The sequence below is a fragment of the Dasypus novemcinctus genome, chromosome 7 (assembly GCF_030445035.2).
Source record: "Dasypus novemcinctus isolate mDasNov1 chromosome 7, mDasNov1.1.hap2, whole genome shotgun sequence".
In the NCBI taxonomy this organism is placed as follows: Eukaryota; Metazoa; Chordata; class Mammalia; order Cingulata; family Dasypodidae; genus Dasypus; species Dasypus novemcinctus.
Genome location: NC_080679.1, coordinates 44,441,115 through 44,729,472, shown reverse-complemented (window position 1 = coordinate 44,729,472; position 288,358 = coordinate 44,441,115). Strand labels below are relative to the sequence as shown.

At 40.0% G+C, this 288,358-nt stretch overlaps 6 protein-coding genes, 1 non-coding gene and 1 pseudogene across 26 annotated transcripts; 5 read left to right on the top strand and 3 right to left on the bottom strand.

Annotated features, from left to right (window-relative positions):
- Positions 1-1,349: 1,349 nt before the first annotated feature.
- On the top strand, positions 1,350-75,109 carry LOC101442318 (aldehyde oxidase 2). 3 transcript variants are annotated; one of them, XM_071216202.1, is made up of 36 exons: positions 1,350-1,500; positions 4,818-4,875; positions 6,476-6,572; positions 7,522-7,630; positions 8,956-9,082; positions 9,309-9,370; positions 11,909-11,995; positions 14,764-14,844; positions 16,503-16,647; positions 17,743-17,835; positions 23,042-23,193; positions 24,758-24,851; positions 26,494-26,603; positions 27,909-28,093; positions 28,782-28,965; positions 30,347-30,439; positions 31,442-31,611; positions 32,170-32,284; positions 32,445-32,567; positions 34,986-35,082; positions 35,547-35,671; positions 36,390-36,523; positions 38,543-38,630; positions 40,960-41,046; positions 41,227-41,418; positions 43,826-44,053; positions 47,133-47,228; positions 49,153-49,281; positions 51,404-51,478; positions 52,237-52,289; positions 54,409-54,523; positions 58,002-58,067; positions 58,179-58,367; positions 59,313-59,480; positions 71,782-71,857; positions 73,591-75,109. In XM_071216202.1, the coding sequence occupies exons 1-35, from the start codon at positions 1,447-1,449 to the stop codon at positions 71,833-71,835; spliced, it is 4,035 nt and encodes a 1,344-aa protein (XP_071072303.1). In that variant the 5' UTR covers positions 1,350-1,446; the 3' UTR covers positions 71,836-71,857; positions 73,591-75,109. The 3 variants fall into 3 exon arrangements, with proteins under 3 accessions (XP_071072303.1, XP_023444672.2, XP_058156384.1); XM_023588904.3 differs by lacking the exons at positions 71,782-71,857; positions 73,591-75,109 and adding an exon at positions 65,348-68,808; XM_058300401.2 differs by lacking the exons at positions 71,782-71,857; positions 73,591-75,109 and adding an exon at positions 65,348-68,808 and having other exon boundaries at positions 41,227-41,423; positions 43,831-44,053.
- A 15,303-nt stretch (positions 75,110-90,412) lies between these two features.
- BZW1 (basic leucine zipper and W2 domains 1) lies at positions 90,413-106,267 on the top strand. 4 transcript variants are annotated; one of them, XM_071216200.1, is made up of 12 exons: positions 90,413-91,252; positions 92,552-92,625; positions 94,226-94,402; positions 95,790-95,884; positions 96,495-96,560; positions 97,599-97,734; positions 98,248-98,357; positions 98,479-98,649; positions 99,107-99,253; positions 100,144-100,282; positions 101,535-101,657; positions 102,079-106,267. In XM_071216200.1, exons 2-12 carry the CDS (start codon positions 92,562-92,564, stop codon positions 102,108-102,110), a joined length of 1,260 nt encoding a protein of 419 aa, XP_071072301.1. In that variant the 5' UTR covers positions 90,413-91,252; positions 92,552-92,561; the 3' UTR covers positions 102,111-106,267. The 4 variants fall into 4 exon arrangements, with proteins under 4 accessions (XP_071072301.1, XP_058156382.1, XP_071072302.1 ...); XM_058300399.1 differs by lacking the exon at positions 90,413-91,252 and adding an exon at positions 91,626-91,758; XM_071216201.1 differs by lacking the exon at positions 90,413-91,252 and adding an exon at positions 92,030-92,098.
- Positions 106,268-143,396: 37,129 nt separating this feature from the next.
- On the bottom strand, positions 143,397-151,089 carry CLK1 (CDC like kinase 1). Its single transcript, XM_058300398.2, has 13 exons — positions 150,947-151,089; positions 149,389-149,549; positions 148,840-149,068; positions 147,724-147,814; positions 147,261-147,327; positions 146,526-146,642; positions 146,270-146,436; positions 145,733-145,827; positions 145,520-145,649; positions 144,972-145,054; positions 144,555-144,634; positions 143,867-143,957; positions 143,397-143,776 (listed from the first exon to the last, which is right to left on the bottom strand). Exons 2-13 carry the CDS (start codon positions 149,547-149,549, stop codon positions 143,633-143,635), a joined length of 1,455 nt encoding a protein of 484 aa, XP_058156381.1. The 5' UTR covers positions 150,947-151,089; the 3' UTR covers positions 143,397-143,632.
- Positions 151,090-156,413: 5,324 nt separating this feature from the next.
- Positions 156,414-166,588, bottom strand: PPIL3 (peptidylprolyl isomerase like 3). Of its 3 annotated transcripts, none has more exons than XM_012525328.4 (7): positions 166,509-166,588; positions 165,488-165,564; positions 164,396-164,470; positions 163,308-163,401; positions 162,974-163,041; positions 159,193-159,311; positions 156,414-156,707 (listed from the first exon to the last, which is right to left on the bottom strand). In XM_012525328.4, the coding sequence occupies exons 2-7, from the start codon at positions 165,488-165,490 to the stop codon at positions 156,581-156,583; spliced, it is 486 nt and encodes a 161-aa protein (XP_012380782.1). In that variant the 5' UTR covers positions 165,491-165,564; positions 166,509-166,588; the 3' UTR covers positions 156,414-156,580. The 3 variants fall into 3 exon arrangements, with proteins under 3 accessions (XP_012380782.1, XP_071072300.1, XP_004458980.1); XM_071216199.1 differs by having other exon boundaries at positions 166,512-166,554; XM_004458923.5 differs by lacking the exon at positions 166,509-166,588 and adding an exon at positions 166,167-166,403.
- Positions 166,500-207,103, top strand: NIF3L1 (NGG1 interacting factor 3 like 1). Of its 3 annotated transcripts, none has more exons than XM_004458928.5 (7): positions 166,500-166,648; positions 168,009-168,469; positions 193,798-193,957; positions 198,074-198,200; positions 199,427-199,565; positions 201,483-201,566; positions 206,661-207,103. In XM_004458928.5, the coding sequence occupies exons 2-7, from the start codon at positions 168,034-168,036 to the stop codon at positions 206,843-206,845; spliced, it is 1,131 nt and encodes a 376-aa protein (XP_004458985.1). In that variant the 5' UTR covers positions 166,500-166,648; positions 168,009-168,033; the 3' UTR covers positions 206,846-207,103. The 3 variants fall into 3 exon arrangements, with proteins under 3 accessions (XP_004458985.1, XP_071072299.1, XP_004458984.1); XM_071216198.1 differs by lacking the exon at positions 166,500-166,648 and adding an exon at positions 166,685-166,707; XM_004458927.5 differs by lacking the exon at positions 166,500-166,648 and adding an exon at positions 166,767-166,904.
- On the bottom strand, positions 187,421-281,703 carry ORC2 (origin recognition complex subunit 2). Of its 11 annotated transcripts, none has more exons than XM_071216192.1 (19): positions 281,432-281,703; positions 278,215-278,263; positions 277,156-277,259; positions 276,525-276,668; positions 266,974-267,063; positions 262,516-262,608; positions 261,816-261,847; positions 259,232-259,292; positions 256,563-256,753; positions 252,770-252,868; positions 249,951-250,060; positions 249,159-249,291; positions 243,807-243,903; positions 240,322-240,468; positions 239,818-239,989; positions 229,975-230,036; positions 229,102-229,220; positions 212,538-212,689; positions 187,421-189,711 (listed from the first exon to the last, which is right to left on the bottom strand). In XM_071216192.1, exons 3-18 carry the CDS (start codon positions 277,250-277,252, stop codon positions 212,552-212,554), a joined length of 1,785 nt encoding a protein of 594 aa, XP_071072293.1. In that variant the 5' UTR covers positions 277,253-277,259; positions 278,215-278,263; positions 281,432-281,703; the 3' UTR covers positions 187,421-189,711; positions 212,538-212,551. The 11 variants fall into 11 exon arrangements, with proteins under 11 accessions (XP_071072293.1, XP_071072295.1, XP_071072298.1 ...); XM_071216194.1 differs by having other exon boundaries at positions 187,784-189,711; positions 281,422-281,682; XM_071216193.1 differs by lacking the exon at positions 187,421-189,711 and adding an exon at positions 202,268-204,037 and having other exon boundaries at positions 281,422-281,682.
- LOC111764255 (small nucleolar RNA SNORA67) lies at positions 192,644-192,785 on the top strand. Its single transcript, XR_002796908.2, has one exon. It is a non-coding gene; the product is annotated as a small nucleolar RNA SNORA67 (small nucleolar RNA).
- Positions 271,299-272,638, top strand: LOC139439345 (solute carrier family 35 member F5-like; annotated as a pseudogene).
- Positions 281,704-288,358: the final 6,655 nt, after the last annotated feature.

Genomic DNA, 288,358 nt, shown 5'->3' with positions numbered 1-288,358 from the left:
GCGGCTTAGTGAGTGTTTGCCTCAAGAGAGAGGGTTGACACTCGTGATGGGCTCCACAGACCATGAAGGAGGCATGTGGGGAGCAAAGAGTTCTTGCTATCTCTGTTGAAACCAGGTTACAAAAGCAAGGCACCTGCTGCACCCATGCATGGGACCAAGTCCTGCCATTACTTTAGCTAAGGAATAACAGTTGCCTGCCTGTAGGCAAATTACAGGTTTCTAACTGGAGACATTCAAAACAATTAAAAAATGAGAAGATATTTTTCATTTTAGGAAGGATTCTATCTACACGTGTACAGATGTTTCAAGCCAGAAGAGCTTGGTTTTAGTCCTTGCTTTGCCACTTACTTTCTGAGTGACGTTGAGCTGCTCATTGTAGTGTAAGGCCTAAGATGAAGGCTCAGATTATGCACTGCCTTGACACCTGGTAGAATTAGGAGGGCCTCGATGACCTAATCACAAGTTCCCCTCCTCACTCTGCTCCCGTGAATAAGGTCCGCCAGCCAAGCGACCCTCCTTATCGCCGGGACGAGACACAGTTGCTATTTATCCCTGAGTGGAGAGCTTCAGTTCCCTGCCAACCTGCGAAATTACTCAAATGAGCAACGGCAGCCTCTCCTGGGGACCAGGGGCCCCTCACCCTCTTGATACCACCTGCCTCCCACAGCCCCAGGTCGTTCACTCTGCCCCCAAGTGAAAGCTCTGTGTGGCCCTCCATGGTGTGCTGTGTCCTTCTCCCCTGCATCTGTGAGTGTGTGTGGCTAGTAAGCTGCTGTCGATGTCATCTGCCCAGTGTCAAGTGTCCTGTGTTCAGCCACCCCGATAACTGAGGGGTGGGGCCCCCCACCACCAAGAGAGAAGAAAGAAGCAATCACAACATGGATCTTACCCCCCACCACCGGGCCTCAGCTTATTGGTCTGTGAAATGGTGGCCTTGGCTACATCACTGTTCTCCAAGAGAATGATCCCGAGGGGGGTGGGGGAGTGGAGAGGGGCTGGGTGGATGTGGCGCCCCATACCTCCACTTCAGCTAAGGTACATTCTGAGCTTGCCTGAAAGATTTCCCAGGAGGAAACATTTCTGCAGCTAGAAAAAAGGAAGAAGTTGGAAGAAGTGGGAGGTCTCAGAGAGTCCACCTCCAGCTCTCTTTGAGGAAAACGAGGTCCATTCAGGGTATATTCCTGCGTCTCAGGGGATATAAGCTTAAATTGTTGTGTGTGAAATAGAGCCGCCTTCAAAGCCAGGACTGGTGGGCAGCAGACAGAGGTGTGAGCTGAGGGGCCGGGCCTCCCCCGTGCCCTTGACTTAAAAGGCCGTGAAGCCAGGAAGCTCCACCTCCTGCCCTCCCCTCCGCAGGAAGGGATTCCAGCCACTTGGACCGAAATCATTCTCTCATTTCGGCAGCTGGTACCTAGGGTTGTAAGGTGAAACTTATTTACAGCTGCAATGCTCTGCCCATCCAGATCAGATGAGTTGGTTTTCTTTGTGAACGGCAGGAAGGTAAGTGTTGGGTGTTACTACCGTGGCTTGCAGAGACAGCAGGAAACCTCCGGCTCGAGGGGAGTTCTCACAGTCCATATGGGTTGAACTTTTCTCTACTTAGCAGCTAGAAGCCAGGGACTTACTGGCTTGGGCTCCTCTCAGCCAGGGCAGGCTGCTGGGAATATGGGAGGCAGTGAGGCACTGGGGTTACTCACACCCACCTGGTGACAGACAGCCTCTGTTCCGTCCGGCTCTGCCTTTTACAGTGTAAGTTTATGCAAGTCACTTCACCTCTTGGAACCTCAGGCTCCTCATCTTTTGAATCCACTTCCTAGGCCTACTGTAAAGACCAAAAGAGGGCTGCTTCTTTCCTTTATTAGGTACCCCCTAAATGCTATATAAGTCGGGCCTGATGCCTGGGAAACTTTAGCTAGTAACAGATCTCAATCCTAAAACTCAAGTGGACAAGAAATAGAGCTTTCTTTATTTTCTTATCTATCAACTTAGTTTTTCTGTCTAGTCCCCATAATACAGGATTGGTTGGAATGTAATTGCAGTCCATTTGGAGTCCCCCTCTTTCCCTGTATTGCAGCTAAGTTCCAGGGGGATCCTACAGTGGCAAGGGGAGAGAGCACATCCACTGTCACTTTTTCAGGGCATCATTTGTGAGAGTGACCCTCCTCTGGCCCTTGCCATCAGGTCACCCTCAGTGCCTTCTGCTAAGCCCCTACCTCCCATGAGCCTCCACCTGTCTCTCAAGAGAACAGTTCTGTGGCACCTCTTTCCTGGGGCCTTGCTTCCTCCCCTCCAAGGCCACTCAGCCCTCCGACCCCACGAAGTAAATGGGGTTTGGTCATGTCCATCTCCCATTCCCAGGGCTTGCCCCAAGAAAGGAGGTAGAACTTAGAGCCTCTATGTGCTCATCTCTTCCCTTCTAACACGCTGTCCTGTTTCCAGTCTCCACAGCCATAAACAACCATATATTAATATTCTTCCAAATCAATCATTTGTGAACTGATCCCTTACTTGCTTGCCCCTCTGGCCTAGGCTTTTCTTTTTTCATTTCTTTTCTTTTCTTTTTAAGAGGTATTGGGGATTGAACCCAGGACCTTGTACAGGGAAGCAGGTGCTCAACCACTGAGCTACATCTGCTCCCTTGGCCTAGGCTTTTGTTTTGTTTTGTTTTTAATATACTTTTTTTTTTAATAAATGTTACATAAAAATGTAGGGGATTCCCATGTGACCCGTTCCCTAGCCCTCCCACATTTTCCCACATTAACATTAGTGGAGTACATTTGTTACAACTGATGAACACATTTTGGAGCATTGCCACTAAGCATGGATTATAGTTTACATTGTAGTTTATATTCTCTTCCCCACAATTTTGTAAGTTATGGCAAGATATATAATGGCCTGTCTCTGTCATTTGCAATGTCATTCCTGAAAGAGCCCCCATATTACCCCTGTTTTTCTCTCTCCGTCCCCTCAGGACCGCCAGTGTTGGCCTAGGCTTTTGAAACTCAAAAGTCAAAGGAAACTGCTTCCTTGCTTTTTTTTTTTTTTCAGAACAGTGAATTTTTAATAGTAAATACAAGGCAAGGTATGTTTCTAGGAATATTGTCACATCATCTAAGTTGTCTAATTTGTTTACAATTTTATTATAATTTCTTAAAATCATTTTTATTTTTGTAAGGTTGGTGATAATCACTAATGATTTTAGTAAATTTAGTCATTTTCCCTTTATTCTTAATCAACTAGCTTTAGGTTTTTCAATTTTGTTGATCTTTTCAAAGAATCAACTTTGGGTTTCTTTGATTCAATTGTTTTTCTATCCCCTATTTTATTCTTCTATGATTTTGTTCATTGCTCATTGTTGTTGCTTTTGTTCATTGTCTGTTCATTGTTTTTGCTCGTTGTCTGTTTGTTTTCATTAGGAGGCACTGGGAAACAAGCCCAGGACCTCCTATCTGGGAAGCGGGCACCCCACTGCTTGAGCCACATCTGCTCCCCTTACTTTCTGCTCCATGTCCCTTCCTGAATCAAGAGTGACACGCAAATTCGTGAAGCGTTCCATATTTTTGAATGGGACCTCACATATATATTTTTAATGTAATATTATTACAAAGTCAATAAAAAATAAAAAAATTAAAAAAAAAAAAAAAAAAAAAGAAGATAATCTTCTTCTGACCAAAAACCTAGGCAAAAAAAAAAAAAAAAGAGTCCATAATGAAGTAACTGCAACCGGAACAGGGAATAAGTTAAGGGGTCAGAGGAAATACATGTGTATATGGTAGGACTGAGAGTTAGTTAGAATTTCAAAATATTATACAAGCACATTCTCAATACATTTTTTCAAGGGGTGGGTAAAAGGGCAGGCAGAGGAAGGCTCGAGATTCAGAAAGCAGTTAAATTTTAGCATCTTAGCCTGGAAACATATTCCTGTACTTGTTTATTCATTGAGTTCTACAAAAACATATGCCTTTCTTCTGAGAATAAAGGAAGAACCTAAAATAAACAGCCCACCATGTATCTCTCTTTCCTTTGATGCAACAAAATGGCTGGAGGTGCTTGCAAGACACCCCAAGACAATGGCAAAGGAAATACTCCAAAACATGCAAAGAGGGCAAAAGAACCAAAAAATGCCCCTCACCTGACTTTTAAGTGCTACATCCAACACTTCCCAAGAAGAAGAAGTTCTGGAGTCCTGCCAGAGCCACTCTGCACCCTGAGCTGGGGCACATAACTCACCATTGGGCTGCTCAGGAGCTTCTCCAGGAGGACAGCAACTTGCCTCTCTTTCCCCATAGACCACAACGCTTAAGACTCGATATGCCATCAAATGTATTCCCCATTACAGAGGTTTATGGGTGCCAGAATAGAGATTCTCCTTGCACTGCTCTTCTCCTTCCAGGATCCTTCACTGCACACACCTGCATGCACACATGCAAACACATGCATGCACACACGTGCACACACATGGCACCCAAGTCCCAACCAGATTTAAAATATTTCAAGAGTCCAAGAGACTGGGTTGACCATTCCACAAAGATAGATAGTAGAGTGATTATAACTACTACAGCCCCGGAGCCATCTGTACACAAGATGTGGTTTCCAGCACCAACCACGCACGAGAGTGTTGTTGCCACAATTGCTTCGTGAGTCCCCTGCTCCATAAGTGTGAGTGGAATTTGTTGGCCCTCAGAGCACAACAGCACAGGGCAGATGCAGTTGAAATTAATGTTACACCCAGTCCCTAAATGATCAGGCCAGCACGGACAGTCCATGGGGTCACAGATTCAATCCCCATAATAATCTCTTTTCTGTTTCCAATGCAGGTGATAGAGAGGAATGCAGACCCAGAGATGACTCTGTTGCCCTTCCTACGAAAGAACTGAACCCTTTTTATCAAAGTCTTGGCTGTGTCTATGTTTGCCTAAGTACTTAGACCACTGTGATCATGAGAACAAATTAAAGCCATCCACTCCCGAAACAGTCAGCCCTCTTGGCCCTTTCTCCTTGTTTGCTTTGGTCTTAAAAATATTTGGCCCATTGGGCTATTTTGGAGAGGATAAAGTTTCTCCAAAGTTTCTTATGTCTTGATTTAATAGCAGTGAAATACAAGCTAAGCTCTTTACTTCACCACTAATGATCGTCTTTAGGGTTTTCCAGATCCCCAACAGGGCTGTTATGTAACGGAGGGTTATATTGCACAGGGTCTGCCCTTGAGTGAAACTAAGTCCTCCCGATTCAGTGAGAACATTTGTCTTCAGAAAAGATTTCCTTTCTCTGCATCTGTTTTCTTACACCAGATTTTCCCCACATTTTTATATTCTGAAATATAGATCTTCCTAATACCAAACACATTTTAATTGGTAAATCTAATGGATCTGTCAGAGAAATTTTTTTAAAAATAAAGAGAAGAAATTTTAAAACCAATGGAATCAGTCCCCGGACCCATTTTATTTAAAAGTTCACATTAAATTTAATTAGTTTAATTAGTTGTCATTGTTTGAAAATTAGGGTATTTCATATTTTAAAATCTAGGTTTTTCAGTTTCTCATGAAAAATGGGAAAATGGTCATTCCTGCATTGTCACAATCTTGCTTAGTGCTGAGTAGGGACTGTCCCTATTTCCCTGTCTAAAATGGGGCAGGAGTCCCCCAGTTATACCCAGCCCTCTCAACTCACTTACATACTCTCTCTGATAAGCATTTGAGGCTATGACTCTTAATTTAGATGATTATATTAAAAAAAAAAAACAGCAGATAATAGCAATAAAGAGTTGGAAATTGCGAAGTCTTAGCCAGTCCAGTTAACTGCATCCTATCCAATAAATGTACCACAAATAAAGAGACAGAAGGATAAAGAGAGGGAGCTGGGATGAGCCTCGATTTGTGATTATACCTGGACCAAGCTGGAGCAGAGGGATGCTCAAGATAGGATGTGGAAATGAAGGCTCACTAACTTATTTTCAAATGCTGTACAAATTAGTGGGCAAATCTAGTAATACATTGAGCTGTTAAAAATAAAGTTCTGCTCTTCCAGTAACATCACTGGAATTCAAAAGGGGACACATAAGAATTCGTATAATGAAATAGTATTTTTCATATGGCTCTTATGTGTATCATCCTATAAGATTCTTATAACAAAACTGTGAAAGTAAGGGAAGTATTGCTTTTTCCCTTGTGAAAGTGAGAAAATGGGCAGGAAGAGGTTAATATGTTCAGTGTCACACAGCTAATAAAATAAGGAGCAGCCTGAACTAAGACTTAGAGGCAGTCTGGTGAAAGCCACGGACTCCTCAGAATGTAGCAGTAGATAGTTTTATGACCCTCAACATCAGAGGTCAGAGAATATAAAGATAATAACTTGATTTTCTTTTTTTCAATTAAAGCTCACAGGCCCCCTGGTTAAGATCCTCTTCTCTAAAGAGACAACTATAATGGAAGCAAAATGTCTATCTAGGCATCTTTTCCTTGACCACCCCTTCCAGTACGTCTTACAGGAACCAAGTATGCTTGCGGAAGAGGAGGCTGTGGAGCCTGCACGGTGATGGTGTCCAAGCGTGACCCAGTGTCCCAGGAGATAAGGTATCTTTCCCAGAAAGCTAGTCCAGAGCAGGACTTTGTTTCTTTGCCAGGCTTGTATTCTCCTCTCAGTCCTATGGTTCTCACTGTCTCTGGATCTTGCAGCCCTCTGAAAATCTGATACTCAGCCACCTATTCAGAAAATTCACAGACTATTTACACTTTACATACAGTTTCAGAAAGATAATGGATCTCCCAAAGCCCATCTTCATGCTCCAGATTAGGAAATCCCAGTTTAGACTAACCATTCATTTTATAGATGAGGAGATTAAGGCTGAAAGACATGCAGTGACCTGTCCAAGGTCATACAACTAGTAAGCAATAGAACAAGGGCTTGAACTGTGTTTTTTGGCTCTCAAGATTCTTCTACTGTTGGGCTGAGCCAAAGGCTGACAGGGCAGAGAACTGAGCCACGATTCCACCCTTTAATTAAGGGCCAGTTTCAAAACTTCCACTTCTCCCAAATCCATCAGCCTAGGAAATCAACTTCAGAATATGAGTGATCCAATCCTGTTCCATGACCTTATCCAGAGAATTGAAAATTAACAAGCAAAGAAATTCTCAAGTATGATGAAAAGACAAAGGGGCACCTCTTACCTGTTGTGGGGTCAGTGTCCCAGTGAGTACTAGTTGAAATCCAACCACACTCTTAGCGACCTGAGGCCATTCCCATTGGTCCCAGGAGGGTCTGCTCTGCACTTGGAAAGTTTTTCTAAAGTTCAGAATGCCAAGATTCACCTCAGGGTCCCCAATTCCTATACATATTACAGAATTGGCAGAGAGGACTCTAAACTCTTTTGTTTTACCCATTTACCCCATTTACCCCAATACCCATCCACCCCTAGGCTGAATGATAGGCCACTGTAGGTTTTCTGTGGCCCTTCTTGGTTTCCAGTTTCCTGACAGGCAGCAGGACATAACTCCCTTGATTTTCCTTGTTTCTCATACAAAGACACTTCTCCACAACTGCATGCCTGCTACCCATCTGCTCTCTGTATGGAGCCGCTGTCACCACTGTGGAAGGTATTGGAAGCATCAGTACTCGGCTCCATCCCGTGCAGGTAAAGCACATCCTAATTTTCTCATATCTTAACTTCATATTTTAGCTAATGTTGTGTTTACTGTGCTACCAGAAGCTGCTGGGTTGTGGTCCAGTGATTAGAATCTTTGGATGCATATTGATCAGGGTGATTACATCTTTCAAGTAATTTAAAAGGAAGGCTGGAAACCCATCAGATTTTATTAGATGATGATTTTTTTCTTAATTTTTCTACTTGAAGGACAAACGGGATTGATTAACTAGACTAATTAATCTAAACATTGGTTAAAGTCTATTGGACTATAGTCTGAAATAGAGATCATAAAACGTATATTACACAGAGAATAAAATGTCTCCTAGGCTAACAAGATAAAATTCAGAGTTATTTCCTGTGATATGGAGCTCTTGGGAGGAAAGTCAGAGTCTAAAACTGACTTTACCAAAGCATGGAAAAATAGTTTATCCAAATCCTAATCTGACGCTGAATTCAGAGAACAGCAATTCCTCTGTCATTGTCATGGGGACTTGGAGAGCCACAGTATCAGAACAACCAACACTCTGAGTCCTTCTAGGCAGGAGTTGCCCAGAGAGTCTCTGGGTTTAGCATGTGAGAGGTCAGTTCCAAGGAGGTCAGCAAAGGAAAAGGAGAGGCTACAGGCAGGAGGCCGGAGAGGATGCTCATGAACAAGGTTGATAACACTGAATCCTAGGGTTACATTACATTCCAAAATCTAGAACAGAGTTTCCTGAACTTTGACGTGCCTACAAATCACCCTGGGAACTTGTTAAAAAACATAGATTCTGAGTCAGGACTTTGGGCAGGAGCTAGAAGTTCTGTATTTCCTAAAGCTCCCAGGTGAAACCAACACTGCTGGTCCATGGGCCACACTTTTAATAGCAGGGATCTGGGAGAAAGACCAAAATCTTGGACCTTTGGAAGTAGAGCTCCCTTTTTGCCAACACAGAAGAATTTAAAGAATTAAGAAACGTGAGCTCAACAGTAGATAGTCTCCACGTTAATCAAAAAAGAGTGAGCCTCCCGGTCAACACTAAGATGTGCAAGATGTGACGGTGTACAAGAAAGCTGTTTTTGAAACTCACACACTCTTCTTATAATTATTGATATCTGAAGAATTGTTCTTGCTCTGGGAATGGGAACAACACACTGCTAACTCCCAGAATTACTTCAGAAGTGACTGTTATGACAGAATATAGTTTCTGAGGCACCTCCTCCAGGAGCAGTGCAGGAAGTAGGATGCTGGCAGGCGCTAAGGGAGTGAGCTCCATCATGACGAGGGAGGCCTGATGGGCAAGACAGGGCCTGTGACCATGCACATGCCCTTCCAGGAGAGGATCGCCAAGAGCCACGGCACCCAGTGTGGATTCTGCACCCCTGGGATGGTGATGTCCATGTACACACTGCTGAGGAACCACCCGGAGCCCTCAGAGGAGCAGCTCATGGAAGCCCTGCAGGGTAGGTCTGACTTGGAGAAAACCCATCACCCCCCTGAGGCCAGAGGGAAAGTAGGTTTCAGGCTGCTCCACCCACCCCAATGACATCCCAAACCCCTGAAAATTCCCGTCAGTTGTTTCTAAAGTTGCCACCCTTCACTCAGAGAAGAATGCCAAGGTGCACCCTGTTTCTGTGTTCAGAAGAAACCAGTGCAGTCTGCTGACGACCATGCTCCTTCTCTGACTAGGTAACCTATGCCGCTGCACTGGCTATCGGCCGATTCTTGCGAGCGGAAGGACCTTCTGTGTGGTGAGTAGGTGACTGTGTGGTGACCTTGCAGAGCAAGAATGGCAGTCAAGGCTGGAACCACAGGAATGAAACTGACTATGAGGGGAACCAACTAGTTCAGGAGAGTTTTTAGCTATTTCTGGAGGATAGAGTAAATGTTATAGGTGACAACAGGTGGATGTTGTCAAATCAAAAACACCAAGGAAAGCCAGGTGATCTAACCAGTCAGACAGATATTTTCATGACTAGTCAATTGAGGCAACAGGACAGGGCAGATTGGAAGGGTCCAGCAAACCCTAGGAGACAAGCAGGTGAATGGAGTTGGAGTTGGTAGGGCAAGGTTAGTTCCAAGAATCCCAGATAAAGAATCTGAATATGGAGAATGAAATCCAAAATTCACCCCAAATTCAAGAGCACGGAGAGTTTCCTCTACAAAATAAGGGTATCTCCGTGCGCTGATGTGAAGATTAAATGAGAAATCACAGGCAAAACACATAGCAAAATCTTGCTCTGTACTTAGGAAGAGCTCAACAAATAGTTACTGATGTTATTGAGGATGTTGTTGAATAGGTCTGGCAGAGAGACAGGAGTAGATAGCACATCTGATTGCCCTCTGCTGTGGGCGGGATGGATGTGGGCAAGTATTGCCCTCAGACCTAAGCAAGAGAAGCCCATACTCCAGAGGGCCCCCTTTGGTCCTCCTCCAATTATTCCCAGGAGTTCATGAGGCAGAGGTAGCTTCACCCTCTTCTGGACCATGCTCCAGAGGTCCCATTTCCAGGGCCTTCACAGCCTCTTCCCTAAATTCATCTTCCTAGAGCAGATCATAACAGCCAGTGTCTGTACCCCTCGACCAAGGGCTAGCGAAGAAGTGGCTATTTGTGGAGGGATGGACCGAGCTCAGACATTCAGGCTGGACACCCACACCGTGTTTGAGGCCCTCGCAGAACAGAACCACGGTGGGAAGCGACGGGGAGCAGGTCACAGGCTGGGGCCTCCATGTGTACCCTTGCCAAAGCTCCCAGAGTATGACGGATAGGACTGGAAGTGGATAGCAAGTGTGTCCCATCCCCAGAACCAGGCAGTCTCTGCTGTGCATTTCCCAGGCTGCAGCTGCCAGGGAGGAGCCAATACTGATAAGCTGAGAAGTGAAATGAATAACTTGAGAGCCCAGGAAATTGCTGGTGTAAATGGAAAAGCACTTGTGAAGTAGAAATAAAGGAAATTTCTCTCCCTCTGGAGGGAAATCCTATTTGTAGATATTATCCACCTCTCTAGGCACAGAATCTTCGAATACAGGCAAAAGTGAGGTCAAAGATCCCACCCTGTAACCAAAAGATCTCACGGGACTTAAATTGGTGAAGGCTGTCCAGCCCCAGAGGGAATACTCCCGGCTTTTGTCTACTGGGCCAAGATAAGCCTAACTTCTTTCCAGTACCATCGGCTCAGAGCTGGAAACTCACTGAGCTTTGAGTAAGAGGCTCGCTTGCATGGCCTGGCTTCTTTTGTTTCTTGGATGGAACTAGAAAGATGACAGCCTGAGCCACTGGACAGAGGCAGAGAACTGAAGTTTCTGAAAGTATTGTGATAGAAACTTAGGAGAAAAGTATTTGAGGAAGAGATACAAGGGGCAAACTTCAAGGAAACAAGAAATGAAAGAGCAGGCAAATGGAAACTTGGTTTAATATTCATTGTCACGGGCTGGTTTAGCTCAGTCGTTGAGCACCTGCTTTGCATGTACAAGGTCCCAGGCACCTCCTAAATTAAAAAAAAAAAATCATCATCAATTCATTCTCTCTCAGCCTCTTACTGATCCCAAATATGTGGGAGATGTGGTCACAAAAAAAATTTTTTTCGTCTTTTTTTTTTAAGGATCTTATATAAATGATAATATTCAGTATTGCTGAATCTTATATATGCTTGATGCTAAAGAGGGGATAAATTATTACCTCCCTGAAATGTATTTTATCAATTAATTCTACCACTAGAATTGAACTAGGGAAATATTCAGGGATGTACACAAAACTGTGTATACAAAAATGTGTAGTACAGTGTTCTTTTTAAGTATAAAACAGAGGAAAACACCTAAGCATATATCAATAGAAAATTTTACAAATGTAGAATGTAATAACTGGAAGGTAGAATATTATACAATCAGTAAAATTTTATTTTAAATTATTTTTAAGGACATGGAGAAATACAATATAAATGAACAAACAGGCAAATAAATGGACAAAAAGGCAAAATATAAAGTATATATATATAGTACAATCCCAAATATATAGTATGTCAAAAGATTATTAGTGAAATAGGGCAATGACAGCTTATTTCCTTTATATTTCTTTATCATCTAAATGTATTACCTTTATTAGGAAAATAAAACAAAAGAAGAACGGCCTTGTGATTATCTCTGTGTAGATATCCTATTTCAATATAAACCACCAAAAATGGCTTAAAAAATCTGAAGTCTCATTTAAATTGCCAAACCTATGGGGGGGAGGGGACATATTCATTTATCTATTAAGAAGCTTTTAATTCCAAGGCATTTCACTTTCTTAGGAGTCAAACGACTGTCAACAGAAAGGAACGGGAAAATGCTGCTTGGAGCAGGAAGAAAACGATTCTTCCTCACTTGGCAGAAGTGGCGTGAGTGCTTTTATTCATTTGTCGTGTCTTCTCTCTGAGTGTTGCTTAGTGGTTTGACAGTGGTTGAGGCTGGCCCAGTACTGACACTGTGCCTGTTAGTTTCTGTAGTCATTCTTTTCTTTCCGTACAACTGTCCAAAGCCCACGCGTGAACAAAGCACTTTTCATTTGGGAGCAGGGATTAAGTGGTGATAGGAAAAGCCATCTCCTGGTTTTCCTTTTCACAGTCCAGAAAGCTGAACAACAGGATAACAAAAACCCACTGACACAAGAGTACAAACAATTACCCCAACCCTGGATGACTGGCTCCATCTCAGGTGGAAATGGGTATCCGTTCCCAGCCCCGCACACAGAGCCCTCTTCTACCACCGTGTGTCCTTTTAGAGAGGACAGTGCAACCTCAGGAAGGCTGAGAAGTCCATCCAAAGTCACACGGCAACTCCGTGGCCCCCAACCTGAAACGGTCGTGTTCTGGCTTGACTTGCTGAGAGATACTCGTTTCCAAAAAAGACCCACTGCCAAGTTCCTTAAGGAATTCCTTGGAGAAGTTGAAATACAGGGTGAAACAGAGAGTCAGGTCCCTGTAGGCAGGGAAATTCAAGAGAACAGAGTGGCTTTAGACAAAAGTGTGCCCATCCCTTCCTCCTGTATCTATTTCCACATCTTAGACCCATGTTATTCCCATTCTTGGCCCCCCACCATCACCCCATTTTGGTCTGAAGGTGTGCCATGGAACAGAGGAGTGTTGCCTGAGGAAGGTGGGCTGCGTCCCCCCCACCACCTCACAGAGACTCGGTGTCTTGGTGGGATCAAGACGCTCAGGGCTGTGGCCTGGGGAATTCAATTCAGGTAATGATTGGAAACCACCTGACTCACTTTAGCAAAGCCCAGGAGAACGTGATATTTAAACTGGAACTTGCCCCAATAGTCATTAATAAAGAGGAACACCATTATAAAGTGGATCCTGCGATCACTGAGCCACAAACCCTTTCCTTCTAGGGAAACTCACACAGGAAGCCGAATTATAATGGGAACTTCGCTTAGTGAGCATGACCTCAGAGCGGTCTTTTGGGGCTTTGAGATTTGACCACCAAGTCTCAGTGGGTAGCATCACTGAAGCACCCCTCTCTCCCTCCAAGGTAGACCTGCTGAACGGCGGGGTTGGCCCTGGTGACCCTCCCTGCTCCATGCCTTCCTGGCTGACCAAACTCCCCCTCTGGTGGGCATTTTCTTCTTTCAGCTAGGTTAATATCTTCCACTGGATCAGTCTTGTCCTAGAATCTTTGTAGGGGAACTTTTCATTTCTCAGTTCTGATTCATTATGTTTGTTTTATATTGTAACACTCTTTTTTCCTAAGTCTTAGGACTATTACTGCCCCCAAATACTGCCTACACTTCCATTTCCAACTAAAGTGAAAACAGATTATTCAGGAGCTGGCCTATAATGTGTCAATCTGTGGCCCTACTAAGAACTTTTACAAGGAATAATTACAAGTTTTCCTTCTCAAACCTGAGAAGCCCTCAGAGAAAGAAGTTGGGGAGGGGGGGCGGGAAGAGGGGAGTGTTAGGCAAATGAAAGTCCATTTCACCTAATACTTCAATGACACTTCAAAATATGTATTATTTCCATTTAACCTTTAGAAAGGTTAAGTACCCTTACCATAAGAAGGCCAGAGAGACAAGATTTTGCAAAGCTGAGAGTCAACCCCGCTCTGCCTATTCCAATGTGCAGCTCTGCTCTCTGTTACCTCGACCTCCACCCCTGCATCCCACATTTCTCTCCAGATCTTCCTCATCTCTTCAGGAATGAGGGAGTAAGTATCTTCCAAAGCTAAAGCAAATCTGATTCAGACAGGATTTCAGTTTGGGCAACTTCTCACTGGGCTTTAGTTTCTTAATTTGTAAAATGGAGATAATAATTTACTTTATAAAAAAAGGGAGCGGATGTGACTGCTTCCCACACAAGAGGTCCTGGTGTCTCCTAAAAACAAAAAACAAACAACAAGCAAACAAACAAAGGAAAAAAAAGCCAACTCAAGAGAGCCTGTGTGGCTCAGTGGATGAGTACCAGCTTCCCACATAGGAGGTCCTGGGTTCAATCATCAGTAGCTAAAAAAAAAAATTGTTGTAAGAGTAAATAAATAGTTAATACACGTAAAAAGGACTCAGTAAATGTTAACTATTTTTATTAAAGTTAGAGGTTTGTATGTATATGTGCTTGTGTGTGTGTGCGTGATTTTACCCAGGCACATGTACGTGTGTTGACTTTTGTTCATCTGCAGGACTTACCAGAGCTTTTATCATTTAGTAATCGTTGGGGAACAGTGGAGAACATTTTCCAAGCTTATTTGACCTCTGAAAGTTTTTTCATGGAATGTCTTAGTGTTTCACTGACAACCCTTTGGAAAATGCTGCCCAGTTCGTTTTCTTTTTATCCCCATAGTGACAAATCAGTATATTTCTTATAAAAAAGATTTTTATTTACAACTCTAGCTTAACAATTGAGTTTGTTTTTAGGATTAAATAAGATAAATGTGCCTGGACAGGATTTTTTAAATTAATGCTTGCATAATTTGTTAAGCTGCCTGTTTTTTATATTTTGAATTTGAAATAAAGTTTTTTTAAGAGACTACTTGGTTTAAACTATTTCCCTATACAGCAGAGTAGGAAAGTCATTACTCTTTTCCTCTTGCCTAATTAGTGTGCAGAATTACAACACTATTTCCAGTTGAACCAGCTGACAGTCTTCTTCTTCTTCCCTTTACCAAGATTTGCACTGAATTGTTTGCCAAAGAGGAATTCCTGCCCTTGGACCCTACCCAGGAGCTCATATTTCCCCCTGAACTCTTGGTAAGATGAGCTGGCTGCTTTATGTGCTTGTTTAAATATCACTGGCTATAAACTCAGTTGTATAAAACCACCCAGTTTCCTTGCTCTGAAATTGTCCAGTTGTGAAAGTGTCTGATCAGCTCGAGACGCCGGCTCCTTCCCCAGCTCACCCTGCCCTGGCCGAGTCCTTGGACACAATTCTGGAAGCTCTGCCGAGGCTAATTTTTAAATGATTTCTCCATTACTGTCATCACTGTCCTCTAGAATGTATCACTCTTGATTGTCCCAAGCAACATGCCTTGCTCAGCCGATCAGCAGATCCAGAAACCCTCCCTCTTCCTGAGCTTCCATCTTCCCTTCAGGCATCCTGCCATCCTACTCCATAAAATAACTTATTTCTGAAGAGGTTCTGATATGTTCATCCATTCAACAAATATTTATTAACTCAGCCTCATGCCAGGCATTGTTCTAAATTCTGAACATACAGCATGGGGAAAAAAAAAAAACACTAAAAAAGACTTGCCCTCAAGGAGCTTATAATCTGGTGAGAGAGAAAATAAGTAAGAGAATAGATAAAAGACATCATGTGTTAGCAAGTGAGACATGCTAAGAGAAGAAAATAAAACAGAGAAGGGGTGTAAGGTGTGGGAGGGAAGCAGCGGGGAGGAATTCTAAATAGCTGGCCAGGAAGGATTCTCTGAGAGGTGGCACTGGATCAAGTCCTGAAGGAACTGGGGTTGCCAGCCTCACGGATACTGGGAACAGCCATCCAGGCAACGGGCCCAGGGCGGGAGAGCCCCTGCCTGCTGGAGGAGAGGGCAGGGGCCGGCCCGGTGGGTGTGGAGTGGGCGAGGGACCTTACGCTGCTTGGCTATTACTCTGCGCAAAATGAGACGGAGTTAGTGACGTTGGATGGAGGAACCACAGGCTCCTGCTGGCTTTGTTACGGGATCATTCTGGCTGCGGTGTTGAGAGCAGCCTGAAGGGAGCAGGGAAGGAGCAGGGGGCCCAGGTAGGAGGCCAAGGTCATCATTAGAGGCAGCCGTGCTGGACCAGAGTGGGGGGGCGGAAGTGGTGACAAGCGAGATTTGATGGTGGATGTGATGTGGGAAAGAGGCGGAGCCGAGGCTTTGGGCCTGCACAGCCGGGAGGATGGACTGGCCGTTTACAGAGCTGGAAAGATCGCCAGAGGAGCAGGCTGTTTTTGCCTTGCAAGGTTTCTTTGAAGAGGAAATGGAAAAGGATTGGATAGAAGGAGCTCAGTTTTGGGCATGTTAAATTTGAGATGCCTATTATATATCTAAGAGGAGACCAAGTACACAGTAAGGTATTTGAGTTTGGATTTCAGAGAAAAATGCCAGGTTGAAGATGGTAATTTAGGAATATTGTAATAGTTTTTAAAGACATGAGACTAAATTCTGTTAGATTAACTTACACTGAAGTGTCAATGACTGATGCCAACTTACACTGTTCCTTGATCCAAAAGAGCTGCATTTTAACAAGTCTTAGGCTAAAGGAGTGCATTATGGAAGTTCAAACATTAGCCAGTGGGTGTAGTGAGTGTCTCTTGGGGCAAGTGGGTCCCCAAACCCCTGAAATCTTTCCAGAGGAACCTGCCTCTGCCTGGGACCTCTCAGCATCTAGAAGGGCAGGTGCACACACTGATCATTCGCCCTTAGAGAATGGCGGAGAACCCGGAAAAACGAACGCTGACCTTTCATGGAGAGAGGGTTACCTGGATCTCCCCGGGGACCCTCAAGGACCTCCTGGAGCTGAAAGCCAAGCACCCCGAAGCCCCTCTGGTCCTGGGCAACACCTCCCTGGGTGAGTGACGGCAGCAGTTCTCATCCCTCCTCCGGTAATGCCGAGCTGGGCTTCCTGTGCCCCGCTCAGAGGAGGTTGGTTGAGCTCCTTCTTAAGGATAAAAACCTCCTCCTTTATAATAGAACCAGCTGGATGGGCACATACCCCCGATGTACGCTAGACGACCCCGTGGTGTGGGGGGGGAAAGTGGTAGAAAATTGTTTTTACTTGTAATCATTTAATGTATTGTTCCTTTTTTTTTTTTTTTTTTGGTGTTTTTTTAAAATATATTGAGTAAATATAATAGAATTTTAAAAATAATTATGGAAATATTAACAATACAATGCATGCCCAGTTATCACCCCTCACCCAGTTGAAGGACGAGAACTTTACCAAGAGCTTTGACTGCCCACGTGGGCCTTCCTTCCCTCTCCGAGAGACTCATTAGCCTGGATTTTGTGTTAGTCAGTCTCTTCCTTATTTTTAGAATTTTATCATTTATGTTTACTACATGTTACCACTGAACAATATGTCCTTTGGTCTTGCATATTTTTTAAACTTCATATAAATACACAGAATATTAACCTTCTGGTATTTGCTTTTTCATTCAACATTCTTGACCTGAGGCTGACACAATTGTTGCCTGAGCTGTGCTGTATTACATTGTATGAATATGACACCATTTATTTATCCTTTCTATTGGGTTTTTAATATAATTTCATCAGAGAAATTGTAGGTTTACATAAAAATCTTGCAGAAAATACTGAGTTCCCATATAAGCCCCCTCATCCATTCTATTGTGACAGGACATAGAGCTGTTTTCAGGTTTTGACTTTTACAGATATTCCTTTTTGTGTTTCCTGACAACCATATGTAAGAGCCTCTCATCCTTTTTCTTTTCTATTTTTATATAAGTATAATGAGTTTATAAATAAACATACATACATATATTGGGAGAGCAACCTCTATAAATTTACATGGCAGCGGTGCATGGCCACTTCTTATTGACAATTTTTTATTTGTATCTGAAGGTTTGTTTTTTCACAAAATTTCAGTGCAAAAAAAGGGGGGGCTTTTCTCTTTCCCAGTGCTCTCTAAAATACATTTATTTTTCAGGACCTGCAATGAAATCTCAAGGATATTTTCATCCAGTTCTCCTCTCTCCTGCTAGGATTTCTGAGCTGAGTATGGTATCTAAAACATCTGATGGTGAGTTCCTGGTTTTCTTGGTAAAATATCCATGAAATGATGCTTCCCCTAAGCTTCCACTTGCCATGACCATTTGGAACCTCCTCATATATTGGCTCTGTATGGTCTCTTTCTAACTCTTCAGTGTTTTTCTGATATGATACTCTATCCCCACCATGAAAATTTACTGTCAAAATCTTCGTAGGGAATATGAGTCATTCAGATGACATTATTCAAGATCTTGCGGTCATCTGCAGAATTCTCGCCTGCAGTGGTGACCCAGAGAAAATAAATTTGTAGTTTCACTTTAGCCCAGAAGATGGCAGCAGAGAACAGGCACTGTCCAGCGTCCGGCCAGTCAAAGCCGAGGAGGGGGTAATGTGGAAGGAGGAAGGGGGGAGAAGTAGTCCGGGGCACTCGCATGCTGCTTGTCTCTGGGGACAATGGCAAGGAGCCAAAGGGGACAAAGACCCGCCCAGCAAACCTCCCCAGTCACTTACAACACCCTTAAGAACTTGTGTGCAGAGTCCTGTGTCAGGCAAAGTGGGAACTCTCAAAGCGGCCAGACTTTGCCTTCAAGGGGTTCAGCAAACCCTGCAGTCGTAGGAAAAACTTGTTTGACTCCTTTCTTCTCCCCGCCAGAGCGCTGAGCACTGTTCACATGTGTAAGAAGTACCCGGTTAATGACCCATAAATGATACATGGAAAAAACAAAGGAGTGTAATGAGATGCAGTGGTAACGATGACTTTCTTAACTTGAGCAGACAAGAAATGGAAAATTTTAGTCACGATTGATTTGTAGGCCATGGTGTGGTAGTGGGGGACAGTGGCGGGCAGGGGAGGGGACCCGCCATGTGGAACCACTGCCCCCAGGAGTCCCACTTTCCTGGCTTCTGACTGTCATTAGCCACACAGAGCGTGCTGAAAACTGGCAAGCCGGCCCTCCCTGGCCTGACCCCGCCCTGAGCAAAGGAAGGGACCCTGCCTGCTGTGCCCAGCACCACTGTCTCACAGCTTTGGTCTTGAATGCCGTTTAGAAAGCGAGAGGAATGTTCTTCGATTTACCTGAAAGCTTGGTGTGTGCACAAGGGAGAGAAGAAAAGAGCAAGTCATGGAAGCAAAGGACGGGGGGCTACAGACCTTCATGGAAGCAGAAGTCAGGACGGAAGACCCTGCCCCGCTCTGCGCCCCAGGCATCACTTAGCTCACTGCTTTCCAAACGTCTCTTGAGCACCACAACCCTGTCCTCAAATCTTAAATAAAAACAGGTTTGAAGAACCTGTTTGAAGTAGGGAAGAGCCTTTTCACCATCCTTGTCTCTGATCCCCCTATATCTGTCCCTGTGACAGGCCTTCAGAGCACAGTTCAAAATCCTCACTATAACCCAAATTCCTCATTTCACAGATGAGGAAACTGAGACGCAAGAGGAAAGTCGATGTGCCCGGTGCCCCATTCTGGCTGGTGGTCATGTCACCAAGCCACAGTCTTTCCAATTCCCAGTTTAGGACACTTCTGTTGCCACCCATTCCCCACCTCCAGGCCCACCCAAGGCCTGTCCTGTGGGCGATTTGAATTGACTGCTCAGTTTGGTCTCTGTGGCCAAAGCAGAGCCAGACTCTGAAATCTGAGGAAACCTTCAAACAAGGGGCCTTCGCCGGACCAGCAGGATCGGAGTGCTGTAAGGCCTCTAAAAATTAAAGCGCGAGTACCCTCTAGTGGCTTTCAGGAGAGTTTCCCATGACTCAGACTTTTCCAGCATTCCTAGAGTGAAGGGCAGTTGGTTTGGAGAGGGCGACGCTACAGTCAGGTATACCCCACTCTCCCCTGCACCAGGAGATAATTTTTGTGTTGGTTGTGATTTTGACTGAAACGTGTGACTAAATTCTGCATGCTAAACCATATCATGTACATGTTTGGCTCTGTATACTTTTTTTTTTTATCAAAATCTTTAGTATAGTAAGTGCTTCAAACAGTTGCTGTGTGATTATCCCATTGATCCATGGAAGCTTGAAGTTAAAACAAGCTCCCTTTCTGGGAATCAAAGTTGAAGCCCTTTGCAACTCCATTTAAATACTTGCTTGGTTTGTGACCAGGGCCCAGGTGTGCAGTGAAATGTGACCAGAACTACAGTAAAGAGGATTTTCTCAGCTCAGCTGTGTCACACCTATCACAAAGTAAGGAGGGAATGTGAGCCAAGTCGAGAGTCAAACCAGAGCCCCAACATGGATTACCTGGCTTCCGCCTGTGTTTTAAATCTGTACTTAGGAAAATTAGATGTGGCATCACTTTCCTTCATTTTCTCCATCTTAAGAATTCACATTAAAAAATGAAGGACTTTCCTAGGTAAATTTCAAGCTTATCAAATTTGGTCTCCATTTTACAATGCTTCATCCCAAAAATTTGCAAAAAGCTTAAGCTCACCATCAATATCATACACATGTTATAAAATTAGTTTGAAGTGCAAAAACACTTATTTCAATCTTAAGGCAAATTAATCCATTAATGAATTGGAGGCTCACCTAAAATTGTAGGTACTTAATACTAGTACTGGAGACAGGCTTTTAGCAACCCCAATTTTCAAGAACACACTAAAAATAAACAAATAAGGGGGCAAATCAACCCACAAAAAAATAAATTAAGTAAATTAAGTAAAAGTAAAATGGCTTGACAGTGACTGACCAAGCACATGTCTAACTAATTATTGCATATTTCTTTGGCAGGAGCCTTCATATCAGGGCATGATTCATTGCTCAGTGACTCTTAGTTTATGTACAATTCTACTAAACCTTAGTTTCTCAGTTCACAGCAAAAGCATGCAGCACATTAGAAAGATAAAAATGGTGGGAAAAATGCACTGAGACCTAGTAACCCCAGAGCAGGGAAGACAAACTATTGTACAAATTCGTAGTTTACAGTTTTTGCTCCTTTGCTACTCTGTTGTTTCAGAGGAGTCTAAATAGCAGCTATCCTTCATTTCTTATGACCTCTAACTGCTCATTCACTGAGCTGTTACTGGAAAGGCGATGAAGAAGGGGATATAAGGATATGGTTCTGCCAGTTAATACTGAAGAGAATCCTGAGGCTCCCAGAGGCAGGCAGAGCCCAGAATGATTTGTCCCCGGCCAGCCCAGCTCTGGAGACGACCCAGGCAAGAGAACAGACAGCTGGCCTTTTAGTCCAGCCTGGGGGTGAACGGCCACTTGCTGCCTTTGTCAGATAAGAGACAGTATGCTGGACTATGTGATGCTTCTGACCTTAAAAAGTTTAATAGTAATTATTATTATTTTTATAGTAAATCTGTTTGTTTCTGGTTTCAATCTCACTAAGAAGAACTCTGGAGCTATAGAGGGGAGGAATTGAATGACAGAAAACAAGCTTGGTCTTCCCATCACAACTGTGAGCAAAGATAAGGCCGAGATTATTTACAGAAATTAAAAAGCAAGCGCCAGTGGAACGTGTGGAGATGAGGAAGCTAATAGACCGTTGCTGATGGACCTGGGAAGGCTATGGGATGCCATGTTAGAGTGCCTGTTATGAGATGCTGAAACGGAAACAGGGGCAGGGGGTCTCCAGGATGAGGTACTCCAGTAAGGACGGGTAAGTTTAGTTATTTTTAGGCGAGGTTGGTTTAGTGCAAAGATAGTTAAGGTCAGCTCAGTCAACTGATTTTCCCAATCAGTTAAGTTGTCTGAGATTATTGAAGAGATGCAGGAGGGTGTACGTATATGGGCAGAGAGTGGGGGAAGCATTGTGCCAAGGACATTTTTAATGTTGATAAAATAAAGCTATATGGGAGGGGGAAATATTCTTAAATATTTATCAACTAGGGACAAAATTAAAGCCCAGCTTGAAACCTGCTAAAAGCCAACTAACTGCATTTAGAACTCAGTCTTATTGGTGATGTCAAATCAGGCCCTTATGTGTTAGCTTTCATTCTGCAAACCGCAGGGGAACTGTGAACGATGGGAAAGCTAATTAAAAAGGCCAATTTGGGTGACCACTTTTGAAGGTCGATTTGAACTCATTACATCCCTTAATTGTAAAGAAACTCTGAAGCTAGTACTCACAAGTATAGGTGCAACAGTTGTTACAATTTTGAATTACTTCCTTACCAGTTAGCAAACAGCATTACCAGATCTTAGTGCTTTCCCCCACTGCTCTGGCTTCCCTGGTCCCTCTGTAGGGGACCACAACTTCCCCACACCCAACAACTAAAGGGATAATGCCTGGGGCGGCCCCTCTCAAGAGTTGTGTGTGTTCTAATTGGCTGGAACTGGTGGTTAAGGGGTTCCCTGCAGGGGTGCAAAACCTGGCAGTCAAAGGGTTGCTGAATTTAGACATTGATTAAGGGAATTGAGAGACCCTGGGAAACGGATTTGGCCCAATGGATAGGTCATCCACCTACTACATGGGAGGTCCACGGTTCAAACCCTGGGCCTCCTTGACCCATGTGGAACTGTCCCATGTGCAGTGCTGATGCGCACAAGCAGTGCCACGCAAGGGGTGTCCCCTACATAGGGAAGCCCCACACACAAGGAGTGCGCCCCGTAAGGAAAGCCGCCCAGCACGAAAGAAAGTGCAGCCTGCCCAGGAATGGCGCCACCCACACGGAGAGCTGACACAGCAAGAATGACACAACAAAAAGAAACACAGATTCCCAGTTCCACTGATATAAAGATAGAAGTGGTCACAGAAGAACACACAGCGAATGGACACAGAGCCCAGACAAATGGGGCGGGGGTGGGGGAAAGGGGAGAGAAATAAATAAATCTTTAAAAAAAAAAGAGAGACCTTTACCATTATTGTAATGCCATCAGTTTTATCCCACTTAATGACAAAACAGCTTTACACAGCTTCACCATGATCAAGTCAGAAGGGGATCATGGAAAGTTCTAGCAAGATCTGCCACCTGCTCGTGGCTATTGTCATTCCTTCTTTCTAGGCTTCTATTTCCTCATTTGTTCAAAAAAGAGTATGGACCTGTCCAGGGGCTCCCAACACAGGCTACACCAGAGAATCACCTGAGGAGCCTTAAAATCCCCACATCCAAAGGTCCCGATTTTATGGAGCTGAGGACTGGACATCTGTGCTGATATTCAGTTCCCTGGAGACTCTCAGGGCAGCCAGGCTGATGAGCCACTGTCTGGCCCAACACTAAGCCCCTGGCATCATGATTACAGTTTTACTGCTTCTCCCACGTCATCGATAAAAACAATTTGCTTTCCAGGAGTGACAATAGGTGCTGGGTGCAGCCTGGCCCAAGTGAAGGACGTCTTGGCTGAGAGGGTTTCCAAGCTCCCAGAGGAGAAATCTCAGACGTACCGAGCTCTCCTGAAGCACCTGAAGAGCCTGGCGGGTCAGCAGATCCGGAATATGGCAGTAAGTTCCTAGAGCTGGTCATTGGCCACACAGCTCCTTTTCTTTTCCTTTTCTCTTTTCTTTCTCTTTTTTTTTTGGGGGGGGTGGGGAGGCACTTCTTAATCTCAATGAAATGTTGAAATAGGCATTGGCAGAATCCACGTGCAAAAGGGTTTTCAGCAGACCGAAACAACCAGCATAATAAACAAATACTTAATATTTAACAAACATTATTTAATAAAATATTTAGAAGAAAACTGTAAGTCAAGCTCAGCAGACTAAGTATAATAGCAATACAGGAGGGAAAAAAGATGTCATGGTTTTGTTACTTTCACAAGACTGTCAAAGATCCTAATTTAGTCTTGGGCGGCAAGTATAACTGAAGGACAGTATATAGAATAAGGAGGGTGGCCCGCTCTGCTCTCGACTGTTCACGCCTCAGCTGGAAAATAATGCTTAGGTCTGGAGCACACTTTAAGGTCTGGTCGTTTTCCACCTCAGAAGAAAGCGGTTTCCAAAATACATGGGCTCCCCTCCACCACATGCCCCAAATGGTCTATTAGAATGCCTTGGGATATGGGGGATCGACGGAGAACATGTTTTCTTTGAAATTCCAAAATGTTCTCTCCCCCGTTAGGGTTCTGATTAGACACCTATAGTCTGGTGAGGAGACGGCAGCAGGAGAGTGGGGTTGGAAACCACAGCCAAAAGGGGAATGGTTGAGGGGGCCAGGGTGTAGGCAGAGGAACGCGAGAGCTGCCTTCTGATCACAGACTCCTGAGCACAGATGCAATTTATTACCTGTGATCCCAAAGGGGGGAAGAATGACCGGGGGAATGAGAGCCCAGGGAGGCAGGTTTCAGCTCAGAGCTATGTTAAAGGGAACCAAGGAGTGCAGTTCCCTGTCCTGGCCCCGAGGGGTCACTGTAGATTCCATACTAGAGGGAAGGAGCTGAACGACCGAAGTTCTGAGATGCTCCCGGCGCAATCGGATCCGAGCCAGGTCTCCCAACCACGGAAAGGAGCCGCGACATGGCATTGGCCCATGTGAACCGAGGCTGACATCCCGCCTATGGAAGGCGGAACGACGCCTCTGCGCTGGGTCCCGTGGCCCTGGGTGCCGTGGCCAAAGCCGAGCAGGGGGTGGTTCACAATGGGTGGCTGAGCCGCAGTGCTTGGTTTGCAGACCAGTCCTGCCACTTCCTAACTGGGAGATCGTGATCCCATTTCACAATTTCTCCTTGTCCAGTTTCCTCATCTGTAAAGTGGAAATAATGGCATCAGTCTCACTGGTTCCTGTGGGGATTAAGTACGTTTAAAGAGGTTAGGCAAAAAAGAAATAAAGAGGTTAGGCAGCATGTGGAACCTACCAGATGCTGTGTGAGCATCAGCTACCATTGCTTCCACTCCCAAGCCCAGCAGCCGGTGGGAGAGGCGCTCCCTGGCGGTCTGGACTGAGACCCCCCTGTCAGGCTGGGACTCCCCTCGGCCCTTTCAGTAGCCACTGAGAAGGCCACAGGCAGGTGCCCAGGCAGCGCCGATATCGCTGGCCAGAGCGATGGAGGCTGTAGCTCTCTCTCCTTAGTCCTTAGGGGGACATATCGTCAGCCGGCATCACTATTCGGACCTGAATCCAATTCTGGCTGTGGGCAACACTACCCTCAATCTGCTCTCAGAAGGTAAGCTACCCCCCAAACTGTGTTAGTCTCTTATTCTTTTCTTTTTTTTTCTTTTCTTTCTTCCTCCTCCCTTCCCTTCCTTTCTTTTTCCGTTTCTTTCTTGAACTGCTTTAAGTTCAGAGCCCAGGCCTCTGGCTCTCAATTCCCAGGGGGAGCTCAGGCTCAGGGAGGAAGGCACACAAAGGCAAGGGCGCGGCTGGCGCTGCCTTCTGGCAACACGTCCACACGGACCACACACTCGGCCCGTGTATTATGCTTGGCAGGCGAACACCAGGGGTGGTTTGCAGAGGCTGCCTGAGGGTGAGGTTGGTGTGGCCACCCCCACCCCGTGGCCTGGACCCCACCCATCCTCCTCCTCCTGCCTCCCCTCCCCACCACCCACACACAGCCTGTGGCCTCCTTCGGGGCTGCTCCCTGCTGGACCACCCAGAAGTGCCCAGCACGCACTGCCCTCCAGCGGCTCCATGCAGGCTCGCGCCTCCCCTTTCCTCTTCTCGCCTACCACCCTCCCACCCCTTCACCCTCCCCGAGGTGTTTGGGGGCTACCGCAACGCAGTCCCTAGTGGATGGGAAGTCAGGGAGTGTGGGGGAGAGACTTGGCAGAGGAAAGCCTTTGCCCGGCAGATCTCGGGCCTCTATTCCGCTTGGCCGCTTGGCCGCCGGCTCCCACCATTTTGCTGAGTCCTCCAGGCCTGTTGTCCAGGGAGGCTCAGCTTGTCCCCCACGCCCACCCCACGTCGAGGAGAGAAGCCGAGACCCTTGGCCACCTGCAAGGCCAGGATGGCCCAGCCCCATGCAGAGCGCAGGTGGTTTTTTACTGGGGTGCTGCCATGACCTTAAGAGCTCTGCTTTTCCAGCCCTGCCGACGCCACTTCCACCCTCAGCAAGCCCTGGGCCATCTGCTGACTGACCCAGCAGCACGGCTGGCCGGCAAAGACCAGGAGGTGGCTCTTTGGGGCACTCTGGCCTCTTCCTCAACTACACCTAAATTCCAGAGTTAAAGTTAAACACGTACATGCCAGGAATTAAACACGTCAGATTTGCCTGGCTGCGGTTTGTTCTCCTCACAGCACCTCTAGTGCAGCCACAAATCATTTTTTTCCCCACAAACCACTTTTTAAAGCAAAGGGCACGGCTCTGTCCACCGAGTGGCGACAGTGGGCTGAAAGGTTTTGCTAATTGTTCGCTTTGCTTCATGGGTATAAATATCTGGCTTTAGCAGCCAGCAGCAGCAGCAAGAACAGAAAATAAATCCAGTGATTTGGACTCTGTTAATAGTGGAGACAAACTCTGCATTAGCTTAAGCAAGGCCCTTCCCTTGATTCCAAGCAATAAATGGGTTATGCAACCAGCCTCTCCTCTGAAGGAACGAAAGCCGACCATACCTAGCCGGCCAGCCTTCGAGGCAGGGGGAGACTGGTTCATGTAACTGTCACAATTAGAGAAATGTCACAAAGCTGCCCCTCACCCTCCTTGCCCTCCCATGCGGGGAATGGGTTGAACCCTGCAATGGTGGCTCAAAGTGCCGCGCTGCTCTGCGCAGAGAGAGAGGTGTCACTTTCTCTTCTGCCAACGTTTAAAAATAAGGAAAAAGGTTGCTTTCCTTATTGCAAATGCCCTGAGATGTCATTTTCTTCAACAGAGGGTAGGCGGCAGATTCCTCTAAACGAGCATTTTCTTGCTGGGTTGGCAAGTGCAGACCTTAAGCCAGAGGAAATCTTGGAATCTGTGTATATCCCTCACTCTCAGAAGGTGAGAATTCTGCCGGTGGCATTGAGGGTGGATTTTCCCTTTTCAGGACCGCTGTAGAAATCTGAAAGCAGATGGAAAGAAGGCTGTGCTGGACTCCTGTTTTCCGTCCCCCTGTGGACGGGCCTAGCACCAAGGGCCTCGGGCACCAGCCGCAGAGCAGCCCCAGGCAGATCTGGGGCGGTCGTTTCCGCCGTGGCTTCCGCGCCAAGTTCACGGCGCCAAGTTCACGGCGGACTGCGAGGCGGAGTTGAAGCTCTCTGGCTGCGGACAGGGGCCTCGCCCGGCGCCCAGGGAGATGGAGGCTGGGGCGCAGGCTTCTCTCTTCCCGTCCACCGACTGCGGCGGTTCCTGGGAACACGGGGAGCCCAGGGTGTGCCAACACAGGCTCCCTGGGTTACCGTGGCCTCCCAGCCGGCTAGGAAGGTCATCCTCTGTCCTCGCACTCTGTCCCCCGGGCCCTCCCCAAAGCTGCACCTCAAGCCAAGAGGACACCCTTCCCAGGGACAGGCAATTTAACACGCTCGTGCACATGTACACACGCTCGGCCTGTCGTAAGCCATGAGTCTCCTTGGTTAGGTTTATGTTAAATGTTTTCAGCCCTGTATGAGCGTCACTTGTTCCCAATCAAATGTGCATCTGTGTAAAGGCAGGGGACAAAACCAGGCCAACCCGAGCATAAGCAACCTCTGCTGCTGCGCGGATGGAAACCCATGCAGGGACACATCTTCCCTGACCCCCTCGGCAGCAGGGCAGGGGGGTAGGGCCGAGCGGTCGGCTAGAGCAGCCATCACCCTCCTGGCTCTTGCCCCTGATACAAGGTTCCCTAGTCCACCACTGCTGGAAAGTTCTATTTGGCTCCTTTTTGAGCTTCACAGAATGAAAAATTAATCTTTCTAACAAAGAAATACAACAGGTCTTCTTTGCACTTTAAGCAAATCTCCTTTAAAAGCATCTGTGTCGTGGGGACTCCTCCATCCTCACAGGGGACAGAAGTGTCTGAATGGCACCTGGATAGTAGAGCGCATGGAAATATTTTCGCGTTGCTCTGGGCAGAGGCATCTGGCCCTAGGGGGCAGTGCACGGTGATCCCTGTTGGGTATCCAGGACATTTGGGATAGGCCTTTGGGAGGACAGCAGCCTCACTTTGAACAAGAGAGCAGCCAAGTCATCCTCTGATTGTGCCACGTGTCTTAAGTGTCCCCTTACATGAAATCTATGTGAATAATTAGTGGCACCAAAACTGTAGAAACCACACTTTTAGTTTTGACATATCAAATAACAACAAAATGTTTTTTGTCTACCCAGTGGGAATTTGTATCAGCCTTCCGACAGGCTCGGTGCCAGCAAAACGCCTTGCCTGATGTAAATGCTGGCATGAGAGTCTTTTTCAAAGAAGGCACAGACACCATTGAGGACCTGAGCATCGCATATGGAGGGGTAGGGGCTGCCACGATCAGTGCACATAAATCTTGCCAGCAGCTCATAGGGAGGTAAGCAAGAAACTCTGCAACCTTGGCTTGTAAAATAACAAGTGGAAACATGACTTCAGCAAGTGTTGGTAATGCACGGAGAGAGGGATACTCCTATTTGTAAAATCACTGCTTGTTCTTTCTGTAATTTTGCTACTTGAATCAAACCTTATTTGACCTGATTGATTGGTAGCCCGTCTTTGAGTAAGGAATACAACAAAAAAGCCCAGGATGAGTTGAGCCAGCATGCTTTTCCCCCACCTGTCCCTAGCTCTCTTAGGTATATCAACACGCCAGCAAACCCATACTGGGTAGCACCCAGTGACACCTGAAGTTCCCATTGCTCAGGTATTTCTTCCTAAGCAAAGTCATCCTAGTCCGAGTTCTTTCTGTTTGGAATGGAGTTGGCCCTATCATCTGTTTATTTAATATCTGGTTCTAGATGTCTGCTCTTGAACGTGCTTGGCTCCACAGCATGGTGCAGTGGACAGCTTCCATCCTTACCCTGCCGTGACCCGTGAGCCACTTGGTGCTGCCTCCCCAGGCCTCAGTTTTCCTAAGGGGCTTGGTTAGGAGGTTTCTAAGTTCCCTTGCAACTCAAAAAGGGCGTCTCTAAATCTGGGGTCTCTAAAATGTTGCCGTCCAATATCTAGCACATGCAGTCAAGGCTGCCTTTTAAGGGGTCCTTTCCCGCCTCCCGCCCTACCAGACGCTGGAATGAGCTGATGCTGGATGAGGCGTGCAGGCTGGTTCTGGACGAAGTCTCCCTCCCAGGCTCGGCTCCAGGTGGGAAGGTGGAATTCAAGAGGACTCTGGTCGTCAGCTTCCTCTTCAAGTTCTACCTGCAAGTTTTGCAGGAACTGAAGAAGCTAGTACAGCTCTTCTCTGTGCCTGTAAGTGTGCTCTGGCTTTTCTGTGCTCCCTGGAGCCCTAAGAGTGCACTTTCCCACTACTCTTCTTGAGGGTGGCCTGTGCCATGGCCTGTCACCTGTCCCAGGCCAGGCCTTGTCAATACACAGCCAGCCCTGCTGCCGGGATTCAATCCCGAACGCTCCATGGGGCTCGGGGTGCCAAAGTATCTACAGCCCATAGATGTTTTCTGTGAACTCTGAGCACAGACACGATATGCTGCCCCTACCTCCACCACACAACTTTCTTCTTTTAAAATCAATTTCTTGAAATATAATTTGCATATAATAAAATGCACCAATTTAAATTCAGTGAGTTTTGACAAGTGTGTATACATTTATAGCCACCACCGCAAACAGGGTCTAGAAGGATTTCAGCACCCCAAAAAGTACCCTTGTGCCCCTTGGTAATTCTCCCACCCCTGCCCTAGGCAACGAGTGATCTCTTTGTGTCACTACAGATTGATTTTGCCTCTTCTAATTTATACTCAATATGAAAAATAAAATAAAATTTAAAATTTCAGAAAGACCAAAACATGTATATATGCTAATATGTAAGTAGCATTTGTCTAAATTTTCTGATTGTAAACTTCCAGAATAAGTTAAACAAAGGCAAATATCTCCTCTCTCTCTCTCTGTCTCTCTCTGTCTCTGTCTCTCTCTGTCTCTGTCTCTCTCTCTCTCTCTCTCTCTCGTCCTTATTTTGTTGACACACATTTGGTTGGCCAGCAGGGTAGCCCTGCCCTGCCTCGTCTGCACTTTAGCTCCCTTTGCTCTGAAAGCAGTGCTTCCTTGGTCACTCATACCTCCTGGGGTGGTTTCCCAAGGACTTTCTCCTCCTCTCCCAGCTTCAGTACAACTCTCACTTCACCTCGCACTCCCTGTTCCCCAGCCACACCACACGCCAACCAGAAGACTCTCACCAACCATTCACCAGAATATCCTTCCTGCCGTTTAATTGCTGAATCAAGACACCCAAAGTGTCCCTCTCCTTTTCACTGCTCTCCCAGACAAGCTGAGTTCCTCAGAACAACAGTCAGGCCCAGTGAACGCCTGCTCCTGCCCACCCTGGGAAGGCTGGCCCAGCCCCACGCCACCAGCACGCTGGCAGGCCTCTGACTCCTCAGTCTGACTTGAGGAGCAGATTGAAACCAGTCGGTCTGGTTCCTCATTGTGTGGAAAAGGGGACAAGCAAGACGCATTCATAAAAGGTGCAGTCCAGCAAGTAGTGTGGATTTCAGTGACCCAGGCTACCTTGGCCTAGCAGTTTCATAAATAATTAGCCAGATCATTTACACATAAATCAAAAACCCCTTTAAGCATAAAATTAACCAGCTTATCTTTATTATTTTGAATCCTGTCTCAGGACAGCCATCGTTATCCTGAAATTGCAGAGCAATTCCTAAGTGCTCTGGAAGATTTCCCTGCCACAATACCCCAGGGAGTCCAAACATACCAGGTCAGTGAATTTAATTTAATGGAAACCTAGAAATAAAGAGATAAGCTATAGCTGTGCCCTACAAGCCAGCTTTTCAGAATTGCAGTTTAGTTTGTTGCTGTTGTTTAAGCTCTGCCTTTCTAGTTGTTACTAGCACTTTGGCTCTTTGTTTAGGCCGAGTCAGGGAAACATGGCATCTAAGATCAGGCCCTGCTGAGGCAACCTGGGGCAGTCTGATCACCTGACTACAGGGTAATAATTGGGAGTCTCTTGAAACTGCTGTTGTATGAGCATTTGATCTTTACTCAAACAAACAGCTGAGCCAGGTGTGGGGGGAGAACAGAGCAGGAGAGCAGCAAGGTTCAACCTGATTACAAATGTTTAATCTCCAGTCAGCAAAGTAAGCGCCTGAACTCACCATTCTTGCAGGACCATTTAGAAATCCCGTAGTATTGCTCTAGCACTCCGACACTCCCAGTGAGGTTTGAGTGTCACTTTCAGGGCAGCCACAGCACCTTGACTGGGTCAGGTCAACTCCTTTGCCATCTGTTCCCAACCCTCCTCCAGAGGCCCTGCTCAAGTGGAGGCTCATGTTCTGAACTTGGATTTTGGTCCTCATGCTCAGAAACCATCACTTTAGGCCTCATCACCATGACCATATTATGTGTGAATAGGTTTATACCTCGAGAGACAGGACAGGGGGAGCCTTGGACTTCCAGAAGAAAGGAGTACAGACACACAACTTGGGAAAAGGAGATGCCAAAAATAGAAGCTGGGGTGCCCTTTCATCAGAAAGGCTGGCCCTGTCCACGGCATTGCCACATAACTGAAATGACAGTTGCCCGTTCTGGTTGCATCATTAAATTACCCTTCTCATCATCTGACCTACCCCAGCATCCTGCTGCCAGAGGGCGACCAGCTGGTTGTTCAACCCTAGATCAGGAGCACCGGCAATTGGCCAGGCCACTTCTGAACAATAAGGTTTTCTAGGGCAACTCAAAGGTCTCTTGTCTTACTCTGTAGAGTGTGGATTCTCACCAGCCTCTCCAAGATCCAGTTGGACGCCCCATCATGCACCTGTCAGGTCTGAAACATGCCACCGGGGAAGCCGTATTTTGTGATGACATCCCCGTGGTGGATAATGAACTTTCCATGGCTATGGTGACCAGCACTAGAGCTCATGCAAAAATCATGTAAGTAAATGAATAGGCTTCAAAAAGCACACCTGTGGATTACCTCCAAGTGACATGTTCATGTCCCTGCAATGTCTTGAACCTAAAATGACAGGAACAAATAAGTCATCAGCCCCACGAGGAGGGAGATTATCCAGAAATGACCGTCATGAAAGACAGAACAATACTCATAGTTATGGGTTCCTTGCTTCCATCCTAATGTCACAAACCTCATCTCCCTGCTGCAGCCTCAGGCACGATACAGTGGAGTAACTGACTTAGCTGGTATTAAAACACTGAAATACCTACTTCGTTACCAGTTGGTAATTGGCCAGTGTCTTGAGCTTCCCAGGTTCACCTTTTGCTGCAGCCATGGTGGCCCCACCCTCAGATGCTTCCAGCAGCTGAAGTGTTACAACCTGGCCCCCACTCCATGGCGTGTCCATTCTGATTGACCGGGGCCTGAGCTGGGCCAGTTGATGCATATTTTGATTTTCAATCATGCTCCATCTCTTCCTTGGGTTTGATATCCTCAAAGCTTGTTGATTTCCACTTCTTAAGTATTTTCTCTTTGCTCAGATCAATTGATTTTTCTGAGGCCCTTGAAATGCCCGGGGTGGTTGATGTGATAACAGCCAAGGACATTCCAGGCACCAATGGTGCCGAAGACGACAAATTGTTGGCTGTAGATGAGGTACGGAATATACCTTCTCAGCTGACTTTCCGCGGATAATCTCCCAGTGTGGTTATGATTGCTTAACAATGCCAGCTTAGACTCCAGACACTGTTAGGGCTGAGCTTAGCCTCCTCTCACCTAGAAGTTTCTATCCACTCTCTGCATGCATTGTCCACAGGTGCTTTGTGTGGGCCAGATTATCTGTGCTGTGGTTGCAGAGCAAGATGTGCAGGCAAAGCGTGCAATTGAAAAGGTCAAGATCACCTATGAAGATCTGGAGCCCGTAATCTTTACCATCGAGGTAAGCAGGCTGGTTCATCTTTCCCACAAGGTTGTAGACTCTAAAGTACCTTTGTAAATATCTTTGGGCAAGGCTAATTTGGAGCTTTCATTTTTTTTCTTGTCACTGGCTTGCTCTGGAAAAATGAACTTTTTCTGAAAGATATTACTTGTACGAGGTGGAATTGGCTTTGGCATCAAGAAACAGAGAAGGAAGTAAAGCAGAATAAAAGTCTCTCTCTCTCATGTTCAAAAGTCTAGACGTGATCAGTCCAGGGCTTAGGTGGGATTCCAAGTGTCAGGTGAGGCTTCTTCTCTCTAGTTGCTCCATCATGCATGGTTTCCTTTCTCCAGGTCATATTTTGGTCCATAATGGCTGCTGAAGCTCTAACCATTAAACCCACATTCCAGACAATAGGGACAATGAGGTGACGAAGAAGAGCAGACCCCATCCTTTAAGGACAGTTCCCAGAAGCTCCACATACCTCCCTGTATCTCATTGGTTAGAACATGCCACACCTAACTGCCACAGGAGCTGGGATGTGTTGATTTTATTCCAGGTGGCCAAACATCAGCTAAAAATTGGGGATTCTGTTAGTTGAAGAAAATGATGAAAATAGATATTGGAAATAATAATGTTTTCAAGGTGGAGCCCAGATGCACTGGGACTGTCATGGTGAAATTCCACAGAAATTTCCACTCTTCATTTCTGGTTTTGGATAAGGAAATTCAAGATAGCATTTCCAGCAAAATTAATGGAATTAGAATAGAAAATTCAGACATGGACTGAGGTTTTCAGATTCTAATAAGGGACAAGATCAGAGTAATTGAGTTGAGAAAAGTTTACTTGCCTGTATGCATGTCTCAGACAATAAAAAGTGTTCAAATGTCCTAGTGAACTATGAGCTAAACATTCATCCAAAATTTCATGCCATTATTTGAACATTTAAAATGTATCTAATAGGTACTAATTGCTCCATATTCAAGGCATAAAAATAATCATATTTCTTATCTTTCTAAACCAAATCAACTCCGGCTCCACTCCAAATTCTCATCTGCCAAGTTTGCAAGAAGCCCAAGTCATTTTCTTTGGCTCATTCCCCTTCCTTGTGTAGTATTAGCTTTCTAATATGGGTTTTTAAATTTTCAATTCTAATTCCACTTTCCTCAGGCAGGAAATGGTAACGGTCACAGGGCAGTCCAGGGCACTCATGAAATATCCTGGGACTCAAAATACTGAGAGATCTAGAGTATTCTCGAAGGGGGATATCCTCAGCCAGTGAAAAATTATTTTGTGAGCATAAGCAGATAATAAAGTAGTCATAAATACCAACACTTATTTATTCACTCATTCAATCCACACTTTATTTATTTCTGACTATGTATATGAGATATTTAGGGATACAGGTTAAAAGCACAGGTCCTGGAACCAAAAAGCCAGGTTCGAATCCTGGCTTCTCCACTTATTACTAGCTGTGTGACCTTGGGCAAGTTACTAAGCTCTCTGTGCCATGGTTTCCTCATGTATAAAATGGAGATAATAATATCTACCTCATCAGGTTGTTTTAAGTCTGAATTAATATGGGTAAAGCACTCAAAATGGCATATTAGCAGCTCTCAGTATTATCATTTTCATTATCATAATTATAAAGAGAGGCTATGGAATGTAAGGCTGATGGAATCTGGGAATGCAGAAGACAGGTGCCATTCTAAAGCACGGGATAAACACTTTGGGTCTAAAGGTTAAAACAGAACCAGCTGTCAGTAGATTCAATCCACAGAACCACAGAATGGAGTGGATTCCAGTCTTCCTACATAAGTCAGTTCATATTATTGTTAGGGAAAAACAGAACTAAGGGCTGGAAAAGCCCTTGGGAAATATACCAAATGCCCAAAGCAACAAACAAACTTCCTAAAATGTCTATTGGGCTTTCTTACCTTAGAGGTGCTGAAGGACTTGTCTCTTCTCCCTCAACACGGCCTCAGTTCTTTCTGATTCCTGAGTTAGAGGCTCTTGTACAGGAGTTACCTAACTATACTAACTTGCATGTCTTTCCTCAGGGAGAGGGCTTAAAAGTGAGGGCCCAGAACCTCACCCATAATGCATTTGGACCTATCACCTATTCCCTGGAGATCCGTGTTGAAAAAAAGAGAAATGAGTATTTATTAGCCTAGACCATCATAACATCTCCAAGCCTCTTCTTAAGGTTTCACTAGTTCTTCTTGCTTTTTCTCTCTACAAATCTAGCACATTCTCTCTGACATCCTGTCTCCGCAGTGAGCCAAATACTCTAGTACTCCTTTCTTTGTATGACTCCTTCCATGTATCTTAGTAGATGATGATTTTTAGGAGTTAATTGGCTTTTGTTTTTAAGAAAAAACTGCCAGTAGAAGAAAAAGTAGGAAGACTTGACTTTTGTGCTTTTTTCCTGTCATTCAGGATGCAATAAAACATAATTCATTCCTATGTCCTGAAAAGAAACTTGAACAAGGAAACGTTGAAGAAGCATTTGAAAACATTGATCAAATTGTTGAAGGTACGCTACTCAGGATATTTAATAGACCCCTTTCCCAATCCTATTCTGAAGCAGGTATTAAGAGCCCGTGACTTCCCCTCAGAAAGACAACCCTCTAAAGTCTCAGAGCTTGCCAAATTCCTCTTATGCCTCTTTCTCTCAAAATGTGCATGTGGTATGTGTGAAACTATGTTTGGAGGTAGGAGTAGAGAGCACAGAGTAAATGGAAGAAAAATTCCTAAGGTGTTGGTTAGTCAAGGGTAGAATGAGGAATGGAGCCTGGCTTTTTAACTGGTTACCTAGAACTGTGATCTCTGAAACAGATTGTCCTTGGTTACCATAGGACAAATGCCTGGTCTGTCAGTTCCGTGGCCAGGACAAGTCCAGGCCAGCTACTTCATCTCTTATTTGCTGGTGAATTCTCAAAAATGGCCGCCCACAATCAGCATGCACCCTCAGGAGTCTCCATGTGCTTGCGATTACAGGGGAGGTCCATGTTGGAGGACAGGAGCATTTTTACATGGAAACGCAAAGAGCACTGGTAATTCCAAAGACAGAGGACAAAGAACTGGACATTTATGTGTCAACACAGGATCCAGCCCATGTGCAGGTAAGATCTGGGATCGCCCCCAACTCCCCAACTTCTTACCTCCATCATGCAGTCAATCCCCACAGCCTCATAGTGGGCAGCCATTTCACCTGAAGAAACTTAGACTCCCAAGTAAAGGAAAGCAGCTAAGACCCCAGAGCCTTTTTACCTTTTATTTTTTGTCTTGCATGTAAATAAGGGCCACTGTCACTTAGTTTAAAGACTATATTTACCTGCATCATGCTGAAATGAACTCTGTAACTGAATGACAACCCTGAATTATTTTTGTACTTGATGTTTCTCTAAAACAATCATTACAGACAGCCTTTGGAATAAACACATCCCTTTATAGCACATTTTAATTTCCCCAGTCACAAACTACTGTAGGTTTTAGCTGCAAATATATCTTCTCCTTTTGTTCATTATTAAGGTATTTGCTGTTTTCCATCTCTTTGGGATTTTGGCTCTAGGCATTTGCCTAGGAACCCAACTTCTGAAAGGAATCCAGTTTCCCCTCTAGAAAATACCTTTTTTTTTTTTTTTTTTTTGCTGGAAGGGTTGTTTTGTGAAGATTAACGATGTTTGGGAACTGAAGAGTCTAAATCTGTTTCACAAATCTCTATCTCAATTTTTTACTGACAGTACATGTGAATGAATTCTGTTGGGAGATGTTTCAGGAAATAAAAGCTGCTTTGCCATTTCACTCTTGTAAAACCTTCCCATCATCTCAATTTTACAGAAAACAGTATCCTCCACGTTAAGCATCCCCATCAACAGGATCACCTGTCACGTAAAACGAGTGGGTGGAGGTTTTGGAGGAAAAGTGGGAAGACCAGCTGTATTTGGGGCTATTGCTGCTGTGGGTGCTATCAAGTGAGTGTGTCTGGGGCTGGGGAGGGTGTAAAATGCACAGCTGAGGGGCAAGTCAGTGGCCTGAGAGTCACATGGGTTGCTGTCAAAACTAGCTGTGGTGCCCTTAGGTCACTCGGCCTCCAGTTTCTGTCTTTATCTATAAAATGTAGATAATACCCACCCTCTTACCACCGAGAGTTATGACAAATGTCGAAATACACAGGAGGGCTTTGAAAGGTCAATAAGCTATAAAAAGCAAAAATGTTATTATTAATTATCTCCAGGCCTGGGGCTGTTCAGCCCTGACTGTCAGGGGCCGGTGACCACTTTAGGCGTGGAGTGAGCCACCCTGCCCAAGAGGACTGCCAAGGCGGAAGCTGGTCCTTCCCCGTCCCTCCCTCCCCCTGCTTTCCTTACTACTCAGCCCAGGACAGAGTGGGGAGAGAAAAGAACTGCTCTCCATCCTCTGCCTCCCTTCACCTGGGAAGGGCTGGCTCTTCAAGATGTGCTCAGTGGACATCCTCCAAGAGGCCACCCAAGCAACCTCAGCCCAGAGGGTTCCCTCCTTTGCCATCCACACCTCCGCCGTCATGTTTGATGTCACTGCTGGGTTCTCCGTTACATGTTCGTTCTCTAGAGCTGTTTCAATGCTATTTTGTCAGAGCCTCACTCAGCCTGCAAAGTTCACCAGCCCCACTTTCTTTGACAACTTCTTGGTAGTTCAGAGCTAGGTCCCGAAGCATTCAGAGAAGTGTCTCAGTCTGCAAACAGAGGTGGAAAAAAGCAAGATCTGATGCCCATCTCCAGTTCTTTCCAGAATGAGCTCTTCTCTGCTCACACCCAGTAGGAATCCATCAAGGGATAACCAGTTGAACATTTTATTCCCACCAGGCTTTATGCCTTTAAGACATCTCAAACATGTCTGATCATTAGAATCCTCTAGGGAGCTTTTAAATCCCCACACCCAGGCTGCCCCCATGCTGACCTAGGCGTCAGTATTGTTCTTAAAATTCCCACATGATTCCACTATGCAGCCAAGAATGAGAAGCAGTGCCTTAAAACACGGCCTCGTGTTGGGACACAGCTGCCTTGCATTAAGTGATCCCTACTGCATGTTCTCAGTCCTCCCTGATTATAGGAGTAACTTGAGGTCATCATAATTTCAGCCTCCTATACCAGACACACTGAATCAGAATCATCAGAAGAGAGACCTTAGAAAATGGACATGTAACTAGTGCCCCAGATAATTCTCACCATTAGAGAAGGCCCAGAAACCCTGCCCTAAAGTAGTGAGTTTTCGATGTATTCCTGAGGACACCTGCATCAGAATCAATGAGCGTACTGGGGAAAATGAAGATTTTAGGGTCCCATCCCAACCTATTGAGGAGTCTGAGTGCTAGGGGCCAAGAATATACATTTTCACCAGGGCTCGAGATGATTATTCTGCCCTCCAAAGTCTGGAACCTCCGCCCAAGACATAGAAAGGCTGAGGCGCCCCAGTACCCAAGGACCCAATTGACCAACATAGTAGCATTCGTGGGTGAAAATGAAGATGCTAACCCAGACATCCTATGAGTGTTTGGTCTTATTTTCCCAGTGTTAAGTTTGCATTTACTGTTCACACTAGTACTCCTTTGTAAACAGGTTGTGGGAATATGCAATGTACCAGACCTGCATGAAGGTCAAATTTGAAGCCATAAGTTAATAATAATAAGAAAATAAGTTAACTAGCATGGGACATTAATTCCATTAGCAAAACCTCCAACTATGAGAGACAATAGTAATTTATTGTCATACTTTAATTCAGACCAGTGCCAAGAATACACTATTCATTCAAAGCAGCTGTAGCTCTGTGATCAAGTGCTTGCTTTGCCTGTACAAGGTCCTGGGTTCAATCGCTGGTAACTTCTGGGCAAAAAAAAAGGACTACATTGCATGCATTCAATAAATATATACAGGGTGGATGGATTGAGGGACAGAAGGATGGTAAATGAGTAGAAGAGATGGATGGAGAAGCTGGCTAATATTTATTTTCTTTAGAACTGGTCACCCCATTCGTCTTGTTCTTGATCGGGAAGATGATATGTTAATAACTGGGGGAAGACACCCTTTATTTGGAAAATATAAAGTGAGTATTAAAGATGAAATTAAATTTTTTATTTTATTCATTTTAATTTTAATAATTTTGTTCTTTTCTATTGTTTTTATTTTGCTGAACTCTAAAATAAACAGTAAGCTCAGCATCTAAAAAATTAACTGAGGAGCCTGTTGATTTGAATCCTCATAACATTTTATGAGAAATTGTTAATAAATATAGTATATAATTATGAAGATTAATGATATAAGTATAATTTCAAGTAGTGATAAGAAAACACTACTTGAAGGAATAAGGGTTTACATCAGTGGTTCCTCACAGACAAAAACAAAAACAAAAACCACTAAAAGAGGCTACAGACATTGTTAGGCCAAAATTCCTTGACTGTATACATGTTTGTTTTTTAAGTTCACAACTTTTATTATACACTTATTGTTTATGTATGCTCATGTATGAATGATATACTTCAATAAGTTTTTACTGAAAAATATATTCTTTTATAAGAGAAATGGTTAACAATTTATCTGTTTTAACTGCAAAGTCATTTTTTATTAATGTTTCCACCAAGTAGTTATGAAAAGTGTCTCTAAAGTTCTTTGCAGATAGGGGAAAAAGAATCCACTAATTAGTGAAATAATTTAAAATTTTTCAAACCACATTCATTTCATTTTTAATGCAGCTGTAGCATAAACACTATTAAAAATACTTGTTGGCATCTAGTTGACTTTTCAAATTTGTAAATGAATTGTTAGGATTGTTCTAATGTACTGTTTTCCTATCAAACATGCTTTATTTGGAAACTGCTAGTAGCATACACATAGCTAGATTTTCTCTGACTTTGTCATTGCCTTCAACCGCTACATTATTTTATTTTCCTATATTACAAAATCACAGCTTTCCATGCAGCAGAACAATGTTATTTCTTCCATTGACATTAGTTAATTGTAATTATTAAAAAGGAAGAGCCGTATTGCCCATTGAACTTTTTATTTGCCTTCAAAGCACAGAAATTAATACTCACAGCTATTGTTATCTTCTAGTCCCAAGAGTAACTTCTAGGCACACTGCCAAGATTGTGACAGTTGGTGTTCTTAGGATGACTGTCAAATTCTTTAATTTGGGCCTGGGTTATAAGTTAGGCTTTAAATCACAATCACAAGACCCTCTCAGTACTAGTACATAGAAAGGTTCTAGACTGTTAATATTTCGGTTACTATAAGACTACAAAATATTATTAAAAAGAGGAAGATGGACTTTGTGAAAAATCCAAATTTTATTTTAAAAGAAATATAGTTTCACTTCCAAGAAAATATAATATATATATTCACATATTAATACATATATCCTCATTCAAACCTATTAAATAGCTACAAGTTTTGCTTGGTCATTGAGATTTTTTTTAATTAGCATCATAGCTGTTTATGTGTAAATGGGTTCTTCCAAAATTCTTGAAAAGTGTATATTTACTAGTTTAAGAAATATCTCTGCTACCTTATTTATAAGGTAGGGCCTTTTCTTCATGAAAAGTCAAAGGTTAACCTTCAGCCTAGCACTTATCAAAATTCCAAATTTGTAGATGATTTTCCTACATTCCCTAGCTGCTCTGTGGTTTATTATCCGTTTCTCTTGGAGTAGATGATGAAAACCCTACAGCTGTATGGTTTCTTCAGATGTATTTATCCCTTATTTTCAGAAAGACAAAGGGACCAGGGCCAATCCTTTTGGTAAAATTCACAATAGTGCATGGAAATTTTCTTTTTCATCTGATGGTACAGATGAAACAGTCAGGGTGAGCAAGAGGGGAGTGGCAACTTCAGAAAAATACAAGTTACCATGAACAATCCCAAATGGTAACAACAGCGCTAGCTCCTATTTGTGTACCCTGCAGCCATTTACAAAACATCTCCCTCACCTCAGTAAAATGAGAGCAGTCAGTCATTCGCATTCATCCAGTTCCCGGATCTCCGCCTCAGAGACTTTCCCATACACCATACACTGTGACTCAAAGGGAGAAAACCACAGGCTAAATTGGAAGGAAAGCCAGTAAAAAATGAACGAAAATCTTCAGAAAGGAAGGAAGAAGAGGGTAGAAAATATATGCTGAGAGACAGCAAGGACATTAGAATTCCATACCCACGGTAAAGCCAGAAAATTACACGAAAGGGCTTGCAAAAATCAGGTCAGAAAAAGTCTTCTTTGGTCAAGCACTGGAAAACACAGCAAGAGCCAGGCATGGTACACCCTAGGGCAATCACGGAGCAGACGCTGTCTTGAGTACTGCCCAAGTCGGGAACTGGGCTGTAGCTCACACTTGGCATGTAAATTATAAACATATCCGTAAAATGTTCTTCATTTGGTACAGGTGGGATTCATGAACAATGGGCGAATCAAAGCTCTAGACATTGAATGCTACATTAACGGAGGATGCACACTGGATGACTCCGAGCTGGTATGTGCTTCAGAAACCAGCCATGTCTTTGACCATAAATAGAATGTAAAATTTCTAGATCAATCTTTATGGAACATGTTTCCTCAAGTCAACAAACACCAGAGTTCAGTTCTGTCCATGACTGTCAGAGAAAAGAAAAAAGTGTTGCCCAATATATGTGAACATCTCCTTTTACTTTAGGTAACAGAATTTCTCATATTAAAGCTAGAAAATGCGTATAAAATCCGCAACCTCAGATTCCGTGGCCGTGCGTGCATGACAAATTTACCGTCCAACACAGCCTTTCGTGGATTTGGCTTTCCTCAAGGAACCTTGGTAACGGAATCTTGCATCACAGCTGTGGCAGCCAAATGTGGCCTCCCTCCAGAAAAGGTAAGGTTGTCACCAAGGTTGTCACCAAGGCCACTAAGGAATCAGATGAGGTGAGAGCCAAGCTACCATGATCCAAGAGAGCATCCTAGAAGAACCATGCAAGTTAGTGCTAGCTCAGCATTATGCTAAATTGAGCACCACCTAAAAGAACTCACTGCCCCCCATTTCATTCCCTCCCTTAAATAAGTGTTTCTCTTTTTCTTTCCTTTTTAAATTTGTACAAAAATAATTACACTTTTTAAAATTCAAGCAATACTGAAATAAGTAAAGTAAAAAGAGAAAGCCCTCTTTTCTATACCCTCAATTCGTACCGGTGGAGGATAACCATTGTTAACAGTTCACTGTTTATTGTTCTAGACTGTTTTCTGATTATCTACCATTTGTATTCATATACACAGTGTAAACATTAACATATAAACATATGTACACATGTATAGTTATTTACCAAAATGGAAAACAATGCATATTATTCTGCCTGACAATATGTTACAGCCATCTTTCCATCTCATTCTTTTTCACGTATTATGAAATATAGATATACAGTAATTTAACCACTCCATTGTTGATACACATTCAGGTTGTTACCCATTTTTGCCTATTAAAATGATGCTGCAACAAATATCTTGATACATATGTACCAAGGGTATATCTTTGTTCTATTGTAATCTTAGTATAAATTTCCAGAAGGAGGATTGCTGATGCACTTGAAAACTTCTTAGGACTTATTTATTTTATTTCTCCCTCCCCGCATTGTTTTGTGTTTTTTTTTCCACTCACTGTCTGCTCTCCGTGTCCATTCACTGTGTGTTCTTCTGTGTCTGCTTGTCTTCTCTTTAGGTAGCACTGGGAACCAATCCTGGGACCTTCTAGAGTAAGAGAGAGGTGGTCAATCTCTTCTACCACCTCAGTTCCCTGGTCTGCTGCATCTCTTATTGTCTCTCCTCTGTGTCTCTTTTTATTGTGTCATCTTGCTGCACCAACTCTCCATGCAGGCCAGCACTCCATAGGGCAGCACTCCTGCACAGGCCAGCTCTCTGCATGGGCCAGCTCACCGTGCAGGCAAGCTTGCCTTCACCAGGAGGCCCTGAGAATTGAACCCTGGATCTCCCAGGTGGTAGATGGGAGCCCAATTGCTTGAGCCACATCTGCTTCCCCACTTGCAAACTTTTGAGATACACTGCCAGATTACCCTCCAAAAGCATTGTTTTGTGCGATATACAAGCAGCACAGATGTACAGTGCTGTGAGACCAGAGAGACAGCCTCTGGCAATTGAGATGGTTAACACTCTTCCACTCCCCACATGTTCCATTAGACCCCAGCCTACTTTTTCTACTTCTGTCCCCTCTTGTCCCACTACATACCCCCTGCTCCAGCGATGACTCTAGCTATTGTCACTCGAACCCCTTTACCTTAAATTCAACAGAGAGGACAATCAGGTTTGTGATTTGTGATTGTTAGGGTATTTCCTACACTCAAGAGAACAACAAAATATTGTACAAGGAAGCCAATAGTTATCCTAAGAAAAGTCACATAAAGTGTTTCAGGAGTATAAAGAAGGAAGATATCCCATTGGCACAGAGGGAGGGAAATCAGGAAGAAATTTGCAGAAAGGATGGCACTTGAGATAGGCCTTGAAGAATGATAGGCAAAAATGTGGGAAAGTGTAACATCATGAGCAAAGAGAGTCAACCTCTGTGTGGCTCAGTTCATCTATAAAATGGGCAGAGTTCCTGTGAGAATCAAATGAGTTAATATTCATTAAAGGATTTGTTTTCATAAACTGGATAGTATTATACCACTGCTGTTGCTGATAATAATTCTTTGCTGTCATATTAAAGTAAGACGGCCTAATGAAAAACTCCAGAGCCATAGCTCAATGGGCTTTCATGGTTCTTTTTCAAGCATTGCTGACTCCCACAACATAAGGCATACTCATATTCAAATAAAATTTTTAGGAGATTTAACACATACTCCAAAGTCCATTGGAAGGCTCAGAGAAGATGTTGTTACCTGCAGTGCTAGTTCTCTCTAGCAGAACAAATCTTTAGTTATGACAATAAATCCTTGCTTGAGTCTTTATTGAACTGTCCACCCACTCTGTTCCAGCCCCTGACCCATGTAGGAAAAGAAAAAAAAAAATCTGCCTCCTTAGGTCCCTTCATTCCATTGCCCCTCAAAGACCAGTCACCACCACCACTTCCAGGGGGAAGAGACTGATTGGTTCATTGAAGAAGAAATGAAAAGTATCTCACAATTATTTTTGCAAAAGCACCTGGTGTGCAAAGAAAAGGAAGAAACCACCACTGCCTTCCTCCCCACTGAAGTTTGTGCTTTGGGAAAGTCTTTTCCAGTCTCTAGTTTGCAGTGAGTTTATGCTTTACCATATCGATTTCCCACTCCTTTCAGGTGAGGGAGAAAAACATGTACAAAACAATTGACAAAACCATCTACAAACAAGCATTCAGCCCTGAGACTCTGCTACGATGTTGGAACGAATGTCTGGACAAATCTTCCTTCCACAGCAGAAGAATGCAAGTGGAAGAGTTTAATGAGAAGAATCATTGGAAGAAGAAGGGCATTGCCATTATCCCCATGAAGTTCTCAGTTGGCTTCGCTGCAACAAGTTACCACCAAGTAAGACTCCTGTCTTTTCCCACCATTACTGGGAAACTATGAGTGATAAGTAAACCTCATGTCAGAGACGGTCCTAGCCCAATCGGCTTGTGATGGCTTTCGGAAAGTGTCACATTTCCCGGGGTACTGAGCCCCTACTCCGCATGGGAGAGATGTACGGAACTCCCCTAGGCAGTCCCTGTCTGCAAGCACTTTTTACATAGTGCAGTAGGAAAACCTATCAATTGCAGGAAATAGCATCAGCAAGCAGGTGACCTACAAATGCTAAGGCCCCCCCACTTTTCAAAAAGGAAACAGGAGCCCATAGGGCCTGTGATGCTGTGAGCTCAGAGGTCTCATGGCTTGGGTGGGAATGGGGCTTCTCCTGGCCTGTGCCCAAGATGCCCACGGCACTCTTTGGTGCACCTAAGTTTAGGCAGAGGAGTCATTCCAATTCCCCTTGACCAGTTGAAACTTTTGAGCCACCTGTCCCAAAAATCTGTCTCAACTCTGGTGGGGAAATGGGAATGGGAGTCCAGAAATCCTCCCAGGTAAATTTGCTACTCAGAGACAAGACATTCACGTGCCCTATCCAAAAGAAGGAGGAAGGGCAGCATAGAGATGAGTCCATTAAATAGAAAAAGCCCTGGCACAGAAGTCTTCCCAGCATTACTGTCCATCAGAAGCAGAAATCCAACAACTGAAAAAATTTTACATGCATTAGATTTCCCTCGTGTGTAGCACTGAAAGCATTCTTCCACTTATACTCAGATACTGGCAGCCAGTAGATACACACACACACACACACACACACACACACACACACACACCAAAAAAGCTGCCTTGCCAAAGGAAATCCATCTTAGGGAATAAAGCCGTTGCCCCCAAATCCCTAATCAACTGGAGTCAGGCAGACCTGAGAAATCTTTGGCTCTGCCACTTACTAGCTCTGTGATATTAAGCAAGTTATCTAATCTCTCTGAGCCTCAACTTCCTCAATTATAAAACGAGAATAATAATAACCCTCTCTTAGGATTAATGAGGATTAAATGAAATAGTGAATGTAAGGCAGTTGGCAGGGTTCCTGGCCCACGCTGACAGCCCTAAGCTGTGCCTTAAGGAGGTGTAGCTGTCCTCAGGAGACCCCAGGCACACCTTCTCTCCCGTGTTTCTCCCCTGGTGGGCAGGTTGTGCCTCCCTAGTTCTCTGGGTCACACACCTGTTCAGATCCAGTGTTCCTGTTTTGGAAAGAGGCACAAGAAGGTAAACTGTCCTGTCTACAAACCTGGACTGAATCAGTGGCCTCCTTACCTAAGCCACGGCCTCCTCTCTGCTCTCACCCTAACTCATGTCAACGGAAACCAACTTCTCATCTCACCACAAAAGACACCTTTAAATAAGCAACGACTTTAAGTCTCCATTTGAGAGCCTCCAGCTTCCCAGCAGAAATCAAAATTGCTGTACCCAAGAATGGCCTGGCTAGGGATTGACACGTGTTCTTCCAGGTCAGCTGGTGACTCATGAGCCAGCTGGAACACCTCCTCTCTAAACTGGGTGTAAGTAGCACTGTTCTCAGAGGGAGTCAAAAGGCCCGCAATGCATAAATACTATCATTAGCACTTACAAGCCTGGAGGTTCTCAGAGCTCCTGCAAGCTGTCCCTGGGCCTCCAGGCATCCCCAGACCCAAACAGGCTGAATTTTTAATTCCTCCTCTTCCTGGGAGGAAAAATTCAACCTTCCCATTCATTCGTTCAGTTTAGCAGACATTTATTTAGCTGTGATTCAGACCTGCTCTAACTCTCCTATATTCCACAAAGATGGAAAAGACCAGGTGAGGTGTCCTTCCTCAGTGTGACTCTCAAAGAGCCTGGTACCCCCATAAGAGGATGCACAGAGAAGGCGGCAACTGATCCTTCCCTGGATGAGAAGCATTCAGGGATGTTTTACAAGTGGGGTGTAGGTCTGAACACTGGGCAGACATGTAAAGAACAGGAGAAGGAACAGGCCAGGAAGGAAGAAGAGCAAGGGCCCCAGGGGAAAGGGGCAACAATGAGACAGGACTCAGAGGAAAGGCAGGCAGTGGCAGGCACGGAGCGGAAAAGGGGACAGAAGCAAATCTCAAAAGGCTCCATCAATTGTAGTAAGAAGCCAGACTTTCCCTTACAGGCAATGTTAAGTCTTTGCTCACCTTGCCCGCTGGCAAACCTTCCCTATTTCATGATTCCAATCAAAAGTCACCTCCCAGAACACCTCTCTGAGCTCCGCAGAAGGTGTTAGATCTGTCCTCTGGGCTCTCCCAGGGCCCCTTGTGCCACATGTATTATCTCACCAATCACTGGGCGCTGCAATGCCTTGATTTCCAGCCTGTCTCCCCACTACATTATGAGCTACCTGAGAAAGCACTACATCTTATTCCTCCTTATTTCCGCAGAACTCAGCAGAGAATTGGCACATAGTACAGGCAAGCACTTTAAAATGTTAATTAACTAGCTTAGGAGTAAGCAGAAGACAATCAGGGGAGTGGCTTTCAAAATAGAACCAATATTCAATACCAAAGGTTATCTAAAGAGGCTCCTACTAAAACCAGGTTCCTAAGCAGGTGTGTCCTTTACAAGTGACTTTTTAATACCTATATTTTTTATTAGAAAAGTTGTAAACTTATAAAACAATCACATGTAATGTACAGAATTCCCAGGCAACACCGTTCCACCACCTTGCATTGTTAAGGAATATTTGTTACAGATTATGAAAGAACATCATTAGACTATTACCACTAACCATGGTCTATAGGATACATTTTATATTTTTCCATACCCTCTATTATTAACACCATATATTAGTATTGTATGTTTGTTATAGTTCATGAGAGAACATTCTTATATTCTGTTAACACAGTCCATCTTCCACCACATGGTTCACTGCGTGCAAGTGCCTTTTGCACAAAACAGAACTAAGTTTTGGAATCCTACCAAGAAAGCATGCCTCTCTGACCTTCACCCCCATCCCCATGAGACTGGTATTTCACTGCCTCGATTTTTAAGTTGAGTTTTATGGAATGCCACCTTGCAGTGAGCCATATGTTCCCACATTGTTTCACAGGCAGCAGCTCTCGTTCATATCTACACAGACGGGTCCGTATTGGTCACACATGGAGGCAATGAACTGGGGCAAGGTATTCACACCAAAATGCTTCAGGTAAGACCAATAAATAAAACTAAATCGTTAATCCCACTATACGCTGTTGCCATGATTGACATTTGTGACTCATCATTTAGGGTACACGACTATTCTCTGTCTTCAAACCCTAGGATCTTGACTATTTCATTAAAATCTTCTTTTAAATCAGGTAGAATGACCGAGGTGGTAGAAATCCCATCATGTGCAAATATTCCCAGAGGTTGGCCAGAATTTATGGATGGAAGTTATTATTATTGAAGCTAAAGGGCCCAGGAAGCACTGTGGTAGATGCTCCCTGCAGACTGAACTAGAGGAGTGTCTCAGCCTTCCTATTTTGAGACCAGTATATGTATAGTTTTTTTACATTTTGGGCAATATTAGGTTGCTGATGTTTTATTTTGATAAGTAGGGACAAGTATTTCATCAACTATCACCCTCCTAATTTTTAAAGAGTATTTTAAAACATACAAACACAAAGAAAAACCCTAGAAGGAATATAATCTCAGGGGTGAGAGGGAGAATAATCACTTAAATTGAATAAATTTAATTTTATGGCAAATTTAATAGATTCCATAATACACATTTTTACTTTTAATATCAGCCTTTAGCTCCTTTGGAATATTGCACATTGCACATTGTTCTGAAGGAATCCTCAAATCTCATATCTCTGAAGTCCATCCCCTTCACTGTCCACAAACCTGCCACAGATATAGGCCTAAGGTCTGGTTAATCAGGCTTTTCAGGTAGCAGGAATTGGGCCAGGGATACGGCATAAGACTCCAGCAAGGCCATTCTAGGTCCTTTCCTGGGACTGATAAGTACATGCTGGAAAAAAGGAACTACCTTTCTCCATGGTTGTTTAGCTGCTTTACTGTGGCCAGGGTTGCCAGCGGACGAGTCCCCTGTGCCGTGGATGATGCCTGTCTCCTATTGGAAATAACAGCCAACACAGGGAGAAAAGCTTATGTGAGAACCCTAATGAGACAATAAGGCTCCTAGATACAGAAATACCTGGTGCTAGGTCCATCTATTTTTCCAGTTATGTGAACCAACACATTCTCTTTGAATTTCCATCCCTAAGAACTAATAAAGCTGCTCTCTCTCTCTCTCTCTCTCTCTCTCTCTCTCTCTCTCTCTCTCTCTCAAATTCTCTTTCATTTTGCATCTTTCTGGGAAAACCTAATTATTGATTGAAATTAGTCTGAAGATCACCATTTGGGAACAGGAAAAAGCCCATCCAGCAGACATCTTCAGAGAATATATTTTTGCAAAAAATAAAAGACAGAATAATAGTTTTCCTTGTCCTTCCTTCTGCCCAGTTCATTTCTTTCCATTTTATTTCTTCTTCATTAAAGATCTTAATTCCTATATATGTCTTCTATGAAACTGGAAGGAAGAGAAAAAAAAAGAACACCAAACACTAGAAGAGTATAAGCAAGTGAAACAAATAGAAGAAAAGAGGGAAGAAGCTAAAGCTAAGATGGAGATGAGAGCACAAAAGGGTTGTTCTAGGTTCATCTGATACTGATATCAACAGATTTCAGACCAAAGCCTGAGTCAATCAATCAATCTAATATCTCTCTTCTTCTCTCTAGCTTGCTCCCTTTCTCCCACCACTGTCACAAATAAATCCAAAAGTCTCAATCTGGCCTACTACCTACACATGTAAACTTTAGAAAATAGAATATTCTTAATATTCCAAATGCACTATTAGAATCTGAAAGAAAGAAACACCGTGGAATACTACACAGAAAATGTTAAAAAAAAAAAAAAATCAGCATGAAACCCTGCTGAAAAGTGGTTTTGATGTTTATAAAACACATTATTTCAGACTTTACATCATGGATATAGCTAGAAAAATAATTTTTTCATTAAGAAAAATAATGACTCAAATCTTCAGGGCAGACCTGGCTGGATTTGAAAATATTTACCTTTCTCATAGGTGGCCAGCCGTGAATTAAAAATACCCATGTCTTATATGCACATCTGTGAAACAAGCACAGCAACGGTGCCGAACACAATTGCTACGGCAGCATCCATCGGGTCGGACGTCAATGGCAGAGCCGTGCAGGTGATCCCGCCCGTCTGTCTCTCCCCTTGCACCTTGTCCGCATCTCTGGTGTCTCCTCACAGGTTGTGAGCACAGGCAGCTGGCTGCAGAGCTCAACATAGGTACCATAGGATAACCAAACTGTCTGGACTAGGCTGAACCGAGGTGACAGACCGACCCAGAATATGATGTTCTGCTCAAACACAGCAGAACACATAACAAAGTCGAGAGGGAGTATTCAGTCACTGAAGAATCCAGCCATCATCAACATGTGCCTTTCCAGGTGGCCCTAAGCATCATCTCCCAGTGAGCCAGAAATGGAGAGTAAGGAGGAGCATACATGGAAGATGCTGGGCCAGCCCTGGCAGTGATGCAAGTCACTTCTGCTCATAATCATTAGCAGAACCCATTCAGACCACATCTAACTGCAAGGGAGTTTGGGAGATGAAGAACACTGGGAAACCATAGGCTCAGCTACTGTGAAAGAAGGGGAGAATGGATTTTGGTCGACAGATGGAAGCCTCTGCCCAGCATAAGTATAGAGAGAATAAAATTGGGTACCAAGCAATGCAGAGCTGTGCAAGTTTCCCCTGGCACAGACAAGGTCTTGCAGGGAGATGCGCAGGTTGACATGGTGCAATTTTAAAGTGTTGCCTTCAGAAGAGTTCTACCAGAATGCTCATAATTTTTTGGCACTTATTTTCTAATTAATGTTTTTTTAAAAACTGCTGAATTTTCAATATCTCAGAATAGAACTTGATTTCATATTCCTTAATTTGTATATATGATTTTGTTTTGGAAGAAATATCTATTTGTAATGTTTCTGTTACAAACTGTTCACTTTTTCATTTGGGACGATGTGAGGAGGCGTTTTTTTCCCCACTCCCGGAACACTGCACTTATGCCATCAAGAATGCCACTTTCAAATCTGTCTTAGCTTTGTAGGGACATCTCTTAGAGATGAGAAAGCAGAGACTCTTTTTGTTCAGCACAAATGTGTGGGAAACTTCAAATTTATGAGATCTACTCTTAGGAGGGACAGCTCAGTGTGTATAGTAGTTGTCAGCCCAAACTGAGGCTTAATCCATCTTCCAGGGTACTGAGTTTGATGTTTCTGTTTCAAGATGAGAAACTTCGTGGATCTGGGTTATTATAAAGAAAATTTCATTATGTCCTCATGTCACACCCAAAGCCAAGGCCTTCACTGCAGTAATTTAATGATGGATGGATGGATGGATGGATGGATGGATGGATGGATGGATGGATGGGTGGATGGATGGATGGGTGGATGGATGGATGGGTGGGTGGGTGGATGGGTGGATGGGTGGGTGGATGGATGGATGGATGGATGGATGGATGGATGGGTGGATGGATGGATGGATGGATGGATGGATGGATGGATGGATGGATGGATGGATGGGTGGATGGATGCATGGATGGATGGGTGGGTGGATGGATGGATGGATGGATGGATGGATGGATGGATGAATGGATGGATGGATGGGTGGATGGATGGATGGGTGGGTGGATGGGTGGATGGGTGGGTAGGTGGATGGATGGATGGATGGATGGATGGATGGGTGGATGGGTGGATGGATGGGTGGATGGGTGGATGGGTGGATGGATGGATGGGTGGGTGGATGGATGGATGGGTGGGTGGGTGGATGGATGGATGGATGAATGATGGATGGGTGGGTCGGTGATGAACAGAGTTAAATGGTGTTCAGAACTAGAGGTATACTAACATGTCATTGCAGCATATTGGAAAGCAGAAATTTGAATAAAAATGGGGCATTTTGTTCTATTTATTTAATGGCTGGAAAACACAAAAGAAGGTAGGATCAAAAATGTAGAAAATGAGGACTTAAAAACATGAATATTCTAAGGAAAATCTGAGATTCAGCTGAGCCTTTATTTTGACAGGAACTGAGCCAGAAAGAAAAAACAAAACAAAACCTCCAACCTCTAAAGCCATCGTCAAGTGCAGGGAATGTGCTGCTATTATCTCTGTGTCCAGTGTATCAGTATCAGGCCCTCCATAAGCATTTGTTGACCTAATCAATTATCAATGAAGATGCTTTCACATAAATCCTAACCACCAGGCTCTTTTCTAATGTGGATTCTCTTTTGTTACTCCTTCAAGAATGCTTGTCAGATCCTTCTGAAACGCCTTGAGCCCATCATTAAGAAAAATCCAGAAGCTACATGGGAAGACTGGGTAAGGTTCCGCTCTAATTGTTACTATAAGTGAGAGAAAGATCCAAGCCAGTGCTAAGAGAGAAAGCTACGCTGTGCACAGACACATGGCGGAGAGACAGTTCTAAGTGGCACAGTGATGCAGCGTGCCCCGTGCCTGAGCCCAGCTGAGTGCATTTCTGCAAAAGGCAAGGCTCACCAAAGCTTGAGAAGGCTGCTCCATGATGTCTACCCAGAACATGTGGAGAGCACAGCCAGGGAAAAGCAGAGAGGAGGAAGGGAAGTGAATGGTGAATACTCAGAAGGCTTCACTCGCCCTGCTCAAATATGAGAGAAGAGGAAAAGACAGAGCTTTCCTGAGCCACAAAAAAATGTTGATGTTTCAGGTAGGGAGGAAGAAACTAAAAGGCCCAGTTGCTAATGAATGTTTCAAGGGAAATTACTCATTTAATCCAACCTTATAATATCCTACAGGTTACTTCATTAGAATAATTATCTCACGCTGACACACACTTACTAGAGTTCTAACATGAAGAAATGCAGTCCAAAATCATAGGCGCCCAGCAAAATTCTGTTTTATTTGTTCAGTTCAGATTTCTAAACTCAGCCAGAAGGAAATTGATAGTGTGCCAGATGAAGTACGATGATTTCTATGAGGAAATCAGATAAATTTTTGTATAGAGAATATTTATCAGATAATTTTTATAGAGAGAATATTTTCATTTTTACCCATCAGATGGTATATTTATTTTTATTTTTACTAAATTGTCCATTCTGCAGATAGAAGCTGCATTTGAAAAAAGAATCAGTCTTTCAGCCACTGGATACTTCAGGTAAAAATTACAATAATGTTTTGATTTAGCTGAGAAATTATGATGTAATGCAGTTGTTTCGGGTCTCAGTTCCCTCATTTGTAAAATAAAAAATTTGTATTGTGTGATTGCTGGTGTCCCTTCCAGGCCCAAAATTCTACAATTTCACATAGCCCTTGGAGTCATGACCAAAGAAATATTAAATAATAGTATAATCTTATTGGGTAAAAAAAAAAAAAAAAAGATAAAAATAAATAAATATAAAAACTTTGTCTTCCAGTATCTAACGCTTTTTTTACTATTATTTAGCATGAGTAGTAAGAAGATATCATTAGAAACAACTTTCAACTCAATTTTACAAATCCCTTCCTTTTCCACGTTACCTTTCTGTTTTGAAGCTCCTTGCGAGGCAGAAGGGATGTGCAGGACAATAATCACCAACCACCATTTATCAATATCTGTCAGGGGGAGGCCCTGAGTAAATGCTTGTTAACTGAATAAACCATGAAAGAAGAGCTGCTTTTCAATTCAGGATGTGCATAGCATCAGTTTTACAATCTAATGAAGCAAACCACCAAACCAAAGAAACAAATAATAAAAACAATAGAAAAGCAAATTCTGATGAAGAAGGCATAACAGCCCAGTCCAATGCCATAGACATAATGAATTCTAACCTCCTGAGTTTTGAGCCAAGAAGAGAGCAAACCAGCCCTCTAGCTGGGTGCATCATCCATTACAAGTTAGCGTGTTGACTGAATTACATGTCAGTCCCTGTGTTAGCACAGTCTAAAGGGATCCTCTAGAAACACCAGTACAATTCAATTAAGGTTTCTCAACGTGCAGACTAGATCACCAAGACCACCTAGACCACCTAGACCACCTAGACCACCAAGATAGAGACACACTGTGAGGTCCTTGAGGTCCTGGCCAAAGTTGTCTGTTGGCTTCTCTCTGACATCCTAACTGCAGCAAAGGGAACATCCTCTTTACAATGGAGGCAAGTGGAACAGATGTGGCTCAAGCAGTTGAGTGCCCACCTCCCAATGGGAGGTCCCAAGTTCTGTTCCCGATGCCTCCTAAAGAGGCAGAAAATGGACAGACATTGAGAAGAAAAACAACAAGCAGACAAAGCAACAAAAACAAGAGACAATGAGCAGGCACCAAGCAAAAAAACAACAACAACAAGCAGACAACAAGAAAAAACAATGAGCAGACAATGAGCAACAAAAACAACAAGAGATAATGAGCAGACATCAAGCAAAAACAACAACAAACAGACAACGAGGAAAAACAATAAGCAAGACACTGAGCAGACAATGAGCAAAAACAAACCTGCAGGGAGTGGATGTGGCTCAAGCAGTTGAGTGCCCACCTCCCACATGGAAGGTCCCAGGTTCAGTTCTCAGTGCCTCCTAAAGAAAAGAACAGACAACAAGCAACAACAACAACAAACAAGCAGACAATGAGCAAAACAACAACAACAACAAGCAAGCAACAAGTGCAAACAACAAGCAAAACCAGTGAGCAAAAACAATGAGCAAACAAAGAAGCCATCTCAGGGGGATGAGAAATGGAGGCAAATGATAGTGTTGTTGTGACTAGCTAAGTTGTAAGCATAGATAACGTTAGTTTAAATTAGAGAAAAAGGCAGTTGAAACGCACATCAATCAAATGAAATGCTATTGGGGAAGTGGATGTGGCTCAAGCATTTGGGTGCCCACCCACCCCATGGTAGGTCCTGGGTTCAGTTCCCAGTGCCTCCTGGAGAAGTCGAGCAAGACAGCAAGCTGGTGCAATGGGCTGGCACAGTGAGTCAATGCAAGAAGATGACACAGCAAGGAGACACAAAGAGGAAACACAATGAGAGACACAAGAAAGCAGCGAGTGGAGTGGCTCAAGCAGTTAGCACCTCTCTCCCACATGCGAAGTCCCAGATTTGGTTCCCACTGCCTCCTAGAGAGAAGATGAGCAGACACAGAGAGCACACAGCTAGTGCAAAACAACAAGTGGGGGAGGTAGGGGCAATAAATAAATACAATAATTCTTTTTTAAAAATGCTATTGTAAAACTCTGATAATTTTCAAAATTAAACAACATTGTTTGCAACTCCCAAACTAAAGGGATTTGTTTCTTCCATCAGGGGCTACAAGGCCTTCATGGACTGGGAGAAAGGGGAAGGAGACCCATTCCCATACTACGTCTATGGAGCTGCCTGTTCTGAGGTTGAAATTGACTGCCTGACTGGGGCTCATAAGGTAAGTTGAGTATAACTTCCCTATTGTCTACATAAAATGACAATAAAAAATTAAGTTCTGGGAGCAGATGTTTCTCAAGCAGATAAGTGCCTGCTTCCCAGGTTCAATTCCTGGTGCCTCCTAAAAAAACAAAAACAGGGAAGCAGATGTGGCTCACGGTTGAGCTCCCACCTACCACATGGAAGTTGAGGGTTTGGTTCCTGGTGTCTCTGAAGAAGACAAGCAAGACAGCAAGCTGACACAACAAGATGATGCAACAAGAAACACAAGGAGGAAAAGATAAAGAGAGAAACAATAAAGCAGGGAGCACAGGTGGCTCAAGTGATTAGGTGCCACCATCCACGTGGGAGGTCCTAGGTTCGGTTCCAGTGCCTCCGAAAAAGAAGACCAGCATGCAACAAACAGACAAAGCAAATGCAAACAACAAGGGGGTAGGGAGAAATGAATAAAATAAATCTTTTAAAAAAACAAGCAAAACGAAGAGAAAACCAACTTCAGGGGAGCCAATTTGGCTTGGTGGTTGAGTGGTTGAATGCTGGCTTCCCACATACGAACTCCCAGGTTACAATCCCCAGCCCCTGGTACCACACACACACACACACACACAAAGACTTCTACGTTAAGTAGGCCAATTTCATTATGTAATACTTACACAATAAGTAAATTCCATGGGGATGTTCAGGGATCTGGAAATGCCCAGAATTTTCATTTTAAAAGAAAATATATTGGTCAAGAAAGAAACGCTCGTGACAGCCTAAAATATATTAAATTTTTATTCTATTCCAAGCAAAAACATCACTTTCCAAAGTTTCACAAAAAGAGGTTCTATTCCTAAAGGAAGGACAATAAGTTATCTAATCCAAAGGAATAGTAATTTAGTAAAATAGCCTTGAGCAAACATTTCAAAAGCACATAGTAATGTGCTGATGTTTTTCCAAAGACAGTTATCTCTAGGGTACTACTGACCTTTAAAGAAATAAAATTTTTTTTGGTGAAAATAACTTTTGAATTCTCTATTTCGATTACCATCCAAGGAATTACCTATTGGAGACATGACCAAAAGTTAACAACTTGCATCATAAAGAATAAATGCAAAGCATCAAAACCATGACTGTACCCCCAGGTAGCAATCTGGGAACAGAGAGATTAAGAAATCTAGAATATAGTACAGTGTAACTCAAAGTATAGCAAGTGGTGAGGAATGAACTGATGACATTTAAATTCCATACACAAATTACACAAATTATTCCAGTACAACCTTGAGCCACCTTGACCCAAAATAATAATGGTGAACTCATGTCAAGTAAAAAGGAGTTTGCAAATACTGGCTTATAAATCTTATCAAAAAGTCTTTTATTGCTCCATTGTTGGTTAACTTGTCTACCACTTAAATATTATATGAATATGACATGCCATGAATGGATGTTCTAAAGAGCAGTGGCCGTCCCATTCATTCTTGGGTTCATCTTTGGGACACATGAATATTATGTCTCCATTTTCATCCTAGACCATTTTTAAGAAGTAAACTCATGAAATTAGGATCACAGATTGTATTATTTAAAAATAATACAATTAGGGAAGCAGACATGGCTCAACTGATAGAGCATCCGCCTGCCATATAGGAGGTCCAGGGTTCAGTACCCAGGGTCTCCTGACCCGTGTGGTGAGCTGGCCCACACACAGTGCTCTGCATGCAAGGAGTGCCATGCCACAAAGGGGCGCCCCCCCGCATAGGGGTGCCCCATGCACAAGGAGTGCGCCCCGCAAGGAGAGACACCCAGCATGAAAAAAACGGCCTGCCCAGGAGTGGCACCGCACATACGGAGAGCTGATGCAGCAAGATGATGCAACAACAACAAAAAAAGAGATGCAGTTTCCCGGTGCCGCCTGATAATGCAAGCGGACGCAGAAGAGCACAGTGAATAGACACAGAGAGCAGGCAACGGGGCGGGGGGAAGGGAAGAGAAATAAATAAAATAAATCTTTAAAAATCATCATAATAATACAATTATTTTTAAATTGTGTCTCCCAATGTTTCTCACATCATGACACACATGGAAAATGGTGATACTTCACAGCACAGTGTGGTAATAAGAAGATAAAGAGGTGTCAATGTCTCACACACCTATAAATCATTCGAGGCACCACACTAATTTTCTGTCCTACCACCATGAGGGTAGTATTGCCAGATCTAGCAAATAAAAATACAAAATGGCTAGTTAAATTTGAATTCCAGATAAGCACCAAATAATTTTCTAATATACATATATAGCATGCAGTATTTGAAACATCCTTATTTTATCTGGAAGTTCTACCTGAAGGCCTCCATATAACCAGCCAACTTCATAGGGCACTTCCAGAATTTATGGTGCCAGAAAAGTTAATATTTGGTTTTCCCTGTGGCTTCCTTGTTCCAGTTGAAGGTTCAGAAATTTTAGTTTGGTCCCTTAAAATAACTTATTCCTCGAAGAAGCAAAACTTCTTTTAATCCAACGGAAATCAAAGAAATTAAATGGCAGGAGTTCTTGCTGCTCTTCTTCGTGGTTGAATGAATTAAAACATCCTACAATCCCGTATTCAAGCGCAGCCATCTCTTCACCTCCCAGCACCCCTAGAACAAAACATGCCAGGTTTCAAGATAGAAGTGAGTTTGAAGGCCCACTCTGAGGTGCTTATCTCCTTCCCTTTCCAGAGTGAGGATGGGTGAAGTCTGGGCCCAAGGTCCAGAAGGCCAAGGTTGGACTCAAACGAGAATTGCCAAGTCCAAAGGGCTAGATAGAGAGCAGGAGCCCAAATAATGAGCCTAAACCAAGAACGAGGAATGTTCATCAGAGCGCCCGACGTGGGGGCAGAAGGACAGCCCAGAGATCTTCCTGAGACAAACCACAGGCTCTCAGGAGCTTTCTATGGCTCTTTAATAACCTGCAGGTGCTTGCCTGACACCAAAACAGAAGGGCCAGATGAGCGTGCTGCTTCTCCCAGAAGGAAGTAGCTTAGCAAGCCAAAGATGGACTCAACATTTGCCCTTAATACATTCCAACATCTTGCAAATCCCCAGTCTGCCTTTGTTACTATATGATTTCTCAGTAAAATGGCAATAATACGACTTCCATCAGATTAGCTCATGAATTATATTAGAACAAATCCAGGTTGATTTGTTGTAATCAGATGCTGGGCCAACAACCAGGCTCAGTTATTTACTGAGTTATTCATTGCTGCACACATGGACTTTAGAGTCACTTAAGAGGAGTCAGAACCATGAATGCACAATGTCTTCTGGGGCCCTCAGGCCAAGCACTAAATTCGAAGAGCTTGGCAGAAACCTCACCAGCTTCAGCCTAACACGAATGTTGGTGGATTCAATGCAGTGTGAGTTGACCAGGAGGAGTTCTGGAATGACGGGAGACCATTTGAGTAAACCTTAAAATAATATTTTTAATTCAAGTTTCGATGGTGAGGTAATTTCTATTTTTGGCAGAAAATCAGAACGGACATCGTCATGGATGCATGTTGCAGCCTAAACCCAGCCATTGATATCGGGCAGGTAGGTGTTGGTCTGTTGGGTGCAGGCCCCTTCCTAATAGTGACGGTGGGATAAGTGAACGCATCCTAAAGAGCATACAATGTCATCAAGCTTGAAATTGTTCCCCTTCAGATTGAAGGTGCCTTTATTCAGGGAATGGGCCTTTATACCACCGAAGAGCTGCAATATTCCCCGGAAGGTGTTCTGTACTCTCGGGGCCCAGATGAGTACAAAATTCCAACCATCACTGATGTCCCAGAAGAGTTCAATGTCTCCTTGTTGCCACCATCACAAAACCCATTAACGATCTATTCATCCAAGGTAAGTACCCAGACTATACAATTTAATGAATCAAGTGGCATGGTAAATGAAAGTTAGCAGTCAAAATAAACAATAACTGTTATCTGTTATCAGGCCCAAACTATCATAGACTACTCGAATTCAAAGATGAATCACCTAGCGCAAACAGGGACTCAGAGAAGATAAACAACCCACCCATGTCAAATGTGACTCATGGGGGAGCAGATGTGTCTCAAGCAGTTGAGCACCTGCTTCCCACATGGGAGGTCCTGGTTCGTTCCCACCTGGTGCCTCCTAGAAACAAAAAAAAACAAACAAACAACAAGCAAACAAATGACAGAGCTAACTCAGGGGAGCCAATGTGGCTCAGGTTGAGCACCAGCTTCCCATATACAAGGGCCAGGCTTCAGTGGTTCAATCCCGGCCCTGGTACCTAAAAAAAAATGTGATTCATGGGCTTAGCTAAACCACAAGGCTTTTTAAATATTCTCTTTCACCAAAAACTCTAATATTTAGCAAAAAAGCTTTGACTTTGTAATAGGATAACTGTCACTGAAGAACCTTAGTCTATAATATTAAATGGGATTGAAGGCATGATGCTACTGAAAATCTTAGAAAACAGTGGCATTTTTCTCTTTGTTTATGAAGTTGACCGGTTCAATACAGGGGATGTACTTCTTTAACTAGTGTACCCTCCCTTCACACAACACACACACATAGCTTTCTTATTTAAAATTTTTAAAAGATATAACCCAAACGGAACTAAAGACCTGGAAAGTTCAGGAGCTAATCAACCTTTTGAAGAGTACTCGAGCTTCATTCAGTTAGTAAGTCAGTCAACAAACAGTTCCCAAGAACCTATTGTGAGCAAGACACCATTCTAAAGGTAAACAAGACCTGGCCCCTGCCCTCCAGCAGCTTGTAGTTCAGTGTAGAAGCTTCTAAAACAAATGTGCTTTCCTGCAGGGCCTTGGGGAGTCGGGGATGTTCCTGGGGTCATCTGTGTTCTTCGCCATCGCTGATGCGGTGGCCGCCACGCGCAGAGAAAGAGACGTCGTGGAGGACTTCACCGTGAGGAGCCCAGCAACCCCAGACCAGGTTCGAATGGCCTGTGCAGACCGGTTCACAAAGATGGTATGGAATTATTGGTTATTTTCTTTAAAGCTGATTTTTCTATTTTCTGCTTCTTTGACCTCTAGGATAAATTTATAACCACATCTGTGTCTACCTAATCAAATTATAAGCTGACAAACCTGCTTTGTATATATGTAGCCATTTTAACTTTTCAAAAAGCATTTCCACATCTGTTATTTAATTTGATCATCTCAGCAACTCCATAGTAGGTTAATGTTTCAAAAGCTAATTGCTACAGGTCAAATGACTGATTTCGCAAATCTGTTAAGTCTTTCCTATCTTACCTAATCCGCTCTGACAAAACAAACACACATGCACACAAAAATACCTATGTGTCATGTAGCTGTATTGGATAATGTCACTTTCCATGTTCACACAAACATACAAGGCAAAACGTCTGCCTGTCATTTGGAAATAACGTATTCTCATTCCCAGCTGCTGCTTTTCCACCTCATTCCATTTCTCAACAATGCCTCCTAGGCAGGGGCAGAGAGGACTAGGAGAGCATCTGTTCGGATGCACCTGTAAGGCAATCCCAATCTGCTGATGTTACAGATGAGCAACATTCCAGAGGTCGTTGAGTTCTCCTCATCTTCCCTTTTCTTAAAAGTATCCTAATGTAAATGAGAAGAGTAGCTAAATTGACTAGACACTGTATTGTGCATTTAGAAATATTATCTCAGGGAGCAAATGTAGCTCAGTGGTTGAGCACCTGCCTCCCGTATATGAGGCCCAGTACCCCCATTAAAAAAAGGAATTTTAGACATTACCACCACTTTATCTGGTAACTACTATTATTTTCCTCACTTTCCTATTGAGGAGACTGAGGTATAGTAACTAGCCTAATGTCACACAGCAATAAGGGGGGGAGGGGCAAAACTCAAACCTAGGCCATCTGGCTCCACTATAGTATATTACCTCTTAGAAAAGAATGAATTCTTTATTTCCTAAAGAAATTTGTATTTTCATATCTATATTAAAAGAAGACCAGATATTTAACTGGCCTCTTCAAAACAGCAGCCATAGAGTAAAAAAATGATGTGACGTAGGATATAGGAATATTGCTAGTTTTCTTCCCCTATTCAATCCATTCCTCTTTGCATCTCCAAATTTGACTCAACAATATTTCTTGTACTCCAATTATAGCAATCACCCTGTCATTTTCCGCCATTGGTAGTTCTGCCCCTCTGGCTGCCACTAGTTGATTCTACTGTCCACAGCAGTGATTGCCACTGACCTGCCTCTGGCCAGTCCCCTCCTCAGTGGACAGGCCAGGGAACAACCACTGCCTCTTGACTCCAGGGATTCCTTTTCTGAGCTGAGTTTAGCCTGGAGGGTCATGTACTGTGCTTTCCTGACAGTGCTAGTGACTATGGAATGGTAACTGTGGGGCATATTAGGGAACTCAAAACTCAGCAAAACAAAAAGATACTTCAAATGCCCTTTCTTGCCCAGGTTTAACAGTTTCAGTCTTCAAATGGCCTGGCTCCTGTAATAATGTTATTTTTATTATTCTATAATTAATAACTGATTATATATAGTTTATTATATAATTCATTACAAATAATAAATAAATTCCTCCATTTACAAGATTTCAAGTCCTTTTTAATAATCCAGTTGCCTTCCAAAGATTTCAAGTCTTATTTTTTTTTTTTAGGAGGTACTGGGAATTAAACCCAGGACCTTGTACATGGGAAGCAGGTACTCAACCACTGAGCTACATCACTCTACAAAAAGAGTTGGATTTTTTTGTTCATTTGCTTGCTTGTTTTTAGGAGGTACTAGGGATCGAACCCGGGACCTGGTATGTGGGAGGCAGGCGCTCAACCACTTGAGCTCCATTCTCTTCCCTCAAGTCATTTTCAGTAGCCCAATTGTTGGGTGAAGTAACTCTGTCATGTGCAAAGGTAAAGCATAAATCACTTCGATTTCCTTCACTGTTCGGGACTCAGTCTCCTTCCTACCTGACCCATTTGATGAGAACATATGCTCTTCCAAGTGTAAGGATTCCTTGATCAGAGTAATTTAATGCTCCTTCATGGACTGTTCTAAGTATAGCGGGGAGCTGTGTAAAACGTCAGCTTCCTGCCCAACTGAGAGGGATACATCAGACCAAATAACTACTCAGACAAGCTTAGCCTGGCAAGCAAATAAGCATTTATTAGGGGGCTTATACCAGTTCCTCATTCTCGACAATGGGAGGAGAGAGAACTGTTCCAAGCTTGATCATCCACACTTGCTGCAAAACAAGGAGTCTTTTACAGTGCATGTCTACATGCAGATAGGGAAGGTACATGAGGGGAAGCGTGACTTTTTACAGAATGCAGTGGTACAAGATTTCTGATCAGTCACGAGTTCACAGCCAGTTTCCAAGGTTTGCCTTTTACATGTTTAGGAATGGAATGTTGCTGTGACTGGAAGGGTTGGGTGAGAAAAAGCGAAGTTATATATGCCACATGCATATATATCACCTACTAATTTGTACACCTTAAATCAAATACTCATAGTCAACATGAGAGTACTCTTACATTTTCTAAAATACTCATTGTGGTGGGCTGAATGGTGGGACCCAAAAAGATATTTCCATGTCCTAATCCCCAGAACCTGTGATTATTATCGTATGCGGCAACGGGGTAAATATTACCTTTCACAGCAAGAGGGAGATAAGGTAAGGATCTCAAGAGGAGACATTTATCCTGGCTTGTCCCAGTGGGCCCCAAGTGCAATAACGTAAATCCTTATGAGAGGCAGAGGCTGTTTAGAGGCAGACACACAGGGAGAACACAGACAGGAGAAGAGGAGGCAAGGCGACCACACAGGCTGGAATGATGCAGTCATAGCCGAGGGACGCCAGGAGCCACCAGGAGCTGGAGGAGGCAAGGAGGAGATGCTCCCCTGGAGCCTTAGGAGGGAGGTGGACCGCCAACTCCTTAATTTCAGATTTCTGGCCTCCAGAACTGTGAGAAAATCAATTTCTATGGTTTTAAGCAACCAAGTTTATGGTAGTTTGTTATAGGAGCTGCAAGAAACTAATACACTCATAAATGGTTACATGGTCTCTTAATATCCCTAATGTTATAACCTATATTTGATATTTTAAGCCTTTTCTTCCACTTTTTTCTTTATTAGAGAAGTTGTGGGTTTACAGAACAATCATGCATAAAATACAAGATCCTATATACCACCTCACCACCAACACCTTGCATTGGTGTGGGCCATTTATTACATTTGATGATACTACATTTTTATAATTGCACTATTAATTAAAATCTATGGTTTATCTTAGGGTTCACTGTTTTTGTAGTATAATTTGATGGAGTTTCCAAAAATTTATATTGTTACTATATGTACAATCTAAGAGTTCCCCCTCTTTCTTCTTCTCTTAACATGAACATTTGTTTAATTTTCACTTACATGCAAAAATCTACAGATCTCTTCCTTCATCACACTGATCTCTGAACTAATGCACAAAATTAGATGGTGCACATGCCATCTTTACCATACCCATGTCTTACACGTGTACAGTTGTGAATTGGAATTTCCTGGTAAGTATCCCTAATGGTGCACTGTCCTGGTCTGTGGTCCCCAAAAGAAGGTCCCTCAGGCATTGTTTTGCTCTTTCTCCATTGTTGTCGTTGTTTTTAACATTAAAAAAATAAAAGAGGTTCCTGTATACCCCCTTCCCCCCTACTCCTCCCACATCACCAACCTCTTTCGTCAGTGTAGCACATTCATTGCATTTGATGACTACATTTTGGAGCACTGCTGCACAGCACGGATTATAGTTTACATTGTAGTTTACACTCTCTCCCAGTCAGTTCAGTGGGTTACGGCAGGATATATAATGTCCTGCATCTGTCCCTGCAATATCATTCAGGACTAAACCTTATTTTAATAACATGCATGGTGTTTGTCTTTATAAAAATAGCACATGTCCATTATGGAAAAATCAGAAAATGTTGAAAAGATGAAAGTTAAAATCAGCCATAATCTTACCAACCAGAAATAACCATTTGGGTATATATATTTATATATACTTCCAGCCATCTTTTTTGTCATATATATTAATATATATATAATGGATTTCATTTATATACCCATTTTATGAAACTGGGATAACTCTGATATAAATGTTTGAAAAGATTTGCACAGTATAATTGGGTGTGATCCTGTTGGGCCTTCATTCACAGGGAACCTGGATTGGGAAACATCCATGAAACACCACTCTTTTTGCTTAAACCCAAAAAGAAAATATCTGGTCAAATTCATTTATCACACAAAATCATGATCTTTACTTATAGCCACTGGAATAAATTTCAGGGGAGAACAAGGGGCAGAATGTTTAACTTCATAATAATAAGCCCCTTATTATCATACTTAGACCATGTTGAGTGACCATCTATCCGTCATACTTATCCTGACTCGCAATATTGCTAGTCATTCACCTGAACTCACATATATTTGAAACAATGAGAATATAGGTGTTTTAGTTTTCTACCTGCTAAAACAAATACCATACAGTGAGTTGGCTTAAACAACAGGACTTATTGGCTCACGGTTTTGAGGCTAAGCAAAGTACAAAACGAAAGCATCAGCAAGGTGAACTTTTGTCCCTGAAAACTGGTGTTCTGGAGCTAGATGCCCGTGACCCTTGGTCCTTGGCTTTCTGTCACTTGGCAGTGCACATGGCGCCGCTCCTGGCTTCTCTCCATCCGACTTTCACTCTGCCTACAATGGACTCGGGTTATCTGGATTAAAGCCCAGCCTCATTCAGTGGGGCCACACCTTAACTGAAGTAAAGTCTTCAGATCTTATTTACAGTAGGTCCACACCTACCAGAATGTGGGCCAAGCCAAGAACATGTCCAAACTGGGGTACGCAAGTCAATCTACCACGGTAGTCCTCTCCAAATCCTTAGTGATTCAGAACTTAATCTGTTCTGGCCTCAGCTGTACACCAACAGAAACAGCATAATCAGAAGCCATCCTTAGTGGGCCCTGCCAGGTAAAGCGGAGAGGAGGTAGTCCTGACTCAATGTAACAAAGACCAAAAAATGCAAAATATAGATTCTTCTACTATTTCCTCTCACAGGGAGTGGCAGTACTCCCTCCATCCATGTCGCATCACAAACCAGAGACCTAGGAGTCATCCTACCATTTCTCTCCTACTCAGTACCCAGTCCTTCACCATGCTCTTATATTCTACCCCCTAACAATCACTTCCACAGTCCATTTCCTCCATTTCTAATCACTAAGTTATTCAGTCATTCAACAAACAAATTTTGAGCATCCAATATATGCCAAACATCATTCTAGGTGCTGGGGATATAGCAATGAATGAATGAGCTCTTCATGGAACTTACTTTCTAGTAAGTTACTTTTAGTAGTAGCTACTTTGTATCATCTCCCTAGCTGAGTCAGAGCAGCCTCCAAGCTGGTCTCCTACACCCACTACAGGCAGATATTTGTGGTGTGCCAAATCTGACTACTTCAGCACGCGCGCGCGCGCGCGCGCGCACACACACACACACACACACACACACACAGAGGGGAAAGGTTCCCATTGTTCTCAAGATAAAGATAAAAACTTCTTATCTTGCTCTACGCTGCCTACAAAGCAGCAAGCCTGCCTCTCCCACCTCTCCAATCTCACATGGTACCCCACCTCGCCTTCTCCCCAGCTCAGCCACATTTGCCTTCTTTCTATTCTTCAAATCCAGCAATTGCTCACTACTGTCACAGGACCTCTACCATGCTGTTGCTTCTGCTTGGAACCATCTTTCTTTTCCTCACCTAGTTACCCTGTACTCATCTTTCACATTTTAATCAAATTCAATAAATTAATTATATATTTTCCTTTCTGCAAAGTTTAGGGCACCAGGAAAAGAGTTACAGTTCCCTGCTCTCAAAAAGTTTACAGTCCAACAGAAAAATAATTACTGCAAATTGTAAGTGCTTCAGACTGGGTTGTCCCTGTGCGTCAACAGAACAGAACTTTTCTAACTTAGCCTTAACCTCTCTTAAACTCTAAGGGTTCACAAGTGTGGCCCCAGCATTGGTAACTATCATTCATTCTTTCCTCTAGCACATTTATTGAGCATCTTCCATGTGCCATGTACTGCAGGGAAACTGAAGAAATAGTTAATGAGACAGATAATCTCTGTGAACATGGAGCTTACTTTCTATTGGTGAAGCCAGAAAATAAATAAGTAAATAAATACAGTATAATTTCAGGTGGTAATGAATACTGTGAAGCAAAATAAAGAAGAGTAGGGGACTAGAATATGGCTAGATTGCCATTTTTAGATAATTGGTTAGAGAATTTTTCTTTGGGTGCTCACACTTGAGCTGAGGAACAAGCATAAAGCCTGTGATAGTATGTTCCAGGCAAAGAATAGCTAGTGCAAAGGCCCCAAGGCAGTTTCAAAGGATTCAAGGTAGCTTGGGACTAAGGAGACCTCAAAATGGACCTTTTCCTTAACTCTCTGATCCTGCCTCTTCGGTAGGAAAAACTTGTAACTAAAAGGCTACAATTATTCTCCTTGCAGAGAAATAAAAGAATTAGAAATCTGTGGCCGCACCACTTATCTTCACATCAGCAGAGTAAAACCTGGATTACCCTTCCTCCACTCAGCACCTAGCTTCTCTCAAGTTCCAGGTCTTCATCTTCAGATCTTTAGAAATGATTCATTGATCACCTTAGGCACCACAGCACACCTCCTGGAGATCTGACAGGCTGGTATCTCATACAGACCAATCTCCGTAAAGCATCTTGGAACTAATAAACCTGAGCCCATATCAGAATTTACAATTTTAAGTATATCTGATCAGACTACAACATGATTTTTAAATGGAAATACATGATTCCCACCAGCATACAATGCTGTACTATACTTAAAAACATAAAAACAAAAGTGAGACACATAAATACTAACCGTATATGGCCTTTGAATATTGTTGTCAAAACACAATGCGCTCTGATAAGTGCGTAGGCCATGGGGTCAGAAGGTCTGTGTAGTAGCACAAGGGTGTCAGAAAGTCCAAAACTTCCTCTTTAAAAACCTCCTTACAGCCATAAAGTAAATAGCACCCTGTCTACATCTATTTCTTAAACAGAAATTATAATATAACACTCAGTAATTTCCCTTTGGAATTTATTACAATAATGCATTTAAAAATACTGTGTAAATTTGAATCACTCTGTAAATATTATACTTAAGGCCTCCACCAAACATCCAAAACCGTTCATGTTCTTCAAAATATGCCTCTCCCAAAAGGTTTAAAAGGTGTTTCCACATTAAATCAAGTTGACCTGCTAAGTCTGGAACAAACAGTTACTCTTACAACCAGCAGCCTCATATTCATGGATAAATTAGCTTTAGCAGCAAGCGTTGGTAAGAAGGCTAGGGCATTTTTGTTATAAAATGTTCTAACATTGGAACAAGTATTTACTATATCAGAATTTTTTGCATTATTTGGCTTTGGTTAACTTGCTCTCAGAGTTGTTGGCTGTTTGGGGCATAGGCCCTTCCTTGGTGTAGGGGGTTGTTTCCTGGTGAGAAGAGTATTGCAGATGATGGTTTCTCTGAGCCCAGCAGGGCAGCCCAGCTCAGCCAGACCCGACCAGGCCTAAAGTGTTCATCCAAGGCCATAAAAATCAGAAAAATACTGCCTTGGAGAATTTGGCAGTAGGACAGGTATGAAACCATTGTTATCTTTTTATCACCATCAGGGGAAAAATTTTTTTTGTTAAAGTAACTGGGAATTATGTAAAGGGAATTAGCAGATTTGATTTCCATCTCCTGGAAGCTAAAATCTGGCAACCAAACTTAGAAACAAGTTTGTAAAAAGGCTGAAGTTCACCCCACATTTTGCAAGGGCAGCCTTTATAATGCTGACTTTTGAGGAATCCTTGCAACCACAAGGCTATCATGTGTTAGGCTGAGGTCTCTGTTTTAACTAACTTAGAAAAACAACCCTTTTATTTGTAGACCAGTACCAAATTCCAAATGGCCATACCTGTCCTGCCCCTGCTATTCTATATAACTGGGGAGGGCCTCGTTTCCAAAGGTCTTTGCCTTCCCCATTCTGCAAACCCTAGTAGTCTCTTTCCCCACTCTCCTCCCTCTACCTCACTACCACTATCATCATCCCCGTGTCTCATTACCCCTCCCTGCGTTTCTCACATTTCTAGATGCCCAGGCTCGTGAGAGTAGGCAGCATTAACCATGCCCTCTGATGAGCTCAGCAACGGAAGCCTTTCTTGTCAGGTTGAAGAGAAGAGCCATGTGAACATTTCATGCACTGTGGGCCACCTGGTTTACCTCCACTACCCTCCTCTGGGTCACCTCCACATACTAGTCCCTCAAGATGAAGCATGTTCAACCCAGTATCCTATACACAGTCCTGGATTTCTCTGAGCTGGGGGAGATATACTGCCCGTCCTACAAAACTGCACTCTATTTCATATGGTTCAGGAACTTACCCCCACATGTGGAAACATGCAGTCTCCAGCCAACTCAGCTGAAATCTAAGCCATAGATAATTGGGAGGGCCTTAGACCAGCACCAATGCTCCTCAGTCATGTGGGTTACATGAGATGGAAAGCAGGAGCAGACTGCATGACTCAGGGCAGACTACCCAGAGTGGAGTCTCCCATTGTGCCTTCCTTAGAATGCTGAACCAAAAGTCCTGGCCCCATGAAGCATGCACACGTACACATGCACATATGCACACATGCACACATACACTCAGGAGCAGACTCATTCTTTACCACAATTTTCTTCTCCCTGCCTCTCATGCTGAACTGGACAGGTTTTCCTGGCACTCAAATGGCCTTTGAAACTGGTTCCATATTGAATGTGATTGTCCCAGGGTTCAGGAACTGAACTGAGTCTGCTCCTTGCGATGTTTGGTGACACTTCATACAGTGGTCATTCTATAAAGTCACTCTTGCAGATGGGAGAAGCAGGGGAAAGGGAGAGGTAGGGAGAATTCCTGAAAGTGAAGAGGGCAAAGTTGGAGGAAATAAGAGATGTAGAATGTGACACAGGAAAAAGACAGCCATCTTATTCAATCATGGAAAGGAGTTACCATAAGCTATTTCAGTTTAGTGGTTAATAGTTAATAGACAGGCCTGGAGTCAGAAGCACCAGGATGTGAGTCCCAACTCTACCTTTGATGATTTTTTTTTAAGATTTATTTATTTATTTCTCTCCCCTTCCCCCCATCCCCCCACCCCGGCTGTCTGTTCTCTGTGTCTTTTTGCTGCCTCTTCTTTGTCTGCTTCCATTGTTGTCAGCGGCAGGGGAATCCGTGTTTCTTTTTTAGTTGCGTCATCTTGTTGTGTCAGCTCTCCGTGTGTGCGGCGCCATTCCTGGGCAGGCTGCACTTTCTTTCGCGCTGGGCGACTCTCCTTATGGGGCGCACTCCTTGCACATGGGGCTCCCCTATGCCGGGGACACCCCTGCGTGGCAGGGCACTCCTTGCGCACATCAGCACTGTGCATGGGCCAGCTCCACGTGGGTCAAGGAGGCCCGGGGTCTGAACCGTGGACCTCCCATGTGGTAGATGGACACCCTAACCACTGGGCCAAGTCCGCTGCCTTGATGATGTATTTAACTTCTCAGATCACTCAGTTTCCTCATCCATAAAACGAGGGTTGGAATGGAGAGAGAAATCCTAGTCAATTTGCAGAGTTGTTGTGAGAATTGAATAAAATAACACAAATAAGGTATTTAGCAGTCTTCACATGTAACAAGTGCTAGTATATATTGATGATGATGATGATGATGATGAAGATGACCAATGAGACTCAGTTCAGATATTATCTCAGAAGCTGAGCTTGAACTATAAGTAGAATAGGTCTTGACAGAGAGCTAGTGAATATATTGTCTTGATCATAGCTATCAAGAACCAACCAGTGGGAGTGGATGTAGATCAAGTGGATGAGCACCTGCTTCCCATGTATGAGGCCCAGGGTTCAATCCCCAGTACCTCCTTAAAAATTTTTCTAAAAAAAAATTTTTTTAAAACCACAACCAGGAAGAAAGAGCGAGGAAGTGGGGAGAAGATGGCAGCACAGAAGAAGGTAGTGGGTAGAAGAAAGGAGGGAAGGAGATCACAAAAACTCAATGAAGGGAAGCGGATTTGGCTCAATGGATAGGGCATCTGCCTACCACATGGGAGGTCCAGGATTCAAACCCAGGGCCTCCTGACCTGTGTGGTGAGCAGGCCCATGTGCAGTGCTGATGCGCACAAGGAGTGCTGTGGCACGCAGGGGTGCCCCCTGCATAGGGAGCCCCACATGCAAGGAGTGTGCCCCATACAAAGAGCCTCACGAGCAAAAAAAGTGCAGCCTGCCCAGGGTGGCACCACACACACGGAGAGTCAATGCAACAAGATGATGCAACAAAAAGAGACACGATTGCTGGTGCCACTGACAAGAATACAAGCAGACACAGAAGAACACACAGTAAATGGACACAGAGAGCGGACAATTGAGGGGAGGTGGGGAAGGGGAGAGAAAATAAATAAATAAATAAATCCAAAAATAAAAAATAAATGCGGAGCTGCTTAAGTCCCAGGGCTGGAATCTTTGAAACCAAAAATGCCAAGTTGTGTCCTCATGCAAGGGGCTAGGGAGTAGGTGAGACCCAAGAAGACCCGGCTGGCAAGACAGTGAGGATAGATCTAGGTCACAAAGCGGAAGAACACCCCAGGAGTCCAGGTCTAGTGAAAAGAACAGGAAATGGGTTTTGGAAGAGACTAACAGGCCGTAAAACCTTTAGCAGAAAAGTCAACCTGAATCTACCTCAGTCTAAATGGAGGAGCTCTATCTAACATCCAGCCCAGCCCTGGAGGAAGAGGCTCATTCTAATGACAGACAAGCAACTCTCATAGGAGCAGTTAAGAAGAGAATAAAGGGTGAACAGCCAGCTGAAGAAGAACACCAGAGGACGTGAATCTCAGCTAAAGGACAGCATTCTAGTTACTGAACTTCCAACAAGAGGCCCCTTTGAAAGTCAAGATCTTCTTCAGAAAGGTTTTCCTTGTGTGAAAAATGAACTTTTGCCTGTCATCTTGAATGATCAGAAAAGAATTTCCAGCTCAGTCAAGATCAAATGAACTTTTCCACCCTGAGAAACATCCAGGTCTGTTAGCTCCACTAAAGTTACATGGGAATTCAAGGCAGTGCAGCAGGCTCTGCAGCTTCCATTTCTTCCAAGCTCAAAACTTTCAATAGATATTTTGAGGGGTAATGAGTATTAGATCTGAAGATATTCTTAACGATCCATCACAAAGAGAAGCAATGGGAGACCCACGCTTGATGGTTTTCTGTAATACAGTTGTGCTGTTAATGAAAATAGAGTGACTATATCTGGTTTATAGTTGTTTGTTTACTATAATTTGATGGACACATTAAAAGTGCTGATACGTAAAAAGAAAAAGAAGAGAATAAGGGAAGGGCAAACCTTGTTTCCACTTACATTTCAGTAGAAAAAAGAACTTAAGATATCCTGAGAGGCAGGATATGGATGAATTTCTTGTCATCTTTTGGTATTCTTTATATTTTTATGGAATAAATAATATTAGGAAGAAAAAAAGCTTTTCCAAATCACTGTAACTTTCCATAATTTGTGAAAAGCTTGTTTTTGTACCTTTGTAACTAAAAGTCAGTCCCTGAAAAGAAACAAAAACATGACCACAGGGGAAGGGAGAAATGTGTATTTTGCTTTGCGGCCAAAGCTAATAAGGAAAATTCCCGGTAGAGGGGACAGTCATTGAGGACCACAAGGAAGAAGAGTAAATAAGCCAAATTCTTGGGCAGTGAAAATAGCCTGGGATTTAACTAGCAAGAGACCATTGCCATGCCAATTATTTGGTTAAAGGAGTAGACAGGGCTGGTCTCTTATCGCTGAAGAGGCAGTGTCTACAGAGTCTAAAGCAAACAAGACCTCCCCACCTAATCACGCTCCCCTTTCCTTCCCCCTCCACCAAATATTTTCATAAGGTAAATCATTCTCTGTGAGACTTATATCTGGAGAGCAAAGAAGTTAGGTAACTAATCCCAATGCCCTCTTACTTAGCAACATTAAGCTTGACAGAGATCACATCCACCCACTGTCTTCAGAGTTGTCATTTGAAAGGAATAATGCAGTTCCATTCTCTAAGGACCAAGAAAATTCTGCCTTCTCCTCTGAGAATTATTTTTGAAAAGCTACAGATTTGATATAATATTTCTGGTGAACTATTGCAAATATATTATGGTATTAAGTATATAATTTTCCTTTCTTTCTTAGATCCCAAGAGATGATCCTAAGACATTTAAACCATGGTCTATACCTATAGCATAACACTATTGTCATTTCCTAAAAGGTAAGATCCATAAACTAACACATGATTACTTAAAAAGGGAATAAAAAAAACATCAGCTAGTCCAGTGATTTTCAAACTATGTTCTATGGAGTTGCTCTATAGAGTTTCACAAATGTTTTAATCAAGTTTCATTTTTAAATCAATATACCTTATCCAACATTTTAATCCTTTAACACTAAACATGACAAAACTGACACAAGATCAGTTCTAGCCAACATAGCAGTTTCTTTTTATTTTAAAATAAAAGAAACATGAGAATATTGTGGATTAAAGTATTTTAAAGATCTTACTCCCTGATTTTTTGAGAATCATTAACTTGAATGCAAAACAACAAACTGAAATCATTAATTACTTCATTTTGAATTAAGTAGTGCTATTTGGAAGGCTTATATACATTGAGTTCAATTTTGTACTGAGCTTAACAAAATGCAGAGCACTGAAGACTTTGGAGAGTGGCCATAGAAACTTCCTGGGAAGCTTGTGTTGATAAAAAGAAACACATTTTCATTGTTAGAAAATTTAACTTCTCTGCCCACTTACTGGACAACAACAGAAAATCTTAGAAAACAGTCCTGGAGAGTAAATTCCATGAAAAAATTAAGTTTTTCATTAAAATCTAGTTTTCCAATTGTGTCTAAAGCAATCTTCCAATAGTAACAAGTAAGTTTAACTCCACAGGGCTTTGTCATATACTAACAACCTGCATTGATATTTTTACTAAATCAGAGTAAATGATGAGAATTTTTTTCCTTTTACAAAAACAAAACATTAAAATATTAAAATAGACAACATTAAAAAGTACTTCTTAAATTATTGTAAAATAATTTAGAAACTTACACTCAAGAACAGAGGGCAAAAGTACCTGAACGCTTTCATTATTCTCTCACTCCACCGCTTTCCTCTCATTCTAAGTATTAAAGTTAAATGTAGATATGACAGCAAACTCACTCTAATTCCTATATGAAACAATATACATAAAGTACAAAGCATACTGCCTAACCCACAGTCCTTCATAAATGACAGCTAAATACACACAACTCAGATGTGTTAATACCAAATTTTAATAAATATTTGGAGACCACCAATGAATGAACTGGATTGTCGAGTTTTTGTACAGATTTTGAGATAAAGCCCATCCTCACAACTGCAAGACAAGTTTAAAAACAAAAAGAACAGAAAACAGAAAAAAAAAACCTCTTGCCATTTTATCAACTTTTTGTTTCCAGTACTTCTGTGTCAGAATTTTCTCTATGCTGAACAAAACAAAATGTAGATATGAATTGCATTCTATACTTGTCTGTAATTGTCATCCTCATCCTCCCCTCCCCCCACCCCAACAAAATGTTTATAAACCTCTGATCTCATCCAACTTTTTTTTTCTATCTGGTTGCATCATAGTCTTTTTGTGGCGTCGCTTCGCTGAGCGGGGTCCTGCATCTCTCTAGGCAGGTCTAGGACATCTTTTTTTTTTTTGCCAGGAGGGCTCCAGGATAGAACCTGGGACCTCCATATGGGAAATGGGAGCTCAATTGCTTGAGTCTCAGCCACTTCCCCCAACTCTGTATTTTATAAACGAATATATACATGGAGGCCGAGAGAATAACTACTCAATGTACTTTTATTCCCTGTAAAGCATACCAACTCAATTTTTCAACTCTTCATTGTTCTTCCCACACACACAAAAGTTGAGGGATTTGCACTTTGTTTTATAATTATTCTCTTTTTTTTTCCAGGTGTTTCAATTTTTCACAAGTAAAAGATGGCTTGTTACTGGACAATAAACTGGACTCCAAACTGATATTCGTATACTGTTGTGGGAGGGGAAATGGCACAACTGTAGAAACATTACTCAAGTATGATTAAGTTAACAAGATGAATCATTATTCACAAATTATTTACCCAGAATTTCCAGCCTAGATATCACTAGAAACACCAGTGTAATGCTGATTCATTTCTGGAGAGAGCACATCAATATTGTTGTAAAAGTAAATTTTTCCTTTCTGTGTCCATCCAATTTAACTGAACTGGTAATACAGGTCACAATTATAAAATGACATACATGGCTCAGTAGATAAATCTGTGATTACCGTTCCAGTGCTGCATCTGACTCACAAATAACCACAGAGCAGCAACACCACAAGAGTTCTGTAAGTTTTTGTTTTGTTTTGTTTTGTTTTCACTGTGGATTAGCTATGGGTCTGTGTTATATGCATTTCACAGCAAAGGAGTGGAATTTTCCTCACGAATAGCTGCTGTTCAACTAGTTTACAGTTTTCTGGAATTTGAAAAAAAGCAATTTTTAAACATTTCAATGTATTACCAGAAACACTTTGTTTTTATTTCTTTCATTTGTCAAGTGTATGAGCAACATCTGATTTGGTATCAGAGTTTCAGAAATATTTCATGGCTGTTTCCGATACAGTGAAGTCAGGAACATGGAACAAAAGAATTATATATCCCCTATCTTCAGGTTTAAACATACAAGAGCCACTGAATTCCATTAATCTGAGTTTTAAAGGCCTTCAGAGAAGAAACAGCAAATGAATTAAGCCAGAAAGTCAGGGGTAAACTGACACACTACCAGCCAGAATTCATTTACCAGGCCCACCAGCCATCCTCGGCAGTGAGTGGCTCCTGGAGCAAATGAAGACGAGGCGAGGTGAGAGGCTTAGCCACTGAGGAGAGAAGGTATCCGGCTAGGCTCAGTATAGCCTGGGGGAGGCTGACGGTCACCAATGACCACATTTGTTAGAAAGGACTGGAACACAGCTGTCCACAGGCCCATCCACTGACTTTGAAGTCACCGCTATGCCACAGGAGCACAAGGGAGGAAGCTACGCAGGAGCGCAAAGAGAAATGAGACACAAGCAGAGGGTAGTAGGTAGGACAAAAATTATACAAGACCCAGGAGCACAAGAGCTGGGGAACTCAGTGGGAGTGGTCGGGGTAAAATTAGTTGAAAGTAATTTAAAATATATGTGTGTGTGTGTGCTCTTTTAAAAATAAAATCCTTAATTTGAATAATTTGAATGTGAGAAATTTATCATTTGTATTATTTTAAGTGATGGTAAATGTATTTTTTAAAAATTTGGCTCTTAGAGCTAAGGATGATTATTGGGTACTTATTTTCCATTTGTCACAGTTGAATACTATAAAGCACTAAAAATAGAGGGGGCTGAATAAAAAATATTCATGTGACTTGCACTTAGATCTGGATGGCATGGACATCAATAAAATGCATTTTTAAAAAGATATGTTTGTTTGGAGTCTTTCTTTTTGGAGTACAAAAATTGTTCCAGAATTGTTAAGATGATGAACGTACAACATCATGATTATACTAAAAGACACTGATTATATACTTTGGATAGAATAGCCAGAAACAGCTGCTATGTACAGAGGGGGAAGCATAGAGAGATTGAGAGGTGAGGAATTTTCTTGTTTGTTTCTTTGTGTTTTTGTTTATTACTATTAATATTGAAATAATGAAAATGCTCTAATAATGATTGAAATGATGAATGCACAACTATGGGATTATAGCAAGTTCCATTAGTGATTCTCTAATGCCAATTCCTTGGAGGAATTGTATGCTTTAATATGTATTAATAAAATTGATTTTTTTAAAAAAGGACACATTTAAAGCCACATATTTGAAACCAGTTCTTTGGGCTCATCAAGGATTATTAAAGGATAAAAGTCACTATATATGTATATTTTCGAAGACTTTATTCCCCACCCCCACCAGAGATAACTCCCTTATCTGTTTGCTTGTGGGTTTTTTTGCTCGTTGTTTGCATTCATTGTCTGCTCATTGCTTTTTTTTGCTTGTTGTCTGCTCATTGTTTTTACTCAATGTCTACACATTGTCTGCTCATTGCTTTTTTTTGCTTGTTGTCTGCTCATTGTTTTTACTCAATGTCTACACATTGTCTGCTCATTGTTTGTTTGTCTTCTTTAGGAGGCACCAGGAATTGAACCTGGGACCTCCCATGTGGAAGGCAGGTGCTCAACTTCTTGAGCCACATCCGCTCCCCACTATATTTTTTAATAAGTAATGCATTCACATGGTTCATAAATACAAAAAGGTATACAGTGTAAAGACTTCTGTAGCACAGCCCCACCCACCCAATTTTCACACAAGCACATTGTAATCACTCTTATTACTTTGAGTTTCTTTATTCAATTAAACTAAATATGAATATATATTATTCTTATCCCCCTTTACACAAATAGCACTAAAGATAGCATGCTATAACACTGTCCTGCCCCTTCCTTTTTCATTCAGTATATGGTACACATCTGATAAAACCTTTGAAAGGGAAAAATCTGCACTTGACCCATTGAGTTAATGACTAATCAAGCTAAAGGAAGATTTTTAAAAACTCAAATTCACACTTCAGTCTTCAACTTTACAAAAGCTATCCCCTCACTCTGCTAGTGATATAAGGTCTTAGCACAAATGTTTGAATCAAATAACATACATCAGAAAAAGATTAAATAGTCCAGAAGATATCCTTAAAAATGGTGGTATTTTCTTACAGACCTATGGTCTCTTCACTCTTTCATCTCTCCTCAAAAGCATTAATATTTTCTACCTGATTAGTGTTGTGTCTATAGAAGGGAAATAAAGCTAGTAATGATCACAGAGATTAAATGAATAGTTTCTATTGATATTTCATGAACTCTTCTCATCTTTCAGAAATAAATCCCTTTAGTATGGGACACAGAAGAACCAGGCAGGCCCAGTGATCTAAAAGTCAAAAGAGAACCAAAGTAGACAGCCAGCCTTCACCAAATACCTAGGTGGCACAGCAGCCCAGGTGCAGGGCTGTACATTTCTTAGATATCATGTCATGGAATCCTCACAACTGCCCTAAAGAAACAGAAGGTGAGAAAGGACAAGTGATTCCCTAATGCCAAGAGTTAGAAAATAGCAGCGGTTGAATTGAAACCCAGTTCTCACCCATTCAGTGACGACCTGACCCCTTCAAACTCTTGGCTTGTGGGGTGATAAATCATGGAGAGTGAATTGGTTTGGTCCCAGGAATATCTCCCTTTGAAGGCTTCTCTTGTACCCTACCCCAATTAAATTACATTTAGTCCCTAGAATGTCCCTGAATTGGTTGAAGCCTGAGGGTCTTAAATGTAAAACTAACTTGATTATAAACAGCAGTTTAAATTCAGGTACCAGTGCTGTGACTGTAATACAGGAGTACGACTACATTTTTCCTTTTCTTTTTCCTTTGGGAGTAGTTGGTCCCAGAATGCCCAGCCACTCTTAGCAAGACCAGAGCTACTCTCAGCTGGCCCACACATGGATGGGGCGCAGTGGCCAAATGTCAGGGGCAGCAGGACAAGCACCTGGTTCCTGCACCGCCTTTACACCTGTTTGCCCCACTGAGGGAGGTGCGGTTCCCGCTCTCCGCCTAGACAATGCCATGCCTCACCCCCTGCCCCACTGGCAGCAGCATCCTAGTACCAGAAAGAGTGAAAAACGATAACCCTTTGCTTTCATCTTTGGCTCTACGGATCCTCTCATTTCTTTCCCACTGAGGCATGTGTACTTTTGCCTCCGGGGCCTTGGTTCTCTAAAGGGGTTTGCTGTGTAGATGAAAAATAACCCCCACAACAGTGAATGTTAATACATAAACTGTCTCATATAAACGGGTAAGCAAATAATAAAAATACGTTTTCCAATTTATAAGATACCAAAAAGAAATTTTTTAAAAAATTAGGCAGAAAGAGTTGGAGACAAGAAATAAAGGCATTTTTTGTCTTTCTACACAAACTTGACTCAGTCAATATTAAGATATCACTGAATAAAAAGCAAAGTGTTCTATCTTTGCAAAACAGGAGATTCTCACGTTTAGATGTCATTGATGGCAGGAACTGTTTTTACGTGTCCTTACCAGGGTCCATCTCAAACTAATACTTACACACGTTTGCTTCAGGAAGAGCAAATGATGTGCTCTAGTACAACGGAAAGTATCTATGAAACCAATACTCTGTGACTGAGACACCTAAGAGCCAGGAAATCTAAGGAAGGTAAAAAGAAAGAAGCTACATTTTTTTGACAAAGAAACAGTCCTTTGCATTGTTAATGGGTTTATATCTACTGTTAGAAACACTATTTATTTTACTTACACAAGTGAAGAATAATTTTCCAAAATTTGGAAATAAGGCAAAAAAAAAGACAACACAAAACTGTGACCCCTGAACACCATACTCTAGCACTAAGCCCCTAAAAGTAATCTGATACTCCAGGGCTGCACTGTCCAATATAGTGACCACTGGCCACATGATGCTATTTAAATTTAAGTTAAATTACCTAGCTGCCCTATCCACATTTTAAGTGCTCAAAAGCCAATTCAGTACTAACTTGTAAAGCACAGAAAACATTTCCATCATCACAGGAAGTCAGAGGGACAGTACTGCTCTAGGGAAATGAAATGCAACTTTTTTCTCTTATTGATTAGGGCTCAAACTCTGAAAATTGGGTGGTATGGCGGGCAGAATAAAGTCCCCTCTCACCAAAGGTGCCCATGTCCTAATCTCCAGAACCTGTGAATATGTTAGATTACATGGCAAAGGGGAATTAAAGTTGCAATTGGAATTAAGATTCCTATATCCCTACTGCCCACCTACCCTATTCCAATATACCACCCAAAGAGACACGGTCAAAACTTGGGTAGTTTAAAACTCTGTAGGATCTGGAAGGGGGAAAGAGAAGCAAGTCTACAAAACAGGTTGTTGAAGCGTAATTTTGACTTAGTTAAAATAGAATCCAGCGGGGTCGGGAAGCGGACTTGGCCCAGTGGTTAGGGCATGTGTCTACCACATGGGAGGTCCGCGGTTCAAACCCCGGGCCTCCTTGACCCGTGTGGAGCTGGCCCACACGCAGTGCTGATGTGCGCAAAAGGAGTGCCCTGCCACGCAGGGGTGTCCCCGTGTAGGGGAGCCCCACGCACAAGGAGTCTGCCCGTAAGGAGAGCCACCCAGCGCGAAAGTTCAGCCTGACCAGGAATGGCACTGCACACACGGAGAACTGACACAACAAAATGATGCAACAAAAAGAAACACAGATTCCCGTGCCGGTGACAACAGAAGCAGACAAAGAAAAACACGCAGCAAATAGACACAGAGAACAGACAACTGGGGCAGGGCGGCAGGTGGGGTGGGCTGGGGTAGGGGAAGGGGAGAGAAATAATTTAAAAAAAAAAAAAAAGGATCCAACAGGGTCTTACTCTCCAGTGCTGTCTCCCAGTGTGACCTTTCCAAAATGCTCGCAGTCTGGTGGTGTAATACTTTGATAATCTCCAGTGGTCTCCATTGCTGACCAGATTGTCACAGACTGACCTAAGGCAATGACAGATACCTTAGGCAAAGACAAATACAGCAGTCTCCACTAGTCAGAGGTGAGGTGGGTCAAGCATAACCCATGACAGGTTCACTTTGAGTGGACACAGTACTCTAACGGCAGAATCATTTTACCTTCCCGTTGGGCAAGTAGTTTCGTTTACCAGGCTGCTATGACAAATACCACACAATGGGTTGGCTCATGGATTTGAAGCTAGAAGTCTTAAAATCAAGATATCAGAAAGAGGAGAAGAGATGTAGCTCAAGTGGCTGAGCACCTGCTTCCCATGTACAAGGTCCTGGGTTCAATCTCCAGTACCTTCTAAAAAAAAAAGAGGTATAGAGATATCAGAGGGAGCAGATGTGCCTTGAGCAGCTAAGTGCCCGCCTCCGCCATGGGAGGTTCTGGGTTCAGCTCCCAGGGCCTCCTGAAAAAACAAAACAAACAAGAAAATCAACTCATGGAAGACAATGTGGCTCTGTGGTTGAGCACCAGCCTCCCACATATGAGGTCCCGGGGTTCATTCCCTGCCCCAGCTACCTCAAAAAAAAAAAAAAAAAAAAGGGATATCACAAGGCTTCCTTTCTCCTAGAGTCTGTAATGTCCTGGTACTAGCTCCCACCTTTCCCTTCAGTCACATGGTGCTCTCTCTCCTTGTGTCTGTTCTAGTTTCTGCTGACTTCCAGCATCTTCCTGTGTGGCCTTCTCCAACTAATGGCTTCCAGTTCTTCCCTTTACAAGGCTTCTGGAAGTATGGATTAAGACCCACCCTCATTCAGTTGGGCCTCACCTTAACGAAAGATAGTATCTTCAAGAGGTCACACACACAGGAAGGTGGATTAAGAACATGTCTGTGTTAACGTACGTAACTCAATCTACCACAGCAAGGGGACAGAGTCCTCTGGGAGAGGGGATTCAGAACAAGGGCAGACCCAGAGCACTGCTCCCAGGGAAGTAGGCTGTTGGCTTGCTGGAGCCTCCCCCTTCTTCACATGAGGTTCACAGGGCAGGTGTAATCTTTCCAGGCAGCCATGTACCCTGAAAACTGAGACTCACTTCACCAAAGAACAATTATTTCTGATACTCCTCATACCAATTAACAAAACCTTAAGGTGGATTTTAAAAAATATTTGAAATGTTTAAGTAACCCAAATTTGAAGTGTGGATTTATGATTTGGATTCTTCAAATGTAAATTAACTACCCTAGGGTATAGAAAAGTTAGGTTATACTCAATTTTGTGTGATCCATGTATCTTTTAAAAATGATAATAAAAAATTTTTTTATTAAAAAATACATATATACATTCAAACATCATATGGTTTTTACAAAAGTTTGGAAGTATTTTTTTTTTTTTTTTTTTGAGGTACCAGGGGCTAGGGATTGAACTGGGGGCCTCATATGCAGGAAGGTGGCGTGGAACCACTGAGCTGTGCCAGCTCCTCTGAGTTGGTATTTTCTGCTTGTTTGTTTTTGTTGTTGTTTAGGAGGTACTGGGAACACAACCTGGGACCTCCCATGTGACAAGCAGGCCCTCAACTGCTTGAGCCATATCAGCTCCCTGAAGTTGTTTTTTTTTTAAGATTTATTTTTATTTTATTCTCCACCCCCCACCTTGTTGTTTGCGCTCACTGTCTGTTCTCTATGTCCATTTGCTTTGCGCTCTGTGTCTGCTCATCTTTTCTTTAGGAGGCACCAGGAACCAAACCTGGGACCTCCATATTGGAAAGAGGTGCTTAATGGCTTGAGCCACTTCCACTCCCTACTTTGTTGTCACTCTCATTGTATTTCCTCTTTGTGTCTCCTTACTGCATCATCTTGTTTTGTCGGCTTGCCATGCCAACCTGTCGAACCAGCTTGCTGTCTTGCTTGTCTTTTCCAGGAGACATCAAGAATTGAACCCAGGACCTCCCATGTAGTAGGTGGGTGCTCCATTGCTTGAACCACATCCGCTTCCCTCCCTGAAGTATTTTAAAGTAAGTATCACACAGAAAACATAACACAGAAAAAGACTAAACTTGCCACCTAGACCCTTGTCAAGCTGACCTGTTTCATTTCTGCCATCTCTCTTCTTGCTCACATACACATACACCTACATGAGGCACACCAAGCTGTTCCTGCTCTTAGAACTTGCAGCCATCAAATATTTCAGGCCTTTCCATATGTTGCTCCTTCCACACAGAATGCCTTGCCCATTTTTTCCACCTCACCAACCTCTTCCTTCAAGACACACTTCAATTATTTCCTATTCAGGATCCTTTGGGAGCTCCCTTCCTTCCCAGTCTTATAGAGTTGGTCACTCCTGCCTCCACATTCTAATGGCACCTCTACATCAGCACTATCAAATGGCAGGTGCTTGTCATTACTAGTTTACGCCCCTCAATGGACAGTGCATACATGGGCACCATGATTTACTGTCTTTTTTACCTCCTTTACAGCACACCAGGCACATAGTAGATGTTTGATTTTTTTTTTTTTTTGAGAAGGAAATAAAAATGGAGGTCCTAGAACATTTCATTGTTGACCTGTCTTCTGCCTAGAAAAAGCAGAGACCTCTTAGTGTGTTCTCAACAAATGCATTTCTCAAAGACAACTTGATCTTTTGCTTGTGCATTTTTCTCTCTAGGCAAATGATTCCCAAAATTTCTGAAGTCATAAAACCCCACTGTTCTTCATTTTATTTCATAACCCTCTTTCTCTGAATTCTAAAAGAAACTAGGTATTTAAAAATGTGAGTTGAATCCAAAGTAGTAGTCATAGAGAACTGATGGAGAATTTCACTTTACCACTTAACAGAAACTGAGTCACCTTGAGCTTAGGAACCTGTTCTGGACAGTCTTATTGTAATAATGTTCTCTGATGCCACAGCCATCTGCACTGGTCAGGTTCTGAAAAACAAAACTCATTTTTTAAGACAACTCTTTCTATTCCAGAAAGATCCGAGAAATCCTCCAAGACAGTTTTAACATTACATTTTACTTTTTCTTATCAGCTAAGTGACATTAAATTTACTCAGTGATAGTCCACGGCCTTCTTTTGGAAGAATCATCATCATCAATTAAGCTATAGTGAGCTTACTTTAAAAGTAAGGCAGCCCTACTTCCTCTCAAAATTTCTGTAAAGAATTACAAAATGCATGCGAAAATATTTTTTAAACAGTAATGTGCTCTATAATGTTATGATCTACTACTACCCCTCCATGATAGTAATAATAATAATAATAAACAGTAGTCACTATGTTGATTTGAGTCTTTTATGTGGACCCCAGAAAATTATGTTCTTAAAATGAACCTATTACAAATCTTTGATTAGATCAGATCAATTAGGGGCCATTTGATTAGATTGCTCCAGTAGAGCACAGCCCAGGGTGGGGCTTAATTTTCTTACCAGAGTCCTTTATAAACAGAGGAATAAAAGTCAAAGACACACAGAAAAGAGTGACAAAAACAGAGAAACCCCAAGAGCCTGAGAGAGAGGTTCTGGAGGCCAGAGGCTGCAATCAGCAGAGCACAAAGGCACAGAGACTCCTGAGAAGCTGAAAGAGACAAGGCTCAGAGGAGAGGGAAGAGATGAACCATGTGCCTGATCACCCACAGCTGAACTCAGGGAGAACATGAACCTGGAGAAGGCAGAGACCGCCAGAGCCACCATTAGGCCCTGCCATGTGCCTGATCACCCACAGCTGCACCTTGGTGAGACACCACCTCTTGAGGATGGTTTTATTTGGACACTTCAATGGCCTCGGAACTGTAAGATTTCCTGGTAATAAATTCCCATTATAAAAGCCAACCATTTCTGGTATATTGTGCCCAGCACCTTTTAGCATACTAAAACTAACAAAGATCTATTTATAGTTTAGCTACTGTTTCACTTTGGGTAAATAACTTGCCATCACACAGAGGCCTCCAAAGAGTGAAATTTGGGTTTTTAAAAAGATAAAAAGAAAGGTGATCACCTAAATATATCAAGTAACAGTCAATTTACATTCGAGAAAATTTCTACCACAAAGTTGTTTAGATCTCAAGTCATCAGTAAGGTTTCTTTTCAGTTGCATTTTAATATACTAAAAGATATGAATTACTAAGTAATATAGTCCTTCCTAAATAATTCTATAGCCAATGATTATACCCTATGCCATCCCACTTTTTTTTCTTTTTCTTTTTTAAAGATTTATTTATTTAATTCCCCCCCTCTCCCCCAGTTGTCTGTTCTCTGTGTCTGTTTGCTGCGTCTTGTTTCTTTGTCCGCTTCTGTTGTCCTCAGCAGCACGGGAAGTGTGGGCGGCGCCATTCCTGGGCAGGCTGCACTTTCTTTAGCGATGGGCGGCTCTCCTTATGGGGCGCACTCCTTGCACGTGGGGCTCCCCTACGCGGGGGACACCCCTGCGTGGCAGGGCACTCCTTGCGCGCATCAGCACTGTGCATGGGCCAGCTCCACACGGGTCAAGGAGGCCCAGGGTTTGAACCGCGGACCTCCCATGTGGTAGACGGACGCCCTAACCACTGGGCCAAGTCCGTTTCTCTTTTTTTTTTTCTTTTCTTATTTTTCATTCCACTTTTAGCCTTGTTTTTTGTTTTTTCTTGTTTTTGAGGCTTTTATAAAAAAATTAATAACTTGAATATTCTATAATTTAAAATATTGGTGTTATGGTTGCTTCAAATACTACTTATTTGGCAAGTCACTTAACTGTTTTCTGAAAAAACACTTTTCAATAACAAAGAATTTTCACTTTACATTGTCATTATTCCTATGTGGACAGAGAGGGGTGGGATGGGAGAGACAGAGAAAGGTTTCCCTAGGCCTCCCAATTATTTCAACCTATCCAAACACTTGAATATAGGGCATGTTTGTTTAGAAGGAAAAAAAAAAATAAGCCCTCTGAAAGAATTACTTATTTACCAAATCTCACTAAATCGTTCAGGTAATTAAACAATTCTTTTTTTTTTTTTATTTTTTTATTTTCATTACCTTGATTATTTAAAAAATTACTCAATTGTAAAATACTTAAAGTCATTCTAGGTAAGAAGTAAAAGAAATGATGTGTGACAGATGTGTAGCAAATGAAAGATATTGATATTTTTCATCTAAAAAAATTATTTGAAAGCTCTCTATGTCACAAAGCTTTTAAATTGTAATGATTTTAGGCATCTATGAAAATACTTTCACACATACACACACAGAAATATGCTGTACTTGAGCCAGGTTCATAAGGTGTTCTAGAATCATTTACAAGATATAAACCACAGGAATAGAAATACTCTTCCCAGGGAAACGGACTTTGGCCCAGTGGTTAGGGCGTCCGTCTACCACATGTGAGGTCCGCGGTTCAAGCCCCGGGCCTCCTTGACCCGTGTGGAGCTGGCCCATGTGCAGTGCTGATGCGCGCAAGGGGTGCACCCATAAGGAGAGCTGCCCAGCGCGAAGGAGGGAGCAGCCTTCCGAGGAATGGCGCCGCCCACACTTCCCGTGCCGCTGACGACAACAGAAGCGGACAAAGAAACAAGACGCAGCAAAAGACACAGAAAACAGACAACCGGGGGAGGGGAATTAAATAAATAAAAATAAATCTTTAAAAAAAAAAAAAAAAGAAATACTCTTCCCAGATCATTTTCCAAAAGAAGCAATATACTTTTTAAAACAAGCCCTTGGCAGCCTCTTAGTTGTTGGAATAAAGACCTATTGTTACTGGCCTTTGAGAAGAAGCAGTTTTATCTATCCATTTCCACCATGAAAGTTTAAAGCAGTATCAAGTTCATGTTGTACCTAGTACCCTTCATTTAAATCAAAATTTTAAAATCCAAAAGTATTATGGGGAAATCATAGCAATGGCAGAGTGAAGAGGTCCACAAATCCTTTACCCCAAACAATTATAAAACTGGACAAAATTGTCCAAAACAACAATTTCAGAAATGGTTGTTTCCTTTTCAACCAAAGGAAAAAAACTAATTGAGAAGTGTTCATTCATGAAAAACTCTAAACTTCATGTAAGAACAGGGGGTCTGTGCCATTCTTGCCTCAGTGGAAATAATAAGGATCAGAGGAAGTCAGTGAAGTTGAAAACAGAAAAACAGAGAAAAATCAGTGACACCAAAAGATCTTATTTCTTTGCAAAGATCAATGATACTGATATACCTTTAGCTAGACTGACAAAGAAAAAGAGAGAAGATACAAATTACCAAAAGCAGGAATGAAACAACCTATAAAAATTAAAAGAGAGAATATTATGAACTGTATGCCAACAAATTAGACAATTTAGATTAAATAACAAATTATCAAAGAAGACAAGAAAAAAATAGAAAAATCCGAATAGATGTATAACAAGTAAAGAAATTTGAATATGAATTTAAAATCTCACAAAGGAAAGCCCAGGCCCAGATGGTTTCACTGATGAATTCTTTCAAATATTTTTAAAAGAAATAATAAAATAAAATAAGTAATACGAAAATGTTATGAAGACTGCCAGGGGTGATTAATAAAATATTTTCATTGCTTCAACATTCATGAAATAGGTCTTAATTCATTGTAAGGAAGTCAGTCTATCCTGTCAATGACAAAGAAAAGGTCCAAAATATTTTTATCATAGAGCATTGTCTTGAATATAGCTAATATTTCACCAAAAATGTCATTATTTTCACACTGGAGTTGGCAGGTTAGCCGTTACAAAATTGTTAGCTGAGCACAGAATGTCTGAATAATAAGGTCTTATACAGCCCTAATCAAACAAAACTCAATTTGAGCGTTAGGCCTTGCCTAAACAGGCAGTTCCTCAAAGATACGATATACTCCATTTAACAAGTAGACAGCACAATTAACTGGGAAGTCCAGTCAGTTCAAGGATACCAATAATAAGGCCACAAAGATATAAAGTGAAATTTTGAGAGTTAGAAGGGTCTTAACTGTCAATATAAAGCATCTGGTACCCATGTTTACAGATAGGTGAAGTGACTTGCCTGGTATCGCAAAAATAGCCAGGAACTAATCTGGGACTAGATCCTCCTTTAAATGTCTATCTTTAAGCACTCCAATAAGAAAACCTCTCTTCCTTGAATTTGTCACCCTTCCTCCTCCTCCATGGTCAACTTTATAATTGTAATAAAATTACTGGCTTTATCAAATTCATTTCCTACTTACTAAAACATGTTGCTTGCTGTATTCCGAGTCAGTACTAAAATGAGTAAGAAATAGTCATTGCCATGAAGAATCAGTTAAGTAGTAAAGATAAGAAAATTACAAATACAAAAGTAGACCAAATATTAGAGAGAAAGAACAAAGTGCAAAGGAAGTTCAAAAGGGGAATGTATTCACATCAGCTACAATAACTGGGAAGTACTTAAAGGGCAGTATTTGAGATAAGGTTTGAAGTCAAGGTTTTGACAGGAGATGAGGAGAGCAGGACATTCCAAGAAAGAAGACATAGTGTTTCCAATCTGACTAAAGCATAGAGTTCAGTTATTCAGAACCCTTTTCTCCCACAATACAGTTTACAAACATTTCCCCATACCAGCTCCACATACTCCCATGGGCACGCAGAAACAAAGGTAAGATCGGCTGCCTGCCACATACAATTACCAGTAACCCCAAGTCCCTCTCTCCTATTCAAGAGCACATATCAAATGCAAGTGAGTGAGATTGATTTTTTAGTAGGGATACTTTTCATTTGCTTTAATTTCTAAAGAAAATAATTTACTAACCTTAACACAGTATTTAGTCAAAAATTGTTTGCTATATGCCCCACAAAAATGGTAGGAACAAGTTAAGAACCACCAATGTGATAGGAAGTAAAGGTGAAAATCATTGGTCAGAGCTATCCTGGGTGCAAATGGAGCATATCAACAGTGAAAAGAAATAAATCAGGATGCATTTGGGAAAATTACACTGGAAGTGTGGAGAGATATAACATTTAGGAAGTTATTGCCAACAGTTCCAGTTAGTTAGGAGAGAGGCCTAAATCAAAACAGTAACTTAAAAAAAAAAAGTTGTGTCTGAGAAAAGTTGCAAAACTAGATGAGCTTCATGAGGGCATACCCTGACCTGTTACTTCGGTATCCCTAGTGGTCTCTAGCTCCATAAATATTTGCTGAATGAATAGATAAAACCTTGGTGGCAAGGCAATATATTATAGTGGTTAAAACCAGACTACTTGGGTTCAAATCAGGGCTCTTCCACTTACTAGCTCCAAGACCTTGGGTAAGTTACTTGACCTCTCTATCACTCAGTTTTCCCATCTATAAAATGAGACTTATAATAGTGTCTAGATCATAGGGTGTTTTTGAGGATTAAACAAGCTAATAATGTGCTTATAAGAGTGTCTGACACCTAAGTGCTATATAAATGTAGCTATTATTCCCCCTGCCCCGGAAATGGATCCCTTGTCTGTCTGCTCATTGTTTCTACTCATTGTCTGCTCATCTTTAGGAGGCATGGGGAATCAAACCTAGGACCTTCCATGTGGGAGGTGGGTGCCCAACTGCTTGAGCCACATCCGCTTCCTGTTCTTTGCATCAGCTCATTGAATCTGGTCATTGTGTCTGCTTGTTGCTTGTCTTCTTTAGGAGACACCAGGATCTGAACTTACAACCTCCCATGTGGAAGGCAGACACCCAACTGCTTGAGCCACATCTGCTCCCCCTGTAGTTATTTTTATTTTTATTTTATTATTTATCTCTCCCCTTCCCCCCCACCCCGGTTGTCTGTTCTCTGTGTCTATTTGCTGCGTCGTCTTTGTCCACTTCTGTTGTTGTCAGCGGCAGGGGAATTCATGTTTCTTTTTGTTGTGTCAGCTCTCTGTGTGTGCAGCTCCATTCTTGGGCAGGCTGAACTTTCTTTCACGCTGGGTGGCTCTCCTTACGGGGCACACTCCTTGCTCGTGGGGCTCCCCTACGCGGGGACACCCCTGCATGGCAGGGCACTCCTTGCACGCATCAGCACTGTGCATGGGCCAGCTCCACACAGGTCAAGGAGGCTCCGGGTTTGAACCGCGGACCTCCCATGTGGTAGACGGATGCTCTAACCACTGGACCAAGTCCGCCGCCCAGTAGTTACTATTTTTATTGGTGAAAACTACACCTTTAACAGAACTTCAGAAGAGAGAATAGTTTTGAGGGAAAAGTAATCAATAGTACTAAAAGGATTACATTTGGCATTCCAGTAGAGACGTTATTTAATGTGGATTGGGGTCTTAGGAGAAAGGATGGGAATAGAGAGTGACCTGACTGCTGCCACTTCCCTCTGCTCTCCAGATCCCTCCCAATTCACACCAAGTTCCAGGTACACTAGCCACTTTACTTTCCTCCAGTAGGTCAGATTCTTTGCAGGCTCAGGACTTTCCACTACTGGACCCTCAACCTAGAACGGCACAGAGGTTGGGCTCAACGAATATTTAATGACTTAATAGGTGAATTTGGAAATCTTCTAAGTGGAGAAAAAGGAGTCAGCAAACACAAAGGAGTATTCAGAGAAGTAATCAGTACTGTTGGGGGGGAGTTTTAAGGAGAAGGGTTAACACACTAAATGCTCAGAGGTGGTAAGGAGGGTGACAACTTAAACTCACTGGATTTGGCAATAATTTCAGGGAAGAACTATGAAAAAGTAATTTCCCATGAAGTTGGGGGAAGAGGACAACTAGTATTAGAGAAAAGCAATCAAGGAAAAGAAGCCAACTAATATAGATTATTTTTCCCCAAAATGTTTTATAAGAGAAGTAGAGTCCAGGGAAGGTAACATTAGGAAGCTGATGGACAGAGAGAAACAACGTAGGTACAACAGCAGGGAATAAAAACATTAGGCTAAGTCTCGAAGCCAAACTCAGCATGTAAATGCAATGCCTTCCCCCCAGCGTGGGACATGACACCCGGGGATGAGCCTCCCTGGCACCAAGGGATCACTATCAAGTATCAACTGATGATGCAACTGGAAAATGACCTTGAATTGAAGGTTCAATGCGGATCTAGCAGAATATCCCTGTCTACATATAATAACATGACTTTAAAATGCTGTTTGACCTAATGTAAGGGGGAAATGGAAAGGAGAAATGAGTTTATATGGCTACGAGTCTCTAAAAAAGAGTCTGGAGGCTGTCAGAAGGATTGCCCTTATGCACAACTGAGCAGAATCTATGAGACAGATAAAGTAGATACAACCCCAGGTATTGGTTCCTTTGAGGGCTAGAGAGACCCACGGGCTCTATGGTCATGGCAGATGGGGTTCACTGCCATGTCAGATGGCCCTTCTTTGGAGCTGGTGTTTATGCGTGATGAATCTGGACTCAGATGGGATCTCTCTTCATAAGACTTTCATGCTACTGTGCTGGAGTTGTAGTTGGTGTTGGTGTTTAAGATATATTTAGGGGATTTGAATCTCTGGACTGACAATATGATAGCCAGGCCCTGAGCCTCAACAGACTTCAGCTCCTACAATCTGATTTATTGGACTCACCTCACTCAGCTAAGATGGAGTTGAAGAAGGACAACCACCACACCATGGAGCCTAGAGTGCCTACAACTGAAAGCAGGAGGATTGCATCCAGTATCCATGTGGAATCTGAGCTTCCTCTTGACATAGAGATGCCACAGACATAACCAATCCAAGGTCCACAGAGAAAAGGTGGCATTGGAGTGGAGTGGGAAAAGTGGACATGGTGGCTGATATGGGTATGGGGAATGGCAGGAAGAGATGAGATGTGGAGGCGCCTTTGGGACTTAGAATTGCCCTGGATGGTGCTGCAGGGGCAATCACGGGACATTGTAAATCTTCCCAGGGCCCACTGGATGGAATGTGGGAGAGTATGGGCCATGATATGGACCACTGACCATGAGGTGCAGAAATGCCCAGAGAGGTACTTACCAAATGCAATGGATGTATCATGATGATGGGAGTGAGTGTTGCTGGGGGGGCAGTGGTGGGGTGGGGGTGGTGGGGTTGAATGGGACCTCATATTATTTTCTTAATGTAATATTTTTACAAAATCAATTAAAAAAAATTAGGCTACCTCCTGGAAATACGGTGCATCTCTACTCGAACAGCGTTTTTTAAAACAGTCACAGTGCTTTTCACAACTGCTGTCTTACCTAACCCAGCTCCAGCTCCCTGATTATATTCCCTCCAATTCAATGGCCCTCCAAAGTGCCGTCCCTAAACTGGGAGTATCAGCGTCACCTAGAACTTGTTAGAAATGCACATTCTCAAAAAAAAAAAAAAAAAAAAAAAACACGTTCTCGGGTCCCATATTCAGACCTACAAAATTAGAAACTGCGCGTGAGGCCCAGCAATCTCTGTTTTAACAAGCCCTCCAGGGGATTCTGATGCAGAGTCCCCACAACCATCAACTTGGAAAAAAGCGGCCGGTCGCAGCGGAAGAGCAAAATTTCCCTCCTGGACTCTGTGCCTGGATCCTCCTCACTCCTGCCAGGGACAATACTCGAGCCCACCTCGCCCAGCTTCGGCCTCAGCCTGAGTCAGCTCTGCCAACTCGGCCGGAATACAAGTGCGGCACGGCCTTCTTCCGAGCGCCGCTCGCTGGGCCCCAAACGCCCCGGACCCACCTCACTTCAGCCCACTTTGGGCCAGAGCCCTCCCCGTTTCGACTTCCGGCGACGGAGGAGGGGGTCGGCAGAGAAGGGAGGAGAGCAGACGCGTCCAACTTCCTGAAACTGAGGGAGGGGGTGTTCGTTTTTCCAACCCCTCCGTGTGCGAAGCGGCCGGATGACTTCACGACAGAAGAAAAAAGGCTAGTCTAACATAAACGTCTAGGAAACCTGGAACCCAAAAGGGAAGAAAGAAGTCCTGAAAACCCCCGCTCCCTGCCTTTTCCTGCTACCCCACCCTGAAGAATGAAATACGCGCAGGCAGACGGCCGCAACCGGGGAGGGGCCTGGAAGAGGCAGAAAGAAGCGATCTCGCGATAGGAGACCGGCCGGGGCGGGGGTGGCACCTCTTGCCTTTGCCTCCTCCTCCTCCTCGCGTTAGTTCCGGTTGCAGAGGAGACACCGCCGCAGTTGCCGCCACATCGGGGATTTCTGGCTCTTTCCTCTTCGCCTTAAATTCGGTGAGGCATGGCGTCCTGCTCGCATCGAGCCGAGGTTGCGGCCCCTCTTCGCCGGGCAGAGGGCGAGGAAGGAGGGCGACCCGGTGCGGCCCGGCTTGGATGGGCCCGAACGGAGGCCGGGCCAGATCCGGGGCCTGGATTCGAGAGCTGGGGCCGCCGCTTCAGTGGGCAGCCGAGGAGCGGAGGTGGCGGTCTCGGTCGGGATCTGGGGCCTGGGGGCGCGGCGCCAGCGGCGGAGGTCGTGGCCTAGGCGGGCCCCCCTCCGGGCCCTGCCCGGCCTGGGTAACAAAGCCGCCGGGCCCTCTGTTGGGTGGTGTACGCGTGGGGAGGGGGGGGGTGTTCCGGACGGGCGGGGCGGAGGAGCCGCCACCACCACTGCGGCCGCCTCCTCCGCAGCTGCTTTCGCTGGAGGGCGGGCGAATGTACGGGGCGGCGGGGGCCCCGGCGCGAAGCGCCTCGGCTCCTGTGGTTCGCTCATTGCGGCGGCCACCACCACCGGCGACGGGGTCAGTGAAGGGACCACGGGCGAGGCGGGCCCCTACGGCGCCCCGTTGTGGCCAAGGGGGCTCGGGGTGAGGGCGGGTCATCTATCGCCAGAGTGAGAGGCGAGGAAAGGGTGTGGACAGCGAGGCTTGTGCCGGAGGGCGGAGGCTTAGTTTTGTGAGGTCTGGAGCCCTGGAGGCTGGGCCCGCGCTCAGTTACATTGCAGGCTGGAGTCGTGCTAGCGGCCGCTGCCGTCACGTGCATAACTTTAGAGGGGTTCTGCTCAACCAGGCTTCTCCGAAGGGACCGACCTTTTGACAGTGATTTGAGATTGAGACCCGCGTTTTGGATACTTCCCTAATGGTGAAAATCTTCTCTTTGATGTTTAGATGTATTGGAAGATGTAAGCCAACTTATTTGGGAAGAACTAAACAATTAGGCTTATGATGGGTGGTTGCCACCATGCCCGGCGCTGTAGAGTCATTTAGAGGTGCACTCACAGCACTTCTTTATTTCTAGGAGGTACCGCGGATTGAATCCCGGACCTCATACAAGGGAAGCAGACGCTCAGTCACTGAGCGACATCTACTACCCCACACAGCACTTCTTTAAACAATTTCTTGTAGGGAGAAATGCTAAACAGAAGTTATTTTTAATTTGATCGAAGGTAATATTTTGTACCTGCACCTGGGTATATTATCAAGGTGCAAATGTGTGTTCTATTTGATTTGTATGTGATTAGACCAAGGTTTGATGTTTTGGGAAAAAAATATTATGACACTGGTGTTTTTTAAGGCCTTATTTCTCTTTTCTTAGGGTGTCTTTTATGAATAATCAAAAGCAGCAAAAGCCAACGCTATCAGGCCAGCGTTTTAAAACTAGGAAAAGAGGTAAAAGTCTTTATTATCTCTTTCAACCTTGAGAATACTTTTCTTTTATATCTTTGTTCTTCTGGCAGGCAATTGCTTAGTACTAAAACATCAAGAGAAAAAAACAGAAAGGAACTTGGATTTCTAGTTAACTGTCATTTTACCTACACCTTTAATATTTCTACTGCTTTCCCCAAAAGCCTTTTAGTTTTGTGTCAGTATATCTCTAAGCAGGTTAGTGAATGTTCTTTTTTAGTGTGAGATAAGTAAATATGAGATAAAGTACCTTAAGTATGGCTATGTTAGCTCTAGCTCACAACTTCATTTAAGTAAAATTCTTGCTTGAGCAAAAGTTAATTTATAAAAAGAGTCTCCTAAGTGATCACTAATTTCCTTCGTACTTTGAAGATGTGTGAGAAAAATCAGACTTTAAACATGGACGTTAATTATGGAATAGGTTGTGTGTTGTAATTATAAATGTCTTTTGAAATGCTTAAATATTTGTGTCACAAATCTAGTAGAAAAAGTACTAGAATTATATTAATTATTTGTCTGCATTGGTGAGTACTTAAGTGAATATTCTGGAGCAAGACACTGGGCTATTGATAGAAAGCTAAATAAGATTTGGTCTCAAATATAGTTTGTAATAGGACTAATATTTTCCCAAAGCACTTTACAATGTTATTTGCTCAAAATCACACATTAAGTTTATTTTACAGAATGTTTTGAGGAAATGGAGAATTGGGTCAGCTACTGGTCATAAATTTTGTTTTTCTGTTTCAGCCCTGTGTAGCAGGTACTTTGAGAGTTATATTTTTAAAATCGTCTGTAATCACTGATCATAGTACCCTTTTAGTGACCATGAGGAAACCAGAATATGATTTGACTCACATCTGTCCCAATTCATTTAAATTTAGCTAGTAAGTTTATTTAAGACGAGGAACAGAAGTTCTAAACCCAAAGCAATTCTGCACTAATGGAAAAAAGTCTGTGTCCTCTGAGTGTGTATGTAGGTTAATTGTATCATAACCTTTATATAAACAATAACAAATAGTTTAATTATTATTTTTGGAAGAATCAAAACATTTATTGAACAAGTTCTAGGTTCTAGTGTTGTAAAAGAAAGAAGATACTACTCGAAAGATTTATAGAATCTAACCTAGATAGGGAAATTAATACTTATTACAACTTTGTGAGAATGGTACTTCTCTTAATCTCTGTTTTATAGTAGGGAAATTGAGGCATGGAGAATTAGGCAAGTGCTATGGGCATTTATTTATAGAAAAGAACCAAGAACTCCAGTGTTGGGCTGAATTTCACTGAGGAGTCAAACTTACCTAAGGGTATGGATGATGGCCTAAATTTCAGAAAAACCAAGAGGCAGTGGGCAAGCATTCCAGGTAGAAATTAGCAAAGGTCAACTCATGGCGGTAGGATCACACTCTAGCAGATTTAGCTAACTTAGGAAACTTGTTTGAGAAAGTGGTAATAGGTGAAAGGCCACAACAATTCTTGTGACTAAACTCTCCTGTGCTTTCAGTGGGGGAAGTTTGCAAAGGGTGTCTTCCTATCTGGTTTGGGCAGTCTAACTTTTGTGTTTGCTTTCTTGGTTTTCCCCCAGATGAAAAAGAGAGGTTTGACCCTACTCAGTTTCAGGACTGTATTATTCAAGGCTTAACTGAAACTGGTACTGATTTGGAAGCAGTAGCAAAGTTTCTTGATGCTTCTGGAGCAAAACTTGATTACCGCCGATATGCAGAAACACTCTTTGACATTTTGGTGGCCGGTGGAATGCTGGGTAAGTGGGGTTTTGTGGGCTTAATAATTTAGGGAAGTTCAATATGTGGAATTGAGAATCCAAAAAATGAACTATTTGACAATCCATTTATTTACTCCCAAATCTTAGTAAATTAGGAGATTGCCTGGCTCTGTCTATCCTCATATTTGAAGTCTGTTACAGAATCATAATCTTTGAGATCTTCTCTGATACATAAATTCCTATGACATCCCTGATCAGTGGTTTTTCCAACCTGTGTTTGAACAGTCGCAGTTAATGACGAAACCCCTACCTCAAGATTTAATATAAAAAAATGAATTTAAAGTGTCTCAGTAGTATTTTATGTATTACTTACATGTTGAAATGATAATTTTGCTGTGCTGGATTAAAATTAGTTTTACTTGTTATACTTAATACAGCTACTAGAAGATTTTTTAATTACTTATGTGGCTCGTGGAACTGTTCAGATGACACTGCCATTATTAATACCCCCTACCCTTGCAGCTCAGGATGTGTTAGCAGAATGTGCTACTTAGTTATATAGCTGCAAATGATGTTGGTCATTTCATATGCCTAGCTCTTTAAAGTTATTTCATAATTTTTCACAGTAACATTGTATTAACACTTCATTTTCACATGTTACTTACATGCAGTCAAACAACCAGGAATTTAAAGTCCAAACCTTATAATGTCTAGTCAAATGAATATTTCTTTGATTGTATGACTAGTTTGTAGTAAGATGGAAAGATTCTATTTTTGTGTTCATAATTCTGTTATTGATAAGGCTATTTTTTTGTCAGAAACATTCCTTTGCTACCAGTTGCTTGTAGACAGTAATTCTGAAATATGTCCAGTTGACAAATAGTTATGGATGACATAACAGTGCTTTCAGCACATATGCCTTCACAGTGAATAAATGTATTTTTTAAATTCTCTTTAAAACATTTAGAAAAATTTCAAACATACGCTAGAGACTAGTATTGCACATTGCTGATCTGTGACCTACTATAGCAATTATCAGTATGCTATCTTACTTCATCTGTATGCCCACTAAATTCAACCTCATCTCCTGTATTTTAAAATAAATATCATAAATCATAAATTTTCCATAAATACTTAAGAATGTATCTAAAAGATAAAGCCTCTTTAATTTGAGGGAGTTTTAGAGCATAGCCTCTTGGAAGTTTGACAGGATTTTTGTCTATATGGAAAGATATATATATGTCAAATCCAGATCTGAACATTTCCAAGTGAGTGACAGGTTGACACTGTAGAATGGCTAATGCAGTGAGCTTCATTAGGGTACTGAAGTGAATTATATAATAAAAATCTTTATAGAAAGTAAGGTTTAAGTGATTATTAATTAAAATTGATGGTTACTGGAAATTTTTTGTAAAATATACTTCAGCCCCAGGTGGTACATTGGCAGATGACATGATGCGTACAGATGTCTGTGTGTTTGCAGCACAAGAAGACTTAGAGACCATGCAAGCATTTGCTCAGGTAGTAAAATTTTACTTCTTTTTAGTTAGGTGCTGTTCATCTGAATAATGTTTAAGGAATATTCTGCTTTTAAGAGACTGAAAGTAGAATGTTGAAGGAATTTGATACTTTCTCAGCATTGACTTAAGCTAGTTTTGAACCGAAGTTTTAAGGATACTTTTCTTCGTGCAGTATAATGAATTAGAAGCTTCAAAGTGCTGAGGAAAACAGTAGGAAAAAAAAGAAATTAGCTTTTCTTCTCCTATTTGTCTCTGGAACCATTCCATTTTTAGAATAATGTCAAACTGAAAGGGTAAACCAATTCCTTTGTCTGTATTTTATGATCTTAATTTGTCAATATCCTGTAAATAGGTAGACACTTTTTATCTGAGCAATAATTAGGCCTCCCTTTAACACACAGTAATAAAAATATATTGAGGAGTGGTTATAATAAAAGTGTTAACAGCATTAATATGTTGCAGAGTTTGGGAGTTGATAAAACCTTCTCAAGTTGGTTTAGACAGCTTATTTTGTCCTAGAGATAATATGGAAAGTCCTGGCCTAGCTTTTTTAGGGATCCAGCATCTGCACATAGGAAATTACACATTAATTCATTTAATATTCTTCATAGGTTTTTAACAAGTTAATCAGGCGCTACAAATACCTGGAGAAAGGTTTTGAAGATGAAGTTAAAAAGGTATGAGAAGCAGTTTGCTTTGCGGAAAAGAAAATATTGGGGTCAAAGGGGGGAAAGTTAAAAGAAAAGATCCCTTTTCTGTCAAAGGTTAATTTTTATTTTTTTAAGATTTATTTTTTTTTTATTTCTCTCCCCTTCTCCCCCCACCCCCGTTGTCTGTTTTCTGTGTCCATTTGCTGTATGTTCTTCTGTGTCTGCTTCTGTTCTTGTCAGCAGCACCAGGAATCTGTGTCTCTTGGTTGCATTCATCTTGTTGCGTCAGCTCTCCGTGTGTGTGGCCGCCACTCCTGGGCAGGCTGGACTCCTGGACTTTATTTTGCGCTGGGCAGCTCTCCTTATGGGGTGCACTCCTTGTGCATGGGGCTCCCCTACACAGGGGATACCCTTGTGTGCATCAGCACTGCACGTGGGCCAGCTCCACACGGTTCAAGAGGCCCTGGGTTTGAACCGTGGACCTCCCATGTGGTCGGCGGACGCCCTATCAGTTGGGCCAAGTCCGCTTCCCAAAAAGGTTAATTTTAGATATTTAGGTAGGCTGTCTTTGGAATACAGTTTATAATTTGCTGTTTCTTAGCTCTGTGTCCAAGTGGCAAATAGGTAAATATCATAGTGAAGTGAATGGGAGTTGTTCAGAAGGTTGAAGGGTAGAGACTCAGAACTTAACAAAATCTTTAAAAGGAATTTTGCATGCTTGTTATATGAGACATAGTCTGTTGGATATTCCATATATAGGTGATCAGAAAATCTAGTACTGTAACATGCATAGTAACATTCGTTGAGTACCAGGCACTGTTCTCATTATTTTAATTCATTTAATACTTATAAAAATTGTGAGGAACATTTTATACGTGAGGAAACTAAGGCATAAAGAGGTTAAGTAACGTATCCAAGATCACCCACCTATTGAGTATTACAACTGAGATGTAAGCTTGGGCAGTTAGACCTCAGAGCCCACACTTGTAACCATTATAAAATGTTTTATGCTTCTCTTAATATAATGCAATTTCTCTTATAACCCTTAACCATTTTCTTTTATAGCTGCTGCTGTTCTTAAAGGGTTTTTCAGAGTCAGAAAGGAACAAGCTGGCTATGTTGACTGGTGTACTTCTGGCTAATGGGACACTTAATGCATCCATTCTTAATAGCCTTTATAATGAGAATTTGGTTAAAGAAGGTAATCAACTTTTGGTAAAGTATGGTCTTCAGTTAGGTGAGGGTTGGGTAGATAAGAGCATGAAAAATGAACATAGAAGCTAGGATATTGTTTACTCTTCATAGCTGTGACGTGTGAAAGACAGAATGTGATTATATGTAATGAAAGTGTTAAAAAATGCTGTGTGAACATAGGAAAAGACTTAATTTCAATTGGAAGACTCAGTATCTTTAATAGAGACAGTGAGATTAGGGAAAATTATCAAGCTGAAAAGAAAAATTATCTCCCTATTGTAATTTCCATCACTGAATTCAATTCTCAAAATAGCCCTATAAGATATGCGAACTGTTACCCTCAATTTACACATTAGAAAACAGTTTAACTTGGCTGGGAATTCCCAACTAGCAAATGGTAGAGTAGAGAATTTGAGTGAAATTGTAAGCAGCAGCAGAGTAACATTCAGGGGTAAGTTAGGGGGTGAAGTACGTTGAAATCCAGGAAGGTATTTTTAAGTAAACTCTTATTTTTCTACAGGAGTTTCTGCAGCTTTTGCTGTAAAGCTCTTTAAATCATGGATAAATGAAAAAGATATCAATGCAGTAGCTGCAAGTCTTCGGAAAGTCAGCATGGATAACAGACTGATGGTTTGTAACTTTCCATTCCTGTGGGAAACTTCTAACTTTTAATCTAAAAGGAAGGAGGAGAATATTTTTCCTAATGTGATTATTTAAAGACCACTTTAACCACATTAAATTCTTCTTTCAGGAACTTTTTCCTGCAAATAAGCAAAGCGTCGAACACTTCACAAAGTATTTTACTGAGGCAGGCTTGAAAGAGCTTTCTGAGTATGTTCGCAATCAGCAAACCATAGGAGCTCGTAAGGAGCTCCAGAAAGAACTTCAAGAACAGATGTCACGTGGTGATCCGTTTAAGGATGTAAGATATTTTTGTTTAAACCATCTTTACATGGCTAAGATGTTGCAAAAAAAATTTCTTAACGTATTTGAGAAACTTTAAGATATTTCATCAGAGTGAGTTTGAATAGCTACAGAATGTTATAGTGGGGTGTTGCCAGAGTATTCTTCATGTACTTACTTAGTGCGTTACTGGTACCCAGAAATCATGACACTTGGGTGTTTGTAGCATGCAAGCCACTGGACAGACCTTATTTTGATTTCTGTCTCAGTCCCTTCCTAGCAGTTTGCCTATGTGTAAGATGAGAGATTTGAACTAGAGTTCCCTTTAAATTCTAAAAGTTCTCTGATACATGCTACACGTGTGCCATTTGTATGGAAAGATATTTTTATGCCTTTTGCAGAAGATCTCAATTTGGTATGTGATGTATATAAATATTAAAACTGACTTCTGTTGTTAAACCTGGGTTCTTTTACAGATCATTTTATATGTCAAGGAGGAGATGAAAAAAAACAACATCCCAGAACCAGTTGTCATTGGAATAGTCTGGTCAAGTGTAATGAGCACTGTGGAATGGAACAAAAAAGAGGAGCTTGTAGCAGAGCAAGCCATCAAGCACTTGAAGGTATTAAAACTATGCCTTGACAAAAAACATTTTTCTCCATTTTAGTGAGGATACGTGACCTGTCATTATAGTTTTCTTGTAGGATTTTTCATTCCTTGTGGTTACTGTATACATACAACATACATACAGATAGCAGAACCTCTTACATTTTTTAGTGTAACATTTTTTGTGACCTATGTAACTTTTTTTTAAAAGGCAATTAAATTTTAAAAACTTTTTTTTTAAACTATTGATGACAATACTTTCAGACCTGACTTGGCCCCTGTTTGGTTCATGGATTTTAAAATTTAAATCTGTATACCAGTATACAGATAGCATTAACTATCGATGACAACACTTTCAGACCTGACTTGGCCCCTCTTTAGTTCATGGATTTAAAAATTTAAAACTGCTGTTTTATTTGCTTTTGAGGGAATGTTGGAAAATGGAAGCAATCTTTATTTTATTTATTTCTCCCCACTCCCTCATTATTTGCACTTGCTGTTTCTGTTTGTTGTGTGCTCGACTTTCTCTTTTAGAAGGCACAAGGAACCGAACCTAGGACCTCCCATATGGGAGGGAAGCGCCTAATCGCTTGAGCCACCTCAACCCCCTGCTTTGTTTTGTGCCTTTCATTATGATTTCCTCCTTGTGTGTCTTGGACATAAAAGACCCAAGGAAGAAACCCAGGACCTCCCATGTGGTAGGCAGGAACCCAATCGTTTGAGCCACATCCACTTCCCAGGACGCTTAGTAGATTTTTCTGCTTTGTTCTTCTTGTTTTTAATTTCCACTTTCATTGATTATTGCTCAGTGATAATAAAAGATGAGTTATATACTGTATTTTAGGAGTTTTGTAATAGGTGGTCATTGTAATGAATGACTGAATTTTCTTCCCTTCTGTTTAAAAGCAATACAGCCCTCTACTTGCTGCCTTTACTACTCAAGGTCAGTCTGAGCTGACTCTGTTACTGAAGATTCAGGAGTATTGTTATGACAACATTCATTTCATGAAAGCCTTCCAGAAAATAGTGGTGCTTTTTTATAAAGGTAATGTAAATTTTGAATATTTTTAATACGTTTCTTAAAAGCTCTTGGCTACTTAAAATAATTCAAATGGTTAGTTGTTTGAAGTATTTTATTCCAGTCACAGGATTTGAGTTATCTGATTAAATTGGTTACTTTTTAACATTAATATTAAAACATCTCAAAACCTCAATAGCAAAGTAAAATCTAAAAGCCGTCATGATGTGACCTCTTTTATACTCTGGCCACATCAGATTCCCCAGTTACCTTCCCCAGAAACTACTCACTTCTCTATAATCTTCCCAGACTGCTTCTCCTTCACCCACTGTCCAATATGGACTTTAACTTCTCCTTCAAGGCCGTTTAAAAATGCTCTGTTAAACAAAACAAAATGAAACAGCTATTTAGTTTACCGTTCCCTTTTCTGTAGTCCTATATTTCAGAAAACCGTTTGAAAGTGGTTAATCAAGACAAAAGACCACTGTTAGCAGTGAGCCCATTGCAGTTAGTTAATTTACTGTGGTTAGTGATAACACTTTTTTTCTAATTCTACCTAAATCAGACCAGGACTGATCCCAGTGGGTAGTGTGTGTGCACATGAATTACTTCTCCCTCCTAGTTTTCATAGATAATTTTATTGGTGCCTATATTATAAATTTAAAAAACAGTTGTACCCTAACCCCAGAACACTTATAAGAAAAAGAAAAGTGTAATAAGCTTCATATGTCCATGCTATGGTGATTATCAGCTTTAGGAATCTTGGATCTATACCCCTGTGTACCACCCCTTACTCAGATTATTTAGAAGCAAATCCTTAGAAATCTTTTCATGCAGAGTTTCTCAACCTCACCACTTAATGGCATTTTGGGTCAGATAATTCTTTGTTGTAGAAGGCTGTCCTGTGCATTGTAAGGTGAGCAGTATCCCTGACCTCTGCGCATTTGATGCCAGTGGCAGACATCACTCACCAAAAATGTCTCCAGGCATTGTCAAATGTCCGGAGGGTCAAAATTGCCCCCATTTGAGGGACTCACTGGTTTACTCACATTTTTTTCCAGTTAGGTTTGTACAAGGCAATGGGTTGATAAAAGTCTCTTTAATATAGGGCTCACATTTCATCTTCTCTTATTTTTCTTGTAATTGCTTTAATTAACTTTTCAGTAGGATTTTGTTTGCCAGGCAGGCATTTGCATCTTGGGTCTTTCTAACTCTGTCTGAGAGAGAGAAGTATATAGTCAAAATTGGTTCAAAATACAATGATCACTCTCCTTTACAGCTGAAGTCCTGAGTGAAGAGCCCATTCTGAAGTGGTATAAAGATGCACATGTTGCAAAGGGGAAAAGTGTCTTCCTTGAGCAAATGAAAAAGTTTGTAGAGTGGCTCAAAAATGCTGAAGAAGGTAAGTCTTTCCACAGTTGGTTTGGTGTAAAGCCTGAAAACTAATATTAACATGGCCATCGTTTGTGTCCACACATGGTGCCTTCATTCCAATGCAGTTTTGTACCTAGAGCACAAATTTTGTTCACTTAGACAGACATGTAAGGAGTCATTTGCTTTAAGGCAGATGAGGAAAACTAGGCTTTAATTATTAATGAATATTCATGGCTCAACCATAATATTAAACATTCTTATGAGAAAAATTGAAATTTTTGAAATTATTAAAATGTTTGTGAATTGTTATATTCATAAATGAATACGTTTTACCATCCCCCTTAGAAGAATATTTCCATTTTATTATAATAAAAAGCTTCAAGGTTATAAATGGGAATTTTGCTTTCTGATATTATATAATGCTTGACTACATTTTTCCCCTTTTCTAGAATCTGAGTCTGAAGCTGAAGAAGGGGACTGAATTTTGAAACTACACCCTCAGTAAAGCAAACAGGAGTTGTAGATAAAATGTCATGTCTCATGTGTCCTAGTTCTTATATCTTCCTACCTCCCTATATCAAGCATGATATAAGGGCTTTCATGGCAAATTTTATTTTAATTGTTTCTATGGTTACTGAAAATGTTGGGTTTAGTTTCTAAAACCATGTTTTAAGTAGCTACAGGAGCTATAGATTTTAATCTAATGTTGCATTTGTCTTTTCAGTTATCTTCTACCTCTTGTATTTTCTACTGTAATAATGTAATTTAAGGCCTTCCACAGTGAGCAGTTTACTTTATTCCCTGGGTTTTCTATATAAACAGTTTTCAAGATATGATTTGGTTAAAAACAATTTGTTATAAAAATTCTGTTTGCAAATTAAACTGTAAAAGTAACCAGAGTCTCAAAAAGCAATGAGTTGTGTGATAATTTGATATGAAATGAAGAAGTGGCGTATTTTATGCCCAGAGCCCTATTGATCTAAGAAAATCTCATATACAATAATTAAATTCATTAACATGAATCTTGAGTGTTCAGACCATTGCTGCATTTTTCTTGCATTTTTGACCCCACGTGTCTTTAAGTTCAGTTGTTTGCTCACTGGTTTTCATTCCTTAGTGAAGCCGTGAAGAACAAATTTAAAAGTGAGATCTTTTGGAAATCACATATGGCAGAGATGATGGGAAGAAGAAAGTTCACCAAGTTTTTTTTCCCATTGAGAAACTAGTTACTATAATTCCATTCAAAATAAATGGGTATTCTTTTCAGACAACCATTCTCAAGTATACCTTTAAAAAATGTCTTGTCAAAGTAGTTATGCTCATAATTGACTTAAGAGGATTGCTAGGAAAGTATTATAAAAAGAGTACAAGTAAAGGGAATTACTGAAGTACTAAACCCAGTAAAATATTTTGTAAGTGGGACTAAATACAATTCACATTCTTCACTGACTCAAAGTATTTGTTATAAAGAATGAGGTGCAGTGATGATACATACCCACCTGATCACACTGGACCGGCTTCATTCTCTTAACATACTCAGTAATGACTCAAGCATTGGGCTACTAACATTCCCTAGTTGCCATTTTTTAATTGCCGTGAGCCAAACATTACTTCTGTATGATAGATTCATTTATTTTAATGGCTGCCTTTAATTTTTCATCTCTCTTCTTGCTGCTACTTGTCTGTGTATATAGTCATAATAAAATGTGGCCACATTTTTGGTAGAAAGAGTTCATGTTAAAAGTGAACATTTTGAAGGTTTTCTGATGGGTGAAAAAAATTAGCCTGGAATAATGCCACCAGAGACTGAGTGGAAATTACCCATTTCTAAGGTGCCATCCTTATGAGCCAAGAATTTATTGTTTAAAAATTCATCTTGAGGGAATAACATGTAATATAATTTGAAATAAAGATAAAGTAACCATATGAAGAAGAGCGTTGTAACTGATAACATTGTGAATGGGGAAAATTTGTAAAATGAATAACTCTGCTAGTTTTCTTGCACAGGCAAAATGTTAATCACTAGATTTCTACATAGTGATCTGCTTTTACTTTGTAATTTGTAGTCCTCAAAAGGCTTTTTTTTTTTTAATAAAGTCTATCCTTACACTTAGGTTTTATAGATCTTTTTATTTTATTTTATTTTAAATTTCATGTTAATACCTAGTAGTTCTGTATGTTTTGCATTCAGTTGTCTTTTCTTTGTGTTAAGTATTTGCTCCTTTTATTCAGTTTATGCATCCTAAACTATAAAGACCTACACAATTCTGATGTACTTGAAACTGCTTTAACATTTCTACGACCAAATCATTGCATGTTACTGCCATACAAAGTGTAACCTTTTTTATTATATAGAATGTTATAGCAAGGGTGTGTGGTCTTTCAGCACTACGTTATGATCTTTGATCAGAATTTTTTTCCTCATGACAGTAGTGCTAACTCAGCACAATATTATAATAAAAGTATGTTACCTGTGACAATATCCTGTAAAGAAAGGAATACTTTATTAAAAGACTAAAGATTTTCGTTTGGAATTTTAATGGTAAATTTGGAACTCAGCTGCCAGTGCCAACCTATTGTCATTCTTAATGTAGATGTTAAAATTGTACTTTTAATTTTGATTGAATAAGTGTTTGTTGATTTTCCTGACTTGATTTTAGATACCATAACTAAACATGTTTAGAGCAAGCCATAAGTTTCTTAATCTTAAATTATTCTAAGAGTATTGTCCTGGAGATACTTAGTCTTCTCCTAGGAAAACTCCAAACACCAAGAATACTGTGCAGTATTTTGACATAGCATAATGATGGTGGTGAGGGGAAATGCATGCAACTGAGAGATCAACTCTAAATCAGCATTTTCAACCTTTCTCTAATCAACTCTCCTCTAAGAACCCTTATTAGACTATTTTTTTCCTAATAGCGCTCCTTTGGAATCCTAATACCATGGATATATTGTAATGTGCACTGTGATCTGTGGTGTATTAGTTAAAAAGTAAGATTTTATTCATCCCTCATTGAGAATACATGCCCTACTCCCTCTCTCCCTTTGTTTTTTTAAGAAGGGTCTAATTCGTTTTTGAACAGTTATACTTTGTATCCTGTCCCACCTTAGGCAATCAGACAAATGATATTCCATTAGCTCTTAAGTCCTAACAGATTCTTGATTGTAATATCACAAGTAGGATGATTCAGGTTTCTTTTGTTCTATGAAAAGTCCTCTAGATGAATATTTTAATTAAAAGTTAGGCACAATAGACTTTGATAAATGATACTGAAATTTCACTGATGACACTCATGAAAGTAGGCTGCTTGTAGGAACTGACCGTTAGAACCATTGGTTGGCTCTAAATGTAATATAGATGCCAAAGTTTTAGTGTACATTACAATATTAGGACTACTGAATTCCACAGTTTTGAGCAAAATTAACTTTTGTGAAGATTTTCTTCATATTTCCATGAGAATTCTGATTTAAGTGTTTCTGTTCACCAGCCTCCTAAGGTCTAAAGGTATATAAAGCATAATTGTCAAGGAAGCAAAGATTTTTCAGTAGGTTTAATTTAAGTTGAACCTGGAGCATGTGATAAGTACTTGCTCTCTAAGTAGTGACTTTATAATTGGCTTCTAAGAACTTGAAATACAGTGGAATGTGTACCTAAACCTGTCCATGTATAATTGTATTTTTAAAGCCTGGTGCGGCTCAGAAAGGCTTTCCTACTATCCTGCCCCGCTTTTTTTTTCCTTCTCATTTAACTGTGGGCAGTTATCAGCCATGTCAAATCCAATCATTGTCATTTTCCATATGTACTTAACAGTCTCTATCCTCTAGGATATCCTTTCATCTCTTAGTAAATTGAAAGGATAAGGATACTTTGCAAATGCACTCAATAACAGTCAATTTAGTAACTCAATCAGAACATTAAAAGGACATCTGCTTGTGGTGCCTCTAAGTGTCCTAGGGTAGACGGTAGTGAAAATCTGCTGGATCTGTTACTTGGTAAGATTTTATTTAGAGGGACCAGTATACTTGTTAGAAACTATGACATCAATTACAATTTTAATGGTTGTGCTAGTGCAGATTCTGGAATCTGCCCATTAAATGTGTATAATGAATTTAGGTGCTAAAAGTTATCAAGTTTAATTGGGCTGTTCTGTTTCAAGGACTTTCCAGTCATTGTAACCATTTTGAAATAGCTGAACAAGTTATGAGCTATGTCATGCTAATATGCTAAGAGCAAAAATAGTTTGTTGTTTTTAAAGCTGAAATCCTAAAGGCTGTGCTTAAAAATTAACTTACGGTAACCCTATTGAGGAATTAAAGGACACATTTGTAGAATAAAGCCTTTTGTTCAGCAAGATATTCTATATTCTCTGGTGTTTTAAGGAAAACAGTTGGTTTTTTTTTCTTTAAATACACTTCTATTTTAGTTAGTAGTAATGGATTCTAGAGTGGCAAACTATTAGACAAGACAGGATAGCTGGTAATTTAGATAGCTATTAGCACTGAACAACTTCAAGTACAGCCATCCAAGCCAGTAATTATACTGCTGCATTATTTCTGTGTTTAACTGTGAATCTTGCTTCTTGTCTGTACCCTTGAAATTTAATAAAATTTCATGAGACTCCTTGTTAACATAAAGAGAAATGCCATGACTGTTGAATTGGTTGTTATATGCTAGTAATTTTAAGTTTTGGAGTTCCGTAGGCCTCAGTCCTTTGACTTCTTTCCATTTACCCCATGTTTAAAATACAGTCTATAAAGACCTGTGCCTCCAGGACTTATTTTTCTCTGGGTCCACTTTTACATTTGTAGGACTCAGGTTTCAAACTTTTACCTAGCATGTACATGTACCAGAAATAACAGCTTCATGTCCTAAAAAAATGATTCCATCTATCCTCTCCAGAAAACTTGAAGCCCCTTTCCTTTCAGCCCCCATATCTAATGGATCAAGTCCTGTCCATTCTGATCAAATTTAACTCTAGTGCCACCACCTTAATTCAGGCCACCAGTATCTTAACTAATTAAGTGGTCTACATCCACTTTTGACCTCTCGTCTTTTCATACAACATCTAGAGTGGACTTTTAAGTGCAAGTGTAGTTTAACAGTTTAAAACCTCTTTTCTACCCTGCATGATCTTTTAAATTTACTTTTCCCTCTTACTAGTAGTACTTGTCACATAGTAAGAATGCAAATGTTAACTAAAATGAGAACAAGCTTGGTATATCCTGGATTAGTCTGAGTACTGAAGGATCCTATGAAAAGATCCACTAGTTTAATTGCATTATTGAAAGGTAACTGACTCCTGTTACTGGCACAAGGAAAGACTTATCAACCAATGGAATCAGCAAGTTGATCTTTTGACAAAGGTGCCAGGTTCACACAGTAGGGAAAGACCAATCTCTTCAACAAGTGGTGCTGGGAGACGTGGATGGCCGTATGTAAAAGATTGAAGGTAGACCCCTGCTTCATGCTATATATTGCAAGAATTAATTCAAAAGGGATCAAAAACCTAAAAGGACTCAGAAGAAAGCATAGGGAAACATCTTCAGGACCTTGTGTTAGGTGGTGGTTTCTTAGACTTTACACTAAAAGCATAAGCAGCAAATGAAAAAAGACATGGAACTTTACCAAAATTTTAAAATTTTGTGCATCAAAGGATTTAAGTAAAAGACAACCTGCGGAATGGGAGAAAATATTTGGAAGCCATATGTCTGATAAGGATTTAGTATCCAGAATTTAAGACCTACATCCTAGCAACAGAAGGCCCAATTTAAAATTGGAGAAAAAAACTTGGGAGGAGATGACGCACTAGAAAGATGTAGGGCTATCTTCTCCAAATAAAACAGGACAGAAAACAGCCTGGAAAAAAATCTAGGGTTTGTAAGACCGAGGGACAGCTGGACAATGCCCAAAAGAGAGAGGGACAAAGGAAAAGAACAGCAAAACGGGCAGCTTCCGCCACAACCTCTCCCACAGCAAATAACACTCCAACAAGACATTAACCTGAGAGGACTGCCAAAGAGCACCATCTTTTGGCAAAATTTTAAAAGTAGCACTTTTTCTGGCCTTTACGGCCACCTTCCCCAAGGCCCTAGGAAGCAGATAAGCAAACCATTATTGGATCTAGAGCCCAGTTTTGAGCAACTAACAGGGACAATCCTAAAGACCCAGAACAGGTTGAACGAAGAATGAAAGAACAGTGGTAATTAGGCCACTAAAACCCTATGAAAGAGAAATTGAGATCTGAGGAATCTCACCTTCCTAATCAGATGCCTAGATAACCAGTAAAAGAATTAAATTATGAGCCATGTTAAGAAAATGGAAGACATGGCCCAAGAAAAAGAATATATCAAAGCCCCAGAAGCAGGATTTGAGACAGCTAATCAAGATGCACACAAATTTCCAAAATCCAGTTAATGATTTGAAGGACAACATGGCTTTAAGAGGTAAACAACATCAAGATGTTGAGCAAGCAAAAGAAGAATTCAAAAATCTGAATAGAAAACTAGAGCTCATTAGACTGAAAGACAATTGGTGATATCAAAAACATATTAGAGGGAAGCGGGCTTGGCCCAGTGGTTGGGACGTCCGTCTACCACGTGGGAGGTCTGCGGTTCGAACCCTGGGCCACCTTGACCCGTGTGTGACTGGCCCATGCGCAGTGCTGATGCGTGCGAGGAGTGCCCTGCCACGCAGGGGTGTTCCCCGCGTGGGGAAGCTCCATGCTCAGGGAGTGCGCCCGGTGGGGAGAACCGCCCAGCGCAAAGGATGGTGCAGCCTGCCCAGAAATGGCGCGGCACACACGGAGAGCTGACACAGCAAGATGACGCAGGAAAGACGGATTCGCAGGAAAGACGGATTCCCATGCTGCTGGCGGCAGCAGGGGCGGACGGGGAAGAGCACGCAGCAGGATGGACGCAGAGAACGGACAACTTTGGGGGGAGGGATGTGGAGAGGAATAAATTAATTAATTAAAAAAACACATTAGAGGGAAGTGGACTTGGCCCAATGGATAGGGCGTCCGCCTACCACATGGGAAGTCCCCGGTTCAAACCCCGGGCCGCCTCGACCCATGTGGAGCTGGCCCATGCACAGTGCTGATGCGCACAAGGAGTGCCCTGCCACACAGGGGTGCCCCCATAGGGGAGCCCCACGCACAAGGAGTGCGCCCGTAAGGAGAGCCGCCCAGCGGGAAAGAAAGTGCAGCCTGCCCAAGAATGGCGCTACACACACGGAGAGCTGACACAAGATGACACAACAAAAAGAAACAGATTCTCAGTGCTGCTGATAAGGATAGAAGCGGTCACAGAAGAACATACAGCAAATGGACACAGAGAGCAGACAACTGGGGGAAGGGAAGAGAAATAAATAAAAAATAAATCTTAAAAAAAAGAAAAATGAGGGTAAGTTCAAAGTCTTCACAGACAAACAAAAACTGATAGAACGTTACCAAGAGATCAGAATTACCAAACCCCTGCAGTGACTGGGAAGGGCTCCCCTCCCACACCCGCAAGATTTTAAGCTGGGGTAAAACCCCTGGCTCACTGCAGACAACTCAGAGGGAAACAGACATGTTCCTCCTTGTCAGCTGTTTCAAGGGAAAAGAGAGGGAGACGGGGGCTTTTTTTTTCAGTGAATTCAGCCAGCAGAGCCCACTTAACATACATGATGCTAATATCAGACAAAAAAAAAAAAAATCATTATGCTTACTGAAAGAAACCAGACACAAAATAGTACATATTGTATGATTCCATTCATATAAAATGTAAATATAAATCAGTTTATAAAGATGAAGTTAAATTAGTAGTTATGCAGGGCTGGGGGAAAACTGCTAAGGGGTGTAGAGTTTTTCTTCTTTGGAGTATGAAATTGTTCTAAAATCTTTTGTGATGAATGCGCAATATTATGATTTTACTAAAAGTCATTGATTATACACTTTGGATAGATTGTATGGTATGTGAATATAGCTCAGTAAAACCACTTAATAAATAAATAATTGTGCAAGAATAGCCAGCAATAGCAACTATTCACAGCCAGGGGAAGCTTAGTGAGATCAAGGGGTAAAGAATTTTCTTGATACTTTTTTGTTTATTAATATTATTATTATTGAAATAATGAAAATGCTTTAATGATGATTGAGGTGATATATGCACAACTATGTGATAATACCAAATACCATTGATTATACACTTTGGATGAATTGTATGCTTTATTAATATGTATCAATAAAACTGACTTGTTTAAAAAAAAAAAAGGAAAAAGACTTGAACAAACACTTCTTTAAAGATATATAAATGGCCAAAAGCACATGAAAAGACGCTCAACATCACTAGCCATTAGAGAAAAGCAAATCAAAACTACAATGAGATACTATCTCACACCCACTAGAATGGCTAATTTTTTTTTGAAGATTTATTATTCCCACACCCTTGTTCTTTGCACTCGCTATCTGTTTGTTGTGTGCTTGTCTTTTTTTTTTCAGGAGGCACCAGGAACTCAACTTGGGAACTCCCATGTGGTAGGCAGACACCCAACTCTTGGAGCCACATCTGCTTCCCTAATTGTTTTTAATGGAAAGTGCTATAGAGGATATGGAGAAATAAAAACACTCATACATTGTTGGTGGTAATGTAAAATAGTGCACCCACTGTGGAAGATAATACAGCAATTCCTCAGAAAGTTAACTATAAAATCATCATATGACCTGGCAATCCCACTACTAGGTATAACCAAAAGAATTGAAAGAAGGGATTTGAACAAACATTTGCATACCAATGTTCACAGGGGCATTATTAACAATTGCCAAAAGTTGGAAGCAATGCAAGTGTCCGCCAACAGATTAATAGATTATAAATCACATATATATTTTTAATGTAATATTATTACAAAGTCAATAAAAAAAAAATAGATTATAAAATGTGGTAATAGAATCTTTCTTGGCCATGAAAAGGAATGAAGTTCTGATGGATGCTAAAAAATGGATTGAAGACATCATGCTGAGTGACATACGCTGCAAAGGGACAAATGCTGTATGATCTCACGTATATGAAATAAGCAGAATAAGCATATTCATGAAGTCAAACTAGAATACAAGTTATTAGGGGCCAAGTGAAAGATGGAAATAGGGAGTTAGCGTTTAATTTGTATGGAGATTGTTTCAGGTGATGGAAAAGTTTTGGCAATGCAAAGTGGGATTAGGACTGTAGAAAACAATGTAAACACTTTGCTAATGTTAATAGCATAATTATAATAATGTTTCTTGGATTATAATAAACGTACCACATTAATGTAAAATTTTATAATAACAGGAAAAATTGTGTGTGAGGGGAGAATATGGGAAGTCTGTACTTCCTGCATGATGTTTCTACAAATCTACAATTGCTCTAATTAAAATAGATAAATAAATAAATAAATAATACATAAATAATGGCAAATGATGGGGAGGGATGTTTGTAGCTAGAATGAGAGCAGTTCTGATTTCTGAATATTTAAGTTTGAATGTCTGTGTCTTAGTTTGAATCTTTTGTGAACCCCAGAAAATTATGTTCTTAAGCTAACCCATACCTGTATGTCTATTGTTTTGGTTAGATTTAGTTAACAGACCTTTTGATTAGATCACTTTAGGGCCTTTGATTGGACTACTTAAGTGAGGCATGACTCAGGGTGGGTTTAGGCAGCCCTCTAGCTGGAAATCTTAAGTAAATGGAGAACTGAAAATAAAAGCGGGAAGCAGATTTGGCTCAATGCATAGAATGTCTGCCTACCACATGGGAGGTCGAGGGTTCAAACCCAGGGTCTCCTGACCCATGTGGTGAGCTGGCCCATGCGCAGTGCTGATTCATACAAGGAGTGCCCTGCCACACAAGGATGTCCCCCACGTAAGGCAGCCCCGTAAGGAGAGCCGCCCTGCACGAAGAAAGCACAGCCTGCCCAGGTGTGGCACTGCACACACGGAGAGCTGACGCACCAAGATGACACAACAAAAAGAGACAGATTCCCAGTGCCACTGACAAGAATCCAAGCAGACGCAGAAGAACACACAGCAAATGGACACAGAGAGCAGACAACTGGGGCAGGGGGCTAGAAATAAATTAAAAATAAATCTTTTTTTAAAAAGAGAAAATAAAAGCACACAGAAAAGAACTGTAAGGTTTTTGTTGTTGTTGTTGTTGCTGTTGCTGTTGCTGTTGTTGTTGTTTTGAGGTACCAGGACTGGAAATTGAACCCCAGACCTCTTATGTGGGAAACTGGCACTCAACTAAGCCACATTGGCTTCCTGAGTTGTTTTTCTTGTGTGTTTGCTTGGTGTTTGTTTTTTTGTTTTTAGGAATGATGGGGACCAAACCTAGGACCTCCCATGTGGGAAGCAGGTGCTCAACCACCTGAGCCAGATCCACCCCCATGAGAACTGTCAGCTTTTATCCTGCTGTGTGAGAGAGGACTCCAGGATCACCTACAGCCACAGAAAGAGAAATCCCAAGAGGGTGAGAGAGAGGCCAGAAGCTGGAATTGGCAGAGGAGCAGCCTGAGGAGGAAGAGATGAGGCCTGGGGGCCTGGGGAGAGACGACCCATGTGCCTGGCCCACGGCTGAGCTTGGGGAGAACGCGAGCCTGGAGGGGAAGGCAGGGTCCTTGGCAGAGACCAGCCACCATTTTTCCTTGCCGCGTGATGGGACTCCATGATGCCAGCAGCGGACCTTCGGTGAGACATCATCTCTAATGATGCCTTGCTTTGGACATTTTCATAGTCTCAGAACTGTAAGATTTTACCCTAAAAAAGTCCTATTATAAAAGCCAACCCATTTCTGGTGTTCTTGCATTGGCATCTATAGGAGTCAGCCAAAGGGGTGCTGATGCAAAGTACCAGAAATCAGTTGGCTTTTATAAAGGGTATTTATTTTGGGCGAAAGCTTATAATTACAAGGCCCTAAGCAGTCCAACTCAAGGTTCCGTAAGAGGTACTTTCTCACCACAGTCAGCTGTCACATATTGAAGCAGATGGCAGGAGATCCTGGTCTCTCCTTCCTTCTTCCTCTTAATGCTCCGTGGTCCCAGCTTCTTCCAGTCTCAGCTGTAGGCTGGCATAGGGCTCATTTCTTTCTGGGCCCGCTCAGCTGTTCTCGTCAGCTGCAAACTCTCAGGTAAATGATTCATCTCTCCCTGGGGTTTAGCTGTTTGAGCTTTCTCCTTTCTGTCACATGACAAAGTTCTCTCCTCTGGCATCTGCAGAGCTCTCTCCCTTCCCATGTGTCTTTTGAGGGAGTGTCCATTTATATCAGCCCACCAAGGAGGCAGGGACTCGATCTGAGTCATGCCCTACTGACATGGTCAAATCAAAGCCTTAATCTTAATAAATACTTTAATCAAGACATGTCAGCTGACTCTAATGCATCAAAGGGTATCACACCCAGAGGAATAGATTAGTTTGCAAACAGTCATTGTTTTTTTTGGGGGGGGTGGGGGGGAGATTCATAAATAATCTCAAACTGCCATAGCAGCCTTTAGCAAACTAAAACAATTCGGAAGCAACTTTTTCTTAGACTAAATTAGCCCCAAGCTATTTCTGTTCTGTGGTTAATATTCCCGTCAGTCAACAAATACTAAATACGAGTTGTATACTGAGTCATAGGGCTACATTAGTGAGCCTGACTGGGTGCCAAAACTCATGCCTATAGGAGGAGGCAGGTAGTGAAAAGTGGGCAGAGTGAAAAACAAGAGGACATGGTGGGGACTGGCAAGTTGGAGAGTCCAGTTTCAGAGGGCTGTAATTATAGATTATTAAAATACCATGAGAGACAAATTACATTGCTGACACTAGATTTTTAAACCCCTGACATCTGAACAAGGTAGTGCATGCATTCCTGAAACTTAGCATCTAGTGAAGAAAGTAGATGTCTCCTCCATCCTTGTGACTGGACTAATCAACCCCTCTGAGCCTTGTTTTCTGCATCTGTAAAATAAAAATTATAATCCAATGATGCCCATGTCATGGGGTGGTTGAAAAGTTTGCATGAATTAGTCTTCTTAACAGTGCTTAGCATAATACCTGACACAGTAATCGCTCAGTTAAAGTGACTATGACTTTTGCTTACCAGGGGTGTATTCGTGGGAGAGAAAGAGTTGCTGGCACTATGCCAATGTCCTGAACACAGACTGTTTGTTTGTTTGATTTGAACAAGTGGATGGCGATGGCAGTCCCAGCAACCACCATCGTGGTGTCCACTTTAACAGAGGTAAAAGGGAATAAGCAAGAGAACTGATATCCTCATGGTCCAGTAGTAAGAGTGGATGTTGTGTTTTGTGTGACTGTAGTCAGCCATTCAGAGTTAAGTTTATTTATCTCAATGTCTTCCCCAAACTACTTTATAATACAGAATATTAAAGTTAAAAACCCACAAGGAGGGAAGTGGACTTTGGCCCAGTGGTTAGGGCGTCCGTCTACCACATGGGAGGTCCATGGTTCAAACCCCGGGCCTCCTTGACCCGTGTGCAGCTGGCCCATGCGCAGCGCTGATGCGCGCAAGGAGTGCCGTGCCACGCAAGGGTGTCCCCCACGTAGGGGAGCCTCACGTGCAAGGAGTGCACCCTGTAAGGAGAGCCACCCAGTGTGAAAGAAAGTGCAGCCTGCCCAGGAGTGGCACTGCACACACGGAGAGCTGACACAACAAGATGACACAACAGAAAGAAACACAGATTCCCGTGCCGCTGACAACAACAAAGAAGACCCAGCAAATAGACACAGAGAACAGACAACCAGGGCAGGGGGGTGGGGGGAGAGAAATTAATAAAATAAAAGTCTTAAAAAAAAAAAACCCACAAGGACAAAGTTAATGGCAGATGAAAAATAGCCAACTCTTGGAAGAAGGAAAGCAGAAAAGATGACCAATAACTGGCTTGGTTTCATCTTTCTCTGTTCTGTTAAGTCCCTGTGGTGCAGAGGAGCTAACCAAAACCAAATCAAAGAGCTGATTAATAAGTACGGATGCAGGAAAGTCTCAGGAGTTGGGGGCACTAGTTTCTTCTAAGGGTGGGGGTGAGCGTGGAGCTAAAAACAGGAGGGTCTGTTGATAGTCCTTAGGAGGAGTAGAAACCAACCCCTCAATCCCCTCCCCTCAACTTAGGCAGTCTGGTGACTACCCCTACACCAGTTCATCAGAAAACAGGGTTTACCATCTGGAGAAGTTAAGAAGGGAGTTATGGAATGGGGGAAACAAGACACAGATGACAGTAAGAAAAAGGCATATTTTTTTAAAAAATCAAAACATAAAACGGGAAGATCCCTAGCACTATATGACAGAAACTAACAGCGGCCCCCCAATATTTATTCCATTTATTCTTAGAAATAGAATCCCCAGCTATTAGCTGAATACATGGCTGCTCGAAATAAACATTACATTTCCCAAGATTCCTTGTAGGTCAGCTCTCAACTGTGGGATAGGACACTTCCCGAAAGTGCCCTTAAAGGAAGAGGCCATGTCCTCTTTCGTCCCTTTTTTCCTCCTGCTAACAGGTAAGTATACATGATGGCTGGAGCTCAAATAGGTTTCTTTTTTTTTTTTCTCTCCCCATCCCCATCCCCTCCTCCTCCCCGCCCCCCGCAGTTGTCTGCTCTCTGTGTCCACTCATTGTGTGTTCTTCTGTGTCCGCTTGTGTCAGTGGCACCCAGAATCTTGTCTCATTTTTGTTGCATCATCTTGCCGCGTCAGCTCTCTGTGTGTACGGTGCCATTCCTGGGCAGGCTGCACTCTTTTTGCACTGGGCGGCTCTCCTTACAGGGCACACTCCTTGTGCGTGGGGGTCCCCTATGCAGGGGACACCCTTGCATGTCATGGCACTCCTTGCACGCATCAGCACTGCATGTGGGCCAGCTCACAACATGGGTCAGGAGGCCCTGGGTTTGAACCCTGGACCTCCCATGTGGTAGGTGGATGCCATATCCATTGGACCAAATCTGCTTCCCCAAATAGGTTTCTTGGGCCATGAAAATGAAGGACCATTTGCTAAGGATTACAGAGCAACAAAACGGAAGAGGCCTGAGTTCCTGACACCAATGTTCATTGTTCAATGCCTGGACAACAGACATCGGGCCTTCTTCCAGGTGATAGGGATACAAAGCATCTTGTCAAAGTTATTTTTATTTGGGGCCTTCTGTTACATGCTAATCTTAAATGTTGATTCATAAACATGAAGATACTTAGCAAAAGAAACAGGCAAAAAGACACGGAGATGGAGAAAACCTGAATAGATCAATCAGCATAGGAAATTTTCAAACATACCATTTGGTCATCTGTGATGCTGGGGTTGGAAGTCTTTTTTTTTTTTTAAAGATTTATTTTATTTATTTCTCTCCCCTTTCCTTCCCCCCACCCCCACCCCACCCCAGTTGTCTGTTCTTTGTATCTATTTACTACGTGTTCTTCTTTGTCTGCTTCTGTTGTCGTCAGCGGCACGGGAATCTGTGTTTCTTTTTGTTGCATCATCTTGTGTCAGCTCTCCATGTGTGCAGCGCCACTCCTGGGCAGGCTGCACTTTCTTTCACGCTGGGCCGCTCTCCTTACGGGGTGCACTCCTTGTGCGTGGGGCTCCCCTACGCGGGGACACTCCTGCATGGCACGGCACTCCTTGCGTGCATCAGCACTGCGCATGGGCCAGCTCCACATGGGTCAAGGAGGGCCGGGGTTTGAACTGCGGACCTCCCATGTGGTAGACGGACACCCTACCCATGGGGCCAAGTCCACTTCCCGGGATTGGAACTCTGTAGACTACTTTTCTTATATGTCAGTTGAGTCCCAATTTGGCTATTTCTATTGAGGTTTCTAGAGAGAAACTAGAATGATTTGCTTCTTCCTGTTTGCTTCCTGTTCCTGTCATTGTCACATAGTAATGGTTCTTCACCCCGACAGTAGCAGTTGGTAGTAGTTTGCAGTTTTCCTGCTCTGCCAAAATCAGCTTCATAGTCACTGTCTGAGGCAGCAGTACCAGCCAACAGGCATTTATCCCTCAAAGATCCAGCTCTACGAGGTTTATACTCTAAGCATCCAAGGCTCCCCTGCTGGGAGAATAAGGACCCTTCCCCAAGTTAAATTCCAGTTCTTAGGGCCCCTTTTCCAATGCTTTAAATTTTAGAGATCCTAACATCTTCCCCTTTTCCCCCACAGCAATAGAGATGGTTGCTGCTTCCTGCAGTTACCACCTTTGTGATATGTCAGTATCTCCACTTTGCCTTTTCAATTCTCGAACATCTGGTTTAAAATACATTATATTAAATATTTTTATTAAAATAATCAGTTCAATTTCTCCTGTCTCCTGACTGGACAGAATTGATCCCAGAAAACAATTCTCAAAAAAGGAATTGTGGGTTAGGTTTGGACTTGAATGCTTTGCTGAGCTTTTTGTCAGTGAGAAATCGAATGCTAGGAATTCATAGCATGGAACGGTATCACAGTTAAAAATGTTATTTGTGAAGCACTTACTTCATCAATGAATGAAGTGAGTGATTTGGGGCACAAGCAGCTGCTGCACGTGGCCATTATTGCAGTAATGATGACAAGGACTGTGACTTGGGAAGGTTGTATCTGAGTGCACTAGAGCAGTTACAGAAAAGAAAATCACAAGCTCAGGTTTCTAAACTCTGAGCTCAAGCCATGATCATAAAACCAGAGAGCTTCTCAATGGCCCTAAAAGGATCTTTTTGTGCAACCACAAGGTCAGACTCACTGATAGACACAAATTTAATCATGGATTGAGCACTTCCATAAGGTCAGAGTAAGGATCTCTGAAAATCCTCTGCACCATAAAAGAAAATATTTGTAAACCACATATCTGATAAGGGTTTAATATCCAAAATATATAAAGAAATCCTACAACTCAACAATAAAAATACATACAACCCAAAATTTAAAAAGGACAAAAGACTCAAATACACATTTCTCCAAAGAAGATATGAAAATGACCAAAAAGCACATGAAAAAATCCTCAACACCATTAGCCATTAGGGAGATGAAAACCAAAACTACAAGGAGATTCCACTTAATACCCATTAGAATGGCTACTATTTTTTAAAAATGGAAAATAACAAGAGTTGGAGATGTGGAGAAATAGAAACACTCGTTCATTGTTGGTCAGAATGTAAAATGATACAGCCATCATGGAAGACAGTGTGGCAGTTCCTCAGAAGGTCAAGCTTAGAATCACTGTGGCAATTTGAGATTATTTATGAATCCAAAAAGAAAAATTATGTTTGTAAACTGGTCTGTTTCTCTGAGCATGATACCCTTTTGACTGTATCCAGCTGCAGTGCCTTTGATTAAATTATGTTAAGATTAGGGCTTTGATTCAACCACATCATTAGGGCAACTCGGTTTGAGCCGCTACCCCCTTTGTGGGCTATATAAATGGACACTCAATCAAGGAGACACACAGGATGGTGGATCTGGGGAAATACTGTATATTGTATATATGAATTTTGGTGATCTAAAAAAAAAAAAAAGGAGACACACAGGAAAAGAGACACAGGAGTAGAGAGAGTTCCACAGATGCCAGAAGAGAGAATTTTGTCATTTTTGATCCTGCAGCCCCCAGAAGAGAGATGAGCCATTTGCCTGATAGTTGGCAGCTGAAGAGAACAGAGCAGCTGAGCCCTATGCCAGCCTACAGCTGAGATCGGAAGAAGCTGGGCCCACTGAGCCTTAAGAGGAAAGAGGAAGGCTGAACCCTCACAGACATTACCCACCATCTTGCTTCAACAAATGGCAACAGATTTTGGTGAGGAAGTACTTCTTATGGACCCTTGAGTTGGAGTCTTTAGGACCTTGTAACTGTAAGCTTTCACCTCAAATAAATATTCTTTATAACTTTTATAAAACCAACGGATTTCTGATAGCACCCTTTTGGCTGACTAATACAATTACTGTATGGCCCAGTAATCCCAATTCTAGGTATATGCTCAAAAGAATTGAAAGTAGGGACTCAAACAGATATTTGTATAATGATGTTCATAATGGCATTATTCACAATTACCAAAAGGTGGAAGCAACCCAAGTGTCCATCATCTGATGAATGGATAAATAAAAAATGGTTTAGGGAAGTGGATGTGGCTCAGGTGACTGGGCTCCTGCCTACCACATGGGAGGTCACTGGTTTGGATCCCGGTGCCTCCTAAAGAAGACAGTGAGCTGGTATGATGGGCAGGCATGGTGAGCTGATGCAACAAGAGATGTGGGGAGGAAAAACAGAATGAGAGACACAACAAAGCAGGGAGCAGAGGTGGCTCAAGCATTTAGGCACCTCCCTCCCACATCAGAGGTCCCAGGTTCAGTTCCCAGTGTCTCCTAAAGTAACAAGGAAGATGAACAGACACAGCAAGTGAGAAACAACAAGGGGGTGGGGGTAAATAAATTTAAAAAAATATTTTTTAAAAAGTGGTATACACGTGCGATGGAATATTATTCAGCCCTGAAAAGGAATGAAGTTCTGATACAGGCAACAACATGTATGAACCTTGAAAACATCATGTTGAGTGAAATAATCCAGACACAAAAGGACAAATATTGTATGATCGCACTGTTTTGATATAATTAAAATAAACTAAATAAATAAATAAACAAATTCATAGAGTCAGAAACTAGAAAACAAGTTACTAGGCACCAGGATAGGTGTAGTGAAGAGGCAGTTAATGCTTAGATTATAGTTTCTATTTGGGGTCATGGAAATTTTTGGTAATTGTTGTTAGTAATGGTAGCACAACATTGTGAACATCATTAACAGCACTTAATTATACATTTCAGTGTGACTAAAAGGAGAAATTTTAGGTTGTATATATGTTACTAGAATAAATTATTTTTTAAAAATCCAAAAATTTAGTATAGCACAACACAAACAGTGGACCCTAGTGTAAACCATGGACTATAGTTAATAGTATAATTACAGAAATATTTTTTCATCAATTGTAACAAATGTACCACACTAATGCAAGTTGTGAATAATGTTGGTGTGGTATATGGGAACTGTATTTTCTGGATGATTTTTCTGTAAACCTACAATTTCTCTAATAATTATTTTAAAACCAAAGACAATGAGAGAATCTGGAAAGTAGCAAGAGAGAGATGACTTGTACAAGTGATTCACAATAAAAAATTGATATTTCATAAGATACCATGGAAGCCAGAAAGCAGTGGATGACACCTTCAAAGTGGTTAAAGAAAAAGACTCTCAACCAATAATTTCATATCTGGAAAAATAATCCTCCAAGAATGGAGGAAAAATTAAGATACTCCAGAACTGAAAGATCTGCCCTACAAGAAATACTAGAGAGTACTTGAGGCTGAAATGAAAGGACACTAGATAGGAAATCAAATCCCCATGTAAAAATACAGAATTCCAGTAAAATTTAATATGAAGGTAAATATAAGAGATAGTATAAATTTATTTTTGTAACTCTTTTTCCCTATATAATAAAAAGACAACTGAATAAAACAATAATTATAAAACTATGCTGATGGCATTATAATGTATAAAGATATAATTTTTGTTTCAATAATAGCTCAGAGAAGGGGGAGGGACTTGAATCAAATAGGAGAAAGATCTTGTATACTATTTAAATGAGGTTGGTATTAATTCAAACTAGATTGTTATAAATTAAGATGCTAACTTCAGTGAAATGAATATGGCACAAGCAATTGGGCTTCCACCTACCACATGGGAGGTCTGTGATTCAGTTCCTGGTGCCTCCTAAAGAAGATAGTGAGCTGGTGCAACAGGCAGGCATGGCAAGCTGACACAAGATGATGCAACAAGAGACACACAAAAAAAAACATAATGAGAGACATAGCACAGCAGGGAACAGCATTTCCTGGTGCCTCTTAAAGAGGATGAGCAGGATGGCAAGCTGGCGCAACAGGCAGGCACAGGGAGCTGACATGACAAGATGACACAACAAGAGACACAAGAGGAAAAACATAGTGATAGACACAACAAAGCAGGGAACAGAGGTGGCTTAAGCTATTAGGCGCCACCGTCCCACATCAGAGGTCCCTGGTTTGGTTCCCAGTGCCTTCTACAAGAAACAAAAAGACAAACAGACATAACAAGTGCAAATAATGAGGGGTGGGGAGAAATAAATAAATAAAATAAATCTTTTTTAAAAATATGCTAATTGCAATCCACAGGGAAACTGCCAAGAAAATAACTAAAAAATGTATACACTTAAAGTGGTACACTAGTTTCAGTTGATGCCAACTTAGTTTCAATAGCATACACTATTTCTGCTCTTAGCCAACTCTAACCACCTCTTTATGTTATTGTTGACAAAAATTACATCTTTATATATTATATTATATATATATATAACATATATATAATAATTATTATTCATGACTTTGGCTTTTAAATCATATAGGAAGTAAAAAGAATTACAAACAAAAAATACAGTAACTACACTTTATATTTACATTTTATATTTACCAGAGGTCTTTATTTTATCATATGGCTTCAAGTTACATCTAGTGTCCTTTCATTTCAGCCTGAAAGACTCTGTGTAGCATGTCTTGCAGGTCAGGTTTACTAGTGAAAAATTCCTTTAGCTTTTGTTTATATGAGAATGTCTTAATTTCTTCTTCATTATTGAAGTATCCTGTTTTTGACCAGATAAGAAATTCTTGGTTGATAGGGTTTTTTTTATTCGGCACTTTAAAAATATCACCCCACTGCTTCTGGCTTCCATGGTTTCTGATGAGAAATTGGCTATGAATCTTGAGGGTCATTTATATGTGATGAATAACCTCTCCAGTGCTCCTTTCAAGATTTTTTCATTGCTTATGACTTTTGATGGTTTGACTATAAAGTGTCTTAGTGTAGATTTCTTTAGGTTTATTCTGTTTGGAGTTCATTGAGCATCTTGGGTGTGTCTTTCATCAAATTTGGGGCATTTTCAGCCAGAAGGTATTCAAATATTTTTTTCTGCTCATATTGGCTATATTAGTAGTATACTTGATAGTGTCCCATAAATCCCTTAAACTCTTTTCATTTTTCTTCATTCTTTATTCTTTCTGCTCTGCAGACTGGGTAATTTCAATTTCCCCATCTTCAAATTCATTGATTCTTTATTCTTTCTGCTCAAATCTGCTCTTGAAACTCTCTGGTGATTTTCATTTCTGCTCTTGAACTTTTCATCTCTAGAAAGCCTAAATGCTCCTTCCTATAATTCTATCTTGATATTCCTTACTTGTTCCTACACATTCTCCTTTTAGTTCTTTGTCCATGGTTTCCCTCAGCACTTTGAGTACATTTAATGCAATTTAAAGTATTTGTACGGTAAATCCAATCTCTGGGCTTCCCCAGGAATGGTTTCTGTCAATTTCTTCTTTCCTGAGAATGAGCTATACTTTTTTGTTTGCATGAATACAAATTATATTAGTATACATTTTAGATATTAACTGTAATCACCAGGCTAACCACTAAGAAAATTACTAAAAATATATACAAAAAAGGGAAATAAAGAGACACTCAATGGAAGCAGACTTGGCTCAGTGGATAGGGTGTCCGTCCACCACATGGGAGGTCCACGGTTCAAACCCCGGGTCTCCTTGACCTGTGTGGAGCTGGCCTATGTGCAGTGCTGATGCGCGCAAGGAGTGCCTTGCCACGCAGGGGTGTCCCCGCATAGGGGAGCCCCACACACAAGGAGTGCACCCCATAAGGAGAGCCACCCAGCACAAAAGAAAGTACAGTCTGCCTAAGAATGGCACTTCCCACACGGAGAGCTGATACAACAAGATGACACAACAAAAAGAAACACAGATTCCCGTGCCACTGACAACAACAGAAGCGGACAAAGAAGAAGACGCAGCAAATAGACACAGAGAACAGACAACCGGTGTGGGGGGGAGGGGAGAGAAATAAATAAGTCTAATTTTTAAAAAAAGAAACATTCAAAATGGCACACTGAAAAAAAGCAATGAAACGCAAAAGAAGAATGTAGAGAAGCAGATGTGGCTCAAGTGATTGAGCTCCCATCTACTATATGGGAGGTCCAGAGTTTGATACCTGGGGTCTCCTGGTGAAGGCCTGTGTAGTGAGCTGACCCAAGAGGAGAGCTGGTGCAGCAAGATGACACAACAAAAAGAGACACAGAGAAGAAACAATAAGACATGCAGCAGACCAGAGAGCTGAGGTGGCACAAGAGATTGTGCACTCTCTCCCACTCTACAAAGTCCCAGGATTGGTTTCCAGTGCCACCTGAAGAGAAGACAAGCAGACACAGAAGAATGCACAGTGAGTGGGCACAGAGAATAGGCAATGAGGGGAGTGGGAGAGATAAATAAATTTTTTTTTTTAAAGAAGAATGTATTGGGGGACTTGGGGATGTGGAATTTGAGGGGCTTTTTGTTTTGTTTTGTTTTGTTTTGTTTTGTTTTTCAAGGTATCAGAGCCCAGGGATTGAGTCTGGAACCTTGCATGTAGGAAGACAGCACTCAACCACTGAGCCACATTAACTTCCCTGAGTTGGTATTTTCATTTGTTTTTTGTTGTTGTTGTTTGTTTTTACTGAACCCAGGACCTTCCTGTGGGAGGCAGATGCTCAACCACTTGAGCCATATCCATTCCCTTGAAATTATATTATGAGTCCCCAAAAGAGAAAGATTATGTTTGTAAACTATTCAGTTCCTCTCGTGTGATACCCTTATGATTGCATTACATTCAGTTGAAGGGCCTTTGATAAGATTACTTGATAAGATGGCGTTAGAGCTTTTGATCAGTGAGGAGTGACCCAGGTTGATTCCCTGCCCCTTATATAAACAGATTTACATGGACAGACTGAAAGAGGAAAAGGAAGTTGCCATACTGATCCTGCCATGTAAGAGAAAGTATCACGTAAGCATGAAGCCCCAAAAGAAACTCAAGAGGAGCTGGTAAGTCCAGAGGGGAAGGCTGAAACCTCAGGAGAGATCAGTGGCCATCTTACTTCACCACATGGCAACGCACCAGGATCAACAGTAGCTGACTTTGGTGAGAAAAGCATCTCTGATGGTGCCTCCATTTGGCATTTTTATGGTCTTGAAACTTAAGCTTTTACCCCAAATAAATATCCTTTAAAAAGCCAACACATTTCTGGTACTTTGCATTGGCATCCCTTTGGCAAACTAAAATAAGGGGGAAAGAACTAAAAGTCATATAGAAAACAAATAGCAAACTATTACAAGTTCTTCATTGTTAGTAATCACTTTCAATACAAATGGATTGGGAAGCGGACTTGGCCCAGTGGATAGAGCATCCATCTACCACATGGGAGGTCCGTGGTTCAAACCCCAGGCCTCCTTGACCCGTGTGGAGCTGGCCCATATGCAGTGCTGATGTACGCAAGGAGTGCCATGCCATGCAGGGGTGTTCCCGCACAGGGACGCCCCACGCGCAAGGAGTGCACCCCGTAAGGAGAGCCGCCCAGTGCAAAAGAAAGTGCAGCTGCCCAGGAATGGCGCCTCACACACGGAGAGCTGACACAACAAGATGATGCAACAAAAAGAAACATAGATTCCCATGCCGCTGACAACAACAGAAGCGGACAAAGAAGAGCACGCAGTAAATAGACACAGAGAACAGACAACTGGGAGGGGGGGGGAATAAATAAATAAATAAATCATTGAAAAAGAAAAACTAATGAATTTGTGAAGCGTATGACAACATGGATGAACTGGAGGACATTATGTTGAGTGAAGCAAGTCAGACACAAAAGGATAAATATTGTACGATTACACTATTATGAACTAAATACATTGTGTAACTCATGGAGTTAATAATTAGTATACAGGTCACCAGAAAAGAGCATGAGGTCAGAGAATAGAAAGCAGAGGGATAATCTGTGCAGAACTGGGTAAAAAGTTTTTTGTAAATCTCTGGAAATGAATAGATATAGTGAAAGCACATCATAATGTTTGTAACTAACAGAGTTAGTATATGGTTGAAAGGGAAGGTCTAAGTTCATGTATATTATTAGAAGGGAAGCTAAAAACGTAACATGGGACTGTGTAACAGAGTGAAACCTCATGTGAAATACGAATATGGATGATTTGCATATATAAGACTGTTTGTACAAAATATAAATGGAAATAAACTAAAGAGATGGAAACAGAATAGCAGCTATGTACAGCAGGGGGAGCACAGAGAGATTGAGAGGTGATGAGCTTTTCATTTTTTGTCTGTTTTTTTGTTTGTTTATTATTATTATTGGAATAATGAAAATGCTCTAATGATGATTGAGATGATGAATGTACAACTATATAATCATACCAAATACCACTGATTGTATAATTTGGATGAACTGTATGCTTTAATATGAATCAATAAAATTGATTTGTTAAAAAAAACTACCAAGTAAGAAAAGTCCAGGACCAGACAGCTTCATTGGTGAATTCTACTGAATATATAAAGAATAATTAATATGAATTCTATTCAAACTCTTCAAAAAAATTGCAGAGGAGGAAACACTTCCTAACACATTCTGAGACCACCATTACCCTGATACCTATGCTAGACAAAGATAGTACAGGAAAAGAAAATGACCCACAATCTCTGAAGGCTATAGAAAAAAAAATCCTCAACAAAATACTAGCAAACCATATTCACCAGCATATTAAATGAATTATGCACCATGATCAACTGGAATTTATCCCAGGAATACAATATGATTCCACATTAGATAATCAATCAATGTAAAACCCCCTATTAATAGAATGAAGGAATATAAACACATGATCATCTTAATACACACAGAAAATACATTTGACAACACCCTTTCATGATTAAAAAAGAACTAGCAAGATAAAGGACATTTATGAAAAATCGACACAGCTATCATCAAACTCAATGATAAAACAATGAAAACTTTTCCCCTAATAACAGGAACAAGACAAGGATACTCATTTTCACGATGTTATTTAACACTGTACTAATATCCTAACCAGAACAATTAGGCAAGAAAGAGAAATTAAAACATCCAAATTAGAAAGGAAGACTTAAAATTATCTCTATTTTAGATGATATAGTTCTATATAGAGAAAATTCCAAAGAATCCACAAAACACGCTAGAAAGGTAAAAACCTAAGTTATCAAATTATCAGGGTACAAGGTCAACATACAAAAATCACCTATGTTTCTATACAAGAGCAATTAACAACTTAAAGAGGAAATTAGATAAACAATTCTATTTACAATAGCATCCAAAAGAATAAAAGTCCTATAAGTAAATTTAACCAAGGAGGTGAAAGACTTATACACTGACTACTGAAAAACACTGCTAAAACAAATTAAGACCTATGTAAATGGCAAGACACCCCATTTTCATGGATTGGAAGACAATATTATTAAGATGTCAGTACTGGGGACAGCTGTGGCTCAAGCAGTTGGGCGCCCATCTCCCACATGGGAGGTCCCGGGTCCATTTCCCAGTGACTCCTAAAGGAGGCAAGCAAGACAGTGGGCTCACACAGCAATCTGACACAATGGGCTGATGCAAAGAAATGATACAATAAGATGATGCAACAAGGAGACACAAAGAGACACAACAAGCAGGGAGTGGATGTGACTCAAACAATTGGGCACCTCCTTCCCACATGGGAGGTCCAGGGTTCCCAGTTCCTGGTGCCTCCTAAAAAAGTAGAAGAGCAGACACAGAGAATACACAATGAACAGACACAGAGAACAGACAATGAGTGCAAAAACAATGGGGGGACGGGGAAGCAGATAAATAAATAAATCTAAAAAAAAAAAAAATTCAGTACTACCCAAAGTCATCTACATATTCCTGCAATCCCTGTAAAAATTCTAGCAGTCTTTTTTGTAGAAATGGAAACGCTGATCCTCAAATTCATATGGCATTTCAAGGGGCCTCAAATAGCAAAAACAATATTCAAAAAGAAAAATTTGGGGGAATTCACATTTCCTGGTTTCAAAACTTCTACTCAGCTACAGTTATCAAATCAGTGTAGGGGAAGCAGATGTGGCTCAAGCAGTTGAGCTCCCATTTGCCATATGGTAGACCCAGGTTCAATCCCTGGGACCTCCCGGTAAAAAAAGAAAAAAAAGGCATCCCAGACCTATGTGGCGAAGAGAGGCACAGGACCCCATGCAGCAAAGTGACACACTAAAAAAAAAAAAAAAAAAAAAAAAAAGACATTGATGCAACCAGATAGAAATAATTAATTAATTAATTAATTAAATTTTTTAAAAAAGTGTGGTGTAAGGACAGACAAATAGAACAATGAAATATAAATGAGGGTTCTGAAATGAACCCAAACATCTATTGCCAATTGATTTTCTACAAGGATGCCAAGTTTATTCAATGGGGGAAAGAATGGTGTCTTCAACAAATGGTGCTGGTACAACTGAATAACCACATGCAAAGAATGATGTTGGACCCGTATGTCACTTCACTCTATATACAAAATTAACTCAAAATGGATCAATGATCTAAATATAAGAGCTAAAACTATAGATCTATTAGAAGAAAACATAGAGGCAAATCTGCATGACCTAAGATTTGGCAATGGATTTCTCACTATATCATCAAAAGTGCAAGCAAAAACAACAAAAATACGGAAGTTGGACTTCATCAAAATTTAAAACTTTTGTATATCATAGGATATTATCAAAAAAGTGACGGGAAGTGGACTTGGCCCAGTGGTTAGAGCATCTGTCTACCACATGGGAGGTCCGCAGTTCAAATCCTGGGCCTCCTTGACCCATGTGGAGCTGGCCCACGCGCAGTGCTGACGCGCACAAGGAGTGCCGTGCCATGCAGGGGCATCCCCTGCATAGGAAAGCCCCACGCGCAGAGTGTGCCCCGTAAGGAGAGCCGCCCAGCGCAAAAGAAAGTGCAGCCTGCCTAAGAATGGCGCCGCACACGGAGAGCTGACACAACAAGATGACGCAACAAAAGAAACACAGATTCCCGTGCGGCTGCAAACAACAGAAGCAGACAAAGAAGAAGACGCAGCAAATAGACACAGAGAACAGACAACCAGGGTCGGGGGAGGACGGGGACGGGGAGGGAAATAAATCTTAAAAAAAAAAAGTGAAACGTCAACCCACCCATGGTATGGAATAAAATATTTGGAAATCATACATGTTATAAGGGATATGTATCCAGAATATATAAAGAACACTTAAAACTCAACAAGAAAAAGATAAGCAGCCCAATTGAAAAATGGAGAAAGGATTTCATTAGCCATTTTTCCAAATAGGATATACAAATGGTCAATAAGCACATGAAAAGATGTTCTACTTCACAGGCCTTTAAGGAAATATAATTCAAAACCACAATAAGCTACAACTTCCCACCTAGTAGGATGGCTAAATCAAGCAAACAGAAAATAACAAGCATTGGAGAGGATTTGAAGAAACTGGAACTCTTGTTCATGGCGTGAATGGAAAATGGAGCAGCCATTGTGGAAAGTACTTGGCAGATCTTCAAGAAGTTAAACACAGGGAAGCAGACTTGGCCCAATGGATAGGGCACCCGCCTACCACATGGGAGGTCCACGGTTCAAACCCCAGTCCTGCATGACCCGTGTGGAGCTGGCCCACACACAGTGCTGATGCGTGCAAGGAGTGCCATGCCATGCAGGGGTGTCCCCCGCGTAGGGGAGCCCCACGCACAAGGAGTTCCTCCCATAAGGAGAGCCACCCAGTGCAAAAGAAAGTGCAGCCTGCCCAAGAATGGTGCCACACACATGGAGAGCTGACACAACAACAAGATGACACAACAAAAAGTAACACAGATTCCCCATGCCGCTGATAAGGATAGAAGCGGCCCCAAAGGAACACACAGAGAATGGACACAGAGAGCAAACAACTGTGGGTGGTGGGGGAGGGGGGGAATAAATAAGAAAATAAAAAAGGGAAATGGACTTGGGCCAGTGGTTAGGGCATCCGTCTACCACATGGGAGGTCCACGGTTCAAACCCCGGGCCTCCTTGACCCGTGTGGAGCTGGCCCATGCGCAGTGCTGATGCGCGCAAGGAGTGCCCTGCCACGCAGGGGTGTTCCCCGCGTAGGGGAGCCCCACGCGCAAGGAGTGTACCCATAAGGAGAGCCGCCCAGCACGAAAGAAAGTGCAGCCTGCCCAGGAATGGCGCCGCCACACTTCCTGTGCCGCTGACGACAACAGAAGCGGACAAAGAAACAAGACGCAGCAAATAGACACAGAGAACAGACAACCGGGGGAGGGGGAGGAATTAAATAAATAAATCTTAAAAAAAAAAAGAAAAGAAAAGAGAAAAGTTAAACACAGAATTACCTTATCACCCAGCAATTCCACTATACCCCAAAGAATAGAAAACAGGGACTCTAACAGATACTTGTATACCAATGCTCATAGCAACATTATTCACAAAAGCTGAAAGGTGGAGGAAACAACCCAAGTGTCCATCAATAGATGAATAGATAAGCAAATGTGGTATACACACACTGGAATATTATTCAGCCATAAGAAATAAGCAAGCACATTAGGATAAATAATGTAAAATCACATTTATATGAAATATCTCAAATAAGCAAATTCATAGAGACAGAAAGAGTAGAGGTTACTAGGAACTGGTAGAAGGAGAGCATGGTGAGTTATAGCTTCATAGGCACAGTTTCTGTTGGGATGATTAGAAAGTTTTGGTAGTGGATGGAGGTGACGGTAGAACTACATTGTGAATATAATTAATGGCACTGACTTGTTCACAGAAAAATAGTAAAAAAAAAAGCAACTTACTTTGAGATGAATAAAAAATAAGCTGAACAGCTGGATGAATAAAGATGGCTAGATATGTGATAAAGTATAAAGAAATGTTTATCATAATCATAGATTCTACACGGCAGATACGTATGGGTGTTCACTGTATAATTCTTTCAGCTTTTCTGTAGGTTGCAATATTCATAATAAAATACTGGGAAAACAAAACAAAGCTGGGAACAAAAAACAAATATAGGCAAGGATGTGGAGAAATTGGAATCCTCATAATTTGCTAGTGGGAATGAAAAATAGTTCAGCCATTGTGGAAAACAATTTGGTACTCCCTCAAAAAAGTTCAACAGGGAATTACCATATGACCCAACAATCCATTCTTGGTGTACACCCAAGAAAACTTAAACCATATGCCCATGCAAAACCTTGTACATGCTTATAGTCACATTATTCAAAATGGCAGAGAGGTGAAAACAACCCAAATATCCATCAACAATTGAATGGCTAAATAAATTGTAGTATACACATACAATGGAATATTCTTCAAACATAAAAAGGAATATACATACTACACACAGGATGAATCTTGAAAACATTATGCTAAATGAAAGAAGCCAGTTACAAAAGGTCAAATATTGTATGATTCCTTCTTTGGGAAATATCTAGAATAGAAAATTCATAGAGACAGAAAACAATTGGGCAATTTCCAGGGATTGGACATGAGGGGGTGGAGAATGGGAAGTGGTTATTTAATAGGTAAAGAGTGTTCTGTAGTTATAAAAATATTTTGATACTAGAGAGAGGTGGTGGTTATGCAACATTGAGAATGCACTAAATAAATTTTAAACCGGTTAATTTTACTTTATGTGAATTTTGCTTCAAAAATTGTACACTAGAAAAATCTAATGCAAGAAAAAAGGTAGTAATGGAACAAAAATACATAACATTTATAGAAAACAAATAGCAAAATGGTGGCATAAATCCTACCTTGGTGATAATTAAATTAAATATAAATGAATTAAATGCTCTATGACAGTTTGAAGCTTTTTGTGAATCCCAGAAAAGATCATGTTCTTATAGTTAATCCATTCCTGTGGGTGTGAGACCCTTTGATTGGATGTAATTCAGTTGGGAGCATTTGATTGTACTTCAGTGAGTTATGACCCAGGGTGGGTCTTGGCCCTCTTGCTGGATTCCTATATAAATGGGAGGAACATGCAGAGACACACAGAGAAAGAGAGCCTCTGTTTAACCTGTGTGTGAGAGAGGACTCCAGGATCATCTGCAGATACAAAAAGACGGAGAAACCCTGAGAGGCTGAGTGAGGGGCTGGAGGCTGGAATCAGAGGAGCAGCCCAGAGGGAAAAGATGAGCCATATGTCTGATCACCCACAGCTGAGGTTGGGGAGAAAGTGAGCCTGGAGCGGAAGGCAGAGACCAGCTGCCATTTTGCTTTGCCCCATGGCAGGACTCCAGGTTTGTCAGCAGCTGACCTTTGGTGAGACGGCATCAATGATGATGCCTTAATCTGGACATTTCACAGTCTCAGAACTGTAAAATTTTACCTAATAAACTCCAAATATAAAAGCCAACCCATTTCTGGAATTTTGCATTGGCAGTCTTTAAGCAAACTAAAACACACTCCAGTCAAAAGGCAGAGATTGGTGGGGTAGATTTTTAAAATGATCTAACTATATGCTGTTTAAAGAGACACACTTCAGATTCAAAGACACAGACAGTTTGAAAGTATAAGGAAAGTAAATGGATGGGAAATGACAAACCATACAAATGGTAACCAAATAAAGATGGAGTAGACTTTAAGATAAAAATTATTTCTAGAGACAGAGAAAAAAAAACTATATAACAGAGGGGTTGAAGACAGGGAAAGGTATGGAATAGAAAGTTCTTGGAAGAGAGAACAGCATGTGCAAAGATTTGGAAAAAAAGAGAAACTTGGTTTATTCAGGGAATTGTTTATTTAAAGTTTGTTTTTTAATGTGTACGGTTTATTCATTTTTGGTGTATTCACAAAGTTGTGCAAGTGTAACTGTCTTAGTTTGCCAAACAGTCTGCTGATGCAAGGTACCAGAAATGTTTGGCTTTTATAAAGAAGATTTATTTGTGGTAAAAGTTTACAGTTCCAAGGCAGTGAAAAGTCCAACACTAGGCACTGAAAGAGGTGCTTTCATACCAAAGCCAGCTGCCACGTGTTGAGCAAGATGGCCATCGGCCCTCCCCCCGGGCTTCCTCCCTTGGTCTCAGCTTCTCGGCTTTTTTCCTGATTTCAGTTGTTAACTGGCATGGGGCTGTCTCTTTCCAGGCCTTCTATATCAGTCTTGGCTGTTCTGCTCTCCCTGATTTCAGCTGTAAGTTCTCAGGCAAATGGTTTCTCTCTCCCCGGAGCCTCCGCTGTTTGAGCCTTTCTGTCACATGGCAGATCAAAAAGTGGCAGAGCTCTCTCTTCCTGGGTCTGTCCGAGTGATTGTCCATTTATATCAGGTCCAGCAAGGGGGTGGGACACAACTTGAGTCCTGCCTCACTGACATGCTCCAATAAAATGCCCTAGAGCAATCTTAACAGATACTCTAATCAAATACCACTCCACTGAATTTAATACAATCAAAAGGTATCACACACAGAGGAATATATTAGTTTATAAACATAATCTTTCTTTCTTGGGATTCATAAAATAATCTCAAACTGCCACAATCACCACTATCTAATACCAGAACATTTTCACTATCTTCCAAAAACAAACAAACCATATCCATTAGTAATCACTCCATATTATTCTCTCCCCCAGCCTCTAGCAACCTACTTTCTCTCTCTATGGATTTACCTAGTTTGGACTTTTAACAGAAATGGAATCATTCAATCGTTGTTCTTTTGTGTCTGGTTTCTTTCACTTAGTGTGTTTTCAGGGTTCATTCATGTTGTAGCATATCAGTATATCATTCCTTTTTATGACAAAATATTCCACTTGTGAATATACCACATTTTGCTTATCCATTCTTCAGTTGATGGATATTTGAGTTGTTTCCACTTTTTGGCTATAATGAATAAGACTGCTATGAATAATCATGTACAAGGTTTTGTGTGGATGTATGTTTTCATTTCTCTTGGGTATATACCTAGAATAGATTGTTGGGTCATATGGTAATTCCTTGTTTAATTTGAGGGAAAACTCTTTCCAGGGTGATACTTTTACTTTCCCACCAGCAAATTATGAGGATTTCAATTTCTCCACATGTTTGCAACACTTATTATTGTCTATTTTTTAAAATTAATTTTTATCTATTTCTCTCCTTCCCCTCCTCCCCCATCGTCTGCTCTCTGTATCCATTTGCTGTGTGTTCTTCTTTGTCCACTTGCATTGTTGTCAGCGGCACTGGGAAACTGTGTCTCTTTTTGTTGTGTCATCTTGCTGCGTCAGCTCTCCATGTGTGCGGCACCACTCCTGGGCAGGCTGTGCTTTTTTCACGCAGGGCGGCTATCCTTGTGGGGGGCATTCCTTGCGTGTGGGGCTCCCCTACGCAGGGGACACCCCTGCGTGGCATGGCACTCCTTGCACATGTCAGCACTGCACATGGGCCAGCTCACCACATGGGTCAGGAGGCCGTGGGTTTGAACCCTGGACCTCCCATATGGTAGGCGGATGCTCTATCAGTTGAGCCACATCCACTTCCCTGTCAGTCTATTTTTATTGTAGCCATTCTAGTGGGTGTGAAGCAGTATTTCACTTTGGTTTTTATTTGCATTTGTTTTGTGAGGAACTTATTATGGTCAGGTGAGGCAAGGAGGAGAGATACAGGAGATACTTGAAAGAAATCTTGTTACACTCACAGGTCCTAGAGGTAGAACTGTAGCCCTCCTCACAGGGCTGCTTGGAGAACACATTAGGAGAGTGAAGCTCAACAACCAGGTACGGAGTCAAAGAAGAGCACGTAGACCTGGGCACTCTACTTTTTGCAGCATTATAGGAGTGGGGCTTTATATGGTTGGGGACTATTATTTGAACTTGGTACCCCAAAACATTTGGTGAGGGCTCTGGGCTAGGGGGGAGGGAGTCCTGGAGTGTGATATCTGACAGAGACAGCTTGGGGATTCACTACCAGGAAAAGATATTAGTAGTCTATTGGTGTATGCAAAAAGGACCCAGGATGATGAGGCATTACTGACCAAGTGTGAGCGTTTAGTTTTCTTCCAAAAGTTTTATAGTTCTAGCTCTTATACGTCTATGATCCACTTGAGTTAATTTTCATAAATGGTGTGAGGTTGACAACCAGTTTCATTCTTTTGCATATGAATATCCAGTTGTTCTAGCAACGTTTGTTGAGAAAACTTTTCTTTCCCCATTAATGGCCTAGGTAATTGGGCAATGAGTCAGAATTTAATATGAATATACCCTTTGATTCAGCAGTTCTACTCCCATCTGCATTTCTTTGTCTGAGGGTTTCTTTTGGCTGCCAGACTCCACTCTGCCTTTGCTTGGCAACTGAAGTGCCATGAACTTATTCTCTCTACCCTAGAGTCCTTAACCTTGGCCCATGTGTGGAATATCCTGAGGCTTATTTTACACAATGGCTCCTAGAATTCCACAGAGGTATTAAGCTCCAGATATCCGCAAGAGTAATTTACTTGATAAGGCATCTTCCTTCCCTGTCTCACTTTTCCCTCTCTTACTGGTGTTGTCTGGGATCACCTCCTAATTAAACTATTTACATTTATTTGAATTCATGCTTCAGAATTTCAGCTTCTGGAAAAACTGCAAACTAAAGCAGTTAGTAGGACCAAAAATTGGTCCTACAAAGCCGATCCTCAAGATGGAATCCATGAAAGCTGTTTTACTGACAATTATCATTTATTATAAGAAAAGGATACTAATTAAAATCAGGTAAGGGAAGAGATGCATAGGGCTGAGTCCAGGAGGTTACTAAATGCAGAACTTATGGTTGTCCTCTCCCATGGAGTCAGGAAAGCCGTGCCTCTGACCTCAGTCTCCAGCCCCTCTGAAGGTTGACTAAACCTCATGACCCAAAAGCCCCCACTCTACAGCATCTTGTTGGTATGGCTCAAATTCTCCACTCTAAATCACATTATTACTTCTTGGCCCCCAGGTAAACAAAGACACTCCTATCAGGCATGGCATTCTAAGGCCTTCTAGATTCCCTCCTAGAAGCTGAGGGCAAAGGCCAGACATCCTTTTGAGCAAAGCTAAATTCTTTACTATACAGCAATGGTAATTATAAGGACCATGGTTTGTTTTGTTGTGGTTAAGTGTCCTAGATGAAATGAAGAAGGAAAATTGCATCTATTACCTCAGGTTCAGAAGGTGTAAAAACCAGAAAGGCCTCCAAGGCAGCATTTAGAAAGAGCTTCATCTACTACATCCGGGGACTGCGCAGAAATTCAGGTCTAGGACCTGATTGTGAGAGTAACAGAGTTATAAAGAGGGCTCAGTAGTGCTTCAATGGTAAAATTTGGACTGTGACAGGGAAGGTGTGGGGCTCCGTGACCTAGGATAGAAACAGCTGGGTGAATGTGCTTTGGAACTTTGAAGCCCTAGATTCCTAGAACCCTCTGTAATTATAGACACATCTAGAGAAGAGTGTTTTCCCTTTACCTGGAGACCATGAAAATGTGTCATTTAAAGCAGATGCCTCATAAAATGATACATATCCTCCTTAAGATCTATTCTTGCCTTTCTTTATTGCTTTTAGATTAAAAACTACAATTTTTTGCATGGTCTAAAATGGAGAACTGTTCTTTGCTTTGGGAAGAAAGGTATGCACCAAAAGAGCTGCAGGACCTGGCTAATTCATACCAACAGGAACCAGCAGAACATGACTAGAATAGAATTTGAAGCATTGGACCAAGTATGAGGGAAGGGGCAAAGTGCAAGACTGGATAAGGAAGAGGTTGATGATATGGAGTATTTCTTCTTGACTCAAGATTCAACTCCACCAAGGGTGCCTGGAGCTTGTTCCAATAAGCTGCTGTAATGACTCCTTGAAGTTTGGAAAAAATGGCCTGTGTATGGTAAAATAAAGTGGAGATGCTGGAATACTGAGGAGAGGATTAAAAGTCTCAGAGTGATGATAGACATACTAAATGAATTTATTGTGTTAGACCAGAGAACCATCAGCTGGCCATGTTCTCCAGGAGGGCCAAAGGGACACTGCCTTCACTAAAACAACAGAACCAAGGGAACCAGCATTACTGAGAAGCATAGGCCAGTGTGGTAGATTGAATTCTGTACACTAAGAAGGGACATGCTTTTAATTTTAATCCCCAAACCTATTGGTGTGAAACCATTTAAAATAGACTCATTTGTGAATAGGATCTTCTAAGATCCTATTTAGTTAACTATAGCCCAAATGAATCAGAGCCAGGCCTTTATATATACCACTAGATGGGAAGCGTGTTTGGCTCAACTGGTAGAGCGTCCGCCTACCATATGGGAGGTCCAGGGTTCAAACCCAGGGCCTCCCACATGCAGTGCTGATGTGCACAAGGAGTGCTATGCCACTCAGGGGAGCCCCACATGCAAGGAGTGCACCCTCTCAGGGAGACCCGCCCCATGCGAAAAAAGCACAGCCTGCCCAGGAATGGCACCACACAGACAGAGAGCTGGTGCAGCAAGATGACACAACAAAGAGAGACACATTCCCAATTCTGCTGACAAGAATGCAAGCGGAAACAGAAGAACACACAGCAAATGGACACAGAGAGCCGACAACCCGGGTGGGGGGTGGCGGGGAAGGGGAGAGAAATAAAATAAATATACTACTGGAGATCTTTTTTTTATTTTTTTATTTCTCTTCCCGCCCCCCCCCCCACCCAGTTGTCTGCTCTCTGTGTCCATTGGCTGTGTGTTCTTCTGTGACCGCTTCTATCCTTATCAGCGGCACTGGGAATCTGTGTTTCTTTTTGTTGAGTCATCTTGTTGTGTCAGCTCTCTGTGTGTACGGCGCCATTTCTGGGCAGGCTGAACTTTCTTTCATGCTGGGCGGCTCTCCTTACGGGGTGCACTCCTTGCGCATGGGGCTCCCCTACGCGGGGACACCCCTGCATGGCAGGGCACTCCTTGCACGCATCAGCACTGCGCGTGGGCCAGCTCCACACCGGTCAAGGAGGCCCGGGGTTTGAACTGGGGACCTCCCACATGGTAGACGGATGCAATGTCCATTGGGCCAAGTCTGCTTCCTTTTTTTTTTTTTTAAGGTTTATTTATTACCTTAAAAAATACACCCCTTGTTGTCTGCTTCTCTGTGTCTGTTCCCTGTGCATTCTTCTGTGTTGCTTATCTTCTCTTTAGGCGGCACCAGGAACTGATTCTGGGACCTTCCAGAGTGGGAGAGAAGTGCTCAATCTCTTGTGCCACCTCAGCTAACTGGTCTGCTGCATTTTTTTTTTTTAAGATTTATTTTTTATTTATTTCTCTCCCCTTCCCCTCCCGGTGTCTGCTCTGTGTGTCCATTTGCTGTTTGTTTTTCTGTGCTTGCTTGTATTCTTGTCAACAGCACTGGGAATGTGTCTCTTTTGGTTACTTCATCTTTTTGTGTCAGCTCTCCATATGTGCAGCTCCACTCCTGGGCAGGCTGCACTTTTTTTTTTTGCACTGGGCGGCTCTCCTTACAGGGCGCACTCCTTGTATGTGGGGTTCCCCTGGGTGGGGGACACCACTGCATGGTATGGCACTCCTTGTACGCATCTTCACTGCACGTGGGCCAGCTCACCACACGAGTCAGGAGGCCCTGGGTTTGAATCCTGCACTTCCCATGTGGTAGGCAGATGCTCTATCAGTTGATCCAAATCCGCTTCCCTGCTGCATCTGTTGTTGTCTCTCCTCTGTGTCTCTTTTTGTTGCATCATCTTTCTGTACCAGCTCTCTACCCAGGCCAGCTTGCCATGCAGGCCAGCTCTCCTGCGTGGGCTAGCACTTGCCTTGAGCCAGTTTGCTGTGTGGGGCAGCACTCTCCATGAGCCAGCTCTCCGCTCAGGCCAGTTTGCCACTCGGGCCAGCTTGCCTTCAGCAGGAGGCCCCCGAAATTGAATCCTGGACCTTCCATTTGGTAGATGGGAGCCCAATCACTTGAACCACATCCCTTTCCTGCTACTGGAGTTTTGTTTTGTTTTTCTACTGGAGATCTTAAAGAGAGAATCCCACAGAGAGAGGAGCCAAAAACAGAAAGCAGAAAATGGGAAAGCAGAGAAAAGAGAGGACACTGCCATATGACAGAAGGTAGAGATGCAAGCTAAGGAGCCCCAAGAATTGCAGCAAGCTAGCATCAGAAAGCTACAGATTCTGGAGAAAGCAAGCCTTGCTCATAATCTTGATTTTGGACTTCCTGTCAAATTCTTGATTTTGGACTTCTAGCCTCAAAACCGTGAATCAATAAATGTTGGTTTCAGTCAACCCATAGTACTTGTCATAATACTTGTCATAGCAGCCAGAATTGTTATTTGGGGATGCTACTGTGGAACTGGATTCTTCTTCAGCACCAACTGAGATTAATGGATTCCAGAATACCTGAGGCCAGATTGCAATACATCAATATCAGAGACAAGGTAGATGTAATTACTGAAAGAGGCAGCAAAGCCAAGTTGGCAACTAGGGGAGCCTTGACCTGCAGGGATCTGTGACAATGGCTTCTCATCTCTCTTTGAGGTGGGATAGATAGCCAATGAGGGTGCTACTTGATGTCTGTAACAAAAAAAATTTCAGAGCAAATAATTAGGTGGCTAATATTAGCTACCATTTTGGGATATCATAATCCCTCCCCAGTTGCCAGATTTAAGCTGGTTCTTAAACGAATAGAGCAATTCTGCCCATAAAAACTGAAGGGAAGGATGGGTTCACTTGAGGGAGAACACTGTAACACGTCACCAAGTGTATACAATGCCAATTTTCCTATTCATTCCCCAAAGATCATTAACAAAGTAAATGTGTACTGGGTGTGACAACTTGAGATTTTTTATGAATCCCCAAAAGAGAAAGATTGTAAACTATTCTATTCCTCTGGGATACCCTTTGATTGTATTGGATCCAGCTGAGATGTCTTGATTAAATTACCTGTGAAAATGAGGACACTAGGGTGTGACTCAGGCTGAATCCCCAACTCCTTGGTGCGCTGATATAAATAAGTTGACACTCACTCAAGAAGGCACACTGATAGAACGAGCTCCATCATGTTTGATCCTGGGGCCCTGGGGAGAGATGGGCCATTTGCCTCACAGCCTACAGCTGACCTTGGAAAGACAGCCAAGAGTGATATAGGAGCCCTGAGACGAGCACTAACCAAGAGAGAGAAGACTGGAAGCCTGGAGGGAAAGGAGACCCAGCAGAGATAAGTGGTTTTCTTGCTTCAACAAGTGGCAACTGACTTTGGTGAGAAAGCTACCTTGAGCTGGATTCTTTTTTTTTAAAGATTTATTTTATTTCTCTCCCCTTCCCCCCCCCCCCCAATTGTCTGTTTTCTGTGTCCATTTCCTCTGTGTTCTTCTGTGTCCTCTCGCATTCTCGGTGGCACCAGGAATGTCTCTTTTTTGTTGTGTCATCTTGCTGCGTCAGCTCTCCATGTGTGTGGTGCCACTCCTGGGTGGGCTGTGCTTTTTTAGCACAGGGCAGCTCAGTGGAGGGCACACTCCTTGTGCGTGGGGCTCCCCTACGTGGGGGACACCCCTAGTGCTGCACATGGGCCAGCTCACCACACAGGCCAGGAGGCCCTGGGTTCGAACCCTGGACCTCCCATATGGCAGACAGACACTATCAGTTGAGCCACATCCACTTCCCATTGAGTTGGATTCTTTAGGCCTTGTAACTGTAAGCTTCTACTCCAAATAAATCCCCCTTTATAAAAGTCAACCAATTTCCAGTACTTTGTTTGGCACCCCTTTGGCAGACTAATGCACAGGAAATTGGAACATCTAGAATAAACTCTGAGGGCTTTTGAGTCAGTGTGTGTAAGTCAAGGTTCTCCAAGGAAACAGAACTGACAGGAGATATGCTTTGTATGTAAATATATGGTTTTTAAAATAGGAATTGGCTCATTCAACTATAGGGACTGGCAAGTCTGATTTCCTTTGGGCAGGCTGCAAGTTGGGAACTCCAAAGATTATTTCAATGAATTTCCCAGAAGCCGGGCAGGCTGAAATAGATAGAAATTCTTCTGACTACTGAAAATAATCATTTCTCCCTTTAAGACCTTCAACTGATTGGATGATTTCCCTCTTAGCTGAAGGTAATCTCTTATGTTGACTGTAGATGTGATCAGTCATAAATGCAATCAGTTTAAATCAGTGATTTAAATTCATGAAATATCCTAACAGTAATAAATCAGGATAGTGCTTGCTTGACCATAACCTAGCCAAGTTGAAACATATCAGTGTCTGAGCTGATACTTATCTTAGGGAAACCAAAATGCCATCATGACCCTTCAGTAAAAGTGAGGGCAAATGGACTTCCCAGTGATAAACAGGTCATGGCCCAAGTCTGTTTTATAGTGGGTGGTCCAATGCATCCGTTTCTCCTTTGCAGTCCTTACCCTATTCTCTGAGTAAATAAACAGGATGACATATAGGGGAAGCACCTTCACATCAATTCTCTGACCTGTAGTATAAGAATATTGAAGTAGGAAAGGCCAGGTGGAAGCCTCTGGAACTGTTTTCCTATCCCAGGTAAGATAGTAAATCAGAAGTAATGTTGCAAACTTGTGGATTATCAAAAATCATTGCCACCCTCAAAGCCTAAAGAGTGGATGGTTTTCTCCATTTTATTACTAATCTGGCCTCTGCAAAAGCAAGGTGTTAACAGTAGATTAACCTAAATTAAGCAAGTGGTAACCCCAATTTTAGCTGTTTATTATCTGTTAGATCAACCTCACTTCCAGCACTTGGCATGCAGCTATGGATCTGTCAGGTGCAGTCTTTTTTTAAAAATTATCAACAATTTTTGGAGCAGTTTCACAGAAAAGCTGCCCAGTAGAGTTCCCATATACTTTCCAGTTTCCTATATTAACATCTTGCACTAGGGTGGTACATTTGTTTCAGTGGATGAATCAATACTGATACATTAGTAACTAAACTCCATTATTTACATTAAGGTTCACTGTGTGAATAGCTTCATGGGTTTTGACACGTGCATAATGTCATGCATCAGCCATTAGGAGTATCATACAGAATAGTTTCACTGTTGTAAAATGTTATGTGCTCCACCCACCTTTCATCTTTCCCCCACCCTCTGAATCCATGGTAATCACTTTTTTACTGTGCCCTTCCCACAACGTATTAGTTGAAAGATGAATTGACAGGCTTTTCAGACTCTTAGCAATATGAATTTAAGGTTCCTCCATGTTATTTTCATGGCTTGATAGTTCTTTTTTTCATGGAATAGTATTCCATTGTACCAGTTTATTTCCCTACCAAAGGACTTCTTGGTTGCTTCCGATTGTGAATTAAGTGGTTATAAATATCCATGTGCAGGTTTTTGTGTGGACATGTGTTTTAGTCAGCCAAAGGGGTACTGATGCAAAGCACCAGAAATTTTTTTAATCCCCACCTTCTGGCTTTTTGCATGCTGTCTGCAGTGTTCATTTGCTGTACATTCTTCTGTATTTATTCTTAAAAATTTTCCCTCCCACCTCGCAGCTTGCTTGCCGTCTGCTGTGTCCATTTGCTGAAGGCTCTTCTGTGTTCTCGTTTGTCTCCCTTCTTTTTTTGCTGCATCACCTTGCTGAGTCGCTCTTCATGGCATCTGCGGGCCAGGTGGTGCTAATTGGCATGCAGGCAAGTCTGCCTTCACAAGGAGACCCCGGGATGTGAACCAAGGGCCTCCCATATGGTAGAAGGGGGCTCATTTGATTAAGCCACAGCTGCTTCCAATCTGTTGGTTTTATAAAGGGTATTTATTTGGGGTAGCTTAGTTACAAGGCCCTAGAGTTCAAGGTTATTAAATTACCAAACTGATGCCACTTGTGAAGCAAGGTGGTGGGTGGCAGCTATGAGGGTCCAACTTCTGATCTCAGCTGTAGGCTGGCATAGGGCTGGTCTCTCTTCCCAGTGCTCATTTCTTTCCAGGTTCAGCTGCTCTGGTCTCTTCACAAGGCCAGCTGTAAACTATCAGGCAACTTGCTTATCTCTCTTCTAGGGGCCACAAAATTTTCTTCCATGTCTATAGAGCTTCCTGTTATCTCATCCTCCTGTGTATCCTTCTGTGTTCTTTATTGAGCATCCATTTATATAGCCCACCAAGGGGATGGGGACTCAACCCTGTATGCCCCTAATGACATGGTCAAATCAAAGCCCTTATCTTGATTTAATCAATTAAATGTAAAGCCTTTGAATTTAACACAATCAAAGGGTATCATGCCCAGAGAACAGTTTGCAAACATAATCTAAGTCTTTTTGGAATTCATAAACAATAGCAAACTCATAAACAGTTATCAATCTTCTACATGTTTTCAACTCATTTGGGTAAATACCTGGCAATTACTGGATTACATGGTAACTGCCAAACCATCTTCCAAAGTGGCTGTGCCATTTTGCATTCCTACCAGCAATGAGAGTTCCTGTTGCTTCACATCCTCACAAGCATTTGGTATTGTCAGTGTTCTGAATTTTAAGCCATTCTAACATTCTAACATATGTGCAGTTATCTCAATATCTTAATTCAATTCTCTATGATGTTGCACAGCTCTTTATAGCCAGTCACATTCACTTTTAAGAGCCAACAATACCTGTGCATGGTGTTGACCCAGAACTATAAATTCTCCTGTTGTCTGCTGCAGTATCTGTACATTCCACAGAACACAACCAATGACGTTTTCTCTCCCCACCCCCGCCCCCCCTGGTTGTCAGCTGTGTCCATTTGCTGTGTGTTGTTCTGTGACTGCTTCTATCCTTATCAGCAGCACTGGGAATGTTTCTTTTTGTTGCATCATCTTGTTGTGTCAGCTCTCCGTGTGGGTGGCACCATTCTTGGGCAGGTTGCACTCTTTCTCGCTGGGCGGCTCTCCTTATGGGGCGCACTCCTTGTGCGTGGGGCTCCCTTATGCGGGGGGACACTCCTGCATGGCAGGGCACTCCTTGCGCGCATCAGCACTGCGCATGGGCCAGCTCCACACGGGTCAAGGAGGCCTGGGGTTTGAACCGCGGACCTCCTATGTGGTAGGCAGAAGCCCTATCCATTGGGCCAAGTCTGCTTCTGTATCAATGACATTTTATCAAATCTGAGCTGTCCGGACAACTTATAAAGACATGCACACATCAGAAGATAGTAAGCAAACACTGAAGTCTGCCACATTAGCAAAATTTTTAGTGATACAGTGGTCTGGGGTATGCCAGTATATTCCCTCCAAATTTGCTCCTCTACCACTGAAAACAAAGGTCATTGGTTAGTAGGCCTCTTCACATTTTTGGAGAGCACATATTAATTTAGGAAGTTTGTTTTCACTCATTTTTTGGGTACTCAGGAAGCTGTCGGTTTTGAGTGGGACCAACAGCAAGACAGGGCTTTACATCAGGTCAGGCTGTGGTATAAACAGTCCTGAGTCTTGGGCCAGGTCATATGCCATGACACTGGAAGTATCCATGTAGAAGAGGACATTTGATGAAAGCCTCTACATGAGAGGCAAAACAGATCCCTCACATTCTGAAGCAAGGATATGCTATCTGCAGCAGAGAACAACCCACTAATTGCAAAGTAGCTTATGGCATGCTACTGGGCCCTATGAGAAGAGTGTCTGATCATGAGACATCAGGTGAACTCTACGTCACATCAATGGCTAAACAGAATGCCCACTGCAGAGAAGGCATTGAATAACCAGGTGATTATGATTAATCATCCCTTGAAGGTCAGCCATCCCACTGCTTGCACAACAGACCCATTAAACTATGATTACAGGGAGGGAGACTACGAGTGGGTCCAACAATGCTGGTTTCCTCTCATTAAGACTGATGGAACCTACGGGAGAAACATTATATCCATTCTTTAAAGTGACAGAGGTAGGAAGAAAAATGGTGCTAAAAACAAATTGCAGATATAAATTTCATAAAAACAAAATTTATTCCAAATAAGTCATTTTATACAGTAATTACTGAAAAAGATGTTCATTAGTTTACTGGGCTATATAACAAATCAAATAATTCAAACAAAATAAACATGGTAGCAATAGAAATGTTAAGAAATTTACAAAGCTGTACAAAATAACTTAATATTTAAAATTTAGACTGATACAGTCTATTAATCTCTTCAAAAGAGCTATATATAATTATAGATCTAGACAGCTTTTTTTAAGGGAGAAAAGAAAGGATGCTTTAAGGCTTCTTTGAGAGTAATTCTTTTGGCTGGATCATACTCCAACATTTTCTGAATGAGGTCAAAGAGAAGTTCATGTTCGGCATCCTGAGAAAGCATAAATTCCTAAAAGGAGAAACATATTCAACAAACTTTAATTTTATTTCTCTAAAATAAAAGCAGAGGGGAAACCACTTAAATATAACCCAAGCATACCTTCAGAGGTTTACAGCGCCTTGAAACATATCTGCCAGCAGAGCTGTGTTCATCCCAGTCTAACCGATCGTGATGGAAATATTTACGTTTTCTAAAAATAAGTCAATATTCATTCACATTTATAATTTTGACATTGAAAATGTCAAACATCTAACAAAGGTGAAAGAAGCACCTACGTATTATTTACATTTTCTTAAAAGCACCATGATGCAACTTTCAAGTATTTGTAATATGAATAAATCATAAATTCCCACACAATTATGGCTATCCATAAGAAAGAAAAAAAAAGCTCAGAAGGTACCACACTAAAATGTTAAAGCCGTGGTAAAGGTAAATGTCTTGTGATGGAATTTTCACTCCTATGCACCTGTACTTTTTTCACAAGGACAGAAAATCTTTATAAGGACAAAAATGACTTCAGATACAGTAAAAACAAACACATCAAGGCTCAAAAAAAATTACGCTCACTTCTTCAAATACTTCTATAGATCGAAGATTAAAACTTTTGTAAAGATTTAAAAGGTTAGAAAATAGCCTAGAGATCATTAGATAGTATAACTGAAGTAATTTGTTATCTCCACCAAGGAAAGCTGAAAGTTGAGTGAAAAAAGCATTTAGTTTGACTTCACTGTTTTACAAAGTTCTAATCAGAACTTATGTCTAAGTGGCACCAACTCTTAAAACATACCTGGTTTTTTGTATCATATGTTTTGGTAGAGGTCCAAGAATCCTTTCCATCATTGCTAAATGCTCCTTACTGTCATGTGTCTAAAACAATAAAGAAAAATTTTAATCAACTACCTCTACTTACATATTGTGCTTTATTCTTTAACACAAATGCTAATTTCCTAGTCCACAGACGGTAAGTCAAAAAGAAGGTCATTACTAAAAAAGGCGTGCTTTTAGCAAGTTACACCTGACAGAACACTGGTAAGGCCTATTAAGCACTTAAAATTTTAAAAATCCAGACAGACACACAAAACATTAAGGCCTGTTAAAACTATCTGCTTATTTCCCTAAATTGACAGGAACAATCACTTTTTATTTAAAAGTTAAAAAAAAAAAAAGTTCAAGTAACAGTAGGTAAAGTGATAAACTCACTTACTGGAAACACTGTAAACCCAAGGTAGTATTCAATAAGAATACATCCTATACTCCAGACATCACACGGTTGGGACCATCCTAGGGCTGCAAAGCAAAATATCTGGTTAGAGGAAAAACATGCTCAACATATCAGGTGACAAGAAAAGCATTTTTTTAAGGGTATTATTAACTGATCACATATTTAAATCCTGGCACATATTACCCAGAAAAGTTAAACCAGTTGCTCAAAGTTCCAGGGCTGATGAGCTGGGACAATTAAAGCCCTAAAATCCTATAGTGTGTTTTAAGACACTGACTCCTTAGGGGAAAAAATAAAATAAAACCCCACAAAGTTAGTTTTTTTTTTTTTTTTTGAGGTATCAGGTACATGGGAAGCAGGCGCTCAACTATTTGAGCTACATCCGCTCCCTCCACCAAGTGTTAAAACCTAGAACTATAAATTCTAGTGCCAGTAAGACAAATATATTGTCTTCCAGTTAAAATTAAAATAAATGTTTTGCACTGTCAACTTTACATATCATAACCAAGCAAAGCATAATAAATACTAACCTAAAATAACTTCAGGTGCTCTGTAATGTCTTGTAGATACCAATGTACTGTGATGTTCGTCATCATATGTTGCACTTCCAAAGTCTACAACTTTAATATCTGGATTTATTAAGGTACGTTCATCTCGTTTCTAAAAAAACACAGATGATGGGTTAACAAGGCATAAGAGAGGAAAAATATTCATTTGAAACTATGAAGATAATAAAGATTTACCATTTTGGGATTATATGCTTCTATGTAGTCAGACTGCACAAATAAGATGTTTTCAGGCTTTAAATCTGTGTGTGTCAACTTATTACTGTGCAAAACTGAGAATGAAAGAAATAAAAAGTTGCTAGAATCTGGAAATCAGAACAAAAACCACACACAAAACCCCAGAACAAAAGAAGAGCTCTATTTCAGCCTGCTAGAAAACCAGATCTAAAACCTGCTACCTTCTTCTTATGAAGCTGAGACCTGCCATTCCTTCATTTTAAACCCAGTGGTTCTAGGTTCATATTTTAAAGAATCAAAGCCCAAATCACAGCCTTCAACACAACTGTTATCTGGATAGTATACTAGTTTCTGAATGAAACATACATGCTATTATCCGACCAGGTGCAATCACCTTAATCTTTTTCATACTTACTTTAAAATCAGCTGTCCCAGCCCTGTATACTAGGTATTATTTTCTTAAAGATTCAGATCAGTCTGCCATTAAACTAAGCTCAGTAAGCTCTATATCTCCCATAAACTATACCAAGCACTTACAATTCACAGACTTGCAGATCTGATAAGCCATCTTCCTGATATGATCCAGACGAAATGGTAGAAAGCCATTTTCCTTAATGAAGTCATAAGTACTAAGTCCCAGCAGTTCAAACACAATGCAAATGTGACCGTGGTGCTCAAACCACTCCAACATCTGGACACAGCGGCTATCAACACATGAAGAATAAACTAAGCACAGCTTCTCACAATTAAAACCTACCTGAGGTTGTCTTCCAAGTTCTAATTTAATACTTACAATGTGCTACTGGGGTCTGTTGTGTTTAAGTGTTCCAGAACTTGTATTTCTGAGCGAGCAGCTTCACAGTACCTATCCACATTTTTTACTATTTTTACTGCTACACGTCTACCTCCCCTGTTAGAAAGAACAAGTCAAAGCTTAAAAAAATATATATGACAAAAATGATCTCAAATTCAACTTTTTTCCATCACACTTTTTATATGCTACTACTTCTAATCGATCCTGTAGTTCGTTTCCTTGAATTTATGCCCTAAAATTTAGTTTTCTCCAATTATGTAAGTAATATCCTACATTTTGGCATATAGTGGAGTTGGTAAGGCAAAAAACATATTCAACGCACAAATTTCTTTCATGAGACTATCACTCACATGAATATTAACTAATCTTGTGATACCAATACAGAAGAAGAATTCTTTCCTACCCTTGGCTGTGATTCAGGATGAATTACGGCACTTTCTTTTTAAAAAAAAAAAAAAAAAAAAGGGTGGGGGGCATACAACTATGCTCAGTGGGACAACAATACTTTCCGAAAAATAAATTATTATTGATAGTATTTTAGATATACAAAGTGTCATTAATATTTAATTGGAAGCTTTCTACACTGAAGCCAAAGACCTATGCAAGAGGATAAGAAGATATATATCTAACTCAGGGTTGGACCACATTCTATAGCTAAGTAAATTTTCTATATTGCCAACCTCCCCAAGTGTAAACCCAGGACAGGAAACTTACGCTTTATGATCGAGGCATTCTACTACTTTTCCAAAAGCTCCTTCACCTAAAGTATCAACAATTTCATCTAAAAGAGAGAAATAAAACTCAGTCATACCAAGAAATGGAAACCTTTTACTTATCATAATATATACTATCAATGCAGATTACTCTAGTTGGTGCTACAAATTTCCTTATCACTAGATATTTATTTTATTGGTTAACACCATCAAAAAGCATATATAAATATTTTTAGGTCTACTTTCATTAACTTGATTTACTGTTCTGGAAGTTCTGTATAACATTACATTTCTAAAGAAAGCAAAAACACAATCCCCTCCCACCAAAAGAAATGGGAAACAAAACAAAACAAAACAAAAAAACAACAGAGAAAGAAAAAAAGATTTCCAAATCCCTGAAATCTTAATCTATATATAGATTATGTTATCTGAAAAGTTAATAAGTGTTGAAAAATATTCTATACATCTTGCACTTAGTACGTCTCCACTCTGACAGATCAGGTGACCCTCCTCATCATCCTCTACACTCCTGGTTCTTTTCCTTCGGTGACTCTTCTGGAAACGTCAAGTGGGCGGCACCAAGATCATCCAGCCAATCAATATACCCGAGTGAATTCAGGGCAGAATACGAAATTCATTCAGCGGGGAGATATTCAGGCATTCAGATACACGCCAGGCCACAAACGGTTGGCAGGAGCAATTTCAAATTCAGTCCCCAGAAATTCACAGGGCACATAGTTTATGTTAACAGGAGAAAAACATGGCAAGGAACAGATTTTCAGATAAGATACTCAAAGTGGTAAGGCAACAAAACATAATACAATTGTTTTTCTTAAAAAAAAAAAAAAATGCTTAGTTGTAGCATTCACTGAAACATAATTTTAAGTTTCTAATGTCCTAACTTAATGTTGCAAAACTGTAGGATGTAACATTTACTTTTCAAAGTAAACTGTGGCCAAACTAAGATTTCCTAGCTAATCTAAGAAAATAAATATTGAAACAATAAAATTAAAGTCCTAATTTTGGGGGAGGGAAAAAGATTTGGCATACAAGAATAACATTATGGCATTTTAAATGTCATCTGAGCTGATCTCCAAATTAACACATAACCCATAAAGTTCAAATCTGTTAAGTGTTTTGCTTAACGAAAAAACGATCAGAAAGCATGCTTTCCTAGAACAAAGAGGCACACCTACACTAAGCCTCAATCATACAAAGAGAAAATGCTTTTTCTTATTTTTGTTCTAAGGCTTCAACCTATCAAAATAAATCAGATTTCTTGAAGTATCATCATAAAAAGCCCTTTGGAATATCCTGAAATAATTTCTTTGTAAATTAACCTAATTTAATCATTTTCACTATTTCACTTAAATGACAACTAGTATCCAATCAGTAGTAAAATGTTAATATGTACTGTATTTCAAGAATTTCCTATCCAATGCACAGAAAGAATCCTGCAAGTTAAAATCGAGATGACTTCACTTTAAACACAACTTTCTCAAATACTCAAACACAAATTCAAGTGTTCTTGTTTCACACGGGAAATCAAATTTCCAGAAGTGTTTTAAAAGAGCTCATACCCCATGTGAACGATGATGTGAAGTACTGTGGTGAATTCTGTGTTTGCTTTTATAACTACTTCTTCCACTTCTACCAGAGGACTTGCTACTATGGTTCTGATATCTGCTTTCATGGTCTCTATTGCGATGTCCAGGTTCACATCCTTGATTGTAGTCATTTCTGTATTCATCAATGTAGCGTCGACTATGATAATCTTTCTCATTGATAGATCTGCTTTCCATATAATGGCTAGAGAAATTTAAAAAAATTCAATGCTTTATGCTAATACCTAATATCTCAAATAAGCCTCAAAAAATTTCTTAAAACAGTATTTTGAATAAGATTTTATGTTTTGCCAACACACAAAGTGAGCACCTCTTTACAAGGCATTAAAATCTTTCATGGCCAACAGGCAGTGGTAATCATGTTATATCAACCTACACACAAATGTTTAGATAAATAGAATGACACAACAAATGAGCAAAATGCTAAAAGTAGGTAAATCTGGGTAGGCAGACATTCAAATTATTTCAAAATAAAAATAAAAACACACCAACGACCTTCCTTACCTCTCAGATGTTTTAGAGTGATTATATTTGCAGCGCTTGTTCTCCCGAGCACTGCTAGGTGAACTCTTCTTTCTTTTATGACTGCTGCTGCTCCTCCATTTTCCACAATCCCAATCCTTTTCATCCCAATCAGGACAGTAAATTCTCTTTGAGTGTCTCATCTGCATACAAAAAGATTTTCCTCCTTAAACTGTATCCACCCCACTCGCAAACACGGAATTTGTCAATGAACTTGCATTCACCCTAGTTGTGACCTTTTAAATTGTTCTTTTAAACCCAAGTTCAAAAGTCATCTTAACCCAATCTGAAATAAAATCATATTACCCCACATACTAGTATCCGAACTTTATTCATACCTATTTATAGGAAGAGTGAAAAGAAAAGAGGAGAGCTGGGGAAGGAGAGGATCGAGGATCCCAATGTATTTATTAACTTTGGTAAAAGCTTACCCATGCCCTGCCAGTAGCACAAATGAACTATAGAACGATAGTATCGAATTCTTTTCATTTAAATATGTTAACAGAAACTAACCTCCAACTCAAACCTAATCATAAATGATTTTCGCCACTGACTAGATTATATTTACAGTACACGCAAAATCATTATTGAACTTTATAAAAGATCAAACCTAGCTTAAATAAAATGTGAAAAAACTCAATTTTGAAAAATAGTATTTTAATTACAGTTTTTCAACAACTATTGCTCATTACTAATCGCTCGGACCCCATCACGTCTCTACTACAACTCAGACAAAAGGCTTCCCAACTGTCATCCCAGGGGGAGGAAATGGGGGGACAAAGTCCAACGCATAATGTGTGATCGCTTGATTTCCCCACAACGTTCCTTCAAATATATCATATTTTTTTTCTAAAATTTCTTCAATCTGGATTTTGTCAACGAGGACCAAGATACTTGCGGTTTTTCACGCCAACCCTTTAAGATTCAACCAGACGGCAAATGGAATATCTTACATGATTTACAACGACATATTCCTCCGTTTCCCTTGTTTCACAACACATTTCTCCACAGGAGCGCGACTTACGCACATTCCAGAACCCATAAATGCCCACACAGGCAGCTACGCACTGCCCGCGGGGGCGGCGAGCGCCTGCCTCCGCCCCGCCGCCATCTTAGAGCCCTGCCGACTGCGGCGGCCGCCCCTGCTGCAGACAACATGGCGCTCGAAGGTGCCTCGGGGCCAGCTAGCGCGAGACCCCGGGCTCGGCCCGCCTGCCTGCTCAGCTCACCCCGTTACCCCTGAGGAAGACAAATAACTCGGGAGAGTTTCCCGGCCAGCAAACGCTGTTATTAACCCTTGCCGGCGTGGCGGGCGCCGCGGTTCAACCAGAAACTCGCGGTGACAGGTCCGGCATCGGACGGAAAGCAAGCGCGCCTCCTTTGTGCAGCCTCGGGAGGGGGCCTGGGATGAACGGAGACGGGAGAGTCGTCGTGTCGCAGACTGCGGAGGGCAACTAAGAGAGGAAGTGGGGGGGCTGCCAAGGGCTTCTGAGGCAGAAAAAGGACCCTGACACCTAATCTGCTTCTTCCTGCAACTTACCGTCCTGGCCAGAGGATTCAAGCCAGCGGAGACAAAGCTTGCTACGCGACCACGAAAAGTAGCCAGCTGACTGCGACGGGCTCGGTCCACAAAATGGAGCTGACAGCCGCGACGTCCAGAGTCTCCTCGAAAACAACCGTGACGCTGTGCGCACGTCACAGCCGCGGGGGGTGGGGCGGAGAGGGCGCGCTCAGAGCCGCCCGTGCGCAGGCGCCGGGTCGGGAACCTGAGCTGCGGAAGTTGAGGAGGTTGCAGCTGGCAGCTGCCGTGTTGGCCTAGTATGCTGTTCTGGTCTTAAAAGCACTGGAGTGTTGGGATTGAAACGCTCGTCCCACGCTCATTAAGAGTTGCAGTTATGAACGCAAGAAACAAGGAAACGTGAGAAAGCCAGGATACAAGATAACACGTATCTTGGTTGCAACCACTAAAAACATACTTTTAAAAAGTTGCACCGCTAGTATTAAATAGCCCCAAATTAGCAACTGGCTGGATTTGCTAACGTTCTGAGACTTCTTTAAAGCAATTTAAGTCTTAGACACTGGGGCCCACACGCCCTGAAATTGGACTGGAAAGATTTCCCCAAGGATTTAGAAGTCGAATGAGTGAGCAAAAGCCTGGATATAGGAAGTGGGGACTCGTCATATTTACACATTTAGGCTCTAAGTGAGATTTCTTCAGCGCAAAAGCCTGTGAATTAGAAAAAGGAAATGGTCGGAGAAAAGGAAGAGGATCAGCGAAACAAGTTCTAATCAACAGTAATTAGACTGCAATTTAATGAAGTAATTAATTGACCAGGGCGAGTATCTGCTCGCGGCACCCTCTCATTTTCTCATTTTGGAAAAAAAAAAAAAAAATTCCTTACAAATTTAGTAGAAAATATAAAAATTATACATTATGGTAAAGCATAATAATTTTACTCATCTGTTTCCTAAACTCAAATATTAAAATGCATAATTGCACAGGAGAACAACATAAATAACCTGCCCTATACAGATGCATAAATATTCTGGGCAAAGTCTGAGGAGGAATACACATTTCCAAAATTCTTATAGTTCAGGGCTTCTTAACAAGTGGTACATGTGCTTGAAGTGAAATAAAGAAATAAAATTATTCTTGTGGGGATGCATTGGTGCAGATGTGATAAATTTATTAAATAATACACAATATGTATGGACTTTGTAAGAGGTCCATGGTTTTCACCTAACTGGCAAAGGGGTATATGGACCAAAAAAGATTAAGAACCCCTGCTAGGGAAACGGACTTGGCCCAGTGGTTAGGGCGTCCATCTACCACATGGGAGGTCCTCGGTTCAAACCCCCCCGCCTCCTTGACCCGTGTGGAGCTGGCCCATGCGCAGTGCTGATGTGCGCAAGGAGTCCTGTGCCCCACAGGGGTGTCCCCCGCGAAGGGGAGCCCCACGCGCAAGGAGTGCACCCATAAGGAGAGCAGCCCAGCGCGAAAGAAAGTGCAGCCTGCTGAGGAGTGGTGCCACCCACACATCCCGTGCAGCTGACACAACAGAAGCGGACAAAGAAACAAGACGCAGCAAAAAGACACAGAAAACAGACAACCGGGGGAGGGGAGGGGAATTAAATAAATAAAAGTAAATCTTAAAAAAAAAAAAAAAAAAAAAAAAAAAAGAACGTGCTGGGCAGAGAGTCAGACATATTGGGACTTACGGACAGGAAGGAATCTGTGATGGTGGCCAAAGACTATATGAAGCTAGTGCTCTGCAAAGAGATGAGAAAATGAAGGATGATATAGAAGGGGTTTTAGAACAAGGACATTCCATAGGGTATGAGAACAGAGTTCCTGCTAGGGCCATATGAAGCATACACATGTTCTTGGGAAGGACGTTTACCAAGGACATTTACTACTTTGGGAAGATTATAGTTTATGACACTATCTATGCATTCTCTTTCTCCTGGGGAGGGTTGTTAACCCTTTAACTTATGTCTAGATAGCACGGCACTCCTTGCACGCATGGGCCATGGCCATCAGCTCCACACACATGGGCCAGCAGCTTCACATGGGTCAAGGAGGCCCGGGGTTTGAACCGTGGACCTCTCATGTGGTAGGCAGATGCCCTATCCATTGGGCCAAGTTTGCTTCCCCCATGTGATATTTATAAGCTGAGAAATTCCTTTTCTCTTTTGAGGCTTGAAGATAATTCTTTTAAATATTTTAGTTATTTCCTGTGCTTTCTTTAATAAAATAGCTTTTATCCGTCTAGAATTCTGGTGTATGAGATGAGGTAAAACTCTTTTGCTATTTTTTCCCATATCATTTAAGATTATTATGGAAGAATTCTTCCCTTTCTTAATGATTTTAGATGTTGCTTTAATGGTATATTAAACCCTTATATAGATGTATTTATTGACACTCTTGTTCTACTACTCTAGCCTTATTAGGACACCACCGCAGTTTGAACACTTGCAGCATTACAAAGACTTTCTTTTTTCACTATAATTTATTTTCAAAAAGTTCATTACTTATTCTTCTAGTTAACTTTGGAATTATGAGTTTTTACCATTACTGTGTCTACCACAATTAGTACAATTTGAATTTAATTGAAAAGAAACATTAGGGTTTTTTTTTCCCCGTTGACTAATGAAATGGTAACTAAGGTATCCATTTTGTTAAACTGATTAACAGTTGAGCCCCGTGCTCTACAATTTAACTCTTTATATGTCTGTGAGCTCCCAAGGGCAGGCACCTTTGAATCTAAACCTGGAAGAGGCTCAATAAATTATTTTTACCAGTTTCAGTTGTTCAAACAAAAATAGGGGAGAATAGATGTCTTTAGAAATACCCAACATAAAGACTACAAATGTGTTGCCAAGTGAATTTGGAAAAAATTCAAGTTCAACCAAGGTATACATTGTAACTATTAAATTTGCTGTTAGATAAAAGGTCTGTAAACCTATTTATTGGAACAGCCATTCCACCAAGATCTAATAGGACTTAAGTATTCTAATGGTGATTGAATGTAGGTACAGTTCTAGATTGCTGAGGGAGGTATAAGGTCTAGTTAGATTATACTATCCCTTAAACTCATCCGGCTCCCCTTTCTGTAAAACCATGGTTATCTGGCAACTTCTGATTGTCTAGATAAGGGATTGGCAAACTTTCTTAGAGGGCCAGATAGTAAATATTTTACCCTTGTAGGCCACATCCTCTCTGTTTCACTCAACCTCCCTTTATAGTGCAAAACAGCCAGAAATAATGGGCCTGGCTCAATTCCAATGAAACTCCTAACAGAGCCACTCCCAAACTGCAGTTAAGAAAGAATCAAGGGAAGCGGATTTGGCTCAAGAGATAGAGCATCCACCTACCACATGGGAGGTTCAGGGTTCAAAACCTAGTGCCTTCTGACTGGTGTGATAAGCTGGCCCCCGTACAGTGCTGATGCATGCAAGGAGTGCCCTGCCACACAGTGGTGTCCCCTGCATAGGGGAGCCCCACGTGCAAGGAGTGCATCCCATAAGGACAGCTACCTAGCGTGAAAAAAGTGCAGCCTGCCCAGGGTGGTGCCACACACACAGAGAGCCGACGCAGCAAGATGACACAACAAAAGGAGACACAGATTCCTGGTGCCGCTGACAAGAATACAAGCAGACACAGAAGAATACATAGTGAATGGACACAGAGAGCAGAAAACTGGGGGGGGGGGGGGGGGGAAGGGGAGAGAAATTAAAAAAATAAAAATAAAAGAATCAACAGCAATGGAAGAAATTATATCATTGATGTGGAGACCTTGGCCTCGGGAATTGCTAAAGGCAGGGGGAGGGAAGAAGAGGTGTGATATGGGGACATTTTTGGGTCTTGGAGTTGTCCTGAATGATATCGCAGGGACAGATGCCAGACATTATAAATCCTGCCACAACCCATTGAATGGACTGGGAGAGAGTGTAAACCACAATGTAAACTATAATCCATGCTGTGTAGCAGTGCTCCAAAATGTTCTCATCAAATGCAATGAATATACCACACTAATGAAAGAAGTTGTTGATAGGGGAGTAGTGTGGGGTGTGGGGAGTGGGGTATATGGAAACCTCTTATATTTTTCAGTGTAACATTTTGTGTAATCTATGTATCTTAAAAAAAAAAAAAAGAGAGAACAAATGCCCTGGAGGGTGTAATTTAAACCACACACAAACACAAAAAGAAAGAATGAATCAAAACATTAATTAGATCAGCCACCTGCAGAAATGAAATAAATCAAGAAAACATCTGGTTTAAGTTTTCGGACTACCCCAGATCTAATCAAAGCAGTGAGTGGTACACAACCCCTGATTAAATCAATGGTAGAGCCTGATAAATGGCTTGATTAGGTGAGGGCCTTATGGTATAGATGACCATGTCAGGAAAGCAGCTTCCATTTGCTGAACGCTTATTACAAGCCAGAAACTTTAAACATATTATTTCATTTAATGTTCATAATAGTCTTCTGAGGATATATTTTTTATGGATAAGAAGATTAAAGCAGCTCGGGTTTGAAACAGAAAGCTCCCGAGTCTGGCCGGCCGTCAATAAATCATTTTTCCTTCTCAAAAGTAAAAAAAAAGAAAAAAAAGAAGACTAAAGCTTGGAGATGTTACCTCCTCTAAAGTCACAAACAGGCACAGCTGTGATTCAAATACAGACCAGGACTCCACAACTGGTGCTTTTAACCAATTCACAGATTTGTCAAATGGAAGTTCTGTAGAAATGCATTCTGCAATACCTAATAAGTTATGCCTTATCTAACTGTTCCATAGTCAAATTTTGAGAAATCCTGAGCATTTACAGTACTCTAGAACTTTTTCTTTTAAAGATTTATTTATTTTTCTCCCATGCCCACCCCTCCCCCCCACCCCCAGTTGTCTGCTCGCTGTGTCCATTCGCTGTGTGTGCTCTTCTGTAACCGCTTCTATCCTTATCAGGCTTTCTTTCGCGCTGGGCGGCTCTCCTTACAGGGTGCACTCCTTGTTCGTGGGGCTCCCCTATGCAGGGCACTCCTTGCGCATATCAGCACTGTGCATGGGCCAGCTCCACATGGGTCAAGGAGGCCCGGGGTTTGAACCGCGGACCTCCCATGTGGTAGGCAGATGCCCTATCCACTGGGCCAAGTCTGCTTCCCCTCTAGAACTTCTTAGAGAGCCTCTACTGTAAATCTAAAGACCAGAGGAAAAAAATAAGTGGATTGGCTGGCCTTTCTAGACCATTCTTTTATCATGTTCCCCCCCTTTCTAATTGTGTAAGGTGAATAATTAATGGAAAATAATGTTTCTAGGATATGACCTAGATATAGTAGGGGTATATAATTAGCATGCCAAAAACCAAACCAAACCAAACCTGGATTTAATTAAAGGTCTTGGCAATTAAAAATGAATGTTTATTTATAAAAAAAAATTAAACCTTTTTTATATTAAAATTAAAGAAGTACATTGGAGAAGTGTTGTAGTAAGGAATATGCTCATAAGAGTGGGAATAAAAGCTGTTTATTTCCCTTTGGTTCCACCAACTCATAGAAAAACTTAGCTGTAAAGAAGCACAAGAATCACGCAATCTCTGACATAATTAAAACTGGGTAAACCACGATCAGTGTGTTCCATGAACAGCTTGCCAAGTATTTGTACGGGTCTTTTACAGCTACTGGGCAAATGGATTGGCATGAATAGTTATGTCTTTTATGTGTACATCATTAAGAGGTCGATAAGTCTTCTCATTTACTGGTAACTTCTCCAATTCATCTAGTGTCTCTAGACCATCTATTACCCTGAAAGAAAAACAGTTGTAATGTGTCAAAATTTCCTCAGATCGAAACATAGTATCTGTATATCTATAGCAATTATGGTCCCTTTAAGAGAAAAGGACCATGTCTTACAGTTCTGAGTTCTCTAGTTGAGTGGACAACAAAAATTTTATTGACTTGATTTTTTGCCATAGATATGGATCAAAATTCAGAAATAAAAATTCATTTCTATACCCTTAGTTAACAATAGCCGTGGTTAAGAACATTCCATCCAAAGTACCTAAACAACTACACTCTGCTCCATTCACACAGTCACACAATAGCTACAAATGGGTCAATTTAACCAGTAGCAAGGATTTCTTTGCTATAGGAAAAAATCAGAGAACGTATGTAGGGATGTTGCTATTATTATCAGTGTTGCCCTACAGAGAAGGTCCTGAAGTAGGAGGCCACTTTCCACTTTATTGCTAGATACAGTGTTTCTACTTTTTGCTTCTGGACAAAAAGCACTAATAATTTAAAAAAAGAAAAGAGAGAACATTGACAGCCTCCAGAAAACCCATTTCATGTTTTTACCAGAAAAAAAGTATTGAGAGCAATCCTTCAAATACGTGCTCTGGAAAGCTGAGTTTAAAACATGTACTAAGGGAAACGGACTTTGGCCCAGTGGTTAGGGCGTCCGTCTACCACATGGGAGGTCCGCGGTTCAAACCCCGGGCCTCCTTGACCCGTGTGGAGCGGCCATGCGCAGTGCTGATGCGCGCAAGGAGTGCTGTGCCACGCAAGGGTGTCCCCCGCGTGGGGGAGCCCCACGCGCAAGGAGTGCGCCCGTGAGGAAAGCCGCCCAGCGTGAAAAGAAAGAGCAGCCTGCCCAGGAATGGCGCCGCCCACACTTCCCCTGCCGCTGACGAAACAAGACGCAGCAAATAGACACCAAGAACAGACAACCAGGGGAAGGGGGGAAATTAAATAAATAAATCAATCTTTAAAAAAAAAATAAAATAAAAATAAAACATGTACTAAGAAAACAAGACTTTTTAAAGTCAGAGTGAAACTCAAATAAATTCCCAAAATTTACAGTAAAGAAAAGAAAACAGATTTATATCTCATTTTGCATTTTTACTAAAATACTTTAATCAAAACCTTTTGATTTTACTCTTAAATGCAGGACAATTAAAGTCTTTTAAATTATAAATTTAAAAGCCTTTCCTACCTTCCAGGTCAGTAAGAGAAACAGAGGATATAGGAAATATAGATCTGAGGAAAAAGGCGAGTAGAATTGAAGCAGGTCAGTCTAGTTATATATCTGGGAGAAGGGCCCCTCTGAGAATCTGAGGAAAGCTATGGCCCATCTCCCCAGAAAAATATGTGTACATTTCAAAGAACTTATGGATTTAAGGTTAAGAATCCTTGTTCAGGGGAGTGGATGTGGCTCAGTGGTTGAGTGCTGGCTTCCCACATACGAGGTCCTGGATTCAATCTCTGGCTCCTAGTACCCCCCCCCCGCCCCCCAAAAAAGAATTCTTGCTTCAACCTCTTCAGTTTTATCACAAGTCCAATAAGATAAGTTCTGCTAATTACTGATCAATAATTCTGAATGATGGGTTAAGGGAGAAAAAAGAAAAGGAACCTGGGCTATACACACACACACACACACACGGATTACCAGATGCTGTTACAGTTCATTAATCTCACTGATTATTAATAATTATAGATATATGTATATGAGATGAAAAAGAAATGTGGTAGAGTTTTCCATTTTTTAATCAATCTAATTCTGCCATTCAAACTGTTAAATTAAAAAAACTATTGAACCAATGCCTTTGTTATTGAGAAAAGTAAATGTTTTTTTGAATGAACAGATGAATTGACTTTCCAGGTATGGTGCTTGACAACAGATATTCTGGCAGACACTGCTAAATGCCTCCCTAGGATCATTCTCCCCTTTTTCTTACTCACAGAACACCAGTATTATTGAGAGTAGCAATGTGTCTGGCTAAAAAATATTTCCTGGTCTCCCTTGTAGGGAGCAAGCACCTTTTATCTTTCCTTCTTTCTGCCTGGAACACAGATGTTTTGACTGGAGCTGTGGTACCATAATATGACTGGAAGGTAAGTTTGAAATAGAAGGTAAAGATGGCGAAGAACAAAAACAGAAGCTTCTGGAACACAGATGACATAATGGCACCACCAAATCAGGCTTGAATACCATCTTATTTAAGCCACTCTTTTCCAGATCTGTTAGTTGTAGCCAAATGTTATTCTCAATGAAGACAGATACATTACTGTTAATTTATACAATGATCCTGAAAAAAGTATTGCCTCATTTTTATAAATACAGAAAATGAAGCTCAGAGAGGTTATAACGTTCCAGGGTCATAACTGTCCAGGGTCACAGACATTTAGCTCTCACACTGTTCTTTGCAATATTGTTTATGCTACTATCACAGCCACTCATATGCATTCCTTGTGTTGAAATCCCAAAGAAAACCACAACCAGAACACTCACTTTCCAAACACTGTGTACTTCATGTCCAAATGTGGCTGCTTGCCATAAGTGATGAAGAACTGGGATCCATTGGTGTTTGGGCCATTATTAGCCATGGATACAACACCTCTAACATTGTGCTGAAATAGACCAAAGCATGGATTTAACTGCATTTATGCATAAATATTCCAGATGCAGGACTGAAATAAGACATGCACTCTTGTTAAAAAAAGTTTTTAAATTCCTGGACCCCCCTCATTTGTGCTTGTTGTGTCTGTTCATTGTATGCTTGTCTTCCTGGGAACTGAACCCAGGATGTCCCATGTGGGAGGAAGGCACCTAATCACTTGAGCCACCTCCATTCCCTGCTTTGTGGTGTCTCTCATTATGTTTTCATCCTTGTGTCTCTTGATGCATCAGCTCTCCGTCTTGCTCGTCTTTTTTAGGATGCACCAGGGAACGGAACCTGGGACCTCCCATGTGGTAGGTAGGAGCTCAATTGCTTGAGCCACATCCACTTCCCAAGATATGCACTCTTTACCTTCCCAAAATTTAAGGGACTAAGAAAACATTAACCAGCTTCTGGTTAGAGTTTATCCCAATGTTCAGTTTCTATATTATCTGGATCACTGAAAACTTGTATTAAATTGTGTATCTATCAAATAACATTCTCTAATTAATTTCATTTTCACTGCGAAGAAGTATAGCCACAAACACTTTCAGCAAATACCAATATATAATACAAATAATCCTTACATTTATATTCAGTAACAGTATGCTGGCATGAAATGATTAGGTACACACAAAATCAAAATCCCCATGATCTCTTCACATGTACACTGGACTCTCACTAGTCTTTCTATCTGTAAAACAAGGGAGGTTGGTCTAGTTCAGGGGTCTATTTATAATTCAGTGCTCAAAAGGGCGAGGCAGATTATAAACTGGTAACTAGGAGGAGTATAAACATTAAGGAGTGGTGGCAAAAGAGTGTATTTGTTGCCTAAAAGCATTTAATTTTTCTTTTTTAACTGATGGCCAAGAGAATACATCTGTGGGTCTTTCACCCATGGGCAGTAAGTTCAGGGCCCCAGGATTAGATGATCTAAGGAAGGTCTCACCCAGGTCTAATATTCATGATACTATTTGTTATATAAGGAAATGTGTACAAAAATTAGAAGGACCTTACTGATGAGAAAGCTTGAAAGCATGACCAATAAGCATGTTATAGGAAGAGGCCCAAATATAAAATACACAATAGTAAACTCATCTGATTACTGTTTCTTCAGCTCTTCAGCAGGTAACAGTAATTGGAGAAACCACAGAGATGCCGTTACATCAAGATATTAATGCTTTAGTCTCCATAAAAGGTGGCTACCAATCAAATGTAATATTCCATACATATACAAGAATATATATACCATGTCCAAGTTAAAAAAGAAAAAGCATCCATTAACCTACTTCCCAAATTTAATTTTAAGAATTAATATTTAATTTAAGAATATTTACCAGTAAAATTTGGGATGAAGAGGAACCCATTTGTTCCTCTTCATTCCAACCCTCTGCTTCTCCAGGCAACCACGATTTTATTACATTTATATATACCTAAACAATATATTGTTTCCTCATGCTTATTTCTGAGCGCAATAACATGGATTCATTTTATTTGAAGTTTTCCAGGACTTGCTGTTTATGCTTAACATTCTGTTTCTAAGATTCATACATGTATATATAGCTGTCATTCATTGACTTTTCACTTTTGTTTATTCTATTGTTGAATACATTACAATATACCCAGTCTATGATCTAGATTTTGCTATTACAAATAGTACTCTAAAACACTCTTGCACATGTCTCTTGCTGCACATGCACAATAGTTTCTTTAGGGTAAACATCTGGGAATGGAATTTCTGAGTTACAGAGTATGTGAATATTCATATATACATATTCAATCCTAGTGTATAAGAAAATAGTTCTTAACTTTGGCTGTTAAGAATTACAGCCTGGGAAACCTTAAAATATACTCATGAACACAAACAACAATAAAAGTAACAAATAAATATATAGTCATGGTCCTAACCAGTCCTACTGTTTTTCCTAATTTTTAGGGGAGTAAGGCCCTGATAGTCTATATTTTCACAACTTTCACAGGTGCTTCTGTCATAGTCGAAATTGAAAATCACTTTTGGATGATAGATTAGTGCTATGGGAGCAGTCATTAATTAATGTTTAAAATATGGTTTTGTTCTTTTTTTAAGATTTTTCATTTATTTCTCTCCCCTTCCCCACCACCCCCGTTGTCTGCTCTCTGTGTCCATTTGCTGTATGTTCTTTTATGTCCGCCTGCATTCTTGTCAGGCGGCACTGGAAATCTGTGTCTCTTTTTGTTGCATCATCTTGCTGCATTACCTCTCGGTGATGGCGGTGCCACTCCTGGGCAGGCTGTGCTTTTTATCGCATGGGGTGGTTCTCCTTACAGGGTGCACTCCCTGTGCGTGGGGCACCTCTATGCGGGGGATCCCCTGCATGGCCCTGCACTCCTTGTGTGCAGTAGCACAGTGCATGGGCCAGCTCCACACGGGTCAGGAGGCCCTGGGCACCGAACCCTGGACCTCCTATATGGTAAGCAGATGCTTTATCAGCTGAGCCACATCTGCTTCCCTGGTTTAGTTCTAATTCAGGCAAAGGATGACTTTTTTTTTTCCCGAGGTACCAGGGGCCAGGGTTTGAACCCAGAACCTTGTATATGGGAAGCCAGTGCTCAACCACTGAGGCGTATCAGCTTCCCTAAGTTGGTTTTTTCATTTGCTTTTGCTTGTTGTTTGTTTTTTGAGGAGGCACTGGAAACTGAACCTGGGACCTCCCATGTGGGAGGTGGGTGCTCAACCACTTGAGCCACACCCATTCCCCAAGGAAGATTTTGAAAAATGTTTTATCATCTCCCAACCTCGACTCTTATAACAAAAGTAATATCTGCTCATGATAAAAAAGCAAAAAAAAGATAAAGTAATCACACCTAGCCTCAAAATCATGAGGTAATAACATTGCAGCAAATTTTTCAAACAATTTTTTTTCTGGACATAATTTAAAATAACTACAATATAATATACTAAATTACATATTCTGATTGAGGAGAATTAGTGTTTCCCCCCCCCAATTATAAAATAATTCTATGCAGATTTAAAGTTTGAAAGACAATACAATAAATTGTTAACTGAAGTTATCTTTTGTCTTTTTAAAAATAAGAATATTAGAAAAATACATTCTTCAGAAAGTTTGAAAATTCTGGAAAAAAAATAGCAAAGAAAATAAAATTCCTAACTTTACCATGGTGAAAATTTATTCAGATGTACTTCTCTTTACTTGTTGAGGGCTACTGTATACATTAAGAAAATATAATACAGAAATATTTACACATCCAACAGAAGATGATAAAAGTTTGATAAGCTTGAAAATGGGCACTATTTTCAACCAGGAGGTTTGACAGCCTTTCCTCCTCACTCTCAAAAAAGGCCAGTGACTCATATAATTCTACCTGAGTTTTTTGGTGAGACATTATGCTCCTTAGGTACATTATATATTAAACAAAAGATGAGCTCATATAATATTGAGATCTGTGTGATGGTGAGATTCTGGAATGTATGGCAGGCTAGAACTGCTATTTATATTTTTCCTCTGACATCACTTACCAAGTGCACAAAAACCACAAAAATGATGCTACCTTGAGTTATTATAACATAGGTGTCTAAGTTTCCAAGTGTAATGAAAGCATTTGAAAACACATTATGAAGCATTAGGGATATACCTTAAGATATTCACTGTATTCATCCTCAAACTTCTTGCCCCAGATACTGCTACCTCCTCTTCCAGTTCCTACAAGTCAAGCAAAACAAAAGAAGTATCTAATTAAAGTTGAAAAAGCGTTCATGGGTGTGTTTGTGTTTTGGAGACCCTATGTATATTTTCTGAAACTTAACGGCTAGTTTTAAGAGTAGCTGTTAATGGCTTCTGCTTAAAAATGTCTTGCTTTAGGAAGGTAGCTTGGTTATAAAATTCCCACATGTTTTTATTTTTAATTATTTTCCTACCCTCTTCATACTATATACCCAAATTTCCTAGATATTAATAGAATAACTTACCTGTTGGATCCCCTGTTTGAACCATGAAACCCTTGATATTTCTATGAAATATACAGCCATTGTAGTAATTACTGGCACAAAGAGCCAAGAAATTCTGAAAAGAGAAAAACAGTTATTGAAATAACCAATCATTTTTATAGAAAACATGATAGTAGCATATTTAAACTATGACTTTCTTTTGGCATTACTTTGAATAATGTCACTTTTCTGCCTAAAACACTTTAAATGGCTTCCTTCTGCTCTTGGAATAAAATTCAAAATCCTCAGCAGGGCCTAACAGGCCCTATATGGTGTACCTTACCTCTAAACATCTCAAATGATAATGCCCCCTTCTCTGTGTTTATACATTAACCCCATCAGCCTTCTGACAATTCATCCCAAAAGAGGCAGGCTTTCCTATCTCAGGGTCTTTGTACCTGCTGTTTCAATATATACCTGAAATGTTCTTTTTACATCTCTTTCCATGGAGATTACTTTGTTACTTTTTGGACACAGTTTAACTATTAGTTTCTTGGTTAGGCTTCATGTCCTCACCTTCCTCTCTTAAATAGTTCCTTTTCCATTATTCTCTATCCCAACACTTCATTTCCTTCAAGGCATTACCACTTTCTGGATTTACTTAAGCTTTTCACTGTCTTCCCAGCTAGAATATAAGTTCCCTGAAGGTAGGGAATGTCTCCTCTTCATCACTGTATCTCCAGATCCTGCCTGGCAAGATAGTCTTTCATAAATAACTGTTGAATAAATGAGTATTCACAGGAGACTCTTTTTCCTTATAGTCTTGTCGTTTAAACAAGTGAAACCATGTATAATAAATTATCTAATATCTTAATAATTGTTTATGTTTCCTGAGGAAAATGGATCAAAAGAAAAAACACCAATTACTCTATGGTTAGAGAAAAATTACCTACCCTTTCTTTGATTCACGTTTGACATCAGGAAAGGTAAGTGGAAATCAGGCTAGAAATTATGAGGGCTGGTTTTTCCTGACAATGATTTCAGACTTTTTTTTTTAAAGCTTAGGTGATTCAATTTCAAAATGGTTATGCTGGTGCATTAAGTCATTTTTTATAAGTTATGGTACTTACTTCACATGATTTAGGTGTCCTTTCACAGAAGACTTCTATCTTAATATCACCCACATCTGTATGCAGTGTTACTGACTAAAAGGGAGAGAGAATGTGAGATCAATGACATTTTTTTCACGTGACTTTATGTACTATATTATTCTGAGTCTGGATGTTCATAGATAATAATTTGAATAAGAGACAGAAAGAAACACTGCTTCAGTAATAACCTATTCACATAGCAGCTATGAGATAAGTTGTACTTTGTCCCCCAAATTTATTCCAACAGCAGCAGAAAAAAACACTGGAACATAAACATAAACATTAAGGTAAAATGGTATCTACACTAAACATTTTAAAGTAAATATTTTGATGGAAATAATCATTTTAAGTTTGAATTGTTTCATAGGTAAAAATTAAAGCAAATTATTATGTCAGCATTACTGATGTTAACAAAAAACCATCATCATTAATGATATTATGGAAAAATAGTAAGAAAATAGTAAAAACAGTTTCCACCATTTCTCTAATGCAACTTAATGTGGAGAAACAAGCTGAAAATCAATTCCTTTCTAGATTGAAGACAACAGACATAAGCCAGTATTACTAGATTCTAAATATGGAGAGGTATCCATAATGGTTTTTCTTGTCTGATTTTTTTTTTTTTTTTTTTGGTAGCTTGTATATTCCTTTGCTTCTACCAATCCAGAACAATGGAAAACTATTTCAAGGCTCCTTTTTAATTTTCTCTTCTTCTTATAATAATATCCAGTAGTAAGGAGGCCAGGTTAAAAATAGATAGGGATGGGGATGGGAAGCAGGGCAGTATTCTCATTGCTTATCTTCTACTTCAAACTCTAGTTGCTCCTTGTAAATCCAAAGTAAAAGTATCCATTTAAAATCATTTCACTTGGCTATATTCTTCAAACACTAAAGAATTGAAAAGTAATTTTGCTTATTTTTGTTTTTAGTCATTCTACTTTGTATGCTCCTACATGCCATCATTTCTCCATGTTGCCAAGGAAACTTCCATGCAGTCTTATTTCTCTTGACTTCTAAATTTCTAAAAATTACTTAAAATGAAAGGTATTCACAGAGTTCTATAAAACTTACCATTATTTTTTTTGATGGTTTCAGAAAGCACTGTTAATTTCTGATAGTCCTCTGGAGAAAAGCTTGGAAATGAGTCTCTATTCCCCAAAGAAAAAAGACATTATTTTTCCTCTTAATTCACACATACTTATCTCTTTAGTGCATCTTTACAAGAAAAGGCCTCAGATAGCTTCCCTTTACATAATAAAAATTCAGTTAGAGAAGTGATGAAGAGCCCTTAAGCGACTCCAGCCCCCAAACGAATACTTCCCTTCGCTCACTCCTCTTCAGGAGCCTCCTCCAAGTTCATCATCAAGCCGGTCACATTCCTGCCTTAAGGTCTTGGCCACCCCAAGTAAGTAAGTAAGACTTTTGCCTTTGTCTGGAACGCTTACACTCAGACATCCCGTACATTTAATTATTTCCCACGTTTCCAAGTCTTTGTTCAAATGTTAGGTTTCATTGACCTGACGACTCTATTTAAAATTATTTTAATCCTCGTACCCGGCCTATTTCCTTTTCCCCATAGTATTAATATTATATACTTTCCTTATTTACTGAATCTCTCTAACACCACCTTCCGCCCAGAATATTCACTAGAGGTATCCCAAGAACTGAAACAACGCCTACGATCTAGTAGGCGCTCAGCAAGTATTTGAACATGTGCACGAAAGAATGAATGACGGTACTCCATGCTTACTTCACCACTCGTTAGCACAGTTCTTGCATAAAATAGACAAGATGCAAGTGCCTGTGCCCGGTACGGGTCTGTCGGATCGAAATCATAGAGTTCCTTTTGGTCAGTGGGTCTGTACTGGCCTGTCGGACAGAAATCAGTTTCTTGTAGCCAGTTGGGAGCGGGCTCCAGCAAGGAGGACCGCCCTTCCTCAAGTCTCGGTCGCCCCACCTCCCTGGCTCAAACCAAAATGACTAGAACGAGGTGGACCATGTGATTTGTTGCTCATCTGGAAAACTTTGACAGTGGCCGTGAGCTCTATTCATAAGTACTTGGACAAGAGGCATAAATCGGGACTATACAGACCACCTGCAGAAGCGCCTTGGGTTCAGCTGTAACACCAAGTGGTCCACTTCCGCCGGCCCCTTACCATAGCCCCTTCCCTAAAGCCCCGAGAGCGCACGCTGGACCGGAAGTGACGTTTGAGGGCGTCTTTCTCGCAGCTGGTGAGTAATGGGCGACTGAAAAATCGGCACGGGACTTAGGGCGGTCGCGACAGTGCCTGGTTAGGACAGGCAGTGTCTGTTGTGGGGTTGCTGCGGGGAAAGGAGTCGTAAAAGGAGACTGGGGCGGAGAACTAGTCAGTCGCACGAGAATACAGGGCGCTCGTGGGCTGCAGTCCGCACTTCAGGACTTACTTGCTGTGCCACCTGGGCTCTTCACGGTCTTGGAAAAGGCGCTGAAGTGGCACTGAAATGAAAAGTAGGGAAAAGAGGGAACAGTGTGCAGGTTGTGGGCTCTACTGAACAAAAGCAAACACTGTGACTTTTAAGGCAGCTCTGTTCTCTGTGCTTTACGTTTAATTCTTGGGACAACTCAGCTTCAAATATTGAATAAGTACCCACGTCTTATATGAAATATTTTTTGCTTTAAAAATGTCCAAATCTTTTTTTTTTGCTTTTGAAAGCATTGTTATGCAAACTTTCTAAAAACTTAAAGGCTTATGGGCCAAGTGTCCTACATCTTTACCTCTCCCACCACTTGAGTGTGGCCTTGGTGTGGCAAGTGTTGATGGTTCTGGGGCAGGAGTTACTGCCTTTTCTTGGCATTGACCCTGCCCATTTGTGGAGTGGCCCACCTAATTGTCCCATGGTTCTGGTTGCTGGTAAAACACTTAAAAAAATTTAAAAAAGTATTATTTTTGGTAAATCATTTTTTAATGTACATACCACCCTAATTCCAAATTGTGCAGGGGAGGGGAGGCATTGACAGTGTTAGTCTGCAGTAAGCATTTAGTGTGTCTGTCTAGGCTGATAGAGATTTTTAAAAGATAGTTCCTGTTCTCAGATGGCTTTAGCACACTGGGCGAGAGGAACAGGAATATAACATGAGACAATATGGGTGGGGGCAGCATTGAAAAGGAAGGTTTGTTAGGGAAGGTTTTATGTAGGAAGTTGAAATAAGCTTGGAAGGAAGGGGAATATTTAGAGAAATCGAGAAGAGAAGAGAGTGATTGAGACAGGGGTGTGGGGAAACAAGAACAAGATTGTATGTGTATGTGAGTCAGGGGAGGGCATGAAAATTTATGCATTTTGTACCAGGTTTGTGTTAGGTGATCTTCATATATTAGTCATTTGGTTCTGTGGTGGCCTGTGAGATAGCTTGTAGTATCTCAGTTTTACAGATGAGGAAACAAGCTCAGAGAAGTTAAATTATTTGCTCAAGATACCATATACTTACCGTAAGTGGCAGAACCAGTATTTGAACCCACAGATTTGACTGTAGCTTTTTTGCCAGTATGCTTTCCTGCCTCAGAGGTCCAGCCCTAAAACATGTATATGTACCATTTTCTGTTTTTGTGACCAGATGCTTGGTTTTACTTGATTTCTGTATGTTGGCATCTTGTGTACGCCTGGTCCCCACGATAGTCCGGCTTGTCCATTCCCCGATCTGCAATCCTTCTCGTTCTTTAATGGATTTGAAAGCTCTCATTTCTTCCTTGAATGACTTTGCATCACTCTCGTTTGCTGAGAACTGGGACAATGTGGGATTACTGGTGGAACCAAGCCCACCACATACTGTAAACACACTCTTCCTGACCAATGACTTGACTGAGGAAGTGATGGAGGAGGCACTGCAAAAGAAGGCAGATCTCATTCTCTCCTACCATCCTCCTATTTTCCGACCCATGAAGCACATAACTTGGAAAACCTGGAAGGAGCGCCTGGTGATCCGGGCTCTAGAGAACAGAGTTGGAATTTACTCTCCTCATACAGCCTATGATGCTTTACCCCAGGGAGTCAACAGCTGGTTGGCTAAAGGACTTGGTAAGAAGCCTCTTATTCCTTCATAATATTTTTTCTACAAGCACTTTAAAGGTTTAGAATGCCGTATAAGTGAACATTTACACGACTTAGCAGGGGAGGGCATTATCCTATGTTTATGTAATATATTTTAGAATAATGTTGCTGAAATATGTCAATTAAATTGCATTTGAAAAATGAAACATTTTTATCTTGAATAAGGAGAACAAAAGTCTTGATTGCTGGACTGAGCTTTTTAAACAATTATTAATTTTTAATTGTGGCAAAATGTATGTAATATAAAAATCATTTTAACCATTTTAAATGAACATTTCTTTAACATTAAGTACATTCACAGTATGGTATAACTTTCACCAAATCTATTTCCAGACTATTTTCATCATTCCAAACCAAAATGTATATGCATTTAGCAGTAACTCCCCATGCCCTCCTCTCTCCACCCCTGGTAACCACTATTCTGCTTTCTGTCTCTAAAAATTTGTTTATTCTAAGTATTTAAGAGAAATTATATGATATTTGTCCTTTTGTATCTGGCTTATTTCTCTCAACAGGGTGTCTTCAAGATTCATCTGTGTTGTAGCATGTACCAGCACTTCTTTTTTTAAAATAACTGAATAATATTCCATTGTATGTATATACCACATTTTATTTATCCATTCTTCAATTGATGGACACCTGGATTGCTTCCATCTTTTGGTAGTTGTGAATAATGCTGCTGTGAACATGGGTGTGCAAATATTTGTTTGAGTTCCTGCTTTCATTTCTTTTGGGTATGTACTTGGAAGTGGATCATATGGTAATTCTATGTTTACTTTCTGAGGAACCGCCATTTTGCATTCTCATCAACAATATACAAGGGTACCTATTTCTTTGCATCATTGCCAACACTTCTTATTTTCAGTTGTTAAAATAATAGCTGTCCTAGTGGGTGTGAAATGGTATCTCATGGTAGTTCTAATTTGCATCTCAAATGGCTAATTATGTTGAGCATATTTTCAAATACTTATTGGCCATCTGAATATATTCCCTGGAGAAATATCTTTCAAATCCTTAGTCCATTTTTTAAGTTGGGTTGTTTGTCCTTTTGTTGATGGGGTGTAGGAGTTCAGGATATTGAACCTTTATCACATATATGGTTTCCATGTATTTTCTCCCATTGTGTAGGCTGTCTTTTCACTTGATTGATAATGTCCTTTCATACACAAAGGTTTTAAATTTTGAAGAAGTTAATTTTATCTGTTTTCTTCCTTTGCTGCTTGTGCTTTTGATGTAAAATCTAAATACCAATTGCCTACTACAAGGTTCTGAAGACATTTACTAATGTTTTCTTCTAGGAGTTTTATAGTATTAGTTCTTATATTTAAATTGTTGATCGATTTTGAATTAATTTTTTTCTTTTATTTTTACTTAGGAGGTACTGGGGATTGAACCCAGGACCTAGAACATGGGAAGCAGATGCTCACCCACTGAGCCATATCTGCTTCCCAGTGAGAGCTGGCCTTCTCATTTGTTTGTTTTGTTTTTAGGAGGTACCAGGGAATATACGTGGGACCTCACACATGGGAAGCAGGCACTCAACCACTTGAGCTACATCCACTCCCTGTGAATTAATTTTTGTATATGGTGAGAGATAGGGATCCAAATTCATTCTTTTGCATGTGGATTTCCAATTGTTCCAGCACCATTTGTTAAAGACACTATCTTTTCCCGTTGACTAGATGTGGTACCCTTATAAAAAATCAACTGTCCATAGATCTGTGGATATCTCTCTGGACTCTTAATTCTATTCCTTTTGCCAGTACTACACTGTTTAATTATTGTAGCTTTATAGGAAGTTTTGAAATTGGGAAGTATGATCCTTAAACTTTGTTCTATCTTTTCAAAAGTGTTTTGCCTATTTGGGGGCCCTTGCAATTCTATATAAATTTTAGGATCATCTTTTCTATTTCTGCAAAAAGGGCTGCTGAAATTTTGATAGGGATTGCTTTAAATTTACAGATTATTTTTTTAAAGATTTTTATTTATTTATTTCTCTCCCCTTCCCTGCCCCGCCCCCCAGTTGTCTGCTCTCTGTGTCCATTCGCTGTGTTCTTCTTTATTTTATTTTTATTTTTTAAAAATTTATTTCTCACCCCTTCCCCTCCCCACCCCAGTTGTCTGTGTGTTCTTCCTTGTCTGCTTCCATTGTTGTATTGTTGTCGGTGGCACCAGGAATCTGTGTCTCTTCTTGTGTCATTTTGCTGTGTCAGCTCTCCGTGTGTTCAGCCACCACTCCTGGGCAGGCTGAACTTTCTTTCACGCTGGGCAGCTCTCCTTACGGGGGAGCACTTCTTGTGCGTGGGGCTCCCCTACGCGGGGGACACCCCTGCGTGGCACGACACTCCTTGCGCGCATCAGCACTGCGCATAGGCCAGCTCCACACGGGTCAAGGAGACCCCGGGTTTGAATCATGGACCTCCCATATGGTAGGCGGACGCCCTATCCATTCCGCCAAGTCCGCTTTCCTCCCTGTGTTTTTCTGTGTCTGCTCGTATTCTTGTCAGCTGCACCGTGATCTGTCTTGTTTTGTTCCGTCATCTTGCTGAGTCAGCTCTCTGTGTGTGCAGTGCCATTCCTAGGCAGGCTGCACTTTTTTCGTGCTGGGCGGCTCTGCTTACGGGTACACTCCTTGCACTACACGGGGGGACACCCCGTGCATTGCCGGCGGGGGAGGGGGTGCATTGCCGGCGGGGGAGGGGCGGGTCGCGCTGCTGGCACGGATGTTGGTTTCGCTTTCTCCGTGGCTGCTGCCTTGGTGGCTGCTGGAAGCCTTTCTCACACCGCCTTCGCGAGCTGTGGGATGTCGACACACCTCACCAGCCGTGTACCGGGGACTGCTGGCCGGGGCTGCTAGTCAGCGAAGGGGACCATGCTACAAACTCACGCAAGCCACTGGCCAGGAGAAGTAGACAGCTTTATTGGCAGAAGCGGGGGAGCCAGGGCGCGCGGGCTTATGCGCGATCTGCGAGCGAGTCCGGGGAAGGGGTAGTAGACGGGAGTTATATAGGGTGAACGCGGAAACATTATCTGATTGGTTGGGACAGCAATATGTCTATATATGGAAACTATAGATTTACTAGACAAAATGGCGGAAGGAGAGGAAATGGCGGCTCGGCGCATGTGCACCATCCTCGCCCCGTGACTCAGCGCTTTAAAGACCATCCCTGAGTTTACTCAAGGGCATGTGGGGGCTAGAGTTTACTCATAGTCTTGTGTCTTGTAGCGCAAGTCTCATGGCTTGGACAGGTGCACTGTCGGGCCTTCCCTCAGTGCATGGTACAGCACTCCTTGTGTGCATCAGCACTGCCCGTGGGCCAGCTCACCACACCGGTCAGAAGAGTCTGGGTTTGAACCCTGGACCTCCCATGTAGGCAGACGCTCTATCCGTTGAGCCAGATCTGCTTCCCACATTGATTTTCTTAAGTGGAACCATCCTTGCTTTCCTGAAATAAATTCTACTTGGTCATGTTGTATAATCTTCCCCCCCCCCTTTATTAGAGACATTATGGGTTTACAGAACAATCATACATAAAATACAGGATTCCAGTTAACTACCCAATTAACTACCCTATTATTAACATTTTGCCTTGGTCTGGAATATTTGTTAAAATTGATAAAAGCACATTTTTATAATTGTACTATTAACTATAGTCCATGGTTTAACCTATGGTTCATGGTTTGTATATTGTATTTCTGTGAATTTTTTCTTAATTCTTATTCTGTTACCGTATAAACAACCTGATGTTTCCCCTTTTAACCACATTCAGATATATAATTCCATGCTAATTATGTTCACAGTGTTGTGCTATAATCACCACTATCCATTTTCAAAACATTTCAGTCATTCCAAATAGGAACCCTGTACATTTTAAGCCTTAACTTCCCATTTCTTATCTGCATCCTGTTCCTTGGTAACCTATATTCTAGATTCTGACTCTGAGTTTGCTTATTCTAATTATTTCATATCAGTGAGATCATACAGTATTTGTGTTTTTGTGTCTAGCTTATTTCACTCAACATGATGTCTTCCAGATTCATCCATAATGTCAAATATATCAGAACTTTGTTTCTTTTATGGCTGAATAATATTCCATTGTATTTATGTACCGCATTTTGTTTATCTACTCATCAGTTTATGGACACTTGGATTACTTCCATTTTTGGCAGTTATAAATAATGCTGCTATGAACATCCTTTCAATATACTATTGGATTGAGGTTGCCAGTATTTTGTTGTAGATTTTTACATCAATATTCATAAGGGAAATTGGTCTATAATCTTTTATTGTAATGTCTTTATGTGGCTTTGGTATCGGGGTAATAATGCTTGCATCATAGAATGAGCTAGGAAATAATCTCTCTTCTTCTATTTTTCAGAAGCATTGGAGAAGGATAAGTGTTAAATCTTTACATATTTCGTAGAATTCAACAGTGAAACCATCCAGTCCTGGACTTTTCTTTGTTGGGAGGTTTTTGAATACTAATTCAGTCTTTTTACTTGCTATAGTTTGGTTGAGGTTTCTCTTTCTTCCATGTCAGAGTAGGTAATTTGCCCATTTCCTCTAGGTTTTCTAATTTGTTTGCATATAATTGTTCAGAGTTCCCTTTTATAATTATTTTTATTTCTGTAAGGTCACTAGTGATATCCCCACTTTTATTTCTGATTCAGTTAACTCTTGCTAAAGGTTAGTCAATTTTATTGATCATTTCAAAAAGCCAACTTAGTTTTGTTGATTCTTTTCATTATTTTTTTAATAAAATTTAAAAATTTTTTTGTTATTTAAAAATTTTATTTTGTGCACTTAATTGAAAATATAAACAATTAAAAACAAAAAAGGAAACAGTTGAATAAAAACATACATTTCTCATTTAAATGTACTAGATGCATATACTTTTTTTTGAATCATACAATATTTTACACAATATATTTGGTTCATAGTAATGCAGTCATACAGTATTTGTCTTTTTGTGTCTGGCTTGCTTCAACATAATGTCGTTCAGGTTCACCTATGTTGTCATATGCTTTACAACTTCATTTCTTCTTACAGCTGCATAATATTCCATTGTGAAAACAGACCACAGTTTGTTTTTCCATTCATCTGTTGATGGACAACCTGTGTTATTTCCAGCTTTTGGCAATCGTGAATAGTGTCGCTATGAACATCAGTGTGCAGATGTCCGTTTGGTCAGTGCTCTCAGTTCTTCTGCCTATATACCCAGTAGCGGTATTGGAGGGTCACGTGGCAAGTCCATATTCAACCTCTTTAGGAACTGCCAAACAGTCCTTCACAGCGGTTGTACCATTCTGCATTCCCACCAACAGTGAGTGAGTAAGTGTTCCCTATCTCTCCACATCCCCTCCAACACTTGTAGTTCTCTTTTTAATAGTGGCTATTCTGATAAGTGTGAAATGAGATCTCATTGTAGTTTTGATTTGCATTTTCTTAATCATTAGTATCATTAGTGATGTTGAGCATTTCCTCATGTGTTTTTTTTTTTTTTGCCATTTGTATTTCTTCTTTGGACAAGTGTCTACTCAAGTCTCTTGCCCATTTTTTAATTGGGTCATTTGTCTTTTTATTGTTGACTTGTAACATCTCTTTATGTATCCTGAATATTAAACCCTTTTCTGACATGTGATTTCCAAATATTCTCTCCCATTGAGTGGGCTACCTTTTCACCCTTTGACAAAGTCCTGGGAGGTGCAAAGGTCTTTAATTTTGAGGAGGTCCCATATATCTATTTTTTCTTTTGTTGTGTGTGCTTTGGGTGTAAGGTCCAAGAAGCTACCACCTACTACAAGGTCTTGAAGATGTTGCTCTGCACTTTCTTCTAGTAGTTTTATGGTCCTGGCTTTCATATTCAGGTCTTTGATCCATTTTGAGTTGATTCTTGTATAGGGTGTGAGATAGGGGTCCTCTTTTTTTCTTTTAGTTATTGCTATCTAGTTGTCCCAGCACCATTTGTTGAAGAGACTGTTTTGTCCCGTTAACATTGACTTGGTAGGTTTGTTAAAAACCAGTTGACTTTATAGGTGAGAGTTTATTTCTGGGTTCTTAATTCTATTCCACTGATTGGTGTGTCTAGCTTTATGCCATTACCATGCTGTTTTGACCACTGTAGTTTTGTAATATGTTTGAAGGTCAGGCACTGAAATTCCTCCTACACCGCTCTTCTTTTTTAGAATGCATTTGACTATTTGGGTGCACTTTCCCTTCCAAATGAATGTGGTAAGTGCCTTTTCTAATTCTGTAAAGTAAGCTGTTAGGATTTCATTGGTATTGCATTGAATTGAATCTATAAATCAGTTTGGGTAAGATTGACATCTTCACGATATTTTTTCTTCCAGTCCATGAACACGGAATGTCTTTCCATTTGTTTAGGTCATTTTTTATTTCTTTCAGCATTGTTTTTTATTTTTTTGCATATTGGTCCTGTACTTCTTTAGTTAACTCAACTCCTAGGTATTTGAGTCTTTTTGTTGCTATTGAAAATGGAATTTCCCCCCTGAATTCCTCCTCAGCTTATTTAGTACAAAAACATTACTGATTTTTGTGTATTGATCTTGTATCCTACCACTTTTCTGAACTCATTTATTAGCTCAAGTAGCTTTGCTGTGGATACTTCAGGATTTTCTAAGTACAGGATTGTGTCATCTGCAAACAGAGTTTTATTTCCTCTTTTCCTATTTGGATGCCTTTAATTTTTTTTTCCTATTGTAATTGCCCTAGCTGGAACTTCTAGTACAGTATTGAATAACAGTGGTGACAATGGGCATCCTTGTTTTGTTCCTGATCTTAGAGGGAAAGCTTTCAACTTTTCCCCATTGAGTATGCTCTTGGCTGTGGGTTTTTATAAATGCCTTTTATCATATAGAGGAATTTTTCTTCTCTTCCTATCTTTTGAAGTGTTTTTTTTTTTTTAATCAAAAAAGGGTGCTGGATTTTGTCAAATGCCTTTTCTGCATCAATTGAGATGATCATGTGTTTTTTTCCCTTCAATTTGTTAATGTGGTGTATTACATTGATTGATTTTCTTATGTTGAACCAGCCTTCCATACCAGGAATAAATCCCACTTGGTCATAATATATAAGTCTTTTGATATGCTGTTGGATTTGATTTTCAAGTATTTTGTTGAGAATTTTTGTATCAATGTTCATTAAAGAGATTGGTCTGTAATTTTCTTGTAGTATCTTTATCTGGCTTTGGTATTAGGGTAATGTTAGTGTCATAAAATGTGTTGGGTAATTTTCCCTCCTCTTCAATTTTTTGGAAGAGTTTAAACAGGATTGGTGTTAATTTTTTTTGAAATGCTTGGTAGAATTCACCTGTGAAGTCATCTGGTCTTGGACTTTTCTTTCCTGGAAGATTTTTGATGATGGAGTCAATCTCCTTAAATGTGATTGATTTGTTATTTCTTGTAGCGTCAGTTTAAGTTGGTTGTGCATTTCTAGGAATTTGTCCATTTCATCTAGGTTGTCTAGTTTGTTGATATACAGTTTCTTATGATATCCTCTTATGATTCTTTTTGTTTCTGTGGGATCACTTGGAACTTCCCCTCTTTCATTTATGATTGTATTTATTTGCATCTTCTCTCTCTCTCTTTTTTAGGGGTTTGTCACTTATTGATGTTCTCAAACAACCATCTTTTAGTTTTGTTGATTTTCCCTATTGTCTTTTTATTCTCAATTTCATTTATTTCTGCTCTAATCTTTATTATTTCTTTCCTTCTTCTTGCTTTGGGATTGGTTTGCTGTTCTTTTTCTAGTTTCTCTAGTTGTTCAGTTAAATCTTTGATTTAGCTCTTTCTTTTTTAATATAGGCATTTGGGCTGTAAATTCCCTTTTAACACTGCCTTTGCTGTATCCCATAAGTTTTGATGTTGTGCTCTTGTTTTCATTTATCTCAATATGTTTTCTTTTTTTTTTAAAGATATATTTTATTTTATTATATTTAAAGATTTATTTTATTTGTCTCCCTCCTCTTCCCCCACCCCCCACCCCAGTTGTGTGTTCTCTGTGTCCATTTGCTGCACGTTCTTCTTTTTGTCCGCTTCTGTTGTTGTCAGTGGCATGGGAATCTTTGTTTCTTTTGATTGCATCATCTTGCTGTGTCAACTCTCATTGTGTGTGGCACCATTCCTGGGAAGGCTGCACTTTCTTTCACGCTGGGTGGCTCTCCTTACGGGGCGCACTCCTTGCGCGTGGGGCTCCCCTACGTGGGGAACACCCCTGCGTGGCAGGGCACTCCCTGCGTGCATCACCGCTGCACATGGGCCAGCTCCACATGGGTTAAGGAGGCCCGGGGTTTGAACCGCGGACCTCCCATGTGGTAGGTGGACTCCCTATCCACTGGGCCAAGTCTGCTTCCAAGATTTATTTTTATTTCTCTCCCCCCCCCCCCCCATGTTGTCTGTTCTCTGTGTCTGCTTCTGTTCTTGTCAGCGGCACTGGGAATCTGTGTCTCTTTTTGTTGTGTCATCTTGCTGCATTCAATATGTTTTCTGATTTCACTTGCAATTTCTTCTTTGACCCACTGATTATTTAGGAGTGTGTTGTTCAGCCTCTACCATTTGCAAATTTACTTTTTTCCTGTCTATTATTATTTTTAAAGATTTATTTTAATTATTTTTCTCTCCCCTCCCCATTGTCTGCTCTCTGTGTCCATTCGCTGTGTGTTCTTCTGCGTCCACTGCATTATCTTGTGGCACTGGGAAACTGCGTCTCTTTTTTGTTGCGTCATCTTGCTGCGTCAGCTTTTCGCGTGCAGTGCCACTCCTGGGCAGGCTGTGCTTTTTTCATGCGGGGTGACTCTCCTTACAGGGTGCACTCCTTGTGTGTGGGGCACTCCTACGCGGGGGTGCCCCTGCATGGCATGGCACTCCTTGCATGCGGCAGCACTGTGTATGGACCAGCTTACCACAGGGTCAGGTTGCCCTGGGGATTGAATCCTGGACTCTCCATATGGTACATGGACGCTCTATCGACTGAGCCACATCCGCTTCCCTCCTGTCTATTATTGTTTTCCAGTTTCATTCCCTTGTGATCTGAGAAGGTGCTTTGTATAATTTCAGTCTTTTTATATTTATTGAGAGCTGCATTGTGCCCTAACATGTGGTCTATCCTGGAGAAAGATCCATGGGCACTTGAGAAGATTATATAACCCACTGAGCTTAGATGCAGTGTTCTGTATATGTCTGTTAGGTGTTTATCATATTGTTCAAGTTCTCTGATTCCCTGTTGATCTTCTGTCTAGTTATTCTATCTAATGATGTGAGTGGAATGTTGAAGTCTCCAATGATTATTGTAGAGATGTCTATTTCTCCCTTCACTTTTGCCAGTTTGTCTCACGTATTTTGGGGCACTCTAGTTAGGTGCATAGATATTTATTACTATTATATCTTCCTGTTGGATTGCCCTTTTATTAATATATTATGGCCTTCTGTATCTTTCATAACTTTTTTGTTATTTAAGTCTGTTTTGTCTGATATTAGTATAGCTACCCCTGCTCTTTTCTGATTACTATTCGTGTGGAGTATCTTTTACAATGTTTTACTTTCAGCTGGTTTGTATCTCTAGGTCTAAAGTAGGTTTCTTGTAAGCAGCATATGGATGGCTCATGTTTTTTTACCCATTCTGTCAGCATGTATCTTTCACATTCAATGATATTACTGTAAATGCACTTTTTACTTCCTCCATTTTATTCTTTGGTTTTCATATGTTATACCTTATTTCTGTCTGTCCTTTATACTCTTTTAGTTATCCTTCCTACTATTCTTTTTTTCTATTCTCTTCTCCAACCGTGTCTCTCCTGTCTTTTTCTTTCAGATTCTAAGGCATACTTAATTTTTTAATTTTTATTTTCATTTATTTATATTATTAAATTCTTTTTTTTTTTAAGATACATAGATCACAAAAAATGTTACATTAAAAAATAAGAGGTTCCCACATACCCCACACCCCAACCCCCCACTCCTCCCACATCAATAACCTCTTTCATCATTGTGGCACATTCATTGCATTTGGTGAATACATTTTGGAGCACTGCTGCACCGCATGGATTATAGTTTACATTGTAGTTTACACTCTTCCCCAGTACATTCAGTGGGTTATGGTGGGATATATAATGTCCAGCATCTGTCCTTGCAATATTATTTACAAAGGTGTACTTTAATATTTCCTGCTAAGGTGGATTCTCTTTTGCAAACTCACTTAGTTTCTGTTTGTTTGTGAATATTTTATGCTCACCTTCATATTTGAAGGACAATTTTGCTGGATAAAGAATTCTTAGCTGGCAGTTTTCACCTTTCAGTATCCTAATTATATCATACCACTGTCTTCTCGCCTCCATGTTTTCTGAAGATAAATCTGCAGTCTTACTGGATGTCCCTTGTATGTGATGGTTTGCTTCTTCCTTGCTGCTCTGAGATTTTCTCTTTATCTTTGACATTTGATGTTCTGAGTAGCATGTGTCCTGGAGTAGGTCTGTTTGTATTTATTCTGATTGGGGTACACTGCTTCTTGGACATTTAAGTTCATTTCTTTCTTGAGAGATGGGAAATTTCTTGCTATGATTTCCTCAAATACTCTTTCAGCCCTTTTTCCCTTCTCTTCTCCTTCTAAAACGCCTATGACACGTATATTGTTGCATTTTGTGTTGTCATTCTACTCTCAGAGCCCCTGCTCCATTTTTTCCATTCTTTTCTCTCTCTGTTCTTTTCTGTCTTCAATTGTAGCTATTTTGTCTTTAGTATCGCTTACTCTTTCTTCTATCATGTTAAGTCTCCTGTTGTATGCTTCAACTGTGTTTTTGATCTCACCTATTGTGTCTTTCATTCCCATGAGCTCTGTTACTTTTCCGTTAAGTATTTAAAATTCTTCTTTGTACTTGCTCAATGTCGTCGTCTTCTTTTTTAAAAGATTTTATTTATTTCTCCCTCCCTTTACCCTGTTGTCTGCTTTCCGTGTCCATTTGCTATTCATTCTTCTTTGTCTGCTTGTTTTCTCATTAGGCAGCTCCGGGAACTGATCCTGGGACCTTCTGGAATGGGAGAGAGGCAATTACTCTCTTATGCCACCTCAACTCCCTGTTCTGCTCTGTCTTCTTACCTTCTCTCCTTTGTTTTTCTTGTTGTGTCATTCGGCCATGCCAGTTCTCCGTGTAGGCCAGCTTTCCTGTGCTGGGCAGCATTTTCGCATGGGTGGGCACTCTGCGTGGGCCAGCTCGCCGCGTGGGCCACCTTGCCCTCACCAGGAGGCCTGGGCATCGAACCCTGGACCTCCTATATGGTAGACAGGAGACCAGTTGGTTGATCCACATCCGTTTCCCTCAGTGTCTTTTTTTTTTTTAATTGTTTGTTTATTTTTCTTTATTTTTTTAAATGTTACATTAAAAAAATATGAGGTCCCCATAGGCCTCCATCCCCCTCACCCCACTCCTCTCACATCAACAACCTCTTTCATCATCGTGGCATCAGTGTCTTCTTAATGTCATTTATCTCTTTAGCCATATTGTCTTTCAACTCATTAATTTGATTTTTGTAATTTGTACGCATATTGCTGATTAATTCTCTCAAATTCTGTCTTCTGGGGCTTTGATATATTCCCTTTCTTAGGCCTTGTCTTCTATTTTCTTAGTTTGGCTTGTACTTTTTTGCTGATTATCTAGGCATCTGATTAGCATGTAGTTTATTTACTCAGTTTCTTTCTCTTTTGTAGGGATTTACTGGCAGCAGGCTGTATTACCACTGCTCTTTGTTTCTTGGCTCAACCTGAATTGTACAACTGTCCTGCTGGTTGCTCAAAACTGGGCACTGGGACCCACTAATTGTTTGTAGAGTCACTTCCTAAGTAAGGCCTTGGAGAAGGAGGTTTTAGAGGCCAGAAAAAGCCTCTCATTTATTTATTATTTTATTTATTTTTATTTATTTATTCCACCCCCCCCTTGTGGCTGGCTTGCTGTCTGTCTTTGTGTCCATTCGCCGCTCATTCTTTTGTGTCTGCTTGTCTCCCTTTGTTGCACCAGCTCTCCACAGGCGTGGGCCATCAGCTCTCTGTGGGGGTGGGCCAGCTTGCCTTCACAAGGAAGCCCCGGGACATGAACCCAGGGCCTCCCATATGGTAGACGGGAACCTAATCGATTGAGCCACAGTGCTTCCCTCTCCTACTGATTTTTAATTTTCTTGGGTGTACTTCCTTGGTCTGCGAGCAGATGATGCTCTTTGGCAGATCTCAGTTCAATTCCTGGTCGGAGTGTATTTGTTGCTACACAGAGTAGATGGATGTGATAGGGCTTCCTCTCTGGAGGCTCTGAGCCTTGTAATTCAAACTTTCTCTGAGACTGTTCTCCAGCCTTCTCTGGCAGCCCCCTCCATTTTCCCAGGTTGGAAATCTTTCCAGTTCCCTCTGAGTCCTCAGTAATCAGTCCCTTTTTGTAGAGATGGAGATTGGGAGGATTGTATATCTTTAGCCCCTTGCCGGCTCCAAGGCAGTGGTGCAGCCCCACCTGGCCTGGAAGGGCTCATGGGACATAGTGGACCAAACTTGTGGGTCAGAAGCTGAGTCAGCCTTAGTCTATGTCCCTCTCTCTCCCCTTTCCTGGGGTAGTAGATTCCTGGACCCCCTTTGTCTGTAGTTGCAGGCCCAGAGTCCTGAGAAATCTAAAGAGTCTTTAGTGTGGGGTTTGTGCCGGGAGCAGCAGATGCTGGTTTCAACGCACAGTTCTGTTGTTTTGATTTCCCTCCTTTGTTCCTCACTCCTCTGGGCGGTGTCCAGCCTTCCCCTGCTGCCCTAAACCCTAGAAGATCTTTTTCTAGGCTGTTTCAGCCTGTCCTCTAGCTATTTTTCCTCCACATTTTGTTTATCCATTAATCAACTGTTGGACACTTGGGTTGTTTACATCTTTAGGCAATTGTAAATAATGCACTTTTAACATCGGTGTGCAAAAGTCTGTTCATGTCACTGTTTTCAGTTCTTCTGGATATATTCCTAGCAGATTAATTGCTGGATCATACGGCAGGTCTATATTTAGCTTCCTGAGGAACCGCCAGTCTTCCACAGAGACTGCGCCATTTTAAATTCCCACAAACACTGAAGGAGTGTTCCTATTTCTCCATGTCCTTTCCAGCACTTGTTGCTTTTCTGTTTTTCTTTTCCTTAATTTTTAAAATAATGGCTATTATATGAGTTGAGAGATGATATCTCATTATCATTTTGATTTTTATTTCCCTAATAGCTAGTGATAGTGAATGTTTTTTCATGTGCTTTCTTGCCATTTGTATTTCCTCTTTGGAGAAATATCTGTTTAAATCTTTTGCCCATTTTTAAATTGGATTGCTTGCTCTCTCCTTGTTGAGTTGTATGATCTCTGTATAGCATGGAAATCAAACTCTATATACCATGGAAATTGGCTATATGGTTTCCAAATATTTTCTTCCATTGAGTGGGCTGCCTTTTTGCCTTTTGGAAAAAGTCCTTTGAATCACAGTGGTGTTTAAGTTTGAGGACATCCCATTCATCCATTTTTTTTTTGTCGTTGCTTTTGCTCTTGGTATAAGGTTTAAGAATCCACCAGGTCTTAAAGATGTTTCCCTATATTTTCTTCTAAGAGTTTTATGATTATAGCATTTATATTTACATCTCTCTTAGTCTGCCACAGAGCTGTTGATGCAAAGTACTGGAAATGTGTTGGCTAAAGGGGGTTTATGTGGGTTCAAAGCTTACAGTTCTGTGGTTGTGAAAAGTCCCAACTCAAGGTACCATAATAGTTGTTTTTTCACCAAAGTCAGCTGCTACATGTTGAAGCAAGATGTTGGGCAATCTTTACTTGGTTTCTCTTTTCACTTTGGGCTTCTTCTCTATGCCCAGCTCTTCTGCTTTCTTCCTGATTTCAGTTGCAAGCTGGTATAGAGCTTGTGTGTTAGGACTTCCTATGTCAGTTTAGGCTATTTTGCTCTCTTCCCAATTTCAGGTGTAAGCTCTCAGGCAAATGGCTCATCTCCCTCTGGGGCCTCAGCTTTTAAGCCTTCTTCTATCACATGACAGGATGCCCTTCAATACAGTTGGGAAATTTCCTACCATTATTTCCTTAAATATTCCTTCTGCTCTTTTTCCCTTCTCTTCTCTTTCTGGAATACCCATGACATATATGTTTGCACATCTCTCTTTTTTTTTTTTTAAGATTTATTTATTTTAATTCCCCCCCTCCCCCGGCTGTCTGTTCTCTGTGTCTGTTTGCTGCGTCTTGTTTCTTTGTCCGCTTCTGTTGTCATCAGCCGCACGGGAAGTGTGGGCGGCGCCATTCCTGGGCAGGCTGCACTTTCTTTCGCGCTGGGTGGCTCTCCTTACGGGCGCACTCCTTGCGTGTGGGGCTCTCCTACGCGCGGGACACCCCTGCGTGGCACGGCACTCCTTGCCCGCATCAGTGCTGCACATGGGCGAGCTCTACACGGGTCAAGGAGGCCCGGGGTTTGAACCGTGGACCTCCCATGTGGTAGACGGACGCCCTAATCACTGGGCCAAGTCCGTTTCCCATGTTTGCACATCTCTTGCTGTCATTCAGTTCCCTGAGACCCTATTCAGTTTTTTCCATTCTTTTCTTTATTTGTTCTTTTGCATGTTCACTTTCAGGGATCATGCCTTTAAACTTACTGCTCCTTTCTTTTGCCTCTTTAAATCTGCTATATGCCTCCAGTATATATATATATTTATACATATAGGAGGTACTGGAGATTGCACCTGGGATCCTTTTACATGGGAAATTGGTACTCAGTGACTGAACTACATCCGCTTCCCTCCAATGTGCTTATTTATTTATTTATTTATTTTTGAAGGTACTGGGGGCAGGAGATTGAACCTGGGACCTCATGTGTGGGAAGCCAGTGCTCAACCACGGCGCCACATCAGCTTCCCTGAGTTGCCATTTTCATTTGTTTTGCTTGTTGTTTGTTTTTATTTTTTCAGGAGGCATGGAAACCAAACTCTGGACTTCCCATGTAGGAAGTGGGTGCTTTACCACTTGAACCACATCCACTCCCTCCAGAGTATTTTTACTTTCATTTATTATGCCTTTCATTCTCATAAGATCTGCTGTTTTTCAGATTCTTCTTTGTGAACACCCAGTGTCATCTTAATATCCTTAATCTATTTAGCCATCTCATTGAATTTATTAAGGAGATTTGTTTGAACATCTGTGACTATTTGTCTTAACTCCTTTATGTCATCTGGAGGCATAGCTTGCTCCTCCTTTGACTGGACCATATCTTCCTGTTTCTTGGTATAGATTGTTGGTATGTGGTTTACTAGTTGTATTTATTCTGGGCACAGATTCTCTCTTTAGTCTAGGGATTTCTATTTGATTGACTTTGTGCTACAGCCCCTCTGTGATACGTGGTACAACTTAATTTGGAACTTTATAGAGTCTTGTATTTTGCCAATCAGAATTTTTTTCAGCTATTTTCATCTGTTTCTTGTCCTCTCTCCCTTGCTGGTTATATAGTAGGAGCTGAGTATGCATTTGGTACTGTGAGTGTGGAGGCTGAAGCTGCCTTCATTGCCCCTGGAACCAATAAGCTTATCTCTCCTTTCTCCCTTGCCAGGGATAGGGTTGGGGTTGCAGCCATGTGCAGTAATCTAAGCCATGCAGGCCAAGACTGTCTGTAGTTGCCCAGAGAGACTTGATGAAGCTTCACTCCCCTGCTAGGGGTGGGGATGGAGCCTCAGGTGTGCCCAAAAATATAGTCTGTGCAGGCTGAAAGCTACTGCTGTTGCCTGGAGAGGCTGGTGCAGGTCCCGCCAGCTTTTTCTCTGCCAGAGATGGGGCTAGAGCCTAGGATATGGCTAAAGTATGACCTTGGCAGAAAGAAGGCGGTCCCTACCATCACCGATTTTCAGTCAGCCCCGCTTCTCCTCATTCTGGGGGTGGAATTAAAATGGAAGCTATCAGTCTTTTTCTGACTTGGACAGGTTCAAACTTTAGCTGTTCTTAGGATTAGACTTTAGGTAGCCAAATTGAATAATCAGCTGAAGACCATGTCTATCCATCTCTTCCTCTCCTGTTTTTGGGAAATAGAGCTTACTTCCAACTCCAAGCAGGGAATAGCTCCTGAGGTGGTTCAGTGGGATGGGCACTGGTCTCTGCAGCATGGAGTGCTCTACTCAGAAATCTTCATTGCAAATAGGCAGTTTCCTCCTTCCATTCTTCCATGGATGTTTCAGGATGCTCTTCTGGTCTCCTGGGACCCCTAAACATGTGCTTTAGATAGCTCTGACTGATTACTAACTGCATTGTAGGACAAACTATCTCTTGGAGCTCCTAACTCTGCCGCCATCTTTAATCCATTGACATTTAAAGTAATAACTGAAAAGGAAGAATTTACTTCTGTTATTTAGCTGTTTCCTGTATGTCTTGTATATTTTTGTTCTTCACTTACTGCATTACTGACTTTTTAAAAAAAATTCAGTTGCTTATTTTTCTAGTATATCACTTTCAATCCATTCTTTCCTTTTCTCTCTCTTTATTTTTTATTTATTTTCGCTCAATACCAGGAATTGAACCTGGTATCTTGTATGTGGGAAGCTGGCACTCAAACACAGAGCTACATTGGGTCCCCAGAGTTGGTTTCTTCATTTGTTTGTTTTGTTTTTAGGAGGTACCAGGGATTGAACCAGGCGCTCAACTGCTTGAGCTACATCCTCTCCCATCTATATTTTTTAGCTATTTTCTTAGTGGTCACCTTTGTAATTACAGTTAACACCTGTGATAGTTTGAAGCTAGATGGATCATAGAAAATCCTTAAAGTTAATCCATTCCTGTGCATGTAAACATATTGTGGATGGGGCCTTTTGATTATATTCAGTTAAGTGACCTTCCTTTTGATTAGATAATTTCAATAGGGCATAACCCAAGGTGGGTCTTAAACCTCTTACTGGTGCTTTATACACATAGGAATAAAAAAGCCTCAGACAGAAAAAATCTGCAGAGACAGAGAGAGAGAAATTGAAATCAGTGAACCCTGGAGAGAGAATAGCCACAAACAGAGTAGCCTGAAGCTGAGGCAGTGAGGCCTGGAGGAAAGGGCAGGGTGGAGAGGGGAGAGACGAGCAGACCCTGCCATATGCCTGATCACTGACAGCTGTAGCTGGGTGAGAAAGCATCTCTGATGAAGCCTTGATTTGAACACTTTCATGGCCTCAAGAACTGTAACCTTTTAACCTAATAAATTCCCATTATAAAAGGCAACCCATTTCTGGTATATTGTTCCCGACATGTTTCAGCAAACTAAAATAATATCCTAACCTAATAACAACCTATTTTGACTTGTACCAACCTAGTTTCAGTGGTTTACAGATTCTCTACTTTTGTGTATCTCCATCTCTACCCATTTAGAGATGTTTTTATTGTCTCTGATTTTATGCCCATTAACATAGATTTTAAATGTCATTTTACACATTTGCCTATTTAGTCCTTTAATGAGGAAAGAAGCAATTATAAACCAAAAGTAAATTAGTATGGGATTTTATATTTACCTATGTAGGTACCTTTACCAGTGTTCTTTTTTTTTTTTTTTTTTAAAGATTTATTTATTTATTTCTCTCCCCTCCCACCCACCCTGGTTGTCTGTTCTCTGTGTCTATTTGCTGTGTCTTCTTTGTCTGCTTCTGTTGTTGTCAGCAGCATGGGAATCTGTGTTTCTTTTTTTGTTCCGTCATCTTGCTGTGCCAGTTCTCCATGTGTGCGGCGCCATTCCTGGGCAGGCTGCACTTTCTTCTGCACTGGGCGGCTCTCTTATGGGGTGCACTCCTTGCACGTGGGGCTCCCCTACGCGGGGGACACCCCTGCGTGGCAGGGCACTCCTTGCACGCATCAGCACTGCGCATGGGCCAGCTCCACACGGGTCAAGGAGGCCCGGGGTTCGAACTGCAGACCTCCCATGTGGTAGACAGACGCCCTAACCACTGGGCCAAGTCCGCTGCCACCAGTGTTCTTTATTTCTTCATATGGCTTCACGTTACTGTGTCCTATTCATTCAGCCTGAAGGAATGCCTTTAGCATTTTTTTGTAAGGTAGGTCTTTTGATTATGAACTTTTTCGGTTTTTGTTTATCTGTAAATGTCTTAATTTCTCCTTCATTTTTGAAAGATAATTTTGTGGGATATAGAATTATTGTTGTACAGTTTGTTTCTTTAAGAACTTTAAATGTGCCTTCCCACTGTCTTCAGGCTTCCATGGTTTCTGATTGGAAATTCTCTGTTACTCTTATTTGGGATCCCTTGTATATCACAAGTTGTTTCTCTCTTGTCTTTTTCAAAATCCTTTCTTTGACTTTGGATTTTGACAACCTCATTATAAATTTGTCTTGGTGTAGTTCTCTTAGAGTCTATCCTGCTTGGAATTAATTGTGTATATCCATGTCTTGCATCAGCTTTGGGAAGTTTTCAGCCATTATTTCTTCAAATACTTTTTCTGCCCCCCTTTTCTCCTTGTCTTTCTGGGATTCCAGTTTTGCCTATGCTTGATTTTGTGCCACCAGGCCCCAAGGTTTTGTTCATTTTTCTTCATTATTTTTTCTCCGTACTTCTCACACTGGATGATTTCATTTGTCTTGTCTTCAAGTTTCCTGATCCTTTCTGCTGCCTCTTCCCATCTGCTGTTGACTCTGTCTAATCAGTTTTTTATTTCAGTTAATATACTTTTCAGTTCCAAAATTCATTTGATTCCTTTTTATAATTTCTTCTATAATTTCTCTTCATTTTTTTAGACACTTTGCTAATTTATTTCTTATACTTTTTATTATTTATTTAGATGTTTAAGCTCTCACACTAGGTTTTTTCAAGCTGGTGAACACTGACAAATTATTTCTTCCGCAGAACTATAACCACACATTCTCAGACAGTACAAATATATGGTTGAACTAACATTAATACACAACGCCATTTTATCAGTTACATAGTAAAACAAATTATCATGTATCCAAATATTGTTACACAGTTCAAAAGGCATGTAGAATATTTGATGTCTGCTGAATTCATTGGCAGAAACCTACTTCTTTTTTTTGCAAGAGGTTGGGAAGAGAAGAAAGAAAAGTCACATTTCAAACAAAATACTAGCAGGTAAACAACTTCCAATAGATATGGAAAAAATTACAAGAATTCAGAAATTTTATGATTAAGAATTATTGTAGCTATCATAACAAAGCATCTCTTCCTTTAAAAAATATTAATTAAATTTAATTAAAATTAAAGAGTATATTCTACATATTCTGTGCAAGATGAAAGCAACATTTTTTGTTTTTTTAAAGGAGGTACCAGGGATTCAGGACCTTGTACATGGGAAGCAGGGACTCAACCACTAAGCTACATCTGCCCCCCAATGAGAGTTTTTTCATTTGTTTTTAGGAGGACTGGGGATCAAACCTGGGACTGCGTACATGGGAAGCAGGCACTCAACCACTTGAACTACATCCACTCCCTGAAAGCAGCATTTTACTTAAATAATAATAGCCCCCTCCCATTCATTAGTCAGGTCCTCCCAATTAAGTTATACCCCAAAGTGCAGACAGTAAATTAACTATAAGGCTTTTGTCTGGAGACATTAAAGATGTGTGCTTCTGGCAATGTAGATTTTCAAAATGAAGGTTTTCTTTAAAGTCACAAACTTAGATTTATAGGTAGACATTAAATAATCACCGTAAGACTCAGTAAAAATCCCAACAAAATTCAGTGGTTGTGGAAACCTTATGTATACTGCAATGAATTGAGGAGATGTAAACATAAAGTGAAGAGGCAAATAACCATATAGGCCCTACTTTCAATATTTGAAATGACTGAAGGAATAAAGCATGTAAGGTCTGGAGTGTTCATAGTTCCTGGGCTTTTAAGTTCGATATGATACTAAAAATATATAAGAATTGTGTTGGTATTTTGGCACCTAGTCTCTCAAAATTTCTTATATATTGATAAGAACCTGGCATGAGAATAGATTTACAGAAGATTTATAACTCAGTCCTTCATGATTTCAGGAAAGGTCAATTGTTACAAATGATGAGGCCATTTTAAATGCTGACTAGCAAGAATCCTAATAGGCTGACTGTAACCCACAGAGGTTGCAGTTCTGTCGGACTTGTGGCATGGTAAAACTGCTTTTCAGTACTCCTGTGGAAGCTTCATTAGACTTATTTATCAACATGTTGGCTAATATGTTTGACAAATTAGGTCCTTTCTCAAGTCTCCTTCCAGGGCAATATAGCATCAGGCACCCCAATTTTATTAAATGCAATAATTGTTTCTTTGACCATTGGAGTCTCTGAAGTGCAGCCACATTTTAGGATAATACTTTTTCAAATACAAAAGTTGTTTGCTGTTAAAACAATCATCAACAATCTGGTTGGATGGTGGCGTACCATCATCAAAAGGCCAGTCAAGAACATAGATGCCCTTCTCCACAAGAGCTGTGTTGTCAGTTGCCTCACATACTCATAATATTGTGGTAATTCCTTCTTAACTTCCTCTGTAAATTTGCTTAAGGTTGCATTGGTTGGATTGTGTGTGCCAAGAAATATCATGTTCTTGTATGTGACTTCCACAGGAGTTGGGCAGTTCATTTGAGCCATTATAATTTAGTTAAAAAGCCCTCAATAGGGTTATGAAAAAAAATTTTTTAAATATGAATACAAATGATGCAAAGGGAAGCAGATATAGCTCAAGTGATAAGGCCTCTGCCTACCATATGGGAGGACCTGGGTTCGATCTCTGGGGCCTCCTGGTGAAAAAGAAGAGAAAGTGTGTCTGCATGGTGAGCCAGTGCCTATGTGGTGAACCGAGTACCTGCATGGTGAGCGGAGTGCCCGTGGGGTGAGCCAAGTGCCTGTGTGGCAAGCTGAGTGTCCATGTGATAAGCCAAGTACCCATGCATGTGTGTGCATGGTGAGCTGAGTGCTCCTGTGTGCCCATGTGGTGAGCCAGTGCCCACACAGTGAGCTAGTAGTGCCTGTGTGAGTGCCCGCATGAGCGCCTGTGTGGTGAGCCAATACCCGCGTAAGTGAATCACACAGCAAGGTGATGATGCAACAAGGGTGATGAAGGGGAGAGTCTAGGTGAAGCCAAGGTAAAGGCAAGGTGAAGCGCAGCAGAGACCAGGATCTGAGGTGGTGCAATTGACAGGGAACCTCTCTCCACGTCACAGGTCCCCAGGATCGAATCCCAGTTAATCCTAGAGAATGACAAGAAGAGAAGACAAAAAGAGAAATAGATACAGAAGATCACATAGCGAGTGGACACAGAGAGCAAAACATCAGGGCAGGGAGGGGGAGGGGAAGAAAAATAAATCTTAAAAAAGTGATGTAAAGAAATTTTGAAGTCTACTTCAGTATACTCCACTTGAAATTCTCAGTGCTTTGCATATGAATTTTGGGGTTATGGGAAATGAAATGAACCTCCTAATAAGAAGCAGTGATTCTTCAATTCCGTAATACTGGGCAATATGAAGAAGTGCTGAGGTTTACCCCATCAGGTCAAAAACTTGTAAAATGCTCTGCAGATTTCAGTTCAACACTTCTGCGTCCAATTAATAACTCTTTTTTTTTTTTTTTTTTTTTTTTAATGAGTTTCTGCAAGTCACTTGGCAGCATAGAGGCTGAGCTTTGCCTGGCAGTCATTCCACTGCCCTTTAGAAACTCCATGAATGTGTTACCAAGGACACCACAGAAAGGAATGTGTTTATTCATTGAAGACTGTGGCCTAATCATCTAGACTGTCCTGAGGCTGCTCAAACAGGCCACTGCAGGGCAGGGGGTGGCAGTGGTTGACGCGGGGTGGTGGCGTGGTATCTGTCTCTATCACGCAGTGAGCGGCTCTGAGGAGAGTGCATCACTGAGCCGGCTGCTGAGGTAGCCAATTAGCACGCTGAGGCCCCTACTTTTAGCTGTTAATATATGGATTTCTTTAGCTCATTCATCACATTTAAGATGGTTGTTTTTTGAAAATCTTTGTCTAATAGTTCCATGTATAAGCTTCCTTAGTGATGATTTTTTGGCATATTCTCTTTTTCCTGAAAAAATGGGCCCTACTTTCCTGTTTTTCGGTGTGTGTTTGTACTTTTTTGTTGAGAATTGGACATTGGGTATTAGGTTATGACTCTGGAAATCAGTTCACTCCCTGCTGGCTAGGGTGAAAGCCACTGGCCATCTCCCAGCCCTTGCCTACTCCACCCTCTCATTTTCTGTTATGTACAGATGATTCAATATATTTCTAATGTTCCTCTGCATCCAGGGGAGGTGTTAGTTCTAATAAAGGAACCTGACCATACCTTAAACTTGAAAATGGGAAAAAGCAGTTCCCCTGTTTATTAGGGGGGATCTCTGTACAAAGGTTGCTTGATGCTTTTTGCTCAGAGGCAGGGCTGCCTGCCTGCCTCCGGGTCGTATAAATACTCTGCCCTTGGGCAGCACAGAAGTGGGGCATGTGGAGCTTGCCACCCGCCAAACCTGATCTGAGCAATTGACCTCCCTGAGACACCAGCTACAATTGGGATCTCTTCCCCTGTTCTATTGGACCCTTAGTGCTGTGTAAGTAACAAAGAGATGATATTTTGAAAGTCTTTTTGTGCCTGAGCCTGTATTCCTACTATGCACCGTAAATACTCCGTCTTCTGCGATTGCTATTGTTGTTGTTATTGAGGCTTGGAGCGTCAATTTTTGACTTTCCCAAACTGTTTTTGCTCCCAGACAGGCTATGGAAATAGAAAAGAGAGAGAAAAAAGTTACTGCCTCTTTGAGACATCCCTGCTGTTTTTCCTGGGGGTGGGGGTTGTTGGAACAATGGCTGCCCTCCAAGCTGTCTCCCTAGTAATCTGAAGTAGCTGAGCAAAGGAACTGATCAGTGATTAGATCACTCAGCCCCTGATTTTCGAGGACCTAAGTCCTTATATCCTCCTCTGGCACCAGTAAGCTGCACCAGGAACATGGACTGCAGTCCCTATTTGCTGCCTGTCCCTTGGCTGGGGGGTTACAGGGGATGGTAGTCACTGCATGGGGTGTGAAATTTAGCAGTAGTACTGGCCTCTTCATCCAGGTATTCCCTGGAATGCTGCGCAGTGTTCCACTAGGTTCCAGAGTTTAAAAATAGTTGATTCAGACAGTTCCTGCCAGTTCAGTGGTTGGAGAGACTGATTCCTCGAGCTTCCTACTTTACCATCTTTCCACAGTCCTCCTGGACTGAGCTGCTTTTTTTTTCTTTTCTTTTTTTAAATCAATTTTATTGATACATATTAATAAACATAGAATTCGTTCAAAGTATACCATCAGTGGTATTTGCCATAGTCACAATGTTGTGCATTCATCACTTCAATCATAAGAGCATTTTCATTATTTCAATAATAACGATAATAATAATAAACAAGAAAATTCCTCACCTCTCAATCTCTCTGTGCTTCCCCCACTGTACATAGCTGCTGTTTCTGGTTATTCTATCCAAAGTGTATAATTGGCTTTTAGTATAATCACAGTGTTGTACCTTTATCATCTCAAAAATTTTAGAACAATTTCATTACTCCAAAAAGACTCCACACCCCTTAGTATTTCTTTCTCAGACGTACATAACCACTAATTTACTTCCATCTTTATAAATTGATTTATATTTACATTTTATAAGTGAAATTATACAGTATGTAGTACTCTGGTCTCCTTCACTTAGTATAATTTTTTTTCTGATATTAACATTTTGTACTATTAACTTATATTCAGCTTCGAAAAAAAATGGCCTTATATATGTAGTTCTACCCATATTCATATTTCACATAACTTTAGTTGATAATAGGGCAATCATACAGTATTTGTCCTTTTGTGTCTGGCTTGCTTCACTCAACATAGCATCCTCCAGGTTCATCCATGTTATCATATGTTTCATGACTTCATTACTTCTTACCGCTGCATAATATTCCATTGTGTGAATACTCCACAATTTGTTTATCCATTCATCAGTTGATGGACATCTGGGTTGTTTCCAGCTTTTGGCTATTGTGAGTAATGCTGCTGTGAACATTGGTGTGCAGATACCTGTTCGTGTTACTGCGACTGAGTTTCTTGATCCCTCATAATTTTTTGTGGCACAGTGCCTTACACTTAAGCACTCAAAAAATGCTTGTTGTCCAAGGTGATTCCCTCTCCAAGGGGCCACCTAATGCCCCTCTCAGGAAAGTAGCAATGTGGAATAAAATCTGTCAAGCCCAAGGTTTTCCGATAGAGAGGGCATGTTTTTCCTTTTGCCTTCCTTTGGCTGCCTACATACCTAAGTCCCATTTGGATAGACTGTGGCTTCTCGTCTACATGCTGAAGTTGTCATCTTTCTTGACACAGGCCAGAGGCATTGATGTGCAGCACATTTCTTTAGTCATTAACTATAATCTTCCTACCAACAGGGAAAGCTATATACACAGAATTGGTCGTGATGGATGTTTTGGCTGTAAGGGTGTCTATTAACATGGTGACAGAAGAAGACAAGAGGACTCTTCAAGACATTGAGACCTTCTACAGCACCTCCATTGAGGAGATGCCCCTGAATGTTGCTGACCTCATCTGAGGGACCCCAACCAGGAGTCATTCCTGGGGGGCTGAGGAGGAGCAGGAGGGGGGAGGGAAGGGAGCCAGGGGATGGACATCTTGTCATTTTTTTTCCTTTTTTTCTTTTCTTTGAATAAATGTCACTTTTTGAGGCAAAAAAAAAAAATGCTTGTTAAAGTGAACTGAATTCTAAGGCCTCTCCAAAATATATTTCGTATGTAAGTCAAATAAACATCAGGGCTATAATGAATGTTTGCTTATCCCTAGCATAATGAAGGAATTCAGCATGAGTTTTAGCTTTTATTTAATAAATTGTTTAGTTTACTCATTTTTGGCTGAAGCTTTTATGATGACAAGATCTGGATTCATGTGGCTAAACAACTTCTGAGCATTTCCAACCTGAATCGTGGTTTACATGGGTGTACTTACCAAGCTGTAAACAGTTCTATACATCATTTAAAACTCCATGAGTCAGCCTTTCTTGTCCAGATTTTTCTTATGTTTAACAACCATCTGGAAAATAAACTTGATTTTGTATGTCCATTCTAAATCCCAAAATTATGCGAACTATTGGTGTGGATGCATATGTAAGGAGTATATATGTGTGTATATGTTATAAGCATATGAAAATGTGGGTCTTTAAAACTGTTTCTTATGAATTTTGCTTAGAGTAGAGTACCTTAATTTTTAATCTTAAGAAAAACATACTTCGTTTTTCCATAATTGTTTTTTTCTTCTAGGTTCTTGCACCTCCAGCCCCATACATCCTTCCAAAGCTCCTAAGTGCCCTACAGAGGGAACCCACCGAATAGAATTCAGCATCAACCACACCCAAGACCTGGACAAAGTCATGTCTGCAGTGAAAAGAATCGCAGATGTTTCTGTCACTTTTTCTGCTAGGTACAATATATGTGTGTGTGTGAATTTATTTGAAAGGATCCTCCTTACAAATTCTATAATCCTGATATTTAGGTTTGAAACTGAGTCACTGTTCCCTCACCCCCACCCCAACCCCACCTTGGGCTGAGCTGACAAAGCAGTATACGTGTTATTTGCACCTGGGTGCTGCTGGAGGAGGAGAGCAATGGAATCATTTTGAAGATAATAAAAATGATAAATAACACTTTTGAGTACTTCCATTGTGGGGGGGGGAATTATATTACATTTTATGGATTTCTAATCCAGTACGTTTGAAAGGTGGTACTTTAATCATTTCCCTGCAAATCAAACACTTTAAAGGAGAAATATATTGAAGTGCCTCTTTTTTTTTTTTTTAAGATTTATTTTATTTATTCCCTGCCCTCATTGTTTGTGCTTGCCGTCTGTTCTCTGTATCCGTTTGCTGTGTGCTCTCCCTGTTTGCTAGTCTTTTTAAGAAAGTACAGGGAATGGAACCTGGGACCTCCCATGTGGAAGAGAGGAGCTCAATTGCTTGAGCCACCTCAGCTCCCTGCTTTGTTGTGTCTCATTTTCTTCTTTGTGTTTTCTTGTTGCATCAGCTCGCTGCGCCTGCCCATCGTGCCAGTGCACTATATTGCTTATCTTCTTTAGGAGGTGCAGGGAACTGAACCCAGGACCTCCCATGTGGTAGGCGGGAGCTCAGTCACTTGAGCCACATCTGCTTCCCTAAAGTGCCTCTTTATAAGAGTTATTTAGAGGAGAGATACCAATATATTGCCTCAGGAGATTTTCTTTTAGGCTAATTTATCCTAATACCGAATGAAGCATCATAAAAGGCAAGCTGTACAAAACTGGGACTCAAAAGTTACGTAAAGAGCAATATAAATATAACATTTTAATAAAATTGAAGCTTACGAAAAGTGATTTCTTTGATGTCTGGTTTTGTTTTCGTTTTTTTTTTTTTAAAGATTTATTCAGGAAGCAGACATGGCTCAACTGATAGAGCGTCTGCCTACCACATGGGAGGCAGGGTTCAAACCCAGGGCCTCCTGATCCATGGGATGAGCTGGCCCATGCATAGTGCTGATGCACGCAAGGAGTGCTATGCCATGCGGGGGTGTCCCATGCGTAAGGGAGCCCCATGCGCAAGGAGTGCACTCCGCATTGAGCTGCCCCACGTGAAAAAAGCTCAGTCCGCCCAGGAGTGGCGCCGCACACATGGAGAGCTGATGTAGCAAAATGATGCAACTAAAAGGGGGAGGTGGGAGAAATTTTTTTAAAAAATTCATTTATTTTTTTTCAATTTCTCTCCCATTCCCCCCCCCCCTAGCCCCGTTGTCTGCTCTGTGTCCATTTGCTGCATGCTCCTCCATTACTGCCTCTATCCTCATGAGCAGCACGGGGAATCTGTGTTTCCCTTTGTTGCATCATCTTGCTGTGTCAGCTCTCCCCATGCATGGTGCCATTCCTAGGCAGGCTGTACTCTCCTTCGCTCTGGGCGGCTCTCCCCACGGGGTGCGGGGGACACCCCTGCACAACAGGGCACTCCCTACACACATCAGCACCGCACATGGGCCAGCTCCACATGGGTCAAGGAGGCCTGGGGTTTGTGGTAGGTAGGTTTGTGGTAGGCGGATGCCCTATCCATTGGGCCAAGTCTGCTTTCCTGATGTCTGGTTTTAAGTTTAGATTCCTTATAGTGAAATCATTGCAGATGTCCTGGAATAAGTTTGGAGAACCTGAAGAATATTAAGAAAACTATTATGAGTCTTTTGATAGTCAGCCCTGGATATCTTTTAACTTACTGAAATACTGTGTAAATACTGAAACTTCAAAAACTTACACATAATACACGAATAATTCATCATAAAAAATTCAAACAATGCAAAAGTCCCCTTTGTCCCTTCTATTCAATCCCAGTATCTTCAATTCAAGTTGTTGTCTCCTTTGTTTTCAGAGAAGAGGGTATCTTTCCAAACACATAGGGACATGAAAAAATGTTTAGTTTTTTTTAGGCATTGTTTTCTTGACTAAATGGTATGTTGTATTTGCCTTTTTTTACTCAACAGTATGTCTTATTAATCTTCCTACATAAATACATTAGATCTCATTATTTTTAATTGCTGTGTTGTGTTTCTTATTATCATTTCTTTAACCATTCTTTTTCCTACTGATTGACTTTTTATTTTTAAACTTGTGGGCATTTAGTTTTTTCCAGTTATTTCATTACAAATGATGTTTGGGTTTTGCCATTAGATTGCAGTCGAGGCATTGTCTTCCTTCCCTTCCTTCCCTTCCGTCCTTCCTTCCTTCCTTCCTTTCTCTTTCTCTTTTTCTTTTTCTCTTCTCTTTCTTTCTCTTCTTTCTTTTTCTTTCTTTCTTTTCTCTTTTCTTTCTTTCTCTTTCTTTTTTTCTTTTTCTTGAGTCTCCACAGATGATTCTGATGTTGAGAATTACTCTTCAAGATTGTCCATTTTATCCTTTTTAAATTTTGTGGTAAAATATATAACATAAACTTTTCCATTTTAACTACTTCAAGTGCACAACTCAGTGGCATTAATTACATTCAGTGTTGTGCAATATCACCACTGTTTCTAAAATTTCTCCATCACCCCAAACAGAAGTTCTGTAACAATTAAGCAATAACTTCCCATTTCCTCTCCCCCAGACCCTGATAACATCTGATCTGCTTTCTGTCTCTATGAATTTGCCTATTCTAGATATTTCATTTAAGTGGAATCATAATTTGTCTTGTATCTGGCTTATTTCACTTAGCAAAATGTTTTCAAGATCATCCACATTATAGCATGTAACATGTACGAGCACTTCATTTCTTTTTTATAGCTAATATTCCATTGTACATACATATCACACTTTGTTTATCCATTTATCTATTGATGAACATTTAGGTTGTTTCTACCTTTTGGCTATTGTTAATAATGTTAATAATGCTTCTGTGTACATTGGTGTACAAGTATCTGTTAGAGTCCCTGTTTTTACCTGTTTTCCATAGCGGCTGCACCATTTTACATTCCCACCAGTATTGCACAGTATGGAGAACTTCTATTTCTCTATATCCTTGCCAACACTTCTTTTCTTCCCCCTCCCCTCACCTGACCCTGCCTCCCCTCCCCGTTTTAGTTTCCTTTGCTGCTCAAGCAAATTCCATGCAATGGTTTGATGCAAACAATGGGAATTTATTGGCTCAGTGGTTTTGAGGCCACAAGGAAGTATAGATCAAGGCATCATCAAGGCGATGCTTTCTTCCTGAAGACTGGCATTTTGGGGCTGGCTGCTGGCCATCCTTCGTCCTTGGCTTCTCTGTCACATGGCAGTGCACATGGCAGCCTCTTCTGGCCTCTCCTCCTTCTAGGTTCCATTGAATTTCAGCTTCTGGCTGCTCCCTATGGCTTTCTCTTTATATGTCTGAGCTTCATTATACTTATAAAGGACTCCAGTAATAGGATTAAGACCCATTCTGGGCCACACCTTATCTGAAGTGACCTCATCAAAAGGTTTTATTTACGCTGGGTTCACACCCATAGGAATAGATTAAGAACATGTTTTTCCGGGGTACATACAGCTTCAAATGACCACAGCATCCTTGTGGGTGCAAAGTGTGTCTCATGGTTTTGATTTGCATTTCCCTAAGGGCTAGTGATGTAGAGCATCTTTTCATGTGTTTATTGGCCATTTGTTTATCCTCTTTGGAGAAAAATCTCTTCCAGTCCTTTGCCCATTCTTAAATTGGGTTGTCTTTTTGTTGTTGAACTTTAGGAGTTCTTTATATATTGTGGATATTAAACACTTATCAGATATATGGCTTGCAACTTTTTTCTCCCATTCTGTAGGTCATTAAATTACTTTCTTGATAATGTGCTGGAAACACAAAATTTTAAATTTTGATGAAGTTCAATTTATCTATTTTCTTTGTTTTTGCTCACACTATTGATGTCATGTCTAAACATCCATTGCCAGATCCAAGGTCCTGAAGATTTAACCCTATGCTTTCTTCTAATAATTTTATGGTTTTTGCTTTTTATATTTGGATCCAGATTGGATTTTATGATTTTATATAGTATTTGGCTAAATGCAAAACTTTTTTTTTCCCTCCAGGACTGACGATGAGCAACAAACACGGATCAGTCTGAATTGTACTGAGAAAGCTTTGCTGCAGGTAGTGGCTTTTCTCTCCCAAAACAGAGAACTTTATCAGAAGACTGAAATTTTGTCACTGGAGAAGGTAATAAAAATATCTTTTATCTGATCTTGTATTCTGTACATTTTTGTTCAGTAAATTAATTTGTAAATTAACAGGACATTGACTGTTACCTAAAGAAGCATAAAGCGGTGATGAGGGCATCATATACCCTGGAAAGTATATTGAGAGAGGGCGAGTTTCCAGGAATAGAAAAGTGTTGGTACTTCTTCAGAGTTATAGACTGAGTCTCTTGTTTTATACACTTGCTTGGACCATTTCATTTACTCCTTTAACTTGATAGCTATGTGTATGATGATATCTATATTTTTACTTTCTGGCTTAGAATGCTTTCTTCAGCCAACCCATATTTCCAACTATTTTCTGGACATTTTCCACTTAAAGATCCCACAGGTATCTCAAATCTAATATAAGCAAAAATTGACCTTATTTTTTAGCTTCACTCCCCTCTTTTCCTTTGAGTTATACTTTTCTTTTATTATTATTTTTTCATGGCATCATCATCTACCTTATTTTTCAAGTTTCCACAGCTTTTTTTCTTCCCTTATCCCCATAAATCCAAGCCCTGCTGATTCTGTCCCTAAATCTATAAAATGTTTCTATTACCTCTGCCACTACAACATTAATTGAAACTTTCCTCTTCCTTCACATGGGATATTAATGGTCTTCTAACTGGGCACCTATAGGAGATAGATCAGACTTATTAGAATAGCCTGGGAGCTGCAGCTGTTGTCTACAGCCTTGTTTCCTTCCCATCACACACTCTGCATGCCAGCCATACTGGCTGCCCTTAGATGTGCCCTTAGAGTGTGCTCTTGCACACGTCTAGCACATTTACCTTTGTATGTGTTCTCTCCTGTCTAGAACGCCTTTCCACATCTCACCCTACCCCTACCCTACCACACTGCTCTTCGCATCCCCCCTTTTTGAACTCTTTTCTGGTCTTGCTTCAAGACTCAAGTCCTTGTGAAGCCTTCTTTGAACCCAGTTCCTTTAAGGCCCCTCCTTCTCTCACACCAAATCCAGGCCCATTTGCAACATCTTGCATTAAAGCACTTTTATTGTGATTTATTTAAATGTCTGTGTTCCTTGGAGGCTGTGAGCTCCTAGAAATCAGAGAATGTTTTTGTCAGGTTTGTGTCCCCAAATTTGAGCCTGGAGCTTGTTAACAGTAAGCTCAGTGTGCAAGTTTAATTGATCTCAGAATTTGTTGTTTGTTCTATAACAGTGTTTGTAATTTTTCTCTTCAGCCTCTGCTTCTAAATACTGGAATGGGACGGTTGTGTATACTGGAAGACTCTGTCTCCTTGGGAACCATGATTGAGCGAATCAAAAGACACTTAAAACTGTCTCATGTTCGACTAGCTCTTGGGGTAGGGAGGACCTTAGGTAAATATATCCCCTTTATATTGCCAATATACCCACTGATAACATTGGGCAAAGGTTGGAACACTTGGTTGTATGAATGTAAGTGATAGAAAATGTGTCAGCAGCTCATGGGAGACTGTTTACTTCACTGATCAGGATGGCTAGGTTGTGCTATGGTATACATCTCAGTGACTTAAACAAGATTTTTTTGTCAGTCAAATTACATGTTCATCTCACATCAGCAGGGGAAGTCTGTTCATTGTAAACTGGTTGCTGTTGTAGAGATAGAAAGAATTCTAGGTCTTAAACTATCAGTTAAAAACTCCAGTCCAGAAATGATACATGCTACTTCTGCTCAACTTAGTTTTTGAAATTAGTCACATTGCCCAGCACAACCCAGGAAGATTGTGAAGTACTACCACCATTTGCCAGGAATATAGCTAGAAATCATGCTTGCTACATTTACCACATAACTCTTGTACTTTATGCTGGCAATATTTTATAATGATGTGGTCCACTGTAGTTTCTGACTCTTATAGCCACTACCTATTCTTTTGGCCTTTCCCAGTACTTTGTGGAACAAACAAGAATGAAGAGGGAAAAAAATTTTTTTTTAGAAGAATGACGAGAAATTGGTTGGATATCTGCAGGGAGTCTCACACTATTGTGTGCCCTAAGTATGTTAGCTGGAGTGTAGTGGTTACAAGTGTAGACAGTGTAGGTAGACAGATGACCTGGACTCAGATTTGTCCTATTTGCTGCATGACTTTGGGAAAGTTATTTAACCCTTTTGTCTCTCAGTAGTTCATCTGTAAAACTGCACTAATAATAAAAACTAACCTAACTCACAGGAGTAAAATTATAATTTATGTGACACACTTAGGAGTGACTGGCACATGTTAAGTAAAGTCAGTGTTTGCTTGTTATTGTTAGCTGTGTGGTAGATATTATTATTCCATCTTATTGGTGAAAAAATTGAGTTTCTGATAGCTCAAGTAACTTATTCAGAAGTCCATGGCTGGATCAAATAATTTATGTGAATTATTTTCAAGGAAAATGGATGGCAGAGGTGGGGTCTGACTCTGATCCAACTTTCTAAGCACCACCCCCAGAGCTTTATTTTTTTAAATATGATGTTGCCAAACTGGAGTAAGCACTAATATAAAGTTTCTGTTCAAGAAACCTAAGTGCTAAATACTTACAGATTTTGGCTTGAACATTTCTATTATTTCACTTTTCAGGGGGTCCTCTTTGTGGATAAATGCTATGGTGAAAAACATGTGCCAGGGGAGCAGATGTGGTTCAAGCAGTTGAGTGCCTGCTTTTCACATAGGAGGCCCTGGGCTCAGTTTCTGGTGCCTCTTAAAAAAACCAAACAGTAAGGAAAACAAAAGAAAAAAAACAACTCAGGGGGGCTGATGTGGCTCAGTGGTTGGGCACCAGCTTCCCACATATGAGGTTCCAGGTTCAATTACCAGCCCCTTCAGTACCTCAAAAACAAAACGTGCCAAATCCATTTCTCGCATTCCTCTTTCTAACTAACCCTTTTAGGTCCTCAGCTTCCTCGCCTGTGAATAGAGATAGTACTTGCCTACTTCTGTTGCCTGGAGACCAAAGTGAGGTTACTTAAGTTAGCAATACTGAGATAAAGCCTACAGCTGTACCATTAGTGCCATTCACTGGTTGCCCTTTGTGTCTGTGCCGCCATGGCCAAGGGAATAAAAACCCTGCCTTGGATTAGTGATGTAATGCTGAAGAATCTGTTTGCCTTTATTATTATTACTATTATTATTTTTAATTTAGTAAGCAGAATTCATAAACTGGTGATAAGACTAAGTGAAATCTATATTACATTTAGGGTTCTCAATACAAATTACAATATTAAAATAAAAGAGAATCATAACATATTGCTAATCTCTTGTTTCCTCTATCCTAAAGACACTCAAGTCAAAGTTGTGGCCCTGTGTGCTGGTTCTGGGAGTCAGGTTCTACAGGGTGTCGAGGCAGACCTTTATCTCACAGGTAGGACAGCCTTTGTGTCTTTTTCTTTTTTCTATACCATTTCTCCACCTTGGTTTATATATTTATTTATTTTTTCATTTTAAAAATTTCTTTTTGGCTTATTTTATTTTATATAATAAACTTTATTTTTAAAGAGGTTTTAGATTATAGAAAAGTTACATTGAAAGTATAAGGGATTCCTATAAACCCACCCCATCTCCCCCTAGTAATAACATCTTACAGTAGTGTGGTACATTTGTTATATTTGATAAATAATTGAAGCATTGCCACTAACCAGGGTGTATAATTTACATTGTGGTTTATACTTAATTCCAATGCACTGTGTTCCACCTATTATCACCCCCCTGCCCCAACCTCTGGTAACCACTTATATCAATGTTACGTATTCCTCTGTTACTACAATATTAATAAGTTTACTTTGTGCATAGTGGCACTCCCCCTTATGTTTGTTCATTCCTCAAGCTTGAGGATTTGGAGATAGTGATAGTCCGCTCTGCCTCAGATTGAGAGGAGGCTTAGTTCTTATGGGGCAGATGGAAGGAACTGTTTTGCTTGCAGTTTTAGATACTTTGTTTTTTAGCATGGCGGTTGTCCGTCATCATTTTGTTTGTTGTCCTGTGTGTCAGATGAACTGGAAAGTAGGTATTAGCTGCAACTCTTCTGAGATTCAGGGCTCAACTGGCATATGAACAGAGAGAAGATTTAAATTTCTGGTATATATATTTAATGGGTATAATGCTAATTATAGGCTCAAAAAGGGTAGAAGAGTCATGTGTAGGGATATTATAAATGAGTCTAACTCTGTTACATTGAGGAAATAAATTGTCATATATTCTGAGGTCAGGCCCACTAATAGGGTGCTGATTTTAAGGGTTTGTGTGCCCTGCCTATAGTGTCTGGATGGCTCCAGAGCCCTCAGGAGCACCCCTATTTGAGGCTTTGCTTACAGTGGCTATTAAATGTCACCAACTGGTTTATTTTCTTTTAATTTAACAAATCCAAAATTAGCAGATTTTAGGACAGCACCATACATGGAATCTAATAAATGTTGAACCTGAATTAAATATAGGAACTACACCAGAATTGAGAGACATACAGATTTGTAGAGGGAAGAAATCACTTAATAATTTATTACTAAATTGTTTCTAAAACTGATGTTTAGCAATTATTTAACCTACCTTCTTCCTAAATCTTATTTCTCTGAGGTTTCATATGTTAGTTAATGGTACACTTTCTACCCTGTTATCTTAGCTAGAAACTGATTCCTTTTGTTACTCAGCCCTCTTTCAGTCCTCATTGATTCCTATCAGTTCTAGCTCCAGAATCTTTCTAGAACCTTTTCCCTTATCTCTGCCTAGGCATCACCTCTTACCTGAAGCATTGTTATCAGGCCTCTGATCTTCTTTATCTTCTACACATTCACCCAAAATTAATTTTCAAAAGCACAAACTTGATGGTGTTAGTCTCCTGGTCAACAAAACTTCAGTGATTTTCCTTCATCTCTCTTGAAGCCTGAACATTTCATCCTCTTTCATGTAATCTTTATGTTGTTTTCTCTGACTTTTCCTTGTTTCTATCTTTGTACTTCTAATAAGATCAAAGATCATCTCCTCTGAGCAGTTTTTTCTGACACTGTCCCCACCCTGCCTGAATGTTCCTCTTCTCAGATCCCTATCATTTTGTCCTTAATGTCCAGTATACATTTTTGGGACAGTAATTATTTGTCTGCCTGACTCCTTGGACTTTACACTTGAGGTTAATACCTAATAGGTACTGGTTGAATTTTTACTGAAAGAATTACTTGACCTATTTACTGTTCAGGGATGTGGTCAAACATGACACACATTCCTCCAGAGGAGTTAGAGGCATTTTAATCGGTCCCCATTTTGCACATATGGTGCTACCAGATGTGTTTGTCTCTTTTCCTTAGGGTTAGGAGATAGTAAATTAAGGAATTATTTTTTCCACTTCCAGTTCCAAACTCTAGGGTCCTAATCCTCTGGCTACTCCCTTTGCTGCTTTTGTGCCTCTCCTGCCTTCTATACCCATGCTTTATTATCTAACATACTGTCCTACAAAGGCTGCTACACTCATAGCATTCTAACATCCTGAAGTGTAGGGGAGCAGCATCTGAGCATGCTTGATGTAATTGCTTTGGATAAAAAAATTGAAATGTGCAACATGCCCTTAAACCTGGACCAGACTAAAATAAACTTTGTATATAGGGAAGATGTGGCTCAAGCAGTTGGGCTCCCATCTACCACATGGGAGGCCCTAGGTTCAATTCCTGGGGCCTTCTGGTGAAGGCAAGCTGGCTTGCATGGTGGGGATCTTGTGCAGCAAATGATGCAACAAAGAGAGACACAGAGGAGAGACAGTGAGAGACACAGCAGACCAGGGAGCTGAGGTGGTTTAAGCAGTTGGGTGCCTCTCTCCCATCCAGAGGTCCCAGGATAGGGTTCTGGTGCCTCCTAAAGAGAAGATGAGAAGAGAAGATAAGCAGACACAGAACAACATGCACCAAATGGACACAGAGAGCATACAGTGAGCATAGGTGACAAGCGGGGTGGTAATAAAATCTTAAAAAAAAACAACTTTGTATATATAGGAAATTTGAGTTTCTAACAGTATGAGACTATTTTAAAATTATTTTTAACATTTTATTTTGAAGAAATTTCAGACCTTATAGAGAAGTTGGAAGAATAGTATACAGTATGTCCTTCACCTAAATTACTGATGGTTATATTTTGCCACATTTGTACATGTTCTGTTTATATATGTACATTAATATGTATATGTGTATGTATTTAGATTTATAACTACTCCCCCCAAACTAATTTGGAGTAAATTATAGAGATGATGGCATTTTACTCCTAAATACCTTAGCATATATCTCCTAAGAGCAGGGTATTATCTTATATGACCATGGACTAATTACCAAATTCAGGAAATTTAGAATTGTTTAGTCTACATTCAAATTTTTATAACATTTTTTTTTCTGATGCTTATCTGATCCAGGATCACACATTGCATTTAGTTACTGTATCTCCAATAATTTCAATCTGGAATCATTCATCATTTTGTCTTCATAACATTGACATTTTTGAAGAGTATAGGCAATTTGCTTTGTAGTCTCTCTCTGTTTGGGTTTGTCTGTTTCTGTTCCATCATAATTAATAGATTACTTTGTTAAACTTTATATTTTTTAAATCAAAAAGTCGTCATGTGCACAAAATAAACTCAAGCAGTTCCAAAATATTAAAATGTCTTTTCTATCTGGCTACTTTGAAAAATAGAAAGGAGCTCCATTATCTTGGCTAACTATATGTCTGTGGTCTGTAAGACATTGTTTGCAACTAACTTAAGGAATGGGAAGCACCAGTGAAAAGACCAAATATAGATCTCTCCTGAATTTCATCATCCATCCTGTGAGCCAGGGACTATATTTTCATGGTATCAGGTCATTAAGGGTAATAGCCTATGAAGCAAGCAGATGTGGTAAAATACTCCTTGCAAATGTAATAATTCTTTTTCTCATTTCTGACTCATGCTTGCACACTCCCATTTGCTTTTTCTTTCCCACAGCTACTATCCTGAGCCAGGTTTTAGTTTACTTTTGCTCTTAGCTATTATTGCAGTGTCTTCATGGATTTCCCCACATTCACACCTTCTTCAGTCAGTCAATAGTCCAGGCATCTAGATTTGTTTTTTAAAGCATGGCTTCTAAACAGGCCACCTTAAGTGTCTTTTCTCCTTTTGTGATATATACCTTCCCTATTATAGATTAAGATATTTTTTTAATTTTTAAAAATTTCTCTTCCCCACCCCCGCCCCAGTTGTCTGTTCTCTGTGTCCATTTGCTGTGTGTTCTTTTTGTCCACTGCTGTTGTTGTCAGCGGCATGGGAATCTGTTTCTTTTTGTTGCGTCATCTTGCTGTGTCAGCTGTCCATGTGTGCAGCGCCATTCCTGGGCAGGCTGAACTTTCTTTCGCACTGGGCAGCTCTCCTCCCAGGCGCACTCCTTGCATGTGGGGCTCCCCTACGCAGGGCGGGGGGGGACACCCCTGCATGGCAGGGCACTCCTTGGCGCGCATCAGCACTGTGCATGGGCCAGCTCCACACGGGTCAAGGAGGCCCGGGGTTTGAACTGCAGACCTTCCATGTGATAGATGGACGCCCTATCCACAGAGCCAAGTCCGCTTCCCAGATTAAGATATTTTAAAGGATGCTTGAATAAAAGGTATTCTTTATAGTGAAATGACACACACTGGAGGGAGGAGAGTGTAGGGGAACTGAACATTTCTGTGGAAAAAACCCTCACTTTCTTCCTTAATTTTTTAATGCTTTTATGTCTTTAAATGTTTAGTTACGCTTTTTATGAGCAAACCAAATTGTACACAATTCATTTTTGCTTTTAAATTAGAAGTGATTAAATTGACCAGTGGGGTTTTAAAACATTTAAAACATTTGAGTTTTCCCAAAATATTTTCACCAAAAATGAGATTCTCTTCCAATAACTTCAGAGTTTCTAGGATTTTTACCTGAGTTCAAAGGGAAACAATTTCTATTTTTAATCTTGAAATAACCTTAAGCTCATTTCATCCTTATGAATTGGACTAGGGTTAATGCTGATTATATATATTAGTGCTAACAAAGCAGAAAGGGGTCTTCTGGGAAATATAATTAAGATTTTTCTCCTGAAATACTTATTTATGTAAGAAAGAAACTTTCTAAGTCTCATTTTATTTAGCAGTGGTCACTTTTTAAATTCTGAAATCACTGTGAATGGGTGCTCTTACAGTTCTGGCTCTGGCAGTATTAGATTACTGCTGAATGTCCCATTTACTATGAATATATTTTTCTTGGATCTGCCCAGGAGAAAGAATTTGGAATTCTTAGTAGAATGATATCGTTTTGAATTGGAGGACATGTAAGAAGAATTATACACAGCTTTCTAGACATCTTTAGAAAGAAGATTCGCTGTACTATATTTACTTCATACAGAAAGCAAATTTAGTATTTCTGCATTTGTAGTTCGGTATTCCACAGACTCCATGTCTAACAGTTAAGTATTTGCTCTTTCTTTGTTGGCAGGTGAGATGTCCCATCATGATATTCTGGATGCAGCATCTCAAGGAATAAATGTCATCCTTTGCGAACATAGCAACACTGAACGAGGCTTTCTTTCTGACCTTCGAGATATGCTGGATGCTCACTTGGAGAATAAGATTAATATTATCTTGTCAGAGTCAGACAGAGACCCTGTTCATGTGGTCTAATATACACAGAAACAACATATTGACAGAAGCTACAAATTGATTGGATCCCAAGTCATTTGTGCAACTTGAGTCAATGGAGTTGGTATCCTTTGGAGGAAAGTCTTAGAGGGTGAATTATCATTTCTACTATGTTAATCTGGCTTGCCAAATGTTCTGTAGTTCATAAGGTGAAAACTACCATATTAAAGAAAACTATTCATCATAAATTCTAGGAAACACTGACTAAAATCTGTTGACTTAATAAATTAATAAATCAAGTGTTCCTCTCTTCAGCTTAATTATATACGAGATGTGTCAATATAGCTGTCTCTGCCCTGGGTTAGTATAAAAATATACTTTAAAAATCTGGGCTGGGAAGATGGAGGACTAGAAAGACACAGGACTCTCCTATCCAGAAAAATTAGCTAGAGGACAGGCTGCAGCAGCCTAGAAGATCTTCTAGGGTTAAGGACACCAGGCAAAGGCTGGATACCACCAAGAAGAGAGAGGGACAAAGGAGGGGAATCACGACAACAGAACTGTTGAGTTGAAACCAATGGCTGCTGCTGCCGGCACCCTTTCCCACACTAAATACACTTTAGAATTCTGGGGCTGCTAGACTTGTAGCTACAGACAAAGGGGGCTCCAGGGATCCACCATCCCAGGAGAGGGGAGAGAGGGACACAGCCTAAGGTTGACTCAGCTCATTACCTGCAAATTTGGTTCACTGTCCCACCAGCCCTTCCAGCCAGGTGGGACTACACTGTAGTTTGCCTGGGGAGCTAGCACAGGACTGGAGAAATCCAACTCTTGCAACCTCCCTCTCTTCTAGCTGGGACTAATTGTTGAGGACACCCCAGGAAAGGGGAGAGAGAGCTTTTGACTCACAGATTTGGTCTCCTGTGTCCCAGGGGCCCTTCTAGGCCAGACGGGGCCATGCCTTGGCCTTGGGAGCCAGTCTTGGGAGCCAGCAAGGGACTAAAGATATACAACCCTCCCAATCTCCTCCTCTCCTAACCAGGACTGAGCATCTGAGGAATCTCACAATCCCAATCAGATGCCTAGACATCAGCAGAAAATTATGAGCCATACTAAGAAAATGGGAGACATGGCCCAAGAAAAGGAATATACCAAAGCCCCAGAAGAGACACAGGATTTGAGAGAACTAATTAGTGAGATGTGCACAAATTTCCAAAATCAAAGAATTGAAAGATGATATGGCTAAAGAGATAAATGACATTAAGAGGACACTGAGCAAGTGCAAAGAGGAATTTGAAATCTTGAATAGAGTGAAGCGGACTTGGCCTAATGGATGGGGTGTCCACCTACCACATGGGGGGTCCGTGGTTCAAATCCCGGGCCTCCTTGACCTGTGTGTAGCTGGCCCATGTGCAGTGCTGATGCATGCAAGGAGTGCCCTGCCATGCAGGGGTGTCCCCCGCATGGGGGAGCCCAACGCGCAAGGAGCGCACCCGGTGAGGGCAGCCGCCCAGCGCGAAAGAAGGTGCAGCCTGCCCAGGAGTGGCACTGCACACATGGAGAGCTGACACAACAAGATGACTCAGCAAGAAGAGGCACAGATTCCAGGTGCCGCTGATAAGGATGGAAGCGGTCACAGAACAGCATGCAGCGAATGGATTCAGAGAGCAGACAACTGGGAGGGAAAGAAAGGAAGAGAAATAAAAAATAAATCTTAAAAAACAAAAAAGAAAAGAAATCCTGAATAGAAATATAACAGAGCTCATGGGAATGAAAGGCACAATAGGTGAGATCAAATAGAGGCATACAAGCAGAATCGAAGTAACAGAAGAAAGAGTGATACAGAAGACAGAACAGCTGAATCTGAAGAGAGAAAAGAGCAAAGAATGGAATGATAGATTAATAAAAGGGCATTCCAACAGGAAGATATAACAGTCATAAATATCTGTACACCTAACCAGGGTGCCCCAAAATACATGAAACAAACTGGCAAAACTGAAGGGAGAAATAGACATCTCTACAATAATTGTTGGAGACTTCAACACCCTACTCACACCATTAGATTCAACAACTAGACAACAGATCAACAATGAAACAGAGAACTTGAACAATATGATAAATGAGTTCACAGACACATACAGAACAATTCATGCAAACTGAGTGAGTTATTTTTCTCAAGTGCCCATCGCTCTTTCTCCAGGATAGACCACATATTGGGGCACAATGCAGCTCTAAATAAATCTTAAAAGATTGAAATTATACAAAGCACCTTCTCAAATCATAATGGTATGAACCTGGAAATCAGGAGTAAACAAAAAAAGTAAATTTTCAAATGTCTGGTGGCTGAGAAACACACTGCTAAATAGTCAAAATTGTAAGTGAAATCAGAAAATATATTGAGAGAAATGAAAAAAACAATTTATCAAAAGTTACGGGACACAATGAAGGCAGTCTTGAGAGAGTAATTACAACCTTAAATGCCTATATTAAAAAGACAGAACTAAATGTAAATGTTTAACTGAACAACTAGAGAAACTAGAAAAAGCAAACCAATCCCAAAGCAAACAGAAGGAAAGATAGTAAAGATTAGAGCAGAAATAAATGAAATTGAGAACAACGAAAGAAAATCAACAAAACCAAAAGCTGGTTCTTAGAGAAGATCAATAAAATTGACAAAGCCCTAGCTAGACTAACAAAAGAAAAAAGATGCAAATAAATACAATCAGAAATGAAAGGGGGGAAGTTATGATTCACCCCTCAGAAATAAAAAGGATCATAAGAGGTAATTATGAGAAACTATATGCCAACAAACTAGACAATTTAGATGAAATGGACAAATTCCTAGAAATGCACAACCAACTTACACTGACACTACAAGAAATACAAGAACTTAATCACACAGAGATTGACTCCATCATCAGAAATCTCCTTGCTTTGGAAAAGTCCAAGTCCAGATGGCTTCACAGGCGAATTCTACCAAGCATTTCAAAAAAAATTAACACTAATCCTGTTTAACATTCTTCTAAAAAATTGAAGAGGAGGGAAAATTATCCAACACATTTTATGAAGCCAGCATCACCCAAATACCAAAACCAGATAATGATATTACAAGAAAATTACAGACCAATCTCGTTAATGAACATAAATGCAACAATTCTCAACAAAATGCTTGCAAATCAAACCCAATAGCATATCAAAAGAATTATACATCATGACCAAGTGGGATTTATTCCTGGTATGCAAGGCTGGTTCAACATAAGAAAATCAATGTAATACACCACATTAACAACATGAAGGAAAAAAACACAGCATCATCATCTCAGTTCGACTCAGAAAAGGCATTCACCAAAATCCAGCATCATTTTTTTGATAAAAAAATACTTCAAAAGATAGGAATAGAAGGAAAATTCCTCTATATGATAAAAGGCATATATGAAAAACCCAGAGCCAACATCGTGCTCAATGGGGAAAAGTTGAAAGCTGTCCCTCTAAGATTGAGAACAAGACAAGTATGCCCACTGTCACCACTGTTATTCACTATTGTACTAGAAGTTCTAGCTAGGGCAATTAGACAAGAAAAAAAAAAAAGGTATCGAAATAGTAAAAGAGGAAGTAAAAGTCTGTTTGTGGATGACATGATCCTGTACTTAAAAAATCTTGAAGTATCCACAACAAAGCTACTTGAGCTAATAAACGAGTTCAGCAAAATGGCAGGATACAAGATCAACTCACAAAAATCAGTAATGTTTTATACATTAGTACTGAACAATCTGAGGAGGGAATCGGGAAAAATTCCATTTACAATAGCAACAAAAAGACTCAAATATCTAGGAGTTAATTTAACCAAGGAAGTACAGAATCTGTATGCAGAAAACTACAAAACAATGCTAAGAGAAATTAGAGACCTAAACAAATGGAAAGAAATTCCTTGTTCATGATTAGAAGAATAAATATCATGAAGATGTTTGTCTACCCCAATCTGATTTATAGATTTAATGCGCAATCCCAATCAACATCCCAACAGCTTACTTTACAGAATTAGAAAAGTTCATTTTGAAGGAAAAGTGCACCCAAATAGCCCTAAGCATTCTAAAAAAGGAGAGCGAAGTGGGAACAATTTCACTGTCTGACCTTGAAACATTACAAAATGACAGTGGTCCAAACAGCATGGTACTGGCATAAAGACAGACATATCCATCAGTGGAATAGAATTTAGAACCCAGAAATAAACCCTCAGCTATACAATCAACTGGTTTTTGACAAATCTACCAAGTCCATATTAACAGGATAAAACAGTCTCTCCAACAAATGGTGCTGGGCAAACTGGATATCTACAACCAAAAGAACGAAACAGGACCCCTATCTCATTCCTTATACAAGAATTAACTTAAAATGGATCAAAGACCTAAATATAAAAGCCATAAAACTACTATAAGAAAATGTATGGAAACATCTTCAAGACCTTGTAGTAGGTGGTAGTTTCTTGGACCTTACACCCAAAGCATCCAAAACAAAAGAAAAAAATAGATAAATGGGACCTCCTCAAAATTAGAGACTTTTGCACATCCCAGGACTTTGTCAAAAGGGTGAAAAGGCAGCCCGACTCAGTGGGAGAAAATATTTGGAAAGCATATATCCAGTAGGGGTTTATTAATCCAGGATATATAAAGAGATGTTACAATTCAACAATAAAAAGACAACCCAATTGAAAAATGGGAATGAATAGACATTTGTCCAAAGAAGAAAATACAAATGGCAGAAAAACGTATCAAAAAATATTCAATATCACTAATGGTTAGGAAAATGCAAATCAAAACTACAAATATCATTTCATACCTATCAGAATGGCCACTATTAAAAAGACAGAACTACAAGTGTTGGAGATGTGGAGAGAGAGGAACACTTATTCACTATTGGTGGGAATGCAGAATGGTACAGCCACTGTGGAGGACAGTTTGGCAGTTCCTAAAGAAGTTGCATATAGATTTGTCATGTGACCCTGCAAAGCAGTTCTGGGTATATACTCAGAAGAACTGAGCGCAGTGACACAAACAGACTTCTGCACACCAATGTTCATACTGGTGTTATTCATGATTGCCAAAAGTTGGAAACAACCCAGGTGTCCATCAACCAATGAATAGATAAACAAACTGGTGTATTCACACGATGGAATATTATGCAGCTGTAAGAAGAAATGAAGCTGTAAAGCATATGACAACATAGATGAATCTAGAGGATATTATGTAAGTGAAGCAAGTCATATGCAAACGGACAAATACTGTATGATTGTGTTAGTATGAACAAAATAAACTGTGTAACATTGTATGATTTTTAAAAAGAATTATATGTATTCAGTACACTTAATTGAGAAATTATATTTTTATTCAACTGTTTTTATTTTTAAATTGTTTATATCTTCAATTATTAAATATACAAAGTAAATTTGTTAAAAAATTTGGGACTGGAACACCTGTTTCTAGCTTGTACCTTCTTTGGTGTAAAGTCTCTTTATATATTCCTGTTACTGTATTACGTATCTCCCACTATATTTTAGAATCAAATTTAGAATCAGATTTATTAATAATTTAAAAATATACAGATGCAGGGACTGACTTTTGGCATGACAGTATAAGGACCTCTGTTGACCCAGTAAACAATTGGTGAAAATTATAAAAATTTAAAAAATCATAGCCTTGGAAACATTCCTAAGGGTAAACAACAAATGAAGAAATACCTGTTCAGGAAAATCTATGAAAACTCTATAAGGCGAGAGTCTGTGGTATTCAAGTCAAGACTGTTCTCTGCCAGCTCAGTGAAGGAGAGACTCCACTCTAGACTGCTGCATCCAAGAACATAGGGCTCTTCCTCCCACTTGAATGCTCTGTTCTGCAGAGAAACAGGACTTCAGTGTTTCTCATCCTGCCCTCAGCTGCTTTGATGCTGAGGTCAAGATGTGGGATGAGTCTGGAAGCCTTGAAAAACTGAAAAATATGTGGAAATTTAACAACACACTCCTAAGTAATCAATGGCTCAAAGAAGAAATAACAAGAGAAATTAGAAAATGCTTTTTTAAACAAAAATTTTTAGGAGGTGCCAGAGAATAAAAACCCAGGACCTCATACATGGGAAGCAGGCACTCAACCACTGAGCTACATCCGCTCCCCAGAAAATGCTTTGAGATGAATGTAAAGCAGTGATTAGAGGGAATTTTATAGCCTACATATCTATATATTGAAAAAGAATAAAGATGTCAAACCAGTATTCTAACCTTCCTTTGATACAGGGCCATGGAAAATTTTCTTTTTTTTTTTTAAGATTTATTTATTTATTTATTTAATTCCCCTCCCCCGGTTGTCTGTTTTCTGTGTCTTTTTGCTGTGTCTTGTTTCTTTGTCCGCTTCTGTTGTCGTCAGCGGCACGGGAAGTGTGGGCGGCGCCATCCCTGGGCAGGCTGGACTTTCTTTTGCGCTGCCCGGCTCTCCTTACGGGGCGCACTCCTTGCGCGTGGGGCTCCCCTTCGCGGGGGACACCCCTGTGTGGCACAGCACTCCTTGCAGTGATGCGCATGGGCCAGCTCCACACGGGTCAAGGAGGCCCGGGGTTTGAACCCCGGGTCTCCCATGTGGTAGACGGACGCCCTAACCACTGGGCCAAAGTCCGTTTCCCTGGAAAATTTTCTTAAAGGAAACTCTCCCCAACTCCTCAATTGCCAGATAGCCTTGCTCAACCTTATCAGCATGGCTTATACCATTTACTAGGCTATGAATGGGGTGGTGCTATTGGCAGGGTATGAAGGGGACTGAACCCACAACCCAGGCCACCCTACGGGGGGCCACATGGCCTCTCCCCTGGAGGGTCCTACCTTTTCTGCATATCAACAGCTGAGACCACACCCACCTCCCCATCAGTTAGAACAATTCTTATTAAACAGCTGCTCCTAGTGGCAGCTCCTTTTGCTCTTACCCCATTATAGGTTTTGGCACTTAACACATTGCCTAGATAAGACCAAATCCTTGGCTCCCTTGATAGGCCATGCCAAATGGGACCCCCGTGGAACTGCCCCTGCCAATCAAGGTGGTAAATGCTGCAATATTATTTGAAATGAGGTACTGTGGGACCTATAATCTCAAAAAAAAAAAAGGGAGTTGTACCTACCATCTCCCCATATGTAGGGCCAGTTCTTAAAGCTTCCACCAGTGAAGGGCAAGTGACTATGAATCATTGCAACCTTAATGCACAGGTCCTGTGATCACAACTCCCATTACTAAAATCATCTAATTAATAAAAAATATACTCAGGAGCACAGGCAATTGTTCTGCTGTTATTATTTGGGCAACATATTTTACCAGTGCCAGTAACTAAAGAATTCTAGCCACTGCCACCCAGATCTTAACAAACTGTCACTAGAAACAAAAAAATGCTAAATATTGACACTATATAACCTCTGATTAAAGAGCACTGCTATAGAGGCCCTCCAAGAGTACCTAGTCACACTCAGTACCATTGACAGGAGTGAGTTGGACAAGAGCACCTCAGAAAACAAATGTGTCAAACTCAAATTCCTGGGCATCATCTGGTCCTCTAAGGGCAGAATGATCCCTCCCCCGGCAAATGCAAGCCCACTGCAGACACTAAGATACGAACAACACCTATTAGGACTATTTATACTCTGGAGGTAGCACACCCCACATCCCTCACTCTCTTACAGCTCATATACAAAATTACAAGTAAATCTGCTGCTTTCCACTTGGGAGAGCCCCAACCACACACCTTAGAATTGGTACAACAGGCCATTTCCTGAGTCATGCCTCTTGTCCCACCAGGAATAGATTTTAGTCTTGGAGTCTTTGGTCTAAGTATGGCCAAAAAATGGCTCCCTATGGTTTTTTTTTTAAATTAAGAGGCCCTCCCTGTTTGCCATCTGATAAGCTCCATTAGAAAGGGCAGATTCTAGTTTATAGGGTCACAACTGGTCAACTTGTATATGCAGATTCCCATAATGCCACAGGTAAGAGAATTCCCAGCAGCAGTTCTGCACAGCCACTAAAGTGTCACTGGCAAAATGGAAATGGTACCTACAGTAGAAGGCTAAACCTGATAAACAGAGGCTTTTCAAATTACAGGAGGATGTGGTTTTCCCCATGCTCAGCCCTTACCCACGTATCCTGAAATGTGATGGTGTCTGCACTGCTCCCTCCACTAGGGAAATGGGGAGCCCTTTGGGACCAGCTGTCTGATATGGAAAGGGAGTTGGTATATCTCACCAATGGCAACATTCTCATGTCATTTACACTCAAGTATGCAACGCAACTTGCTGGGGGGACCATGGAATATCACCTGGCCTTAAACATCCCACTTACCCAACATGGCTGTTTGGGGTCTGTACAATTGGCAAAGCTGGAAGTTGGCCCATTAGCCCTCTAGAATGCTCTCAGAGCTGCCAGTTCCCAATCTCCAAATCTTCATTGATTCTTGGGCAGTGGCCCAAGGGTTGGCAGTAGGATCAGGCCAATGGAAACAACAATTTTTCTCATACAAGGAAAGCCCTTGTGGGGAGAGCCACATTTGGAAATAGATTGCAGCCTCAACCTTTTCACGCATGCTTGACTCACTGTTCAATGACACTGCTGATAGGCAACCTAAAATTCATTCCTATACAGCATATCTGGCAGGTCCTTCAGAGACTGCCAGTTAGGTCCCCAAGCTTCCCCTACTAGCCGGTGGTCTGGGCTCGTAGCATCTCCAGACTTAAGAGGCTCCTATGCTCTAGTAGAGTGGGCACATACAAAAGGGATCGTCTCTAGGCCCTTTACTGGCCAAAACTGTTAATAAAGCTGTGACTGTGCTCCAAAACCAAACACTGGCATCCCATAGATAGGATCACATTCCATGAAGGGGAAGGTCACCCTTTTCCCACTGCCATATAAATTAACCAAGGACCACTTCCCATCACTGCCAGAGCCACCAGGAAGTGAAGATTAACACTCCCAGACAAGCAGTGGAACGTTCTGGGTCACTTTTAAAGGTGAAGAGAAGCTAAACCTGGGAGATGCCAGTAAAAAAAAAAAAAAAAAAAAAAAGACCTCCTTTTACCCTGCCATGAGTGTCTATTACCCATGCAAGGCACAGCACCCAAGCTGATAAGCACCAGAGAGCAAGCCTGAGAGCAAACATTATACAATTTCTTGGAAAGGGAGTTGCACCACCAAGTCTGGCTGTCATGATACAAGTAGCAGCCCAGAAGCCATTCCCTACCACTGGCACAATGTCAGTGCTGACCCTGGCTCTGAGTTTTAATTTTTATGCTGTGGGTTAAAGGCTTACTTACCAACCCTTAATGGTACACAGAACATCTGGAGGCCCGTATTTGCCCTTGGGTCCTCTGTGTGATCTTGTTCCTCTATATGTCAATAAGGGCTGATACAACAAATAGGTTCCCTAGCCCAAGGTATTCTTGGATAACTGCTTAGCCTTAGACTACCTCTTGGCCTAAGGAGGTGTCTGCACCAAAAGCAGCACCTCCAGCTACATGTACATTAATAATATACATGTAGGCAGGTCAAAATCATCTTATAAAAGATGGATCAAGAAATTTAAGGTGTCTCAAAATATAACCAAGATGTAGAAGCCAGGGAGGAGAGGTCTCACCATGGTGGAGTACTGGAATTACCAGAATGCCACAGACCACAGGAGACGACAGTCCTTTCCTGTGCTTTGATTTTGGACTTCTAGTCTCCAGACCTTGAGCCAGTACATTCCTGTTTTTAAGCTAACCAGTGTGTGGTATTTCTGTCATAGGAGCCCTGGTAAACTAAGACAATCATTATCTATATTACCACTGCTTTACTGCTTTTTAGGTGACTTGCCTAAAATTCCATTAGTAACATATAGTTAGCTCTCAAAATACTACTAGTGATAACCACAGCCTTAATTTTGTGCCACTCTACTAGATGCTTTATAAACATTAACATTTTCATAAACATGAATACAGGCATTATGATTTCCATGTTCCGGATAAGGAAACTCAAACAGAGAAGTTAAGTAGTTTGCCCAAGACCACAAAGCTAGGAAGTGATGGAGCTAGGATACAAACCAGGAAGCCTGGTCTCAGAGTCTGTGTGCTTAACCACTTCTTTTTTAAAAAATATTTCTGTTCTTTTCTCTTTTTTTTAAGATTTATTTATTTCTCTCCCCTTCCCCACCCGCCCCCACCCTGGTTGTCTGTTCTCTGTGTCTATTTGCTGCGTCTTCTTTGTCTGCTTCTGTTGTTGTCAGCAACACGGGAATCTGTGTTTCTTTTTGCTGCGTCATCTTGTTGTGTCATTTCTCCATGTGGCAGTGCCATTCTTAAGGAGGCTGCACTTTCTTTGGCGCTGGGTGGTTCTCCTTACCGGTGCGCTCCTTGCATGTGGGGCTCCCTTATGCGGGGACACCAGTGTGGCAGGGCACTCCTTGTGCGCAGCAGCACTGCGCATGGGCCAGCTCCACACGGGTCAAGGAGGCCCGGGGTTTGAACTGCGGACCTCCCATGTGGTAGGCGGACGCCCTAACCACTGGGCCAAGTCCGCTTCCTTAACCACTTCTTAATCTACTTCTTAAAGGTACTGAATATTACACTGTGTAATAGGCAATGATAATTACAATGCATTGTTTTAAGAAACTGTGCTAGGGATGTAAAAGTTAATATAGGGTAAGTTTTTCTGGGGAAAAGGGGTAGAATTCAGTCAAGAGGGACAGCTTGAGCAACTGCACAATACAATGAAAAAGCTTAAGTAATTCACCTGGTATTTGTGATGGTGGAATGCTGGAGTCAGGAAACGCATGGCCAGAGATGACACTGAAGAAACAGCCTGGGACCAGTCATCCTCAAATGTTTTTCTCAGCACAGCACACTTAAGGTATTTGTCATTTCATCTATAATGGTGACTCACAATAGCAATAAGGATCTAATGGTATTGAAGGTTGTATATTAATTCCTTCAGAAAGAATTATAAAAGGGTCTAATGGACTAAAGAATTTATGATTGGACCTACTTATCACCAAATAATTGTGTTTTTTTTTTTTAAGAATGAGATTACTATAATAAATCTTTTAAGTTTCTTTATGGGCATGCTAGTATGCAAACATCCTTTGTAGTTTTTTTAAACAAAGTATCACCTTATTCACACTTTCAGTTGTCAAGTTTTCTGAGCCTTTCTCTAAGACAGGGGTTCTTCTTAACAAGGGGTCCATGAAATTAAAGAAAAAGTTATTCTTTTTGGGACATGTTGGTGTGGGTGTGATATATATATACATAAATATATATATTTTAAAGATTTATTTTATTCCCCCCCTCCCTGTCCCTCTCCCCTCACCCTGCTATTTTTGCTGTGTCCATTCACCGTGTGATCTTCCGTATCTATTTCTCTTTTTGTCTTCTCTTCTTGGCTTTCTCCTCTAGGATTCACCAGGATTCAATCCTGGAGACCTCTGATGTGGAGAGAGGTTCCCTGTCAATTGCACCACCTCAATTCCTGGTCTCTGCTGCGCTTCACCTTGATTCTCCCCTTCATCACTTTTATTGCATCATCATCTTGCTGCATGACTCACTTGTGCGGGCACTGGCTCACTGCATGGGCACTTGGCTCGCTGCATGGGCACTGGCATCACCACGTGGGCACTTGGCTTACCGTGCGTGTACCCACATGGACACTTGGCTCGCTGCGCGGGCACTGTCTCACCATACAGGCACGCTCTCTCTTCTTCTTTTTCACCAGGAGGCCCCAGGGATCAAATCCGGGTCCTTCCATATGGTAGGCGGAGGCCTTATCATTTGAGCCATATCCACTTTCGTGATATATTTATTAAATAATACACAGTAGAGTGTGGACTTAGTAAGGGGTCCGTAGTTTTCATCTGACTAGCAAAGGGGTCTGTGGAACAAAAAAGGTTAAGAACCGCTACTGTAAGATATAGTTATTACTTTAGGGTGTTAATTGCTAAATTGTTAGTTGCTTTTTAAATTTCAATGTACATGCCGATATCTAGAAATTTAATTAAAATGCAAATTAATTCAGTAGTCTTTGGGGAGGGTCTGAGCACTTGCTGATGAAAATAATACTGATGCTGCTGGTTTGAGGACCATACTTTGAGTAGCTAAGGTAAAGATGATGAGCTAAATACCTGAAAAGGCCTAAGGCCAAAGTGATATAGGTCAAATTTTTATGAAAACTTGGTAATAAACATTATATTTTACTCACGTTTAAATTTGTATTTTCCATAGCATCAGTAAGTCATTTCAAATTTACTTTATCTGATATATTAAGGGTGTTATTAAAACCTCATAAATTGATAAATATTTCATTTTTTTATCCTCACAAGTCCTGTTTAGCAGAGAGCCTTCTACACAGTAAGTACTCAACATTAATTAAAACATTTCAAAAGCAATTTGAAAAATGAAAATGAGGAAGATGTAGCTCAAGCAGTTGGGCACCTGCCTACCACATGGGAGGTCCCGGGTTTGGTTCTCGGTGCTTCCTAAAGATGACAAGCAAGACAATGGACTGATGTACTGCTCGGCTAGCATGGTGAGCTGACACCACAAGATGAAGCAAGGAGATGATGCAATGAGGAGACATAACCAGGAAACACAATGAGATACACAACAAGCAGGGAGCGGAGGTGGCTCAAGCAATTGGGCACCTCTCTCCCACATGGGAGGTCCTAGGTTCTGTTCCTGGTGCCTCCTAAAAAGAAGATGAGCAGACACAGAAAGCAGTTAGCGAGCAGTAAGTGCAAACAACAAGGATGATGGGGGGAGAAACAAACAAATACAATAAATCTTAAAAAAAAAAAGAAGAAAAAAAAAATTGGAAACCTTCCTAAGGGAGATATCAAGTAATTACAAAGAGCCTGAGAACAAAGTCATTTACTTAATTACTAATTCTTATTATCTGTAATAGAGAGGACTGTCATGACTCACTGTCATCTGATGGTTGTTTAGGACTAAGCTCAAGGAGTCATCCATCCTACCTCCTGGAATGTAGAAAAATGAATTCCAAACAATGTTACTGTCTCTACGTTTGAAGTTAAATTTGCTAAAAATAAGTTAATAAATGAAAAGAGTATATTTCTAAAATTCTGTAATTTTTAAAAAGTGAAATAACATATATTCAAATAACAAACATGATTCTAGAAAAGTCCAGATTTTGCAGTATTATAAGAACTAATTTGCCAAGTTAGTTAAAAGTAAATGTCTGGTCTACATCTCCCCTTGCCTACTTTGATTATGATTTTTTTTTTTTACTATAATTTTTTATATAAGCAAGTCAGAAAATTTTTCATGGTTTCAGACAGTGTTCAGTCTTGCCAGAAGAAATTAGAGGGAAGCGGATATAGCTCAAGCGACTGAGCTCCTGCCTACCACATGAGGAGGTTCCAGGTTCGGTTTCCAGTGCCTCCTGGAGAAGACCAGCAAGACAGTGAGCTGGCACGATGGGCTGGCCCGATAGGCTGGCGTGGTGAGCTGACACAAGATGATGCAACAAGGAGACACAATGTGAGAGACAGAGGTGGCTCAAGCAACTGAGTGCCTCTCTCCCACATGGGAGGTCCAGATTTGGTTCCCAGTGCCTCCTAAAGAGAAGATGAGCAGACAGAGGGCACACAGCAAATGGACACAGAGCAGACAGCAAGTGTAAACACTGGGGTGGGGGTAGGAGTAATAAAGAAATAAAAAATAAATCTAAAAAAAAAAAAGAAATTCTAGTAGTCGATACAATTGACAAAGCTTAAGCAATACTGGTACTGTCATAAATTAAGAAAGAAGATACAATAATTCTGCCAGAAACTTCACCTGATCTGTAAGGTGCATCCATAAAATTTCTTATGAAGCACTTCAAGATATTTTAGGTGAAAAATCAGTATTGCAAATGATAAAAAAAAACAGTGATTCTACCAAAATTGGCTTTTTATTTATTAATAATAAAGACTATTGATACACACTGCGTGCACACAGTATAGATGCAAAAATTATAAAACTAAACCAGCAAATATTTAAGGACAAATGCAATATTTTGCATACTAGGCTACTGAAGATTTTGTATATATTTTTTATATTGCAAATTTATATTATAAACTAGATATATTAAGTAAAAAAAAAAAGGTGCAAACCAGGAAGTATCATATGTTACCATTTATGTTTTTAAAAGGAAAAATATATAGACAAATATCCTTGCATATGCATAGAATACCTGTGAAAGAATACTTAAAATGTTATCAGTGGTTGCCTAAGGGACATGAGTTGGGGCTATAAGAAAGAAATTCATTTCTCTTTGAATATCATTTGGTACTACTAAAAAATTTTTTTTTAAAAACCATGTGCATGTATAAATTAATTTCTTTTGATTAGTGGTTATATGTAAGATAAAACCTTTAATACATACATTTAACATAAAAATAATCATATACCACAAAGAAATGATTTAAAAATTCCAAATATTTTGAAAAATATTTCCATGAAAGGGGTTTAACAAGAAATGAACGAGACAGGAAGAATACATACTTTATTACAGTGATATTATAACAAAGAATTTTATTTCCAAGGATGAAATATAGTATGTGAAGACTATAAGCTGATAACAGTGGACAAGGTTAGCCTTTTTGTCTTTCTTAAGAAAAGAGGCTTGTATAAATATTTAGGAGGCTTCAAATCATCACTTTAAGGAAAATTAAAATATCTTACAGTGATCTTTGGGTCTACTTGATGGAAAAACCAAGATTAATTTAAAGCCTTCCAATAATATGCTACTTACCCACATGTTATTCAAGAAAAGAAAAAAAATATGCCAATATACAAGAATACTGAAATGTGTTTTTATTTTCTGTTGTTTTAAAAACAATTACTAAAATGTAATTCAGGATTTTATTTCTCTAGCCTGGCTCCTCATTTGTATCATGAAGGTGATGGCACAGACATTAACCCTTCTGAATTTCATGATCTATTGCTCATGTGCTTTCTAAGTTGGGAAACACACCCTTTATGCATTATCCCAATGAATAGTGTCACTGCATCCCTCCCACCCAAGTATGTAGCCTAAATCCAAACAGAGAAAGCTGGATATTTCTTCCCAGTCTACACCTTTTGTTAGCCATTTTAGAAATAGTAAAAGATGATCTGCCTTCTCCATTCCGCTCATCAGTTCAGACAAACAGAACGACAAATAGAACAGATTTATATGATGCCCATGTCTTCATTATTTCCACACTCTGGAACAGGCACACTTGCAAATTATCAGCTCAGGGAGTGTTAAAAGGCCCTCAAAAAATTAAGAATAATATCTTCTCTAATATAAAAGAATTCAAAAACATCCAATTCCAAATGGTCCCTGAGCACACTGTTCATTCCAGCAAGAAGCTTCCAAAGAGGTAATGAATGAAAGGCACAATTCTCCAACTTGAGGACAGCTGCATAGTACAAGAGATGGTACACCAGCCAGGCTAACTGAAAGTTCTAATTAATGGTATCTCCACCTAATTCCCAATTTTAAATCTTGTACACTGGAAAAATAATTTGATGTTAGATGTAAACACAACACCTTTAACTAGAGTAGTGGCAGCTGGAATACAACTCTTCCACAGAAGTTAGTGTCAAACCTCCTCTTCTTCCTTTTCCAGGAAATCAGTCAATGTTCCATTATCAACAGGAATTAATAAATATTCCACTCCGTCTGTTCCCTAAAGGATGTAAGATTACCCTTGACATTAGTCATTTGTAAGAGTGATATTTGAACATTAATTTCCATTGTATGTATGGATTTGATTTTTAATACAGTATTTCATACAAATATTCAAGGTAAAAGGGCACACAGGCATATATCTTTTTAGTTGCAGTGAGTTTACAATTAAACCACCTTATAGTGGAAGACCAATACTTTGTTAAATCTTGGTCTAACTAGAGGGTGGATAGATGGGTATTTACTTTCTTCTTTTTGCTTTATATCCTTCTTCATCCTCTTGCCCTCTCCAGAATCTTATTTCACTATTGATTTCTCTGTAATTTTTTGACCTTTCATTTGAATCACTTTGCATTGGCTTTTAAATATGTTCAGCCATCTCCTATTTTTAAATAATCCTCATTAGTCTCCTTCATTCCTCCCCAACTATCACTCTACCTCTGCAACCCTTCACAGCTAAATTTCCCAGAAGAGTTTCTATAATATAATGGCTGCCTCCATTTTTTGTTTGTTTGATTAGAGAGCTTATGTATTCACAGAACAATCATGCATAAAATACAGGGTTTCCATATACCATTTTGCATTGGTGTGGTACATTTATTACAACAGATGAAAGCACATTTTTATAATTGAACTATTAACTATAGTCCATTGTTTAAGGTTCACTGTTTATGTTGTGGCATTCCATGCAGTAAAGTTTTTATTTTAGTAATATATAATACAACCTAAAATTTCCCTTTTAACCACACTCAAATAAGTAATTCAGGGCTGTTAATTAATTTCATAATTTTGGACTACCATCACCATCATCCATGACCAAAAGTTTTCTATCATTGCAATAGAAACTCTGTATTTTAAGCCTTAATTCCCTATTTCTTATCACTGCGTCCCCTGGTAACCTATATTCTAGATTCTGATCCTAGGCGTGTGCTTATTCTAATTATATCATAGTGAGATTGTACAATTTTTGTTCTTTTATGCCTGGCTTATTTCACTCAACAGAATGTGTTCAAGGTTCATCCATGTTGTTGCATGGATAAGAACTACATTTGTTTTTATGGCTGAAAAATATTCCATTATGTATACATACCACATTCTGTTTATTCCTTCACGTTTGTGGATACTTGGGTTGCTTCCATCTTTGGCAATTGTTAATAATGCCACTATCAACATCAGTATGCAGGTATCTTTTCCAGTCACTGCTTTCAATTCTTTTGGGTATGTACCTTGACATGAGATTGCTGTGTCATATGGTAATTTTATCTTTAAACTTCCTGAAGAACTGCCAAACTACCTTCTACTACAGTGGCTATACCATTTTACATCCCCATCAGCAATAAATGAGTTTTCCTTTTTCTCCATGTCCTCTCCAACACTTGCAGTTTTCAATTTTCTATTATTTTTTTAAACAGCCATTCTAGTGAGTGTAAAATGGTATTCCATTGTGGGTTTAATTTGCATTTCCCTGAGGCTTATGATGATGAGCAGCTTTTCATGTGCTTTTTGCCATTTGAATATCTTCTTTAGAGAAATGTCTATTCAAGTTTTTGGCCCATTTTTTATTTGGGTTGTTTGCCTTTTTGTTGTTAAGTTGAAGGATTTCTTTATATATTCTGGATATTAAACTCTTTATGGCTTTGTGGTTTCCAAATATTTTCTCCCACTGAGTAGGTTGGTTGTTCCACTTTCATAATAAAGTTATTTTGCACAAAAGTTTGTAATCTTGTTGAGGTCCTATTTATCTACTTTTTCTTTTGTTTCATTTGCTTTGGGAGTAAAGTCTAAGAAACCATTACCTAACATAAGGTCTTGAAGATGCTTCCCTAAGTTTTCTTTTAGGAATTTTATAGTTTTAGCTCTTATATTAAGGTCTTTGATCCACTTTGAGTTGAATTGTATATGCTGTGCAGTAGAGGTCCACTTTCATTCATTTGCAAACGGAGATCCAATATTCCCAGCACTATTTGTTGGAGAGGACTATCTTTCTCAATTCAGTAGACTTGTTGAACTTGTCAAAATGTGAGGGTTGATTCTGAACTCTCAACACGATTCCATTGGTCTATACGTCTGGCCTTATGCCAGTACCATGCTGTTTTTTTTATTTATTTATTTATTTTATTTTTTTGTTTTTTTTTTTTAGTACCATGCTGTTTTGACTACTGTGGCTTTGTAATAGGTTTTAAGATTGGGAAGTGTGAGTCCTCCAACTTCATTCTTTTTCAAATGTCTTTGGCTATTCAGGACCCCTTGTCCTTCCATATAAATTGCCTTCTTTGTAGAAAAGGTTGTTGGAAATTTTTATTGGGATTGATTGAATCTATAAATTGCTTTGGGTAGTACTGACATCGTAACAATATTCAGTCTTCCAACCCATGAACACGGAAGGTTCTTTCATTTATTTAGGTGTTCTTTGATTTCTTTTACCAATGTTTTATAGTTTTCTGTGTACAAATCCTTTATATCTTGGTTAAATTTATTCCTAGATCTTCATTCTTTTAGTTGCTATTGTAAATATAAATTTTCTTGATTTCTGCTCCTGATTGCTCATTAGTAGTTGTAGCAGTTTGGTATTGTTTATGAATTCCAAAAACAGATAGTGGATTTATTTTTGTAAACTGGTCTATTTCTCCGGGCATGCTCCCCTTTGATTGTATTAAATGCAGAGGTTTTACTTTTACTTGATTAAATTATGATTAGGGCTTTGATTTTTCCACATCAGTAAGATGTTGAGTCTCTACCCCACTGGTGGGGAATCACAGAGAAAATGACATTGCAGAGGAGAGAGTTGGAGTTTTGATGTTGGAGCCCCAGAAAGTAAACAGGAGAACACAGAGGAATAGAGATGGCTCCATAGACAAGGCAGGGGACCCAGGGAAGAGAGAGATCCTGATAATGTACAGCTGACCTTGTGGCGAGAATAGAGCAGAAGAGCTGAGCCTGGAGAGAAACTAGCCCAGGAGAGAGATGAAACCTATCCCAGCTGGTACCAGAAGACATTGGGACCATGGAGCCTTAAGAGAGAGAAGGCTAAACCCTCACAGACAGCACCCACCATCTTGCTCAACACTTGGCAAGATGACTGGGTAAGAAAGTACCTCTTATGGTATCTTTTTTTTTTTTTTAAAGATTACTCTCCCCTCCCCCCCCCCCAAAGTTGTCTGTGCTGTGTCCATTTGCTGTGTGTTCTTCTGTGACCGCTTCTATCCTTATCAGCCGCATTGGGAATCCGTGTTTTTTTTTTGTTGCGTCACCTTATTGTGTCAGCTCTCTGTGTGTGCGGGGCCACTCTTGGGCAGGCTGCACTTTTTTTTTTTTTTTAAGGATTTATTTATTTATTTAATCCCCCCCTCCCCCGGTTGTCTGTTCTCTATGTCTATTTGCTGCGTCTTGTTTCTTTGTCCGCTTCTGTTGTCATCAGCAGCACGGGAAGTGTGGGTGGCGCCATTCCTGGGCAGGCTGCACTCTCTTTCGCGCTGGGCAGCTCTCCTCACGGGCGCACTCCTTGCGCGTGGGGCTCTCCTACGCGGGGGACACCCCTGCGTGGCGCGGCACTCCCTGTGTACATCAGCACTGCGCATGGGCAGCTCCACACGCGTCAAGGAGGCCCGGGGTTTGAACCGCAGACCTCCCATGTGGTAGACGGACACCCTAACCACTGGGCCAAGTCCGTTTCCCAAGGCTGCACTTTCTTTGGCACTGGGCGGCTCTCCTTACAGGTGCACTCCTTGTGCGCGGGGCTCCCCTACGTGAGGGACACCCCTGCGTGGCACGGCACTCCTTGGGCGCATCAGCACTGCGCATGGGCCAGCTCCACACAGGTCAAGGAGGCCCGGGGTTTGAACCGCAGACCTCCCATGTGGTAGATGGACTCCCTAACCGCTGGGCCAAGTCCGCTTCCCTCTTTTATTTTTTAATGCTGCTTTGAACTACTGTCTAATGTTCTTTCCTTTCAGTCTGAAGAACTCCCTTTATCATTGCTTGTAGGGTAGGTCTAGTGGTGATGAACTCCCTCAGCTCTTGTTTATCTGGGAACATTTTAATCTCTCTCTCAGTTTTGAAAGACAGTCTCACCTGATATAAAATTCTTGATTGACAATTATTTTCTTTCAGCTCTTTAAGTAATTTCAAGCCACTGCCTTCTAGTCTCCAAAGGTTTCTGAATGGAAATCGGCACTTAATCTAATTAGAACTCCCTTGTACGTAAAAAGCGGTTTTTCTCATGCAGCTTTCAGAACTCTCTCCTTGTTTTTTGCATTTGAGTTTAATCAATATGTAAAAAGGTATATTTCAAGTCTATCCTGTTTGGGGTTTTCCAGGCTTTTTGGATGTGTATATTCATGTCTTTTGCTAAGTTTCGGAAGTTCTCTGTCATTATTTCTTTGAATATTCCTTCTGCCCCTTTCACTCTTTTTTCTCCTTCTGAGACTCCCATGATGCATATATTTGGTATACTTAATGGTATCCCAGAAGTCTCTTAGGCTATTTTCACATTTTATAAGTCTTTATTCTGCTCCTCTGCTGTCATTTAAATTGACTTGTTTTTAGAGTTCACTTATTCAACAGGTCCATACTACTGTTGAAACCCTGCTGTGAATTTTTCATTTCAGTTATGTTATTCTTCAACTCCAGTAGTTCTGTTTGGGTCTTTTTAAAAATTTCTGTCTTTTTTTGAGATTCTCATATTGTTCATTCATTGTTTTCTTTAAATCCCTTAGTTCTTTCTCTATATTTTTCTTCATCTCCTTGGGCATACTGAAGACAATATTTTAAAGTCTTTGCCTGTATGTCCACAGTCTGGTCTTTTTAGTTGATGTTTTCTGGATTTTTATCCTCTTCCTTTGCATGGCCCATAATTTCCTGTTTGTCTGTATTGTCATCTTTTGTTGCAGACTACACATTTTAATATTTTAAAATGTTAGCTCTGGGATTTATTCCCTGATATATCTGCTTCTTGAGTTTGTAACTAGTTAGTGATATGACATTTTCTTGAGTGACCCCCCTCCTCATCTGGAAGGCTCATTCAAGGTGAGTGAAAAGTACAGGGTGCTCCCTGTCTTTTCTGGGCCTGTGTCTTGTCCTGTGCATGTGCTTGCTAATGACCCTAGGAGTTTCCCTGTTGATTAGAGTTTGAATGCCCCCTCTACTTTCTGGCAGACAGACCATCTCCCTCTCCCAGGTATTCTAGAACAAGACTGAAAGCAGGTAACTCTTTGCCCCAAACTGTCTGCCTCAATTGTTGCTTACACTGCTTTGTTGTCTCCAGCTGCTTTTTCTGGGAGGGGGGTCATGCCAGAAAGGAGTTTTCCAAGTTGGTTTTTCCCAGACAGAACAAGCCAGAGACCCACAAAGAAAGCTTGGCTGGCTCTAAACTGCTCTGGAGTGGGGATAAGATAGGGGAGTCAGGAAGGACCCCAGCAGCTTCTTCTAATGCTCCCCAAAGCTGTGCTTTCTTGTCCTGTCCAGCAAATGTGGCCCTTCAACTGCTTCATATCTCTGTAGCATAATCTTTAAGTCTCCTCCACCGTCTTTGTCTGAGACAGGATGGAACAATGGTCACTCTCAGATTAGCAATCTGAGGTGCTAATCAAAAGCCTTGATCAGTGTCAGTCTGTGCCCACTATGGATCTTGGTGAGGTGGATTTTTATGTCTGTTTCTGCCACTAGCAAGCTACCCAAGGGGCCAGACCCCACTGCTGCCTGCCAGAAGAGAGGGGGACAAGTCATGGTAACCACTGCTTGGAAAGAGCAATTTACTGCTAGTATTTTTTTTGTAATTTACCAGCCTCTTCCTTCTGCTCTTTCTTGGATACTGTACTTTGTTCTACTGGACTCTGGAGTTTCAAAGACAGTTCCTGCCTGTTGTTCTGGTGGTTGGACTGATTCCTGGAGCTTCCTACTTAACCATCTTCCCACTCCACTCTTCACTTCTTACAACCCAGTCCAATCTGGCTTTTGTCCTAATTATCAGGTCCCCAAGGGAACTTTTGCTTAGACCACCAACAAAATCCCATATTCCTAAATTCAGTGATCTCATTTAAAGTCATCCAAAATTAGGTCAAATCCATCTATTATATGCTCTTACAGCACATGTATCTTCTGATCACAGGACTTTCTACAGTTGCAATTTTACATATGTGTGATTATTTTATTAGTGTCTGCCTCCTCAATTAGATTGTAAGCTCCATGAGAAAAGTAATTAACTTTTTGGTTACTACTGTATGCACTTAGCACAATATCTTGTATATAGCTAGTGTTCAATAAATATAGACCACATTAATGAATGGGGTGGAGGAAAGAGAGGAAGGAGGGAATAGAATTATTCGTCTCATACCATATCTCTAATGGCCTATTACTCTGGACTAGAATTCAGAAGGAGTTTTCTGCTTTGCTCTGAGGCAGAGTACTTCTACCATACACTTTTTACAGAACTCAAGTGGTACACTGACTATATGACTATATGGCTCCTGTAATCCATTATGGAACCTCAGTTTCATAATCAGGCCTGAATCAAAAGCATATTTGTCCTTAAGTAAATTAGATATACTCTTCCTTAAGTAAATTAGATATACCATATTAGAGCCTCACCTTCTTTGTTCTTATAAGTTTGTGGTCCCTAAATTCAGTCAACTGGGCCCGAAGTGTAAGATCACTGTTGACAAGGAATGCCTCCCGACACTGCTGGTAAAAATCTTGAAAAGAAAGTCCTAGAGAGTTCAAAAGAGATTGGAACAAAAATTAGTATTTAAGACATGGCAACATACATGGATACTCAGAGCAAATAAAACAGAAAAAAATTCTTCTGGAAATGCATGTCAAAGCAGTCAATAAGTGCTGTTGATTAAAAAAAAAGTATATATTTCTGGAAGCAAAATAGAGAACGCTTAAGTGTTAGGTGTTATATATTGTGGCTTATACTTTTTTTTTTTTAAGGTATCAGGGCTGGGGATTGAACCCGGACCTTGTATATGGGGAGCTGACACTCAACCACTGAGTACACCAGCTCTCCATGTGGCTTATACTTTTTATTGATAACCAAAGGTTCAAACTAGTCAAATGTAACTGAAATAGCACAATCCCATGGGCAGTTTTAAACAGCATGTATAAAGCTGACAAAGAAGCAACTAGTAAATCATGAAAGGTAAACAATTATTAAGATGTTTGTTATAAAACTTTAAGGGGAAAACTCTCCTAAGATGCCCAGTGTGTGAAAAATGTCATTGGTAAACACGTAACCATTGTTAACATATTAAAATTTAAAAATAAGCTGGGTTTTCAGTTCACATTAGCAAATGTCTATTTGGTAGTGTATACAGAGTCACTTGAAAATTTGCTCTTGGTAGACACACCCATCACACAGCAGACCACTTATTCACTGCTGGGAAAAACTTAGCTTCCACAAAAAAGAATTTATGGAGTGAAACAAAAATCACATAACTTAATATCATAAATATTGGATACCAATGTAAGAAGGGTTATCCTGGTTATCCAGCTGGTACTTTATAAGTAGCCTGAAAATCCCCCTAAGGGAAAAAACAAACAAACAGAAATTCAAATCCAGAACATTAACATTAAAAGATAACAGCTAATATTACACACATAAAGAATATCAAACACTTGGCCTGTCTGCATCATCTTCTGTTCCTTTCTTCGCTATGTATGTTTGTTGTTGGGTTTGTTTTTTTTTAAACTTTTTTAAAGGAAAATCTACGTTTTTTTTTTTTTTTTCTGACTATAGGTTAAACCCCTGTAGAAAACTTGTAACATATAAAAAAAGGCTAAAGAGGGAAATACCAATTTGATAACTCTAAGATAACAACCATTAGTATTTGGTATTGAGATCATATTGTATATACTCTGATCTCAAATCTCTGTGAAATAAGGCAGGGTAGAAATACAAAAACTTGCATATTCATATATTGTACCCATTTTGTACCTTGCTTTTTCAGTTATTGATATTCCTGTGTCTTTAAAAACTCTTCCTAAACTATTTTTTTTTTGCGGTATCAGAGCTGGGTATTGAACCTGGGACCTCAAACGTGGGAAGCCAGCACTCAACCACTGAGCTACATTGGCTCCCTCCTAAATAATTCTTTTAATTGTTCTGTTTTATTTTTATTTTCTAAACAATTTTTAATGGCTCCCTTATTGGTCATATCACATATTACAAACATAATTTACCTACTGTTTTCGGATCTTTATACAATTTCAAATTTTAGATTATCAAAAATGATTCTATATTAAATAAAATTTTACATATTATTTATTTCGAATTACTTCTTTAGGAAGCATAGCATAAATGGGTTTGGAAACAATGTCACACAAATTAAGGTTCCCAGGAGTCCTTGGGTGTTCTAAAATAATTTATATGTTTGCATTTTAATTGTTATGATAATCTAGAAAACAATTACTACAAGCATATTTTGGATCATCCCAAATGACCACCTTATAATTAAGTACGTACTACCTATGTGTCTCCAGAACTTAATTTTGATTAAGATTTTTGGTTAATCATATTCATCCAATTAAAGGTTAAATGAGATATTAGAGGGGAGCGGATGTGGCTCAAGTGGTTGAACGCCTGCTTCCCATATGAGAGGTCCCAGGTTTGGTTCCCAGGGCCTCCTGAAAAAAAAAGAAAAAAAAAAAGAAAAAAAAATGGAAAAAAAAATCAACTCAGGGAAGCTGATGTGGCTCAGTGGTTGAGCGCTAGCTTCCCACACATGAGGTCTCGGGCTCAATCCCTGGCCCCTGGTACTTTAAAAAAAAAGAAAGAAAGAAGATATTGCAGTTTGCAGAGTCAGAACCAAAATTCCAAAGTGGTTTTAAAAGAAAAAACATGTGGAGGCTAGTATATATTTAGGTATGCCAAACTGTAAATATCTGCATTAGAGCTGTCAGTGCCATATTTAATGTTGTGTATACTGCATGTACCTCCCTTCCCACCTTTATACACTGCAACTTGCAACAGCCCATTAGTAGTAAGTACAATAATAAAAATAGAATGAAGACTTTTTCTGTTATAAATTCCATAACAAAATTTGATTACCTATTTATGCATCTTTCAGTATCGCTGCAATGCTAATCTTAAGTGTACAAATCAGCTTCATAGAGTAACAGAATTCATTAAAATCAGAATTTGAGGTTAGCTTGCTGTTTTGGTCAAATATGAAGTGTCTGATTATTCTGAGTCGCCAGAAACAACAACAACCTTGATGTTGTTAATATTAGTTAGGACATAATTAAGTGAACAGATATTTTCTGTATTGGTATTGCTACTCTTAAATTCAATCTCAGTAATGTAATTGTGGCACCAACCTGATCTGTAAATTAAAATTACTGCTAGTTTAAAATTTGATTATATGTATAGTTTATCTCCCCAGTTTTGAAACTTTTTGGAATTAAACTTTGTGTTATGAATCATTATTGACTTTATAAATACATTTTTATGTTTGCATATATTTCAGCAACATTATCTGAATCAGAAGGTTTTTATTTGTCCTTTAAAAGCAGTTTAGTTATTCAATATTGAAAAAACATTGAAGGATAAAAGGGAAGGAACTTTTTCTTTTGAAAAAGGAATATATTTTAAAGAGCTAATAGGATATGTTTGTATTCTGCTTGGCTTTAGGAGACACAATAAAATCTTTTACCTATAAAACTCAGGATACGTATTATAAAACTGCCTTCCAGAAATAATTTTACCAATTTGCATATCCTTTGTAGCATTTGAGGACCTATGTCAGTACAACCTCACCAACTTGAATGTTATTTTTAAAAATCTATTTAAATCAGTGTGTAAAATTAGTTGTATTTAATAGGCCAGTGAAAAAGGTAGAAAAAAATTACCATTTATAATAGCATCAAAAATAGGAAATATTCAAGAATAAATCTAAAAAATTACAAGACCTCTATGGGGAAAATTACTGAAAAACATTAAATAAGAGCTTAATAAATAGAACAGAGATTGGAACAGTCAATACTATAAAAATGCCACGTCCTACTAATTTGATTTGTAATTTTGGTACAACCACAATAAAAGTCCCACTAATTTTTTGTGTTTTTTTTTTGAGAACTTTGACAAGACGATTCTTTTCATGAAATGCAAAGAGCCAATATTAGCCAAGACTCTTAAAAGTGACCAAGCTAGGTGGACTTAATCTACCAGACAGTGAATCAGTAAAAAACTGTAATAATAAAAGCAATGACTACTAGATCAGCTATAATCAAATTACCCAATGGAATATACTAGAAAGGCCAAAAACAGACCCACAGATATAAGAAAGCTTGGTACAAGACAATTAGAATGGAGGCAAATATTTTTTTCTTTCAATAAATGGTACAGGAAGAATTGGGTGCCATACACAAGAATCATCTCTTAATGGATTAAAAACTCAAATGTAAAAGACGTTTTATATTTTTAGCTTTTAGATAATATAGATGAATATCTTCATAATGTCTTAAGACACAGAAAGCTCTAACCATAGGAGAACAATGATAAAGAAGATTACATTAAAATTAAAAATTTCTGTTCATTAAAAGACACCATAAAGAGAATTAAAAGATAAGATATAGGGCAGGAAATTTTATGTACAACACATTAACCGACAAAAGAATAATTTCCAGAATACATGAAGTACTTGTAGTAGGATGGCTCTTAGTAATCCCTCTTCCTGGTAATCCCCTTCCCTGGAGTGTGCACTAGACCTAGGAACTTGCTTCTAACAGACCATGGCAAAAACATGGGATCTCACTCTGTGATCACGTTAAAAAGACCCTGAGTTCCATCTTGCTGGTACTCTCTTCTGCCCTCAGTCTGCTTTTTCAAATGAAGCAAGCCACCATTTTGCTCTAACTAAAGGTGTACATGGCAAGGAATGAAGAGATGCCTCAGGCCACTGTCTCCTGAGGAACTGAAGCCTTAGTTCAAAACTTTTAAGGAATTGAATCCTGTGAATCCAAAGTGAACTAGGAACCAAATTCTTTCCAGTTAAGCCTTAAGATGTTTGTAGCCTTGTGAAAGAACTTGACCTAGAGGTCCCAGCTAAGTTGCAAGTGGACTTGATGCAGAGAAACTCTGAAATAATAAATGTTTGGTGTCTTAAGCTATGAAGTTTTAGAGTAATTTGTTACATAGCAATAGATGACTAATACAGTGCACTTATAAATCAATGAAAACTGCCAAGCAACCTAATAAGAAAATGTGTAGAAAATGTAAGAATAGGAACCTCACAAAATAAATATTTAAAGCCAATAAATAAATGAAGAAGTGCTTAACCTAATCTGTGATCACTGAAGAGTAAATTAAATCCATACCACCAGATTGACAAGCAGAACCACCTTTGCATTCCTGGGGCAAATCCCACTTGGTCATAATGAGTTGATTTTTAAAAAATACTTTATGATTCTGTTTGCCAGTATTTTGTTAAGGAATCTTACATCTATATTCCTAAAAGAAATAGGTAAGCAATTTTCTTTCCTTGTGATGTCTTTATCAGGTTTGGTATCAGAGTATTGCTGGCCTCATGGAATAAATGGGGCATGTTTCCTTCTCGTACATTCTTTAGAAAAGTTTGAGGACTGGTGTAACCTCTACTTTAAATATTTGGCATCAGAGAAGCCATCTGGTCCCGTGCTTTTTTATTGATTCAGTCTCTGAATTTGTTATAGGTTTGTTAAGGTTTTCTATTTTTTTTAATTTCTCTCCCCTTCCCCCATTGTCTGCTCTCTCTGTCCTTTCACTGCATGTTCTTCTCCATCTTTTTGGTTGCATCATCTTGCTGTGTTAGTTCTCTGCGTGTGTGGTACCAGTCCTGGGCGGGGTGTGGTTTTTTTCATGTGGGGCGGCTCTCCTTGCATGTGGGGCACCCCTATGCGGGGGTGCCCCTGCATGGCACGGCACTCCTTGCATGTGGCAGCACTACACACGGGCCAGCTTACCACACGGGTCAGGAGGCCCTGGGTATCAAACCCTGGACCCTCCATATGGTAGGTAGACACTCTATCAGTTGAGCCACATCCACTTCCCTCTATTTCTTTTTTGAGTCAAATTAACTTGTATTTCTAGGAATTTATACATTTCTTCTATATTATCTAACTTGTTTGGGTACAATCGTTTATATGATCCTAATAATCTTTTTTTTTTTTTATAAGATCAGTAGTTAATTTCTCTAAGGTCAGAAATAACTAAATTTCTGATTTAAATCATTTGGATATTTTCCCTTTATTTCTTTTTTTTTTTTTTTAATTTTTTTATTTTTTATTGACTTTGTAATAATATTACATTAAAAATATATATGTGAGGTCCCATTCAACCCCGCCCCCCCCCCCTCTCCCCCCCCCCCCAACAACACTCGTTCCCATCATCATGACACATCCATTGGATTTGGTAAGTACATCTTTGGGCACCTCTGCACCTCATATACATTGGTTCACATCATTCCCTTTATTTCTTTGCCAATCTGGCTAAATGTTTGTGAATTTTAGTGACATTTTTCAAAGAACCAACTTTTTGTTTTGTTGATTCTCTCAACTATTTTTCTAGTCTCTATTTCATCAACTCCACTCCTAGTTATTTCATTCTTTGTGCTAACTTTGAGTTTGCTTTACTCTTCTTTTTCTAATTCCTCAGTTATTTAAGATCTTTTTAAAATATAGGTATTCATAGCTATAACTTTCTCTCTGAGCACAGCCTTCACTGCATCCCCTGATTTTTGGTTTGTTGTGTCTTCATTTTCATTTGTCTATAAGTATTATCTAATTTCCATTGTAATTTCTTAACTCATTAGTTGTTTAAAAGTGTGCTGTTTGATTGCCAAATTAAAAGTTTCCAGTTTTCCTTTTGTTATCAATTTCTAGTTTGTCAGAAGTTCTTTGTATGATTTCAACATTTTAAAATTTATTGAGACTTCTCTTTTGTCTTAACATATGGTGTATTAAGGAGAGTGATCCATATGCACTTGAAAAGAATGTGGATTCTGCTGTTGTTGGGTGAAGGGTTCTATGTCTGTTAGCAAGCTAGTTGATTTAGAGGGTTGTTCCAGTCTTCTATTTCCTTGATATAATTATCCTTCTAGATATTCTATCTAGTATTGAAAGCTCCAACTATTATTGTAGAACTATTTCTCCTTTCAATTTGTCAGCTCAAACTTTGTGTTAACATTTATTCAAATTAGTTAAAATATTCTTTCTCAGTCTATTTGACTTGTGATTTTATGTCATCAATCTATGAATTTTTTCCTTTGTGGTTTTCCACTGATTTTAGGCATAATTCTTCTTCTAAGTTGACATTTTAAAAATTCACCTTTTGTTTTCTATTTATCCTTTAGGAGGTGGAAAGTCAGGATTTAACTAGTGAACCAATTGGCTAAGCATCATGTATTAAAGATTAATGTATTAATCTCTTCCCCAATGAATCTACTACCATCTTAATCATATACTAAATTCTTAAGTTTATTAGAGTTATTTTGGGGCTATTCAGTTTTACTGACCTGTTTGTTCTTATGCTGATACCAATAGTGGTTTTTTTTTTTTAAGATTTATTTATTTCTCTCCCCTTTCCAGCCCCGTCTCTTACCCCCCAGTTGTCTGCTCTCTGTGTCCATTCGTTGTGTGTTCTTCTGTGTCTGCTTGTATTCTTGTCAGCAGCACCAGGAATCTGTGTCTCTTTTATTTGTGTCATCTTGCTGTGTCAGCTCTGTGTGTGTGTGGTGCCACCCTGGGCAGACTGCACTTTTTTTGTGCTGGGTGGCTCTCCTTACAGGGCATACTCCTTGTGCATGGGGCTCCCCTATGCAGGGGACACCCCTGCGTGCATTAGCACTGCACGTAGGCCAGCTCATCGCATAGGCCAGGAGGCCCTGGGTTTGAACCCTGGATCTCCCATGTGGTAGGTGGATGCTCTATCCATTGAGCCAAATCCGCTTCCCCCAATAGTGTTTTAATTACTATGGTTTTATAATATGTTTCCATAGATGTTTGGGTCATTCTCCCCTGAATTAGTTTGCCTACCCTTTTTTTTTTTTAAAGATTTATTTTTTAGTTATTTCTCCCTCCATCCCCCATTATCTGCTCTCTGTGTCCATTTGCTGTGTGTTCTTCTGTGTCCGCTTGCATTCCTGTCAGCGGCACTGGGAAATCTGTGTCTCTTTTTGTTGCGTCATCCTGCTGTGTCAGTTCTCCATGTGTGCGGTGCCACTCCTGGGCAGGCTGTGCTTTTTTCACGTGGGGTGGCTCTCTCCTTGCGGGGCGCATTCTTTGCACATGAAGTTCCCCTATGCGGGGAACACCCCTTTGTGGCATGGACGCCTTGTGTGCATCAGCACTGCGTGTGGGCTAGTTCACCACACGGGTCAGGAGGCCCTGAGTTTGAACCCTGGTCCTCCCATATGGTAGGCGGACACTCTATCAGTTGATTCAGATCTGCTTCCCAGTTTGCCCAATCTTTGGTTTCAGATTACATAAATTATTTTTAATATGAAATATTTTAAAACAAAGGAATATTTACTGAACAATATAATTGAATATTGAACATACATAATATGGGGTTTATATCCATGTACCCCCACAAACCAACCTGCTTTAGGAAGTCTTAATAGTCTGCCATACTTCCTTCAGAATTCTTAAGAAAGCAAGCACTACAGATAGGTAATAGGATTGAACTATTAATACATGCAACTTTGATGAATCTCAAGGAAATTATGCTGAGTGAAAAATGCCAATCTCAAAAGGATATGTAAGTCCACTAGTGTATGATCTGTGAAATAATATATAATTATAAAGATGGAGACTAGATTAGTGGTTGCCAGGGGTTAGGTAATAAGGGGAGGAAAGGGTGGGAGTGGCTAAAAAGGGCTAACACAAGGGAGTCTTGTGGTGACGGTCCCACTGAATATCTTGCTTGTGATGGTGGTTACACAAGGCTACTGGGGACAAAATTTGACAGAGCCACACACATGTACACTTATACACACACAAATGAGTACATATATAAATGGTGAGCTCTGCAGAAGTTCTTTGGATTGAGCCAATGTCCACTTCTTGGTCTTGATATTTGCACTGTGGTTGTGTGGCATGTTAGCATAAGGAGTGGAGGGAAGAGGTATATGGGACTTCTCTGTACATTTCTTTGCTACCTCATGTAAATCTATAATTATTTGAAAGTTAAAAGATCTATCTATCTGCCTATCTATCTGTAAGCAAAGGAAAAATAAGTGGAAAAGAAATTGCTAGTAAGAAAAAAGAAAACCCAACAAAAAGATGTAACTGAAGGTTAATGTGTATGTCGTCCCATCTTCTCCAGTGGTCAGCAACATCCTGAATTAGGTATTTCTCATTTTCACCTATATTTGTTTTACTCATATGGATATTAATGTTACCTGCTTTTTATTTTCACACGTTATCATCCTATCTGGATTAGCATTTGTCCTGAACAAAAAAGTCCTCGTTTGAACAATAACTATGGTCACACTAATGTTAACCCACACGTCAATTTCCTGACTCTCACTGTTGCTTCTAGATCTGGAATACAGATGGACTCATGCTTCAACTCTGCTCACTTGGGAAGCAGATTTGGCTCAACTGATAGAGCTTCCACCTACCACATGGGAGGCCCAGAGTTCAAATCCAGGGCCTCCTGACCCATGAGGTGAGCTGGCCCATGCACAGTGCTGATGCGCACAATTAGTGCTGTGCCACACAGGGGTGTCCCCCGCATAGGGGAGCCCCACGGGCAAGGAGTGCACCCCTGCAAGGAGAGCCGCTCCGCGCAAAGAAAGTGCAGCTTGCCCAGGAGTGGCGCTGCACGCACAGAGAGCTGATGCAGCAAGATGATGCAACAAAAAGAGACACAGATTCCCGGTGCTGCTGCTGACAAGAATGCAAGCAGATGCAAGAATACACAACGAATGGACACAGAGAGCAGACAATAGGAGGCAGGTGGGGAGAAGGGGAGAGAAATAATAAAAAATCTTTAAAAAAACAAAACAAAACAAAAACCTCTGCTCACTGCTTTATGATTCTGTTCCATTGAATTTTTATATATATTTTTTTATTTTATCAAATCAATTCAATTTTATTGATACACATTAATAAATCATACAATTCACCCTAAGTGTACCATCAATTGGTATTTGGTAGAATAACAGTTGTGCATTCATCACTTCAATCATCATTACAGCATTTTTTTTTCAGTAATAACAATAAACAAAAAACAAATACTAATTAACATGAAAATTATTTACCCCTTGACCTTACTTATGTTTCCCTTAAGATGTTTATATTTTTGACTCAGGTTATATCATTTTGTTGTTTTATATTTTATCTATTATGCTGTTTTGAAACAAAAAGGGATGAATAAGAGTGTGAAAGTATTATGTCACCTTGACAAGAAGTGTTCCCTCATTGCTTTTTTTAAATTGTCTCTGCTAGTCTTGCCTTTTTATTTTTTAAGAAACGGAATTGGTCTTCAAATTTGGAACACAAAAGAATCATTTATGTTTTGATTAATTTATAGGTTTAATAAATTTCTAGCTTGTGAGGAATTGCTACCCTTATAATCCAAGAAAACATTATTCCTTTCATTTATTGAAACTTTATTTTCTCTACTTGGTATGGTTTGTTGCTTTTCCATAATTACATATTGCTAAATATAGTTTGAGAATTTTATGCTTTTTGGGGGGGGAAGTTGCTACTGAGAACCTCTTTTATTGGGTTAATTACTATTCAACTTATTTTATTACTATGTATTTATTACTATGCCATAGCCAACCACTTTTCTTAGGTCTTAATAATTCATATATGCCTCTTGGTTAGGCTGCTGAAAGACTCACTGGAGATATTATAGACAGATGTTTAAGAGTACATGCTTTTAGAGCCAGGCAAATTAAGATCAAAATCTCTGTACTGCCATTTACCATCTACCTTAGAGTGATTATGAAGATTAAATAAGCTATTTCTCAAAAGGACCTAGTGGCTGGCTTGTAATGTTCAACATGTAATTAAAAATAACAAGAAACCATAAAATTTAAGTAAAATCCATCAATATTCTGGTTTTTCTCCATGATGAATATGTAGATGCTCTTATTCAGATATTTCAAACTTTATTAAGGAAAAAAATGTTAGGAGTCCTGCTTTGCTATTGGGCCATTTGGTAGACTACTATTGAACAGTCTACCTATTATATAATCTAGTACCAGTAATTACTACTACTGCTATTTTTCAGACTCTTACAAATAAGTAGGGACCTTATTAGTAAAGCCAATAAGACTTAAAATGCAAATCTTGAAATAGAGTTTTCATTCTTACCTTGCATTAGGTGTAAGGCTTCGTAAGACATGAGTTAGGGAACTAAGTGGTAGTGATCCAGACTGTTTAACCAGAAGAGAATTCTCATAGGAGGTTTCTTCAGTATATGGACTATATGTAGTAGTTTCATACCAGAGCCAGTTATAAAGACTCTGTTTTGCATGATCCCACACTAGAGCACATGATCAAAGAAATAAGGAATTACAAACTTTATGAATTAGTGTCATAAAATAAATCTTGCAATAACCTCATGGAGTAAAAAGAGATTAAAGTAATAGTTGAGTTTCTTTCTCCCATTTAATTTTAAGCGTAAGACCCTTTTAGTGTCTGAATTTTTATTTCCAAATAAATTCAGATTGAGGACACCTGCTTTTTAGTAAGCTATGTCTTTCAACATGTAACAGGGTAACTGCAAGACAATAAAAGTGTTGTGATTTACATCATTAAGAAAATTAATTTTGTGAGACTTATCTCAAGAAAGAAAAATATTAATATTTAACTTACTGAGGGGAGCGTTGAGGTGATCAATAGATGCTATAAGGTATATGTTACGCAAGGATGACAGCTGTCCAATAATTTGCTGACTCTTGTCTCCTCTCAACATTTGGCTATCCAAATTGTGGATGAGCAGGAAGAGTTCTAAAGAAGAATCTAAAAGGAAAAGGAATTAAATTATAACTTTCTATGAGTATGTGTGAAGTCCCTGATATACACAATCCAAAGAAATTAAAGAATATATCAAAGTAATATAGGACAAAATAAAGCTTAGGACTGTGCAATTTATTTAGGAAAATATGTCAAACACTCAAAAAGAAGAAATTCAGTGAAATGAGTAGTGATTAACTGGGTTTGTCAGCACTCGAATTAGGCCCTAAAGAAAGCATCGTTTTTAATAAGGCATAGGAAAAAAAGAACTTTAAGGTAAGATTCATATAATAGATTGGAGGTAAAATATATACATGTTACATTGCAAGGTGGGAGTGGAGGGGAGCACCAAAACCAAACAACAACAACAACACACAACCCACCAATAGTTTATTGATTAAAGGATTCTCTTTAAGCATTAAGAGACATTCTAGGGAAGTGGATGTGGTTCAAGCAGTTGGGCACCCGCCTACCACACGGGAGTCCCCGGGTTTGGTTTCTAGTACCTCCTAAAGAAGCAAGACAGCGAGCTGACAAGATGGGTTAGTGCAACAAGATGACACTACAAGATGATGCAATGAAGAGACACAATGAGGAAAACACAATGAGAGATACAACAAGTGGGGAGCGGAGGTGGCTCAAGCCAATGGGCGCCTCCCTGCCACATGGGAGGTTCTGGGTTTGGTTCCTGGTGCCTCCTAAAAAGAAGATGAGCACACAAGGAACAAACACAGAGAGCACACAGTGAGTGCAAACAATGGGGGAGAGAAGGGGGGAGGAACTAAATAAAATAAATTAAAAAAAATAAAATAAAATAGAGACATAGAAAATCCTGATTATAACAAAAGTCAAGGGAGACGAAAGAGGATGAGAATATTGGTTAAGGCTTTAGAAAGATCATGGAAGTAAGACATCATAAAAAAATGGAGAAATTTGAGGATGCAACTGTCAAAACCATCAAATACAGCAGAGAACAGGATAAACAAAGGAGAAACCAAGGTCAACAGATTTAATCAGAAGGAAATTATGGGTGATCGTCAAGTAGCATATAAGCAAGAAATTAAGAAGTAAATGGGTAAAAACAGAAGCCAAGACATGTTTTAAAAAACAATGAAATCAGGGAGCAGATGTGGCTCAAGTGGTTGAGTGCCTGCCATTCAACCACACGGGAGGTCCCAGGTTCAGCTTGCAGTGCCTTCTAAAAAACAGAAAAACAAACAACACAAGCAAATAAATGAGTAAATCCATTTATGGCTCAGTGGTTGCACATCGGCTTCCCACATACAAGGATCCAGGTTTAATTCCCAGCCCTGGTACCTCAAAAAAACTATGAAATCATATATGGGAATAAAAAAATAAAATAGTCTAGAGGGGCAGCAGAATTAGGTATATACATATTTTTCCCACAGTGGCAGAACACCTCTGCATGTTTAAAAGCCAAGAATGTTGGTACGTCTGAGGAGTTGATAATAAATGGGATTCCTGGCATATATGATGGAGGATGAGTCTCTGAGAGAGAAAATTTCTCTTTCACTAACAACAAAAGAAAATATAAAAAAAAGAAAGAAAATATAGTGACAAAGCTTCTGGAAGACGCATGTTGAAAATCTCAGGTTCCCTGAATTCAGAAGTCATCACAATCAATTGTATGTATATTTACATATTTTCCCCAATGATTTAGACACCTACTTTAAATATACAAGCAATAATAGCACGTACTTCAACCATATTAAGCTGTCTTACAAGATTTTGTGGTAAAGAGGAAGTAATGCTTTGTTATTGTCCATGTGGGAAAACATAATAATATTAACATTAAATATTAAAATAGAAGTTGAGAACCAAGAAAGGTACAGAAAAATAAGCCAAAATTACTACTACAGACAAAATATTATATCAATTGATTTTTAATTAACTAATAAGGTTTAAAGAACTAAAAACAAATATAAAAAAAAAATTTATCTTACGATAAACCTGCTAGAGGTTCACTATACTATACAACCAATGAACAAGAAAATGTTCACATATATAGTTGTTGTTACTTTTAAAGATTTATTTATTTATTTCTCTCTCCACATTGTCTGCTCTCTGTGCCCATTCACTGTTTGTTCTTCTGTGTCTGCTTGTATTCTCATTAGGTGGCTCTGGGAACTGATCCTGGGACCTTCCGGAGTGGGAGAGAGGCAATCATTCTCTTGTGCCACCTTAGCTTCCTGGTCTTCTGCATCTCTTATTATCTCTTCTCTGTGTTTCTTTTTGCTGCATCATCTTGCTGTGCCAGCTCTTTGCATGGGCCAGCACTCTGTGTGCACCAGCTCACCACAGCGGCCAGCCTACCTTCACCAGGAGGCCCTGGGCACTGAACCCTGGACCTCCTATGTGGTAGACAGCAGCCCAACTGCTTGAGCCATAACCACTTTCCCACATAAATAGTTTTGAGGTTCATGAAATACATACTTGCTTTTACATGTGTAGAGTTGATATAAAAATGTATTAATCCATGTCTATAAAGGACTATAGATAAAATGGATGTAAAATGCCTGAAAGGAAGAGATTTGAGATAAAAAACATTTCAGCAGGGAAAAAAGGGGAACAGAAAACTTAAGTAAGAATGCACTAGGGAAGTAGGTATAGCTCAGTGGTTGCATGCCTGCTTCGCATGTACAAGGTACCAGGTTCAATCCCCAGTATCTCCTTAAAAAAAAAAAAGGAATGCACTAGGGTATTGACAAGAAAATGGAAGTGCTATGGAGAAAGACTATCATTCTAAACAAAATCCATCACGTCAAAGTATTATCAATTACTCCTTTTAATTCTTAAGGAAGGACTAAACGATAACTGTTAGAGCCTAATAATTTTATTTCTAATTTTCTAATATATCATATAATGAAAGCATTTACATCAAAAGAAAAACAAAGAAAATATCTTTCTCCCATTCCATAGATTGAGTATATACAATTATCCCAATGCTGTGCTATTTATTCAGAAAAGAAAAATAAAAATGCATTATAAAAATATTAAATATAAATGAATCAGACAGAAATTTATCAAACAAAAATATACCACACAACTGGAGATACTGCACACTGTCTTAAACCTGAAAATTATTTTTGAAATAAGAGGCTGGGGATTATACAAATGGTAGTAAAAGTAACTCTTTTTAAGTAAGTGAGGTTCACGGAAAAATTTCATTGAAAATGACAAATTTTTAGAGAAATCTAAATCAGCAACTCCTAATTGAGATAAATACCATTATAAAAATAGTTCCTGCGCATATGACTATATGAATAAGGAAAAGTGTCCACTTAAATTCACCCTAAAATTACAGAGCATCTACTTGATATTACCTTCTTTAAATTTATTTATTATCCAGTCTAGCTGATCCAGCACACTGCGGAAAGTACCCACATGACCAAGGACTTCTTCTGTTATACAATTCAGGACCTATATTGTAAAAGTGCAAGAGGAACCCTATCAATTACATTTATTCTAGGATAAATAGGATAAATAATATACCTAGCATATTTACATATTAAAAATTAATTTGGATTTCACATCCAAGCTTAAAAAGACAGTTAAAAATTTCTCTTGGAATGTTAAGTAGATTTAAATTATTCTTTGCATAAATTATGGCTAAAAGAAACAAGGAAAAGGCCCACCCCGATCAAGACAGTGGAGTGAGACGCTTCATTGTGCTGCCCCCTGCCCTGAAGCTTTGAACAACCAGAAAGAACTGGCAGAAACAACTGTCTAAAATTTCCAGAAAACAGTGAAAGGAATGCAGTAACAGGGCAAGTACGATTTAAATGGCCATTTAAAAGCGGTAAGATCTTGTGGCACCTTGGCTGGTCCCACCCTCATCCCCATGGGCTCCAGTGCACAGCAAGTACACTCTTTATTTTGAAATATTTTCAAACTTACAGGAGAGTTGTAAAAATAATACAAACCTTTTAGAGAGAACTCCAACATACCTCCCTGCCCTGTTACCCAGGTCTACCAATTTTAATATTTTGACACCTTGCCATTTTTCTTTCTCTCTCTTCTAAACAAGAATATAGGTTATATACATTATACTCCTTGAACAAGTAATATTTCCAAGAATATTTCTTGTGAACAAGGACATCACTTAAGTATTCATGTTATGTGCAGGTGTCAAGTTCAAGAAACTTGATGTTGATAATAAAGTTTATATTCTATATTCCAATTGTTTCTTATGCCCCAATAATGTCCTTTTGAGCCTTTTATCCTCCATTCTTAGATTCCATCCAGTATCATATACTGCATTTTAATTGTCTTTATCTCTTTAGTTCTTTTTTTTAAAGATTTATTTTATTTATTTCTCTCCCCTTCTCTCCCCTCCCCCCCAGTTGTCTGCTCTCTGTGTCCATTCACTGTGTGTTCTTCTGTGACCGCTTCTATCCTTATCAGCGGCACCGGGAATCTGTGTTTCTTTTTGTTGCATCATCTTGTTGTGTCAGCTCTCTGTGTGCGTGGCGCCATTCTTGGGCAGGCTGCACTTTCTTTCACGCTGGGCGGCTCTCCTTTTGCACATGGGGCTCCCCTATGCAGGGACACCCCTGCATGGCAGGGCACTCCTTGTGCACATCAGCACTGCTTATGCGCCAGCTCCACACGGGTCAAGAAGGACCAGAGTTTGAACTGCGGACCTCCCATGTGGTAGGCAGACACCCTATCCATTGGGCCAAGTCCACTTCCCTCTTTAGTTCTTTTTTATTCAATTGTGAAAACATATGTAACATAAATCTTCCCATCCTAACCCATCCCAAGCATACCATTCAGTGGGATAACACATTCACAATGTTGCAATACCCTCACCACCATCCATTTCAAGAGCTTTCCCTTCACCTCAAGCAGGAACCCTACACTCATTTTGCATTTAACTTCCCTTTGCGCCTGTCCTCCAACTTTGATAACCTATACTCTACTTTTTGCCTCTGAGTTTGCGTATTCTCAGATATTTTCTTTGTGGTTACCATGGAGCTTAAATTTAACATCCTAAATCTGTAACAATCTTGTTTGCTTTGATACCACTTAACTTCAGTAGCATATACAAGCTATGTTCCTATTCCCCATCAGCTTCCCACCTTTATGTAGTTCATCTCAAATTACATATTTATAAATCCAAAACCATTTATCTTTTTTTTTTTTTTTAGGATGTAGCAGAGATTGAACCCAGGACTTTGTACATGGGAAGCAACGCTCAACCACTAAGCTACGCCTGCTTCTAACCATTACATTTTATGCATTTGCCTTTTAGACCCTGGAGGAAGGATAAAGTTACAAATAAAAATAATAATAGCACTGGCATTCATATTTACCCATGTCATTATTTCTACAAGAGATCTTTATTTCTTCATGTGACCAATGAGTCAATTGTCTAGTGTCTTTTCCTTTCAACCTGCAGAACTCCCTTTAACATCTTTTTTTAAAGAATTATTTTTATTCCCCTCCCCCCCCATTGTCCGCTCTCTGTATCCATTCGCTGTGTTCTGTGTCTGCTTGCATTCTTGTCAGCAGCACTGGAAATCTGTGTCTCTTTTTGTTGCATCATCTTGCTGCATCAGCTCTCTGTGTGTGTGCGGCGCCATTCCTGGGTGGGCTGTGCTTTTTTCATGCGGGGTGGTTCCCCTCGTGGGATGCACTCCTTGTGCATGGGGCATGGCACTCCTTGTGCGCGGTAGCACTGTGCATGAGCCAGCTCACCACATGGGCCACAAGGCCCTGGGTATAGAACCTGGACCTCCTATATGGTAGGTGGACGCTCTATCAGTTGAACCACATCCGCTTCCCTTTAGCATTTCTTATAGGGAGTTTTAAAGGTGACGCAGCTCCGCAACTTTTGTTTATCTGGGAATGTGTTACTTTCTCCCTCATTTTTAAATTTTTATTTATTTTTATCCCACCCCCATCCCCAAGACGGCTCCCTCGTCATCTGCTCGTCTTTCTCAGGAGGTACAGGGAACCAAATCCATATGGGAGGTGGGCGTCCAATTGCTTGAGCCACATCCACTCCCCTCTCTCCCTCATTTCTGAAAGTCAGTTTTGCTGGACACAGAATTCTTGGTTGGCAATTTTTTGCTTTCTGCCCTTTAAATAAATGTCTTTCCACTGCCATCTTACCTCCATGGTTTCCAGTGAGAAAATGGTACTTAATCTTATTGAGGCTCCACTGAATATGACATACTACTTCTCTCTTGCAGCTTTCAGAATTCACTCTTTATCTTTGGCATTTAACAGTTTGATTATATCATGGTGTGGGTCTATTTGAGTTTATCCTGTTCGGAGTTTCCTCAGTGTCTTGAATGTGTATATTCATGTCTTTTAATAAATTTGGGAAGTTTTCAGCCATTATTTCTTTGAATATTCTCTCTACACTTTTCTCTCTTTCTTCTCCTTCTGGGACTCACACAGCGTTTACACTGGTATGCTTGATGGTGTTCCACAGGTTCTTCAGACTCTATTCTTCAATCTTCTTCATTCTTTTTTCCTTCTCAGACTGAATGATTTCAACTGTCTTCTCTTCAAGTTTACCGATTTCTTTCTTCTGCCAGTTCCAATCTGCTGTTGAACCCCTCTAGGGAATTTTCAATTTCTGTTACTATGGTCTTTAGCTCTGTTTGGTTCCCTTTCATAATTTCTATCTATTAATATCTTATCAATTGATATTCTTTGTATTCATGCATTGTTTTCCTGATTTTCTTTACTTCTTTGCACATGTTTTCCTTTAGCTCTTTATGCATATACAGTACCGGTTTTTAGAAGTCTTTGGTGGAGTGGTAGAGCACCTGCTTCATATGTACAAGGTCCAGAGTTCAACCTCCGTTACAGTACCACCTTAAAAAAAAAAAAAGTCTCTATCTGGAATGTCCTGGGTCTAGTCCTCCTTATTGATGGTTTCTACTGCTTTAATCTCTTTTGCCTGGGCTATTGGTTCCTGTTTCTTTATATGTTTTATAATCTTTGTGGAAATCCAGGCATTTTGATATTTTGGTGTGTTACTGCTAGAACGTGGACTCTGAGGTGTCTGCTCCTTACACTTTATCCAGCTTATATTATGGCAGAGTTTTCCTTGAATACTAGGAGCTAATGAAGGAAAAAAAAAAAAAAAAGAAAACACCTTTCCTAATCTTTTTTTTCCATTTTAAAAATTTATTTCTTTCTCTCTGCGCTCCGCCCCCAAGTTGTCTGCTCTCTGTGTGTCCATGTCCACTTCTACTCTTGTCAGCAGTTGCATCATCTTGCAGCATCAGCTCTCCGTGTGTGCAGCGCCACTCCTGGGCAGGCTAGACTTTCTTTCGCACTGGGCGGCTCTCCTTACGGGGCGCACTCCTTGTGCATGGGGATCCCCTATATGGGGGACACCCCTGTGTGGCACAGCACTCCTTGCACGCATCAGCACTGCACGTGGTCCAGCTCCACATGGGTCAAGGAGGTCCTGGGTTTGAACCGCGGACCTCCCATGTGGTAGGCAGACTATCCATTGAGCCAAGTCTGCTTCCCCTTTTCCTAATCTTTGAAGACTGACCTGTGCAATGTGCTTTCCTTCAGGCTTAACCATGTAATCAATTTGGAGAATGGCTCAAAGTCAAAGCCTAGGGGCCTCCCTAATCCTTGCTGTGCATGCATCTTGTCTTTGGCATGCTTGTGGCCCTTAGAATTCTATTTACATGGATATGAGTGTCCTTTCTTCCTCTTTCCTAGGAAATGTTTCCTCGTGGTTCTGGGCATTATACTGTAGGTCGCACAGCCAGCAATCCCTTGCTCCAGGCAGCATGACTTGACTGTTCTCCTGCAGCATTCATTAAGAGAATTTAGAGAGTTGTTTTCTACATGAAGGTCAAGTTCTGGGACTGTGAGTCCCTTAGACCACCACCAGACATACTGGGAAAGACATATATGCTCCCAGTATGTGCATGAGTGTTAGTCTGCACCCTCTTGAACCAAGACAAGAGATCTGCACTGGGAGCATGGGCCAGCTCCATATCGGAGCTGGAAAAGGGATGGGGAAGGTGCCAGCCAGGGTGCCATGAGATCCTACCACTTTTAACCAGCCTATTTATTGATTTGGCTCTTGCCCTGTTACTGTAACCTTTTAACTGTTTCCTGGAGCATTTAGAAAGATATTTCTGCCAGTACTTGCTGGTTATTCAAAGCTTCCACGGGAGGGTGGAACCCTGAAGTGTCTCACTCTTCAATCTTAATTAGGTTGGGCCCGTTAAGGACACTTTAAAAATGAATACTAGATTGTTTAATATTCAGTACCCCAAGGCTGTACATTAATTTTCAACTGATGAAGAGACATGAGCATTTGGAATAAAAATGATCTATGATAAAACCATAACCTATTACTTACATTTTTTATTTTTAGAATACCAAAATGATATAAAGATATAACAATGTCTTCCATTATCTCATACCTCAGAGAAGTACTATTGATATTTGTGATAGTTAACAAAGCTAATGTCAGTTACAAAGTAAGAAAATTCAAAGATGGATATTCAAAACTGGTCCTCTGAGTTCAAACACATAATCTTAAGCACTATGCAATGCAGAAGGTTAAAAACAAAAATCCTTTAAATTTGATGCTCCAGAATGAAAAGTAACATCTTCATTACCATTATTGTATGGAGTGGTGTGGGACACAATTTTATTCCCTTTAACATTTCTGAAACACTTACTGATTTCACACTGATTCCAGGAAAGAAGCCATTGATGACAACATGAATGGAATCTTGCACCATGGTGGTTCGAAATCTTTCTAGTAAATCTCTCTTAGATCCCAAACCATAAAGCACAATGTTGAATCCCAAACTGTTAAGAAAGATAGCATTCATGAAATTAAAAATTCAGTACCTCCTATTGCCAACTGTACAATCAATCAAGTTTCTTTACTTTAAGCTTATAAAGAATAGAAGAATGGGGGGTGGGTATAGCTCAGTGGTTGAGCGCCTGCTTTTCATGTATGAGGTAGGTCCCAGGTTCAATACCTAGAACCGCCTAAAAAAAGAAGAAAATTGGGAAATTGGGGTGGTCGAACGGCTATATTGATTCCCAACTTAAATATGGTAAAGACACAAGCTTATAGCTCCAACTTCTTCAGTGTGCTTCTTTCCAGGTTCTATTATCTTTCAAGTAAGAGACATTTGGAAGCAAGGGAAAATATGGCCAGTGCAAGGTCCTGAAAAATTTTTATGGGCTGGAGCAGAGTTTAAACTGATACATTAGATTGGAAAGGTAAGCAAGGGCCAGGTAACAAAGGTCTTGTTAAGTCATACTAATACATTTATTAGACCACCAAGGGTTATCAAGAGATGGGGTAAAACTAAAGTCTGACTCCATAATTGTTTGTGGCAGTCCATCAGTAAACAGGACAGTATTTATATGATGCTCTCTAGCAATGCATGTTAAATTGCTTGATTTTTAATATATATTTTTTTAATTTCCAAGGTTTGCAATGATTATATACTTACTGTAACTGCAACATCCATTTATGAAATAAGTGTTCATATTGTTGATTTAGTTGTTTAAGTTCAGCAGAAAAGGAAGGAGAAACTTTACTCAATAAGTTCCTCAAAGTTTGCTTAAAAAAAAAAAAGCAAGGTGGGGAGAGAAAATTACTCTCAAACACGAAGTCAATCCAAACTAAGAATATTTCCTTAAAGGTAAAAGTTAAAAGAGGCCATTAATGGAAATAATACTTTAATCACATTGCTAATGAATACATCAAGTGAATACATAAAATAGTTCAAATATGATTTAAATAATTGTTTCATGTGTTTTTAGCATTCTTTTTTGCAATCTTGTTTATAGTACAAATATAGGGGGTGGGGGGTATATGGGACCTCATTTTTTTAAAATGTAACATTAAAAGATAAAGACAAAAAAATGAAAATAAAAAAAATATGTATCAATGAAGAATTTGATCTAGTTTTGTCTAGAACCATTTACATTATTATAAATTCCAAATATAAGGCTTTGACAAAAAATCCAGACAGACTTTTAAATACCTATGGATTTGAAAAAATATAAAAGCTTAAGTTAACAGTTCAGTATTAATTCTCAGAAAACATTAAAGTTTCTTTATATTTTACCATTATCTTTAGTGAAATAAACTTGTATCACTGTTCCTCTTCCAAAATTTATTTCTAATTATTCAATTATACTTTGATAAGTATGTCAAAACTTTTAAAACACTAAAGTAAATAAACTGAGGAAGGTACATTGCCCTGTACCCAAAGCTTGGAAATTAATGCCTGCCAATCAAATACAGGTCATTTTTTTAAAATGAATATCCCAGCAAAAAATTGTATATGCATTTTTCCTCAGACACTACTGCAATCTCATGATTCTACCTTTAACTTAACATACCTTTTAATTCTACAAAGACTGTTTGTAATAGACATTCCAGGCACTGTGTACAATTTTTATTTATCCATAAACTTGAAGAGAAATAGGACAAATTCTAAGTAAAACTGTTTTTTACATAGGTAGTTTTTAAAAATTTTTTCATCTCTTCTAGACTTTAGAGCCCCCCAAAAAGCAGAAAACACACGGAGATCTGATGCAGCAAGATGACTTAACAAAAAGAGACACAGATTCCTGTGCTGCTGACAACAATAGAAGCAGACAAAAGAACACGCAGCAAATGGACACAGAGAACAGACAATGGGGTGGGGGGAGGGGGGGGAGTGGGGGGAAGAGGAGAGAAATAAATAAAAATAAATCTTAAAAAAAAAAAAAGGGCAGAAAGGCAGCACTGGTATTTCCAGCAGTTATTTATACTGGATTATCTGAGTACACTCATAGTGTGGATGCTGGAATGTTATCTCATCTATGCATTTTCATTTCAAGCTTTAATATTTGTGGAGAACAGCAGTATTGGCCTCAATTCTTTCTCCCACCCTGTATCCATACTCTGCCATATGACTTTGCAGTTCCTGGAAGGGGTGGAATATAATTTCCTGCCCCTTGACATTGTTTTCAGCTATGGGACTTGCTGTGGCCACTAGTGATGCAGAAATGACAGTGTGCCAGTTCCAAGCCTAGGCTTTAAGAGACCTTGTGGTTTTCCACTTGCCCTTATGCCTCTGCCATTGTTGTGAGAGGAACATGCCTCAGCTAGCCCACTGATCTAAGGAGGAGACACTTGTGGAGCAAATCCTGTATCAGTCAACCCCTAGCTGGCCTGCAGACCTGAGATATCAATGCTTACTGCTGCATGTCACTGAGATTGTACTGGTTAGCTATTTCTACAATCAATGAAAGGCCTTTTCCTTTCATTATCAATAACAGGTGTTTCCTGCATCCACCTGGAGGTTATTTTTTTTTTTAATCTCCAGGTTCCTTGAAGTCCTAACTTGACCCTAGATTCAGTTAATTTCCCTTCTCCTAATTTGTTTATATAAAAATAACATGCACTAAGCAGATGTTAGCAACATCTCTTCCTTGGAACAATGTTGGCTCCTTGACAAATTTTCAGTTAGTCTTTGATCCTAGTCTTAACACCTGTGCACCAAATGACCAAAAAACGCAGCACCATGTTATCCAGGTTATAAAGGCTTACCTCATAGTCTCCTCTCTCTTCTATAGCTAGTTCCAAACTAAAACTCCTTCATCAAAAGCCACATGCCCTAAGTTCTGAAGAGAATAATAAAATCTTGATATTTACTGAGCTAATAACAACCTCTTCTTGACTCAGACTATCAATCTAATCTTCTGAAAGATTTTTCTCACTCAGTTCCGTCTCCTCTCTTAGGGAGGTATCTGTCAAAATCCAAACCAGTATAATTGCGTAGTATTTATAGTAGAATGAGCAACTGGAACCATAGTATACAGTAACCTTGTTGCCTTACTGTAGCGCGGGCAGGTTTTCCATAACATCACCTAGCAGAATATCCTCTGCTTTTTGCAAGATGACTTCAGAGGAAGTCAGAGCACATCTTTGTTTTATGACCAGTGTGAGATTCATTGAATAGCAGGTTAAATTATTAACAGATTAAGAGTAAATGGATAGCAAAGAAAGTTATGACTCTGATGATTATTGCAGAACCCAGAGAAATAAGAGAAAAACTATACATAATTGTACTTTGTCAAACAGAATTCTAGTCCAGTGAACTATTTTCCACTTACTAAACAAAACATGTAAAATAATGTCACATTAATTAGTGTTTCATTTGATCAGGACAAAAGTTCTGCTTATATACATTTATTCTACAAATTAGTTGTTGACGCAATGTATTTTTCATCTCACAGTAAGAAAAGTTTGGATATAACATTCCTCGCCACATACCTGATCCAGTTTAGCTCTCTTTAGCTTCTGCAGCGTCCGATCAGAGGTTAAAACTTTAGAACTGCTGTGAGCTTCAAAATACTCTTCTACTAAGTCACTCTGAAAGTGGACAGAGCAAAGTTAGTAATTAGTAGTTTCAGACATCTGTTTTATATAAAAACCAAAACAGTTATAGTTTTAGAGCCCTAAAGAAAAAGCACTAGTATTTCCAGTAGTAATTTCTACTGGATTATCTGAGCATGCTCATAGTATGAATGACGAAATGTTATCTCATTACACACTTTCATTTATAAATTTTTATATTTTTAAAATAGAATATATGAAATTCTTTATTTAATAGTATTTTCTTTTAAAAACAACAACACAGGTTAAGGCCTAAGGATATTTAATTCCAATAATAAAAATTAGTAACTTTTAGGACCATAAGAGTTAAAAAAAAGACTAGATTGTTCCTAAAAACATCTCTTATGTACCAAAGTATAATTGTCATTTAGAGTAAAAAACAAAAATACAAAACAGATGGTTTTACAAATCATCACCTGTTTGTTCAACAGTCCTAGCAAATCCTTTAATATTAATATGGTTGAAAAACTGTGAAAATGGAAAAGAAATCAACAGCAAAGTAAAAAGATTTGCCTACTGTTGCAGTGAAATGGCTCACTACTTGTGTCTGACTCTGGAAAGGAATAACCTCCAGGGTGGGAGGAAGGGACAGGAAGCCACTCAGCAGTGATATTCCTAGATTGCTCTGAACCTTTACACAGAGTATCAGGATAATGCTAAGCCCTCTCTTAAGCAATGGTGCCCACACTGTTCTCCCAAACAAGTCAACATGGATCTGGAGCCTTGTCAATTATTACTAATGCTGACTTGGATACACCCAAAATGTTATAAAAACAAAAACTATACAACATGGTGTACACTGAGAAGTCGCCTCCAGTTGTCAATAAATATTTCCAAGTCCATTCTTATGCAGTGAACTAATACGCCATCTTTAGCATGTACTAAATTCCCATATATATCTCTATTACTGGACTTTCTGTTCTGGCCTGTCTGTATATTTATATATCAATACCATAATTTTAAATTATTGCGTCCTTGTCCCTACATTAATTTTCTTTTTATTTGATTAAATAGGGCTACAAAGAAAAATCTCTTATTCCCATTGCACGCCATGACATTCTAGATTTTCAAGTACAACGTTCAATCAGGATACTCAGAAACGACCTGTACTACCAGGCAGGAACAGAAAAGCTTAGATGCATCAGAGTTTTATTGGCTGCTCCTATATTTTCATACAAATATTGCTACGGATCTAGTGTACTGTATAGGTTCCCAGATGCCACATACCTGATGTCCTTTGCATTAGGGGCTATTCCAACTTTAATTTTGGGTGGGAGTTCAGCTATGAGTAAAGAGAGCTTGCTTTATACAGACCAAGGAGCTTTCACAGTGCCTTTGCACACATGCTCAATGTGTACCTGGAAGTAGTTCCAAATTTGTTGTTCTGGATCTCTTCTCCAACACAACATAGAGATGTAAGCCAAACCTTTCCTTCCCCAAAAAAGGACTACAACACTACACATCCCTCATAATTACCCTCAGAACTAAGCTGCATGTTCCCCTAAACTATCTTGGGCCCATTTCTCATAGAAGTGTTCAGTCCAAGATAACCCAGTATGTGACCTATTGAGCTCTCACAGCATTCTCAACCTCTGTTGCAAACAGAGTGGACCACAATCAGTTTCTTAACAGTCTACAGTTAAAAAACAACTTAGGTCACCATAGTTTAGCTATTAGAACATAGTAACAATGAAATTTCTTCCTATCCTTTATAAGTTTTTCTAAATTTGTATCTTTCTAAATGTAACTAATGCCCAGCAATTATACCACCATATGCAATTTTATATCAAATTTTTCTTAAGACAAATTTTTCATGCTGCTATGTAATTTTTACTTCTAATGTTTATATACCAGTCCATTGAGTATGTATGCCATAACTTATTTAACCATTTCCCCATGGTTGGATATTTGAGTTGTTTTCAATTTTGTATCATGCATAACGTTATTGAGACCACCTTTGTGCACATGCCTCACTGTTGCTTACAATGCTGAACATTTTCTTATGTTTATTCGTGAAGAATTTTCTCATATGTAAAGTACTTCACATTTTTCTCAGGGCAGAAGGGTAGATAGAAATGGCTATAAAGAGCTAACTAATCTTGGAGTGGACGTGGCTCAAGTGGTTGAGTGCCTGCTTCCCACATGGGAGGTCCCAGGTTCAGTTACCAGTGCCTCTTAAAAAGAAAAACAAACAACAAGCAAACAAACGAAAAACCCAACTCAAGGGAGCCAATGTGGCTCAGTGGTTGAGTGCTGGCTTCCCCAGTATGAGGTCTTGGGTTCAATTTCCAGCCCCTGGTAACACAAACTCACACACAAAAGAAGGGCTAATCTCAGTATTACATAAAGAGCTCCTATAAATTGATTAGGAAAAGACCAACAACCCAGTAGAAAAATGTGGAAAATATATGAAAAAGCAACTCACAGCGAAGGAAACACAAATGGCTCTGAAACATGAAAAGAAGTGTAGCTTCACTCAACCAAGAAAACTGTAAATTATAACTTCACTGGGGTAACTTTGGCAACACACTGGCAAGGCAGCAGAGATATAATATTTTCATTCACGTACAAATTAGAACATACAAGTACAGCCTGGAAAAAATACTTTAGAAGGCAATTCAGTAATACCTATCAAAATTACGAAGTATTTTTTTTTACCACTTTTGGGAACATACCCCAGATAAGTAAAACACATGTGATAAACACCTATGTACAAAGGTTATTAATTGCAACACCACATGTAATAGCAAAGACTAGCTACTACACACACGTACATCAACAGAGGACTGGGTAAATAAATCATGGTATATAAATGCACATAGTCACTATGCAGTAATTTTTTTAAAAGAGGGTGTTATTTTAATATTAAATGGAAAGCTCTCTAAGATATGTGATTAAGGAAAGAAATGAATGCAACATAGTGTATAGTATGCTGTCTTCTGTGTAAAGGGGGATTAAATAAGGACATACATATACTCAACAAAGAACCACTGGAAGGATACATTATAAAATAATAATAGTGCTTACCTACCGTGGGAGGTGGGGCAACTAGGCAGACAGGGCACAGGGGTGGAAGGGAGACTTCAACGTTTAAGTTTTAACTTTAAAAAATTTTTAACCAAATAATTGAACTTATTAAAAAACTTGAATTAAGACATGATTTCAAGTCACTAGGTTCCTAAGAAAATCAGACACTTTGGTCTTTTTACTTTAGCTATATTACCACTAAAAGATGGAAGAAGTAAAAAAAGAATGCAAAATTATTTGTTCACAAAGATTTCTGAAATATAAATGTATGTACAATTATTTAAAGATTAGGAGGGAACATTAAAAATGAAAATTAAAATTTTATGTTGAGTGGATTATGAATGACTTTTGTTCTTGAAATTCCTGTAATATATTGCTATTGTAATTTACATAATAAATTAAAATTACATCTTTTGATACAGTTCCTATCTTAAGAATGTATATTAAAGGTTCATGTACCAGATTCTTTGAGACATCTAATGTGCTGCCTTGAGAAAACAGAGGAAAATGAAGAAAAATTTTAAAATGATGCTGATACTACTCCTATCTCACACTGCCCTAACTTGGATCTATGCTCTTAGGGTATCCTATATTTGAGGTATTATATAGTTTTCATTTAAGGTTAAAGTCTTTCTTCACTTACTGTTTTATCTCTTTTCATTTTCTTAGAAGGTGTTCCTTTGCAAACAGGAGCTGAAACTACTCTATTCTGAGCTTGAATCCTTTGGCTCAATATGGCTTTACTAGTGTCTTCATATTCCTGTGCAATTCCATCATCATCCTCTGAGTTGGAAGCAGAGTATTCACTTTCACTGTCAGAATTAGATCCTGGAACTGTGGAGGGAAAAAAGCAATAGGGAATATTTGACAGTTGGATGAGAGAGGCATTGTGGAGTCATGGAAATAGAGTTGGCTTTGAAGAAAGAGCCTAAATTCTGGTTTTGTCATTACTTGCTCATGATTTCATGAAAGCTAGTTATAAAAGTTCTCTGAGCATCACTTTCCACATTTGTCAAATGAGACTAATGGTGCCAACTTTATTAAACCTTGGTGAAGATTAAATTGAAATATATGTAAAGCACCTAGCAATGCCTGACAGATAGTGAAACTGCCAGTTGATAACTAACACTATTTTCCTTCCTTCCTCCTTATAAACTGAGGCAATGTGTCCTGCCCAAGGAGATGAATCATGCAAACTGTCTTTTACCTTTGCCATATACTTGCATTTTAGCCTTCCTTACAACTAGGATTGGCTGTAACCCTTTGACCAATGAGACTTGAGGGGGGGAATCCGTTGGAAGCCTCTAGGAAAGATTTTTCTCCATTTATATACCTATACCTTAATGCTATGAAAGCTATTTTGCAATATGAAGTTTCAATCCTAAGGATGAAAATACTGATGGCAGAGCAAAATTATTTCCTCTGTAAGAGAAAGAGATTCAAACTTGTTACTTCCAAATTTTTAAATATTTTATAGAAATATAAAATAAAAAGTATGTTTCTGTGTATTTTGACTTCTCACTGAACAGAATAGTTTAAAACCATTACATTTCTAATGGGCAGCTGATGTGGCTCAGTGATTGAGTACTGGCTTCCCACATACAAGGTCCTAGGTTCAATCCCTGGCCCTGGTACCTCAAAAAAAAAAAAAAAAAAAACGGGAAATTTCTAAGAACCTCCATCCTTAATGGCACTGTTGAGTCACTACATCAACCATGGACCTGTGTACCTTTAGGCTTACTATGTGAGATACTTAAATGTCCTTATGGCTTAAAGCCATATTGGTAGAATCTTCTGATCCTACCTGCTGAAAAATCCATCTTAACTAATACAGGAGTTAATAAATGGTAGCTGAAACTACTACTAATACACACACGCACTTCATCATCCTAAAACTGAAACAAGAAATTATCTTTTCAAACAAACCATAACCACCTCCAGCACTCCCTAGAAAAATCTAGTTTTACAATTTTTAAAAATAAATGTAAAACTATTTTTAAAAGTTAACTTCCAAAATATGAGTGAAATAACTAACCAAATTCTTTCTGAAATGTAAAGGGCAACAGTTATTTGCCCCAGATCTAAATACTTAAAAATCTAAAACTAATTTTAATTTCTAAGAAGGCAGAAACCATGTTAGTTTCCTTGATTTTGTATAGCTTTCAGTATAACTATGAATATATAATATTATTTCATTACCAAATTTTCAAATAAATCAAGAGAACCTCAAAACAAATAAACCAAAAGGCATATAATTTTACTAGAAAGATGTTTTTTTTTTAAAGATTTATTTATTTATTTTAATCCCTGGCCCCCTCCCCTGGTTGTCTGTTCTCTGTGTCTATTTGCTGCGTCTTGTTTCTTTTGTCCGCTTCTGCTGTCGTCAGCGGCACGGGAAGTGTGTGCGGCGCCATTCCTGGGCAGCTGCACTTTCTTTATCGCTGGGCGGCTCTCCTTCCAGGGCGCACTCCTTGCGCAAGGGGCTCCCCTATGCGGGGGACACCCCTCCGTGGCAGGCACTCCTTGCGCGCATCAGCACTGCGCATGGGCCAACTCCACATAGGTCAAGGAGGCCAGGGGTTTGAACCGCAGACCTCCCATGTGGTAGACGGACGCCCTAACCACTGGGCCAAGTCCATTTCCCAGAAAGATGTTTTAACTGACTGCAATCTATTGACTATGTGCTAAGTGTTGGAGTTAAACACATAAAAAAATGTCCTTGTCTTTAAGGATTCTACAGTTTAATTGAGATGAGCATATCCTTTCTCTTTCATGAAAAGAAATAGAAGTAGTTATAATAATAATTATAATAAGAAAAAATAAATAGCTAACACTTGCTAAGCACTATACTTTGACCTGTTTTTTTTTTTTTTTTTTTAGGTTCTAGGACAGGGGATTGAACCCAAGATCTTGTATGTGGGAAACTGGCACTCAAACACTGAGACACATAAGCTTCCCTGAATTGGTGTTTTCGTTTGTTTTGCTTGTTGTTTGTTTTTGTTTTTTCAGGAGGAACCAGGAACAGAACCTGGGAACTCCCATGTGGGAGGTAGGCACTCACTTGAGCCACCTCTGCTCCCTGAAATCCTTTTTAACAATAAATCCTCATAACTACTCTGAGGACAATACCACTATTATCCCCATTTTACAATGAAAACCTTGAGTAATAGTGAGGGCCTAGTCACTGGTAAGCCAAAGATAGGAAACCAAACAGTCTTAACTCTAGACCGCATACATTATATATGTAACAACTACTGTTTTATGTTGAGACGTTACTTTTTATAGAAACATAGTATAAAAAGAAACACATACCTATTAACCTTTTTCTTAGACTACTAGGTGTTGTTGACAGAAATTCACTTTTGTCATTGTTCTATTAAAAAAAAAAGCATTACACTAGTTAAATAATAATACTGACATGAAGAATTAGACTAATGAGTGAAAGAGACTAGAAAAAAATACTTTGCTCTCAAAAGCCTACATTATAACTGGATGAGTCTTTAATTTACAGCTTTAGAAAGATAGTGACAAAAGAATTTGTTTGAAAAAATAATAAAGAGTATAACAAAATTAACAAGGAATTCCAAAGGATTCTTAAAGTGATTCTGAAAATTGTTTTCTAAGACATTGTAAAGAATGTAATTAAGGAAAAAACGTAAGTATATCAGCCATTTAATCACTTGTCAGCCATCTGAGCAGCAGAATGTTAAAAATAAAAAATACAAAGGCAATACTATCTACTTCTGATGATGACTATGCAAGGAAATGGACACACCCACACATTATGACACTTGGCCTTTAATGAGCTAGAAATTTATTGGTGTTAAAATATTACATTCTGTGAGAGGAAAAATACAGATTCAAACTTGTTACTTTTGAATTTTTTAAATTTTTAAATATTTTATTAAAGTATAAAATAAAAATTAAGTTTCTCTGATTTTCTCCTTCTCACTGAACAAAACAGTTTAACATCATTAAATTTCTAGCACATTAAAATGCCCCTGAAGAAAAAAATAAAAAAGGAAAAAAAAATTCGTTAAGATCAGTTAACTTGACCAAAAATCTGTCACAGAATTTGAGACCCATTAAAACAAAGTTTAAAGACAAAAAATTTCATTTTTAAAAATGCCACTGCTATTTGTATATTAATTTTTAAGTACAATAAAAAAATAAGAAAGTACCTTGTGTTTTTTTGCCACATGAAAATATGACAAAAATTTGTATTCTTCTGGTAGGTTTTGGTTGATAGCTTATAAATGTTAATAAAATTTGATTTGGGATATTAAGAATACTACTATAATAATTAAGCTGATCTCTTATCAGGGATTTATGAAATACATTACAGCATGTTTATCTTTTGTGATAAAGATCCTCAGAAAATGTTTTATATATTGCCATACTGACCCAGTGCACATGTGCATAAGTAACTGAAACAAATATGAAGCAATACTCAAAAAACAGAAATTCTCTATCCTGTTCTATTTCATTCTTTAAAATGCAGATCACATCCTACTAAACTATTTCCAAATTGAGAACTGAGAAAACCTGCATCAAAATAACTTTCAGAATACTATTAGTCAAGAAGATAAGACTACAAACTAAATATTAGTAACTTTACTGTTTGCTATAGTACATTTTTGAAAACTAATTTTTCTCAACAGTTTTTTCTTTTGGGTAAAGTTCTTGCATCAGGACAAGAGATTACTCCCAGGGCAAACAGCTTAGTTATCAAACAACAGTTTACTTAACAATATTCACTTTAAGATCCTAAAATATCATGTAATGAACTTTTCCCAATACCAATCAGTTTCTCATTTTGAAAGACCTGCCTTAAACCACTTGAGCCCAGATCTCTCAATCCCACACATCTCTTCCCCTGAACTCCCTTTTCAAAGACACTATAAGAGGACTTCGTTATGGTGCCCCTTATTGCTGTAGGTCTAATAAACTTAGTTTGCTCAATGAACAGGTTTTTTGGCAGTGTTTTGAAGAGCTGACAAGATACACTAATGGTAGTGATTCAAAACTTGAAAAATAAAGCTCTAATAAATCTAATTTCTCAACTGCTTTATGAAAATGAGTTTTATTTTGTTTTTAAATGATACAGTATATAAGATGAAATACAGGAAAAAAAGCATTATTAAAGAAAAGGAAGGGTCTGACATACCTAATCCCACATCTAGACTTGCCTAATAAGCTGTGTCTACACAGACCATAACCATGCCCTTGAATGTCCATCCTCATTTTCTTATCTAAAGGGTCCTCTTAATTTAATCCATAAACAAACTCCAGCATGTCTAAATTTAAAGCTACCCAGACCTGGACACACTTACCGTTCATATACACACTGCCCTGAAATACCTACATGCCCATATGGGCTTGCCCAGAACCAGGAAGGCCCACCTAACAAGGCACAATGAAAAAACAAAACCAGATGGGGATAAAAATTATCATTTTCAACAGTAATTTTTCTATTCTATAGCCAATATAGTTTTCATATATAAATTATAAAAGGAGAGATTAATGGATTTAAAGGTCAACCCCCAAGAAACAACAGAACAGTTATATAAAAGCAAAACGAAACAAAAACCATAAAATTTCCAGTCCAATTCTACTAAGTTGAAAATACCCAGGGAGGGTTGTGACATAGCAGAGAAAGCACAAGAATTGGGTCCAGAAGACCTAGCTTCATTTTTCAGCTTTTCTCCTTTCTAGTTGGGTGAACTCAGACAAGTCACCTCACCTCTCTAAGCTTAAATTCACCTATAAGGTAGATGTTTAAGTAGACAAATACTTGAAAATTATAAAGCACTTTATAAATTAAGAGATGAAATGGATATTTTTCATGTCTTACTTTGAAACAGTTTTCCTAGTATGTTTTTAATTAATTGCTTACCTTCAAATGAATTTTGTCTGAAGTAGAGTGCCCTAAATAATGAAACAAAAAGCCATAACTTACTGCAAGTACTTCACTTTTTATCATGTTTAGTGTCATTAAAAGCAAAGTTGCAGTTTGTACAAAGAAGTTATGAAATATTAAATTCTGAATTAATTGCATCTCCACTAGAAGCTGAATTTCCACTGTTAATTTCATGAGTTGTTCTCATTATGACACTATTTCCTGCATTTCTGTAGCATCTATATCACAAGGAAAAATGTAACCCTTTTTATTGTTGATTATTCAAAAGTACAATAATTAATCTAGCTAGAATGGATCATTAAAAACTAGTTCCCTTACAATTCTCTACAACCTGTAACTTCCAAATCCCAAAAGGCTTATTTCAAACGGTATTTGCCAAGTGAATAATCCATTAACATTTGGCTGTCAAGCAAATAACAAAGGGACTCTAAGACTATTTCTAATTGGTCTTGTCAATTCACAAAGTTAGTACAGATATTTTTCCCTTTTCTTGACTACTTAATATTGGTATATTAAGGCACACAGGTTGAGGCATTAAATGCATTTTGATGAATGGCTTTTCAGACTAGAAAAGAAGAAAATATATAAAAATTTACTTAGATAAGCAAAAAAGGAACATGCCAAAACTTGAAGAAACGATAAAATCTCTCTTCAAAGCCATGAAGTCAAGTCTTACCTTTGCTACTTTGAGGAACGCTTATCATTATTGCAGGATCATCCTTTAAATTGCATGAAATGCTTTTTCTTGGTGTTTTTGCTAGTTCTGAAGCTGTCAACAGACACACAAAATGTTTAATGAACAATTGTTGTTTAAAGAGGAAAAGAGCTTATTTAACTTACATAAATGATTTTTAAAAACTGCTCTTAAATGATTTAAAATTGAAGAACATTTTATAAATACTTACATAAATATGGATACCACTGCTTCACCCTTAGCCAAACCTCTCCTTTGTGAATTTATCTCCTGATTGCTTGCCTTTTACTTCTAAGTTGAGAAATGTATCTCCTACCCATAAACTGTTATTGGTCCATGATGAGGTAAATACAAAAATTAAGAATAAACTTTCAAAATTTTTTATAGTTATTCAATATTGCTGTGACATTCAAGTTTATGAATATGTCATTAAATATGGGGCCAGTCTGTTGTCAAAATCACAGGAGTGTCACATGTGGCTGGAGTTGTATACTAGTTAAACACAATACAGCATGGGATATTTCAAGGTTAGTTTGTCAACTGTAGTTTAAATATATATTAAATCTAGAATCCTTTCCATTCACTAAAAGATAATTTCGGTTTATCTATAACTTTACAGGATATATTGTTTCAACTGGTTTGTAGATAATTTGAACATATATCATTTGCTTCATTTAAATGAAAGTTAAAATATCCTAAGTATGCTGATATTGCTTAACAATCTCTTCTGTTCTTGTTTATACACCTCCATTAAACTGTTTTCTTCTCTGAGTGTTATTAAACACAGATGATGTTCAGATACACATTAAGCAAGAAACAAGCTCATTTGTCAAACTTAAAACTTTAAATATTAATACATAAAACAGCTCGAATGTGCATATAAGCACTTTGAATAGAGTGAATCACTATTTAACACATAATTTTTGTTTAGTTTCAACTGTGAATGACAAAAAGTTATAAATAGTGGTTCTGCATGCCAAGGGTTGGCAAACTATGACCTATGGGCCAAATCCAGCCTGCCATCTATTACGTCTATTTGTATTTTATTAGAGAAGTTTTAGGTTTATAGAAAAATCATGCAGAACATAGTTTCCATATCCCACCCCCTCTTGCATGAAGTTTTCCCTATTATCGCCATAGACTAGTGTGGTATTTTTGTTACAATTAATGAAACAATATTATAATTATACTATTATCCACAATCCATAGTTATGCATTAGGGTTCATTGTTTGTGTTGTACAGTTCCATGGTTTTTTAAAATTTTTATTCTTGTAAGATATATACAATTGAAAATTTCCCATTTTAACCATTTCAGATATAAATTCAGTTGGTGGTGGTAATTACATTCACAGTGTTGTGCCACCATCACCAACACCATTACCAAAACTTTTCTATCACCAAAACAAAAGCTCTGTACCAATTAGACTTTAACTTTCCAGTCCCTACCCTCGCCCTGGCTCCTGATAACCTGTATTTTAATTTCTGACTATGAATTTGCATATTCTAATTATTTAATATCAGTGAGGTCACAAAATATTTGTCCTTTTGTGCCTGGCTTATTTAATTCAAAATGATGTCTTCAAGGTTCATCCATGTTGTAGCATGTAGCAGGACTTCATTCCTTTTTGCGGCTGAATAATATTCCATTTCATCATTTTGTTTATTCAGTCTTCTGTTGATGACCACGTAGGTTGCTCCCATCTTTCGGCAACTGTGAATTATGCTGCTATGAATGTCAGTGTGCAAATATCTGTCCAAGTCCTTGCTTTCACTTTTTGGGGGGTATATCCCAGAAGTAGGATAACCAGGTTATATGATAATCTCATGCTTAACTTTATAAGGAATTAGAAACTCTTTTCCACAGCAGTTGAACCACTTAACATAACCACCAACAATGAGCAAGGGTTCCTATTCCTGCACATCCTGCCCAACATTTATTCTATTTTTCAAATAACTACCATACTGGTGGTTGTGAAATGGTATCTCATTGTGGTAATTTGCATTTCCCTAATGACTAATATGTTGAACATTTTTTTTCATGTGTTTATCGGCCATTTTATATCTTCCTTATTGAAATATGTATTCAAGTCTTTTGCTCCAGTTTTTTTTTAATTTTTAAAAATTAAACCATTGAGCTATATCCACTCCCCATGTTACCCCATTTTTAAGTGGCATGTTTGTCTTTTTGTTGTTAAGTTGTAGGACATCTTTATATAGTCCGAATATTAAATCTTTATCAGGTACATGGCTTCCAAATATGTTCTCCTGTTCTGTAACCTGTCTTTTTACTTTCACGATAAAGTCCTTTAATGCGTGAAAGTTTTAAATTTTGATGAAGTCCCATTTATCTATTTTTCATTTTGTTGTTCATGGCCACATTTTTTTAGATGTATTTTATTTACTTATTTTTCCCCACCCCCTCATTGTTTGCATTTTCTGTGTCTGTGCATCTTCCCTGTCTCTTTAGGAGGCACCAGGAACTGAACCTGGGACCCCTGATGTAGGAGGGAGGCACCTAATTGCTTGAGCCACCTCTATTCCCTGCTTTGCTGTGTTTCTCATTATGCTTTTCCTCCTATGTCTCTTGTTGTGTCATCTTGTTGGGTCAGCTTGCCACACCTGCCTGTTGCATCAACCCACTGTCTTCCTCGGAAAGTACCAGGAACCAAACCATAGACCTCCCACGTGGCAGGCGGGAGCTCAATCACATCTGCTTCCCCACATGCTTTTTTAAAGTAAAGTTTTAGTGTAACGTGTCTTACAATGAAAGTTTGTAAAAAAATCATATGCTTTTCCGGCAGATTTGGTATTAAGGCATTTTGTTTTATTGATATATTTAGATGTAAACACAATTACCAACAATGCTTAATGGGTCAAAGAAACTCTTTTAAGAGCATCATATCATTGGTCCTAACTAAATACAGATTTTGGGAAGTGTAATCAGTCTATCAAATCTGTTCCTGAAACTCCACAGTCACAATAAAGACTAAACATCCAGAAACGATCTTTTCATGATGGCAATAAAATGTAATTTTTCAAATGTGATGACAAAAAAAATGCAAATCATGTGAACAGTATTCTAGCTCTTTTGCAGTGCTTAAAGATATAAGACATATCATTTAAGCTAGGTGCATACTGATCACTCACATAGGGGACTTCTATTTGATTATTCCTTTGGAGTTCCACACTTCTTCTCATGGCTAACAATTATTCAAAATCATTTGTCTTGCTTCATTATCATAGGGATTCATTTTTGTCTGAGAGTCTAATTGATTTTTCCTCTAATATTTCATTAGCATTTTCTTCTCTGGCTTCTTAAGAGTTCCTACACAGGGACCAGTCATCTTTATAGGTCTAAAAACTTTAATTCCATAATGTAAATAATAAACACTAAGAAACACATCAATTAATCTTAGTTGTTGTATATACCATATTAGGTTCAATATTAGTGATAACATCATTCCCTTCCGGAAAACCAAACAGTATTTTACAAAATGATTAAGCCATATTATGTTCAGAAACATGTAAGTCTTAAAATTACTTCCCATATGTGCTTATCAGTGTCAACATAATTTGACAAGTGTGATTTTCACTTGACCGTGAGTGTTTACATGCTTACTGACTAGAGTGATTACATAAAAACATAACACTTGAGAAATCTATATAGGTGTTTTATAATTATAGATAGTAAGCCTTCTTATACAACTATTACATTTTATGAAGTAGTTATTATCTCCTTGGTCTTGACCTCAACATTCTCAAACCTTCATCTACATATAGAGCTTCTTAATTTTCAAAGTGTTTTCACATATATTATTTCCTTTCCTTGAAGCTTTAAAAAATGATGATCTCTCATACCACAGGACCAAAATACAATGTCACCTGAATTCTTTTTTAAAGAATTAAATTATCAGTTTAATTTTAATGCTACATGCAATTTAGTGTAGTCTAGTTTTCTAAAATCAGCAGTTCATATGTAATTGGTACAGGTGGTAATTCAAGTAAGAAAAATGTTAGCATAGCGCATTCCTTAAAATTTTATAGAAATGAGTTTTCTATAATGAAAATAACAGTTTTTCTATATACAGTATAAAACTCTAATTCAATAAATTCAGAGTATCTCTGTATGACTCTCAAGTCACTGATTTTCTTAACAAAAAGTTGTTACAAACCTATATTAGATATTATGGGAAAACAAGATAAAAATGAAGACTGATCTCCTATGATTAGAAGCTTATACTATAACTGAGAACAGAAGACATATGGAAATGGGGGAAAAAAACTAATGAAAGTATGTTTGATAGTATTATTTAAAATGACATTTCTCTTCATTATTCTAGGCAATGCAATGGAATGGTAATTGTGGAGAAATGGGGTTAGTTAAATACATCCTGGTAGAAAAAGTGAATATTTATTATACAAATCAGAAAGAAGAGTACCTAGTTTAGCCATCTTTTCAGAGTGTTTTCTGTGCTGAAAAGAATAAACTTTACTGCCACCATCTGCAGGAGAGCCATTTTTCAAGGATTCTGAAAGAGAAAATGAAACAAGGATTTAGGAAAAATGGGCAACAGGAAAAAAAGATAAAATTTCAACTAAAAACTTACTTTGTAACCCCCACCGCCTTGCATAAAGGTTTGTTTTAACAATAAATATTTATACACAAAATATTTTAAAATACAAAATATAATAAAGAACAAGACATAATAGCAGAGGACTAAACCAGAATGTGGAGGAACTATACTAGTGCTCAGTTGGTTGCTACTTAGGTCGACTTCAGGGTACCAAGATGAAGCCAAATTTTCAGTTCAGTCCTTACAGAGACTCTACCTGATGGTCAGAAACTTAACCACAGGTGGTCACATATGTTTTTAAGAAGTTGGACCCAAATTACAAATTATTTCCCGTAATTTCCTATAATTTTAGTGGAGTAAAAGACACTCAAATTTGTTGGGGAAATTGACTTTTCATATGGAAGGTATAAAATTCATTTTCTACCTCTCACATTACATAAAATTAATAAGAAAAAAAAAAGCAATTAAACTTCCTTAGAAAAAAATAATGGAGAATATATTTATGACCTTGGAGTAGAGATGGATTTCCTAAAGACACAAAAACCACAAACTGAAATGAAATTAGATCAGCAATAGAACATAACAAAAACTAATCCTATCATTATTGGTGGAATGTAGCAAAACGGGAACTCTTATACACTGCCTGTATAAGATCCTAGAAACATACTTTGAAGAAATTCTAGTGCATACACACAAGGAAACATGTACAAAAGATGTTTATTGCTGCATCATTTGTAATACAGAAAAAATGAAAACAAACATAAATGTCCATTTGTAAGGAAACTGGGAGATAAAATATGGTCTATCATAAATACTATATAGATATATGTATCAATGCATAGATGTAGACATATAGGATAAAGTGAAAAAAGTTACAGAATGATATAGACTATTATACTGTTTATAAAAGCTTTTAAAAAAATACATGTTGTTCAGATACACAAATATATGCAAAAAAAAGAAAACCCAGACTAAAGGTATGAATTCAATTCATGAAAGTAATTGCGCTTGGGGATAGAAGACAAAAGGAACTTTATTAATGTCTTTCTTGAAGAAAACATGCAAAATATGATTATTAACTGAGGATATGATTTAGACAGTTGTTATATGTAGGAAGCTTTCAGTGGACCTTGACTTAATTGATATTCTCCAATTATCTCCTTACATAACAACTGCTACCTACGACATACTGAACATGGCTAGTAGCCTATTCTCTAGTATAATAATTCTCAAAGTGCGGTTTGGGAATTTCTAAGCTTCTCCACGGTCAAAATTAATTTCATAATAATATTAAGATGTTTTTTGACTTTTTCACTGTCAGTTTCTCAAACATGTACAGTAAGATATTTCAGAGACTATATGACATGTGATGATGTCATTACCAAATAGAATTTGTTGTGAAACATATGAAAAGCCAGCTGCTACTATACCAGACATTAAAGCGATTAAAAAAACAATATCAAAACAATGCTCTTCTCACAAATTTGGAAATAGTTGTTTTTCATTGAAAAATGATGTAATTTATGTGAACACATATGGGTTTATTATTTTTTTTACATAAATTAATAAATATTTTTTAAATGTCTCAGCTTTAATTTCTAATACAATAAAAATAACCTACATTAACAAGAGCTCTCTGGGTTCTGCAATAATTTAAAAAAAAATCAAGAAATCTTGAAAACTGCTCCATTAGTATAACTCTGCACAGCAGTTCCCACCAGTTGATTATGTATGCTAGGATCCACTGTAATTGTTCCTAAGCATTTAATATTTGGTATATACAAAAGAATACAGGCAGGGGACCAGATGTAGCTCAAGCAGTTGAGCACTTGCTTCCCACATACGAGGCCCTGGGTTCAATTCCTGGTACCTCCTAAAAAAAAAATAAGAATATGTACAACATACCTATGTTAAAAAGCAAAGAACAAACTAAATAACCATACCCAACTAAACAACCAGAACATTATCATTAATCTACTTGGGCACACCTTCCTCTTTCCTTTCCCTACCTTCCCCTAAAATGAACTTTCTTGAATTTATTCCTTGTTTTTAAAAATAATTTCAACATGAATGCATACAACACCGAAAAGCATTGTCTACTTTTGCTTCTTTTGGAGTTATATCAAAAATTATATCATGGTATACCTAGTCTCTTTTGAAATGTTTTTCTCACTCAGTATTTTTTTTCTAAATTTCGCCCACATTATTTCCCATAGCTGTAGTTCATCTAATTTCACTGCTGTGTAATGTTCCATTGTGTAAATATACCATAATTAATCCATTTGGATGTTTGCAATTCTTGCTATTACAAGCAGTATTGCATGACATCTTACATAGTCTCAAGTTCAATGCATACATGCAAGATTTTATCTAGGGTATATATCTAGTGGAGTTGCTGACACAAGGTCCGTGAAAGTTCAAAGTTATAAAATAGAACCCAACTTTTCCAAAATCAGTGTTCAACTCCTTATTGTATCTGTTCTTTGTTACTAATATTAGTGAAATAATGAAAATGCTCTACTAATGACTGAACTGATAAAAGCACAACTATGAGATTATACGAAATACCACTGATTGTATACTTTGGGTGAATTACATGCTTTATTAATAAGCATCAATAAAATTGATAAAAAAAAAAGTTCCCATTGATATGTAGGTACAATAAATACTTGGTATTACCCAAACTCCCTAAACTTTGACAATCTAGTGGGTTAAAATGAAACTCATGGGGTGGCATGCTTTAATTTGCATATCCCAATAACTTCTTGGGCAGGCCTCAGAAGAGTAACACATCAATGACTCAATAACATCTTTTTAACCATGTTTCAAAGAACACTATTATCATAGGTTCCCTCAAATAAAGGATCTGACATGGCAATAAATTCCAATTCTATAAAATCATTTTGGGATGAATAGAAGACCAAAATTTCTTTCAGGGATAGATTTTAAGAATTTGGAGAAACAGTTAAACTGTATCATCAACATGCAACTTTACATAAACAGTTTCAAACTAGCTTTATATTGATTCTTGCAAGAGTTTGAGATTATGATCCCTGACAAGTAACTGATATGTAGTTTTATTCAACATATATCAAGGGTTAAGTTGTACACGGAACAGTAGACCCCTTGTGATACAGACGCCTGATATAAATCCTTGCCTCAGCAACAAGCTATCATCCCTTGTAGCAGTTTGGCATTGTTTATGAATGCCAAAAATAGATATTGGATTGTGTTTGTAAACTGGTCTGTTCCTCTGAGGGTATTAGATTGTATTAGATTCAGAGGTTTTACTTTTACTGGATTAAATTATGATTAAGGCTTTGATTCAGCCACATAAGTAGGTAGCACTGAAGAGGCCCCAGGGGAGATTAGCCTGTAGTCTATAGTTGACCTTGTAAAGAGAACAGAGCAGCTAAGCTTGGAAAAAGATGAGCCCTGGGACGAGAAACAAGTCTTACACTACCCTACAGCTGAGAAAGGAAGGAGTGGGACCATGGAGCCTTAGGAGGAAGAGAAGGCTGAACCCTCAGAGAGATAAGCAGCCATCTTGTTCCAACATGTGGCAACAGACTTTGCGGGAAGTAACTTACGCTTTATGGCCCTGTGACTATAAACTTTTATCCCAAATACCCTTTTTAAAAGCTGACAGATTTCTGATATTTTGCATCAACACCCCTTCGGCTAATACACTCCTCATACTGAAGTAACCTGTGAGAACACACACCAAGATCTTCCCTCAGCTACAGTGTTTCTCCAGTACACACCACAGATGTTTGTTTTACTTTACTTAACAGTGGTTACCTCTGGAAGGTGGGACTGAAGGCCTCTTTCATTGTTTTTTCTCCCCTGTATACTTACATGGGATATATTGTTTTAAAAAGTCTTTTTAAAACAATGAGCATCTTATTTCCAAAATAAAATGAATTTTAAATGAGACCTCTGCCCTCCTTCCCCCCAAAAAAAAAACTGGGGGCAAAACTGATTCTTCAGGAAGATGTACTATAATCTTAAAGGGTATGAGCAGCTAAACTTTAGGAGGGTATTCTGTACCATATGTAAAAATTTTTTTAAATGTTCATATCATGTGGGTATTGCAAGCAACTCCCTCTCTAGCAAATTTCCTAAGGAAATAATAATGAATATACAGAGGTTTAGTATAAAAATGTAGCAAAAATTGGAAATAACCTACAATGTCCACCTATAGGGGACTAAATTATGGTAAATCTACATTATGGAATAGTTTCTATAGTGAAGAAGAACATTTAATGACATGTATATGAATTATTATTAATTGCAAAAAACCATGTTATAACACAATATCCTATTTAATAAACACATCCATATAAGCTATATGCATTTATTTAAGTGTAGGCATGCATGTACAGAGGATATATACCAAAATGTTTAAGTTTCAAGTTCTCTAAAGCACACATTCTCAAAAGGGATGATACTGTTGGCAGTGGGGCAAAAATTGATTGTGAGGAAGGTGGATGAAAAAAATCTTAGACATTAAAATGGTCTGTGGCCCTCTAAGAGGTCACAGTACATGAATAGATATACAGCATATCTATAGTATTAAAATTTCACGGATGGGGGCAATTAGGAGGAAAATGTCTAAAAAGGACAATAATGAAAAAATGTTGAGAAACACTACTCTAAAGCATAGCTTCCCAATTAATGGGCAGAAACAAAAGTTATGGAGTTTCCAGTTCTGTTCCCCTTGCCCACTTCCATCCGTACAGGTCTCTGAGTTCTAGGCTGCTGCTGTAGCGCTGGCCACCAGGACACCACAGCCAGGCAGGGAGACATGCTGAGTTCTTCATGTCCTTTTAGACTCAGGTCTGCTAAGTTTTCACACACTGCTTTTGAAGATCTCAGAAAGGCCTTAAAGTAAGACTGCAAATGGTGTGTACATTTATCATGAACTGAATGAATTCCCAGAGCAGTGATTTCAGTGCAGGAGAATAGTTCTTGGGATTGTTATCCTACTTTTTGATGTGATATGGGTGGCTTCCTCAGAACTTAGTTTGTATGTTTTCACTCAGTACAACAAACCATTCTTCAGCACCTTTCCAAAAACATGTATGTTTGTTCTACATCTATTGGGTTTTACTATTTGGAAGCCATGGACACAACTGTATACAAGAGAATTTTGAGGAAAGTATGCTGCATTTTTCTGCAGATGCTAAAGGTTACTTTGCTGCTTGCTTAACAGATACAACTATGAGTTCTTTGAGCACACCTCTCCATGTTCCTGTGAAATTTTATGATCTTCCAAGTGAAACACTTGAGGGCACACACTGAAAAAACTCCCAAAAAGTCTTAAGTAAGGTTCAGTAATATTTTGAAGATTTGACAACTTCCATTAAGCCATGCATTGGAAGCTAAATTGTTGTCTATGTCATACTCTGCTGTGAAAGAACAAGAATCTATACTGAAAACTGTGGGGAAACTTTCCACGACACTAGTAACAAAAATAAGCTTTTTTGTGTGTGTGTGGCAGGTCTTCTCTTATATGTTTGGAACTTGAATTTTAAGGCAGTATTATATACCAAGAATATAGCATTTAAGTATAAGACCATGGGAAGCGGAAGTGGCTCAACTGATAGAGCTTCCGCTTACCATATAGGAGGACCTAGGTTCAAACCCTGGGAGAGAAAGCATGCCCACAAAGCAAGCCAGTGCCTGCAGGAGTACCCATGTGGTGAGCCAGTGCCTGCCCAAGTGCCTGCGTGGTGAGCTAGTGCCCCACACAAATGAGTCATGCAGCAAGATGATGACGCATCAAAAGAGAAGCAAGGGAAGAGTCAAGGTAAAGCACAGTAGAAACCAGGAACTGAGGTGGTGCAATTGACAGGCAATCTCTCTCCCCATCAGAGCTCTCCAGGATCAAATCTCAGTGACTCCTAAAGGAGAGAAAATGAGAAGAGAATACAACACAGATAGCAAAAACAGCAGGGTGGGAGGAGGGGATGGGGGAAAAATAAATAAATCTTAAAAAAAAAAGTATAAGACCATTAGGTAGCTTAATCATGACTTTAAACTCTGCTATCTAGATTTAGTGGGGAAATAGAATATCAAAGTTAATAAATGTCCTCAGAGAATTAGAATTCAATAAATCCTATAACATTAAAACAATACATAACGTGGGAAGTTCTTCAGAATTCTGCATTACCTCAGGGTTAGCATTGTGAATAGTTATTTCACAATATCCAGATAGTTTATTGAATTCATTAATTTTTTTCAAATAAGTGTTTTTGCAATTTTATATTAAGTTCATATAAATGTGACCACATATTATTTTATCAAGAGCTCACTGTAAACATCTTTCCAGAAATTTTAGGAATTTTGTTGATAGCTGCACTATTATTTTAATATATAGAGACTGAAAAATGTAATTCAGATTTCATGTAAAATGGTGCAGTAAATTGAATAGTATTGTATGGGGCTAAATTGGGATTAGAAATTTGTGTTAGGGAAAACTGAAGTATAGAATTAAAAAAAAAAGAATTTCAGGGGAGCAGATATAGCTCAGTGGTTGAGCACCTGCTTCCCATGTATGAGGTCATGTATGAGGCCAGTACCTCCTTAAAAAATAAAAATAATAATAATTTCAGTGCTATTTTGTGTATGTATCATTAGAAGGAACCTAATCCAGGGTTGTTTAATATGAGCCTTTAAAATTCAAGTTTATACGGAGCATATTAAAACATTAGATAGGGAAGAGGACTTGGCCCAAAGGGTAGGGCTTCTGCTTACCACATGGCAGGTCCGCAGTTCAAATCCAGGGCCTCCTTGACCCATGTGGAGCAGGCCCATGCGCAGTGCTGATGTGCGCAAGGAGTGCCCTGCCACGCAGGACTGTCCCCCCTACGTGCAAGGAGTGCATCCGTAAGGAGAGCCGCCCAGCGTGAAAGAAAGTACAGCCTGCCCAAGAATGGCGCCGCACACATGGAGAGCTAACACAGCAAGAAGACACAACAAAAAGAAACACAGGTCCCAGTGGTGCTAATAAGGATAGAAGCGGTCACAGAAGAACACACAGTGAATGGACACAGAGGGCAGACAAATGGGGAGAGCATGGGGGGAGGGGAGAGAAAGAAATAATAAATCTTTTAAAAATAAAATAAAAAAACACTAGACAATGCAGTGCTACCTATGTTGACATTATTACCCTAATTATAAGGAATTTTTTACTTCACAATTCTCCTTCTCATACTCACTGCTTACGTAGTACATTTTTCTCTTCTTCCATTACTGAATAGCCTCTATTTTAATGATAACTTGATTAATATACTCTGCTGTGCAAATCAAAAATTGTTTAGGAGTTGTAATATGATAACTACATATGTAATAAAAATAATTAAAAGTCTCATATATAGGGATTATACAAAAAAAAAAGTTTGGGTTATAGACATGCAGAGATATTAACACTCCACCTGGGCTCTTGAGGATGCCAGTCATGGTCTACAGAGTGGGTGGGTCTGAGGGTCAGAGACCCTGGAGCATTTGCTCTTAGTCTGAAGCATCCTCCTCCATTTATTCCAGTATGTCTTCCAATATCATCATTGGTTGTGGGTACTGTTACGTAAAAAAGGTTGGGAGCACTGCCCTAGAGTTTCTGTAACAAATATATATTACTTTTACAAAGAAAGGGAGTTGTTTTGTTTTTGTTTTTGTTTTAGGACGTCCTGGGAATTGAACATGTGAAGCACATGTTCAACCACTGAGCTGCACTACTCTGCAATAAACAATTTTTAAGAAAACAAAAGTTTCTCTTTAAGAATACTGGTTTCAAACTCTTAGGCACAACAGAACTGGTAATCAAGAACTCAAAGTTCTATTCAGAATATGTCCTAAAAATGTCAAATGTCCACTTGGGGACACTTTTAAGAGAATCCACCCTACCCCTAAACCTTTTGAGGGGCAGTAGTCATTGTTATGCATCATATGATTCTGCCCCATCACAGTTAACGAAATAAGGAATAAGCACAGATAACCCAATGTGGTTCACCTCTGGGCTTTCCAATTATATATCATTTCTATGTCCTGTATCAAAAGATGAGCTGAGCTAAATCTACTCTTGAGAGTCTGGAACTGAGGAACTGGAAAAAAAAAATCATTTAACACTAAAAACTAAACCAGAAGTATTGTGACTTAAGTAGAGGTGACAGGTCAGGAGTGGCCATGATTGTCATTTATAAGACAAGTATGAGAGAGTAAAAAACACATGCATGCAAGAGATAGGTGGCATAGAGAAAATAGAACAGATGCACAGAGAACATGAGGGAGAGCAGGAGACCCAGGATAGCAGTGTCTCAGTTCCAACACCCTTAATGCCCAAGGATACTGATTTCTTTCCTTGACCTTTTTTTTTTAAGATGTGAGTGAATGTGATTCTTGTACCCATAAGAGCCATGACTAAAATATAACCGAAGACTGAAATATGTTTTAAGTATAATCCAGCTAGAATCTAACTCAGGCATTAAAAAACACAAACAATACCAGCATGCAGAGGTTTGAAACAAGAATCAACACTACTTCTGGACGTTCTTCCCAACTATTTCTGTAAAGAACATCAAGGTAGTAATGAAGTGACTTGCTTTATGGAATTATTTTTAAATTAGTTAAAATACAAGTATCTTAAAAAATAATCTATAGAGTACTTGGTCTGTAGAGTCCTTCTTTCTAAAAGTAATTAAATGCAGTAATGGTTGTTTGTTAGAAAGAGAACTGTGGAAAAAAACCTGAAACAAACTGTGACAGTTTAAAGCCAGGTGGACCCAGAAGATCATGTTTTTAAAGCTAATCCACTCCCGTGCATGTAAAACTATCATATGTGGGAACTTTTGGTTAAATTACCTCAGTTAGATTGTGTGGCCCAGGATGAGTCTTAATCCTCTTACTGGAGTCTTTCATAAAAGGGAGAAACATGCAGAGACACAGTGAAAATTTCCTAGAAGCTGAAAGAGGAAGCCCTGGAAACCAGAACCTGAAATCAATACAATCCGGGAGAGAGAGCCATAGGCGCAGAAAGAAAGCCAGAAGCACCCAGAAGCTGAAACCAATGGAGCCTGGAGAAGACAGTGGCTGGTAGATGCTGCCATAGTGCCCTGCCACATGCTTGATCACATGGCAGCCTGGGGAGAAACCATTCCAGATGATGCCTTGACTGGGACATTTTTCTCAACCTTGGAACTGCAAGCTTGTAAGTTAATAAACCCCATTGTAAAAGCCAACACATTTCTGGTATATTAGCTTGGCAACCTTTAGCAAACTAATTACAAATGCTCTTCTTATCAAAAACATCATAATATAGGACACCAATGCCTCATCTTCCAGACTATTCTTGTTTCCTGTAAAGCAGTATCTGCTACTGGCAGAAATACAAACATACATTTACCCCCGTCAAATACCTTGAACATCTCTTCCCAAAACTTCCACATAGTTCTGATCTTTTAAGACTTCCTGGTCATCTTCCTCCAAGTCACATTCTGGCTTCTTTATTATTTTTTTTGCGTTGACCAAAAGCTGAGCTCGCTCTTTTTTAAATTTAGCTCCTATAATTACGGGTAAAGAATTAGAACATGACAGGTACAAATTTGTTTTAAACATTATATTTAAATAAGGAAAAAATTATACTACTTATATTGTCATTACTTAAAAGCTGGAAAAAATTCTCAGTGTTTTCTGTTTGATTAAAAGTACTGGTCATGCTTCTACAGTTTACATAACCAATTAAAGAAAAAGAAACACCTTTAAAGTATAATTATTTGTGGTCAAAATAACCACACATTTTAATTACGTGGGTAATTATTTACCACTGCTGCAGAGCACTTCATATTAGCTGAGGCTTTATTATGTTTAATTTTTAAATTAAAGGTGGAAAATCAACCAAATAGCAAAGCAGTTTTTTATCAACAATATTACCAGATCAAATATTTTATGCTACATTTTCAAAATAGAAAGAATATTAACATATTTTAAAAAGCGGATAATCCATAAGCATTATATAAGCATTTCTTAGACTATATAATTACTCAGTACCTCCTTCTCTATCGAGAATGTGATTAAGAACATCATCATCCCCCACAAATTGAACCTCCAGCATCTTGTCTTCCTTTAATTCCAGTTTACTCATCATTGCCAATCTAAACAAAAGCAAGAAATCACTCAAAAGTGACAAATTCATACCAACTTGCCAAATAAATTAAACATTAACATAAGGAATATATGTATACGGCAACTTCAAAAAGTCTTTTTTTAAACATGAAAGCTATATTATGCATTACTGTATTCTTGTTTTTGATTAAAGGTGTCAGGTCCTTGTCTGAAAAATGCAGGAAGAATAGAGAGATATTTGAGTTTTGGGAATAGCCAAATTCAATTGAGACAACTAAAATATAATCTCAGGAAAACAATTCTGCTTGTAAAGAAAGATATAAGTAAGGTATCTACAGTACAATCACATTAAGAAAAAGGGTTAAGAGGAGCTTAGAAAAGGGAGCCAAAGAAAAAATAATGACTTGGTGGATTTTATCTGTTCACTATTATCTTGTTATCTGTTCACTAAGGGAGATAGTCTATTGGAGACTGGTCCACTGGTACACTAAGTCTTGATCAACTAATCCTCCATCACCTCCCTTTAATTTTACTGCATGTTTACCAAACAATTTTATGGTTATAACTCTAGCTTGCTAGGTTATCTTGGTAACAAAATAGCAAACATGAATCTTTCCAATACTTTATAGTCAAATCCTCAATGAACAAACTTCAGAGTTTGGTTAGCAAGCAAAGGTTTGATACATTTTGACTACTCTGACAAAATTTAGTTTCAGAATTTAAAAAAGTTAATGACCTGAAACTAATTAATATGATTCCAACGAGGTCCCAGCTAACCAGTTTACCCAAAAATGTAAACCCAAAAAAAGTGTCCCTGTGAATTTTTCCCCTCTATCCTTTCTCTTACACTGTTTTTGTCTTTTCTCCTGACTAATGAACTGTGTCCCTCATATAACAGTTATTTGCATTCAGATTAACTGAAGGTTGGTGAATTTTTTTCTCGCTACTGTCACACTGAAATGACTTGGTTCTGTTTTCATTTACCTTTAAAGTTACTACACATTCTGCAGCTGGAAAATATAGGTAATGTCTCCTGTGAATAAAAAATAAAAAGAATTCAGTCAGGGTCAAGTCACAGGAAACCAGAAGCAAAAGGACAAAATCAAGAAGTTCATGGGTCTTAAAAAATAAGATGAAAAGATAAATTTAGACCTTATAAAGCCAGAGGTAAATTATGATAGCATAGTAAAGAAAAAAATTATCATTTTGGCCATGAGGACTTACAGAATGAGAAGATCTGGATATTAGAGAGTAAAGGAAAAGGTCAAAATTTGAACACTCAACTATGTGCTAGACAAAGCTTTGAGTACCTTACGTGTATTCTCATTTAATTCTCACAAGAATTCTATGAGGTTTATACTTCGTGTATAAATAATACTTTACCTATAATTTATAAAGCCACTGCCAGTAAAACATGTGTTTCAGGGCCACTTTTAGTCATGACATTGCTTCCTACTATATGATGCCCTAATATATAAGCGAAAAAGTTTAATGCATCTATATGACATTGTATAAATAAAGAAACTAACAAGTTTTTGGAAGGGGTGTTTGTCAAGCACTGTTTTAGACACTCTGGCACTTTTACATACACCAGCTCATTAGATGCAGATTTTTTGAGGTAGGTTTTACATATATTATATATATGATTTTTCCAATTTATGGATGAGTAAACTTAAGTTAGATTTTAAATTACTCATCCATATTTACACAATTAGAAAGTGGGTTAGGGCTGAAACCCCGGTTTGACCGATTCCAAAATCCCTGATCATTCTATTTTATCACACACCTTTTTGATCATTAAATAAAAGTATATTATCCTAAATGCTTGCTTTGAGTTCTGGAAACTATTCATAATATGTCCAATCATTTTCCCATATGGTAGGAAATATCCAAAGACTTCTTATAAGTTCCCTTAAGTTTCCTGATCATTGGGTTAATCCCTAATTTTATCAAGTATACATCAATGGCATGACCAGACTCAACATAATCTATTTTTACTTAATTATATACCACTGCATTCCACAAAGGATTTGAGGCAATGACAATGAAGAAATGCAATAAAAAACTGATAAACTATAATATTAATAGAGAGTCTGGACCAGACAAAATGTCATGAAAAGCAAAAAATAAAAATTATACAAGGAATTTTTTTGTCTCTGGGTTTCCTGGGAATCAAAGTGAAACAGTTGAGTACATAATTCTTATTAGCAAAAGCTCAGTGGTTCCTTGGGGGAGGCCAGTTGGGGTGGGGTGTGATGTGGTGGTGGGGGTGTTTAAAGGAAAATTTAATGACATATAATCTGGGCAGTTAGATATTGTCTTAAGTTAATTTCCTTATGGTATTTTAATAAGAATTAGCTGGACAGAAGAAACCTCCGTCTTGTTTGTGGAGGAGTGCACTAATATGTAAATTTCCTTATCTAAATTTTAAGGGATCTTATTATATAGTACAGAATTGTCAAATTGAATCAATTTCTACCAAACCCTCATAAGAAATCTTCCTTCCTTCTTCAACAGTTACTGAAAAACACTACCCAACAGTATCCAAAAATATATATATATATATATTTAGCAATCATTTACTGTTCTGGGTGCTTTCAATAAGTTAGGGGTAGAGGGGAAACGGACTTGGCCCAGTGGTTAGGGCGTCCGTCTACCACATGGGAGGTCCGCGGTTCAAACCCCGGGCCTCCTTGACCCGTGTGGAGCTGGCCATGCGCAGTGCTGATGAGCGCAAGGAGTGCCCTGCCACGCGGCAGTGTCCCCCGCATAGGGGAGCCCCACGCACAAGGAGTGTGCCCCGTAAGGAGAGCCGCCCAGCATGAAAGAAAGTGCAGCCTGCCCAGGAATGGCGCTGCCCACACTTCCAGTGCCGCTGACGACAACAGAAGTGGACAAAGAAACAAGACGCAGCAAATAGACACAGAGAAGAGACACCTGGGGGCGGGGGGAATTAAATAAATAAATCTTTAAAAAAAAAAGTTAGGGGTAGAAAACACACATTCAGTTGACAAGGCAATACAGCAGTACCAAGTGAATGCCAGCAGATATGGCTCGAGGCTGAGCGCCTGCTTCCCAGATAGAGGTCCTCCCAAAAACAAAACAAGCAAACAAACCCAATAACCAACTAAGGGGAGCCAATGTGGCTCAGTGATTGCATCCTGGCTTCCCACATAGGAGGTTCTGGGTTCAATTCCCCAGCTCCTCAAAAAAAAAGGAACCATTTTAAACATTTTAAAAGGAGATGATATAGATTGGAGTTTAAGCACCAATTTTTAACATCAGATAAACCTGGTTCTAATCTCATCTTCACACCTTACAGCGGCATGATCTTGGACAGAGTTGTGACAATTAAATGAGATCATGTGCCTGGAATATAAAAGTAGTCCACAAAATGTTTGCTATTATTGGCACTTTTACTTTAAACTTCAATTTAATCAAGCATATCTCTTGTATATCTCTATATCTCGTCCAACATCTAACAACATAAAATGTGCTCATTAAATAACTGAATTGTGTCCATTTAAAGTGCAGTGCCGTTACACAAAGATGTAGAACTATGCTAATTTTCTTCAGATTGCAATTTAACTCAGGGAAGATATAATGGTTCCATTAGTAAATTTTAGTCTAATTTGATTAAATTAAAAGCAATACATCAACATCCTTTTAAGAACCTTTTCCGAAAGACCCTGGTTTATCAACACTTTACAACCAAGCATCGCCCCAGGGTGACCAAAGCAGGATTCCCTTTGGTGATTCCAGGCTGGGATGATATCTTCCTCCTCATCCTTCATTGTACCTGCACCTCTCACAGGCCGCTTTCCTACTTTACCTACAGATTTTCACGTGTTCTCCTTTTACAAGCAGAGGGCTCCTTAAACCGCGGAACAGGTACGTTGTTACTGGGGTCCCTTGCACGTAAGGCAAGAAAGCTGGGAAGGCAAGACAGATGAAGGAAGAGGGAGCCTCTCATTGCAACAAGTACACAGGGACTGGGGCCTGGGCCTCGCGCTGCTCACCAGCGAGCTGCGCTCCCCCGGCCCGGGGTCCTCCGGGTTGCCCGGGCAGGGCGGCAGCCTCGGGAGGAGGGAAGAGGAGGTACAGAGGCCCTGCCCCGGGTGCCGGAGGAAAGCCCTGAGACGAGCAACCTAGGACGCGGACGCCCCGATCGGTCGCCAGGGCTGGGCGCACCTGGACTCACCCCAGGAGCCAAGAGTTAAGAAGAGGGAGGCAGACTTTCCCGTGACCCGACAAAGCGCTGGCAGGTTCCCGCCCGACGCGGCTCGAGCCGCCTCGCACTCCTTACTGGACTCTTCCGGATAGAGGCGTCCCCACACGGTAAGAGGCTTCAGCCCCAGAGGAGGAACCAAGAGCTCGGAAGAAACACCGCAGCCTGGGAAAGCAGGAAGAGCCCGGGAGGCCGGCGGGGGATGGGAGTCCTGCCTGCAACACACCAAATCTCCCGCCCTGCTCAAGGGGCGGTGCCGCGGACAGCCAATAAGGAGCCGAGACGGCCGAGAACGACGGCTCTGCCTACGAATCGGCACCAGCCAGTCGGCCCTGCCCAACAGAAAACCAGAGGGAAAACGAATCCCCACGCGCAGAGATACTGGGCCTTTCCTTTCCTCTTTCCGTTTCCGGGGAAGGGAGAAGGAAATGTTGGTTGGGTGTTGAGATTTGGGAAGTTGATTGCTCTGCGTTTTGCTCTGTGTCTTGAGACACCCTTACAAATGTTCATTGCTTTGTCTAGACATCTTTTTTTTTCTCTTGAAAAAGATGACGGGACGGATTCGCGTGTTTTTGTTTTTAACTTTTCATTTGGCGTGCAAGGTAGGCTCTCATGCATCTCAAAGGGTATGGGCGGGGAGGAGGGGAGACCGTCCTCTCTATAGAGAAGAGAATGAGGGTCTGGCCATTGAACATGGAGATGGGATCAGAGTGCTATAGGACAAGTTGGAGGGGGTCGTACATAGAAGGAATGCATACAGTAAGAATTAATAAGGGAGAAAAGGAAAGAACCTGGGCAGAAAACCTTATTATCCACTAGCAATACCATTTCATTTGGATTCAGTCAGAAAGAAAAAAAAAAGTCCTCTGCATACGAGATGGTGAGGCTGCAATATTGAGCTGGACAGATGAGATTTCCGCCCTTGCAGTAGATATTATAGGGGAAGATAGATATTGAACAGGCTACACTGAGAAAAATACTATGATATGGGAAGTAAAGTGTTTATTGGAGCATGTGATAGGAGTATCTAATTAAAGACTAGGAGATAGGGGCAATTTCTTTGGAGGAAACAATGTTTAACTGAAACCTGAGGCGTGAGTAGAGTTATTCCAGACAAAGAGGAGGGGGGGGGGGGGAACTTTCCCAGAAGAAGGCCCATGTCAATATAGCAGGTGCATAAAGTGCCAGGAGGGAAGTACCAAGAGTTGGGTCCTTATTATGAAGTGCTAGTTTGGCCCTCAGGGCAGTGGTCAGATCAGTTTTGAAAGATCACTCTGGATAAAGGAGGTAGGGCAGGAGCTGTAGGAAAAAAGAGGTGGAATCACACCATTCTGGAAGCTGTTTACATAGTCCAGGAGAGAAAGAGAAATGATGGAAGCCTGGATACCTCAATGTTCCTGGAAAACTCATTATTTTGGTTAGCAGGGGTTAAAAAACAAAAGAGGAAGGTAATATTCTCTACATTGGAAATAAGTTATTTAGGGAGCTGATAGAGACAGAAAAGGAAGAGAGAATATAACCTAATAACAGTGAAATGCTTGAAGAGTTACTAAAAATTTGGAGATTGAAGAATATTGAATAGAATATTCACTGTGTTTTGTTTCTATGAGTGAACTCTCTTGCATCTCTCCCCAAGTGTGCAGTAAAGCCTGTTACTGAATTAAAGACTTTGGTCTGAGTGGTATATTTTTATTTTGTTTTTTATGGCATATGTGTGGAAAAGAGAGGGAAGAAGCTGAGTTTCACATTTGAATTGAAAACCAGGGTGGCTATAAACAAAGAGCCATATATCATGCAGAATGGGGTTAAAAATCTACAAGTAGGAAGTTGACGCCAGAGGGAATGATAAAATGGAAAATTCCCCCATGTATTCACAGAAATCTTGGATAGGGCATTAAACTTTTCCATAGAAGGGAATTTTATGTACATTTCATGTACATCTTAAAGGGCAGAACCACCAGCAGCTAGTTGGGTTATAGTTTGAAATTTAGGTCCAGACCATAAAAGAAGAGCCTTAACACAAATCCAATCAAAATAAAACCCTAACCGAGGGAAACTGACTTTAGAGTTAAGTCATCAAGATAACCAGATGCCCAGACATCAGCAAAAAATTACAAGCCATAGTAAGAAACAAGAAGATATGGCTCGGTCAAGGGAAAAAATTAAAACTTCAGGGGAAGCACAGAATTTGGAACAACTAATCAAAGATGGTCAAACAAGTCTCTGAAATCAATTCAAGAAAATGAAGGAAAATATGGATAAAATGTCAAAGCATATTAAGAAAACAGGGAAGCAGACTTAGCTCAGTGGATAGGGCATCTGTCTACCACATGGGAGGTCTGTGGTTCAAACCCTGGGCCTCCTTGACCCACATGGAGCTGGCCCATGAGCAGGGCTGATGTGCACAAGGAGTGCTATGCCATGCGGGGTGTCCCCGCATAGGGGAGCCCCATGTGCAAGGAGTACACCCCATAAGGAGAGCTGCCCAGTGCGAAAGAAAGTGCAGCCTGCCCGGGAATGGCGCCACACACATGGAGAGCTGACGGAGCAAGATGACACAACAAAAAGAAACACAGATTCCTGTGCCACTGACAACAACAGAAATGGACAAAAAGAAGAACATGCAGCAAATGGACACAGAACAGACAATAGGGCAGGGGGAAAAGGGGAGAGAAATAAATAAAATAAATCTTTAAAAAAAACACAAAAACAGTGTGTGAGCCAAAAGAATGAGAACACTAAAAAGAAACAACAGAAATTATGGGGATGAAAGTCACAATAGTAGAGATTAAAAATACATTAGAGCACACAATAGATTTGAGTTGGCTTAAGAAGGAATCAGTGTACTGGAAGACAGGACAATTGAAATCATACAGTCAGAAGAGAAACTGATGAAAGAATAGAAAAAATTAAGCAGTGTCTCAGGGACTTGAGTGACAGCATGTAGCATACCAACATAGACATCATGGGAGTCCCAGAGGGGAAGAGAAGGTAAAGGGCAGAAAGAATATTTGAGGAAATAAAGGTCGAAAATTTCCCAACTCTTATGAAAGACATACATGTGCAAGAAGCCCAACATACTCCAAACAGAATAGCCTTAATAGACTTACTCTGAGATACCTACTAATCAGTATGCCGAATGCCAAAGATAAAAAGAAAATTCTGAAAGCAACGGCAAACTGGTTTGTTACATAAAAGGGATCCTCAATTAAACTAAGTGCCAGTTTCTCATCAGAGTCTTGAAAGCAAGAAAGCAGTGGTATAATATATTTAAGACACTGACAGAGAAAAATGGCTAGCCCAAAATTCTTTATCTGGCAAAACTGTCCTTTGAAAATGAGGGAGAGTTTAAAATATAGATAAACAGAAACTGAGAGAATTCATTACCAAAAGCCCTGCCCTAAAGATTTGCTAAAGGGAGTCCTTCAGGTTGAAAGGAAAAGAGAGGAGAGAGTAGCCTGGAATAGTGTGAAGAAGTGAAGATCTTCAGTAAAGGTGATTAAAAGGGTAAATGCAAAACCCAGTAGTACTGTCCCTAATATATAACTCTAATCTTTAATTCCTACAAGAGCCACAATAAAACTGAACAAGAAAAAGGCAGATTTTGTGATAACGGACATGCAAAATATAAAGTGGTAAGTGGGACAAAAACAACACAAACAGGAAACGATAACAGGAGCATTGAATATATATGGTATTGAAGTTAAGTTGGTATCTTCAAATTAGTAGGTTATAGATGTAGGCTGTGTAATACAAACCCCAGGGTAACCACAAAGAAAGTATTTTAAAAATGTACAGAAACAGAAATGAGAAAGGGATCAGATAAATCACAAAAGATCAACTATACAGAAAGGCAGTCTGCAGTAAAGGAAAGAGACAAAAAAGGAGTGGATGTGGCTCAAGCAGTTGACTGCCTTCCTCCCACGTGGGAGGTCTGGGTTCGGTTCCCAGTGCCTCCTGAAAAAAAAACAAGCAAAACAAACGATAAAACCAAATCAGGGAAGCTGATGTGGCTTGGTGGTTGAGCACCAGTTTCCCACATACAATGTACTGGCTTCAATCCCCAACCATGGGTACCTCAAAAAAAAAAAAAAAAAGATAAAGAGAATATAAGAAGCAAAGGACAAAATGGTTGAATTAGGTACTGCCTTTACAGTAATAACACTAATATTAATGGATTAAAATCCCCAATCAAAATACAAAGATTGACAGACTGGATTTTTAAAAAAGCACAATCCAACTCTATGTTGTTTACAAGAGATTCACCTTAAATGCAAAGACTCAAATAGGTTGAAAGTGAAAGGACAGAAAAAGATATTTCATTCAAATAGTAAGAAAAATGAGCTGGGATAGCTATACTAATTTTGGAAAAAAATAGACTTAACTGAAAAGTTGCTATGAGAGACAAAGAAGGATGCTATATCCTTTAATAAGAAGGATCAATCCACCAAGGAGAAATATTCATAAATATAAGTGTTTCTGCACCTCACCATGGTGCCCCAAATACATGAGGGAATACTGTCATAAATGAAGGGAGAAATAGATACTTCTACAATAATAGTTGGCGATTTCAATGCACCACTTTAATCAATAGTTAGATCACCTTAGAAGATAAATAAAAGAAACAATTTGAATATGACAGGAATATGCAGAAACAGAATTTGAATAATATGACAGGAATATACAGAACATTGTGCCCCAGAACGTAATACACATTGTTCTTGAGTGCACATGAATCATTTTCCAGGACAGACCACATGTTGGGTCACAAAACAAGTTTCAATATATTTAAAAATGGGAAGCAGACTTGGCCCAATGGATAGGGCATCCACCTACCACATGGGAGGTCCGTGATTCAAACCCCGGGCCTCCTTGTCCCATGTGGAGCTGGCCCATGCGCAGTGCTGATGCGCGCAAGGAGTGCCCTGCCACACAGGGGTGTCCCCTGTGTAGGGGAGCCCCACGCGCAAGGAGTGCACTCCATAAGGAGAGCCGCCCAGCGCGAAAGAAAAGTTCAGCCTGCCCAGGAATGGCACTGCACACACACGGAGAGCTGACACAACAAGATGATGCAGCAAAAAGAAACACAGATTCCCGGTGCCGCTGATAAGGATAGAAGTGGTCATAGAAGAACACACAGCGAATGGGCACAGAGAGCAGACAACTCGGGGGGGGGGGGGGGCGGGGATGGGAGGAGGGATACATTTTTTTAAAAAATCTTTAAAAATGTATATATATTTTTTAAAAGATTGAAATTATACAAAGCATCTCCTCTGACCATACTGTAATGAAGCTAGACATCAGTAACAGGCAGAGAGCTGGAAATCCACAAATATATGACATTAACAATATATCAATGGATCAAAGAAGAAATCACAAGAGAAATCAGTAAATATCTTGACATGAATCAAAAACAAGAAAACAATATATCAGAGCAGCGCTCTGAAGGAAATTTATAGCCTTAAATAACAACATTAGAAAAGAATTCAAATCAAAGACCTACATGCACACCTGAAGGAACTAGAGAAATAACAGCAAACTAATCCCAAAGCATGCAGAAGGAAAGAAATAACACAGATGAGAGCAGAAATAAGTAAAATAGAGAATTTAAAAAGCAACAACAGAGTAATAATAAAACCAAAAGTTAGTTCTTTGAAAAGATGAATAAAATTGAGAAAGCTTTAGTGAGACTGACAGAAAAAAGAGGACCAAAAAAATCAGAAATGGCAGTGGGGGCAGTGCATTACTACTACTGACCACACAGAAATAAAAAGAATTGTAAGAGGATACCTTGAACAACTGCATGCCAACAAATTAAACAACCTAAACGAAATGGGCAAATTCCTAGAAGCCATAAACAACCTACGCTGACTCTAGAAGAAATAAAAGATCTCAACAGACTAATTATAGGTAAAGAGATTGAATCAGCAATCAAAAACCTCCCAATAAAGAAAAGCCCAGGATCAGATGGCTTCATGGCTGAATTCTACCAAATATTCCAGGAAGAATTAGCACCAATCCTGCTCAAACTTTTCAAAAAAAAAGAGAGGGGAACACTGCCTAACTCATTCTATGAGGCCAAATAAAGAGACTATAAGAAAATAAGATGAGAGACCAATATCCCTTATGAATTTAGCTGCAAAAATCCTCAAGAAAATAATTCCAATAGCATTTTGGTTAAAATATCAGTTGCACTTTTTTCCCCCACCAATCACTTCAACAGCCAGCACAATATAAAATAATGTAAAATATTTTCTTCAAGTTTATTTTTAGATTCAAACAGGGTTTTTTACCCAACCCATATTTTACATGGCTAAAGAATATGATCATCTACTCCATATATGTTCCAAATTGAAAAATAAGTAGCTACATAGGTGGCAGAGAGGGACCGAGATTAAACCACCAGGACCATGTCAGATGAAGTTGAGACATCTGCATTAGTTTTTAAATTGGGGAAACTCCTTTGTCTTTAGTGTTAGTATCGTGAAAAGCTTCATAATGACACTGTTGTTCCTTGAAATATTTGTTTTCTCTCTGGGTTTTTTTCCTTTGAACAGTTCAGTTTATCCAACAAAACTTTGAACACCTACCTGTACCAGAGGCATTGCCTGGATATGTTCAATACCCTTAAGGAACTTAGAGTTTAGGTGGGTAGAATCAGAAAATTTCAATACAATTAGGTGTAAGTGCGGAGATAGTAGCATGTATTGGACAGGGAAAAATACCACTTGGTTCAGCCTAGTGGATGGCTGGGAGAGTAGCAGAGGAAAGGCCAATCCAACTTCAAACGAAAAGCAGGCTTTAGTCAAGCAAAGGAGAATAGGGATACTACGAACTGGATGTGGTAGTACAAAGAAGCTTGGTGTTACTTAAACCTCAAGTGCTTCAAGAACCATACGA

Coding starts and splice junctions, on each gene's coding strand:
- LOC101442318 (XM_023588904.3), top strand. CDS start 1,447: ATGCTCTGCCCATCCAGATCAGATGAGTTGGTTTTCTTTGTGAACGGC. Junction 9,371..11,908: donor GCGGAAGGACCTTCTGTGTG/GTGAGTAGGTGA, acceptor TCACTTTCTTAG/GAGTCAAACGACTGTCAACA. Junction 59,481..65,347: donor CAGACCGGTTCACAAAGATG/GTATGGAATTAT, acceptor CTTTCTGCAAAG/TTTAGGGCACCAGGAAAAGA.
- BZW1 (XM_058300399.1), top strand. CDS start 91,673: ATGTACGGGGCGGCGGGGGCCCCGGCGCGAAGCGCCTCGGCTCCTGTG. Junction 91,759..92,551: donor CCACCACCACCGGCGACGGG/GTCAGTGAAGGG, acceptor CTCTTTTCTTAG/GGTGTCTTTTATGAATAATC. Junction 97,735..98,247: donor TGAGAATTTGGTTAAAGAAG/GTAATCAACTTT, acceptor ATTTTTCTACAG/GAGTTTCTGCAGCTTTTGCT.
- CLK1 (XM_058300398.2), bottom strand. CDS start 149,549: ATGAGACACTCAAAGAGAATTTACTGTCCTGATTGGGATGAAAAGGAT. Junction 149,069..149,388: donor CACTCTAAAACATCTGAGAG/GTAAGGAAGGTC, acceptor AAATTTCTCTAG/CCATTATATGGAAAGCAGAT. Junction 147,328..147,723: donor AGACGTACTAAGTGCAAGAT/GTATAGAATATT, acceptor TCTCTCTTTTAG/ATGAAATTGTTGATACTTTA.
- PPIL3 (XM_012525328.4), bottom strand. Junction 163,042..163,307: donor TCAAACAGGGGATCCAACAG/GTAAGTTATTCT, acceptor CTTGACTTGTAG/GAACTGGAAGAGGAGGTAGC. Junction 159,312..162,973: donor AATACAGTGAATATCTTAAG/GTATATCCCTAA, acceptor GGTCTATTTCAG/CACAATGTTAGAGGTGTTGT.
- NIF3L1 (XM_004458928.5), top strand. CDS start 168,034: ATGTTGGCATCTTGTGTACGCCTGGTCCCCACGATAGTCCGGCTTGTC. Junction 168,470..193,797: donor CTGGTTGGCTAAAGGACTTG/GTAAGAAGCCTC, acceptor TTTTTCTTCTAG/GTTCTTGCACCTCCAGCCCC. Junction 201,567..206,660: donor GGCAGACCTTTATCTCACAG/GTAGGACAGCCT, acceptor CTTTGTTGGCAG/GTGAGATGTCCCATCATGAT.
- ORC2 (XM_071216192.1), bottom strand. CDS start 277,252: ATGATGAGTAAACTGGAATTAAAGGAAGACAAGATGCTGGAGGTTCAA. Junction 262,609..266,973: donor TGAAAAGATGGCTAAACTAG/GTACTCTTCTTT, acceptor GTCTGTTGACAG/CTTCAGAACTAGCAAAAACA. Junction 243,904..249,158: donor CTGGAATCAGTGTGAAATCA/GTAAGTGTTTCA, acceptor TTTACAATATAG/GTCCTGAATTGTATAACAGA.